General features: G+C 37.1%; 63 protein-coding genes and 1 non-coding gene across 91 annotated transcripts in view; 37 read left to right on the top strand and 27 right to left on the bottom strand.

Annotated features, from left to right (window-relative positions):
* The first annotated feature begins 1944 nt into the window (after positions 1-1944).
* Positions 1945-5359, top strand: LOC18011806 (squalene epoxidase 4). The gene is made up of 7 exons (XM_006394610.1): positions 1945-2142; positions 3138-3249; positions 3387-3564; positions 3728-3896; positions 4009-4227; positions 4389-4676; positions 5204-5359. The coding sequence occupies exons 1-7, from the start codon at positions 1945-1947 to the stop codon at positions 5357-5359; spliced, it is 1320 nt and encodes a 439-aa protein (XP_006394672.1).
* Positions 5360-5760: 401 nt separating this feature from the next.
* Positions 5761-7651, bottom strand: LOC18011805. The gene is made up of 4 exons (XM_006394609.2): positions 7398-7651; positions 6938-7052; positions 6293-6544; positions 5761-6211 (listed from the first exon to the last, which is right to left on the bottom strand). The coding sequence occupies exons 1-4, from the start codon at positions 7640-7642 to the stop codon at positions 5876-5878; spliced, it is 948 nt and encodes a 315-aa protein (XP_006394671.1). The 5' UTR covers positions 7643-7651; the 3' UTR covers positions 5761-5875.
* A 1621-nt stretch (positions 7652-9272) lies between these two features.
* Positions 9273-12228, top strand: LOC18011730 (RNA polymerase sigma factor sigE, chloroplastic/mitochondrial). The gene is made up of 6 exons (XM_006394608.2): positions 9273-9372; positions 9861-10604; positions 10818-10964; positions 11057-11293; positions 11376-11639; positions 11774-12228. Exons 2-6 carry the CDS (start codon positions 9915-9917, stop codon positions 11825-11827), a joined length of 1392 nt encoding a protein of 463 aa, XP_006394670.1. The 5' UTR covers positions 9273-9372; positions 9861-9914; the 3' UTR covers positions 11828-12228.
* Positions 12229-13670: 1442 nt separating this feature from the next.
* On the top strand, positions 13671-15485 carry LOC18011729 (probable WRKY transcription factor 30). The gene is made up of 3 exons (XM_006394607.2): positions 13671-14038; positions 14236-14370; positions 14645-15485. Exons 1-3 carry the CDS (start codon positions 13752-13754, stop codon positions 15174-15176), a joined length of 954 nt encoding a protein of 317 aa, XP_006394669.1. The 5' UTR covers positions 13671-13751; the 3' UTR covers positions 15177-15485.
* A 188-nt stretch (positions 15486-15673) lies between these two features.
* Positions 15674-16654, bottom strand: LOC18011569 (arabinogalactan peptide 20). The gene is made up of 2 exons (XM_024151425.1): positions 16291-16654; positions 15674-15966 (listed from the first exon to the last, which is right to left on the bottom strand). Exons 1-2 carry the CDS (start codon positions 16406-16408, stop codon positions 15893-15895), a joined length of 192 nt encoding a protein of 63 aa, XP_024007193.1. The 5' UTR covers positions 16409-16654; the 3' UTR covers positions 15674-15892.
* Positions 16655-17411: 757 nt separating this feature from the next.
* On the bottom strand, positions 17412-19380 carry LOC18011568 (inactive leucine-rich repeat receptor-like serine/threonine-protein kinase At5g24100). Its single transcript, XM_006394605.1, has 2 exons — positions 18123-19380; positions 17412-18001 (listed from the first exon to the last, which is right to left on the bottom strand). Exons 1-2 carry the CDS (start codon positions 19378-19380, stop codon positions 17412-17414), a joined length of 1848 nt encoding a protein of 615 aa, XP_006394667.1.
* Positions 19381-21509: 2129 nt separating this feature from the next.
* LOC18011698 (acidic endochitinase) lies at positions 21510-23240 on the top strand. 2 transcript variants are annotated; one of them, XM_024151418.1, is made up of 4 exons: positions 21510-21843; positions 22256-22452; positions 22693-22853; positions 22947-23240. In XM_024151418.1, exons 1-4 carry the CDS (start codon positions 21541-21543, stop codon positions 23096-23098), a joined length of 813 nt encoding a protein of 270 aa, XP_024007186.1. In that variant the 5' UTR covers positions 21510-21540; the 3' UTR covers positions 23099-23240. The 2 variants fall into 2 exon arrangements, with proteins under 2 accessions (XP_024007186.1, XP_006394666.1); XM_006394604.2 differs by having other exon boundaries at positions 22693-23240.
* Positions 23241-25102: 1862 nt separating this feature from the next.
* Positions 25103-28408, top strand: LOC18011693 (G-type lectin S-receptor-like serine/threonine-protein kinase At5g24080). The gene is made up of 5 exons (XM_006394603.2): positions 25103-25293; positions 25448-26811; positions 26905-27085; positions 27182-27635; positions 27996-28408. Exons 1-5 carry the CDS (start codon positions 25196-25198, stop codon positions 28365-28367), a joined length of 2469 nt encoding a protein of 822 aa, XP_006394665.1. The 5' UTR covers positions 25103-25195; the 3' UTR covers positions 28368-28408.
* Positions 28409-31965: 3557 nt separating this feature from the next.
* LOC18011692 (probable peroxidase 61) lies at positions 31966-33860 on the top strand. Its single transcript, XM_006394602.2, has 4 exons — positions 31966-32214; positions 32336-32515; positions 32652-32811; positions 33424-33860. Exons 1-4 carry the CDS (start codon positions 31966-31968, stop codon positions 33858-33860), a joined length of 1026 nt encoding a protein of 341 aa, XP_006394664.1.
* Positions 33861-34549: 689 nt separating this feature from the next.
* LOC18011786 (uncharacterized protein At3g49140) lies at positions 34550-38253 on the top strand. The gene is made up of 11 exons (XM_006394601.2): positions 34550-34656; positions 34884-34980; positions 35336-35555; positions 35824-35926; positions 36020-36090; positions 36405-36569; positions 36645-36782; positions 36874-37164; positions 37423-37575; positions 37689-37784; positions 37865-38253. Exons 1-11 carry the CDS (start codon positions 34593-34595, stop codon positions 37973-37975), a joined length of 1509 nt encoding a protein of 502 aa, XP_006394663.2. The 5' UTR covers positions 34550-34592; the 3' UTR covers positions 37976-38253.
* Positions 38254-38567: 314 nt separating this feature from the next.
* Positions 38568-40032, top strand: LOC18011687 (putative F-box/kelch-repeat protein At5g24040). The gene is made up of 3 exons (XM_006394600.2): positions 38568-38825; positions 38925-39408; positions 39646-40032. The coding sequence occupies exons 1-3, from the start codon at positions 38569-38571 to the stop codon at positions 40030-40032; spliced, it is 1128 nt and encodes a 375-aa protein (XP_006394662.1). The 5' UTR covers position 38568.
* Positions 40033-44469: 4437 nt separating this feature from the next.
* On the top strand, positions 44470-49586 carry LOC18011686 (S-type anion channel SLAH3). Its single transcript, XM_006394599.2, has 6 exons — positions 44470-44686; positions 46682-46881; positions 46994-47563; positions 47978-48748; positions 48847-48878; positions 48972-49586. The coding sequence occupies exons 2-6, from the start codon at positions 46702-46704 to the stop codon at positions 49357-49359; spliced, it is 1941 nt and encodes a 646-aa protein (XP_006394661.1). The 5' UTR covers positions 44470-44686; positions 46682-46701; the 3' UTR covers positions 49360-49586.
* A 13-nt stretch (positions 49587-49599) lies between these two features.
* Positions 49600-51389, bottom strand: LOC18011685 (putative septum site-determining protein minD homolog, chloroplastic). The gene is made up of 2 exons (XM_006394598.2): positions 50325-51389; positions 49600-49935 (listed from the first exon to the last, which is right to left on the bottom strand). The coding sequence occupies exon 1, from the start codon at positions 51349-51351 to the stop codon at positions 50371-50373; it is 981 nt and encodes a 326-aa protein (XP_006394660.1). The 5' UTR covers positions 51352-51389; the 3' UTR covers positions 49600-49935; positions 50325-50370.
* A 126-nt stretch (positions 51390-51515) lies between these two features.
* LOC18011594 (probable receptor-like protein kinase At5g24010) lies at positions 51516-54335 on the bottom strand. Its single transcript, XM_006394597.2, has one exon. It carries the CDS (start codon positions 54205-54207, stop codon positions 51730-51732), a length of 2478 nt encoding a protein of 825 aa, XP_006394659.1. The 5' UTR covers positions 54208-54335; the 3' UTR covers positions 51516-51729.
* Positions 54336-55058: 723 nt separating this feature from the next.
* LOC112083348 (uncharacterized membrane protein YjcL) lies at positions 55059-57353 on the top strand. Its single transcript, XM_024150911.1, has 6 exons — positions 55059-55340; positions 55430-55656; positions 55883-55993; positions 56232-56393; positions 56496-56737; positions 56861-57353. Exons 1-6 carry the CDS (start codon positions 55072-55074, stop codon positions 57182-57184), a joined length of 1335 nt encoding a protein of 444 aa, XP_024006679.1. The 5' UTR covers positions 55059-55071; the 3' UTR covers positions 57185-57353.
* A 1223-nt stretch (positions 57354-58576) lies between these two features.
* Positions 58577-62050, top strand: LOC18011584 (ferric reduction oxidase 4). Of its 2 annotated transcripts, none has more exons than XM_024151770.1 (8): positions 58577-58698; positions 58821-58917; positions 59017-59109; positions 59471-59698; positions 59878-60205; positions 60627-60861; positions 60958-61682; positions 61799-62050. In XM_024151770.1, the coding sequence occupies exons 1-8, from the start codon at positions 58577-58579 to the stop codon at positions 61939-61941; spliced, it is 1971 nt and encodes a 656-aa protein (XP_024007538.1). In that variant the 3' UTR covers positions 61942-62050. The 2 variants fall into 2 exon arrangements, with proteins under 2 accessions (XP_024007538.1, XP_024007537.1); XM_024151769.1 differs by having other exon boundaries at positions 58577-58730; positions 59017-59196; positions 59464-59698.
* Positions 62051-62531: 481 nt separating this feature from the next.
* Positions 62532-63833, bottom strand: LOC18011583 (BAHD acyltransferase At5g47980). Its single transcript, XM_006394595.2, has one exon. It carries the CDS (start codon positions 63831-63833, stop codon positions 62532-62534), a length of 1302 nt encoding a protein of 433 aa, XP_006394657.1.
* Positions 63834-64870: 1037 nt separating this feature from the next.
* LOC18011582 lies at positions 64871-65573 on the bottom strand. Its single transcript, XM_006394594.2, has one exon. The coding sequence runs from the start codon at positions 65571-65573 to the stop codon at positions 64884-64886; it is 690 nt and encodes a 229-aa protein (XP_006394656.1). The 3' UTR covers positions 64871-64883.
* Positions 65574-68049: 2476 nt separating this feature from the next.
* LOC18011650 (BAHD acyltransferase DCR) lies at positions 68050-71513 on the top strand. The gene is made up of 2 exons (XM_006394593.2): positions 68050-68639; positions 70319-71513. The coding sequence occupies exons 1-2, from the start codon at positions 68184-68186 to the stop codon at positions 71288-71290; spliced, it is 1428 nt and encodes a 475-aa protein (XP_006394655.1). The 5' UTR covers positions 68050-68183; the 3' UTR covers positions 71291-71513.
* A 545-nt stretch (positions 71514-72058) lies between these two features.
* LOC18011649 lies at positions 72059-73677 on the top strand. Its single transcript, XM_006394592.2, has one exon. The coding sequence runs from the start codon at positions 72174-72176 to the stop codon at positions 73539-73541; it is 1368 nt and encodes a 455-aa protein (XP_006394654.1). The 5' UTR covers positions 72059-72173; the 3' UTR covers positions 73542-73677.
* A 264-nt stretch (positions 73678-73941) lies between these two features.
* LOC18012941 lies at positions 73942-74980 on the top strand. The gene is made up of 2 exons (XM_006394591.2): positions 73942-74389; positions 74473-74980. Exons 1-2 carry the CDS (start codon positions 74080-74082, stop codon positions 74856-74858), a joined length of 696 nt encoding a protein of 231 aa, XP_006394653.1. The 5' UTR covers positions 73942-74079; the 3' UTR covers positions 74859-74980.
* Positions 74981-75352: 372 nt separating this feature from the next.
* LOC18012575 (kinesin-like protein KIN-10C) lies at positions 75353-80406 on the bottom strand. The gene is made up of 18 exons (XM_006394590.2): positions 80102-80406; positions 79279-79444; positions 78984-79184; positions 78718-78889; positions 78427-78629; positions 78071-78327; positions 77891-77945; positions 77787-77819; positions 77646-77699; positions 77505-77558; positions 77279-77420; positions 77133-77198; positions 76749-77047; positions 76511-76557; positions 76329-76350; positions 76166-76234; positions 75913-75951; positions 75353-75582 (listed from the first exon to the last, which is right to left on the bottom strand). The coding sequence occupies exons 1-18, from the start codon at positions 80269-80271 to the stop codon at positions 75538-75540; spliced, it is 2094 nt and encodes a 697-aa protein (XP_006394652.2). The 5' UTR covers positions 80272-80406; the 3' UTR covers positions 75353-75537.
* Positions 80407-80836: 430 nt separating this feature from the next.
* On the top strand, positions 80837-82358 carry LOC18012154 (60S ribosomal protein L13-3). 3 transcript variants are annotated; one of them, XM_006394589.2, is made up of 5 exons: positions 80837-80873; positions 81250-81368; positions 81467-81600; positions 81703-81861; positions 81960-82358. In XM_006394589.2, exons 2-5 carry the CDS (start codon positions 81263-81265, stop codon positions 82179-82181), a joined length of 621 nt encoding a protein of 206 aa, XP_006394651.1. In that variant the 5' UTR covers positions 80837-80873; positions 81250-81262; the 3' UTR covers positions 82182-82358. The 3 variants fall into 3 exon arrangements, with proteins under 3 accessions (XP_006394651.1, XP_024007056.1, XP_006394649.1); XM_024151288.1 differs by lacking the exon at positions 80837-80873 and adding an exon at positions 80881-80931; XM_006394587.2 differs by lacking the exon at positions 80837-80873 and adding an exon at positions 80942-80960.
* A 155-nt stretch (positions 82359-82513) lies between these two features.
* LOC18012186 lies at positions 82514-87190 on the bottom strand. Of its 2 annotated transcripts, none has more exons than XM_006394586.2 (10): positions 86739-87190; positions 86188-86274; positions 85085-86052; positions 84874-84962; positions 84663-84766; positions 84494-84584; positions 84159-84234; positions 83968-84082; positions 83358-83889; positions 82514-83198 (listed from the first exon to the last, which is right to left on the bottom strand). In XM_006394586.2, exons 1-10 carry the CDS (start codon positions 87013-87015, stop codon positions 82709-82711), a joined length of 2829 nt encoding a protein of 942 aa, XP_006394648.1. In that variant the 5' UTR covers positions 87016-87190; the 3' UTR covers positions 82514-82708. The 2 variants fall into 2 exon arrangements, with proteins under 2 accessions (XP_006394648.1, XP_006394647.1); XM_006394585.2 differs by having other exon boundaries at positions 86188-86285; positions 86739-87083.
* A 284-nt stretch (positions 87191-87474) lies between these two features.
* LOC18013430 (cleavage and polyadenylation specificity factor subunit 2) lies at positions 87475-92717 on the bottom strand. Its single transcript, XM_006394584.2, has 17 exons — positions 92476-92717; positions 92167-92335; positions 91973-92069; positions 91656-91782; positions 91429-91547; positions 91232-91326; positions 90993-91144; positions 90856-90913; positions 90616-90723; positions 89838-90081; positions 89300-89484; positions 88911-89003; positions 88508-88606; positions 88292-88423; positions 88149-88193; positions 87824-88069; positions 87475-87705 (listed from the first exon to the last, which is right to left on the bottom strand). The coding sequence occupies exons 1-17, from the start codon at positions 92622-92624 to the stop codon at positions 87604-87606; spliced, it is 2220 nt and encodes a 739-aa protein (XP_006394646.1). The 5' UTR covers positions 92625-92717; the 3' UTR covers positions 87475-87603.
* Positions 92718-94633: 1916 nt separating this feature from the next.
* Positions 94634-99165, top strand: LOC18013429 (pectin acetylesterase 9). Of its 2 annotated transcripts, XM_006394581.2 has the most exons (14): positions 94634-94904; positions 95260-95342; positions 96201-96330; positions 96874-96953; positions 97095-97181; positions 97380-97504; positions 97594-97654; positions 97751-97810; positions 97910-97987; positions 98094-98199; positions 98293-98441; positions 98529-98654; positions 98811-98841; positions 99006-99165. In XM_006394581.2, the coding sequence occupies exons 1-14, from the start codon at positions 94763-94765 to the stop codon at positions 99050-99052; spliced, it is 1305 nt and encodes a 434-aa protein (XP_006394643.1). In that variant the 5' UTR covers positions 94634-94762; the 3' UTR covers positions 99053-99165. The 2 variants fall into 2 exon arrangements, with proteins under 2 accessions (XP_006394643.1, XP_006394645.1); XM_006394583.2 differs by lacking the exon at positions 99006-99165 and having other exon boundaries at positions 98811-98975.
* Positions 99166-99648: 483 nt separating this feature from the next.
* LOC18012791 (tubulin beta-8 chain) lies at positions 99649-101648 on the bottom strand. The gene is made up of 3 exons (XM_006394580.2): positions 101133-101648; positions 100667-100936; positions 99649-100587 (listed from the first exon to the last, which is right to left on the bottom strand). Exons 1-3 carry the CDS (start codon positions 101524-101526, stop codon positions 99899-99901), a joined length of 1353 nt encoding a protein of 450 aa, XP_006394642.1. The 5' UTR covers positions 101527-101648; the 3' UTR covers positions 99649-99898.
* A 2225-nt stretch (positions 101649-103873) lies between these two features.
* LOC18012790 (O-glucosyltransferase rumi homolog) lies at positions 103874-106842 on the bottom strand. Its single transcript, XM_006394579.2, has 6 exons — positions 106387-106842; positions 105496-106094; positions 105213-105405; positions 104989-105053; positions 104669-104879; positions 103874-104421 (listed from the first exon to the last, which is right to left on the bottom strand). Exons 1-6 carry the CDS (start codon positions 106588-106590, stop codon positions 104056-104058), a joined length of 1638 nt encoding a protein of 545 aa, XP_006394641.1. The 5' UTR covers positions 106591-106842; the 3' UTR covers positions 103874-104055.
* A 1848-nt stretch (positions 106843-108690) lies between these two features.
* LOC18012537 (probable amino acid permease 7) lies at positions 108691-111275 on the bottom strand. Of its 4 annotated transcripts, none has more exons than XM_024150904.1 (7): positions 111091-111275; positions 110751-110987; positions 110420-110513; positions 110113-110333; positions 109820-109959; positions 109501-109728; positions 108691-109257 (listed from the first exon to the last, which is right to left on the bottom strand). In XM_024150904.1, exons 1-7 carry the CDS (start codon positions 111170-111172, stop codon positions 108847-108849), a joined length of 1413 nt encoding a protein of 470 aa, XP_024006672.1. In that variant the 5' UTR covers positions 111173-111275; the 3' UTR covers positions 108691-108846. The 4 variants fall into 4 exon arrangements, 3 of the variants coding, with proteins under 3 accessions (XP_024006672.1, XP_024006673.1, XP_024006674.1); XM_024150905.1 differs by having other exon boundaries at positions 109820-109953; XR_002897612.1 differs by having other exon boundaries at positions 109213-109257; positions 109501-109733; positions 109820-110333.
* Positions 111276-112390: 1115 nt separating this feature from the next.
* LOC112083417 (heavy metal-associated isoprenylated plant protein 39) lies at positions 112391-113788 on the top strand. Its single transcript, XM_024151397.1, has 3 exons — positions 112391-112628; positions 112720-112798; positions 113415-113788. The coding sequence occupies exons 1-3, from the start codon at positions 112620-112622 to the stop codon at positions 113636-113638; spliced, it is 312 nt and encodes a 103-aa protein (XP_024007165.1). The 5' UTR covers positions 112391-112619; the 3' UTR covers positions 113639-113788.
* A 1441-nt stretch (positions 113789-115229) lies between these two features.
* Positions 115230-117238, top strand: LOC18012536 (remorin). Of its 2 annotated transcripts, XM_024151683.1 has the most exons (6): positions 115230-115313; positions 115455-115659; positions 115979-116020; positions 116383-116470; positions 116656-116737; positions 116867-117238. In XM_024151683.1, exons 1-6 carry the CDS (start codon positions 115230-115232, stop codon positions 117059-117061), a joined length of 696 nt encoding a protein of 231 aa, XP_024007451.1. In that variant the 3' UTR covers positions 117062-117238. The 2 variants fall into 2 exon arrangements, with proteins under 2 accessions (XP_024007451.1, XP_006394639.1); XM_006394577.2 differs by having other exon boundaries at positions 115235-115659.
* A 295-nt stretch (positions 117239-117533) lies between these two features.
* Positions 117534-119032, top strand: LOC18012552 (40S ribosomal protein S11-3). The gene is made up of 6 exons (XM_006394576.2): positions 117534-117677; positions 117757-117797; positions 117916-118016; positions 118317-118461; positions 118554-118643; positions 118747-119032. Exons 1-6 carry the CDS (start codon positions 117666-117668, stop codon positions 118835-118837), a joined length of 480 nt encoding a protein of 159 aa, XP_006394638.1. The 5' UTR covers positions 117534-117665; the 3' UTR covers positions 118838-119032.
* Positions 119033-119838: 806 nt separating this feature from the next.
* Positions 119839-121214, bottom strand: LOC18012551 (WD repeat-containing protein RUP2). The gene has a single exon (XM_006394575.2). The coding sequence runs from the start codon at positions 121165-121167 to the stop codon at positions 120043-120045; it is 1125 nt and encodes a 374-aa protein (XP_006394637.1). The 5' UTR covers positions 121168-121214; the 3' UTR covers positions 119839-120042.
* A 2709-nt stretch (positions 121215-123923) lies between these two features.
* LOC18012296 (F-box/LRR-repeat protein At3g48880) lies at positions 123924-125119 on the bottom strand. The gene is made up of 2 exons (XM_006394574.1): positions 124773-125119; positions 123924-124473 (listed from the first exon to the last, which is right to left on the bottom strand). Exons 1-2 carry the CDS (start codon positions 125117-125119, stop codon positions 123924-123926), a joined length of 897 nt encoding a protein of 298 aa, XP_006394636.1.
* A 1509-nt stretch (positions 125120-126628) lies between these two features.
* LOC18012082 (F-box/LRR-repeat protein At3g48880) lies at positions 126629-127661 on the bottom strand. The gene is made up of 2 exons (XM_006394573.2): positions 127306-127661; positions 126629-127199 (listed from the first exon to the last, which is right to left on the bottom strand). Exons 1-2 carry the CDS (start codon positions 127659-127661, stop codon positions 126629-126631), a joined length of 927 nt encoding a protein of 308 aa, XP_006394635.2.
* A 1200-nt stretch (positions 127662-128861) lies between these two features.
* On the bottom strand, positions 128862-133699 carry LOC18011950 (dual specificity protein phosphatase PHS1). Of its 2 annotated transcripts, none has more exons than XM_024150978.1 (11): positions 133582-133699; positions 133304-133387; positions 133065-133207; positions 132573-132774; positions 132268-132447; positions 132007-132167; positions 130404-131508; positions 130112-130258; positions 129793-130020; positions 129512-129669; positions 128862-129389 (listed from the first exon to the last, which is right to left on the bottom strand). In XM_024150978.1, the coding sequence occupies exons 1-11, from the start codon at positions 133621-133623 to the stop codon at positions 129026-129028; spliced, it is 2814 nt and encodes a 937-aa protein (XP_024006746.1). In that variant the 5' UTR covers positions 133624-133699; the 3' UTR covers positions 128862-129025. The 2 variants fall into 2 exon arrangements, with proteins under 2 accessions (XP_024006746.1, XP_024006747.1); XM_024150979.1 differs by having other exon boundaries at positions 132573-132769; positions 133582-133604.
* Positions 133632-135023, top strand: LOC18011951 (DNA-directed RNA polymerase III subunit rpc6). 3 transcript variants are annotated; one of them, XM_024150982.1, is made up of 2 exons: positions 133632-133763; positions 134185-135023. In XM_024150982.1, exon 2 carries the CDS (start codon positions 134235-134237, stop codon positions 134937-134939), a length of 705 nt encoding a protein of 234 aa, XP_024006750.1. In that variant the 5' UTR covers positions 133632-133763; positions 134185-134234; the 3' UTR covers positions 134940-135023. The 3 variants fall into 3 exon arrangements, with proteins under 3 accessions (XP_024006750.1, XP_024006751.1, XP_006394632.1); XM_024150983.1 differs by having other exon boundaries at positions 133659-133763; positions 134235-135023; XM_006394570.2 differs by lacking the exon at positions 133632-133763 and adding an exon at positions 134002-134130 and having other exon boundaries at positions 134235-135023.
* LOC18012085 (coiled-coil domain-containing protein SCD2) lies at positions 135012-139341 on the bottom strand. Of its 2 annotated transcripts, none has more exons than XM_024150980.1 (17): positions 138874-139341; positions 138567-138733; positions 138421-138499; positions 138253-138294; positions 138106-138168; positions 137571-137620; positions 137439-137466; positions 137204-137278; positions 137014-137124; positions 136871-136931; positions 136582-136698; positions 136371-136483; positions 136206-136266; positions 135937-135978; positions 135619-135659; positions 135294-135423; positions 135012-135219 (listed from the first exon to the last, which is right to left on the bottom strand). In XM_024150980.1, exons 1-17 carry the CDS (start codon positions 139216-139218, stop codon positions 135080-135082), a joined length of 1665 nt encoding a protein of 554 aa, XP_024006748.1. In that variant the 5' UTR covers positions 139219-139341; the 3' UTR covers positions 135012-135079. The 2 variants fall into 2 exon arrangements, with proteins under 2 accessions (XP_024006748.1, XP_024006749.1); XM_024150981.1 differs by having other exon boundaries at positions 138567-138729; positions 138874-138997.
* Positions 139342-141287: 1946 nt separating this feature from the next.
* LOC18012040 (protein bicaudal C homolog 1-B) lies at positions 141288-142662 on the top strand. The gene has a single exon (XM_006394569.2). It carries the CDS (start codon positions 141497-141499, stop codon positions 142382-142384), a length of 888 nt encoding a protein of 295 aa, XP_006394631.1. The 5' UTR covers positions 141288-141496; the 3' UTR covers positions 142385-142662.
* Positions 142466-145708, bottom strand: LOC18011970 (long chain base biosynthesis protein 2a). Its single transcript, XM_024151245.1, is given in 11 exon segments — positions 142466-143024; positions 143220-143327; positions 143409-143575; positions 143696-143822; positions 144165-144326; positions 144493-144659; positions 144662-144700; positions 144785-144930; positions 145007-145095; positions 145185-145250; positions 145334-145708. Coding segments are annotated over 11 exon segments (1293 nt in total). The 5' UTR covers positions 145460-145708; the 3' UTR covers positions 142466-142928.
* Positions 145709-150120: 4412 nt separating this feature from the next.
* Positions 150121-150192, bottom strand: TRNAQ-UUG. Its single transcript has one exon. It is a non-coding gene; the product is annotated as a tRNA-Gln (tRNA).
* Positions 150193-157123: 6931 nt separating this feature from the next.
* On the top strand, positions 157124-159429 carry LOC18011969 (bidirectional sugar transporter SWEET12). Its single transcript, XM_006394566.2, has 6 exons — positions 157124-157346; positions 157467-157503; positions 157707-157917; positions 158020-158181; positions 158281-158400; positions 158895-159429. Exons 1-6 carry the CDS (start codon positions 157295-157297, stop codon positions 159177-159179), a joined length of 867 nt encoding a protein of 288 aa, XP_006394628.1. The 5' UTR covers positions 157124-157294; the 3' UTR covers positions 159180-159429.
* A 676-nt stretch (positions 159430-160105) lies between these two features.
* On the top strand, positions 160106-161184 carry LOC18011776 (transcription factor SRM1). Its single transcript, XM_006394565.1, has 2 exons — positions 160106-160476; positions 160707-161184. Exons 1-2 carry the CDS (start codon positions 160106-160108, stop codon positions 161182-161184), a joined length of 849 nt encoding a protein of 282 aa, XP_006394627.1.
* Positions 161185-162078: 894 nt separating this feature from the next.
* Positions 162079-169934, top strand: LOC18013421 (probable manganese-transporting ATPase PDR2). The gene is made up of 22 exons (XM_006394564.2): positions 162079-162250; positions 162489-162792; positions 162903-162995; positions 163259-163461; positions 163703-163775; positions 163869-164041; positions 164122-164296; positions 164617-164721; positions 164808-164918; positions 165008-165094; positions 165170-165352; positions 165495-165545; positions 165626-165751; positions 165866-165945; positions 166522-166630; positions 166720-166848; positions 167210-167275; positions 167402-167473; positions 167708-167859; positions 168152-168263; positions 168355-168471; positions 168574-169934. Exons 2-22 carry the CDS (start codon positions 162544-162546, stop codon positions 169651-169653), a joined length of 3546 nt encoding a protein of 1181 aa, XP_006394626.1. The 5' UTR covers positions 162079-162250; positions 162489-162543; the 3' UTR covers positions 169654-169934.
* Positions 169935-170344: 410 nt separating this feature from the next.
* LOC18013420 lies at positions 170345-173483 on the top strand. The gene is made up of 10 exons (XM_024151745.1): positions 170345-170485; positions 170780-170995; positions 171082-171237; positions 171319-171693; positions 171780-171941; positions 172030-172087; positions 172182-172265; positions 172371-172708; positions 172791-172908; positions 173110-173483. The coding sequence occupies exons 2-10, from the start codon at positions 170802-170804 to the stop codon at positions 173197-173199; spliced, it is 1575 nt and encodes a 524-aa protein (XP_024007513.1). The 5' UTR covers positions 170345-170485; positions 170780-170801; the 3' UTR covers positions 173200-173483.
* Positions 173484-173886: 403 nt separating this feature from the next.
* Positions 173887-176014, top strand: LOC18011500 (dnaJ homolog subfamily C member 17). Of its 9 annotated transcripts, XM_024151809.1 has the most exons (5): positions 173899-174060; positions 174177-174272; positions 174450-174528; positions 174840-175574; positions 175666-176014. In XM_024151809.1, the coding sequence occupies exons 4-5, from the start codon at positions 174894-174896 to the stop codon at positions 175867-175869; spliced, it is 885 nt and encodes a 294-aa protein (XP_024007577.1). In that variant the 5' UTR covers positions 173899-174060; positions 174177-174272; positions 174450-174528; positions 174840-174893; the 3' UTR covers positions 175870-176014. The 9 variants fall into 9 exon arrangements, with proteins under 9 accessions (XP_024007576.1, XP_024007579.1, XP_024007575.1 ...); XM_024151811.1 differs by lacking the exon at positions 174177-174272 and having other exon boundaries at positions 173898-174060; positions 174843-175574; XM_024151807.1 differs by having other exon boundaries at positions 173898-174272; positions 174843-175574.
* Positions 176015-177201: 1187 nt separating this feature from the next.
* On the top strand, positions 177202-179608 carry LOC18013120 (calcium-dependent protein kinase 12). The gene is made up of 6 exons (XM_006394560.2): positions 177202-177730; positions 178193-178336; positions 178425-178577; positions 178655-178938; positions 179029-179253; positions 179336-179608. Exons 1-6 carry the CDS (start codon positions 177202-177204, stop codon positions 179471-179473), a joined length of 1473 nt encoding a protein of 490 aa, XP_006394622.1. The 3' UTR covers positions 179474-179608.
* Positions 179609-179677: 69 nt separating this feature from the next.
* On the bottom strand, positions 179678-183726 carry LOC18013119 (cleft lip and palate transmembrane protein 1 homolog). Its single transcript, XM_024151630.1, has 12 exons — positions 183272-183726; positions 182887-183033; positions 182648-182762; positions 182457-182551; positions 182253-182356; positions 181916-181953; positions 181270-181505; positions 181023-181116; positions 180755-180945; positions 180417-180636; positions 180157-180324; positions 179678-180057 (listed from the first exon to the last, which is right to left on the bottom strand). The coding sequence occupies exons 1-12, from the start codon at positions 183500-183502 to the stop codon at positions 179906-179908; spliced, it is 1791 nt and encodes a 596-aa protein (XP_024007398.1). The 5' UTR covers positions 183503-183726; the 3' UTR covers positions 179678-179905.
* A 229-nt stretch (positions 183727-183955) lies between these two features.
* Positions 183956-186965, bottom strand: LOC18012829 (protein SUPPRESSOR OF GENE SILENCING 3). The gene is made up of 6 exons (XM_006394558.2): positions 186865-186965; positions 185413-186421; positions 185032-185323; positions 184677-184921; positions 184416-184582; positions 183956-184322 (listed from the first exon to the last, which is right to left on the bottom strand). The coding sequence occupies exons 2-6, from the start codon at positions 186412-186414 to the stop codon at positions 184112-184114; spliced, it is 1917 nt and encodes a 638-aa protein (XP_006394620.1). The 5' UTR covers positions 186415-186421; positions 186865-186965; the 3' UTR covers positions 183956-184111.
* Positions 186966-187943: 978 nt separating this feature from the next.
* Positions 187944-189878, top strand: LOC18012828 (vesicle transport protein SFT2B). Its single transcript, XM_006394557.2, has 6 exons — positions 187944-188249; positions 188644-188697; positions 188790-188863; positions 188985-189102; positions 189218-189276; positions 189463-189878. The coding sequence occupies exons 1-6, from the start codon at positions 188106-188108 to the stop codon at positions 189539-189541; spliced, it is 528 nt and encodes a 175-aa protein (XP_006394619.1). The 5' UTR covers positions 187944-188105; the 3' UTR covers positions 189542-189878.
* A 204-nt stretch (positions 189879-190082) lies between these two features.
* LOC18012719 (26S proteasome non-ATPase regulatory subunit 14 homolog) lies at positions 190083-192006 on the bottom strand. Its single transcript, XM_006394556.2, has 5 exons — positions 191799-192006; positions 191399-191576; positions 191183-191264; positions 190794-190970; positions 190083-190626 (listed from the first exon to the last, which is right to left on the bottom strand). The coding sequence occupies exons 1-5, from the start codon at positions 191926-191928 to the stop codon at positions 190267-190269; spliced, it is 927 nt and encodes a 308-aa protein (XP_006394618.1). The 5' UTR covers positions 191929-192006; the 3' UTR covers positions 190083-190266.
* Positions 192007-192395: 389 nt separating this feature from the next.
* On the bottom strand, positions 192396-194566 carry LOC18012718 (50S ribosomal protein L24). The gene is made up of 6 exons (XM_006394555.2): positions 194411-194566; positions 193947-194032; positions 193763-193858; positions 193288-193391; positions 193061-193197; positions 192396-192722 (listed from the first exon to the last, which is right to left on the bottom strand). The coding sequence occupies exons 2-6, from the start codon at positions 194004-194006 to the stop codon at positions 192640-192642; spliced, it is 480 nt and encodes a 159-aa protein (XP_006394617.1). The 5' UTR covers positions 194007-194032; positions 194411-194566; the 3' UTR covers positions 192396-192639.
* Positions 194567-195553: 987 nt separating this feature from the next.
* On the top strand, positions 195554-196813 carry LOC18012596 (probable carboxylesterase 18). The gene has a single exon (XM_006394554.2). The coding sequence runs from the start codon at positions 195637-195639 to the stop codon at positions 196636-196638; it is 1002 nt and encodes a 333-aa protein (XP_006394616.1). The 5' UTR covers positions 195554-195636; the 3' UTR covers positions 196639-196813.
* A 1349-nt stretch (positions 196814-198162) lies between these two features.
* Positions 198163-200470, top strand: LOC18012578. Of its 3 annotated transcripts, XM_024150929.1 has the most exons (6): positions 198163-198337; positions 198578-198671; positions 198772-199383; positions 199512-199921; positions 200041-200110; positions 200200-200470. In XM_024150929.1, exons 2-6 carry the CDS (start codon positions 198661-198663, stop codon positions 200261-200263), a joined length of 1167 nt encoding a protein of 388 aa, XP_024006697.1. In that variant the 5' UTR covers positions 198163-198337; positions 198578-198660; the 3' UTR covers positions 200264-200470. The 3 variants fall into 3 exon arrangements, with proteins under 3 accessions (XP_024006697.1, XP_006394615.2, XP_024006696.1); XM_006394553.2 differs by having other exon boundaries at positions 198164-198337; positions 198578-199383; XM_024150928.1 differs by having other exon boundaries at positions 198170-198299; positions 198578-199383.
* LOC18012556 lies at positions 200420-207889 on the bottom strand. Its single transcript, XM_006394552.2, has 21 exons — positions 207454-207889; positions 207289-207351; positions 206784-207091; positions 206571-206670; positions 206408-206485; positions 205892-205951; positions 205677-205781; positions 205343-205453; positions 204656-204697; positions 204410-204523; positions 204193-204332; positions 203073-203329; positions 202870-202991; positions 202751-202793; positions 202544-202635; positions 202190-202238; positions 202009-202079; positions 201801-201914; positions 201195-201295; positions 200778-200823; positions 200420-200610 (listed from the first exon to the last, which is right to left on the bottom strand). Exons 1-21 carry the CDS (start codon positions 207583-207585, stop codon positions 200560-200562), a joined length of 2199 nt encoding a protein of 732 aa, XP_006394614.1. The 5' UTR covers positions 207586-207889; the 3' UTR covers positions 200420-200559.
* Positions 207890-208417: 528 nt separating this feature from the next.
* Positions 208418-209735, top strand: LOC18012555 (putative F-box protein At1g47730). The gene is made up of 2 exons (XM_024151050.1): positions 208418-208964; positions 209399-209735. Exons 1-2 carry the CDS (start codon positions 208418-208420, stop codon positions 209593-209595), a joined length of 744 nt encoding a protein of 247 aa, XP_024006818.1. The 3' UTR covers positions 209596-209735.
* Positions 209736-209917: 182 nt separating this feature from the next.
* LOC18011494 (uncharacterized protein At5g08430) lies at positions 209918-213048 on the bottom strand. Its single transcript, XM_024151680.1, has 8 exons — positions 212843-213048; positions 212039-212654; positions 211763-211872; positions 211437-211496; positions 211252-211302; positions 210932-211002; positions 210540-210832; positions 209918-210416 (listed from the first exon to the last, which is right to left on the bottom strand). Exons 2-8 carry the CDS (start codon positions 212640-212642, stop codon positions 210025-210027), a joined length of 1581 nt encoding a protein of 526 aa, XP_024007448.1. The 5' UTR covers positions 212643-212654; positions 212843-213048; the 3' UTR covers positions 209918-210024.
* Positions 213049-217090: 4042 nt separating this feature from the next.
* On the top strand, positions 217091-221797 carry LOC18011493 (sphingoid long-chain bases kinase 1). Its single transcript, XM_006394549.2, has 9 exons — positions 217091-217319; positions 217515-218239; positions 218347-218721; positions 218935-219028; positions 219144-219181; positions 219619-219765; positions 219877-219976; positions 220286-221220; positions 221321-221797. The coding sequence occupies exons 2-9, from the start codon at positions 217787-217789 to the stop codon at positions 221468-221470; spliced, it is 2292 nt and encodes a 763-aa protein (XP_006394611.1). The 5' UTR covers positions 217091-217319; positions 217515-217786; the 3' UTR covers positions 221471-221797.
* Positions 221798-222544: 747 nt separating this feature from the next.
* Positions 222545-223402, top strand: LOC18012053 (ferredoxin-thioredoxin reductase, variable chain, chloroplastic). The gene has a single exon (XM_006394548.2). It carries the CDS (start codon positions 222664-222666, stop codon positions 223213-223215), a length of 552 nt encoding a protein of 183 aa, XP_006394610.1. The 5' UTR covers positions 222545-222663; the 3' UTR covers positions 223216-223402.
* A 3369-nt stretch (positions 223403-226771) lies between these two features.
* LOC18013003 (katanin p80 WD40 repeat-containing subunit B1 homolog) lies at positions 226772-233044 on the top strand. 3 transcript variants are annotated; one of them, XM_024151430.1, is made up of 19 exons: positions 226775-227124; positions 227213-227353; positions 227670-227800; positions 227958-228075; positions 228168-228394; positions 228855-228957; positions 229314-229384; positions 229462-229536; positions 229665-229808; positions 229903-230248; positions 230346-230858; positions 231095-231166; positions 231241-231362; positions 231624-231758; positions 231979-232053; positions 232140-232252; positions 232414-232530; positions 232619-232687; positions 232782-233044. In XM_024151430.1, the coding sequence occupies exons 2-19, from the start codon at positions 227326-227328 to the stop codon at positions 232846-232848; spliced, it is 2526 nt and encodes an 841-aa protein (XP_024007198.1). In that variant the 5' UTR covers positions 226775-227124; positions 227213-227325; the 3' UTR covers positions 232849-233044. The 3 variants fall into 3 exon arrangements, with proteins under 3 accessions (XP_024007199.1, XP_024007198.1, XP_006394609.2); XM_006394547.2 differs by having other exon boundaries at positions 226779-227124; positions 231107-231166; XM_024151431.1 differs by lacking the exons at positions 231979-232053; positions 232140-232252; positions 232414-232530; positions 232619-232687; positions 232782-233044 and adding an exon at positions 231436-231505 and having other exon boundaries at positions 226772-227124; positions 231624-231759.
* A 3588-nt stretch (positions 233045-236632) lies between these two features.
* LOC18013157 (high mobility group B protein 7) lies at positions 236633-238454 on the top strand. Its single transcript, XM_006394546.2, has 8 exons — positions 236633-236933; positions 237063-237145; positions 237241-237295; positions 237382-237498; positions 237585-237639; positions 237729-237773; positions 237865-237945; positions 238037-238454. The coding sequence occupies exons 1-8, from the start codon at positions 236803-236805 to the stop codon at positions 238223-238225; spliced, it is 756 nt and encodes a 251-aa protein (XP_006394608.1). The 5' UTR covers positions 236633-236802; the 3' UTR covers positions 238226-238454.
* Positions 238455-238546: 92 nt separating this feature from the next.
* LOC18013156 (DNA damage-repair/toleration protein DRT100) lies at positions 238547-240556 on the bottom strand. The gene has a single exon (XM_006394545.2). The coding sequence runs from the start codon at positions 240466-240468 to the stop codon at positions 238705-238707; it is 1764 nt and encodes a 587-aa protein (XP_006394607.1). The 5' UTR covers positions 240469-240556; the 3' UTR covers positions 238547-238704.
* Positions 240557-243851: 3295 nt separating this feature from the next.
* Positions 243852-245209, top strand: LOC18012674 (mitochondrial intermembrane space import and assembly protein 40 homolog). 2 transcript variants are annotated; one of them, XM_006394544.2, is made up of 4 exons: positions 243852-244068; positions 244470-244507; positions 244593-244718; positions 244855-245209. In XM_006394544.2, exons 1-4 carry the CDS (start codon positions 243924-243926, stop codon positions 245047-245049), a joined length of 504 nt encoding a protein of 167 aa, XP_006394606.1. In that variant the 5' UTR covers positions 243852-243923; the 3' UTR covers positions 245050-245209. The 2 variants fall into 2 exon arrangements, with proteins under 2 accessions (XP_006394606.1, XP_024007400.1); XM_024151632.1 differs by having other exon boundaries at positions 243880-244096.
* Positions 245210-245455: 246 nt separating this feature from the next.
* The window catches only part of LOC18012673, a 3924-nt gene continuing 202 nt past the window's right edge, over positions 245456-249177 (top strand). Inside the window, exons 1-10 of the mRNA XM_006394543.2 lie at positions 245456-245837; positions 246077-246311; positions 246415-246501; positions 246591-246760; positions 247192-247331; positions 247499-247670; positions 247768-248359; positions 248439-248551; positions 248686-248929; positions 249021-249177. The exon at positions 249021-249177 is cut by the window's right edge and continues 202 nt beyond it. Of these exons, the coding sequence (XP_006394605.1) occupies positions 245644-245837; positions 246077-246311; positions 246415-246501; positions 246591-246760; positions 247192-247331; positions 247499-247670; positions 247768-248359; positions 248439-248551; positions 248686-248929; positions 249021-249177 (2104 nt within the window). The 5' untranslated portion in view covers positions 245456-245643. The remainder of the gene's footprint in view (positions 245838-246076; positions 246312-246414; positions 246502-246590; positions 246761-247191; positions 247332-247498; positions 247671-247767; positions 248360-248438; positions 248552-248685; positions 248930-249020) is intronic.

Raw genomic sequence — 249177 nt, 5'->3', positions numbered from 1 at the left:
GTCGAACTAACAACACCTAATCACATAAATATTTTTTTTTTTCTTTTAGTCTAAGTTTATTCCAATATTTATCTTTAAATTTATTTTAATTTTAAAGTCGAACTATTTATTAATTTTTTTTTTGTAAATGAAACATTACTTCGGCTTTTAATCAATGTCTTTTTAAGTCATATTCACTTATTCAAATCACGGTATTGAAAAACGTCATTATGATTAAAAAAAGGTGGGTCATTAGCAGATTATAGCAGCGACTTCTGCGAAAAGCCGAAAACGATTTTGATAGGGTTCATATATTTTTTTTTTTCTTTCTTTTTCCAGCTCTGCGTTTTTCCTTGCTCCATTATTATTTTATTGTATACCACGCTCATCACGTGTATGAGTTAGACTGATATTTCAATGATCGTCCGACTTCTGATTGCCCAACAGATAATATATGGGTTAGGTATTTACCGAGACTATTCAATGGTAGTTAATTTGACACGTATCGGATTATATATTTTAAAAATGGATAGATAGTCATGTAGAAATTTATATATTTTAAAAATTTGGTAGAACATTTTTTTCATCAAATTCCTACGCAAATACGACGAAAAAGAGAGGTTAAAAGAAATTCGTAGGAAATTACCTACGAATAAAAATCGTCAAAACACTGGTAGGAAACTTCCTTCCTATAACCTACCAAACTCAACTTCGTAGGAAAACAGGTCGGATTATGGTAGCTATGTCGTAGGTTAGGTTATGACTTTTAGATTTGTCAGTTTTTCGTCGGAATTCTCCTACGCGTTTCTGACAAAAATGTTTTTGTAGGATTATCGTAAGATATCTGTAGGAATGTATCTGACGTTGCAAAAAACTTAACTTTGCTTTGTCCCACATCAGAAAATTGATAAAATTAAGCTGAGAAAACTGCACTATAAATAACACATTTCTATTTCTTCCATCTAACACTCACTTTGTCAAGTGTAAGACCTATAGTGAAAAATATACATCAATTGAGCCTATTTTCAAACATGGAAAATATTCATTCACGAACGTGGATGTATAATGATAGGTGGAATACATCTACCGGGAAAATTACAAATGAGTTTGCCATAGGACTTACTGAGTTTATGCATTTTGCAACAAACCAGGAAACATGCTTAAACAGCGGTAAAATAGTTTGTCTTTGTCTACGTTGTGATAATAAAAAATTTGTGGTAGGAAAGTTTGTGGTCGGAAAATGGAAGGCGAAAATCGTAGGAAATTATTTTCGTCAGGATTAGGAAGGAAATAATGCGAAGGTTTACAGTGGTAAATTGGTCGGTGTTTGTTTACGGTTTTCCTACCAAAAGATCCGACGAATTTTTCCTACCACTTTTATCGTAGGAAATTTCCGACGAAATTCCTTCTTTTTCTTATTTCCGACGGCCAATAACCTACGACTAATTTTGGTCAGAATTCCGTAGTAAACAGCCATTTCCTACGATTAACTGACGATATTTTCTGTAGGAAACAGCCATGTTTTCTTGTAGTGGGTGTTGCAATCGATCAGGGCGTTGAAATTTTTATGTTTTTTATATTATCATGCTAGTTATGGCTTTTTTGGCTAAAAATAGAATTAGAATAGACAAATTAAAGTGATGTAACACAATCCCGTTAAATTGTTTTAGGGTTTAAATGATATATAGTAACAAGAAAACAATATAAAATCAGTGTAGTATATGAAATTATTGCATATTTAGAAATGGTCGTACAACTACAAATATGACATGTGATTATGATTTGATCTCATGTCTCTCAACAACGAATTGTATATCGATTTGCTAAGCTGTGAAAGTCTATTTTACAAATCTTTTTAATGGTTTTGTTTAGCAAAAAAAAAAAAAAATCTTTTATTGGTTTGACATTATTTTGGGGTTCTCCTATATAATGATCTCAGTTCAGAGATATTACTACGAAGTGGTAATGGCAACGACGTACACGTGGTTATGGACGCTTCTCGCCTTCGTTTTGACATGGATGATTTTTCACCTCATCAAGAGAAAGAAGACGGCAACAGAGGAGGCAGAGACTGAAGCAGAAGAGAGAAGCGATGGTGTCGCTGATGTCATCATTGTTGGGGCGGGTGTGGCAGGCGCGGCTCTAGCTTATGCTCTTGCTAAGGTATATTTGCGCATTTTTGTGCATTCATCAATCGCATGAAGGCGTAATTTGATGCATGACGGTCTTTTTGCATAGGTTGGTCGTTATTTATATATCTAAGAAGTTTAGATATGTCATATTAATTTGTAGCTCATCAGTAGAGATGATTCTTCAAAGATGTCTTGATGTTTCATACTCTACATAACCGATTAGAGTGTGTTTTTGGTAGTTTCTCATGTGTTGTGTAGTTTCATTAATCAGAGTCAAAATACTTCAAATCGTATTACCAAACACATACTTCAAATAGGTTTACTGAGTATTAAAGTATTTTCAGAGAAGCTCTCTATTTAGTTTTCTCTTGCATGATCAATATGGATTAGACTAGTATCTTCGATTAAAAAAATTACCTGATGGTCATTTTTTTTAAAGATGATCATATTGTCAATTACAAAGTTATTTATCAGAACTAGTATTCTTAAGGCCAAAGGTAAATAATTACGTGGTAAGTTTTTTCAAGAAAAAAATTTTGTGACCTTTCAGGCTTTCGCTTATACGAATATATATAGAAAAAATCAAGATACATGGTTTAGTAATAATAATAATGTTGTGACCTTTCAGGCTTTCGGAATCATATTTAGATTTTCGTCCAACATTATTATTATTATTATTAAAAAATGTTTGCTAATTTCAAAAAATTATCAAAAAAATGAAAAAGAATGAGAAAAAATGGAAATCATTAAAATATGAAAAGTAGACCTAAACTTAAAGAGGCTTAAAGGCATGGGTGTCTATGAGTTTTTTTTTTTTTGGGGTTAAATGGTGTCCATGAGTTGAAAATATATAATAATACAATAAAAGAAAAAACAATGCGGGTGCAGGGGAAAAAACGATTTGCATTTAAAGTACTATAATTTTTTTTTTTTATTACAAAAATGTTATTTCAAGTTTTTTTTTCTTGCGATAGGGTTAATTATTTTCGATTTGTCTGTCCCCTATTAACTTGAATGCGGGTGCAGGATGGACGACGTGTACATGTAATAGAGAGGGACTTGAAAGAACCTCAAAGATTTATGGGAGAGCTGATGCAAGCAGGAGGCCGCCTCATGTTAGCTCAGCTTGGCCTTGAAGGTCAACATTCATTACTACACAAATATTGCATGATCTTGTTGCCGTACGCGCATGGATTTATCTAAACAATGAACTCAGTTATGATACGTGTCGCTTAATCTTAATTTGCGGTTTTGGGTTTGTATATCATCTATTAGAATGTTTGGAGGAGATAGACGCTCAAGCAGCGAAGTCCTTGGCAATTTATAAGGACGGAAAACAAGCGATCTTGCCTTTTCCGGAAGATAAAAAGTTTCCTTATGAACCAGTCGGTAGACTTTTACGTAATGGCCGTTTCGTACAACGTCTACGCAAAAAGGCAGCTTCTCTTGCCAAGTGCGTACATATATTTACATATCAGTTATTAACATGGAATTTTCAAAACGAAATCAAAACTAATCTTTGGAACTTGTAGTAGAGATTATTTTTCTAGTGGATATTTTCGATTCAAATCATATGTTTTCATCTTCTTAATACAATGCAATGAAAATATTGGCAGTGTGCATTTAGAAGAAGGGACGGTGAAGTCTTTGATAGAAGAAAAAGGAGTGGTTAAAGGAGTGATATACAAGAATAGCACAGGGGAAGAAATAAAGGCCTATGCACCTCTTACTGTGGTGTGCGACGGTTGCTATTCAAACCTTCGTCGGTCACTCGTCAATAATAAGGTGAGTATACACTTTTCTATCAAGACTTTTATATACTGTCATTCAATTTCAACGAAAGATAGCCTCGTCGTATGAGCTAGGATCATGATCATATACCTACATATGTATACAGGAGGAAGTGCTCTCGTATTTTGTGGGTTACGTCTCGAAGAATAGCCGACTTGAAGATCCACATAGTCTACATCTGCTTTTTTCTAAGCCTTTACCTATTGTTATATATCAAATAACCAGCGATGAGGTTCGTTGTGCGGTCGAGATTTCTGCTGATAGTATTCCTTCTGTGGCGAATGGAGAAATGGCTAACTTTCTCAAGAAAACTGTGACTCCTAAGGTACGTATAAGGACTAATTTCAAAATATAACATTTTGAGCGTATGGATGGTTTAAATATTAACGTTTTCAAGGAATCATAGGGATTTGCTTTGATATTGATCAAATGGTATGATTTTGTTCATGTGGCTTATTTGTATCATCAATCACTCTCGTGTTGTAGATACCTGAAACTGGGAATCTCCGTGCGACATTTTTGAAAGGGATTGAGGATGGACTACTAGAGGTAAAAACAACTGCGACTAAGAGTATGCCAGCGAGGCCGTGTGAAAAGAGAGGAGTGATTGTGTTGGGAGATGCATTCAACATGCGTCATCCTATAATCGCCTCAGGGATGATGGTTGCTCTCTCGGACATTCTCATTCTACGCAATCTTCTCAAGCCATTGCCTAACCTTGGCAATACTAAGAAAGTCTCGGAGCTTGTCAAGTCCTTTTACATCATCCGCAAGGTGTGTTCTGCCATTCTTAGTTTTTAATTTTAATAATTATATATATATATATATATATATATATATATATATATATGGCGTTGGTAGTTTGTTTAATGCGTAAAAGGTCATGAAATTATCTTTCAAAAAAAAAACAATTGGCAGTAAATGGAATGACATATGTATAATTTAACTTATACGCTAGATTAGGTCATATTTTTGTTACCAGGTTTTGTTGGACTAGCCTTATATCACTTAGGGCACACTTAGACACTGCATTAGTCTAAGCATTTCCCTGGCGAAAATTAGGCTCTGGGCACACTTAGACAATACATTGTAGTTTTTCTACGTACACTATGTCTGTTTCGCTGTGTACAAAGCATTGTTCACAAACTACAAAATAACCAATCGGAACATTAGTCCTTACAGATTAATTAATGAATGCTACTTTGATGGAATTGAACTCCAAAAAAAAAAAAAATGCTCACATAAAGTGTATGTATATATGACATTCTTTTTTACCTTGTGTTGATATTGGATGGCAAAAGCCAATGTCAGTGACGGTGAACACGCTTGCGAATATATTTTCACAAGCGCTTGTGGCTACAACGGATGAAGCAAGAGAGGGAATGCGACAAGGCTGCTTTAATTACCTCTCAAGTGGTGGTTTCAGAACATCCGGAATAATGGCTATGAAACTTTGATATGTAATGTGTTCCATGTTGATTCGTTATATTCTATCTGATGACTCTTGATTTTCTGCTTTCTGTATGTTCCAATTTCTTTGCTGATTCTCCTAAGGTCCCCACAATCTCATAACCTTCTTTGCTCTAGGCATGGCTTTTGTTAAACCAATTTTAAACCATGGAAATGAACCAGTTTTCTTCCTAGATGTACATTTGGTTTTTGTTTAAATTTGTAAAATGTCATTTAGACTTCCTTTTTAAAAAAGAAAAACATGGTAACTGATGGAGTGACTTATATAATATGTTAGAGATCTCACATCATAAATGTGATCGGATCGGATTATGTTATAATTGCCAATTAGTTTTGAAAGGAAATTCTGTAATTGAAAAATAATATAGTATCAAAATCCAAGTTGTTGATCTAAGTAGAGGACATATAAAAACGGTCGGTGGGTCTACATATAAAAAAAAATGGTTTGGTAAAGGTACGTAGTACACAACTACTTAATTAAGCGTGACTAATCTCCGATATCTTCAGCTCTGTCCGACAAGAACATCCTTGTAAGGTGTCGGAGAAGATCTCTCCACGGTCTCTGCAGCTCCTGGTCCCGACTTATTAGCTAATTGGGCACGTGGTATGGCTCTCTTAAAAGCTTCATCAGCCTCCATTTTCCTTATTCGTTCTTCTTCAGCAACAAGAGGGAGATATCCTTCTCTTCCTTCAAGAAGCCGGTCTTGTGCTCCGCCCCGTAGTTTCTCAAGGCGTAGCCCACTGATCTGAACGAAGTTAAAAACCTTAACAACGTTCATCAATCCTCCCACAAACAAACATATTGCTCCAGAAATTCCAAGCCATATCCATCTCTTCCCCTGCAAAATTGCCATTTAACATAAGAGGCGATTTTCAAAATAGGCCTTTTTATGCCGTAAATTTGGTTTTCAAGTACTTACAAGAAGCTTTAAGCCACTATGAGATGACCCGGATTGGTCGAAGCTATTGAGAATAGCGGAAACCAAGAATAGAAGGGATCCAACCAAGAAAGGGATGTGAACACACTGTTGTAGTATTTGGACATGACTATCTGCTCTCTCATAGATTTGGCACGAGTTGTGAACCGATCCTATTGCCCAAAGCAACGGACCTGCTATAAGCATGTTTAGCGCATGCTTCTCTCTTCCACTGTATCCTAGTTTTTTCTCCGCCTAAATATTCCAAACAAAAACCATCAGAGCGGATCAACAAGACTATACGTGCAATTAGTCAGACACATGCACACCAAAAATTATTCTCAACATTTTACTGGTACTTATGTTTTGTGACATGAACCACAATGAACGTAAATATGCCACAATATTTTTGCTTTATTTGCTCATGACCTAATCCATGCCTTTTCAAATACTAGCTATATTTGTCAAAACTTAAAAGAATGTGATCACACGGGGACATACCAATTCAGTTCTCTTCTCTGTAGTACTTCTTTACATAAACTAGGCGTAAATGTAAGAATTTGTTTATAATCCAAACCTCAAGTGAATGTTCAATGAAATTACGAACCTTTCAGTCTTTCATTTGTTGTAACAAAAAAAATATTTTACCTGATTGAAAACGAAAAAGATTCCAACGAAGAAAACGACCGAACCCGCTATCTGAACCAGAGGGACTGCCAATTCCACTAGACCCAATTGCAAATCGTACTCCATTAACCTTAGCCTGTAACATATCACATATGACATAAACATTTAGCGCAGAATTAAAAGTCTTAAACGTTTTCTTAATCCTCGAACATTTGTGGCGAAAAAAAAAAAGATTATACAAACCATCGACCTACTAAATACAATTTTTTTGGGTTTAAGGGTGATCAAGTCGAATGGGACACATTCATCTCCCTCCCAATTAGGCAATTAGCTTCCAAATTTTGAAGCATTTATCTTATTATCTATCACATAATTTCTATGCGAGTTTATATCATTAATGACAGTATTTCCCGGGAGCTAATAGTCAAATAACTAAATAAAGCAAGCTTTCTTGTCTTTCCATTTAAATAGCATATCATACCGGTAATCGATTCCGGCGAGATGAGCCACGAGATCGTGAATATTCACGGCGATTATAAGAGCAAGAGCCAAGAGAATAAGGACGAGACCGGATCTCGGCTCCCATGAGAAACCTGTCGCCGTGAAACCGCCGATGAGCACCACGGTGGCGAAGAGGTATAGACCTGCGTTGATGTACTCGGCTCTGCTCCTCCCGAGCCGAGGGCCGTACGTTCTAATCTCACGCGCCGTCGCGAGTTTCACCATTTGATTGCAGTGCAGAATATGCGTCTGCAGAGAGTGGGATCTGGAAAGGAGACAGAGTTTTACGTGGCTTTGTGCATGGAGTTCTATTCACTGGAACGTGGCACATTGTGGAGAATGGCTGACTTTGCTACAACGATGTCGTTTTATCCTCCAGTTAGTATTTTAAGTCGGGCCTTGTGTTGGGCCGAGCTTAGGCAATATTACAGTTTTTTTTGTCGTTTATTGCATTAGAGGTGAAAACAATAGAGGTTATTCAATTATTACTTGTTTACTGATTTAGGGGATGTTATCGATTCTAGTGTTTTTTATTGGAGTTGATATTTTAAAATGCTTAAGATATTTTGTTTTAATGTTTATTCAATGAAAAATGTAATATATATATATATATATATATGTTATTCAATACAGATTAGTATTAATAAAAAAAGCTTAATGCGCTCGATATTACTCTGACTCGTTGAAACAAACTATGCAAACGAAAATATTGAGACCAAAATTTTTAAATTTATAGAAAGTCGTGAATATTAGATGAAATAACTAACTATAGGTAAATTTAGTTATTATATTGGGGGTTTAAGACTTTGTTAGTTTCCTAGTTAATTGTTTTGAGAGATTCGTTATTTGGGTGTGATTGAATTAGAGATTTCAATTGCATGCCAAATTTTGACATTTTATTCTTTTCATGGGAGAAATTTTTGAGATCTTAGCCAATAACTAACGACTAATGAGGCGATAAATGTAAACGTTAAACGAAAAAAATTACAAAGGGAGTTCAGAATTATATAAATTTGAACAAAAACGAGTAAGGGGGAGAAATTAAAGTTCACGAAACATTGGAGTTTTTGAGTAATATTTAGGAATAGTATTACAATATTATTATTTTTAAGTGAATTGACTTAAAATTTTTGAAAAGCAAAATTAATCGGTTTACAATAAGGCTACGTTGATGCTTTTCAAGCCACCACTTTACTTTGGGTCCTACTATTGCTGAGAAGATCATCCACGTGTATATTACCTGATCCATAACCACAAGTCTTTCCCTTTAGGAAATATCTTCACCTCCACTATAATTTGGCCACGTCACCCCTCTCGCCATCTCCGCTTGTGCATTCTCGCAACCGTTGGATTATTTTTGAGCCTTGTTGGCCGTTGGATCTTCCTGAGATGCCAAACTTGCAGAATATTGGCATTTTGACTCTAATCTTCGAATTATTTTCTCAAAGCTAAATTAATCTATGCCTAAAATAAGTAAATATCCAGTTATATAGATTGATAAATACAGATCTACATGTACAATTAGTAAACTTTTAATAATCAGGATGAAACCGCAGATTCCATTGATTTAGCAACACTCAAATGTTACAAGATTAAGCTGAAAAATCTAATAGAAACTAAAAATAAGTTTTTAACAAAAAAAAAGTATTATTAACATGGTAATAGAATTAGTATGGTATACTAGACATTGCAACTTTGTTTATTCCTAAACGTAATCTCTAGCACAGAAAGGTTTTATTTGAATATATGAAAAGTTCTAGGGGTTTATTGATATATTCTAGAAATATACGGCGGCAGTTTGTTATTAATCTGTGGACACCATAATTTTCCGTAGTGTTCCACTCCAATTTTATTTATTTTTTCATCTTTCTTATTTAAAATTTCGTGAACCAGAATCTAATCAAACGAAGAATCTCTCGCTCGAAGAAAAATTCTCTCTCTCCGTTACAGCAAAGGTATGCTTAGCGATTTGCTTCGTCGATATCGAACATTAGTATTATCATGCGATCTTACTTATTGAGTAATGATTTCTGAATTGATCTAAACAGTAGAAGTTTTGTTAACTCTTGTCTCGTCTTCGTTGTAAATTTGTTGATCAGTTATGTCCTCTCTTTTTCTGTGTGTTCGTATTCGATGCTTACGAAAGATTTCGTCTTTGCATTTGGGTTCTCAGTGATTCGAACAAATTTGAATTGGGTTTTTCTCGCTGTCTCTTCAGATTTTTCAATTAATTCGAAATGTTGAATTTCTTAATTCGCCTCTGAAGTTTTCATCGTTTGTTCAGGCTAGAGAAATCTAAATCTGCTTTAAATAGATTTAGATCAGTGATTCTTATGCCTCTGCGATCTTTTCTACTGTAAAACTTATGTAGTTATTGTCAACAATTGAGATACTTTTTACACGTAAATATGAAAATGAGAATGAGACATGTTTTCTGCTGCAGCAAAATCTGACCAGAAGTGAGCTTCGAAAGATTCATTTTCAAACTTAGATTGTGATGGGAGTTGTGTATATCTCAAGTTCAGCTGCAAGATCTCCGCTTGGGTTAAGCAGCGATCTTTTGACACATCGGTCTTCTCTTAAAAAGCCATCCATTGTTGCGTTTAAAGCTGATGATTCCACCAATTCAGCTTTGATCATTCCTAGTGAACAAATTTTGATTCCCGCGGAAAAGCAGAAGGAGAAGAGAGTAGTAACAAAGAGGAAACCCTGTAAAACCCCGAAAAAACCGAGTTCCTTGGATCACAATTTGGCTCCTTCTTGCTCATTAGGAGTGGACTACAACGAAGCTGCTGCTAGACTAGAAAGCATATACAAGCTTAGTCCTGCAACATCAGTCGAGGATGATATTGATGGCTCCAAAGTGAAAGTTTCACGGAGGAGAAGGAGGAAAGAAGGTGGGGAAGAAAAGAAAGTTGTTGTAAGGAATAATGGGATGAAGGAAAAGCGACTGAGTCTTGATAAACGGATTGCTTTGAAGAGAAACATTCAAGAGAAACCACTTGTTCCTTCTGCTCAGAAAAAAGTAACAAAGAAGCAGCAAGAGGAAGAGAAGATAGAGAGGCTCGTGAGGGACTATTCAGCGTCTCATGATATAGTCAGCTTGGACTGGAAAAAAATGAAGATACCTCCTGTTCTTCCATCCACTGAACATGCTTGGTTGTTTAAGTTGATGCAACCTATGAAGGTATTCTTCTTTCTTTTTGTCAATTTTCTTCAATCCAGCATATTGTCTATATAGGGATGATTCACTGTTGAAGTTAAGTGGAAATGGGTTTGTGTATTCTTACAATCAGAGAAGGCCAAACGGCATTTCATTTCAATAGTTTGATTGTTCTGTGGACCGAGGTTATCACAGTTGCAATACATTTGCTCAATTTTTTTGGGTTTTACAATGCAGGCTCTTCTTCAAGTGAAAGATGAATTGCAAAAGAGTTTGGGAAGAGAGCCAAGGGAAACTGAAATAGCTGGGGAGATCAATATGAGCGCGGCTGAAGTGAAAAGGAAAATCGAAATTGGTAGAGCTGCAAGAAACAAGCTTATTAAGGTGAGTGTAACAATACCAAGTCAAAAGATTTTCTTTACCTTTTAGAGACATCAATCTTCTAACTTGTTGTTCTTTTTGCTCCTACGTTTCAGCACAATCTCCGGCTTGTATTGTTTGTGATGAACAAATATTTTCAAGATTTTACCAACGGACCGAAATTTCAAGACCTGTGCCAAGCCGGTATGAGAGGGCTTATCACAGCAATCGACCGCTTTGAGCCGAAAAGGAAGTTCCGTCTTTCGACTTATGGTTTGTTTTGGATAAGACATGCCATCATACGGTCTATGACAACCTCAAACTTTACTCGTGTCCCATTTGGACTTGAATCAGTAAGTTACTCTCTTTGGCTCTCTTTCAGGAATAGTGTGTAGCAGGGACCTTACACACTTACTCTTTGTTGATTCCATTCAGGTGAGAGTGGAGATCTACAAAACAAAGATGGAACTATTGTTTGAGCTGGGAAGGCTCCCGACAGAGGACGAGGTAGTTGAGAGACTCAAGATTTCACCTGAGAGATACCGTGAAGTATTGAGGGCCGCAAAACCGGTTTTCTCACTAAATTCAAAACATTCGGTTACTCAAGAAGAATTCATCAACGGAATCACAGATGTTGATGGCGTAGGAGCTGATAACCGGAGACAACCTGCTATTCTCAGGCTTGCTCTTGATGACGTGGTAAGTTTCAATCCTTCATCTCCTTACACAATGAACCAGACTTATGTTAGTTATATTGGCTCATCTTTCTCAGTTTTTAGCTTTAGTCTCTATATGTATACTGAATAAATAATTGGTCACAATCCATTCTTCAGCTCGATCATGAAGCCGAAAGAGAGTTTAGTTATTCGACAAAGGTACGGTCTTGACGGGAAAGGCGACAGGACTCTAGGAGAGATAGCTGGGAATCTCAACATCTCCAGAGAAATGGTGAGGAAACATGAAGTCAAGGCCTTGATGAAACTCAAGCATCAGGCCCGAGTTGATTACCTCCGTCAATACATCGTCTGAAACCAAAGTGAACCGCCCCACTCAATTGTTCGAGCATACTTGGTACGATTCCCCGAATATATGAGATACTTATAACCGTTGGTATAGTTGTGTATGTATGTAATATCAGAGTTACTTATAGCTGCGTAAAATCAAAAATCCGTGAATAGTAATCGTTGTATTTTATATCCATTATACTACACTGATACCGAAAAGTTATACATGTAAAGTCTGAGAATTTGGTATGCATTAGTTTTATAAATTAAACCGATATTACCGGCTGTTTCCTTTCCTTTAAGAGAGCTTTCAACCTAAGCATGCGGAATTAACAGAACCGGTGTGAAAAAAATTTATGTACAAAACTGAAACAGTGTGTGAATTGTGAGATAAGTTCTAATGTAACCAATTTTGAGTCCGGGTTAGTTCGAACTTCGAATAGCTTAAAACCGGTTTTCAGTGGTGCTGAAGATTCGTAGAAGAGTTGATAGTAATGTCACACCGTTGATTCATAGAATCTATTACACGGCAACGAACGAGCTTTTGGGTCTTTGCCTCTTCTATTCATAATATCCCTGCCGTAGTCCATTAATCATAATTGGTTTTGAGGTCCACTTAAATATTATAAACAAACAAAACTCTATCCCTACATCTATAGTTCTTTACATATGAAATGTTTTTGTAACAAGGGTTCTTTTATACTTTTTTATACATATGAAAATTGAAGCTTGATATTATCTTCCGGTAATATTTTCTTGTTTGTAAAAGTTATTATATCAAATGAGAAAATGATTTAACATTTAGATGTGTCCTTGACACGTAATATTTGATACAAAGAATTTTCAGCGGCTCACACTAAATGATCAAGCCAATATCATCACAAAATCGTATTCGCACTTCCATATTTATTCTAATTATTATTCTAATGACGGTGTTGTCTTAACTCCAAATAAAAATCGTTAAGTGTTTTTTTTTTTCTTGTTTTAGAGTATTTTATAGTTTTTGCGATCCATTTATGATCTACTCGAGCTCTCAGTCTCAGTCAATGAGAAAACTGTAGGTAATCAATAGGTCAATACGGAATATAATTTAATTTTAATTATTGAACCCGAAGTAATATACATTTTATTTTCATAGTAATATGGAGTACTGATTGATTTATTAGATCTTATTCTGGACTTCAAAATTATTACGGAGACATGTAGTTTAGTGTTCTAATTTATATACTAATTGTCTCTAAGATACCATTTGGATTCAAACTCAGGTATAATATATAATCAGGAACACACATTAAAAAGTTAAATTATATAATGGATCGGTCCTTATCATTCTTATTCGAGAGCTTGGGCTTTCTGAACTCAGTATTACCACAAAATTACTTTATAGTTTTTTTTGTCGATTACTTTATAGTTTATTAATATAATTACCTTTCGAACGTTAGTTCAATGATTTCTTACCGAATATAAAACCAGACCGTATAAAGAAAAAATCCAAAAAAAAACTAAAAAAAGGATCGAGAAGTATAGAACTGGTCAGCAGGTTGGACTTTCCAAATTCATTGACCAAAGACTGGTCTCACCTTTCGATTCCATTACCTCCACATCAGCTTTCTCCCTTCTTGAGTCAAAAAGTCAAACTCTCTCTCTCTCTCACACAATCCTCCTCTTTATATTCCCCACTTTCAAAATTTCCTTAAGCCATGCACAATAAACATAGTATCAGATATACATACTACATGCTCTTGAAAACACATTTTCAAAATATTGTATACCACTTTAAATCCATCCTTTTCACTCTTTCAACGTAATGGAGAAGAAGAGTAGTAATAGTGGAGAGTGGGAGAAGATGAAGAAGGAGATTAACGAGCTGATGACAGAAGGAAGAGACTATGCTCACCAGCTCAAGTCTCAGCTTGAGTCGTCTTCATCACCAGAAACACGTGAACATTTGGCCAAGAAGATTCTCGAATCTTACCACAAGTCTCTCACCATTATGAACTACTCCGGTGAACTCGACCAAGTTTCTCCGTATTCCTACAGTGGAGGAAGCCCCAAAAGCGATGATTCCGACCAAGAACCCCGTGTCGTCAAGAGGTACCCCATATCTATTAACTATAAGTATTACTAACGTATTGCTTTTTTGTCTGTCAACAACATATATTATACGGATTTGAATGTGGTCATGATACTAGATAGCATAAACCAGCAGACTATATAACATGTTTCTTATTTGTTTATTTATTTTACATAAACTCATTATTATAAAATGTGAAATCATATATAAAATCAAGTTCGAAGAAGTCAATGCCAAGGTGGACCCAAAAAGTCAGTATTACCCCTGGATTTGGGATTGATAGAACGCTTGACGATGGGTTCAGTTGGAGAAAATACGGCCAGAAGGATATCCTCGGAGCCAAATTCCCAAGGTTAGTCTCGTCAATAAAATTAGTGTTCCCATATAATTAAAAATGTAATAACATCAGGAGCCGTTCGTAACCCTTGTTACAAAAAAAAAAAAAAAAAAGTTAGCCGTTCGTTTTATACAAGTTATAAAAATTAGGCGTTAAAAAAAAATTATTCCACACCACCCACAAAGTTGTGACAAGAAACAGTGTTACAAAAGTACCAATTTTTTTATTAACATAATAATATCATACGAGGAAAAGAAAAATCAAGTATTTTCTTCTTTTTTTTGTACAGAGGATACTATAGATGCACGTATAGAAAATCTCAAGGATGTGAGGCCACTAAACAAGTCCAGAGATCTGACGAAAATCCGATGCTCTTTGAGATCAGTTACCGAGGAATACATTCTTGCTCCCAAGCCGCTAATGTTGGTTCAACCATTCCGGTACAAAATCTTGGACCGAACCAGACACAAGAACACGAAAATCTTGAGATCGTGAAGGAAAGCCTAGACATTGGTCATCACAACTACAACCATGAAGCACATTTGCATCAATCCTTCCCCTATCCTTTGTCCTCTACCCCAAATCTCGAGAGTGACAACGCGTATATGCTTCAACTGAGAGATCAGAACATTGATCTTTTTGGATCTAGGAGTTATAGTGATCTAGGAACTAATGTCAACTACGATTTTATGGCTTCTCGTGATGTTGGCTCGGCTTCTCACTCTACATCAAACTCTCCGTCCAACGTCCGCTTGGAATCTCCGTATGAAAGCTTTGATCCAAATCATCCCTTCGAAGGTTTTGGAAGGTTCTACTCATAGTTAATCACTAAAAGAGGGAAAGAAATTTACGTGATCTCTTGATTAAAGAGATAGATAGTTATTTAATAATAGCTAATCAAATTCCTATTCAATAATCCTTTACTTAATTTCCTAATCGAGATTTTTGTTTTTGTTTTGTTTTGCTTTTTATATAGGCCTTATTTTGAGTTCGATGTTTAAATAAGCGGATTTGTACTCCGTATTATTCTTGTTACATAGCATGTAAGCCATGTTTTTTCTTTACCAAATATTGCTGTAGCAAATTTGAATCTTCTTATTGAAACTTTATGTTTTCTTTTAGCTTAAACATTTATCTGTTAATGCTACAGATTCACCTTTACTAAGCGATTCCTTAACAGTCGTTACAATGGCATTGATAATAGTTTCAGATTTTTAATTTTAAAGTTGGAGCTATGAAAATTGTTTAGTTAATATTGTCACTTGCACCCAAAAAAAAAACAAAAAGAATGGTATTTAAGATACTGATACTATGTGAATGAAGAAAGATGTAAATCGATGAAATGTATTTCCAGCAGTTTAAACTCACATCGACTTAATTATACAAATGAACTTCAAAATTGTATCACTCCAAAAATTTAGAAAGCCCTCTTCAAACTCTCTACCACATACAAACGTTTCTGGTCTCTATTCAATTATAATCAAAATGAAAACTTATAATTAAAGTAAATAGAGACCATCAAAATGACAAAAAAGGATTAATGGATAAGATAAGTGAGGACCAAAGCCACCAACATGAGAACACATGCTATTCCTTGGTCTATTGTTGTTCCTGCAATATTTTGCTCCAATATTAACTACCCGAAAGAAATATAATAATTAATTGCAATATATATCCAGGGGAGAAATTGAAAAAAAAAAAAAAAAATCTTATTTGTTACAGCTTCATGGTTGTTTGATTCTATTTTAGGAACTATGGTGAACATGGCATTATTAAGAGATGACTAGTAACTACTCATCTTTCCTTAATAGTAAAGGCATATGCCTTTAACAATTAACAATTGACAATTGTCTAATAGATCTTGTATTTGTTTAAATTAACAATTGATTGATTACTAAAGATTAAAGAATAATAACTATAATTCTATAAACTTACCGTCGCTTATCGGAGCCGGAGCAGGAGCTGTGGATTGAGCCTGTGCCATTGGCAACAAAATGGAGAAAACTATCGATACGATTGTAAGAACTCCGAAAAAAAGCCTCGAAACCGACATTTTAGAGTTTTGATTTCCTCCCTTAACTTCCCTCTTCTCTTTGATTATTGTGAAATATAACAAATATATATTCACTTCTTTATATTTTGTTGTTAACGTTCTTCCCTCTCTTAATTCCTGATTATTTTTGTGTGATGATTTGGAGAGGGAAGAACAAGAGTGAGGCAAATGAAGGAAAAACTAGGCAGAGCGATAGAAAGGGTAATGAGAATTATCAGAGCTTCTTTTGGCATTTTATTGAACAATTATTTTCTACTTTATGGACGACCCGCATCTCTCGGAATAACTCAGTTTTGCCCCCACAATTATTGATACTTATTTTTCACAATATACCGTTTTTGGAAATGGAAAATTGAAATTTGTGAATGTGAAAAAGCTGTCATATTTTGAATTTTGAAATATCTTTGAATTACAGTAATAATTTATCACGTACTCCAAATTTTGGTTGGCCCAAAAGAGAGGTTAGAGTTAGACTGTCAATCTGTCATCCAGCTTGTTGTGTCTAGCTTGGACAAATACAATATTCTCGCAATTATTGCAATCCAAAAACAAAAATACTATTTGAATACTTGTTTTTTTAGTAATGTCCTGGATTCAAGCTTATTATACTAGTTGAATACTTGTTTTTTTAGTAATGTCCTGGATTCAAGCTTTTTATAACTGCATGTAAATACGTATTCAATGAATTAAAGTATTGTATCTACAGTAAAACAATAATTAGAACCCAAATTTACAAATTATCAATTATACTTTTCGTTTTTTTGCAGTAATACTTTGTTTAGCTGTTTCAAGGTTAATATTTTTTTGAAAAGACAAAGTTCTCTTCAAATTTGTTCTCTCTCAAGTTCCATTAGAAATGGCAATTTCAAGTTTGATATATTTAAAGGTAAAAAAAAAAAGTGGAGCTGAAAACTAGACTAAAATATATCTGCAGCAGATGATATACTACTTTAATTCATTAATGCCAAAATCCATAAAAGTAAAGTTTCAACAATTGATTAATTCAAACCCCCTCATTCTCTTCCAATGTCTTAACCACTTGCACCATCTTCGGTCTCTTCGCCGGAGTCTTAGACACACAATCCAGCCCTAACTGTAATATCTGAAGCAACTTTGCTTCAATGTTAGGAGTCTTCACAAGCTCCAAATCAAACACTTCACCTGTCCATTGTTTTGCCACAACCGTATTCACCCAAGTCACAAGTTCTATGAATATGCCCTCCTCCTCTTCATCATGCATACTCGATCTTCCGGTTAGAATTTCCAGAATCAAAATTCCCAAAGCGTATATGTCTGATTCCGGCGTCGATCTCCTCGTGTCGTCGATTGTTTCCGGGGCACGGTAACGTTTGAAAGCTCTAGCTGATTCATCTCCCCTCCTAAAAGGGTTGGTTAAAACAGCTAAACCGGTTTCCGATATGCATCCATATCCTTTGGAATTTATGAATACATTGGACGGTTTGACGTTACCATGCGCCAGCTTGTGTTCTGTGTGTATGTGAGCTAATCCTTTTGCTAATCCGATCATGAATCTCAATCGCGTTTCCCATTTCAACGGAACGTGGGCCACGTGGCCCTTATCGCTATCCTTGCCTGCCGGAGAAAAAATAAAGTTTCAGTACATGCAAGAAACCGACATAATCAAGTTTCTTAAGATGTCATTTAGACAGAAATCATTTGATGGCGTTTATCAGTTGCGTTTGCGTTAACGTACCATGAAGAAGAACAGAGAGACTTTTTTTAGGGTAGTAATCATAGACCATAAGCTTCTCATCCTTGGAACACACGTAAGCTCTTAAAGGAGCAACGTTCTCATGCCTAATGTTTCCAACGATCTCCATTTGATGTTTGAAATCTTTCCGCGACACAACCACATTCTTCAATCGCTTAACCGCTATGGCCTTGGAATCGCCTAGAACCGCTTTGTATGTCATCCCAAAAGTGCCTGTCCCTAGAAACTCTGCCGAAGCTCCCAACAAGTCATCGAAGTTGAAAGCAAGATTGCTTCCTTCAAAGAACATAACTCTGTCAATTTCGATCTTCTCCTCCATTACTTCTACATTCTTCTCTTTTACTAGTTTAGACGCTAATTCCTTTGCCGGTTTCAGCTTCTCTGTCTCTGTTTCTTTCTTCCTCTGCCTTTTCACATAGCAAATGATGATCAACGCCGAGATTACGAAGAATATCACGAAGCAACCGCTAATCGCTATCCCGAGAATAGCCGGTTCTGAGATATAGATCCCGCGGTTTTCTTTCTCCTTTTCCGTAGGGAAAACCACCGGCGGAGGGGCATTTTCGTAAATTAAATTGTTGCCGGAAAAAGCCGAGTTTCCGAATCGTCTCAGAGATTTTGGGATTGATCCGGTGAGATTATTGTTGGAGAAGTTAAGCCTGCGTAGACCGGGGAGATCAAGATCCGGGATTTCACCGGACAGTGAGTTCTCAGCTAAGTTAAGCGAGACGAGTCCTGTCAGATTCGCAAACCCACTGGGAATCCGACCGTCGAATCGGTTACCAAACAGATCAAGAACGGTGAGATTCTTCCACGTGGCGTAATCCGACGGTAGTGGGCCGGAGAATTTGTTGTTGCTGAGACTAATCGCTTTGAGTTTCTTGAGCTGCAAGAAATCGATGGGGAATGGGCCTTGTAAGCCGTTGAATCGGAGACTGAGAATCTGAAGCTCCGATAGACGGCTGATAGTTCCCGGAGGAATCACTCCAAGAAGACTCGCCCCGGGCAAGCGCAGGCCAGTGACACGTGTGCCGTCTCTGTCGCACGTGACGCCTGGCCACGTGGCGCATATCGGGCTGCTTGCGTTCCATGCTAGAGACCGTGGGTGAGTGATGTTGTTGAGGAAGTCAAGAAGGGCTTGTCTGTCTCCGGCGAGGTCACCGGTGACGGGAGAAAACAGAGTCGATGATCCGTAGAAGAGAAGTAAAACAGAGTAAAAGATGTAAAATCTTCTACTCATCTTCTTCTTCTTCTTTAATTATTCTAAAAAAAAAAAATTCAATTCTTCTGGAGAAAATTCTGTGGTTCTGTGACTGGAGACTTGGATATATCTGCATGAGAGAAGCACATATATTAATCAATGATATTCTTTGATGAGAAATGTAAATTTTCAACTATTTTACAAAGAAAACATTCATTATTTTTTTCCAATCTTATGTTTTATTTAGAACAAATTTAATCTGCCAAATGAGTTCTATGTACACGGCCTAAAATGGTTTCAAAGTAAAAGAAAAAAACCTCCACTTATTCATGGCTAAATGATATTCAGATAGACACCATCCAAATTTTACTTATAAAAAATTTATAAGCCAAGCGGATTCTCCAGAAGAATATTGCAAAGAAAGCGAATGTTAAAAAAACTTACAGTTCAAATGCGGAATCTCATCAACGACTGGCTGAAATTTCCGGTTTGATGTAATTTGAATTTGAGAGGAGAGAATGTAAAAGATAGTTACGAGAATTGAGAAACAGAGATGAGGCAAAATTGTAGGTAAGGGAAGCTGCTGAAGGGAGTCATAAAAGAGAATATAGTTTAGGAAAGCCAAACCGGTTATCTGTATAAAATGATTAGTTAATCACATACCACCAACACCAAAATGCTAATAGACGTTTAATTGGGCACATTTCCGGTTCAGTGTGCTTCAATGTTTCAGATAAAAGATTCGGAAGTTGGATATTAAAGTACAATTAGTTGGGGCGTGATGGTGACAAATTGGTAATGATGGAGAATTGTTATATAACTTAGAAATTTATTAGGGAATATGAGCTGTTAATTCATTTATCTTTGTTTTTTAAATTTATTGACGTAAAACTCCTCATATTTTTCAGTTTCTCAACTCTATTCTTCAAATATATGTTAGTTTGAGTTTTGCATGCATTACTAAATTTGCAATTCTTCCCGGACTTCAATTTCGAAAAGAACATAGTATGTGTTTTCATTCATTTTTGTCGGTTAAGAGATAAGTTACCGATCTTAAAATTCATATATTGCCATGCTTTCCCAATTTAAAAGTAGAGGAAAAATGGAATACTTTTTAATGTAAGGACATTTTCGCTATATAAGCCTATAGATATGCGTTTATTTAAAGTCCATATGCACGCACATGCACCTGCATGAAAAAATTGTATTTCTAGTGATTAATATAACGTATTATTCAATTAAAACATATATTTATGCGTGTTTGGAAATGTAACTTCACATGATCTACGAGCATCTTATAATCATTGACGTAAAGTTCTCGCCTTAATTAATTATTGTTAATATATTTTACTAATATATATTTTTTGGTGTGCGTATATTATTAGTGTTACATGTGCGGCCAAGGAGCGATGACGAGTCGACGACCGATATAATCATATAAACGGGGAATAATTTTTGCAATTTCATTTTTTGTCTCCATTACGTAGGACTAAAACTATTTTTTTTTTTTCAATTCCCAATTGCTTAGTATGGTCATCTCACTATTTAAATGAGCTAAAAAACTTTATCCCATATACAACATTGAATATTCAAACGTTGAAAGGGAAAGTGACAAGATAGTTGCTACTAGTATAGGTGATGTTCAAAATTGAATAGTCTTTTTGACCCCCCCCCCCCCACCCCCCCAAAAAAAAACACACACATTAATTTTACAGTCAATCTATAGTTAGTAAGTGGATTATTCCACATAGATATATCATTCACAATATACCATTATTGTTTACGCCGGCCTGTGCGAATAAAAATTTGCATAATCCGAAATTAAAATGATTGTCGAAATCCGATGTTTCATTACTGATTTTATCGCCAAAATTTGATATATTTTATCATTCTTGTTTTATTTATTTTTAAAAACTACAGTTAGTGGTCAGAGATTCTAGATGGCTTCTTAATGTTTGAGTTGAAATCTGTATAGTTTAAGTCGTAAAGCGCGCGATATAATTTGACGAAAAAAATAGACAACCAATTAAAGTCATGCAATGTGTGTGAGAGACATTATAAAATACACAGATAATAAGACTTTAAAAAATACAATAAACGAAAAGCAAACAAAAAAGAAACTTGTCTTTTATAACGGAGGTTCACCAATAACAAAAAAAAACACAACCAAGCAGAAGAAAAAACATCAAAAACAAAAATATGAGCAACATAAAATTTCTCAAGCCTGTTATATCCTTTATCTTCGTCATAAGCTGCTATTTTAGCAAACCTTCCGCTGCATCCAGAGGCATAGCCATCTACTGGGGCCAAAACGGCAACGAAGGTAATCTCTCTGCCACGTGTGCCACCGGCAGGTATGCTTACGTCAACGTCGCCTTTCTTGTGAAATTCGGAAACGGCCAAACGCCGGAGCTCAACCTTGCCGGACACTGCAACCCTGCGGCCAACACTTGCACCCATTTTGGCTCTCAGATCAAAGATTGTCAATCTCGTAGCATCAAGGTCGGTCTATTCAAGTCCTACCGATTAATTTTTTTTTTATGCAAATTGAATATCAATCTATGTCAAATTTTTATAGTTAGAGTAGCCAAAGTTAGAAGGCAATTAGCAAAATAATCGGAAATATGTGGGTATATATTTCGCGCATTTTTCAAACAAATTAAGGTTTACCTACTGATAAGTTATTTTACATGATGTCACCCAAATTTTTATTTAATGACATCCTGCAATGATTTCCATCTATTTACGATTTTGCTATTGAAATTATTTTGTCAATAACCTTCTATCTCAAACAACTTTCTTCTCCCTCAAATTTTGATCCTATAATTAATTAGCTTGAAAAGCCACATTTATTTTAGATTTGGCCATGGTTGCTAAATACAAATTCATCAATTGTTTTTTTAATAACAACAAGGTCATGTTGTCTCTCGGTGGCGGGATAGGAAACTACTCTATTGGGTCTAGGGAAGACGCGAAAGTGGTCGCTGATTATCTGTGGAACAACTTTTTGGGAGGAAAATCATCGTCACGTCCCTTAGGTGATGCTGTTCTTGACGGTATCGATTTCAATATCGAGCTTGGCTCCCCTCAACACTGGGATGATCTTGCTAGGTAGTTCTTTGGGAAACATTTGGATTCATTGTTTTTTGTCCAAGTTATTAGCTTGATTGAAAATTGAAAAAAAAAAACACCAAGTGTTTTTTGTGATAAAAGTTGAAAAATGAAATGTCTATTTATCAAAACTAGATGCTTATAACATATTGTAGGGATAGGGTACCCTTCTAGAAAAGAAAAGAAAAATCATATTTGTTGTGATGTTATAACTCAAATATATATTGTAATTTTGGACAGGTTTCTTTCAAAGTTTAGCCACCGAGGTAGAAAAGTGTATCTAACAGGAGCTCCTCAGTGTCCATTTCCAGACAGATTAATGGGAGGTCCTCTTAACACTAGACTTTTCGATTATGTTTGGGTCCAATTCTACAACAATCCACCTTGTCAATACACTTCAGGTAATACTAAAAGCCTATTTGATTCATGGAACACGTGGACCACTTCGATCAGTGCCAAGAAAATCTTACTAGGTCTTCCGGCGGCTCCTGAAGCTGCAGGAAGTGGGTATATTCCGCCAGATGTATTGATTTCGCAGATTCTTCCAATTCTAAAGAAGTCACGAAAATATGGGGGTATAATGCTTTGGTCTAAATTCTGGGATGATAAAAATGGATACAGTTCATCTGTATTGGCTAGTGTGTGAGACGAATCTTAATGACATGTAGATGTATATATCGATTCTCTCGTATATGGTTTATGAAGTATTGTTGTGTGTGGTGTTGGTGATTTGCAATTATTTTATATCAATATACTTCAACAACCTTCAAGTTATGAAAATAAGGGTTGCCTTGGTATGCACGGTAACTTTTTTTTTTTTAACTTTTCAAATGCACGGTTACTTACTAATTATATTCATTTTTTAAAAAGTGTTTCCACGCTTTTAAATGTTACAGTTCTACATAGCGATTCTCATTCGGAGGCAAGGTCATTGATCTCAACTCTCATGGGTTACGATCAGGGCCGGCCCAAAGTTATTTGACGCCTAAAGCGTACCGTAAAAATGATAATCTTAATCATAATTTTTTTTTTTGCTTATAATCGATTTTCTCTGCTTAAAATCAATTTTTTAAAGCCCATAATCGATTTTTTAAAGCCAAAATTATTTTTTAAAACTTTAGATCGATTTTTTTAAGCTCAGAATCGATTTTTTGAAGTCCATAATCAATATTGTAAAGCCAAAACGATTTTTAAAAACCAAAATCGATTTTTTTAAGCCCAAAATCGATTTTTATAAGTCAAAACCGATTTTTTTAAGCCTAAAATCGATTTTTATAAGTCAAAACCGATTTTTGAAGCCCAAAATCGATTATTATAAGTTAGAATTGATTTTTAAAAAAATATTTGATGAGATAATGACTCTTATTTATAGACAATTTTTCTTTCCTATTTTTTATATTTGGTCGATGTGGGACAATCTTCTTTATACACATTTATAAAAAAAAATTTGAACTTTTTTGATTGCCCCAAAAATAATATTTTTGGGCTGTCCTGAAGCCATTGCTTCACGGGCTTTAGTTCTGGGTCGACCTGGTTACGACTTACGAGAGTTTGCAAGTGTATGATGTATCCATTATTCGCTTCATACATGCTATATGTTATGTACTCGGCATTTTAGATGAGTAACACATAATACAATTTTTCATTAATTATGGACATATAGAAAATATGTAAAAAAATCCGTAAACATCGATTTAAGGCTTTGACGAATTTGCTTGCAGTTAAAACTATGGTAGTTTCATATTTTTTTTGTTTGTAGTAATTAGTAAATATAAAAGATTAGTTCAAAAGATATATTAGTCGACTCTGTTTTTCATAGTATATATTTTTTTAAATGGTTTAATCTGCAGCCAGTAGTCCATTTATATTAGTAAGTAGGGTCGGATTTGGGCAAAGCCCATTAAAACATTTGTTTTAGCCCCCAAAATTTCTTGTCTAATTTAGCCCACAATTTTTTTTTTGCATAACCAATTATAGGCCCCTATTTCTGTTTTTGTTTCAAGCTCCCAAAATCTCAGATTCGGCCGTGCTAGTAAGTCTATACTTATAATATAATGAAAAACAAAAATAAAATCTGCAGTTTCTAGAGTCCATTTATGCTAGATAGACTAATAGTATAATGAAAAGCAAAAAAAATGGTTTATTTTTGCTGATTTATGCGACACAAAACAATATTTCGTTCCACAACACATATTCACAAATTTTATAGAAAAAAAAAATTTGTAAAAAAATAGTTTGACTAAACACTCATATTTTCCATTAAGGTTGGAATTTTGATACGAGTAAAAAGATTACTAAAAATAAAAAAGGCACAAAGCAGGTGCCGCCATATCCAAGCATCCAACATTGTCAAGTATTTAGAACCGACCATTTAAGGAAACGAAGAGTTTTTGTCAAAATTTAGGTCACCCACAAAGACACGTGCCACAATCTCCTTCTTCAAAGTTCTCCCACCAAACCATCTCTCTAATGCGTTCAAACCATAACTGGGTGATATATAAAGAATACAAACACATATCTTATAACGATTTTTTTAGCCTCTTCTCTCTCGTTAGATTCCACTATGTCTTCATTTAGTTTATATTCTACTTCATTTTTTAGTCTCTGGTTCTCGTTCTTCTGCTTGTTCTTAGTTAGCTCGGTTCAATTTGGCTTGGCCACTGAACCTCATATCGGTTTGGGTTCAAAAATAATAGCTAGTGAACCAAACCGGGTATGGGCTTCCGATAACGGTACTTTTACAATGGGGTTTACTCGGTTAAAATCAACCAACCGGTTCTTACTGAGCATTTGGTTTGCAAAACTTCCTGGTGATCCCGCCATCGTTTGGTCTCCCAATAGGTACACTCCTTTGATTTTTAGTTTATTGCAAGTATATACTGTATACAATATTTTTTCTGACACAGATAATTTATTTAGACCAACGGTCGATTTGCCAATAATCAGAATTTTTCCACATTATTTTCACTCAAAAATCCAAAATTCTAAAATATAGAAACTCCCCAGTCTCAAAAGAAGCCGTCTTGGAGCTAGAAGCCACCGGAAACCTCGTACTCTCAGACCAAACCACCATCGTCTGGACCTCAAACACCTCAAACCACGGCGTCAAATCGGCGGTTATGTCCGAATCCGGCAATTTCCTCCTCCTTGGAACCGAAGTTACCGCCGCTCAGGCCATTTGGCAGAGCTTTTCGCAACCTGCCGACACTCTCCTACCAAACCAACAGTTAACCGTTTCTCTAGAATTGACCTCTAATCCTTCTCCGTCGCGTCACGGCCATTACTCCCTGAAAATGCTGCAGCAACACACTTCGCTTAGCCTCGGTCTAACCTACAACATCAATCTTGACCCTCACGCAAACTACTCCTACTGGTCCGGACCAGAGATTTCGAATGTTACCGGAGATGTTACCGCCATTCTTGACGATACCGGAAGCTTCAAGATTGTTTACGGAGAATCCTCTACAGGAGCAGTGTACGTCTACAAGAATCCGGCAGACGAAAACCGGAACTATAACAATAGTAGTAATTCCCGGTTAACGAGAAAACCGATTCTGCGGAGATTGGTACTAGAGGACAACGGTAATCTCCGGTTGTACCAATGGGACAACGACATGAACGGTTCAAGCCAATGGGTACCGGAATGGGCAGCTGTATCAAACCCGTGTGACATAGCCGGGACTTGCGGTAACGGAGTATGCAATTTGGACCGAACCAAGAAACACGCCGATTGTTTCTGTTTGCCCGGTTCGGTTAAGCTTCCTGATCAAGAAAACGCTAAACTCTGTTCAGACAACTCATCTTTGGTCCAAGAATGTGAGAGCAACATCAATCGTAACGGTACGTTTAAGATCTCGACGGTCCAAGAGACCAACTACTATTTCTCAGAACGTTCTGTTATCGAGAATTACAGTGATATCGGGAACGTGAGGAAGTGCGGTGATATGTGTTTGTCGAATTGCAAATGTGTGGCTTCGGTTTATGGTTTAGATGATGAGAAGCCTTATTGTTGGATTCTAAAGAGTTTGAATTTTGGCGGTTTTCGAGATCCTGGTTCGACCCTTTTCGTGAAGACTAGAGCCAATGAGTCATATCCCTCGAATTCGAATCATCATGGTAATGATTCTAAGTCGCATGGGAGCCACGGATTGAGACAAAAGGTTCTGGTGATTCCTATAGTTGTGGGGATGCTTGTGCTTGTGGCACTACTTGGGATGTTGCTATACTATAACGTAGATAGAAAAAGAACACTAAAGAAAGCTGCAAAGAACTCGCTGATCCTCTGTGACTCCCCTGTGAGTTTCACTTACCGCGATCTTCAGAACTCTACTAACAATTTCTCTCAACTTCTTGGATCAGGTCAGAATTTAAGAAGTCTTCATTTGAATTTTATAACAATTTCATAATTTACGAGTGTTTTAAGTATTTTCTTTGTTTTTTTTTATGTGGCAGGTGGATTTGGAACAGTATACAAAGGAATAATAGCGGGTGAAACGCTGGTCGCGGTAAAGAGATTAGACAGAGTATTATCACACGGCGAGAGAGAGTTCATCACTGAAGTCAACACCATTGGTTCAATGCATCACATGAACCTCGTTCGCTTGTGCGGTTACTGCTCCGAAGACTCACACCGGTAAGACAAAAAAACATTAACCATAAAAAAAAGACTTTTACAAAATTTATTCTGTTCTTTAATCAAAGAATATGTGTTTTTATATGGATACTACAGGCTTCTAGTTTATGAGTACATGATTAATGGTTCGTTAGACAAATGGATATTCTCTTCTTCGGATCGGACTGCGAGGCTGCTTGATTGGCAAACACGTTTTGAGATAGCGGTGGCGACTGCTCAGGGGATCGCATATTTTCATGAACAGTGTCGGAACAGGATTATTCACTGCGATATTAAACCTGAAAACATTTTGTTGGATGAAAATTTTTGTCCTAAGGTATCGGATTTCGGGTTGGCAAAGATGATGGGAAGAGAGCATTCGCAAGTGGTTACGATGATAAGAGGGACGAGAGGGTATTTAGCGCCAGAATGGGTGAGTAATCGCCCCATCACAGTGAAGGCTGATGTGTATAGCTATGGAATGCTTCTTCTTGAGATCGTTGGTGGTAGGAGAAATCTTGATATGTCCTTTGACGCTGAGGATTTTTTTTACCCTGGATGGGCTTACAAGGTAACATCATAAACTACTTTTTTTCTATAGCTAAATTTGTAACTATAATCTTTATTCCTGGTGATTATAATCAGTTGTATTAGAGGCAGTCAAGCCGTCTAGGCGGTCAAAAGTATCTAAATGCTCTGCTTTTGGTTTTGGAGAAGTAATCAAACAAATTAATACAAAATCAACAGTTTTTAGTTCTAGGCGGCACCCCTTAAATATATATTTGTAATATTTTTCATATAAGATATTCAGAAAAATCAAAATAGATATTTCAAAAAAAGTATAAAATTAATTGGCGTGTCTAGATGGTCTGTCTAGCGCTAGACCGCAATAGAAAGTTTGATTAATGGCTAACAGTTTTTAAATGTTTAGGAACTAACGAACGGGACGGCCTTGAAAGTTGTGGATAGAAGGCTTCAAGGAGTAGCAGAGGAAGAAGAAGTAGTAAAAGCCCTTAAAGTGGCTTTTTGGTGCATACAAGACGAAGTATCTGTGAGGCCGTCGATGGGAGAGGTGGTGAAGCTTCTAGAAGGTTCTTCGGACGAGATAAACCTGCCGCCAATGCCGCAGACGATTCTAGAACTTATAGAGGAAGGACTGGAGGATGTGTATAGAGCGATGAGGAGAGAGATTAATAATCAGCTTAGCTCTTTCACTGTTAATACCATCACAACCTCTCGGAGTTATCTTTCCTCCTCTCGGTCTCATGCTACTTGTAGTTACTCTTCAATGTCTCCTAGGTAGTTTTGTTTTTTTAATAGTTTGGGATCATTTCTCCTTTTCTATTGGGCTATTCATTAAAATGTGATTTTCGCACTCTCTCTTCAGCATTTTGTGTTTTTGTTTGATTAAAATACATTTGTGGTATACACAGAGTACTAGTCAGGTGCAAGTTAAAAAAAAAAATGTCATTAAAGTTCTAGTGCATTGACTGCATTCTACCCAAATACTTGGAGTAAGCATTTTGCTATATAGCACCTGACACAAATAATAGATTGGACCATCTTATTGACTTTATAATACCTTATTGGGTTCATAAATGAGTAATAAATGATAAGAAATTGTGTTGACAAACAAAAATAAATAAGAAATGGTACTTGCGACTTGGAAATGGTTGAAAAATTAATTAGAGCACCCTCAACGCTGGGATGAGGGGAGGATGTAATTATTTTTAGGGCTTAAAAAAATGATTAAAAGGATAATAAATGCTGAGCCGTTCCTAATTTTAGAGTTTTAGGAGATTGAGTTGAGCCTCAGTCGTGGCACCATATGATTGGTTGCTTATTTATTTTTTTTTCTTTTTTTAATCAAAGACTCTGCTTAAGAGAGAGTCTTCAAATGTTTAAAGAGAGATAAATTATATTTCCTTTCTTTGATGATATCGACCATTTGCAGAACCTTCCGCCGGCGATCGACAACGGCGACCGAAGCTCCCTTCTTTTCCGGCGTTCCGACGACGGCGACAACGGTGGATTCTTCTAATCGGAAACTTATGAACGTGAACAGTTTAGCGACTTGATTCAGGGCTTTCATTCATTGGATTATTAAAGAGGTAAAACTATTTCCTTGATTCATTGGCTTTGTTGGTAAAGAATTAGGCATGTGTTTGATTGAATTAGTGTAAATTGTGTGTGTGTCTGGTAAATTTGTTGGTGAGGCAAAGTTCAGAAATTCTCCACAAAACTTGCCGCTTGAGTTAATGAGAATTAAGCATAGATTGATTTAGGTGGCTTTTGTTGTTTGTGATGGATGATGTTCGATGGTTTGTGACTGATGATTAGACAAGAAATCAATGGTCTGTTTTTGTTAGGTTTGCATTAGAGAGTGATCAATGCAAAGAAGAACAAGCTTTATGTCATGTTGTGTTGAATGAAAGTAGAGTTAGGTGTGGTGGTTTAACTAGTTTCACAATCAATGCTAACAACTAAAACAGAAAATTTTCTGTTCCTCTAACTCTAACTTAAACTCAAACTGAAACTCAAGATTTTCTCCTTGCACCACAAACTCTTTCCTCTTAGTTAAAAGACTCAATGCAAAGTAGTTTAACTTACAATGAATGCTAACTAGAATGCTAACTAGAACAGAAAGCTAACCTCTTTCCTTCATCAATGCTAACCTCTTCTTCCTCATTCGCTTAAGTTAAAACACAATGTAACTACAATTTTAACTCCAAGTCTTTCTTCAATGCTAAGTATATCTTCAATACTTTGAGCTTTTATAAAACGGTGGAGACATAGTTTTTTTTAAGAGAAGCCACCTCTTTTCATTCATTTTCATTCGCCAAAACCCCAACACAAGCCAAGAGAAGCCAATTCTTTTCTTCTCATTTCCTTTTCATTCGCCTAAACTCTTCCCTTCTCATTTCCTTTTCAGTTTTTTTACTCTTTCATTCACATTTGCATTGCTTCAAATGGACTCAAGGAATCCTTTTTCTGACACTTCAGGCTTCATGACCTTGCTAACCAGCCAACAAATGAGCCATACCCATAGCCTTGAACCCATGCAACAAACCATTGCACTCGGTGAGCCATACCCAGTGTTTGGAACCCAATGGAGTGATGCTCCAAGTCCAGGTGATTTACAAGCCAAAAACAAAACGACCAGGAAGCCATGGACTCCCACTGAAGATCTTGTGCTCATAAGCGTCTGGCTTAATACAAGCAAGGATCCAATCATTAGCAATGGGCAAAGGCTTGATGCATTCTGGAAAAGGATAGCCATCTATTATGCGGCGAGTGATAAGGTGTCTCCTGAAGACAAGAGAGGTCCAACTAACTGTAAGCAGAGATGGGCCAAGATAAATGAGTCTGTGTGTAAGTTTGTTGGGTCGTATGAGGCAGCTTCAGCTCAAAAAACATCAGGGCAAAATGAAAATATGTAATGAAGCTGGCATTGGACATCTTTTTCAATGATTACAAACACAAATTCACCATGGAGCACTGCTGGAGAGAACTGCGTCATGATCAGAAATAATTATAATTAAAAAATTATAATTAAAAAAAAACAAATTTTTTTTTAGAACCCCTCATTACATCTTACCATTGGAGTTTCAAATTTGATAAAGATGTAATTAAGGTTCTAAAACCAACAAAACAATTAAAACCATTAAAATATAGAATTAGAGCCCCTTATTACATCTCATTGTTGAGGGTGCTCCTAGCCCCATGATCTAGGTTCTTAAAAGATCATCGGATCTTTATCTATATATAGCGGGATCCATCCTGTCAAAACGGACTAGAGAAGGTCAAATCCTATTTCATTTTTATATCACCAAATTCGATGAGAACGAGAATAAGAAATAGGATACAATAACCTACGCAAAATGAATTGCTTTAGTTTCTTCGTATATATCTTTTAACGTAGTTGAATTATAAAGTAATCATGTAAGTGTGAATAAAATACAAAATAAAATAACGTAGTTGATTTTTCACGTAACCATTTACACAAATTCATTAGAAATGATATATACAGTTTTTCGATTAATTGACGGTTAAGAAAGGACAAAATTTCAGCAATGCGCTGGCTGATAACGTTAGCCAGTCCTGACAGCTAGATTTTGGTAACAGGTTTTTGTGTTTCTCGTACATAATTATATACATGTAAAATATCTATTTATGGAAGCTTACTCCATAACAAAAGCAAGCGAAATGTTTTATTATCAATATTCTTCGCCGACCAGTTTGTCTCACAAGTCGCTGATTGCAATTTTCAAAATATAAGATAAAGTGATAAATATATGGTATATAAAATGGGACAAAAAAGAGTTATTAGTGGAAATTTTATAATATATAATATTTTCCAATTTGTGATATTTTAAAGATCTCTACATACTCTTAATAGTTTTTTTTTTTTTTTTGAAGAGGTGTTTAGTTACAATTTTCTGGTAAACAACCCACATAAAATTTTACCGCTAACAAAGTATGTATTTATCACAAAAAAAAAGAACAACCCACATAATTAGTCGGAAAAGAAAAGGACTAATCATACTCGAACGTGGAAAGGACATCGTTACATGTGAATCCGCGTTTGCCTTACACGCGCTTCCTTTGACTATACACTAAAACGATCAAAGTCAGAACTTAACAATATTTTTTTTATATCGACATAACCGGTGCACCCACGTGGACCCGCCACCCTAGTCAAACCTTATATAATCCCTCACTCATCGACACTACTAATCCACATATCTCTTAATTCATTACATTTATATTTCCTCATTCTTTTTGTTTTTTCTTATACACAAATAATAAGAAACTACTTTTGATATTTTCATTAAGAGGAAAGAAAGTCAAGGGTTTTTTTGGTGGAATTGATTCGTTTTTTTGTCATTTTCTAAAAAAGAATGAGGCAGTTTGTGAACTTTTTCCCACTATTGGCCTTCGTAGTCATAAGCTTAGCTGGAAAGGCGACAGTAGAGGCTGCGACGGGAATGAACCCTCCGGTGAAGCTGGTTTGGCATTATTACAAAGTTACTAACACTTGTGATGATGCAGAGGCTTATATTAGACACCAAGTCGAGAAGTTTTATAAAAGTGACAGTACCATTGCTCCCAAGCTCCTTCGCCTCCTCTATTCCGATTGTATGGTTAATGTAAGTAAAATGTCGCCATTAATTTTCTTCACAATAATAGCAACAAGAACATTACCTTCATTTTTTTGTTTTTTTGTTTTTGTTTTTATAACCTATGTAAAATGTGTGTATATATATGTAGGGATGTGATGCTTCGGTTCTTTTACAAGGACCAAAATCAGAGAGAACGGCTCCGCAGAATCGAGGACTTGCGGGTTTTGTGATAATCGATAAGATAAAAACAGTTCTTGAGTCACGTTGTCCTGGTGTCGTTTCTTGCGCTGATATCCTCAACCTTGCCACTAGAGATGCTGTTCATATGGTACATATGTACACTCTTATATATAGTGCATGTTCTAATACGAGAGGATCGATATTCGATTATTGTGGTTAATTTTGTAATGCTCTTTACTCATTAGTGTTGTTTTGATGGATTAATTTGATAATATCATGATTAGGCCGGAGCACCCTCTTACCCTGTGTTTACGGGGAGAAGGGACGGTGGTGCATTAAATCCAGACGCCGTGGATCTTCCGTCACCGTCCATCTCAGTCGAGGAGTCGTTGGCATACTTCAATTCCAAAGGTCTTGACGTTTTGGATATGACTACTCTTCTAGGTAACTCATCAATTTTTCCTTCTTTCCAAATTAGACTCAGGCGTCTTTTATCATTTCTTCGACTAATCGCAATGCTACTACTAAAACTTTAATTGTTTAATACTGAGTTTTCTCAAATACTTATATTTAGAGTCTATTTTTTCCCAAAACCATAAGCATCTTGAGCAAAATTCATTTGTTAATTGTAAATGTATACCCCAAATGAATTCCTTCCACTTGTGTTTGGCGTTTGTGTTTGCAATTTGAAAAATCCTTTGTGATACACAAATGTTTTAGTTTTATTATACGTCAACTTTTCTTGTTTTTTTTTGTTTTTCGTTTTTCAAATGCAAACACATAAATTGCGTTTGAAACAATCTGAGATCTAATTAGCATTAAACAGTTGTATGTAAAATGAAAAAAAAACCCTAAAGTTTGTAATTTTAAAAAATGTTTGGTAGAGATGAAGATCTTCTCACTACATAAAAAATGTAACTACTATAAAGTTTAAATCACTGTAAACATGCAAGACAGTTACTTAATAGAAACGTGGATCTAAATTATATCCTATTGGGTCTCTGACATTGTCGTCTTTCTAACAACCTCTAATTATGTTATTTGTAATGGGAACAGGAGCACACTCGATGGGGAAGACACATTGCAGCCACATAGTGAACAGACTATACAACTTCAAGAGTACAGGGAAACCAGATCCGACCATGAACACGACCTTGGTGTCACAACTTCGAAATCTTTGTCCTCCAAGAACACAAAAAGGCCAAACCGATCCACTGATTTACTTAAACCCAGACACAGGATCGAGCAACAGATTCAGCAGCTCCTATTATTCTCGTGTCTTGTCTCATAACGCTGTCTTGGGCGTGGACCAACAGTTGCTCTACAACGATGACTCGAAGGAGATCACGCAAGAGTTCGCTTCAGGCTTCGAAGATTTCAGAAAGTCTTTTGCATTGGCAATGTCGAGGATGGGATCTATCAATGTATTGACCGGAAATGCTGGAGAGATTCGCCGAGATTGCAGAGTTACTAACGCTAATTACGGGGCTTAAACTATTTTCTACATTATTTTATATGTTTGTGTTTATTATAATATAATTAAGAAATATAAATTATTTTGATAATGTTATTTTCAATAAGGATGGAGAATAAATAACAGAGATCCAATTATTTATACTTTATCTCTTGTAAATTTGTAATAGGTTTATAACCAAATTCCTATGAAAAAGAAAGAACTATACTATTATTCGCCGTACAAAACGGTGTTACTACTTACTACTATAGATGTAATTAATTTGCTGGGTGTTGTTATGATTGAACACGGACACTAATCAATAATTATGTTGTTCTTCCCTCAAACTTCACGATATTCCTTAAGATAATTCTTGGGCTAAAGTTACTATCTACTGTTACTCGATTATTGATTTAAAATTTAAAGTTACAGATTTTAATAAAATTTTAAAGAGTTAAAAAAATTTAAACGATTTATAATAGAATAACATGTAATTTTGAAAATGCATATTTAAATACACAAATCAATAAACTCTCCTTAATGTCAACCATCTTGAGAAAACATTAAGCAATTAGGAGCAAAAGAAAGGTTAATATGCATGTAATGTAATGAAATGAGAACGAAACGCGTCGTTTTGGATAACCTTTTTGGACGCTTTATTACATCATCTCGGGTAATAGCCAATGATTGTAGGACACGTAATCACCAGTTAGCAAAATCCGAAAGAGATAATTAAATTGCTGTGGCTTCCCTTCTGGCCTCACCTTCCCCGATGATTGAGTCCGCCATGGCCGCCCGCCTCTCCACCGGAGTCTTCTCTTCGACGGCGCTCCTCCGTAATCTCTCTCTCTCTCTCTCTCTCCTTCTCTTCTTAAATATGCCTTCTTCGCTTTGTAATTGCTATTCAGTTTCTGACTTTCTCAATGACTTTTAGAGAATTGAGACGCAAACAATTTCTTCTAATTGGGAGCTTCATTCTTGCATTCCTTTTGATTTTTTCCTTAGAAATTTTGTTTTCTATTACTTCACATTGAATCGAGCTTATTACTTTTGTTGCTTGCAGAGTATCGACCTGTACCGAATCTGGAGGAGGAAGGAAGCTGCTTCCATGTCGCCCCTCGACGGATTTTTCATTCTCACCGGCTCAACACCACTTCTGGGTACTGTTGGATGCCTTTCTTTCATTACTATTGATTGTGTGAAACAAAGTTTGAGACTTTTTCACTTATCTTTATGTGTTAGTGTTCCGTTTATTGAAACTATTAGTTGAGATCGTAGTTCTCATCGGTTGCTTGAACTGGGGAATATAATAAATAGTGATTTTGTACTACTTGATGCATTAAAACACTTTCATCTTTAGTAATATACTAAAGAGGCCACCCATGAGTTTCAGAGTAACCTTGTAAGATGTTGAAAAAGTTTGAAGAGAGTAATTGCATTTTCTTTTTTGGTTATATATGAATCCTCAATTATAATTTACCAAATGTTGAAATGGACTTGTGTGCACATTACCAGGAGTGGATTTCTCAAGTGTAACAGTGACTATTTTACGAGAAAGAGCCTGCGGAAGAATAGGACTCAGGCCATTGCAGAGTATTTTGGTTCAGCTTCAGATCCAAAGAAGCCAACTGGGAAGTCAAGTTATCATCCTTCAGAGGAAATCAGAGCATATGTGCCAGAGAACCCTAAAGATTCTAGGCTTCCACCTGCAGAAACTGCTAGAACCATCATTGAGGTATTATATGGCATCTTTCAATCAACATAAGCTCAATTTCTGGTTAACAAAATTGTAGGACCCTTTATTAAAAAAAGAACAGATTTCTAGGACCATTGTCTTAATAGCTATTGTCACATGTCCCTCATTGTAGGTTTCTTCAGTAACCTTATATGCAGACCTCTGTAGAAACCTTATGTGCTCCACCATTTTCAGTTTGACCCTACTTGCTTATTGATGCAGACCTGGTTGTGCGCATCTGACATTTCCCGTAGTGTGTCTTGTTCAGGTGAACAAAAAGGGAACCTTGATCCTTTCAGGTTTACTTGGTATTGGACTTCATGAGAATATTCTCTGGCCGAATATTCCTTATGTAACAGATCAGCATGGAAGTAAGTAAGAAAAAAAAAGTCTTTTTCTTTTCTTCGTATTCAGTTGGCTTATCACTGTCAAGCATTGAATTGAATCACCCTTGTACACTGCAGATATATACTTTCAAGTAAAGGAAAATGAGGACATAATGCAGACTGTTGTTACTTCTGATAATAATTATGTGGTATCTTACTTTTTCTTTTCAGGCATCTCATGCATCTCATGCATATCCTGTTACATCACATGTACTTTATAGACGATTCTTAAGAGACTGTATGCTTTAACGTCATTTTAAGCGTAGCTTTCACAAAGAAGTTATTTGTTTCTCGGTTGCTAAAGCTGCTCTCTTGCTTTTTCATTTTTTGATAACTTACCATTCTTCTGAATCTAGACATGCATAGGGATACTACTTTGCTGCACGGTGTAGTCTTTTCAGTTTACGCTACTATATTCACTTGTACGGAGCTGGAGCTATAATAAGTTACATATGCAATGCAGCAAGTTATAGTAGGTTTCGATACGATGGAGATGATCAAGGATATGGAGCTGAGTAGTCCCTCTGGTATTGGTTTTGGAATTGAAGAAATCGAAGGTGGTATTGGTGAAGTGGAGGATGAAATCAAGGGGGATGAGGATGAAGGAGAAGAAGACAAAGATGATGAGGTTTGTAAATTTTATTTCATCTTTTGTGCTCATTAATTAAAAAACTTAAAGAAGGTACTGTGACCGTGACTTCAGGAATGGGTTGCTGTTCTACAAGATGGAGATGAAGACTCTGATTATGCTTCAGACTCTGATGAATCTCTTGGAGACTGGGCAAACTTGGAAACGATGCGATCTTGCCATCCTATGTATTTTGCCCGGAGGACAGCCGAGGTTACTTGCAGTCCCATAAATTGATTAATGATTTATGAGATATTCACCATGTGAAAGATTATAAAAACTTCATTTCTTTGTTTTAAAATAGGTTGCTTCTAATGATCCTTTAAATTGGATGGAGCAGCCGTCTGCTGGCCTTGCTATCCAGGGGCTCTTGAGTCGTGTCTTTGTGAAAGATCACTTAGATATCACTGGTCACAAGTCTACAAGTAGTGACAAAAATCTGGAGGGAGAAAACTCAGAAGAGAAACTTGAAAACATTGGTACGCCAAGTGTGGATGAATCTGAGATATTGCAGCATGATAATTCGAGAAATGCCACAACGTATTACAAGCTGGAGATGATAAGAATCCAGCTCATCACGGCACAGGGGCATCAGGTTAATGATAAAACCCCTCCATCTTTACTATTTACTGTCATCCTGCAAATTTCTTTGTCCTTGTCATATTTTGGTAATTACGAGATCAAACAACATCAATTGTCCATGTTCTTAAGAGCTGTCTCTTTTTCTATCGATGGACTGCATTATGTCAAGTCTGTACTGTTGATTTGTTAGTCCTAAATTTGGGCAGGTCCCGTTTTTTTTAGTGTCAATTCTTATATAAGCTCAAGCTTTTGCTCGGTTGTTTTTGAACAGACTGAAGTGGAAGTGGAAGATGTCAGGAAAGCACAACCTGATGCTATTGCTCTTGCATCAGACGGTATTGTGAATCGTCTAGAAGCAGATGGCAATAAACTAACTGAAGCCCTCAAATCTATGTGTTGGAGACATAAGGGGATTCAAGCAGAGGTAAAATAAAGGAAACTTGAACTTTATGTTACATACGGGAGTTTCGACAAGACGCTATCAGAGCACTATGTTTCCATGGTCATGTTATAAATCCATATGCTTTTAAAATGTAGGAAGTGAAGCTCATCGGTATAGATTCACTTGGTTTCGACCTCAGGCTTTGCTCAGGAATGCAAATTGAGACTTTACGGTTTGCATTCTCGATAAAGGTAACTCGGTATTCCATTTCTATCTTCTTATAACTCTGTTTAGTGATCGATGATCCTGAGAACTTGGTATTGTATTGCAGGCAACATCAGTACACAGTGCTGAGGGACAGTTGAGAGAATTATTATTCGCTTCGACACCTCTCAAGCCGCCGCAGAAACCAAAGCAAACGTCGAGTCAGAAGGAATCTTGATGAAATAGTAAAACCACAGAAGGCAACAAGAAACAGATTCAACTGCAATATTTGCATATCAACAGATCTATCCTCACACATGAAGGAACTGCTATCAACGTTGCGTTCTAAGAGAAATTTTTAGTGTTGGCTTGTTAGAGATTGATAGCATAAGTCTTGATCAGGGCCGTGTCTCTATGTTATGGATTGAGAAACATTGGCTTAGGGCCTAATTTCTTACAAGAATATATTATACTATAAAATTGAAGGTCACATAATTCATATTGTAGAAGATTAAAAGAGAGATTTTCTGTTAAAAAAAATATAATAGTTTCTAAGTGAATATAAAAACATGAAGAAACGAAAACAAGATGTATGAATGTTTGTTTAGTTAGTCGAAATGGCAGTGATATAGAAGATGACAAGTGAAATTAAAATCGATTGGAAGGAGAATAATTTGAGTCGAGCGAAGCGTGTTAATAATTTTACCAGATATAACGCTTGGACTGCACGGCAAGCAAGAAAGTCAACACATTTCCTCACCAAAGAGAATATATATATAGAGTATAAGCTCTCTAATTTTAAATCAAAGTCAAGAGGAGAAGAAGACGAAAATGTGGGACTGGTCGGAGTTGCCAACGGAGATCATCCACATGATCTCTCTGAGAATCGACAACCCATTCGATCTGATCCATTTTCGATCGGTATGTTCGTGGTGGAGATCCTCTAGTCTAGCCACATTCCGACCAGTTCCATCACATAGATGTCCTCTTCCTGCAGATGTTGGTGGTTGTGGAGATGATTGCCATATCTTGAGGACCCGTGTTTATCTGATCACCTCTGTTTCTCGTGATCCTCCTCCACGATTTTGGTAAATCAAAATCCTCTTTTATAAAAACAGTTTACCATATATCTTGGTCCCGTTCTTACTATTATTGTATTGTATTGTGTTTTTTTTTGTTGATCTCAGGTTGTTTAAACTACAAGAAGAGGAGAATGGAGCATTTGCTCTTCAATGTTTGTTCGGTAGTGGAACCTCCTCTGAGTTTCGATGTTCATATCCAAGTCTGTCACTTGACTTGCTCAACTCTCAAGTCACTGAGCTAGCTCAAGAACATGTCGCTTGTTACACCTCTTGGTGCGACCTATTCGATGAAGTTGGTTATCCGTATAAAGGTGTAGAATCTATCGGCTATATGCAGTTGGATGCAGAGAACAAGGAATTTATGATTTTGGGAAGGCTCTCTTTCCAGGGTCTTGGCATGTATAGGTCATTTGAGCAGCGTTGGACCGAGATCGAAACAACAACTCCTCTGTTTGCACACAGGATTACATCTTTTAACGGAAATTTTTATGTCATCGATCCTGCCGGAGTAACGCTGGTGGTAAAACCAACTCTAGAAGTTAGTTCGTTTCAGCGATCGAGGCCTTGTGATAAGACAAGGAGACGTTGGGTAAGGGGAACACAAATTTTAAATCCTTTTTTTTTATCAAACAATTCTTTTTAAAAGAAATCCTTTGCTTCCTAATTTGGGGTAAAACAAATATAATACTCTTTCCATTTCATCAAAATTTTAAAATATAAAAATTATATATATAATATTCCATTTAATTAGTACTATATTGAATATTTCCATAATCATAATCACATTTTTAAAATGATCTCTTATTATATATTGTCTATATACCAGCTTGTGAAGTCAGAGGACAAACTCCTACTAGTAGAGATGTGCACCAAGAACCGAAATGAGTATGTCACGCCAAAACTCCTAGCGGAAAAAGGATGGTTCGAGGTTTCGGAGTTGAACAAGGAGAGAAACGATTGGATTAAAGTGGAAGATCTGGGTGGTCGGGTCTTGTTCTTGGACTACGATTGCTCTTTGTCTTGCTTGCCTAATCAAGTTCCGGGTTTCAGACCCAACTCTATAATCTTCATGGGTATTTTTGGATGTTATACAAATCGGCATGAAAGTTTTGAGGTGTTTGAATTTGGTGAGCAAGGCTTTAGATCTTTTGGAGATATCCCTGAGTATATTCGACTTTTTCCATCTCCCCCATGGATGTTTTCCAACGGTTGATTCAACACAAAATATAATTTTAAAAAAAAAAAAAAAAAATGTTGGCATCATCATAATATGTTAACTTCTCCTTATATGGCACTGGATTTATGTTTGTAATGTATATCATGTACCGGTGATTTGGCATTGACTTGAGATTTTCTAATTACTCTTTTATTTTTATACGGCTCTAAACATATATTTTCAAAATAGCTTGAAGAAGATACATTTGGTATGCGAATTTATCGTGTACCTTATCAAGTATAATTAAGGTTGAATTATATTGTTACACAAAATCATTCAAACATTTTTAAGAAAACCTGTATAAACTAATGAATTCAGTTTGCTATGGTTTTAAAAGATGGTTTTATTTGCGAAATTACCCTATTGTAACATTTATCTAAGTAAATAACGTTGGTGGTAAATCTGTAAATAAGTAAAACTCATATCATATGGTGTCAACAAAAGATTAAAAAAAATAAGTAAAAGTCATTGTTCTGCATAGTTTGACTTTGACAAAAATGCTAAAACTGAACCAAAAAAATCGTATACCTGGCAACATTTTATAAGACTAAATAGTATGGTATCATTTCATGAAATCGTTTTCAAATGTTATACATATTACTTTCCAACTTGACTGGGTTGTCTATGCACAACAACTTGAAACGTTTATTATAAGATTTTTTTTTGTATATTACAGTATGATTGAAATCAAACCGAATCCAGATGGTGACGTAATAATAGTAAAATCTATGCTTCTTCAGTTTTCTCCTCCAGAATCCCTGTTTTCGATTTATTTAGCACAGTCGATTTTCTTATATGGTTTGTTGGATGTCTCTTTTTTTTGGGTTAGATGTCGTATTCTGATTTAAAAGTAAAATTTCTGGTTAGATGGATAGTAGCAGACAAAACTAGCGAAAGATATTTAGAGGGAGACAGGCAATTTATTCGACCTTCCTACCAATTTGTAAACGAGTGAACGACAAAAATTGGGGGAAGAGTGAAAATAAAATTTGATAAAATATGGAGCTGTTGATAGGGCATGGACCCATATGTCTTGATAAGTGCTGTTTCTATAATTGTCAATGGCTTCTGAGTTTTGGAGTCCTTATCGTAAGTAAAGCTGGCATCTTTCTAGTTGCCCGCCTCTTTATTATTCTTATTATAAGTTTTTTTCAGCGTAAAATATGTAAAAACAAAAAATAATAGTTGATTGTATTTTTTTTCTAACGCTGAATAGTTTATTAAAAAAATATCACAGAATTTACAAAAAAAAATTAAAATTGATTCATCAATAGAAATCAAAATAAATAACAATGTTTTTTGTGAATAATTTGACTAAAGATTCTTCAGATGAATGATTAATTTTTGCTTTCAGAATTTGATAATCTCTCTCTCTGCTGAGATAAATAAAACATTATACTTTTACGTAGTGTTCTAATTGTTTTCGTTTGTAAATTCCATGTTTTTAATCATTAATCGTTAATAAACAGTTATTTATTTATCTCCTTACCCATTAGAAAACTTTTATTTACTATGTCTATCCTCAAAAAGTTTAAAGAGTACGTAGCAGTTAAAGATAAGTTCAAATCATATTTTGTTTTTAATTATTCAACTGACACTGAAAATTATTTTATGTATAGATCACAACTTATAAATATTTTAGATTAAACACACTTGACTTTTGAAAACTTATAATAAAAACACATGAAAAATTGATATACTTTGAATAATATAGATAACCAAATTGTTGAGTTGTGAAATCTTATCTTTCGATGACGCTGTAAACCCCATGACCGGGGATATTGATCCGCATGCACGGCCTCGTTTATTTCATGTACTCGAATTCGTATTGCGTACTTTTTTTGTTGTTGTCAAGCTCTTACTTTTGCCAACTAGATGAAATTAACTTTCTTAAACTATATGGAACTAATTATGTATCCGTTTTCTCTCTTGTTAGTTTTTGGTATTGTTTTATTGTCTTTTGGAGCAAAAACAAATGAAAGAAATTGTCTCAAATTTTAAGTAGAGAAATTCACAATGACGAATACTCGACAATATAATGGGCACTGTACAGTTATTTTCTTTATATAAACTATTGGGTAGTTAACAAATAACAATTAAGAATTTTGTCCGATTACAGAGTATATTCGCTAGCTATTTAACTATATATAGACCATCTACGTGGTAAGGAAACGATAATTTATATTAGCATATAAATTGATGGAGATAATAATTGAAGAAGTAATGTGTATTAATTATTATTATGAACTCGATCTAATAAACAAATATATGTGTGAGAACGATAGAAAAAACCATTAACGTACAAAAGATTATATGCGGATATATAAAAAATATATATTTTCTTCTTTTTTGGCGCCAATCTTTAAATTTTCAAAAATGAGACTAAAACTAAACCAATTATGTAATATTTTCTATAATCATAATATATTTTAGCTAATTAAATTACATTTAAATATATTATGCCCTTCTGTATCCGCTCCATAGATCACACAAATAATTAGCAAGCGTCAATCAATGGTTAATGGTTGATCAGTTTCGTAATTTACATCAACCTAGTATATATAGACCAACCGATAGATGATAAATTATTTTAATAGGAAATCCTTATATTATGAATTTATCATCATACGAAACGTTTGCGGGTGACTAATTTATTTTTATTATTATTGTAACTCGTTAAGTTTATCTCTGGCATTATCAATCTGCTCTATGGTCAAACCTAAGTTTTGTCCGCTCTAAAGACAAACTCCATGTACAGCGCATGTAGATAGGAACCGAAAAATATTATATCTATTTACCAAAACATGAACTTACATATAACGGGACAACATATATAATACAAAAACAGTTCGGTGACAGCTAAAATCCTATATCAAACTAATCAGACAAATATGTACGGTACCTAACTAACAACACAATCTTTGTGAAGGACTGATCAAGGTATATAAACCAATTTGGTTTCTTCCTCTTTCCTACGTCTTTGTGCAATTTACAAAATAATGGTTGTCCGGTTAGTCGTAATTTGTATTACACTTGTTACGTCTCTTACCATATCATTAAATTATAAATTATGTACTATTATTTTAGACCGAAAAATTATGGTTCTTGATTTCTGAAGAAAAAAAAAAAACAGTCATGTAATATTAACTAAAGGAAACGAAAACGTATATAAATATTCAATTACCTTCTCCTTAATTCCTTACCGTAAATTTGGTTAATTGGACAACAAATTTAATGGGGGCAAGGAAAAATTTTCATTGGCTGGTGCAATAGATTTAATTCCTCAAAAATCTTAAAGGGCCTCAATTCGAGCTACAAAAATAATAATATATATGTGTTTTGTTGAAGTGTCACATATAAAATGAAGCCTCATATTGATTTGGGAAAGGATAGAAAATAGAATACAAATATAAGTATATTAATTAATGCACAATAGCCCATTGGTCAATTTCCATGGGACTGCACCTCATATTGTATTGTAATTTACTACTCCCTCCGTTTCACAAAGAGTTTCGTTCTGACATTCTTTACACAAATTAAGAAATAAGATAAAATATCTTTTATACCCTTATTAATTTGCAGAAAATGACTTTTGGAATTATATTTATAACTAGTTTTCTGAATTTATTTTTGAAGTTAAAAATGGTATTTTATGTCAAAATTTACATTGGAATTCTAAAATGATATTTTTTTTGAAACAAAAAAAAGAGTGTCAGAACGACACTCTTTGTGAAACGGAGGGAGTAATTTGTAAGAGCTCTACATTAGTGAGTCTGAGTTTTTGGAAAAAATAATAATATTAAATTGATAGTCTGCAATTATTTTTCACATAAAAAATTGAAAAACGAACTATGAATATCAACACCTTATATTAATTGGGGATATATTTTTACATTGAGAATTCTTTTATACATTTTAAAAATAAATTGTTTAGCGAGGAAACAGTTATGAAAATGTTCATATGTTTTATCTGTAGAATTTCTTCATCAAACAGCATCGTCTTTTTTCTTCAGTTCCATTAAAACTTAACGAAATATATTTCTTAATAATGAGAATATTTATAACTCATTTGTATAAATAATTTTATAAAACATCAACTTCAAATTCGTAAATTTATTTGAAAATTTTCCAAGTTGCTTTGTTTATTTATTTATTTATTTTTGGGTCCATTTCGTATAATGTGGTCCACCACCTAATGACCGAAGCTTAAAAACTAAATAAATGCGTAAAAAATTAAGAAAATTACTTGAGATTGTCAATGACGTGAATCATGACTAGTTAATCAACAAAAAGACGGCCACGTTGACAAACTTTGAATTACAGCTATACATATAACAAATACATACACTATAGATTTCCGTAACTGTACTTACGTGAACACATCTCTTTATATATTTAGTACAAAGACGTGTTTTGTTCTCGCCCAAACCAACGCGCTCTTTTTAATTTTTTCTCCTCCTTCGTCTTCGCTTCTTTCCAACAAAAAGCTCCATTTTTATCTCCATAAAAAACAGAGAAGATCTAGAGATTTCAAATCTCATCAGCATTTCCTTAATTTATTTATTTATTTTCGTATATTTTCCCCCAGAATTTCACAGAATTTCACAGATAATTCAACAAGCTCTACGGCTACAAATCTCAGAATCGCCAGGTTAGTGTGATTTTATTTCTCCTTTCCTTTTAGGCTCGTTGTTGACAGTGTCATTTAATCGCAATTCCTTTGGTTTTATTTTATCTAGAATCTTTGTTTTAATTTCTCATCCTTTCTTACGGAAATGCATTGGCAATGCGATTATTTATCTGCTGGTTAACTCTCAACTTAGGGTTCTGAATGAACCAAAAAGAAACATAACTTTCTGACCTTTTGTTTTTAACCTTTGTTGCAGCTTAGGGCTCTAATTACGATTTACGAACTGTGAAAACTAATAATTGAATTTGTTCTTTACTTAATTTTATTTTTGTTCACTCCTTTTTGCTCATCATTCTTTCTTTCTTTCCTAAACCCTGAAATTAAACCCCAAAATGCCGATAGGTTTTTAACGGATTAGCTGTTACCAATGTGATGAAATTTACAAATTTTACATAGGTTTCGACAGATTTTCAATCCGGTTTACTAGTATATGTAGTGAATTGAATTTTAATCGGATTAGACCTGTAACACGCGCAAATAAGCATGAGCCTTGTTGGCCGGTTGGGCCATAACTTTGAAGTGGACCCGAGGAGGTTGATTGGCATAGCTTAGCTCACCACACAAATAGATTTGACATCTATCGTTACTTTTAACAAAATTAAAATTTATATTTTGTGTTGTTTACAGGAGCTTTTTTTTTTTGGTGTAAGAGTTTTGTTTTGTTAAAACCAATTTAGTTAGCTTTTCTTAATATATACTCGAAAAAACTGTTGAAACTACGGTGTTTAAAGAAAAAACTATGCACTAACCAGATTGGCAAATTATATCCTCTTCTTTGATAAAACGCTGGATGGATGGCGAAATCATGAATAAATTGAACTATTATCGTGCAAATTTTTTATAAGCATGGATTATACACGTATTTAAATCACACCAAAGAGAAATACACCATTTAAATACGGTGTTGCTAGGAAGTTTGGTCAATTTTGATAGGAAGTTTGGTTACTTACCAGATATATTCATATTGAAATTGGTTTAGCATGGATCATGTCGTGGAAAATGAATAAAGGAAAAACCATGTAAAAATCGATACAAGGACTTATTAATACAATTCTAAAATTACAAGTTACATGTACGTTTTCTTCGAAAAATTACCCAATTCAAATTTAAAATTCTGAAGAACAAAACTTATATTATACCATAGATATTTCTTCTCTTGTTTCTAAATTCTACGCCATATTATTTTTTTTTTTAATGATTTCTGTTTGATTTGAGGAAGATTTTTAAGGGCTCCCAAATACCCATATTTATATTCATAGTTTTCAAGTGCAATTGTTTTGGATTAACATAAAGCACTGGTTTATTGTAGCCCATGATTAGCAATAGAGGGTAAGTGTAGCTGAGAACTAGCTTAGTGGGTAGACCACTAGAATTTGAATATAATGCTATTTAGGTAGATGTTTTGCTTTTTGGTTCTATTTAGGTAGATGTTTATAGGTGGAGAATTTAGGTTAGATAGATTTAGTGGGTTATATAATGTTTTTGTTTATATAGCAAAACTGATTCTATTTTAATCAAATTATGCTTTTGGAAAACGTAAAACCCAGAGCCATTTTCTAGAAGATGTTAGAAAGATGTTTTACATACATAGAGAATAAAGAAAGGAATAACAGAGGGAAAAAGGTGATAATCTAGAATCAAGAACTCGCCATAAGTTCTTCGCTCTGGTGGCCAATATTTTATGGTGATTTTGAATATTCTCTGATATAAGTTTTTTATTTCCTTCGCATATGCTTTTAAATAACATCAACATTTTTATAAATGCAATTGAATTGACTTCAAGGGTTATTCTTATCAATCATTTTTGTTAATGAATGAATCAATAATATAGAAGCCAAGTCAGAAGACTAATTTTTTTGTTTTTGTAGATTAGAGAAAATAACAAAATTAAATTTGACTTTCGTAGGTGCCAACTAATGTGAATGTACCAATAATCAATTAATGTTTTTGTTTCAGGGGGAATTTAAAAACTAAAAATGGAGGAAAGATCAAATTCTGTGATACAAGTAGAAGAGGAGCTCCCAACTTTACTGAGAAAAGCCACAACAGAAGAAATGGTTAGCTTTGGCTTTGACAATTACAAAGAGAATAGTTCTCCTCACCCTCACTTTGTCAGTCGTTTTCATCCTTCTCATCATGCCTCCACGACTACTTTGGTATATTTATTTTATTTATTTCACTCCACACTTGCAAAAATTAGGTTTATATAAATAATTATATAACTAAATCCGAGCAAATCATGTTACATATATATATATATATTGATAGAATTTGCAAGAAGCATCAAGATCATCAGGAGAAACAATGGATGGTAATCACAACTACAATGAGGATATCAAAGAGAGTACACCATGGAGGACGATCAATCATCAAAGAAAGCCATCACTTTCAATGCCAACTTCACCAAATAATCTCATGATCTCCGATCCGACATCTTCGTCTTTCGACAACAACAACAACAATAATGGTGGGTCCACAGGCAAATCCGTCAAGTTCCTCTCTCAGCCGATGGCCAAAGTCACATCTCTCTACATAGAAACCGGAAACGATGATGATGATCGTCGTCATAATGATAATCATCATCATCATCAGCAGCAGCAACATCATCACAGTGGTCATCTTCAAAACCAAAATCCGGCGATGCATAAGCTTAAGGATCACAGGTACAACTCGTTCAAGACTTGGTCGGGGAGACTCGAGAGACAATTCACAAGAAAACCAGCTTCTATTGAACCGGAGACACCAAACCGGGATAAGCAAAATCTTCATACCAATGAAGCCATGCCTGTGGACCGTTACTATGATGCCTTAGAAGGTCCTGAATTAGAGACTCTCCGGGTACGTTCCTACATTTATTTTTATCACATTTGAATTAATACCATTTAACTAGTTTCTATCATATATTAAGCAGTATATCTCATTCAATTCTGAAATAACAAAAACATGGAAACATTAAGCCAAAAAAGGCTTAACTTAATATTGCGGTAAATTGTTGTTATTAATCTTGCGTACATTTCGTTTCCGCGGGAATATATATTAGGAGAAAAAATGCCAAAATATATCAAACTTTCATTTATTTTTGCCAGAAAAATACCAAACTCCTGTTGACGAACAAAAATAAATACCAAACTCTTTCATTAAATAAAGCATGTGGAAGCATTTTTTTGTCATTCAACAAATTAACCAATGAGACTTATATTTAGAAGAAGTGACATGTTTTTGAATTCTCTTTTATTTTCCCTAACGTTGCAGCCTCAAGAAGAGATCGTTCTACCAAGTGAACAAACGTGGCCGTTTCTTCTACGTTATCCGATCTCCACCTTCGGTATGTGCCTTGGAGTAAGCAGCCAAGCCATAATGTGGAAAACCCTAGCCACCGCAGAGCCAACCAAGTTCCTCCACGTTCCACTCTGGATCAACCAAGGTCTCTGGTTCATCTCAGTCGCTTTAATCCTCGCCATTGCCTCCATCTACCTCCTCAAAATCATCCTCTACTTCGAAGCTGTTCGACGTGAATACTACCATCCAATCAGAGTCAACTTCTTCTTCGCTCCTTTCATTTCTTTACTCTTCTTAGCCCTCGGTGTCCCACCTTCCATAGTCACTGATTTGCCACAGTTCCTTTGGTACCTCCTCATGTTTCCTTTCATCTGTCTCGAGCTCAAGATCTACGGTCAATGGATGTCCGGTGGTCAACGCCGGCTCTCTCGAGTCGCCAACCCGACGAACCATCTCTCGGTCGTTGGGAACTTTGTCGGGGCGTTGCTTGGCGCGTCCATGGGCCTTAAAGAAGGTCCAATATTCTTTTACGCAGTTGGGATGGCTCATTACTTGGTTCTCTTCGTGACTCTCTACCAAAGATTACCGACCAACGAGACTTTGCCTAAAGATCTTCACCCTGTCTTTTTCCTTTTCGTCGCGGCTCCAAGTGTTGCTTCCATGGCTTGGGCTAAGGTCACTGGCTCCTTCGATTATGGCTCCAAAGTTTGTTACTTTGTCGCCATTTTCCTCTATTTCTCTTTGGTACGTTTCGTATATAATTTTAGATCATGCATTTTTCCTTCCTTCAGAGAAGTATGCTATATATTCACTAACACAAATCTTTCCTTTCTTTTATTTAGGCTGTTCGGATCAATTTCTTCCGTGGAATCAAGTAAGTTTTAAGATATATAGAAATGTTTTGATTTATGTTCCTATTTATTTTTAGTTATCCGCTAGCTTAACTTCCTCTAATCGTTTTTAACAGATTTTCGCTCTCTTGGTGGGCTTACACATTTCCGATGACCGGAGCTGCAATTGCAACCATCAGGTACGCAACAGTTGTGAGGAGCACTATGACTCAAGTCATGTGCGTTGTCCTCTGTGCCATTGCAACGCTAGTCGTGTTCGCACTGCTTGTGACCACCATCATCCATGTCTTTGTCCTTGGGGATCTTTTTCCCAATGATCTCGCCATAGCCATCAGCAACCGTCCGAAACCCAAACAGAGTAGCCACCATCGGTGGCTAGACCAACTCAGAAACGTAAGCTCAGAGAACATCGAGAATTACTTGAAATTCACAGACTCTGACAGCAGTCATGGTAATGATCTAGAAGCTGCCAACGGCAAAACTCAAGAGAATGATTCGGCATAATCGAAAAATCATATACAGTTCTCACAACCCCTGGTGTAATAGATAGTAGTATCCAAGTGTTGGTTTTGATTTGTTGTCCGTGTCTCTGACACAAGTGAGGAACCTAGTAACGTAAGTGTTCGTTGCTATGGTTCTAATGAGCATGTGTATACAAGTAGTAAACAAAGGGTAAGGGGTATCTACAGTGGTGAAACGATCCAAACGAAATAGATATCTCTTAAAATGGACGTGTTAGCGTTTTGTCAGAGTACAGTATGTAAACTTGTTTTGTTCCAATAAATAAAAAGTTTTGAGGGCTTATCATTGTATCAATGGCATTGGAAATTATGATGGGCAAAAGTCTTCAAACTTAAAAAGACAACAACCAACAAGCAGAGTAAGACTAAAAAGTTCAACAAAAGAATCTGTACCCTTGGCAAATCAACAGAATAGTCATGTATAATGTAATTTCTACGATGTATACCCTATTAGAGAAGTGCAGTCATGTTGGTTCTAGTCAGATCAGCTAAGCCGGCTAAGAGCTTCAGTTTTGCACAAGCATTTCAATTTCAACAACTCATTGGATACCGGAATATCCTGATATAAATAGATGTCAAGAAGATCAAGAATTAGAGGGCTCAAGATCGGTCAAAGTTACAACAACAAAAAGAAGTAGCCCTAGTACTCAAGCCAATGAGCTGATGTATTAGCATACTGAAGAAGTTAAGCCAAGCTATTGAAGTTCTCATAACCCATCTGACATAAGAACTCGAGATATATTGAAAAATCTCAATTTTACAGAAATTGATACAGAAACAGAAATTAAGAACCTCAAGAAAGATAGGCCATAGAATCAAAGCTTGAACTCGGCAGCAAACTAGCAGTAGAATTTCAAGTGTCCTAGGAACGAATCTAAATTCTCAAACAAAAGAGACAAAATCTTCAAAAACCTAGTTCCTGTACAAAAGATTTTGATGCATACATACCCGAAGAAGTCCAGATCAGTTCGGTTCCATCCGGTTTGTATCCCATTCAGCGGCCAAAGAAAGAGAAGAATCCACGTTTCTTAGGCTCTTCCTCCACCATAACAGCCTTCATACTATCTTGCTCCACGAGTCTCCAAGCTGCCTGCTCAAATGCCAATCCCGCAAGCGTTGGAGGCTTGTTCAGAACAAGTGGAAACCCTCGATTCGTGCTTCTGATTACCTCGGAATCTTCAGGAATCACGCCGAGCAATGACAAACCCAACATCTCCTGCACATCTAACACCGACATCATATCCTCTCCTTTGATCATATCAGTTCTCACTCGGTTCACAATCATCTTTATATCTCGGATTCCATCGCATTCGAGCAAACCCGTTACTCTATCGGCGTCTCTGAGCGCTGTAATGTCTGGAGTTGTCACCAGGACTGCTTCGTTCGCCGGAGTAATGGCGGTTATGAATCCGGCGTCGATTCCTGCAGGGCAATCGATGATGATGAAATCCGGAGAACCTTCTGGCCTTGTTTTTAAGGCATCCACAAGCCATTCCAATGCTTTTCCACCAAACCCCATTGGAAGTTTTGATCTAGGTTTCGAGATACACAGCAATTCGAAATTCGACCAACGCTTATCGCGTACCAGAGCCTGGTCAAGGCGGCAGTCTCCGTTCAGGACTTCGACGACGGTGTAATTGACTCGATTCTCTAGCCCTAGGAGGAGATCGAGGTTACGGAGGCCGAGGTCTGCGTCAATGGCAACGACTGAGAAGCCGTAACGAGCAAGAGACAGACCGACATTTGCGGTGGTAGTCGTCTTTCCAACCCCGCCTTTTCCGGATGTGATAACAACGATACGCGGCGTTTCTCCGGCGAGCTCCGGTTTGCGATTGAACTGAAGAACGGATCGAATTGGACTCTGTCTGCTTGGGCTTTTGACGAATCGTGGTAAGGATATTAGAGGTTTTGAGGAGAGCGATGATGGAAGAAGCGGAGATTGATGATTCGTGGAGAACACTCGCAGAGACGCCATTGATAGTGTGTGCTCTCTTTGGCTGTCTCCAGAGAGACGGTGAATGATTTTTGAGCGTTGTGGCTTGCGAGGTTTTAGCATTTATCAATAACTTTTCAGATTCCGGTTTATAATTTCTCCTTCGTATACCGGTTAAGAATCTCTAACCCAAAATAGAAACCAAAAGACACACAAACAATATGTTGGTTTTCCCGATTTTGCCTCATCCGTATTACAAAAGTTACAAACAAATGAACCCCAATACATTCTACACAGACTCTACAAGTTACAAACAGATTATACAAGCATACAAACCAAAATCTTAAATACCGGTACACCAATTTGGTATCCCGGTTTATGCTTTGTCAATGAACACCTATATAGCAATGACTTTATTTTTTATCTGCCATCTTTTGTCATCAGCTGAGAGAACACTTGGGTACTATTGATTATACCTGAAGTTCCATCTCCATTATCCCTCTCTGTGTTCAAGCCACTATACAGACCTTGTCGAGCTGTTCCCGAGCCAGTAACGTCTCCAAAAACTTCTTCAGGCTTGTCCAATGGTCCGGATTCTTGAAGCTGAAGCACATGTTCCAAATTCCACAGAACATCACCAATCGTAGGTCTATCCACACCGTAATCCGCACAGCATTTCTCAGCAGTTTCCGCAAACTTCTTCAACGAGCAAGGTTTGATCTGATCCGCAATGTTCGGATCAACGATTTGATCAAGCATTCCTTTCTTCTGCCACTCAATTGCCCATTCCGCTAAATTCACTTGCTCCCTCACAAGCAACGGATCAACAGCAGGTCTAGCGCAAAGAACTTCGAACAGAACAACTCCAAAAGAGTAAACATCGGATTTATCAGTGAGCTGTTGTCTCCTGAAGTATTCAGGATCAAGATATCCGAAGCTTCCTTTCACTCCAGTGCTCACATGAGTCTCATCAAGAACAGGACCGGATCTCGAGAGTCCAAAGTCTGCAACTTTGGCTACATAGTTGTCATCTAGTAAGATATTGGTGGATTTTATGTCCCGGTGGATGATTCCTTGCGAAGAGCCAGTGTGAAGATAATGAAGGCCTCTTGCTGCACCAATGCAGACCTTAAGCCGTTGTTTCCAAGACAAAGGCGGATTAGCCGATCCGTATAAGTGACTTTTGAGTGGGCCTTTATCCATGTACTCATAAACCAGAATCATTTCAGATTGTTCTTCGCAGTATCCAACAAGTGAAACGAGATGGCGATGACGGATCTTGGAGAGGATGGTTATCTCAGAGAGAAACTCCGGTAAGCCTTGTCTTGAACCGGGCATGCCTCTCTTCACAGCTACTTTGGTGTTGTCTTTGAGAGACCCTTTAAATACCATACCAAATCCGCCTACTCCGATCACTAAACTCCTGTCAAAGTTATTGGTTCCGGATTGTATCTCAGCGAAAGAGATTCTCAGCGTTTGGTAGCCACTAGAACTAACAGTTCCTTCAGTTGTTCTACTGTTGGAACTGCCTCTGAACCTTCTCAAAGGTGTCCATCCCGTGCTCTCTGAACTCTTGGTTTTATTGTTCTTGCGCCTGCATAAGCACAAACCACACAAGACGAGCAGAGACAAGAGCACAAGACTTCCCAACACCGAGCTAACAACGATCCAGATAACGTTCTTCTTTCCACCTCCCGCTTTGGAACTCACAGGATTTAGAATCCTCATGATCTCCACTCCGTTCAACAAAGCATTAGCCCTCGACGGATTGCTGAGATCAGACGGTCCAACACTTATCCTCAACATTCCAGAGTGATCAGATTCAGCAACACAATCCATGTACAACGGAGATGCAAGCACATGGAAGTTAAGCGTGGAGAGATCAACGTCTTTATACGCAAGATAATCGTTAACAAAAACGTTGAAATAGAGCTGATTAAGCGATGGACTAACGATATCACAGAAATGCAAACGAACCAAATGAAGAACTCGTTTCGATCCAACAGGGAATCCCCAGCTGATGTTAAACCTCGCCTGCAGCTCCTGACTATCTCGATTCATCTCCTGTGCAGTCATATAGACATTATCCGGAGCAGTCTCTCTCGTCGCACCACCGTTTTGATAGTTCGGAGGCTTAGTGGTCCAAGCACGTTTCGCAGCTCCTTTAAGCATAAGATAGTTGTCATCAACAAGCCAAGTCCTCCACAATGTATCGTTAAACGGCGTCAATTTCAACCCACCGACGTTGATTCTGTGTATTGGCTCAAGAACTTGAGATGACAAGTTACCGAAGATTTGAGCGGAGTCAGAGGCTACAAGCTTAGTGCCTTGATCCATTATGTAATCGTTAGGTGCCGAGAACACTTCTATAGCGTTGACGAACCCAAATCCAGATGATTTTGAGGGAGTGAACGAAATCTCCAGAAGAGTGTCATCGATTTTCAGTATGAATTCTTTGACGACGACGGAATTAGTAGCGAAACTGTTCATCACAGAGAACCCATTAACCAAAACGCCGAATTTCGCCGACACCAAGTTAAAGCCTGGAGCTTTAAAAGGCGCGAAATGGAGACGGATAAAGTGAGTGCCTTTGCTGGTGACGCGGAATTTAAAGGCGGGAGATGGAGATGATCCGCCGGGGAAGACACGAGCCGTGTGGTATAAAGCCGGCGAATCCGGAGGTGGGTTCGGGTCGGAAAGTGAGACGGATCGATCGGCGGAGAGAAAAGCCGAGCCAGGTCGTGAAGAGTCGCCGAGGAAGGAGCGTATGGAGAAGAAAGACGCGTTGGTATCAGCGCCGCAATTAAGGAGGTAGTTATCAGTTGGAGTGAAAGCAGCGAGAAAGAGGTGAAAAAGGGAGAAGAAGAGAGGGGTGAGGATCAGAATTGGAAACGCCATTGGAGGCAGATTTGGGAAGGTTTTGAGAAAGTTTTTGTTGATGTTAAAAGGGAAGACAAGAGAAGAGATGGGAAAAAGGAAATAGAGAAAACTAGAAAGTGCGTCTTCGCTGGCGTTTCTCTGTATTCATTTCGTATTTTCTCCACTAAGATCAGTGAAAGAGAAAAGTGTTGCAAATCATTTAGGCAGCGAATATCTTCAATCACAATGGGAAACCAAAACTAGCTTCCTTTTATCTTTTTTTCTTTTTTGAACCAAAACTAGCTTAACCTGCTTTTGTTGTAATCGGTGGCAATCATTTTCAAAAGTTTTGCCTTTCAAATAATAGATTTTACTGACTTGGTAAAGAACAGAACTTTAGTTAATCATTACATTAGAGACAAAAGAAAAAAATCGTTTTCTTATACGGTATTACTAGAGATGTCACTGTAGGCTTGAAATCGCAGATTAATATAAATCATTTTTTCTGACAAGAAAGATTATTACTAATTTTTTTTTTTAAGGCCAAAAGCAGTGGACTTGGCGGATTAACTTATTGCGAATGACGGATCATTGCGGTCTTGACACATGTAGAGGTCAAATAGATTAAAAACAGAATGAAGCCAACTATTATAAATCAAAAGTAATCTTTATATACAGTATAGACTATAGAGGACCCACCTTCTTTTACAAATTATAGAAAACAAGATGACAAAATTACAAGAGAGTGTACTCACAATCTTCCTCTTGTGTGGGCTTAAATGGGCCATTGAACTCGATCCGTAGGCCCTAGAAACAAAATTTAAATTCTCCAGATTATATATGGACTCTTTAACCTTTTTTTTTTTTTCTTTACAGCTTATGGACTCCTAACAATTTCCATCTATGGCACTTGTATTTACAGTGGTGTCACCAAATCCACTGTCACCCGCATTATCATCGCGCCACGTGTCTTCTTCCCGCAACGGCTTATCGTCAATTCACATCCGTCGAAACAAATCGCCGGAAACGCTCCTTTCGCTGTCTCCTCCACCGCGTCCTGTATCATCTCGGCGTGTGGAGGTCTTCTCTCAGCTGCGACTCCCTCTGATCTCTCCCGACGATCACTGGGCTCAATGGGCCGCTCTCTTCGCCGCCGGCGCTTTCGGTGTCTGGTAATCAGCTCAACTGCGACTTTCGAGTTCTTGGGTTTTAGGGATTTTGTATTAATGACTGATTCAGTTGAAATGTGCGACTTCTTGAGGTCGGAGAAGACGAAGATTGGGAGTATGGTGAGTGGGGCGTTGACCAGCACGCTGCTTGGACTCGCCGCGAGCAACTTAGGGCTCATACCGTTCGAAACGTCGTCGTATTCCTTCTTTATGGAGTTCCTCTTGCCGCATACGATTCCGTTGCTGTTGTTTAGAGCTGATCTCCGTCGTATTATCCGATCCACTGGGTCTCTGCTCCTTGCTTTCTTAATTGGATCGGGTAAGATTTTGCCTTTGTTTAAAGCCAAGATTTTTGTTTTTAAACTGCTTGTAGTGGTGGTTAAAGTCGACTATGTTCACATGTAAGCTCTAGGCTTAGGATTAGTTTGGACTCATGTTTTGGACCAAAAAAAGGTCCTGTCTTTGAAAAACAAGTAGTTTATGAAGTCACATTTACATTGATGGCGTGTTTTGTGGGTTTTTAATCTAAAGTTGGTTCGTGGCAGTTGCGACGATTGTCGGGACTGTGGTGGCATATATGTTAGTACCGATGAGATCGCTTGGTCCGGATAACTGGAAAATAGCAGCTGCTTTTATGGGCAGCTACATTGGTGGATGTAAGTTTTCTGGAGCCTCCACGTTGCTTCTTTGGCTTGTTAACACATAGAGGTGCCCATGTTAATCTTCTCTGTTCAAAAGGTTCTAGCTTTACACGATTTCAACAGTTGAGATTCTCGCTTATTGAAAAAAAAAAAAAAAAAAGATGAGAATCTTACTAAATTGGCCTGTAAAATGCTTCTCACAACTTCGTGAGGAAAGAACAAATCTTTGTTGGCTCTTGCTTTTTCTCTGCAGCTCTTAATTTTGTTGCGATATCAGAGGCGCTGCAGATTTCTCCATTTGTTATAGCAGCTGGTGTGGCTGTGGACAATGTCATATGCGCTTTTTACTTTATGGTGTTGTTTGCGTTGGCCTCAAAGATACCTCCTGAGAAGACCACCTCAGCATCTTCCCCTGGTAAACTTCATCTTGGTCACAATTTATATTGTCTTGCAACTGTTTTTCTTTTCGTAAGGTATGTCGCAATGCGAAATCATTCATCTAGTGGTCCTCTGGCAGATGACAACATGAAGAAGGATGACAAAGTTGAGGACAAGAACAGAGTGGTTTCAACTTCAGTTGCATTGTCAGTTTCCTTCCTAATATGTAAAGCTGCAATATCGATGACAGAGCTATTGAAGATCCAAGGAGGCATGCTTCCTGCAGTAACAGCCATCACCATCATCTTGGCAACTTCTTTCCCTGGTTTCTTCAACTCTCTGGCACCTTCTGCTGAAACCATCTCTCTCATTCTCATGCAGGTATCTCTTTCTTTATACTTTATCTATATCGAACCAATTAAGGATGTATCAGTTTATCACTGGCCTGTTTTGAGCCAATAAGTAGTCCATTTCCCTTTTAATTTTTGAATATCTTTTGTTCAGTTATTTTTCACGATTCTGGGAGCCACAGGGAGTGTGTGGAATGTAATCAACACTGCTCCAAGTATCTTCCTCTTTGCTGCAATTCAAGTAATGGTTCATCTCGCAGTGACTTTGGTTCTAGGAAAGCTATTCTGTATAGACATGAAGCTACTGCTTCTTGCATCAAACGCTAACATAGGAGGACCAACCACTGCTTGTGCAATGGCAACCGCAAAAGGATGGACTTCACTTGTCGTCCCCGGGATTCTCTCTGGCGTTTTCGGTGTCTCCATAGCAACTTTTCTTGGCATTGGGTGTGGAGTTTTTGTCCTCAAACGATTATAGAACTCTAAACGGGTTTTAACAACGGACATTATGCAAGGAGGTTTCTCAAGCCACACTCCTTGTAAATTGTAACCGTTGTTATCTTATTAGTTTTGAATTTTATTTCTTCCAAAAATCAAGTGTTCTTTACATACAAATAATTAAATGCATAACAAACGTCTAAAACTAATACACACGTTTCAATTATTTCTTATGCATTTATCTCATAAATAAATGAGTAAACGAAAACTTTTTGGCAACTAAAAAAACAAAAATAAATAAACGATAATCATTTTCATCGGTTACTTGTCAAAATTTAGATAAAATATTTTCGATATATTTGGTACTATAGATTGTACTAGTACTGTACTGCTCTTTGATACAAGTCAACTGTACTTGAGTTCGTTATTCAAAAAGTCAAATGTACTTCCAGTGTCTAAATATGGTATGTCAACTCTACCAGATCAATCAGATTCTCCTGAAATATTTATAACCAAAAGCGTCAGATTTCTCATTTTTTTTGTTTGTACAAACTCGGATAGATTAAAGTTGATGAAAATATGTCTGTGTTTAAGTTTTAACTTTCGATACAAAAAAAAAATGTGCAAGATACCATCTCGTGAATTGGATTTGACTACAGGGAGAGCACACTTTTGCTAAGAAAAAGCATTATTAGTGTAAACTTTTTTTAATGCAGAGATTAATTAATAATTAGCCAAGAATAAGTAAAGATGTAGTACACCAAGTACCACAATTTGTCCACGCATGAATCATGCCTTTTTCGCTCTTTGCCTTAGACTGCTCTCAAATCTCAACTCCCTACGTACGAAACCCTAGCTAATTTTCTTAAAAAGTTAACGAAGATTAATCGTTAATATTTAGTAATAAATATATTGATTTTTTTTAAAAGTAATATATATCGATGGTTCATCATTCAGGATCAAACTTGCATAATGCATGTTGGTAACATAAAAGAGAACGTTTATATCCACATGTATACATATGATTCAAAATCCAAAATTGAATAGTCAAATGTGTTGCTTGAGTTAGAAATAATTTATCGAAACTGAATATACAATATGATCAAAGGAACGCTTTCAATTGCATATACCTATCTATGTTTGCATAAACTTTGATGCAATTAGCAAGCCATACATTTTCGATTTATGCGTATATATTAAATTATATACATTCTATTTCTCTGCCGGCAAAGAACTGTCGGGAGATAAGATAATTAAAAACAGGGGAAGTAGTCTCATATCGTACTTCTTAGACATATAACATCTATATAAATAGTACAATTACGATAGTACGCTTATCCTCTTCTATAAATAACCAATCCTAAAATCTTAATTTCCATACATACAACACACATCAACACACGCTTCCATCAACTCTATTGTAGAAGTAAAAATGGGGAATATGAGAAGCTGTCTAAAGATGTTAATGATGGTTCTATTTGCTGGATGGGTTTTTGTTTGGATTATGATTTCAACTAACCTTTTCAAAAACAATTGGACGCCCAAAATCGCCAAGTATCTCAATACTACTTATTTTGGTCCCCAAGGTACTAATTTCTCAACTTTATCACATTTTATTTCAATATAATATAGATTTCTTTATTTCTTAGTATTTAAAGTTTATCATCAATGTGTAGGCATAAACCTAGTGCTTCTTACCGTTCCAATGATGTTCATTGCGGTTCTGAGTTGTGTTTATTTGCATATCCAGAAGAAATCCACCCAAACTCAAAGGTTTGTCGTGTTGTAATTTCATTGTCTATATGGTGGCTACATTTCCATGTGAATATTTGTAACAAATTACAACAAATCTTTTTATTTATGTAAATGCAGAGAAGGGAAGATAAAAGGGAGAATGGGGAGGGTGATGATGGTGATGAACCCATTGGGGATAGTGACAGCAACAGAGCTTACTTTTTCTCTATTGTTTGTGGCTCTTTTGACTTGGGCTCTCGCCAATTATTTGTACATTAGCTATCACGTCAAACTTCATAACCACGACAATGCAAAGATGTAAGTTTTCTTGTCTCTACTTTTAACTCTCTAAATCTGTTTTCTCCTTTTATTTTACATTTTATTTGAATGCCTTTAAATAGCCAAATTCATTTCAATCCATGCCATGATGATTTATTTCGAGTTTTTCCATTTCGAGTTCAATTATGGTTGGCGACTATGTAAGCAACTAAAATCAAGAATATCCAAGTTTTCACAGGTTTCTCGAGATTATTATGTGTTTTGGTCTGTAGAGAGTTGACAAAAACATTGAGTGAAATGGTGCAGATGGCAGGCAAAGTTTAGGGCTTTTGGGCTGAGAATAGGATACGTTGGCCACATCTGCTGGGCCTTTTTGTTCTTTCCCGTGACAAGAGCCTCTACGATTCTGCCACTTGTTGGATTGACTTCTGAGTCAAGCATCAAATATCACATTTGGCTCGGACATATCTCAAACTTTCTCTTCCTCGTTCACACCGTCGTTTTCCTTATATACTGGGCCATGGTCAATCAGTTGATGGAGGTCTGTTACATCTTTGATCTAACTTAATCTTATCTTTATTTTAGAACATCCCAGATTATAATTTTCTTTAAAAACAAATAATAATTGAAGCTAGCTCATTCAAGACATAGATGTTCAATTTTTTTTCTATTCCAAAACTGATTTTTATTTTTTTACAATGTTTTGTTATATGCGTGAAGACGTTTGCATGGAATCCAACATATGTGCCTAATCTAGCCGGTACAATAGCGATGGTGATTGGAATAGCGATGTGGGTGACGAGTTTACCATACTATAGACGAAAGAAGTTTGAGATTTTCTTCTACACTCACCATCTGTACGGTCTCTACATAATCTTCTACGTGATCCATGTTGGAGACTCATGGTTCTGCATGATCTTGCCCAACATCTTCCTCTTCTTCATCGACCGCTACTTGAGATTCTTACAATCCACCAAGAGATCTAGACTTGTCTCTGCTCGGATCTTACCTTCAGACAACCTCGAACTCACTTTCTCCAAAACCCCAGGTTTGTTACTAGCTAGTTCCTCCATGTACGTTTACATTCAAATGAAACCATGATAGTTTTGGTTTTATCTAATTTTAAAGATTAATTTTCAAATTAAAAATACAAAGGCAAAACGCAAACGAAATGAAAATTCTTAAGGGATTTCTTTTAGCTTTACAGTTTGCAGATATTTTCAATCGAATTTTTTTTTTTAGTTTTTTAACAAAAAAAGAAATTTTTTTAGTTTAATATATTATTTCATAAAAATGTCATATGTAAGATGTATACAACAAAGCAAACACAAAAAAATTTGCGGTTAAAACAAACAAAACTAAAGTCATGTTTCATCTAAACACAATACCATGCTTAAGAGAGACATGCTTCAATTGTTTTCTACCGAGTTTGGTAACGCGTTGTAACCATTAGTATTATCTAACTATAGGGCTACATTATACACCAACGAGCCTATTGTTTCTACATGTGCCGAGCATTTCCAAGCTACAGTGGCATCCATTCACAATAACTTCAAGCAGCTACTTGGAGAAAGATACACTAAGTGTTGTCATCAGAAAACAAGGAAGTTGGACTCAAAAGCTGTACACCCAGATCTCTTCTTCCATCGATTCTCTAGAAGTTTCTACTGAAGGTCCTTATGGCCCTAACTCCTTGGATCTGAGGTAAGAGAACTTAAAAGGTCCTATAATTCAGCTTCTTACTTACTAATTTATCTAATTAATTTTTTGTCTAATTGTGATCCTTCTCATTTTTTATAGGCATGACTCTTTAATACTAGTGAGCGGGGGAAGTGGAATTACTCCCTTCATTTCGGTTATCAGAGAGCTCATATTCCAGAGCCAAAACCAAGGCACAAAACTACCAGATGTTCTTCTTGTTTGTGCCTTCAAACATTACCATGATCTTGCGTTTTTAGACCTAATTTTCCCATCAGATATATCAGTCTCAGACATTTCCAGGCTGAATCTCCGAATCGAGGCCTATATAACAAAAGAAGACAAGAAGCCAGACACATCTGATGATCACAGACTGTTGCAGACAAAATGGTTCAAACCGCAGCCTCAAGACTCTCCCATCTCACCTGTCCTTGGACCCAACAACTTACTCTGGCTCGGAGTCGTGATCTTGTCATCATTCGTCATGTTTCTCTTGCTCATAGCGATTGTCACACGTTATTATATATATCCTGTTGATCGTAACACAGGAAAGATCTACAATTTCTCGTATAGAGCGCTCTGGGACATGTTCCTAGGATGCGTCTGCATTTTCATTTCTTCAAGCATAGTGTTCTTGTGGCGCAAGAAAATGAACAAGGAAGGAGATAAGGAATCCAAGAAGCAGGTGCAGAGCGTAGATTTTCAGACGCCTATTTCTTCTCCTGGTTCATGGTTCTGCGGCCAAGAGAGAGAGCTCGAGAGCGTTCCGTATCAATCTATAGTACAAGCCACTTCAGTCCACTTCGGCGCTAAACCTAACCTGAAAAGTAAGTCATCTATTACAACACTATTACACCACGTGAGCATCACATGCATATGGCAAAATTGGTTTAAGTGAATGTACATACATGAATCTGATACTACAAACATTATCCTTATGCAGAGATTCTGTTTGAAGCGGAAGGTTCGGAAGACGTAGGTGTGATGGTGTGCGGGCCAAGAAAGATGAGGCATGAGGTGGCAAGGATATGTTCATCTGGTTTGGCTAAGAACCTTCACTTTGAGGCAATTAGTTTCAACTGGTGATCGATTCCTTCTATAAACTTTATAATGACCTTTGATGCTTTGCTGTTAATTATATTTTCTGTTAATTCAATGTAAAAATGGAATGTTAATACATGTTACCCTTCACCCACATCATTATCATCATCATCGTCATTGTCGGTCGCAATAATCGGTTTTGCTGTATGGAGAGGAGGAACAAAAATAGATGGATAGAATTAATCTGCGCTATGCCTATATAGGCATAAAGATTAATATAATTACTAAGGTTTTGAACATCTGTAAAGTTACATTTTTAAAAATATAAAAATATAAAATATTTGATATACAGTATAGTGGATACAATTTTTCGTCCGCGCACATGTCCGAAAACAGAGTTCTGATAGAGCTGGGACAGATAAATTCAAAGCATAATAAAAATTTTAAAAACATATAACTAAAACAGAACCAGAGTAGAACGACAATAGGAAAATTTTAGAAGAAAACCCTAATCAAAAGAGTACCAAAAAACACATATCATTCGCTTACAGCACATGCCTTTGTTATTATAAACTGAAACATAAAACTTAATTATCTTACCATACTTGAACTTGTTTGATATAAAAAAATTATTACTAGATCATGAGGACACTAGGACTTGGAGTAGCGTAAACGAGCAGCTCAGCATCAAGCTCAAGCGCAGCCATGTCGGCTTCAAGTAATGTCACCCATGCCTCAACCCCTTCACCATCCTTTGCGTCCATTAACACAACATGTGTCTTGTCAACGGAATCCGGGGCAACCCAAACCGGAAATCCCCATCCAAAATCCGCCTCGTAAAACGACATTCTGCACCAACTAGACACAACAAATGTCTCTGTATCAGGACTTACCTCAAGCAACGAGCTCAGCATGGCGCTTGCGATTCTCTCTTTGGCCTCATCAATACTTCTCTTTGAGTCTTCAGTATCCTTTGTGATAAGCTCATTGAGCTCCTCTTTAGTTTTTCGTAGCTTAGACACCGTTTCTTGGATCTCCATCTTATTCTCTGATGTCTCTTTCACTAAAGGTAAAAAGAAGAAGTTTCCAATTGCCTTGCGTGGCAAGAGAAAGGACGGAACTCTAGGGCGCAAGTCCATTGTCTGTGTTATAGCAAATTCCGTGACCGCACTCGCCTTTGACCGCCTTTCCCTTGTCGCGCATCTTACCAGAAGCGCCGTGATGGATTCAATACGGGTAGCTTGTGGCACACGTTTGCTACAATAAGCTCTGTTTTTTAGCTTTTCTATCATCAAAGGACCAAAAACAAACCTCTTTGTCTTGGATTTTCTTTCATGTACGAGTAAAGGAGGAAACTCGATAGAAATGTCAGCAGGAGGGTAGAAAACAGACGCAGCAAATTCGGGATTCACCATGTCAGCATACCCTCTCGCAGCCTTTGTCCAGCTGCAAACAAACGTTGACAACGAGGCCGCATCGCATATCTTGTGAGAGACGCTAACCGCAACCGCGAGTCCTCTGTCTCTAAAGAAAATGACCTTGACATGCAACAGCGGCCAAGTTTCTGGATCTGCAGGGTCAGGAGAGACAATGAGTTTCTGAACCAAATCAGCATCTGATGGGTTTCTCAAAACGTCGGAGAGAAGTACATCGGCTCGTGCCTCTGTAAATAGAGCTCCCTCGTCGTTGCAGTCGACAGTAACGCCTTCTTTGATCCGTCCAGCGAGTGGATAAAAGAGAGACAGAGTCTGAGAGAGTGACTTCTTGAGCCTCTGGACGAGAATCTTTTCTTGGACGTTTGCTTGATCATCGTAGAAGAAAATGGCGGAAACGTAAGTTGAAGGAAGAAACTGGTCAAAGAGAGAAAGATGAAGGGTCTGATTAAGTGAATCAGGTCTGATCACTTCTTTGCCTAAATAGTCTAGCTTCATTGCCATTTCTTCCTTTTGAACAAAATATTTAGAAGGCGTTTGAGAGTTGCTCATATCGGTAATGTAAATACATTATATAGACATATGAATTTGACACGATGGATAGATCGACGATATTAATAAATAGTACTCTCCTTAGTTGGTACTTTTTTGGTTCGTGGTTTAGTGATTTTGCTAAATATTCAGCGTTTTGTACAGAAGTTTTGACTTTAATGTGTACTTATGTTGGTTCGAAAGAAGAGTTCGGCACCGCTGCTTTTACGAATTTGAATATCCGCCTAATATTGTTGAGTATTGAAACTTAAGTGTACTATTACATGATGCTTGGCCCGCATTCCATAATCTGGATGTACAATAGATTCGAAAGTTTGCAAAATACACATTCAATTTCACAACAAGTGTCATTTATAGATTTCTTCACACTTTTTACAAAAAAATTTTATATCCCTAAAATTGTATTTTTCACACTTCTTAAAATCTGTTAACGTTTCAAATTCACTGTGAAAAAAAAATAGATCTGTATACTAGATAAGAGTAATAAAATTATGTACTATTTAGTTGTGGATTAACTATTGCTAAAGCGATTAACTATTTATTTAGTTGAAAACAATATAATTATTAGAAAAACCTAAACGAAACAATAGAATTAGGTATTTATGGTATTCCTTTTGTGTTTAGAAACGTGGCACTGGCACCATGAATCTATAGTACTTTGATAATCGTTGTGATTTCTTAAAACACAAGCGCCCTTAACAACTGTACATTTGGCTCCGGTAAAAAAGAAAAAAACTTGTCAAATATTTTTGACAAAATTGAGCCATGTCGAAAACAATAGAATTATTAGATTATGCATTTTCTTTTGCAATGCATACATACATGATACATTCACATTTTTTTATCGGTGAAATATATTCAGAGCCGTGCCTGAGCACAAGCTTATAAAGCATGTGCTTCAAAGCCAATAGTTTAATAAAATATTTTGGGGGCAATTTGCAGAAGAAATGAGTTAGTTCAATGGTTTTATGGGCTAATGTTGTGCATGTTTTACCAGGAAGATTAAAAGTCTCCGTCGTCATCGCCGCCGTCAGAATCTTCTTCTCCGGAATCAAGATCATCCTCCGCTGCTTCTTCAGCGACGTTGTCCTCCATAGCCTCCAATCCCTCCGCTAACGCAACCCCACCAAGAACTCCGGCCACCGCCCCAATCGCCAGTCCCGTCCCCATCCCACCGAACTTGCTCCCTTTCTCTTTCTCCGGCGTATATCCATACCCCGTCTCTCCGTACATCATCGTGTTTCCATAAACATGTTGCGGCGGCGCGTGGTGCCAAGTTTCTCGAACGGCGACGGTGACGTCGAGAATGCCGTGAGGTCGGCCGGAGGGGCGTTTGAGGTTGATGGTTTTCACGTTAGCGACGCCGAAGCCAACGTCATCGATGACGTCACGGAGGCTGAGATAGGCGGAGCCGATGAGGGGCTTTGTGTTCTCTTCACGTCCTGCGTGTACGATGTTGATGTAGACCTTATTGTCATCGTCGTATAAGTTGTCCAGAGGCAAAGGGATGACAAATGTCTCGTTCCAGGAGGGACACGTGTCGCCGTCTTCGTCGACTCTTGTGGAGGACTTGTATTTCGGATCGACCCATACGACGGCGTATGGCTTGTTTGGGCCATTGCGCCAATTCACGTTCTTGATATCTTTTGCCGATGAAATCGCCACTTCCACTTCTCGGCCACGGGACAACATATTTTTCTAGAGGGTAGAATTGGAAATTTCTTTGCACCAAAGTCAAAACTTGGAAATTTATAATATCTGTGGGTGGATCATTGATCATTCCATTGATCTTGATCAAGATTGTAGAGGGATACTTGTCTTTTTTATACTAAAATGTTGTCATTGTCACCATGTCATAATTTGAATTTCATACCGAAAATATACGGGAATATGTACACTATGTTATAAACAAAAGCAAAAGATAATTTGTCCAATAAAATGAATAGTTTTCTAGGGATATGCATCAGATTATGAGAGGAAGGTAGAACCCAAAAAAGAATACTGAAAATACGGAGCCAGCACGTCCCATTTACTCGGTCCAAAGTCATCTTTCGTCTACGCGTTAAATTTCCGACTAATTGTACTTTTAAAATCAGACCACAAATTTAAAAAAGGATCTTTTAGAATTTGAACTAATTAAGATTCTCTTCAAAAATTCTATACACATATAATGATAAGAGGCATTGCGCTAGTCCAACATCATTTCAGTCTTTCAGATATCAGAACTAAAACCAAATTGAAAACAAAATTTAGATAAATAAAAGAACGGAAAAATGATAACCAAAATTCAAATCTTGATTAAGATTTGGTAAACCCAAAACCAAACAATCCAATAGAACCTGACAACCGAAAACTTCCATGGTTTAGATAAAATCAAACTAGACTGCCGTGATATCTCGATTTCTGATTTGGTTAACTGAAAAAAAAAAATCCCAATATTCTCTTAAATGCGTTTTCAGTTCCTCCGCTTATGATTTATTTGGTTTTGTAATTATTGGGCCTTCATAAGTAAGTCATTACAGAAATAATTCTGAGCTTGGTTCATTAAATTTAGAGAAAACTGTCAAAAAGCATAAACTTTCAAATTTTGATCAAGCAGGAGCTATGATATAGGTAGTTTAAATCATCAATATATAAATAGCTTTAAACAATTCGAGTTACGTTGTTTCTCTAAAACTCTTTGATAATACAATCACATAGACGCCAAATTATCCTGAATTCTGGACGTTCATACCCAAAATTAAGTTGTAATTTTGCCAATGTTGCAAGAATAAAGCCCTAAAACTGGCAATTCGTCTAGCGAGAAACTCTTTAACAGTTACAAGATATAAGACCAAATCAGAGAGCATCCCGTTATTGAGACAAAGAGACATATAATCATTCAAATCCTCACTCACGCCTAAGAAAAAACATACCAAGGCTTCTACGAAAAATCCGATTACAATAAGAGAATCATAAACTTTCAACACTTCACTCAGTAGCTAAACTTTAGTGACAATTTTCTCATTAAATTTGTCCTGCATGAGGTGACGATTTGGTGGCTTTCTACACTGTGGCATTGTCATATCAATACATTTGTCTGTCATTTAAACGGTCGTTTATCAGATAATTAAGGTTTTAGGTCGTAACTATATATTTTGTGGTGGCAAAATACGGTTTCGTAGGCCTGATGTAATTTCAGACATAATTATTCTCGAATATATGTGAAAATATATACATACATGCATTTATATCCAATGTAGTTTTAGGACGTTTTCCTATTTCTTAGACAACGTTATAGTGACAATCGACTTCTAAACTACTTCATGCCTTATATAATATTTCATACTTAGCTTGTCTAAATTGTCAAACACAACATGTCACGACTAGAACATTTTATCTAATAGTTTGGGCGTTGTGCTAGTGTTGTCACTATTCAAATAAATCTATATATTACATGTTGTTGAAAAAATAAAACAAATGCATCCTTGATTTGGGTAAGTTCTCTACAATAATTAGAACCCATAGGATTTTATTAGCCGTAAAAGTCGTTGTTCAACTTCCACAATTCCACTTCCCTACTAATTAAATATGGGAAGTAGAGTCCTTTAGATCCAATAAAGCGGTACATATGTGTAATGTTTAGAGAAGGTAATTTATCCCCAAAAAAGAGTTTAGAGGATGTATCTCCACTTAACTACTAATTAAATATGGGAATGTAGAGTCCTTTAGATCCAATAAAGTGGTTCATATGTGTAATGTTTACAGAAGGTAATTTATCCCCAAAAAGAGAGTTTAGAGGATGTATCTTTATAAAGTAATTTAAAGTATTAAAATTTATGCCTTGACAAGAAAAAAAAAGTAAGGTCATGCAAAACTTTTGACAGCTTAGGAAATTAGAATCTTTGTGAATCCAGGTACGACCCATAATAATACCGTTTGCTTGGGTCGACTACTTTTATGTTTCTTTACCATCTTATCCGGCGTTATAGTGTCCTACACATTTATTTTATTTTTGTATCTTTTTTTCTTCTACCCTAAACCCTAACTTAACTTAACAATTCGTGCATATAAATTTGAAGAGAGAGAGAGAGATTAATGGAGTCATTAATTGAATCGCAACTACTTCCATGAAACCTTAAATGCCTAACCCAACTACACACTGTACGTCTCTATAAAAAACAGCCTTTAGCTCTTACTTTACCACCCCACACCACACTATAATCTCATACCCCCAAACAAAATACGACTTCTAGTTTATTCTTGCAATTCATCACAAGTCACACATTGATCAAAAAGGCCAAGTAAAATCTCCTTTTCAAAATGAAGATAAAGATAAAGAGCAAAACACATGTGAAACCAAACAAACCAATACTAGGGAAGAAACAATTCCAGCTAACCACATTTGATCTTCCTTACCTTGCTTTCTACTACAACCAGAAGTTTCTGCTCTACAAGTTCCAGAACCTTCTAGAACTCGAAGAAGCCGCTTTCCAAAACGACGTCGTGGAGAAGCTCAAGGATGGTTTGGGTTTGGTTCTTGAAGACTTCTATCAGCTCGCCGGTAAACTGGCCAAGGACGACGAAGGAGTCTTCCGAGTTGAGTACGACGCTGACGACGGAGAGATCAACGGCGTGGAGTTCTCGGTTGCTGATGCTGCTGACGTCAGTGTCGATGATCTGACGGCTGAGGACGGAACAGCTAAGTTCAGGGAGTTGGTTCCGTACAATGGGATCTTGAACTTGGAAGGACTGAGCAGGCCTCTCCTTGCTGTCCAGGTTATTGTTTTTAATTATTTCATATATTGTTCTATTTCTATGCTAGTATTTTTGTCGTTTATCTTGTTTTATTCTCACGTGAAATAAAATAGGATTAGATATAGAAATCACAGTAACAACAAAAAAAAAAAACAACTAACGTAGCTACTAGCTAGTAGTGATTTCCCGCGCGTCTGAATTATTCATATATTATATGTTAATATGTGGTTGTGTTTGTGGTGTCTCTGAGTTATGCGGTACATTTAAATCATTTTTTATATTAATAACATTTTTGTAAAGTTTAGACAAACGACCATCGAAATTAAGAATGGAGAGCAGAATAAATATTACCATTTGAGGACAAACATCACGTGACGTGCAAGACTTATAAACTCTACCGTTGAAAGAAAATCAAAAGTAGAATTGCATGTTTTCAGCAAGTCCGAGCTAAAAATGGTGACATTAATTCTTTTCTAACAGAAGATAAACTTATCTATAAACTATAGGGAAAAATACATTCGCATTATTAGGTTCTCTTTAATTACTTAATACATTTTTTTTTCTTTTTTTTTGGACAACAACTACTGAATACAGATTAGGTGGTAAAAACACTCTATACGACTTAAATGGTCACCAAACAAAATATTTGTTTTAAATAAAATCCACCTTGACATGCACATATAAAAGATTTTCATATAAAGTTTTCGTTTTTATCGAATGCATATATTATGCTTATAACACACACACACACACACATGGACAACGTTAAATCGGATACAACTAAATCTGAATCTTTGTAATTTGCTAGTAATTGGTGTATGTTCATCTCTATGAAGCTTATATACAATTACTAATAAGTCAATAATTTGACAAACTCGGTTTTCACATGCTTCTGTAATTAGTTGGACTTAGATATATAATCCTTTTCAAAAAAAAAAAAAAGAAGAGAAAATTTTAACTGGCACAACCATTAAATACAACATTAAATGACTGACCAGTGATATTTTTATGGATGATAACTACTAACTGGTAAGTAGCGAGATAACGTCATGTAGGCATGCATGTACTACAGAATAAGTACTCAGAATATAAATATAGACTTATCAATCAAATCCTAAGTAAGTTATTAGTTTAGTATAGTACACCTAATTTAATGAGTCGTCGTTATCAATCGAATCCATAACAAAAATGGGTGACGTCTTTATGTCAAACTGCATGTTAGCGCCTCTTAATTCATAATCATATACTCGTTTTTTTTGTCAATATACCCATGGCTTTCAAATTCATTTTTTCTTTCGTCGATCCGCTTTGACTTGAATTCTAGATATAGTGGATAAGAAGATATCTCCGTCTTCAACTCAGTTAGTTGTTAAAAAATAAAACACTTAACAAAAATATACATTATCAACCTTAAGGTCATATATAATATATATAAATACGTCGTATTCATACGTACCTACATGCATAACTACATGCATACAATACCTACTAAATTCATTATCGCCGGATGGTTATTCAAAATCTCGACAAACATTTAATGTGCAATCAATGTAAAGGCTTTTGAAAATAGGTGTGGTCGTTGGAGGAGTCATTGTTTCTGTTGTTATTTTCTGGTCTCGAAACTATCGTCCAATAAAATACTTCAATTTCGACTTAAAAATTGTAATCTTTCTTCACCCACTATTTCGTTTCGCCAACAGGTGACCAAGCTTAGAGATGGGCTCGCAATGGGCCTAGCCTTCAATCACGCAGTCCTGGACGGTACTGCCACCTGGCATTTCATGAGCTCATGGGCCGAGATCTGTTGTGGGGTCAAGTCCATCTCAACACAACCTTTCCTCGACCGATCCAAGGCACGTGACACGCGCGTGAAGCTCGACCTCACTTCCCCAAAGGACCCAAACGCAGCCTCCAACGGCGACGACGCCGGCGACGCCACGTCGAAACCGCCGCAGCTTGTGGAGAAGATCTTCAGGTTCTCGGACTCCGCCATCCACACGATCAAGTCAAGAGCGAATTCGGTCATCCCATCCGACGGCTCGAAACCTTTCTCCACTTTCCAGTCCCTCACATCACACATCTGGCGCCACGTCACCCTCGCGCGTGGGCTTAAACCCGAGGAGATCACCGTCTTCACCGTATTCGCCGACTGTCGTCGCCGTGTTGATCCTCCGTTGCCGGAGGAGTATTTCGGGAACCTGATTCAGGCGATCTTCACGGGGACGGCGGCGGGGCTTCTGGCGGCGCACGGGCCGGAGTTTGGGGCGTCGGTGATACAGAAAGCGATCGTGGCTCACGACGCGCGTGCGATAGACGCGAGGAACGAGGAGTGGGAGAAATCGCCGAAGATCTTTCAGTTCAAAGACGCCGGAGTGAACTGCGTGGCGGTGGGGAGCTCGCCGAGGTTCCGGGTTTACGAGGTGGATTTCGGGTGGGGAAAACCCGAAACGGTTCGGAGCGGGTCGAATAATCGGTTCAATGGGATGATGTATTTGTACCAAGGAAAAGCTGGAGGTATAAGCATCGATGTGGAGATCACTCTCGAAGCTTCTGTCATGGAGAAGCTAGAGAAGAGCAAAGAGTTTTTACTCGTCGAGGAAGAGGAGGAAAATGGAAAGAAGCTCTGCAATGGCAATGGTAATGCTAATGCTAATGGTAACGGATTTGTTTGAGTCAATCCAGCGGGTTAATTAGTTAATTAATCCAAACTCTTGAGTTTTGGTTTTGGGTTAACTAGCTGATTAATTTCAGTGATTCCATTAAGGAAAAAAACCTATGTTTTTTTTTAAGCTATGGTAATAATAATTGCTCATATGTTGATAATAAATCAGCAGAATGCTTGCTTGTGTATTGTGGTTAATTGATGTGTTGATTATGTAATGTGTTTTTTTGGAACTCTAGAGTGTTTGGACGATGTTTTTAAGTGTTTTTGTTGTTGAATATTAAAATGCACTTGTTAGTTGTTAACCAATCTTGAAAAGTTGAGTGAGATGTAATAAAATTAGTTACCGGTTTATCATTTGTCTACTTTTTTTTTGTTGTTGAACAAAAATCATCTGTCTACTTTGAAGTCTAATTTACCCCGTAGGAAATACTTGCAGCGACTTAGTCGGCACATCCACCCAAAACCAGCTTTTGAGATATAAGCATGTTACCATTTGTTAAACTCTCGTTAATTACACTTGAAATTATAAATTTGGATATGATTCTATATCTTAAGATATTTAAGATTGTGAGTATGTGACATGGAACTCAGGTGGCATCTTCTCAAGGTTTAAGTTGTACGTATATCTAAAGTTGGAGAGCCCACAAGACTTGATAAGCCAGGCCCACACAATAAATTTATGAATTTGCTTGTGATTTTCCTTAGCAAATGGATATTATCCCAACCCGAACCCGAACCCGAACCGGCTCCTTGCGTTTTTGCCGTCATCCTTTTCCTATCTCCACCATTTCCGTTTCTTGCAACTTTCCTCCCGTGAAATTGAGAAACACGCGCCAGATAATCGATCTATTCTCATCTGACATTTGAAAGGAATCGCATTTACATTCTCAATGTTTTCACTGATACTCCATGGAAGAAGGTCCCGCGAGTTACATCGATGGCGGAATCTCAAAGCTCCAGTGTTGAATCTTCTTCTGCAAAACGCATCAGCTTTTGCGTATTCCTTCTCTTCTGTTACCGCTGCAGATCTGAGTCCGGAAGATGAACGAAAAAGGAAGAGTTTTACAGTCTCTTACCTTGTTGATTCGTTGGGTTTAACTACAAAACTCGCCGAATCGATCTCAGTGAAAGCTAGCTTCGAGGAGAAAGGAAACCCAGATTCGGTGCTGAAACTTCTGAGAAGCTACGGATTCACAGATCTCCAAATCTCCAGTATCATCGCCACTTACCCACGATTCCTTATAGAAAACCCCGAGAATACCCTTCGTGCCAAACTTCATCTTCTGAAGCTAAACGGAGCTTCGAGCTCTGAGCTTACAGAGATTGTTACAAAAGTTCCCAAAATCTTGGGAGGAAGAGGTCACTTCTCGACCACTGGTTACTTTGATTACGTCAAAGAGGTTCTGCAGGATCAAGGTAAGAGTTCCAAGTCTCCAAAGGGAAACCAGACGAATCGAGCCCGAAATGTATCGGTTTTGAGAGAATTGGGAGTGCCTCAGAGACTGTTACTCAATTTGTTAGTCTCCAAAGCTAAACCAGTCTGCGGAAAAGAAAGATTCGAAGGATCAGTCAAGAAGATCGTTGAGATGGGATTTGATCCGACTTCACCAAAGTTTGTCAACGCTCTCTACGTTTTCTACGAGCTGAGTGAAAAAACGTTAGAACAGAAAGTGGATGCCTATAAAAGGTTAGGCTTTTCTGTGGATGAAGTCTGGGCAATTTTCAAGAAATGGCCTTACTCTCTGAAATACTCGGAGAAGAAGATAACTCAGACGTTTGAGACACTGAAACGGTGTGGTCTAACGGAGGAAGAGGTACGCACGATTCTGAAGAAGTACCCGGAATGTGTAGGCACTTCAGAGGAGAAGATAGTGAATTCATTTGAGACTTTTCTTGGTCTAGGATTCAGGAAAGACGAGTTCTTAATGATCATCAAGCGACATCCTCAGTGCCTTGGTTTAGCTGCAGATACGGTGAAGACCAAGACTGAGTTTCTTGTGAAGAAGATGGGTTGGCCTTTAAAGGCCATTGCTTCAACCCCCATTGTACTTGGATTCAGCTTGGAGAAGTTTATTTATCCGAGGTGTAATGTAATCAAAGCTCTTGTGTCGAAAGGGCTGATCGGTGGAGTCCCAGCAATTTCGAGTGTGTTGACGAGTTCTAAGGACAGGTTTTTGAAGGTTTTTGTAAAGAAGCACGAGGAAGTGTCGCCTGAGTTGAACTCTATCTTCACCGGAGCTTGCGTTTCAATAGATTAGTTAGCATCATTAAGAACAAGACCCAACATCAAAGATAGTTTGTTATGATTTGTGTCATTATAAGTGTGTTCTGTTTCCAAAATGTGACTTTTTGTTGTAAAGAAACACTTTCTAAAGAATAAACAACAAATGAGAGCAGTACAAGCTTATATGGTAAGTTACTAAAAAATAAATTTGGTCATTTGCAAATTGAGGGTGTTTAGTATTTATCTCAAATTAGTCTTCTAATTTGTTCTATTAACCTTTTTTAGGATTCACAAGATCTTCCAAAAAATGTGAGCTCTCAAGCGGAACACTTGTCATAACGCTACAAATAATATCTTCATTGTTTTCCTCAAAACATCTCTTTCTTATTCTTTCTCATTTTTGTATAAATAAAATAATAATTGTAAGGCGAAGAAATAGATAAGAAGACAGAGAAGGTTAACCACTCCATATCTACCTACACTCTTCTTTCCTTACCAAACCAAAAGTCGCCATTTTTCTTATTCATCTACAGAGCTTCTAAAACAAATCTCGAAATCAAAAGACTTCTTCAATGTCGGAAGAAATACGAGACCACAATCTCACCACCGACAGTAAACCATCTCCGCCGCAGCAGCCGCCACAAAAACGCGGTCTCATCAGTCGCAAGAGACAGCTCGTGTTTCTCTCTCTCATGATTTTACTCATCGCAAAAGGACTCGTCGGGATCGGAGAAGTAGCGTTTGTAATACTGTCTTATGTCTACTTGTATGAGTTCCTCTCCAGATTTGCCTTCCCTCGCAAGCAAACCGAGCAGAAGAAGAGACTTTCAAACCCTAAAAACAAACTCTTTCAAGCTTACTTCCTTGCCACTGCCATTATCGGTTATTAATCTTTTCTTTGCTGAATTTTTTTCCGATGTTTTTTTTTATATTTCTTATAAATACTTAATCGCTCTCTGACTCAGGCCTACTCTTACCAATTTGCTACATCGGAGACGGAATATTCAGGGGAGACATTCACGGCGCCGGAGCCGCCGCTCCGCATCTATTTCTCCTCTCCGGTCAAGCCTTCACCGAACCAATTGGTTTCTCCGAAAAGTTCTCGACGCCGATTGGTATCCTCGGACCGGTATTCTACAACGCTCGTCGAATTTTCGCGCTTTTGGATTGGGTTAAAGCCGAATTCTCAGATACTCAGCGTCCCGGTGGTCCGGTGAGGTTGTACGGGGGAAGAGCGATTGCGTCGGTTAACACGGCGATGTGGTTTTATAATCTGTTCGGTCTCTTGTTGCCTGTGTTTCTTCCTCGGTCTTGTGAGATTTACTTCTCCGGCGATAGTAAAGGAGATTGATTTGTAGTTTCTGTCTTCTAATCTAATTTAAAATCTCAAAGGATACTTGTTGTTTGTTTAGTGCTTTTGTGTCTTGTTTCCATCGGATATAAGCGACAGTTTAAGAACTTTTTTGGGTTAAATTATGTGTTTTTATGAGTTTTTTCACATTTTACCCCAAGTTTCATATTCTTGTAAAAAATCATCAGAAATCTTATGCTAACGCGATTATGAAACTAAAAACTTGTTTTTGTCTAGTAAAACTTAGAAGAAAATTGAATTGGCTAAAGCATAAAGTTGGTGAGACGTAAGTTAAAATTTCTCACCACTAAAATATTATGTTCGAGTTTTGGAAAACATAGAAAGGTTGTTCATGTTCCAGTGAATGATGACCATATTGGTGGCCATAGAGAGAGATTGATGGTTTAGTTATAACGTCATGATTGATATTCTTAACGAAAAGTGATGTAAGTTAAGACAAATAGAGAAGAAATTTGATAATTCACATTGCCATGAAAAACACAAATTATCTAACAGTAAAAGGTCAGGACTCAGGACACAATTCTCATAAAACGCAACACACACTCAACGACATAACTTGCTAATTATTGATTACAAATAGAATCTTCAAACTCTTACTAGAGCAACTTCGTGTTGCCTCCCATCAGACCTTGCTGTGACCATAGAGAATGTTCTTCAGCTAATCGAAAATATCCCCAATCTCTTTCCTCAGCAATCCCTTAATCTGTCAATGCAAAAATCCATTACACAATTCGTCGATTTACAGTTTTTAAAGTTAATTTAAATGAGAGAGTGTCTCATTAGTATACTTAACATACATATGTGCTTAAATTAGGTAACCTCATCTTAGAAGTCTCAAATATCCCTACCAAACTATCCATCTAAACCTGATTTTGATACAGCAATTTTATAGTATCTAGATTTTAGAGTTGACTTTATTTTCAGTTTTCAGACGATATCCTCATAATCATGATCTGGTAACCAACTTCTGACCCAAAAAGAAAAAAATAAAAGAAACAGAGAAATTGAAGGACTCTATGATTATAAAGCTAACCTGTTTTTCTGAGAGACCGATGTCTTTCAAGTCATCAAGCTGAAATGGAAGATATAAGAAGCTTATAAACAACCCAAATGAACCTTCAACTTGACCAAAATAGATGCTGATGAATATACGTTACCAAATAGTGATCAACATTTTGTTGCTAATCCATCGTGATAAAGATGCAACTTCTCAATTATAAAACTTCATGGCATTTTGAGAAAATTAAGAGAAGTCTCGAAAATGGCAATGGTGAGATAAGACTTACCTTCTTGAATGGTTCAGGAGATTCTTCGCGGAGCTCAACTATGTAAGTCGCTCTCTTTTCTCCAATACCCTATATAATGCATCAGTGTAAGCCGTGTCTACAAGTTAGGTACTATACCATAAACCAACATTTGATATTTTTCGGATCAGGCTAGTCATCTCACCTTAAGCCTCTTTAGATCTTCTCTGTAATACCACAAGAGAAGAGAAAAGCTTAGGTTAGTTCACTTCCTTATCACAACCATGTGGATTCAATGAGTTATACCGGGAAAATATCAAGATTTGGAAAGCTTCAGATACTCAAAAAACAAGCTGATTTTTTTACCATAGAGATAAAATAACTTACTTATCTGCTGTGTTTAAGAACTTTAGATACTCTCCAACAGCAGAATTCTGCAGCATTCCCAGAAAGAAAAAGAAAATTGTTACCCTTTGTCCCAGAGGTTTATGCTAATTCCGAAACAAACTATTAGCCAGCTATCAGATATATAAAGATAATACATATTTATGTTAATAAAGATATGATATATTTCAGTTCAACCAAAAACAAAACAATTTTAACCATGCTTTGCAATTCTTCTTACCTTCAACTTTGAGCTATGTGCACTGAATGTCTTCCATGGACTAAAAGCAATATTTGAAGGCATACTTTTCTCCGGTGTTCTTAGCTCTTCAGCTTCAGCAGTAATGTCGCTATTCTCTGATTCTTCTTCCACATGTAATTTAGATAGGGCAGTTTGATACTTCTCAGGTGCCGATGGTTGGTTTGAGGTTTTGCATATCGACTTCAAAGTGTTGGATAGTTCTTGAAGGCGCAGGCTGAGAGGTGGTGATGAAGTTTCATTGGCTAGCAAACTGTTGTTTTCTTTGTCCAAGTTTTCACCTACAATCAATAGAAAGACCAACCATTAAACAAAGGTTTCCCTATATTAGATTCTTAAATTAATGTCACAAGAAATACAACCTACCTTCATTAACCAGATTCAGATCTTCTGCAATGGCTGAATTGTGTTCATCTTTCTCTACTATTGGAGCTGCCATAACAAAAAATTAAAATATAAGAGCCATTTTTTTCTTTAAACCAGACCCTTCTCTATCAACTATTCAGTCTCACCTTTGCCTGCGGTACCTTCATCACAATAAGTGGCTTCTGAAAACCTTTCCTCATGTATCGGGGTTGTCTCCTGAAGATTAATGGTAGAAATGTCGATACTATTGATTACTTCAGAACTTGAGAAGTCCAGAGCAGAGTTTTCCTGCAAAGAAATCACCATCGGTCATGAACCATTGAATGTAAGTAATTTCTTGATTATTTTCATTTAGAATAAGCGTTAATATACCTCTTCTGCCACAGAAGTTTGCAAATCTGAAACAACAAACGAGGAGCAAACTTCCTACATTAAAGAACAGAAGAACTTGTAAGTTGCCTTGGTAATATATATCAATGCAGCTCCAGTTAGTACAAGATTGTAAGAATTTACTTCTTCAGACGAGGATGCCTGAACTTTTAAGACAACCTTTGAAGTAGAGATTTCCTGCATCAAAATAACCGCAAGTGTCATTCGAGGTGAGAAAGGAAACTGAAGAGCATTACTCTAACAATCTAGAATGAGGAGGTCTACCTTTTTCACTCCCATCCTTGCTTTGCCTTCCATCTACAAAATACAAAACAAGTCTAACTAAACTTTTTCTGAAATCACTAGAATAAGAACAAATAATGAATTACCTTCCTACGGTTACTTTTACAATTCACCGAATTAGTTGCTTCAGCGAACAGTTTCCTTCAATCATTGAGAAAAGTATCATCAACATTTGATGTTGTAAAAACTCAACAACAGAGCAGATGCAGGCACACCAAGGATACTGAGGCTTAGATCTGATACCATGTTGGTTAGGAAAGTTTTACCTTCCTTTGATTGCAGAAGCGGAAGTGTTGAGTTTAGTCTTTCTCTCTGTCACATTTCCCCTGAGTCCTGTCTGTTGTTTAGAAGTAGCAGACACAGCCAAAGGTGTCTGTCTCCGTTGAGCGGCAGAGGATGATGAAATAGATCTTGCAATACCGTGGCTCTTCTTAGTAACACTAGTCATGACTCGGTTACTGCCTAGACAGATCCGTGATGCTAAGTTTAGCATGTAAAAAGAGTCTTGGCTAAATTCCCGGTGCTGAAACAAGAAACTAAATCGTTAGCATTGCCTAGTGCCTACAATGACATACAGTGAAGCATAAATCCAAAACAACTCAACAGCCAGTAAAGTATCTACCAAACAAGTGATCAGCAATGTTCTGTTGCACCCTTGTAAACAATCTTTCAGCATGCGAGTAAGTTTGCTCTCCCGATATGGCACATGAGATTCGTTTGCATTGAGAGCATACATGACATTCTGTAATGCATATATCGACTTATCTATTCTGGTAATCTCTAGAGGAGCTACAACACTATTTTGTTTCCTGGAGTCTTCATATCCTATCAGAGGAAGACAAGACCCATCAAATACTGACAGAAGGTTATCACATAGGAAAAATAACTAACAATGTGATAAAGAATACTCAACCTGCCATATCAAGAAAGTTCATCCTCCCAAGGGAGCCTGAATTGGCGTTGCCAGTGTTAACATGTATCATCACACCCTTATGGCTTCTAAGTGGAGGGTCACTGGTCAGCTTCTGGTTTTTCTTGAGACCAAAGTATAAGTCTTGAAAGTCTGAGAGTGACTTCACAGGTACCTGAAAACAAAAACTTTGAAATATTAATGATGTTAATCTGTAAAACACGAATGATGTACAAAGATCTAATGCTCCAGAACACTAACTGACTTGCCTTGGAAAGCCCCTTTAGTTGAATTTTCCCTTGTGCACCTTCTAGTACAGAAACCACTCGCTTTTCTCTGTCTAAGATGTCATACACGGTTTCATGAGAGACCTCATAAATTGATACCGAAATTGATTCTCCCCTTTCCTCAGCCATGGATAACATCTCAGTCATTGCAAGGATGGCTATACCAGGTTCCCTCTCAGATCCCTTTAAACCATATCACACATAACTCCAATTAGCATTTCCATGTACTTTATATAAATGATGATCAGTATGTTGCAAGTATCATTTCTTTTATTACCTGGATTAGATGTGTTTTACCGCTACACCTTGCTCCGTGGGCGATCACATTTGCGTCCTTACCCTCAAAGACAGTAGAGATAAGAGGTTTTATCTCCTTCGTGATAATCAAACCTGTGCTTTCATTTTCTTCGTAGCAGTAGTCCAATTTATATGAGTCTTTCGAGCTGCCACAACACAGAAAAGAAAACATACTCCTTAATTAGGCTTGGGATTGCTATGAATGTATAGACTTTTACCACGGAAATAGTTTGATCTTTAAAAGAATCTCCCACTCAAAATGGCACATCAATTCTCAAAACTTTCGTTTTCCCACAATTCTAAACAAGCTAAACAAGACACAGAGACAAATCATCATAATAAAAAATCAAAATCAAAGATTCTAGCTTACATGTATATTTCCAAGGACTGGGCATTTCAACGGTTTCAAATTAGAGAAGAGAAATCAACTAAGATTGAGATTTAAAGAGTAAAACTAAAGTCGGAATCTCCAAATGTAACTCTCTTTCGAGAATTTGAATCAAAAACAGATGAAACAAATCTAAGCCGAGTCAATGACCTCAGCCAAGAAGATATGGAGTTCACTAAGCATTTCTAGTCTCAACACCTGAACTTGTCAGTCTTATGCAATCAAATCCCATTCTTAGCATTTTGGCCATTTTTGGTCGTTTTGAATCTAAATCAGACTTTTTACCAAACGAAATTCTATTTTTCAAAACTTCATAGAGACACGGCAGTTTCATCAGAGAAATGAGAAAACATATCAATAGTAGAACAGTGAAAGTCACTGAGGAAGAGAAATGAAGATAGAAGTAGGACATTACCCAGCGAATTGAGCTCCAAAAGATATCGAAACAGTCTCCGATTCGTCTCCATTGGGCTTGTGAACCGATATTGAATTCGTTGAAGCTTGTGAAACCGGATCGGCCGATGGATTAACCCTAGCAACCACCCGAACCACCTTCCGTCCCTGGCTCGCCGACTTGCTCTCCATAATCACAAAACCAGAAACCCAGAAATTCTCACTAATCGAAACACAATGAAATCTCTAGATAAGGGAAAACGTTTGAATTCGAAATTCGTTTCCTTTCTTTCTTTTTCTCTTATGGTTTGAATAATATATTTTCAGATTTGGGAGAGAGAGAGTGAGAGAAAGAAAATATAAAAGTGAGTAGGCGGTTAAGTAGAAATTTCAAATTATCGTCGTTTAGCTCTGGCGCTCCTCCTTCGAAGACTTAAAACGGGTCCCATTTCACTTCATAATGGGGCGTATGTAGGAAGCTTGCGTGCCGTTTTGAGTGAGTAATCTAACTTTTTTGATTTTTTTTTCTCTTAGTTTATGGTAAATTAGGATTACCATTTACCATCAAAGAGTTCTAGGCCTGAAAACTCGCGGATCAGCTTGGCTATAGACGGGCCCATTAATAGAAGCGTTTCTTTAATGAGCTTATTTGAGATAAGCCCATTTTAACTTATGAAGCCCAATGCTCTGAAAACCTCTCTTCCGGTTAGGGTTTTTACAATTGTATATGAATGCGATATAGAAATCTCGAAAAGCCCTAGACATTTCTGTCCAGCCGCTCGAGGAAGAAGCTGGTGTGAGTCCCTCTCTGTCTATATACCCACTCTGTTTTCTTGTCTCTCTCAGGGATCGGTATTAGCTTTTTCGAAAATTTCGTCATTGTATGTATTCATAATATAACTTCTCTCTCGGATTCTGGATCAAATGAAGCAATTCTTTTACTGTCTTTTGATTGATTATCCTTACGAGTGTAGCTTGATTGGTCTGATCATTCTTAGCTAGAATGTGGTTAATCACATAGTCTTTTTTGTTGGAATCTGTAGAATCTAAATTCTCTTGTACCTGATCAGTATTGAAATGTCTGATTTTGTGTGTAGCTAAAAATGCATATTGACACACACAGACTTGTTCTCGTGCTGAATTGTCTTTTTTTTTTTTTCTTTTTTGCAGCTGAGGTAAGAAAATGAAGCACAACAATGAGATCCCGAACTCACACTTCAGGAAGCACTGGCAGAACTATGTGAAGACATGGTTCAACCAACCTGCCAGGAAAACCAGAAGAAGAGTTGGTTAGTAAATCTTCTCCTTAAATCAGGTCTTTCCTTACGGTTTAATGTATGTATTATGGTCTCTTAATCTTCTTCTTTTGTGGGACGTGTTTTCTCAGCGAGACAGAAGAAAGCCGTGAAGATCTTCCCTCGTCCTACCTCTGGACCTCTCCGCCCCGTTGTTCATGGTCAGACTCTTAAGTACAACATGAAACTCAGAGCCGGAAAAGGTTTCACTCTCGAAGAGCTTAAGGTCTGAAAATGTCACTCTTATTGGTTTTTTTATTAGTCGTCAATCTGTGAAGATATAAAGATTGAATACTAGTGTATCGTATTTATTTCCGGATTGAATCAGGCTGCTTGTATCCCTAAGAAGTTGGCTCCAACGATCGGAATTTCAGTTGATCACCGTCGTAAAAACCGTTCCTTGGAGGGTCTTCAATCAAATGTCCAGAGGTTAAAGACTTACAAGGCCAAGCTGGTTGTGTTCCCGCGCCGATCTCGTAAAGTCAAGGTATCATCCTTTATGTACTAATGCATTGAGATATCATCTTGATTCCTAAGTTCTTGTTATATGTATAACAATTTTGGTAACTTCGTTGTTGATCGCAGGCTGGTGATTCTACTCCAGAGGAGCTTGCTAATGCAACTCAAGTCCAAGGAGATTACATGCCTATTGCTAGAGAGAAGGCTCCGATGGATCTTGTGAAGGTGACTGCTGATATGAAGGCATTCAAGGCTTATGATAAGATCCGTCTAGAGCGCACGAACCAACGCCATGCAGGTGTCAGAGCCAAGAGAGCTGCCGATGCTGAGAAAGAAGAGAAGAAATAAGAATGCTGGCTTTAAGGCTTTATTCATTCTTGAGTTTTTCTTCTTGATCTTGTGATCTCCAGTTTTTCTTGTACTTGGTTTTCTGATTTACTAAAAGTTCTATATACTTAACTTTATTTATTATTCACGATCCTTCGTACTTAAATGATAAAAAATTTATTCATTATCTTTCAGTCATTGATGTTTAGTTCTATTTGTACATAAAATAAGACAAGCCATCACGTAATGTCCAAAACATGATTTATCAACGGCGATTATAAAATAAGATGACATCATTGGGATGGTACTGTTTGCTGCGAACAGTATAAATCATGAAGTGTTATTTGCATATGAACTTTAAGGCAACTATAGCATATAGTACTAGTGTAAATAGTAACCACATAACAAAAATTACAAAATGATACAATTTTCAATTCTGATCATCACTGACCAATACTGTAAATGTAATGGCCGTCCCATTATTTTCTCTTATTTTATTTTAAAAACAAAAAAGATACAAACAAAAAGAGCTAAGTGCAAGGACTCTCTTAGGTCTTGAACTTCTGAGAGATCTTCCCAACTCCATCTCTACACTCCTCAGCCACTCTCTTCACCTTATCGCTCACCTGAACTGTCCCTTTTTCAACCTCCTTTGCTGCTCCTTTTGCCCTAACAATGGCTGCCTCTCTCATTTCCCCCGCTCGCTTCCCCAAATTCTCTGCGTATTCCTTCAAAACCATAATCCACAAACGTATTTTCTCCATCACAATGAAGATCACTTCCCGGGATTTTCCTCCCACAGATGCCGCCATATCCTTAAGCTTATCCATTAGGGTTTGAGCTCTCTCCTCAGTTTCTCCAACCGAAGCTCTCTCAACGTTGTTTAGCAATACGCTTTGTTCCATCTCTCCACTGCTCTTCTCTTGAAGGTCTTTATCAACAATAACTGTGAGTCCTTTTGTCTCCCATCGCTTTCTAGCCTCTTCTAAAGCTCTTGCTTGCTCGCTAGCTCTCTTTCCTTCCTCCTCGGCCCATGATCTGAACAAATAACATATGAGGATTCAGCCACTCGGAAATAAGGTCATGGACAGATGACAGATCGAAAAAGGCTTTACACTCATTGGTTAGATAACAGAAAGAAGGTACATATTTTGACAATGTAAACATAATGCAAAGCTCGGACAGTAGAAGAAGTACCTGGCCATGGACAGCGCTTTACGCTCAACTTCCAATTCATACTGCAACTTTGAAATCCGTTGGCTCTCTTCTTCAGCGTCTTTTCGAAGATTGGATACTCTCTCCTTCTCAAAAGATATCTCCGCCTTGTTGCTCATCAAATCCTCCAACTTCTCTTCCGCGTCACGTCTTAACCTTGAGAGCACCTCCATTTCTGACTCAACTGCAGCTCGTTCTTTTACCAAAGCCAGAGTCTCTTCCTCTCTCTTCTCCCTCAGCTGCTCCAACTCCATTTTCGCCAGTTCCGCCATTCTCTCGACAGCTTCAATCTTTTCTCGTTCCATGGAAAGCTCTTTCTCGAAGCTGGCATTCACATCCTTTTCGACCTCTGCAACGAGAGCGTTATGCGCAGAGACAGCCTTCTCAGCCACTGTTTCTGCTTCGATGCGTGCCAGTTCCTCACTGACTATGTCAGAAGCCTCACCACTTGAGAGAGCAATGGCAGCTTGGGCTTTAGTGACGGGTTTATGAGGCTGAAATAATCTTGTACAACCTAAAAAAGTTGTGTGCATTATACAATACGGCCATGGTTGTGCAAGAAAACATATCTAGATGTGAAATCTGCGCCTACCAAAAGCCAGAGCAGCGATTCCTTGTTCCCCGGTAGATATATCTGCGATAATGGCAGGCCATGCATCTGGGTTTATCCTATCGATGTCAATAAATCCTGATAGTTCATACAGCATCTGCATGATGAAGTGAATTCATGATTATCTGCAAGATTATGAGACGAAGTGAACAAAACCAAGCTTGATATGCAACCTTTTTATCAGCTTCTGGAAGCTGTCGTTTCTCCAAGGCCATTTTCCAGCTTATAAGATCCTGGCGTGAAAGAAGGCTGCGTCGGACAAGAAACAAGCTTAACTTGTAGAAATAAGCTTAAATATGAAAGTAAATGTATTCTGAAAGTACGAAGTACCATAATAATCTAAAACTAGAAAGAAAATGATCTTATGCCGTTTTGTTTCATGAAAATACTGAAGACATACCACTAACATCTTAGAGAGAAATTATTAATTTGTTATCAATGCGGTATACAATTGAGAATTTCTTTTTGACAAGCTGGATGAGTTTCCACTTTCCAGCGACATAAATACCTTTCAGGGGAAAACAAGAATGTGCCTTCAACATCGTTAAGCAAATCGCGGTTAGAAAGCTTGCTTGTGATAAGTCCTGCTTCTGCCAATCCTGAAAAGAGTACACAGAATTTAGCCTCACAGGTTACCTTCGTTTTGGGTGGAGTTAAAACTCAGAGTCCAGTTTCACCTTGAATGGATGAAAAGTCAGGGTCTCCAGGAGTAATATCATCGAAAGCAAGCTCAGTAACGTTCTCTATATACATAGCAGGATACACTTTGGAGGTCGTGTTTCTGTAAAGAGTTGAAGAACACACATAAATGTATGAATTTCACTTTTTGAATACCAAAGATGAACACTCTAAGCCCACCGGATACACTAGCACTATCATATAATATACCTTGATAGCGCGCTACTGGCAGAAACCAGCCACCTGGCATATTCTCTGCGAGTACATAGATCACTAGGTTGGGTGTCAGTTTCAATGACCTGAAAGATATGAAAATTTGATTCAGAAGCTGCAAGATTTACAATGCCAGACCGAAGCAAAGCTCTACACCATCAAACAACATAGTGAGGGCTGCACAACAGAAACAAAACAAAAAAATTACCTTCAGAACTTGCAGAGCAGCATATGCTTGACACTGGACCTGATCTGCAGCTGCGGGGACAAGAATCTTTCCAGGATTTACTTGAAATGATACAGAAGGTGCAGGAATTCCAGCTGAAGAAAATGCACTTCCACCGTTCGGTACTTCCAAAGGCGGTCCGTTGTCGCCAAGCTCGTCCTGACTATTAATGTTTAGATCATTTTTTGACCAATATGTTGATTCTGGCACAGGAGTTTTTGAAGATTCAATTTCTTTCGTTGTATCTATGTCCGAGACTGATGACATACTTTCCGCAGCCAAGTCCTCGGGTGTTCCGCTTACCTCAGGAAGATCCTCAGTTACAGTCGAGAATGCTGTCCCCGTGTCATTTAGAGGCACTGTGTGAGGATCCGAAGTCAAATCCGATTGTGAAGTAGCTAAAACGCCAACAGCTGCAGTCCCGGTGGCTGCATCACTGTCAGATAAAGAAGACATGGAATCTTCTTTCTGACTGTTGACTTGATTTTCTAAATCAGTCACATTGGTCGCTTCAGTGTCTGGAAGGCTATCAGGATCTTCAGAAGTTGGATTTTCCGATCCAGCAAGATTGCTACTTTGTGAATCTATAGCCTCAGATGATGAATCTAACATAGACTTGGATTCAGATAATACTTTCTCACTTTCTGGTGTCTCAGGATCAGATTGTACAGGGAGCATCACATCTGCTTCAGGCGAAGTTTGGGAAGTGATATTTTCTGTGACATCTGTTCCATCAGATATGACACCATCGAACTTACCGATTTTTTTATCTTCATCAGAGGCGTTATCGCCTTGCTGACCTAAATCATTACTTTCTATACTCTTATCCTCGTCCTTAAGATTGTTTTCCTCACTATTAGCTATCTTGACTTCATCACTAAAAGTTTCATCAGATGATAGAAGCGCGCTTTCCTGCTGAGAAGTCAACGGCTGCAATTCCGGTTTTAGTTCTGCGCTCAAAAGTTAATTGACATATACATCAATACAACAAATTCTGAAAGAGACACTGGAGCGAGTTTGAGTAGAATTTTGAAAGACAATAATTTGACTTATATAATGTAACAAAAGAAAAGGATTGCACTTACTGTGATTATTACGCTTGTTAAAAGATGCTACTGCATAGCTTAGCCCACCCACCAAGATGAGTCCAGCCACTCCAGCCCCCACTACACCTGAAAGCAAACTACTTACAGATTATTATTAGTCCACCAGAAAACCGGTAAACTAAAGCTTCAAACAGAGAAATCAAAATGTTCAAGAATTTAAAATTAAGCTCCATCTTAACATACAATGTAATATACATTGAAGCATGTGCACGGTTTAGACAACCTATGAATGATTGTGGTTTTCGGAGAAAAAAACGTACTAGATACAGAGAAATGAAGAGATTACAAGACAACTATTGAACAGAGAAAAAAAAGCGTACACAACATTCGTGAGCAAACTCATGGCTCGCATAACTACACTATGCAACCATGTAGTAGAATAAAGATTGAAGTCAAAGCTTAATCAATATGCATTGAACAAGCATTATCAATGTGTAATCAGATATTCACCAGCTGAATTAACTTGTTCTTACGGAACCTCGGAAAAGACATTAAAAAAAACAGAGCAAGCATCTCTAATCCGCATATACCTTCAATCCAACTCTTCTTCTTAGCTCTAGAAGACTTTTCGTCGTTACCGGAATCGGCCCACCCGGCCAAACCATCGGCTGGTGGCTTTGACGAATCCGATCCGGTCCAGGCCTCGACATCAGACTTCTGCGAAACACAGACAACTCCACAACCCGGTTTCCTACAAGAACGCGAGGGCCGTAAGTAGACGGTGTGCGATTTCCGGCGAACACCGGAGCTCAAAGCGAGACGGAGCTGGAGGGAGTTAGGGGTCCACGTGGCGGTCGCAGAAGCCATGGTTGTTGGTAAGAGAGGATAGGAGAGATCTGGCGAGAATGAATAATCGGAAGAAGAAGAAGAGGAGGAGATAGATAGGAATAATGGCGGAGGATTAGGGTTTAGGAATTAGAATAATAATATGAACAAATATGATTGGTGGTTGTGTTCGTTATCGAATATCGAAAAAGAGAAAGAGCGTTGTTGGAGTGATCACCCTCACACAAACACACACCACCTAACCACCTAATTATAATGCTTTCTTTTTATCTCTCCATGTTTAACGCATTAAACTTAAGTTTCACAAATAGTTAACCAGTTTACTGCCAAGTCTGCAAAAGCCAAGCCCAACAAGTGATGAATCTTTTTGTAAGACTTTATTACTTTAAACGTTTTAAGAACTTTCTACTAAAATGACATAGTAGTGAAGTAGACAATGGCTATATGAAATTAGTTTTCATTCAAATTTCAGGAACAGGGGAAAAAAAACTATTGCCATTTTTAACACCTTGATCTATAAGATTACACACTTCAGCAGTTGAAATGAGTTGGGTAACAGAGAAAAAAAAAAAAAAAAAAGAAGCTTCATTTTTCTCTAATACAGTGTCATTAGAGGAGGTAAAACTGAGAATAGAGATAATCTCTGATTTTATAATAGTCTTCACATAACGGTCCTTCTATCAGAATCTGCTGTGGACCCGATGCTCCGCCCTGAAGAACCACCAAAAACAAATATATAACTCAAACGCCAAGAGAGTGAAATGCTCCTTAATGGTTTAGAATAGCAGAAAGATTTGTAGAGAAATGAGGTCTATGTGCTTTATATTACCTTCTGACCAGTTGGACCGACTTTCCGTAGAGTGACATATTCACCACATCGTAAAGCTCCTCCACCTGCAAATTCTACCTGAACACCTTTGCTTGAAAGAAACTGTTTGAAGTCTGCAATTTTCAGATCACCCACTAGAACAGGTTTGTGAGGAGTAGCAGCACTTAGCATTGGTAGTAGAGACCGCATGTCGCTCTCTGTCTTCCCTACTTCTGAATCCACCCAAGCTACTTCTGAATCTCCCAGCTAACGTTTCATATCGCAAAAATGTTTCCCGATTCAGAGACATTGGATAATAATCATACGAAGAAAGAAAAAAAGGTACCTTCTTGAAGATTACATTGCTCATCAGCTTTTCAGAAAGTTGGACCTGATGTATTATGGAGAGGAACCATACGGGGTTAGTTAATTAAATCACAACTCAAAACCCATGTGTGAAGAAGATCTTCCTAGTTTCGGGACTTCTACCTTGTAAGCACATAAATCAGAAGTCACATCCACGGTTTCCTCTATTTGAGGAGCGTACACATGTGGACATATGTTGTTCAAGCAGTGTTGCTTCAAATGCTCTGTCGCCTCAGCTGTTGCGTGCACTAGAACCTTCACAAGATATATAGGATTACATCAGCTGAAGTGATTAACTACTATACATATAAGACAAGGGAAAAGGAATCGCTAACGTACAAGTTTAAGAGGAGAAACATGTGCAATCATTGACTTGATTGAGCGCCCATCTGAACGACCTTCATAGTCCATTTTAACAAGCGAACAGCTAACAGTCACCTGTGCAAAAGCATAAGAACAAATTCATTCATCTATCAGGGAAACTAGAAAGCGGTTAACTATAGACCAGACAGAAGACTAAAGAGCCATTTCAATGATTCCCATCTCTATTTCGATGTGAGAAAACTATTCCATGTGCCCATCAGTGATCAGTAGTCTATAACAAAAATAATAATAATAATAATAATAATAATAATAATAATAGATTCTAGAAAAGGGAGGACAAACGAGAAGATTCGCTGAGACCCTCTTGGTTTCTAGATGGATAGGAATCTCTTAAGAAGTTTATATTAGATTTACTTACAATGAGCTCATTCGATATGACTTTCGAAGGTCTTGTATCAAGCATAAGACTAGCAGTTGCCTCATCAAGCCTTCCATCCACATCACCTCCTGTCTGAAATGGGATTTTATATTAGAAATTTGATATGCAACACAAGAGTCTACATAAAAGCTCCTAAAGCTGATTCTAAAATGGTGGTTTAGCGTAGAAAACCTTACTAGCAAAGTAGCAAGCAATCAATTGTAAAAAGAAAAACGAAGATGCAACTGTAGAACCAATGCACTGACTTGAAGAATTGTACTCACGTATGCAAACAACATCATGGAAACTAAGATAAGAGGCTAGTTGGTCGATAATTAAACAAGAGCTAAATAAAAACCAAACCTAGACCAGAATAACAGAGTACGTACATGCATTGCTCCTCGGTCCATGTCTTCGTCGTTGATCACGTAGTCATCGGGATTAATGACCTCCCCAAACTCGTCCCATTCAGATGTATTATCATAGAATGGGAACATTGGAGCAAGGCTGCTGGATGGGGGAACAAATCCATCTATCAATATATCATTATATGCAGGCCCGTGAGAACCAACAACTGCATGTGTAGTCAGAATCGTGAAAGGTTAGCTGCAGACCACTACGTAATGGCATGAAAAGCCATCAACGAAGAAAACATGAAGCCTAATTGAAAAGGAAACACATTGTGGGAGTGAAAACCTAAAACAAATTTTACACATAAATGTAACATGAGGCTTATAAATATAGCTTCTACGTCACTCCAAGATGATCACATAAATGCCTCCTAAGGCCAGCTAACCAATTCATTACAAGGGGTACCACGTGCGTAACCATTTCAGTACCATACAATTCAATTTCAGTTGAAGTTTACAAGATAAATAATAAGTTATAAATAATTAAGGCCACTATAAATAATTAGAGAAACATTACCATCGTGAGTAGTCTTGGTGTCTACAACCATAGGTTCACTTGAATTATCATCAGGTCCGTGAGAAGCTTTTGTTTCCTCCTCTTTGACGAGGCTAGCTCGCAAAGCTTCTTCCCTTTTCAGTCTGCTTTGCTCCTCTTCATATGCAACCAACTCTTCCCCAGCCAAAGGAACCCTCTTAGACATTGTGACTTTAACAAACTTGGGAGGTGGGGATGACTGAAGCATGCGAGCTAAAGTGCCAAACTGCAAATAGAAACACATGACAACAAAAATTAAAAAATTAGAAATTCCTGGGAAGACGATGATGTCTCACTAGAAAGAAAAAAATTGAAGTACGCTATTCCAACTTCCAATTAGACAGTTCATGCGGAGTGTCCATTCCAAGAATATGATATATACCCATTTCCAAAACCCTTGATTTTTATATATTCTTTGATGACTGGATGCAATTCATGGCAGCCCTGGAGATTAAAGATGCAATTTGCAAGCCAGGCCAATTGGTGGTTATTATATGCTTTATCCTATGATTAAAAATTCTACTTAAAGTTACTCAATTTCTGCAAATTTTACACATTGGTGGCGCAATATCGACAATCTATAAGTAGGACAATATCTGGGTGAACTCTCAGTCAAGATGGATACGCACACAAAGAAAAAAGATCCCACGCCCACTTAACTAGCTGACCAGCACTAGGAAGAAACTACCATCAGGTTTCTACAATAATGCCGTACATTTTAGTTCCTTAACAAATAAGGTCGGGTCTCTAAAAACCGTACCTGGCCTGTTTCAGTAAATAGGACTAAATTTCTGGGATCATTGGCCCATTCTACAAAAATATCACGAGCAAAACCGGCTTCGAGACTAGCCATGGACGCAAGAACAACCTATATAAGAAGGTTCAGTATATCAATAAGAAAAATATAGTTCTATTATCACCTGAGAAAATGGAACAAAAATTAACAGATCCACCAAGTTCTCTGTACAGCCGAACATGAGTGAGTTACTTATGAACCAACCTTTGGACCAGGTGGAGCTTTATCCAGATCAGTCTTGTTTATCAAGAGAGTGACATGCCTGCGAGTGTTTAAATTACATTCCGTTATAGTATACAAACGACGGCACAGATAAGACACGATTCAGAGAAAAAAGTTACTTCAATAGAAAGGCATTTTCACGTGAAGTCTCAAAGGACTTTGAAATGGAGTCACTCATCCACTCGAGGAAACTCTTAACATAGTCAATTGTGCTTGATGACACATACGTGAGAAAGTAAATAGGAAAGCTAAAACCTCTTGCTGGCCAACTCTGCAAATTTGATCAATATTCAGTCTCCACATAAAATTAGCTGAGCAATAAACTGAAAACATGGTAAATCTAAATTGACTCTCCCACCTGTTCAAGTATCAAGAGAAGTTCCAGGACTCGACCCGCAGTGTCAACTGGCAATAAAACATTGCCCCCAACTTCCAGATGTTTTGAAATGGTATCTGAATTATAATTGTAGACATTCGCACGTGATTCTGGCAGTTAGAAGCGGGATCCCTCAATAACATAGAAGAGATATAACACATAATGAGCTAAAAGCCAACCTAAAAATTCTTTGTCCCGTTGCTGTCTTGCGGTTTGATTGGTATAAAGAGCGTGGTATGCATCGGTTATCAGAACAGCAGGTCGAACAAAAGACTGTAAAACAGTTCCATTCAAATGCCTGAATTAAGATGTACGATTCAGTATCATGATTCTGCTTCTTTATTACTTGTTATGAACAAAATTCGAATACCATATCAAGTGAAATCTGAACATGTTACATGTGTACCTTTCTTTCCGGTGATTGTAGTCAACAGCATATATAACCTCCTCCCCATCCTTTGTTATCTTCCAAATGCTACCTCCCAGCATATGTCCAGCAACATGGGGAGCAATTACAATACCCTCTCCCTTTCCTAATAGGGCAAAAACAAAACAAAGGTGAGGCATCCTAATTACCTTTGAAGCGAAAACAAGGAAATAACTGAGTTATTCTCCACGTGTGTCAGTGAACTTATATGGGAATACGTAGATAATGACAGATGAAATTTGTATTGAGACAAGTATCATTTTTCTGGTTTGCTATCAGAGAGTGAAATCACATACCAGGAAGATGGTAATTTTGAGAGTAAGTTAATCTGATCACATTCTGGAAAGCAGAATCAATGTCATCCAGCGTAAAGAGATCAAAGTCGGAGACTTGCTGCAACAGTAAGATCATCGTATAAGCAAAACAGGAAAATGACATAATGCAGAAGAGTAAGCATATACAATCAATCCTGCACAGTTGAAAATTTCACCTTCCTCGATAGATACTGATCATACATTGTGAGGAGACCTAATCTGTGAACAGGCTCAGTGGCATAAACCGGAGCAGAGAGTCCAAGCTGCTTCATGGCATAAGGAAGAGCACCAAGGTGAAGCGTATCTGAGTGAGAAAGCAAAACTGCATCTATGGTAGAAGCAACCCTGAAACCAGAAGAATAGAAAGCAGACTTGTAATTTAAAAAAACAACAGCTAAATCCATAGTTGTAATTGGCAAAGCTCCCCAAAAGTAGGCAACGTAATTCTCTGAAATATAAGCAATTGCATGATCGAATCCCCAAACCTGGAGAGAGGTTCGAGGAGGGATGGGTCAAAGAGGTCGTTCCAACCACAGTCGACGAGGAAGTTGAAGCCATCAATGGAGACTAAGTAGGAGAGAGGGTTCTCGTTGTAAACTCCGCAAAGGGGAGAAACCTGCACCGAAGTACCCATTCTTCAATTCTCCTTCGCCGTTAGCTTCGACGCCGATTTAAACCCTAATTTCTCCGATAAACCAAGAGCCGGGCCACCGTGAGCAGAGCAGAGGGGTAAAATAATTAAATGTAAAATTAATTTCCCCCTGGTCCAATATAAATTTCAAAATCCTTTTTTAATATTAACTCGGCTAACTCTGACAAAAAAAAAAATATATATATATATATATTAACTCGGCTAACTTAAATAATTTGTTCCTCCTACGACAAAAAAAAATAATAATAATTTGTTCCTCAAAATCTCCATTATAAAGTCTCACGATCATAAGTTCATAACTAAATCATCTCATCATTAAAACTATGCACCAGACTACATAGGTTTCGTTTGAGGGAGTCATTAAACCATCCTAGTAAATATATTTAGACCAAAATATCCGAGTTTTTTTAAGCATCCCTAACCAAATTTCACATTCTCTCGAACTTGGTCTTACCCAACGATCGTGTTGAAGATCGCATGTGTCATATTATATTGTCTTTGTATTGTCACGGAAACAAAACAAAAATGGATACGAATTTAGATTTCCTTTTTTGCTATAGGGTAACCATTTTTTGCGAATTCATATTAGTTTGTCAGTTCAGCATAATTTTATCTCTATTAGAGTGATGAAATGTCCGTCGCTAGTTTGCATTTTTCTTACAATGTTATTTTATCATTGAAGGCTTCGTTAAATTCATTTATACGAAAGAAAAAATGTCAAGACACTAAAAGAAAATGATTTTAGGGTGTCATGATTATATTCGATAAATATTGGTAACTTCAATTCAAAGGGAAAAAAAAAACATCTGAATTTGGAGAACAAGGAGTACCGTTAGGACCAAACTAATTCATAATGGCTAACAACCATAACTACCTATCAAGCTTTTCATTATTGATGGTTAAACGAAAGTTTTAGATTAATGGACAAAACACACTTGATTAGTTAATTATAGTGAGTAAATGTTTATAAACCCCATTTAGCATCTGTTTACATGTAATTCGGAATCTTATAAGAATATAACGAATAATCGTACACGAGTAAATTGTTTTTTACTTTTTGGTGTGTCTAAGTTCTAAAAAGAGATTATATATAGAAGATTCGGTGAACCTAAACAAGAAGACACCTACGAAGATTGATTATCGACTCTAATCCATCGGCTGGTGACCCACTCATGACCCATCTCCATACTTCCAAATTCCAATTATTTTTTAAAATAAAAAAATATTCTCATTATAATTTGTTTGTCCCTATCGATATAGCTATATGCGGTCTATTCTACACATAATTAAACTTAACTCTCGTGTGGAAGTGTTTGTGAAAGTCATTGAAAGTGTACATAAAGTTAGAATTTTGAATGGTGACCATCAAATCGTAAAGGAAAGAAAGAGATTGAATAATGAAAATCGTAGATCTGGATGTTGAGCTGAAATGAATTTTCTACAAAAAAAAAAAAAAAAAAGAATTTTCTACTTGCATCGAGTAAGAAAAAAATCTGGTTGATAAAAAAAAAAAAAGAGTAAGGAAAAAATCTTGACATCTTTCGATAGCGAAAAGTTTTTCGTTGTGATTTTTTCTTTTAATGCAGAGATGATGTAATCTGGACTCTATCTTAAAAACAAATTTGTTGTTTTGTTTTTATGTAAATATTAATAAACAACAACAAAAATTAAATTTTATTTTTGGGGTCAGATGTCTCTCTTCACACACCATGAAAAATAAGTTCACTCTCCATGTGATGAATTTGTTAATATATATGCATCTATCAATCTGTATAGACATAGATTTATAACAACCCATCTTCTACTGTTTTACATACAAAGGAAAACAAACTCTAAGATGATGAAAGTATCTTTGTGCCTATCAAAATCATAATATCTCTCTCTCTTTCTCTTACCTCTTGGCTCTTGCCCACTTGGCCTATCCTTTCCCTTTCCTCTCCAAATTACTTTCCAAATTCCATATATTTATCTAAAACCTCGATTATCTATAAATATAAATGCTTCCATTTCCCTCTTATTTCCCCAGCTCATTTTGTCATTCTTCGATACACAAAGTCATCTGATTAAACATCACCCTTCTCCTTCATTCACCATTGAAGCTTAATTCAAAGAGTGAAACAATGAAGACGACGCGGCTTCTCGATCTAACGGCGGCGATGGTTCTTCTCCTCTACGTGGCCTTTTCTCTCCCGCTCGTTTCCGGTGACCCAGGGCGGCGCGTCAACATGACACTGGTTCGAGGCGCCGCTGCTCTTGGTGCTTGTATGTCTTGTCTTCATCCTTTCTTCTTTTGTCGTCTCTATATATTTTTGTTAATATAATGAAATTGTTTTCTTGATATGTTAAAATTCAATAAGATTGATATTTCTCTATGATTTATCATTTTTGTCGCTGCGTTTACGAAACTCTTTTACAGCATATAATAGTGTTCTAATCTTGAGACAATGACGCAAGTCAAAAAATATCAACTAACATAAACCACTCTCTACTAGCTGCCTATCGCTATCATTTTACGTTGAAACCAAAAAAAAAGAATCGTTTTCTAATAGCTTTATAATGTGATTTTATTTTCTTACATTTAGTTTTATTTGTTTTGGATTTATGTTTTCTTTTGTAGTTTGCTTGGATGGTAGCTTACCAGCATATCATTTAGACAAAGGCTTCGGCGCTGGATCAAGAAACTGGCTTTTGCAGTTTGAGGTAATTAATTATTATATTTATTTACTTTGGTTAGCTCGAAAATGGTTCAAACACAAAACAGTTTTTATTCTTAAAATGGTTGTGATTATGAAATAATTTCCAATCAATCATTTGCTGCGAGTAAATTAATCAGACAGCCCTTTGGTTAGTAATTAAAAGTAAATATTTTTTCTTTTATTGGTCACTGCTTAGTTTAGTTCTTTACTTAAAGCATTGCTGTTGTAACCAACTCCATGAGTAGGCAAAATAATTGAACCCAGCTAGCGTAGAACCTCAGATAGTTACATAACTATTTGTTTGTGCTAGTTATCTACGAAATATTTTTTTTAATAAATGTTAATAATGATTTCGCAATAGTTACTGAACTTTTCTGTTCATAATATATCTGGGTTATACTTATACCTTAAACTATTTAGATTATCAGTGATTATATATTTAGAAAGTTACGAAATGGCTGGGCTCTCTAAATGAACGTTGGTTAATGGTAATTGATTTTTACAAAATGCACACATTTGAAACCCAAATTACAGTAAATCAATACGAGTAACTTTTTTTGTTGGGGTCAGTAAATGAAATAACTAAGGCTTACCTACGAGAACAAAAATAATTACGGCGCCGTTTAAGGAAAGTTAGAGCATCATCGTGTCTCGAGCTAGTTGGATCGTGTCTCGCGCCTTTCACTTTATAACGCGCATTTATAACATTCTCTCTATAGTTCTTTTATCCGAAACAGAATTACAGTAAGGAGTATTTTTTATTCAATTGACCATTCATTTATTTACAAGTAATTAACTGGAAATTATTGGAATTCTCAATTTTGGCAAGAATGTATATATAAATAAGAAAACATTGTTATAGGGAGGAGGATGGTGCAATGATATAGCATCGTGCGTAGATAGATCAAAGACCCGTCGAGGCTCAACACGTTTTATGACCAAGACTGTCGTCTTCACTGGAATCTTGAGCAATAACGCCTCTTTAAATCCAGGTGATTTCAATTCCATTTTTCTTAGTAACAAAATCCACTAAACAGCAACATTAATCTATGAATCTTTTTTTTTTGTTAAAGAACATGAAGAATTGGTTAACTAAAAAATGTTTTCTTGGGGTTATGGTCTCTCTTTCACGCGATGGTCCAAATGTTTCTGTTACATTCAGCTTTTTAAAAATAAAATATACAGATAGAAATAATAATTTTGGCTCTTTCCCTTGTTGTTAATTAATTTATGGCTTTGTTATCCTTATATGCTTTTGTCTTTGTCCCCTTCCTTACGAGCACACGCTATCGATGTATCCCGCGACCCATATCAAAATTACATATTTATCCTACCTTTCTGGGATTTTTCAGACCTATATCGAAGAGGGTAGCACTGTCAATTGACATCTGGACATGTGAAGTCCAGTTTTGAGTCTGTCTTAAGTCAAAATTCGCTGTTACTTTATTGGAACATCATTCACATTACGTAGGAACAGTTGCTCTGCAAATTATTGTATTTCTTCTATTTTTAATATAATAAATTTGTGTAATCAGATTTTTACAACTGGAACAAAGTCAGACTAAGGTATTGCGATGGAGCTTCATTTGCAGGAGATGCACATTTTCGAAATGGGGTAAAATAGTTAATCGTTTCCCGCTCTAAAACATTTTCTGTCATTTCTTAAACCGCATTCAATAACCGGAAAATCGTACCGGACGATCCGGTTTATGTTTTCTTTTTTTCACTGATTGTTTACTGATTGAATGAATGACAGACGTCACTGCTTTATTTCAGAGGACAACGAATATGGAATGCCATCATTCTTGACCTTCTACCCAAAGGTTTATCACAAGCCCGCAAGGTAAATCTCTTCTTTTTGTCCTGGTTTGGTTCGGTATTTTGGTTTAGTTTCACTTAATGCTTTCCAAATAACCACCATTCAAGTAGAGAAATGGTCATCTCCACAGTTTAGTTTGATTTACTTCGTAGATTCCACATTATCAATGTGTTGATACTTGATACTATACCGGCTAATTTCACAAAATCAACCGGTATGCAGGCTCTTCTGACCGGTTGTTCAGCTGGTGGTTTGTCTACATTTCTACATTGTGACAACTTCACGAGCTATTTGCCAAAAACCGCAAATGTCAAGTGCATGAGTGATGCTGGATTCTTTCTTGATGCGTAAGTTTTCTTGATGCGTATGTTTTCTTGATTAAATGTTTTCGACTGTTTTGATCTTTTGGTAACAACAGACATTTTTATTTTAACAGAATCGATGTAGCATCAAACCGGACAATGAGATCTTTTTACACACAGCTTGTATCTTTACAAGTACTTGAGAAATCCTAACTCTTGCTATCAAATCATAAAAAAATCTCAATTGTTTGCTACGTTTTTTTGACTTAATTCGTGGAACTAATTTTTCAGGGTATACAAAAAAACCTCGATCCAAATTGTACACGCGCATTCTATCCGGAGCCATCTTTGGTACAATCTCACATCTTAAAATTGAGTATATTTTTACCTTTTCTTTGACAAAACTAGTTACATAAATCTCTAAATTATTTAAAATCTTGAATTTTGCAGTGTTTTTTCCCACAATACGTTCTGAGATTTATTAAAACGCCAATTTTCATTTTAAATTCAGCCTACGATGTATTCCAGGTTTTCTTTCTCTACTCTCTTTAGTTCATTATCTTAGTTAAATTTGTTTAGACCGGAGGATAAGTATTACACTTTTCTAAGCCGGTTTATTACACTTATTAAACAGTTCCATCATGGGCTGGTTCCACCTTCTGCTGATCGAACCGGACGTTGGAACCATTGTAAGCTTAACGTAACGGCATGTAATCCACACCAGCTAGATGCACTTCAAGGTTCAAAACCCAATTAGTTTGGTTCAATTAAGAGAACCGGTAAAAACTAACCAGAACTGAACCGGAATTTCGTCTTTCTTTTCTGCATGGCAGGGTTTAGGACAGATATGTTGGGAGCTTTAATGAACTTTTTCAGAAATTCTACGAGAGGAGGAATGTTTATAAACTCATGCTTCGATCATTGTCAGAGTGCTCTACAGGAGACTTGGCTCTCTCCCACTTCACCGAGAATCCACAATAAGGTATATACCAGAACTTCATTCTCAGTCGTGTTCAATTATCCGGTTTACAGATAGTTTTTCATCGGTTCCGGTTAATTTCGGTTTCAGACAATTGCTGCGACGGTCGGTGATTGGTATTTCGGGAGAGGAAGTGAAGCGAAAGAAATCGATTGCCCATATCCATGTGATAAAACGTGTCATAATCTCATTCCAGCTTCTACTACAGATTCTTTGGTAAATCTGGATATTTAATATTTCTTACACACTATTATAATCTATACAGTTTTTCCAGAGTATTTTTACATCTTTATCTACTCCTTAGTTAATGTGAAGATTCGATTAATCCCCAATTGGATTGTGTAATTATGTTTTTTTCTTTTGTTATTCAAGGCTTCTAGTGCTCCAGGCCATAACTCTCGCGGTAACCTTTTTACCTTTTGCTGCTTCTGTTTTTTTATTTACCTTTTTTTTTTTGCGTGGACCATGAACGCTTGTAATTTGTAAACTTAGCATATTTGTAAAGCATCAAGCCAGAAGGAAAAGAAAAATAACAAATCTCATATTTTTTAGTTATGTTGTTATCAGGTACCTTGAGTCAAAGCCAAGCTGAACTAAACGATCTTTTATCTTGATATTAGAAGTTGAGATTAATCAAGATTGCAGTGGTAAAGTATGTTCAAAATGTGAAGAAAACAAATGTTCAAAATGCGAAACTTAATACAATCATTAGTCATTACAATTTCACTAATAGTAATGCAATACCAAAATTATACTGATGCAATGTTTCAAAAGAATATGTGCAGATGTGTTAGTTGGACAATGTTAAACAAACAATAAAGACTAATTTGAAAAGAAAAAAATGTTTTCATAATTTCAAATTCTTAACATATGAATAATGATGAACCAAAAAACACGCCACAAACTCTGTTTTAATTGAGGACATCATGAAAACTGAGAAAGAAAGAAGAAGAAAGAGTAAACACAAGTGAAATTATGAGTTCAAGATTTTGGAATGGGTATTATGATAGTCTGGAGGGAATGTAAACAAAATAGTAGATCGTCATCATCTAATAAGTCATAACACAAAGGCTTGTAAAAACAGAGCAGAGACCGTACCAACAAACTAACCAGCTCGGTTAGTCTCTTTAACCGGAGTTGCCTCCCACGACGTTTGATGGGATAAAAACACGGTTGTGCACACATAGGGATTTTCTTAACCACAAAAGTCTAGAGGAAAAGCAACAAACAATGTATCTCAAATCCAATCACCCGAAAAGACTTATATAAACACATATTTTCCTAAGCATTAAACCTAACATCACACGTAGCCAAATGTTAACACAAGAAAACAAAAACCAAAGGAAAGAAAAACCAAGCCATCAACATGAGAGATATGAATACACTAATTAAAAAATTTCACACAAACCGGCAGAACTTTTGTTTTTCTGTAAAAAGAGAGGTCTTTTCTTCTATTACCGTTATTGCTCCTCCTGCACTTCCCCTTCCTCCTCTTCTTCATACTCATACCCTTCCTCTTCATCAGCCGTTGCGTCTTGGTACTGTTGATACTCTGAGACCAAATCGTTCATATTACTCTCTGCCTCTGTAAACTCCATCTCGTCCATTCCTTCACCAGTGTACCAATGCAAGAACGCTTTCCTTCTGAACATCGCAGTGAACTGCTCGCTCACACGCCTGAACATCTCCTGGATCGAGGTCGAGTTTCCTATGAAAGTAGATGCCATTTTCAGACCCGTTGGTGGGATGTCACAAACGGTTGATTTCACGTTGTTTGGGATCCATTCGACAAAGTATGATGAGTTCTTGTTCTGAACGTTGATCATCTGTTCATCGACTTCTTTAGTGCTCATTTTGCCTCTGAACATGGCTGAGGCGGTTAAGTACCTGCCGTGGCGAGGATCAGCTGCACACATCATGTTCTTAGCATCCCACATCTGTTGTGTGAGCTCAGGGACGGTTAAGGCTCTGTATTGCTGCGAGCCACGAGATGTGAGCGGTGCAAACCCGACCATGAAGAAGTGGAGACGAGGGAATGGGATTAGGTTCACTGCAAGCTTGCGCAGGTCGGAGTTTAGCTGACCAGGGAAACGGAGGCAGCAAGTAACACCACTCATGGTTGCTGAGATGAGGTGATTCAAGTCTCCAACTAAACACAAGAAACAAACAAGCCCATTAGAAACAGTGAAGCCATAAGGAGTGTATATATATAAAGAAAAGATGCTTACAGCTTGGAGTAGTGAGCTTGAGAGTTCTGAAGCAAATGTCATAGAGAGCTTCGTTGTCAAGAACCATACACTCATCTGCATTCTCCACTAGCTGATGGACTGAGAGAGTTGCATTGTAAGGCTCAACAACAGTGTCAGACACTTTTGGAGATGGGAAGACTGAAAACGTCAGCATCATCCGGTCTGGATACTCTTCCCTGATCTTTGAAATCAGCAAAGTTCCCATTCCAGATCCAGTTCCTCCTCCCAATGAGTGACACACTTGGAATCCTGAAAAAACACATTCACATGAACACCAAATTTTTAAATCACACAAATCTTAACCATGACCATAACTAGTAGCTCTCAGACTATAGTATACAAAGTGAAATTCACAAGAAATCGTTAAATCCAGAGAGAGTCGAATCATCAACAACCAAGACACAAATCAAAACTAGGATGCAGGATCGAAGAAAACGATTCTAACCTTGCAAGCAGTCACAGTTCTCGGCCTCTTTTCGGACAACATCGAGAACAGAATCGATCAGCTCAGCACCTTCCGTGTAGTGTCCTTTCGCCCAGTTATTACCGGCGCCGGACTGACCGAACACGAAGTTATCAGGACGGAAGATTTGTCCGTACGGACCGGATCTGACACTGTCCATAGTCCCGGGCTCCAGATCCATCAGGACGGCGCGTGGGACGAACCTCCCGCAACTCGCTTCGTTGTAGTACACATTGACTCGTTCGAGTTGCAAATCATTCTCACCTTGGTACCTTCCCGTCGAATCGATCTCGTGCTCGGCGCATACTACTTCCCAGAACTTAGCGCCGATCTGGTTCCCACACTGACCACCCTGAATGTGTAGAATCTCACGCATCTTCTTCGATAGCTAAGCTATGTAGGGAACCGAATTTTAGAGAGAGAGAAGGAGAGAGATTGTTTTTCTTTTAGAGAAGAATCCGGAAAAGAAGTTGCTGGGAATTTGAACGGTTACGACTTGCGAGTAAATGAAGAAGACGAAGTGGTCTGTTTTTATAGTGCGGAGATAGCGGAGATAACGGAGACGGGAATTTCTTCTGGGTCCTTTATGGTAACTCGCCGGTTCAAACTGCACCGGTATATGTAAACCGTATCAGGGTGAACCAGAAAACCAATAATTAAATTTGCACAACATCTTACCTTTTTCATTTTTCAATTTTAATCCCTTGGTTCGAAATATAGTTATTTCAACTTCAGTGAATAAACTATTCATCTTAACCAATTGAACCTAACTAAAATCGATACCAAAACCAAAGTCAAACAGTCTCCGATAAATTGAAACCGGTAACGTTGGTTTTCTTCTATATTGCCGCCACGAATGACGGAGGTAAGTAACGGCTGTTAGGTTCGTTGCCCCACGACATAAATATATGTTTTGAAAAAATGCAAATAAAGATTTCTTCCACTCAACAAATAATTGTGTGTTGTGAAAACTTAGAAACTTTATTAATCACTGGAATGTATATATAGAGTACATAGGGAATCTAGATTAAGTACAATGCTCTGATGGGCCTAATGGGCCGGTATAAGAGTCCATATATGATATGTGTTATAACATTGTGATTTTTTTTCTAGGACATTTGGTATATTTTTTGTCATTATGTGGACAAAAAGTTAATTCTTATGCAAGAACCTCTGAAAATAGAAGAACCAGGGTATTCTTTTGTATATTCATAAACATAATTTTCGTGAGGGAATTCTGCTCCTTCTTAACAAAATAAAAATAATTTTACAAATAGTACAGAAGTGATTTCGATTTATAAGAAGAGCTACAAAAGCTTCATTTGTTCTTCAACCTCTTTATAACTTTGGCAAACAAAAACATCCATTTATTAAGAGACTGAGAGGATAAGTTCTACATTTATTTTTTTTATTGCATTAACTCCACCATACCACAAGAATAAAAACAGTGAGGGTGTTGTACAGATGGAAACATAGTGGATCAAGTATCTTCACACGCGCCACGGAATGCAAGTTCATGAAACGCGCTTAGCCATGTGAAAATTGGAACTTGGAAGCATATAGAAAAAAAGAAGGCTGCGAGATTTGAATAATTTCTTCTTTTCTCCCACTTTTTTTTATTCTTGCACATGAAGCGAATTCTGACAGACACGTGATACCAACGTAAAGCACGTGAGGTTACTCTGTGATGCAATTTAATCTGATTAGCAAGTTATACCAGTCCCGTTTCTGTGATTATGGATTGTTTCCCCCAGTAGGGAAAGTTATCAAATGAAAAAATATGAACGAGAAGAGAAGAAGAAAACAGAGAAACGGGAGAGGGAGGACAAATTATTTTCAACTTGTTCAAAAGAAAATAAGCAATTGCCTATGTACCATTAGTTTAATTTGAGATTTGGATTAGATTGCAGATTGGCGAAACAATGATTAAGAAATAAATCCTTTATTAAAAGACAAATCATTAAAACCAATAACAAAAGTTGCACATGTGAAAGCAGATTTTCGACATACTTATAGTCGAGGGAAAATTTAGTTGTGTGTGGATATTTTCGGTAGCTTGATCTTCATATGTATAATATTTACACAGTTTTGTAGTGCGATGGGTCTAATCTGAACAGTAACGTGCAAATTACTCTATAATGAAGTAAATACGGGTCCTACATGACGTGAAAATTAGAGATAGACAGCCAAAAACAGCTTTTCAATGATTGTGGCCTAAATCAGAAGCAATGTATGAATCTCATCAAAGTTAGAGCAACTTGTGAGTGAGTGAGTGAGTAGTAGCCATCAAGTTACACCATCAATTTCATAACCAACTCAATCTTATAACTCTACGCCTTAATCTTTTCTTCAAGTGATGGTTATCTTTACAAATTTAAACCAATTTCAAAACACTTTCTAGGCCGGTGATTTGGACATTAAGCTATTTTTTGTTTTTGTTTTTGTTGGGAAATTCGACATACTCTTATTAGAAGGAGAGAAAAAGAAGACTAATCATGAAATATATATAGAGAATGAGCTTCTGGTCGCAATAATCCAAAGCATTAGATTTTACAAAGTAACAAAACACACGAATCAGATACTGGAAACACTCGAGTGTTAGAGTTTCCTACTGAATTGGTTCACCCGAATCAATGACTAAAGTATTTAATACTCTATATATAAACACCAAATAGGGTACAGAAGCCTAAGATACTACATCAGCTAATAAACAATACAACATCTTTTGTAAATCTTGAAAATTGTATGAAAATATTTCATTTTGATTTTCGTGTGAAATAACTTGAAACATATAATCTAGCACTCTACATAATAAACCGAATAAAAAAAACAAGTATTAAGCCGGTTATACCTGTTTATATTTTATTTTTCTCTATACAACAAAAACCGAAACGAAGCTAAAAGTTCAAGAGGCGGTTTGATTCTGCTTGCTCCAGTACTTCATCTCCCACTGTAGGATCCTCGTAGCTGCACTCTGTTTCCTCTTCACTACCGCGTAAAACGACGCCGGATCATAGGGAGGTGGCATGGCACACGGACCGGTCTGTGCAGGGTGCTTCACGAGAGATTCCGTCATGAACTTCCGCTCGTTACCGCTCCTCGGACACGCCATTGTTTCCGAGCAAATCTCCTTGGCATTCTGGGGAATCTCCGGCTTAAACTGGAGGAGTTTCGAGTATTCGGTTAGAAGGTGAAACATGTAATCATACACGTAGTCCATCTTTAGTTCTTGTTGGATGAATTCGCTCGCTGCCTTTCCAATATCCTGCGCCTGTTTAAACCAACAAAAAAAAAACAAAAAACCGTTGGAGGATAATGACAGGAGAATTTAGACTCGGTTCTCTCAGTTCAAACCAAGCTCTAGGTCTCAAATATAGTGTTTAAATGCATTGGCGTTTACATTTACAGTTAAAAGACTTGTTTTGTTTAAGATACACATGCTAACTGCAAAATGCAAAGACAAAGAAACAATCGAAATCCTAATGTATGGATTTGATCATAGATTAATAATACTGTACCTTTTGAATGTGGGAGTTACCCCAATGAACAGCGAACTTGATGGAGCGGCACTTGTCATGTTCTCTAACTGGCCAGTAATGGTGCGCGGGAAGCAGGCCTCGGGTGAAGAAATCATAGTAATGGGGTTTCACAAGCAGAGTCACCGAGTCACACGCCAAAATATACTTCTCACTCACGGACCACGCTGAACCTTCTATGTATATCTTAAACCTATATATCAAACATTGCCAAAAAGCCATCTTATGTCAACTTCTATGTTTAGCCACAACGCGACACCCTAATTTGAATATATGTTTGAAGTCCAGAAATTTTTCGTTACCTGTGATGGCATTGGCTCGCCAAGTCCGATTGCTTGTAGCCTTCCTTTGATTCTCGGATCCAGTCCTATAATATAAGTTCAAAAACACACATAACAGTTACAATAAAAAGCAATGTTGCTTTCTTTAAATCAGAATTGCAATTGTAACCAGCAGAATCAGATTTCTTGGCATTACTCAAGAACGTCATTTTATTTTTTAAAGGGCATCAATCATCATTTATTACCTGAGCATACAAACGAGCGTTCCACTCGTGTTCCTCAGAGACATTACATTTCATAAGATCTTGTCTTGTCTCAGCGACCAATGGATTCCCTTTCCAATAAGCATAAGGCTCTCTGTTTATCCAATTAGTCTTCTCGTTCCCTTCTCTTAGTTCCTTCAACAGACTCTCCCATGGCTTTATATTCACCTCCGACCTACACAAATCAACATAACGTTCCTTAATTGTCAAGTTTTTAGTGGGTCTTGATTAAATACTTTCAAAACTATTGTGGTGCATCCATTACCATCCCCAAAAGGACCAATCAGGAAACACGATATCGAGCGTCTCCTCGTTTCCACAGTAACGAAACAGCGGCGGAGGAGACGGCGAGTTAGCTCCGGCGAAATTCGCGGCCTTAACGACCGGCCAGTCGACGCAGTCAAACATGAGCTCGAGATCTGGAATCTTGCCAGGGTATCTCCGTAGAAGCTGCAAGAATCCCCAGATCGTGAACACATCTCTCGTCTGAAACGCGTCTTGAAATTTCTCAACGTAGAGCTTCCCGCCGACGATCGCTAGCCGGAAATTCGCCGTCTTCTTGGCGCGCTCCAACGCTTCCCTCGTGATACCAGTCTTCTCCCAGGGACGGAGGTCCTCGTGGATCCAGCGGAAGTAATCGGGACACGTGGCGGTCGTCGAAGAATGCGTTGAATCATCTTCTTTAAAGCTCACTGTCGTCGGGTAATTGTTTCTTGGGCATGTCCCGGTGGTCTCGTTGCCGGAGCAGTGCAATGTGAACTCGCGTGGGTTTTGTGTAATTATTGTCGCTGGTCGAGGGTAATTTGGGGATGCCGTCTCTGTTTTGGTATTCGTCGTCGTCACGGCTTCTTTCTCAATCAGAGCCTATTGAGTTTGAAAAAACAATGATGACTTGTGAGTAGTAGAGGGTTACAGCTAATTCACTTGAAAAAGTCATACACGGGTCCCACAGTGAACACGTGTCAGATTCTGCGTGATTTGTCAGGGAGCCGACAACATCACCACCAAGACTCTTTTCTAAAAAATTCTCACGTGACAGAATAAAATTCAAAGTGTTTGAAAAAGTAGCAGTCGCATTAATATAACACATACACCGAGAGAGGGATTGTCGATTCGGAATAAAACGACAAGTTTGAGCGTCGTTTAGAGGACTTACGGTAGGGTCGAGTAGGAGGCGCGTGGAGATGAACGCGCCAACGATGAGGAGGATGAGGAGGGAGAAGACGGCGTATGATCTGTTGGGAGATATTCCGAAACCGGACTTGACAAAGGGAGACCAGACAGTGTCGGTGAAGTTACGAGAATACCCCCCCGACACAATCTTGGACGGTGAGTTCCTCATCGGCGCCTGCTGCTGCATACTCCCCCGATAGAGAAACTAAACTAAACAAAAAAAAAAAAAAAGAAGATGGGAGAGAATCAAGGAGGAAAAGATTCTACAGGGTTTAGGACACAGAGAAAGTGGACCAAAAAAAAGAGAAAGAAAAAAGAGAGAGAATCTTGTGAGGTAAGGAATGTGAACAATCAAGTTTCAACTTCTTTTAATAGTGCAACACTTTTTTGAGGGTTTAATTTGATTTCAAAACCTTATAGGTTTGGGAATTGGGGCAAAAAAATAAGTAACGGAGGAAAAAGAAAATCATAGGATTACTATTGAGTCAATAGATAAACCCTATATACAGTAAAAACTTTATAAATTAATAATATTAGAATTTTGATATTTATTAATATAGAGTTATTAATTTATAAATTTTAAACAAAAAATATTTTTTATCTTTTATTAATTTTAAAAGGGATTTTTTTTATAGATTCTTTAAACTTTAAAACATTCCTTCAAAAATTAAAAATGAGTTCAAAAATTTTAAATTTAAAATAAATAATTAAAAATTTACTAAATTTATATTTTAGTAGATTATCTTACTTATATATTTTATATTATATTATATTTATAGTAATTATTAATTTATGATATTAATGAGATTATATATTTACATAGAAATTTTATTAAAATTATTTTCTTATCAAAATATGTCATTTTGAACTGGTCCAATTCAAAACTATAAAAGATTATTAATTTATAAAATTTATTAATTTATTGAGTATTAATTTATAGAGTTTTTATTTTATATTTCAATTAGATTATGTTTTAGGTCTTGTTGTTACGTTTTCAGATTTTTTCTTTTTTTTTTAATAAATAACAAAGTCAAGTTTAGAATTTTATTCAATATTGAACTTTTGATAAATAGTAGACAAGTAGTCTAGCTGAAAATTTCTTCTTCTTATTTCACAGTTTTCAGCATTCATTCTATCATTCGTTACTCTCGGCAAAATCAATTATTTTGTTAGTTTTATTTTTATATTTTTTGAAACTCAACAAATAGATTTTTGGGATATTTCTATAATTAGCTGAGCAATAGATTTCTAGATTCAGAGCCGTACTATAGTCTCTCCCTCGGATCAAGGATTCAAAATTTAATGTTGTAAACACACGACAAAACCACATGTTCTTTCAATTACAACAACACGAGTTGACAACCTTACCCCAAGAAAACGTACTTTTGGGGCCCTGATCGGAAATTTTTGGTAAGTGGGATGTTTCAATCGAGATTCGTAAAGAAGACATCTTCACTACATCTCGTTGATTTTTCAACTCTAACCCAATTTTAACATCCTCTTATATGGATAAAACATTAGCCATGTCTCGTTGAACTTGAAATACCCTATATATATATATATATATATACGTGTTTTATATGTAATTTCCTTAAACACAGATCAAGGAAAAGACGGAGTTAAAAAAAGTCCTATTTAAGAAGCCTAATTAAGTCCACTTCTTCTTATCCAAGCTATAATGCTACGTTCTTCCTTCTTCTACAACTTGCTTCTTTTTTCTTCTTCTACAACTTAGCAACGTTTACTCTGTTTTTGCTACGCTGACTTGGTTCTGAAAAGTGTTGAGGAAGTTTGGAATCACTTACGGAAATATTCCCGATAATTTAATTTGCTAAATAGACTACGCAATCCTCACTTACTTGTGTTGCTCCTTGGTTTTAAACTTTGAAAATATACCATAAAACCTCCGACAACAAGCACCTCCCATGGCTAAAATGCTACCATATAGTTTCTCCCACTTTAACTTAATCGACTATCCATTGTTTAGGGAATCAAGATGTCAAAAACCAGTACATCCTGAATTCAACTTTCACTAGTCTTTATAATTAGCATGTCTCGAGATGATCAAAGTTCAGTAAAACTATTAAAGAAAAATAATGTTAGAGACGAGACACTTGTTTGGTAATCGATAGCCTCACATGTCTAATGTCATCAATGTGAGTGAATGTTTTGTTTTTATAGAATTGTTTTGCATTATGTTCAGTTTTGGCTTGATCCATCGATAAAGAGTCAATTTATTTATTTATTTTTTTTATTTTTGGCAAACAAAGAGTCATATTTATACAAATTCATATATTATAAGTTTAAAAGCCCCATTTTACTTCATAGAGTTCTGTTATTGCCTCGGCAACAATTCTCTTGTACGCGATACACTTCTTCATGACAACATTCTTAATAAGCCTCGGTCATAAGAAAAAGACAAATCTAGTATATTTTTGTTTGGTCATCGGAGTTTTGCTCCAACAAGTCCATAAACAGACCCAACAAGAGCCAAGAGAGAGACGAGTAAGCAAACAAAGCTGAAACCTCTAAGAAGAAGCCATGGTCGCGTCCAAACTATAATCTTCTTCTGCAATATACACATCTCCACAGGGAAATACACAGCTAAAGGCCAAAAACCAAGTGCACCCAACACACCAAGCACTTCATTGAAGTATGGAAACACCATTGCCACTCCCGTTATTATCACCACATACGTTGTTCTCAGACACATCCTCATTGGATTCAGTCTCACCACCGTTCCTCCCCGTAACAACGGCAGTTTCAGGCCGTAGAATTTGGTGATGAACTTATTTTGTGGGTATTTCTCGGTTAGCCAATTTTCCATGGCTGCAAAAATCGGTTGACTATATACCTGAATTGCCATTTTATATGTTAAAAATATGTTGGAGGTTTCCGATCATGATCATTAATTTTCTTACAATTGAACATGTTATATCAAATCAAACTCCTCAGCTTCTAGTATTGTTGTAATTGTAAACGGAAACATCAAATTAAGCTCTTTTGAATGCATTTCTAGTTAACCAAAAATATTTTGTTTTAAATACTAAAAAAAGAAAAATGTAAATTTCACATGTAACGTAAACACATAGGATACCTGATATGCACCAAGTAAATGAAGAACAATGCAAGCGTTTGCGAGATCCACGAGCCAAAATGGATCATAGAACCCGAAACCGGTCAAGAGATTTCCCGGTGTGGAATCTCCAAAGGCTGCATACCCAAAACATCCACAACAAAGGTAGAAGAATGTTGTGATGAATACCGCAGCTGTTGAGGCTTTCTTCATAGTTTGCTTCTCCGCCGGTGGCGATCTCAATGTGTCCTGTCCTTAATATATAATTCAAACCACGTTAAAATGGTTTCTTTATCACAAGATAAGAAGAAACTCATGCTCTGGCTTTTAGATATTTTACCTGAATTTCAAGAAGTATGATCGAGTAAGGATAAGAAAAGGCAATGTTCCCAAGAGCTTGGAACACTAACCACACTTTTGCACCTCTGTTTTCTGCTGGACTTCCCCTTACACTTCCTTCGATTTGCCGGTTTTCTTCATCTCACATACAAAATACATTCAACGGTACTCTTCCGTCTCATAACAATTGACAAGTAAACTTGACTCATCTTTTTTTAACTTGTTACGTTGGTTGGTATCAGAAACAACATAGCAAAATAATTATAAATACGAGAGAGTGAGACTTATATATACCTAAGATTTGGCCAAAGGCCAGGCCGAGCCCAATGGACGCGTAAACAAAAGACATAATTGCAGCGACAACAGAGAGCCATAGCATGTTGTGGAAATTAGGTGTTTGTGACAAAAAGATCTGAATCACACCAAACAAAAGCATGAAGTAGTTGTTCTTGTCTCCATAAGAACATGTTGCATTGTGTCCCTTTCTATGATAGCAATTCGATCTCAGAATTGCTCTGTAATGAAATGGAAGAAACTCAACAATACAATATTAAAAAAAATTCTAAGAAAAACAAAAATATTGTATCTTTACACTTATTACCTAATGCAAGTAGCAGTCACAATGGTATAAGCAATGCCAACACCAATAAGGCCAATGTATACAAAGACCCCACATACGATCTGATTTTTCTTCCCTGCAAAATTAAATTACTCATCTAAATAAATTTATATACATAAAAAGAAAAATTGGTAACCAAAAGTCTATGACCAAAAGCCATTTTTCTATCGCCGGTATTCGAACTGTGACGTCTATAAACTCTTCTTTTTTTTTTTTTGTGGTCAGCTAGTACCCTAGCTAAACTACCTATACGGCGGGTAAAACAAAATTTCTTTTGTGTGAAGGAAATTGGAACTTGAGTTTTGAAGTTGACCTAAATAAACTTTAACGGCTTGAGAATAAGAGTTGAGGCGGATGGGACCATTGTCCGCATCAGGAAAAAGGTAGCAATCGGAAAGAAGAAAAGCAGAGAGAAGTGTGACTCCGGCGAAGGCTATAATGGCTGCCGGACCACCTATCCAGCCGAGCTCGGCGGTGGCCCAAGCCAACGACAAAACTCCTGCTCCGATCACTCCTGTTATTATATGTGCCACCGCCGTCCACAACGTTCCTTTATTTTATCAAGAAACACTCAAACGTAATCATTAGAGACTACATATACTGTCATTAATCGCATGCTAATGGTTAAGATTTATGATTATGGATTTAATTACCTGTTCTCGCATAAACTGAATCATGAAGTTGAAGTTCCGTAGGTCTCACAACTGGAGACTCGTCATCTTCTTTAATGTCCATGTGTTTGTTTTTTCTCAATGTTGTTAACGAATATGAAGATCTATAGCATGTGCATATGTGTGTGTAATATATAAATTCATGCGGGAAGACGACATGAAAACATTTTTTTTATCTTCTCGGGGAAAGAAACCTTGTGTGGGCTGTAAGACATGTATCTGTCTCTTACTATAATTACAATGTATACTCACTTTATTTATATATTTGTCGTCTTTATGTGTATAAGAGTATAAGATTAGTCGATGGTCACATCTACGATTAGTCATTGATTGTAATGGATGAACGGCTGGGTGGTCCATTTTTCTTGTTAGAATGCGAAAAGAGAAATTAGCTTAGCTCACTGCTTCTAGTTCTTTTTCATCAAACAATAACTAGTAATTTATAATGACATTTGTTTAGAAAGGGTAGTGTTCTCTAATCTCTACATTTCTGTTTGTTAGAAATTATTCTAACGTCGGTCTGTAATTGGTAAAATCCCATCTCAGCACAAATTATGGATAGTTTAAAATTTTCCTGTAACAAAGAGAGAATAAAAACAAATGCTGTAATTAAGGGAAAAAAGTAACATCAGTTTTGTAGTTTCATCCTACGTATCGTATGATACATGTGTCCTCGTCTATGCATACTGATCAACTCTAACCGGATTAGGTCTACCATAAAGAAAAATCTTAGATTCTTCTTTAACCCAACTTCTTAAATACAGTATCATGTAAAATAAACAAGAAAATTATTCTTCATTGTTATCTATCACCCAAGGTCGTATTTCTCTTACATTCATGGCCACATTAGTAAATAAACTGAGCCCTTCCAAGGCCCTATCTCGTAGATTAGAGAAAAAATAATCTGAGAAAATAATAAACCCAAATATATCATACTGCAAAAGACTTGTTTCAATATGTTCAACCCTAGTAGGCTAGTAAACTCTTATTAATAGAAATGAAAGCCTTGTGTCCCGAGTTGTTAAATAAAGATAAACAAAACAAAGACAAAAACTATTTGTCCACCCTAAAATATTTGTGAACGGTAAAAGATCAAAAAAAAAGTTAAGAAAAGAAGAAGTGAGAGAAGTGTGTGTATTTACAATTACAAACGTATGAACACATCTAGTGAACAAGGACTAAAATACCACTTGATGCAAAACTAGATGTTAACTTCTTGTTTTCCTAATTAATTTGCAAATTCCTTCTCATCTTATAACAATTTTCCAAAACATTAATAAAGACGAAGCAAAGCGACTTTAGAAAAGTAGGCGTAGTAAGAATATTGCAGAGCTGTCCATACGTCACATATCTCACCCTTTACCAAAAGCCACCACAAATTTTTGTTGTCAATAATCACTCATTACCCAATTCTCTCTTTTATTCATCACAATTTTTTTTTTTTTTAATCAAACTCTTTCCTCTCGATCTGATCTCTGACTCTTCCTTACTTCTCCAAGATCACACACGAAATGGCTCAGGTTTTTTTTGTTCTCATTTAATTACAAAATTGAATATGATTTATCTCTTTCATCGAAATCGTGTTCTACTCTTAGTTTTTTATTTTTGTAGAAAGTGGTGTTGAAGGTTTTAACCATGACGGATGATAGGACCAAGCAGAAAGCCATAGAAGCTGCAGCTGATATCTTCGGTGATTATCATCACTACTTCTTTTCCTTAATTATCTTCAACTCATATTCGATTCTCTTTTCTGGGTTTTGTTTTTGCTCCGTAGTCGTTATTTTAATTTACTCTAGTTTTTTTCAGGATTTGAAGACCAAAAAAAAAAGATTTAGCAAGTTTGCTGCTGTTTTTTTTTTCAGTCAATATACTACCATTTTCGGCTAAAATTAACTATATGGTTTGATTACTAATTGTATAATGGCGTCAGCGTTTGAGGGCTTAGATAATTTGATTTGAGCTTCTCGGATTTTGACATATTGTCAACGAGTTAATATTTTTTTAACGGTGAAGAACAAATTGTAGGGGGCTATTTAAATTTAGAGGCCCATATAACTATATGGGCCTAGACGAAAACGTATTAAGGAAACTCAGAAATTCGTGTGTGTGTGTGTGAATGTGATCTGCCTTATGAAATTACAGATTGTGATGGGATAGTAAGTAAGATAACAAAACTGATTGAAGTGTTCCATTTTCAGTAGACTCAAAACAATGAATATATGACTAAAGATGATAAAATGTGATTATGCTAATGATAAAATGTAATTATGCTAAGTAGTAGAGGATTTGATGATTATGTTAAGCAGGAGTTGATTCGATAGCAGCGGATATGAAGGAGCAAAAATTAACGGTGATCGGTATGATGGATGCGGTTGCGGTGGTAAAGAAGCTGAAGAAGGTCGGTAAAGTCGATTTGATATCGGTCGGACCGGCAAAAGAGGAGAAGAAAGAAGAGAAGAAGGAAGAGAAAAAAGAGGAGAAGAAAGAGGAGAAGAAGGAAGAGAAGAAGGAAGAAGAAGCTAAGAAATAAGAACTCTATTGAAAATTAGAATTCGTAAATTTTTGTCATCTTGATTTCACAATCAGAACGCTAAATCATTGAATAATTTATAATGTAATATTAGTTGTTCAACACACTGTAACAAAACTAAGAGTTAAACATTTTCAAGGAACAACCAAATTAAATTGAATCCAACCCGAACTGAACCAATAAAACTTTAGCTAATATTCGGTTAAGTTGTCTTTAATCTTTATCTGGCTATGTAGTTTTGTATTTTTCCATTTTATATGTGGAATAAAATTTAAGATAATGTTAGAAAATATAAGAACTTCTTTGTCAGAAAAATAATAGTGACAAAAAATAGAAGAACCCATCAAATCAAGAAATTATTTACATTCAAATAAGAAACAACATTGTTGAGTGACTTGGTAGCCAACTACCACAATTACGTAGGCAATACGAAACTAAATAATAAATCTATTTTAAAACCTTTTTTTAAAGAAAACCTATCTTTCGCAGAAATAATAACTATCTTTTTTTACGATAAAAGTTTCCTTAAAAATAAAAGATTAGCGTGAGTAATAGCGGAGGTCAAAAACTGTAAGTTATCAGAATATCACACATCGAAGGAAATAAATCAAGTATTAAGTAGTACCTAACCTAAACCGTATACTATCAGATACTGTCAATTGAAGGAAAAAATAGGAAGACAATTATTGGTGTTACCTTTCTGAGTTCTGTCATAGAATCATTAATATTAATAACATTCCGGATTTAGCAACTACCATGGTTAATGCATTCTAAACTTAACTTTGGCATTTTACATGAACGATAAAACTTTACGGTTTCGATAAGAAACAAGATTCGCGCGTAAAGAAATGTTACAAGTTATAAAGAGTCTCCTTTTGGGCTACATAACATAAGTAACGTAACGTAGTTATACTATCTTTTTTTTCTCAGTAAACCTTTTTATTAACCTCATATGACGATGACGTCATGGGAGTTGGTGATTCGGTGTTCCCTTTGAAGTTGGGAATAACAAATAAACCAAAAAACAAAAAACAAAATAAGAATTAATAGCATTCCGGTTTTCCTTAATTACTTACTAGTTACTACATTCTGTTTTTGAATCTTACATCGAATATGACCCGGTTTGATGATATTTGTGCTGAGTAGCGAACCGGTTCTGATCGGTTCCGTGTTTCTAAGAATCACTTTAATAAAACCTGAATTAACACACGATGGGTCCCATTCTTATCATTTCAAGACTTACTGATTTGCCGTTTAATCCTGTACTTTAAAAGCATTTCAAATTTGAGCACCAAAGCTTGCCTGAAATTGTAGAGAACCACATAACGTTTATTTCCTTATATGCGAATCAAACAATTAGTGACAACTGTAACGCTATCACCGTTGAAGCAATTACAAATCCCTGATATCTTCTAAGGAGATAAATTAATAAATTTAGAGTAATAATAATAAGAAAGAGAATTGGGGTTGAAATGTGAATATAACTAAGATGTGGATGTAGTTGTAATTTATCTTTAATATTAATGATCGTGCGTTAATGATACTAAATTTAGAAGAAAACAAATAAAACGAAAAGAAGGCGAGTCATTTTATGACAACGAGGAACAGAACATCACTACCAAACAATTCCAGCTCAGTTTTTTATAAGAAAAATCGACAGCTGATCTCTCAAAATATTTTGTTCCCTCTCTCTCCTCGCCTTCTCTCTCTTACATAACCAGACTTCTTCTGGATCATTCTGATTCTATCTTCAGATTCTTTTTCCTTGTCTCTTTGTAATTAATCTTTAGTTGTTATACCTTACGACGTCATATACGACATGGCCGAAGAGGAACCAAAGAAGGTGACGGAGACCGTGTCGGAACCAGTTTCATCACCGGAGGCTCCGGTGGAAAAACCTGTTGCTGAGGCAGATGTTGCTCCACAGGAGAAGCCTGTGGCTCCACCTCCGGTTCTTCCATCTCCTGCGCCTGCTGAGGAGAAGCTAGAGGACTCCAAGGCTCTTGTTCCCGTCGCCGCAAGTAATTACTAATTTTCTTTATCAATTTTAAAAACAGTATATTACTCAAGTTGGCTGAAAGAAGAGGAAAAAAACTTCTACCAATATATATTTTCTATTTATATAATGATCACAGTCAAATATACACCTGACTATTCAAGACTATTACTGATAACGTTTCAAACATATTTTGTTGCAAGATTAAGAACAGAGTTTTGAATCTATTTCTAGGAAAAAAGATTGACAAAAAACTTTCGAGATTTTATCCGTATGTCAATTTTAAGTTTGGGACAAGAATGACCGAAAATTATTGCTATTCTCTTATGTTTGTGTTGTGGCAGAAGAAGCAGAGGAAGAAAGGAAAGAAGGATCGGTTAACCGAGGTAACTAACCAAACAGCTTCATGATTTAATTTAAAGCATTATATAACCTAAAAATTAAAGGAAAATAATTACAAAGGTAACCGTGTATGTATAAAGCTATAAATCAGCCTGGAGACAGTAATCAAACAGTACGTATAATGTTTGCGGAATAATTAATTAATTGGTTAATTACCGTAGTGCTTTTTTATATTGGGCATAGATAAGTTAGGTGGTAATGCTCTCGTTTAATTATGGTTGTTTGTATAAAATCAGGCAGTTGGTTTAAAAGGTTGTATATGGACGTGCGTGTTTATCACTGTCTCTTATTTGCCTACATACTCTGATTAATAATTGTATTTGCTTAAAATATTTGGGGAGTGAAGATGCTGTTCTGGCTAGAGTTGAGACAGAGAAGAGGATGTCACTAATCAAAGCTTGGGAAGAGGCTGAGAAATGCAAAGTGGAGAACAAGTAACTTTTCTTTTTTTTTACTTATTTAACTTTTATCCACAGTCTAAATATAACCGGCTCGGCTTCTAAAAACCAACTTCGAAACAGTCAAAGACCTGGTTAAATTCTTGCGATTAAACCAATAGATTAGACTAACATCTGCCTTAGAATTGAGTTGTGAGAGATGAATAAAATGTTTCTTACAGAGCTGAGAAGAAGCTTTCTTCAATTGGATCATGGGAAAACAACAAGAAAGCAGCTGTGGAAGCTGAGCTCAAGAAAATGGAGGTATATTATATTTCACTTTTCAGATTTTTTATTTGAAATACATTTTACATATATTTAGTTGGAGACTTTTAGACGTTTCTGGATTAGTTGTATTTTTTCTTTCAATTGTGGAATTGCAAATAACAACAGGAGCAATTAGAGAAGAAGAAGGCAGAGTATGTGGAGTTGATGAAGAACAAGATAGCTCAAATTCACAAGCAAGCAGAAGAGAAGCGAGCGATGATCGAAGCTAGACGTGGAGAAGAGGTTCTCAAGGCCGAGGAATTAGCTGCCAAGTACCGTGCAACTGGAACTACTCCGAAAAAGCTATTTGGGTGCATGTGATTTACTCATATCCATAAAAAAACAACGAATGTGGTGTTGCTGTAATGGTTTTCATTTTTTATTTAATATGGAAAATAAACAAAAAAGGGTTCATTTATATGTTTTTTTAATTTGCTTATTGTGGATGTAATTTGCAACATAGAAATTTATGATATCATATAACATCTTATATTAATTTGGGGGTGCGTTTGTTTTTGATCAAACCTTCCTTTATAGAGTATGTTGTTTCTTTATGGCGTAATTTATGATCGCATCCCTATCGTAAATGGTCCCATAAATTATTGAAATATTCAAATACAGTTTCCTTTGAATGTGATTAATTCAGTACTACTAGGCTATTAGCTGACCACTCTTAAGGTCTCGGAACAAATTATGGGCTTAAGGCTATGCAACTTCAAGAACATATAGAAATAATATAAAATAAAATGTAACTCACGGGCCATAAAATAGAAGGCCCAAACCCAGCTAAAGAGAGATCTTGGAAATTAGGGTTTTGTCCGGAGCATCATTGCTTTGAGTTTTTCAGTCGCTGCCTTTCGCAACTCTTACACATCCTTTGCCTCAAATTCTTCAGCGGAGAGCAGCAGCAACCTAACCAGTAGCTATGGCTGAGCAGGTTCGTTTTCGTTGCTCTCTATTTCTTTCATATATTTCTTTTATTCTTTACGAATCTCATTCGCTTCTTTCTCTTGCAGACTGAGAAAGCTTTTCTTAAGCAACCCAAGGTTTTCCTTAGGTAATTCACGACTAAAAATGAATCTTTTCTTTAGTGGAATTACTCTGAGCTACTTGTATAAATCCTTTTCTTTTCGAATTTGTCCTTAATGATCAACGGTTTTATGTGTGTGTTTTAGCTCGAAGAAATCTGGGAAAGGCAAGAGGCCTGGAAAAGGTGGAAACCGTTTCTGGAAGAACATTGGTTTGGGTTTCAAGACTCCTCGTGACGCCATTGAAGGTTTGTTTTTTATGCTTAGTTTCTTATTGCTGATCCATTTTAAGTGTCAAAAGTTCGAAATAGTCTAGCTAATTAGGCTGTTAAAAGTGGGTTCTCCAAGTTTTCTGTTTATAAATTTGCATCTCTCTCTCTTCACAATTGATCTGTGATAAATCTGTTCTCTATCAGTTAGTGTCTTTTTTGGTTGGTGTGGATCAGAAGATCCATTGAGTGCTTGCTTTGACGGTATTTGAAATGTGAAACTATCAAAAAGCATTCAGACACTGTTTTGTAAACGTGCTTTGTTTTCCTGTGGAACAGGAAGTTACATCGACGGGAAATGTCCATTCACTGGAACTGTTTCTATTAGAGGTCGTATCTTAGCTGGTACTTGCCACAGTGCCAAGATGCAGAGAACCATTATCGTCCGCAGGAACTATCTCCATTTTGTGAAGAAGTATCAAAGGTACGAGTGTGTTAACCTCTGTTCTTGATAGAGCCCAAAGATTTATTACATCAATGCTAAAAAATACCTTGATCTCCTTACTCTTTCGTCAGATATGAGAAGAGACATTCTAATATCCCTGCCCATGTCTCACCGTGCTTCCGTGTCAAAGAAGGTGATCATGTCATCATTGGCCAATGCAGGTAATTCATTAGATTGTATGGAAAAACAGTGTCTTTATGCTTTTTTTTATACGATTTTCATCAGATATGGGAGCGATCTGATTTGCTTGGGGTTTTATTGCAGGCCTTTATCTAAGACTGTGAGGTTCAATGTGCTGAAGGTGATCCCTGCAGGCGCATCTGCCTTTGGAAAGAAGGCATTCACTGGAATGTAAGACTTTTCAAGTTTGGAGAATTTTCGTTTGTTTGATTTTGATTTTTGAATGTTTTGTTTGGTGATCCCTTTTGTTGGAGACTTTGATTACCACAGACTAAATAGAGATCTATGTTCTTTCGTCATCTGAAATTACTACATTCAACTGTTTTGTCTTTGGTATCTCTAGAAATCATCTACTTTGTCTGTCTGAAAACACCCTCGTAGGACATCATTATTTTTGTTAATGCATACAAAAAGTTCGAAACTGAAATTTTTAAACTAAGTCGAGAGAAAGTTGTCAAGCAATGTGTGCATAAATCAACCTTTTTTCTTCTTCTCTATACATAAATATTGATCTTTTAATCAAAGAAAATGACACAACACTCAATATAAGGAGAATGTAGTCTCACTTTTTTAGTTCCGAGGAACGAGAGGAGGTACCTAATTAGTCAGCGAGACTTCAAGACCAGCAGCCGATTCTACTGATCAGCAAGCTTTTACATAAATGTAGTTTACATGCAAGATTATGTTCTCATATATGAAAGTTCAAAATGTTTTTACTTTTTTTTTTGTTGATTGAGTCAAAATTATAATTAATCCAACAGTGATCTGATAAATAGGATATTACTAAACAAGAATCAAACTCAGACTAAGAAAAATAAGAATTAAACTCTGATTAATCCCAACTTTACAGGCATTTCTCATTTTCATGAATTATATCATATGCTGTGCAAACCTCCAATATGCAAATAACTGTCCCGTGATTATAGATTCTAAATAGATAGATATCTATATAAAATAATGTATCACGGCTACCAAAATTTGTTAGGCGCATTGATATATTATTGTAGACGAAGGCAAATTAAATTTATTATGTATCTATCTGCCAACAAACTAGTAGCTACTTCTGTAATCGTAATCAAACATAAAGACTTATTTCTCAAATATGAATAAATGGAATAAGAATATGATGTATCAAAGACTTAAAACTTGTGGTTAACAGCAAAAAAAAAACATGGCAATTACATTTTTAAGAAAATGTATAATAACTAAAAAAATCCTTTATAAATAGAATCAAGACAGATCGAACGCTCTCACAAGTCACAACTGCAGCAAAATCTCAGGTAGGAAATTAAATTTGAAAAAGTAAAAAAAATCAAGAAGAAGCATCATAATTCGTAAAAGATAGTAATGATATAAATTAACAAGAATAATACTCTATAGCTAAGGCTTTCTTTTGCCCACGTAAACCTGCAATACTCCATCAGATCCCGCAGCCACTAGCGTGCACTGGTCCACACCTGATTGCCTCCAGCAAACGCTACTCACGAACCGCTTATCCGAACCAGAAGAAATACCAACCGGTTCATACCCGTCTACCCAAACCGGCTTCCCCCACCTCTTATCGTACACGAACACCCTGTTATTCTCCGATCCGCAACCAAACAGCGCGCCGTTTCTCCACACAGACAACCCCACGAAGTTCCGACTGTTCACGTGCCCCTCGTACGTGCGAATCACGCACCCGTCCTCCACGCTCCACATCTTCAGACATCCGTCCGTGCCTGCCGTCACCACCGTACCACCGTCGAGGAACCTCACATACGACACCGTTTTAGAGTGACCTTGCAAAGTCAACGCTGGGTCAACGAGTTTCCTCATGTCGTACACGTACCCTCTCCGATCAGCGCATCCAACGGCCACCGCGGGTCCGCCGGAAGGATCGAACTCAACGCAACAAACGGCGCTCCGGCAATGTCCGGCCGGTCGGACAACGCCGACAGTTTCCTCCGGCGGACACCTCGGATCCCAAACCTGCATAGTCCCGTCGTCCGATCCCGACGCTCCCACAGCGGCGGCGCCACCGTGTCGCGTGTAATCCACGCTCCAGACGCGTCGGCCACCGTGCTCGTCCCTCTCGAAAACGGGCGTCCTTTTCTCGAGGTCGTACTCCGTGACGACGCCGTCGTAATCTCCCGACCCGATGACCCGACCGCCCGACCCGGGTCTCCATCGGAGACTACTGAGCTTCGCCGGCGTACAGATGTAATACTCGCAGGCGGTGGTATGATCGACGAATGAGACTCCTCCTCCTCCTCCGGAGATTCCGGCGTTGGCCCGTAAGAGAGAAGGGAGACCGTAAAAACGAATCTTTCTAGAAATTCCGGCGGTGGCGAGGATGTTATCGGTCGGGTCGAACTCAATAGCTCCGATGACGTCAGAGGCGGAGGAGGAAGAAGAGACGACGGTGGAGAGAGAAATATCCCATTCGTATCTCGCTGCTGCTGCTTCATCTTCTTCTTCTTCTTCTTCTTCTTCTTCCTGCTTCTGAGGATGAAGAGTGTTCATATGAAAACAGAGAATGACTGTTGCTTCTGGGGATTCGGACCAATCGAAAACCAATCCCATTCAAATAATTTTGTTTTTTTTATTATATTGTTATAGAAAGTATTCATTTAATATGGTTTTGTCTCCCCAGTAAATATGGCTTTTTTACCAATCCACGTATGATTTGATTTTATCCATTCTTATGTAATGTCAGAGAAAGGGTCCCGTTTAATTCTATTTCAGGTAAGAAAGTGTGATGATTACTTGTCGTGGCTACTCGTATAGCCAAACATGGAAGAACTCTATTGAATTGATGGAATTCGAAGTAAGCGAAAGGACGAACAATGTTAAATAGGTGGTAACGCCTCCACATTGATCTCGACTATCATAAGTGAGAATACTTCACTGTCCATAAGATTGAAATTGTTCGAAAAGTACATTAATTAACTTATTAAACAGTTAAGACTTAAGAATAAAACAGTGAAATAATTAGGAGTGGTGAAGAAACTAATTAAGATACTAGAGAGTTTGTTATTTAAGTGTTTGAGTGTCCGGTTAGGTTATAAAATGGTTGGCATTTAGGATGTGATTTAAACTATTTTGTTGTTAGAAAATTTAAAAACTTTTGAAGATACGATTGAAAAAGACTGTAGCTTTTTTTTTTTTTTGGTTGGTAGCCTTCACTGCATTTACACAATTTTTTTTTTCTTTTTGTTCTTGCTCAAACTAACTTCCACAGCTCCAAGTAGTAGACATATCCACCACTTAACCCAATGTTAGGTTGAGGCATGTAATTTTTATAAAACCACTCTTTTGATATTTTAACAAAACTATACTGATATCTTAAAAGAAAACCATTGCCACGTAATCAAATCTTTCTTGCAGGGAATTTTAATTTTTTTTGAACAGATTCACTGACCAAAATTTCCCACCAACAAATACGACTTAACATAAGTATTCATACGTTGCGTCTATGTTAGTATGTTGGTATGTAACTGTCAAGGATAACAATGTATCATCATGTGTTTCAACTTTCAACTTAAGATTGTGGAATGTTTTATTTTTGTCACGGCCGGACTCATTAGAAACTTTTTCAGTCGCAAACAACAGAACAAGAAAAAAACAACAGAACAGAAATTTAAGTTTAACATACAAGACACGTACTATCTCCGCATAAATTGATGTAATAACGAATAATCGGAAAAAGGAGAGAAAATGGTGGTAGGTTTTGCGTAAGAAAAAAAAGAAAAATTTGTGGACAGAAAAGTGAGGAGGAGTCATACGTGTGTTATGTACCACCTTTGGTCATGTCCTCCCTTTTTACGTCTCCTGATTATTTCTCAGCCTCACGTCTTCAAAACACTTGAGCTACATTCTTGGACCCACTCTGCTTCAAGGAATGGATTCGATTTCGATTTAATGCCACTAATTAATATAGCTACCAAAAATATAAATTTCACCAACTAAAGTGGAAAGACAATCTAAACGGCCCCGTTAACTAGTTGTATCTATTTTTTTTGGCCAATAATTTCATCTTCTTCCACCTTTTTCTGAATAAGAAACATAGAGGCTTTATAAAGTATGTATACCACAGTTTATATACTAAATGAAAGGTGATGAAAATTTAAAATAGTTCTTCAAAAAAAAATTGACGTATTATTTTGAAGTATGGAAAAAATAGTATTATATCAAAATTGTTTGGTTGTCCCTTGATTATTCAGAAGAACAAATAATTACAAACGGTTATATTTGTCAATTATATCATGACTAATGAGAAAGACATGTCTCTTCTTCCATTTTGCTGTCAGTTTTTTTTTTTTTTTTTGGGGGGGGGGGGAATGAGCTAATAATGTTTAATATACTTAATTTGAGTACACTACAATTTCATTGGTGCTTTTGTTGATGCAACTTTCCCATCAGAAGAAAGCAAAAGAACAAAGTGGAAATACCAAAGCAACTCCAAAGATGACTAAAGCAGACTGGATACACTCATTCACAAAAGAATGGAAAATTTATTAAGTACTAATTAGAAAAAGCGAACACCAAAGTTGGACAAGAAAGATGATCACACTAGGATAGGAGTATCAAATATTTATATAGATTATCATCATATTAGATTGCTAATATCCATACGCGAGCACGTATCCACACTGGCACAAACTATTACGACTAGACGACTAACCATGTTTTATTGCTAGTACAATAATTGTCATTAGGAATTGAGCTCTAAAGAGAAATTTAGCAATAATCAGATTCATTAGCCCACCTATATTATATCACTGACATTCAACATATGATTAACTAATTAATTAACCAAACCCTAAACTCGATACTGGAGTCAAATTTGATGATAATTTGGATTTAATAGTGAATATTATATGAGAAATATCGGAGATCTGACCTTTAATTGCCATGAGAAGCATCCTAGATCAGGCCAGCTTGGTTCAACAGCCCCAAAATACAGTGATAAAAATAAAACCAAATATAGAAAATTTTAGTCATGTTCCTAAATCTGGTTAGGGCTTTGATATATTGAGAACAACAATTTTGGTACAAAGACAAATACTTGTATTTGCCTGCCGACAAGAACACACACACAATACAGCCACCCACGCCACATTATAAAACAAAAGACGATACAAAAAAGAACAACTCAAAAAGAAAGGTACCTTGCACAACAAGAATCATGTAAATAGTTCCCAAAAGACAAATTGACAAAAACAAAAAGTGTTCCCAAAAGACACGAAAAAAGAAAAAAAAAAAAAGAGAGTAAAATTTCAGAGATGAAGAGAGCTTACTTCGTCTTCTTTCCATAGCCCATCATCATCATACATATTCCAGTTCATGAACCCTTCATCTTTCTCCGTCCACTGACATATGACGCAAGTCCCAGGATCCACACAACCCACAAACTGCTTCAACTGCGAGGCCTTCTCTATTTTCGTTCTCCATGGAATCTCCGTCGTCGTATCTTCCCCAAACTCGATGTAAGAATGAGAAATATTGAGAACCTCGAGTCTTTTCATTTTCTCAAAGATCTTTGCGAGCGCATCTATGTGTATAGAGTTGCATCTGAGGCTGAGGACTTCCAGCTTCGGGAGGAGGCAGACGAGGTTCTGGATGCAGAAGAGATTGATGGGACCCATTATCTTGAGCTCTCTGAATTTCTTGCAGTTCTCTCGGATCGCCGAGAAGACAAAATGCGGGTTTACCAAGCTTGGCATTGTTAGTGACTCTAGTTTCTTACAGTAGCTTATTGCATCACATACACTCCTCTCTGTTAGTCTGTTCCAAGATGGTAGCACCAAGCGTCTCAAGTTTGGACACCTGCAACAATTGAGCAAGGAAAATTGTTGCTCGGTTAAACAGTGATTTTTTTGGCACAAGGCACTATAAAATTCCAATTTTCAGCCATCTTTTATTCATTGATAGAGATAGAGATATTAATTACGTCAAAAACATAATTGGAGACCGAAGAAATTAATTTATCTATACATCTAGTATTATTAATGTATAGAGGTGATACTGCATTTCCAAATCTGCAACTTGAGTTTCATGCTACTGAAAAGAGCCATGATAGGATAATAATTTTCTGTTCAATATAAGACGGGAAAAAGAGAATATACCTTCTTGTGGTGTAAGTAAGCATGTCACCATTGGGAAACAAGTCGTAATGGAAAATCAAGGTCTTTGTGTTTCTCTTGCTAAGACTCATGGAGAGTTTCAAGATCCGAGTCAGTGCCTTATCAGAGTGGCTATCCACGTACACATATGGCTTACATGACAATTCGAAGAAGTTAGATCTCATGTGTGATAAATCGAGCGTGTTCCACAGAATGGGATCGCAGCAAGCCACACGCCATCCTCTACAGACATGAGCTACTCCAGAAGTCAACTCATCGAGGCTAAGATACTTCTTAAAAATCATCACTAGTATGTCAGTGTCCAGATTTTCCCATCCTTTGAATACCATTGAGAAAGCTTTCAAGAGGAGAGACAGAGATTCTTGTAGAGAGTTGTTATAACATCTTCACAACCCTTAAACAAGCAGAAGACAATTATACGGAGTAAGAAAGACATCTCTTTTAGGTTTTTTTTTTCTTTCGACTAAGGAAGGCATCTATATGGAAATCAAAAAATTAATTATCAAGATGAACTTCAAAATACCTACAATTGAATACTTAATAAGCAGATTTCAGTATTAAGAACATGTACATTTATGCCGTGTTCGGTGATAGTAAATTTCAATATGAATGGACTGAAAATCAACAAAATCATATTGAAATGATTCTCTATCTATATATAAGTCATGCAAACTTCAAAAGGCATAACCAAAAGCTCTAAATCGAATTCAAACAACATAATAATTTCTTCAATCCAACAACGCGCGGCAAGGCATGGAAAATCATGAAAACAATTAAGCATCCCCAATAATAATATTAATATCTAACTGCAAAACGAATCAGAATCTAAGACAGTAATTGACTCACAAAAACCTAAAAATGTAACGAATCTAATATTAAGTATTGCAAAGAATTCGAGCTAATATCGCTTAAAAAAAAAACACAACGGGATTCTCGTAAGAAACAGATCTTATTACCCGCAGTATTGCGAACAGAAACCTAGCTAATAACTGCACATGCATAGATCTCACAATCTCACAAGTAATAAGGTATCAAAAGAGTATAAAGCCATACCCTGAAACGACAAGGAGGGGATAAGTGAAGAACCTTGGAGAAATGGTGGCGGCGACTCTTTTAAGATTAAAGAACGTTACCTTTTTATATACGAATGGAACAAGGGCACTGGTCTGATATGATTTCACCTACCTCTTTAGTCTGATTCTCTTACCAATAGAAATCAAGTACATGCATGCATTGTAAAAACGATTTTATCTTATCAACATTTTCATTTAGTTCCTAGTCAAATTTTATTTGTTTTCATTTTGGATCAGCACGTTCGATTTTTTCTATAATCAATATTTTTTTTCTATGTAATAATAACAGTTGAATAACATTTTTTGTTTGTAAAAGAAAAATAATTTCATTTTGAGTTTTATTCTAAACTACATATTCGTGCACAAATTTTTAACCACATATAGATATTCTATTCCATTAAAATATCAATATTTGGCTATAGCTTTTATACATATAATTAAAAATATTGTTAATTATGATTATGGATGAAAACAAAGAAGTTTTTTGGTGGAATTTTTTTGGAACAAATAAATCATTTTCAACAGATCGACATATTGGATAGGTAAATTATATATTAGTAGAATATCATTTGACCAAAAAAAGTTTTTAAAACAACGGATGTTTTATTTGTTTGTTTATATAACAACAAAGAGACTACACCAGACAAGAAATCATAAAAGTACAAAAAAAAGATAAAAAAGGTAGACCTAAAAGGAAGGTACCTTCCATATCAAGGAATAGGGGTCTCCAAGGAATATGCAAATAATTGCAAAAAGACATCCAATTTAGAGATGAAGGGAGTTTATTTCATCTGCTTTCCATAGCCCTTCTTCATACTTATACCACCTCATGATCCCTTCGTCTTTCTCTGTCCTCTGACACATGACACAAGTCTCGTGCTTCATACAAGTCACAAACTGCCTAAGTTTCGAGGCCTTGTCCATTATCTCATCGTCAACTTCCTTCACAATATTGAGCTTCTTCTTATTCTTCTCCAGCTTTTGGACCACGAGGTAAGAATGAGAAATGTTGAGAACCTCGAGGCTTTTTAGTTCATCCAAGATTTTTATGAGGGCATCTCGGTCAATGGAATTGCATCTGAGGCTGAGGACTTTGATGTTCGGGAGGATCTGGACGAGGTTTTGGGCGAATAAGAGCTCGATGGGTCCCATTTCCTTAAGCTCTCTGAAGTTCTTGCAGTTCTTGGCGATCGATGAAAAGACAAAATTCGGGTGCGGGATGCTTGGCATTGTCAGTGATTCTAGGTTTTTGCAGAATCTTATGGCATTGAATAAACCCTTATTCTTCATCAGTCTGTACCAACCTGGTAGCACTAAGCGTCTCAAATCTGGACACCTGCAACAATTTTGAGTAGAGCAAATTATTGATCGCTTAATTCAACGGTAAAATATTATTTGGCTACGGTGCAATCAAATGAGATAGTGATGAGAAGTAAATACACCTTTTTGCGGTGTAAAGACCCATGTCAGCCGTCGGTAACAAGTTGTAATTGAAAATCAAGGTCCTTGTGTTTCTCTTGCTAAGACTCATGGAGAGTTTCAAGGTCCGAGTCAGCTGCTTATCAGAGCGGCTCTCCACGTACACATATGGCTCCTGCGGGATCTTGATGAAAGAAGATCTCATGTGAGATAGATCGAGCGTGTTCCAAAAAGTGAGATCGCAGCAAGCTGCACGCCATCTTCTACAGACATGAGCTAATACACAAGTCAACTCAAGGAAAGTAAAATAGTTCTTGAAAATCCTTACTAATATGTCGATGTCCCATCTCATGACTACTTTTCTTCGGTCTTCAGCCATTGTAGAAAGCTTTCAAGAGAGAGAGAGGGAAAGATTCTTGTTGAGAGTTGTTATAACATCTTCTGAACTCCTACACAAGCAGAAGAAAGTTAGCCGAGAACTGTGCATGTTTTGTGCATGTTTTCCTAACTAAGGAAGGCATCTTTATGTCAAAAGATATACATACAATCTGATCAATTAGCAAATCAAGGAATCTTAATGACGAAAATTCACAACCTACATGGGAATATAATAAGCAGATTAAAGTTTTTGGAATGTTCTACATACGACCGACCAAACAATCAACTAATGTATAAACACTTGTTCGGGGATTTCACAAGGCATCAAGTGAAACGAATCAAAATCTCAAACATATATAGACATCAGAAAGAGCGGTAGACTTACAAGTTACAACCCCACAATCCTTAAGACAACGTTAGGAAAAAAAAGAGTATTAAGGCATGCATACTTCGAACGATGACGAGGAGAAGAAGCTTGGAGGAATGAAAGGTAGTGATCGATTCTTATAAGAAAGGAACGTAACTTTTTAGTTTATATAGACATGAGATCTCATGACACTGGTCTGATTTTTCACACCTCTTTTGTTTTTAATTTTTCACCTCTTTTGTTTTAGTAACTAATAGCTATCAAGTCAATGAAAATGATTTCATCTTAATTATCACACGATATTTATTTGAACTTTCCAATCCAATTCAAACTTTCCAATTTAATTTTATATGTTTTTTTAGACTTTAAAAACTTAAAACCCGCCAAAATAGCTAACTGATAGAAATAAATTACGCACCTAAAATTTAAATTGACCAAAATTATAAAATATAGTAATGCCATTGATTTTATAAATTCTTAATTAATTGTTTACCCAAAACCATAAGATTAGTTTTTATTTTTTGATTTAAAAAAATTGAAATTTTAGTTTGACTAAAAATGATGTTATCTTAATTATAAACCTTACTTTCTAATCAAAATTTTTTTATGGTTTTTAGACTTTGACTAAATAAATTCGTCAAATAATTAACTGATTAAAAGTTAATTAATAGACATTTTTAAATTGATCAAATAATAAATTATGACTGTTTTGAATTTATAAATTCTAGATTTATTACCTAAAACATAAGATTAGCTTTTTTTACTTTGTAATTTAGATATTATTTTGTTGATAAAAACAATATTGATATTTATTAGTATAAATGTATGTTTTTGAAAATTAACTATTACATATATCATATTTCAGATAATTGATAAGTGATTTCTTTTTGGTGATGTCAACAAAAATAAAATAAAGGGTGGTCAAGTTTATAATACATTCTTTTGTTTGTTTTGTAAACTCAGAGAAACTTTTAGAGCATAAACATATTATTTGACTCTTAACCAGAATGAGACTGAGACTGGAAAGAACTGGAGCTAACACTTGAGCCACGGCCAGTGCTGAGCGTAAGGGCCTCCAAAGCCTTTTGAATCTCCATGTTCATTGCACTGTCAACGCTTCCCGAAGACAGTTTCTTGTGAGATTTCTGGAGATGAAGCTTTAGAGAACTGCTGCTTAGACCTGCGTTCTTACCACAAACCGGACACACTTTCATCGTAGGTTTCCTCTGTCTCCACTCCATTGACACCTTCCCGTGACATTTCTTGTCGAGGTTTAGTAAGATCCGCGCAAATCCATCGTTCGGTTGAGCTCGTCTATGAACTTTTCTCAGTTTGCTCCATGCTTCTAAAAGTGTCAGGTTCCTGTTTATTAATCCCACCCCAGTAAACAAGTGAGAAGAGGAATTAGAAATTTCTTATTGACTTTTTTTTTTTCTGATCTTGAATCGTGTTTTCAACAATTTTATTTGTCCCCAAGAACTTACTTTCGGAGCATTAAGTAAGCGAGCACTACGGTTGCGCTTCTACTCCGACCTTCGAAGCAATGAACTAAAATCTTGCCGCCTGTTTCTTCGCCGTGGTTGATGAAATCGAGAGCTTCTTGAAAGATGCTCTCGATCTTTGAGTCTTCGTCGTCGGTTATCTGGTCAAAGGGAAGACACAAGAAGAGAAGGCTCATCTTTATAGATGCATTTTTTTTAACCAATTCCCTTTAACACGCCTTTGGTAAATATAATCAAGAGAGAAATAAGAAAGGTTCACTTACTGAGAAATTTTTGTACTCGAAGAGATCGGGATATTGAGTATCCGATTGCCCGATTTCATTTGCGCACAAGCATAGAATATGAGTTATACCTAAATGCTGAAGAGTGTACACGGACCTTGCAGCCAATCCTCCTCCGATAAAAAGATTATCTTGGATCATTGATGGTTTCTCTGTATTAGCAGCTTTGCAAATCAATGATATCCTCTCAAGAATATGCTCAAGTCTAACCTGTTATGATGGCAAATGCAAGCAAGAGATAATGATTGGGTTTAGTTGCCAAACAAAGTTTATGAACAGAAGAAAAAAATACTCATAATACCTTTAGCTCGTAAGCATCGATGCAACTGTTATTATCACTGCCCTCAAAAAACCCAGTATTGAAACCGTTCTCTTGGCAGAGTTTCATGACTTCATTCCGCAGTGTTTCATTCCACTGGTCTAGTTCTTTATTAGACTCGGCATCAATCTGGACGCACCATGAAAAAAGTCAAATTCAAGGAAGATAAATTGGCTTAGGATTTCCATCCAAAAATGCATGCTTTGTATAATATATAAAATCTGAACATAATTCTCTGGTTAGAACAAGGTGATCAAAGCGTGAAGCGGCAAACCTTTGCAAATTTATGGAAGTCGCGGAGCTTTGCAGCCAAACGCTGACTGCTAAGAGATTCTCCACCTCTACTGTATCTCCCGTGCCAACTTTCCCGTGACTTAGGCGAAGAGGCATCTGAGCCTTCCTTGTTATCAGAATTTGGTGTCCTTAGAACTGATTTGTGCATATCTGACTCACTGTGCTCAGAGCTGTTATCATTTTGCACCCGATCTTTTGAGGGAGATGGATAATGATTCACCTCATGACCAAGAGTTTGTGATGGCGATTCAGGAACAGCAAAGTCTTCTCTGTCAAAATCTGCACACATTGTTTTGTCCATCATAGTAAAAAATGCACGTAGCAACCCATCTAGTTTCTGATGAAGGGTAACGAGGAATATGTGGAACTCTTGCAAATCCCTGAGACCAGCACGAAAACCATTTCGAAACTCACGTACAACTGGCGTAACTACGGTCGATCGAACAATACATGTTTCTTCACCATCTGCTGCCTGGGGATATCCTAAACTTCCTTCTGTTATTTCATGTAACAAATTCGAAGAATATTGGCTACTATTGAGAAGCAGCTCAATTAATCTTGGATAAATTTCTTGGTCACTTGCCCGTTTTCCAGCAGGAGGCCGCCGTGGAACACCCGAGTCTATGGTAACAATGTGAAAATCAGGAGCTACTGATCTGTCAGACATTGGACTCATAAAACCAGTGTCGTAGGATTTAGGAGACTCCGTTATATCAGAAAAGTCAGATGACTGTGAGACCAACCTCTGATCACTGACACTCAATCTGGACCTGCTATCTACCGAAGAAGCTCTTCTTTCCTTTTGAATGGACCTGTAGTCTCTTGGATGGTACCGTTTGATGGCGGAATCAAAAGCTTCTTCAAATGAGCATTCTAGATGTTTTGCTGATGACACAATCCTGTCGGTCAATAGCAGATTTGCCGGGTTGCCACGCCATCTCAGCTGACGACAAGGTAACCTGTCTTCGTTCCTAATTACAAGATCTAACAGCAAGATTCTCCCTAACGCTGCAGCAGCTCTCTCTGCTTTTTCTTCAGTTTCGAAACTACTCACGCTCTCCAGCAATGGACATCCATGAACATAGCTGCCATCACAAAATTGAGAATGCAGTTGCTCAGAGGAGGGATTTTTTACAAACTTCACATATTATCCATTTAGGAAAAGTGTGGGATAAGGTCAATGCCTATATTATTCATTTAGGCAAAGACAAATGTCTGTTCAACTATATCTATACTAAGACTGAATTCCAGTTTTAGGCCAGACTAGCTATCCGTTCAACTATTGTCTTTAAATTTTGTCCAATAAAATGATTCCACCTCATAATTTTATTCTACATATATGTTATCTTATCATACATTAGAAGTATCTAATTCAATAAAATTTTGAAAATTTCCTAAACATACTAAGGGAAATTAAATGGTATATTTAAAATATATAATTTCTTAGTTTTAAAAATCCGGCATGGTTGGGTTTAAAAATCCTGAAAGAAAACGATGAAAAAACTGTCAACTGATGTTGCTGGTCGAAGTCCAAAATGGAGAGTTAAATATAAAGAATAAAAAGATGAATCTTGAGCTTTCACCTCATAAGAAGAAGACAACGACTGAGCTCAAGGGCTTCCAAAAGTTCTGAGCAAGTCACTTCACCAACCTCATCTCCCTCCGAAGTCGCTTTAGCTTGTGCGTTCTCAGTTGCTTCTTTGATCAGTGTCCACTCAGGATTACAGCTATGAATTACTCTAGCCTGTCGCATTATTGACGAAAAGTTGGTAAAGAAAACGAAAGAAAGTGAAATAAGCGAACCAATACTATAATTTTCCAAGTAGAGCAAAGAAAAGAAGCACCTGCGGAATCTGAACCCCTAGCCACTTGGCAAACTCATAACCTAGACGTTCTGATTGCGTGGCCATCCTCGATGATGAAAATTTTATAACTGCTGCTGCTTCTTCCTTTGGAGAAACATCTTCAGAGCTGGAATGATTGAAGAGGGCAAAGAAAACAACTCCCCCAGAATTCACAGTAACCTGTCCACATATAATGCAAAGAGCTCAGAAAACAAACAATGTCAAAAGTAGAAGGAAGAAGAAGATCTGGTTGATGGAAGCATTTTATCAATCTTCGAATCCAAGATCGTATAAATGATAAATACCTCAAGCGGTTTGCACTGGTCCTCTTCAGAATGATCAGTGCTGCTACTATGTTCAGTATGGTGAAGTGAAGATAGCATGTTCCATGAAAAAGAGCTCGACTCGATATCCACAATAGAAGCTTTGCCAAGCCTTTCCCACAAACTAATCTCTGAAGTCTGCTTGCTTGGTGGAGTTTTTGGATCAGCATTCCTCTCCCCTGCACTGGATAAGACTTCTGTTAATAACCTCCATAACATACAAAACACTGTAACACAGGGTAGTTCAACTTTTATGTCCAAATCGAAAACCAAAAGAGACTAATCTCCTAATTTGGAAAAACATATCAGATTTGTAATTCCATTTTCTCCCCACACTGTACTTCGTGCAACAAACCAATTAGGCAATTGCTAAGAAATTAACTTTTTGTGTGTGTGTGTGTGTGTGTGAATAAGCACAAAAATAGAAAGGAAGCAGAAGAACAAAAGTGGAATGAGAGATAAAAAAGTGGTAACCTAGCAACCATATCATCGAACCGGTGAAGACGGTGAGGGAAGCCAGAGGATGCGTAAGTAGCACTCCGTTTACGAACTAAATCCAACCATTGTGTAAACCGATAAGCTGGACCAGCTGCTATGTCTCCTAACATGTACAAAACCTGCAAGATTTTCCCAATTACTTTTTATAAGCCAAAACAAGTACGCCAACGAGAGACCTTTAAAGCTACGAATCCAAGGATCGGAGAGGAATTTACACGAGAAGTGACGGTGAGAGGAAGAGGAGATTCGTGCTCGTCGTGGCCAATGTCGAGATCTTTGTCTTCGTCTTTCTCCTGCGACTGCGTCATCATATCAGATCCCAAAATCAGAGAGAGAAAAGTAAAATCGAAATCTGGCTGTGCAAAGAGACAGAGCTAGATAGAAACTGTGGGTGTAATGATGGTGGCAAAAGGTAGGGGTGATGATGATAGATTAGTAACTTTAGGGGCATGATAGAAATGGAGGAAAAAACTTAGGGGAAATAAGGATTTACCTGACAAAATGTTTGGTCTCGCCTCTTCTCAGCTTCCGCCATTGGAAAAAAAAGCTTCTTCTGACAATTTCTTTTTAATTTTGGAAATGTCCTTTTCTTCAAATGTCAGCTTTGCCTTCTGTGCGAGGAAGTCGCAAGCTCTAATATACAGAGAGAAGATGGCTATTTAAAAATTCAAAATTGTAAGAAAGATCCTGATCTCTTCTATTATTTTGCAGATTAAACACCAATGTAATGAAAATTTAATTAGTGCTTAATTTTTTTATGAATAAACCTTTTTTATTTTTGGTGCTCTGTGTTGAATAATTCAGCTAAATTCAGTGTATAAATTGAAAATTTTCAATTAACTAAAAGGATTATTAACTTCTTTTTTTGTTTTCCAATTATTTGTAGAAGTTATGGCAAAAAAAAATGAAAATTAATAACCAAAAAAAAAATGAAAATTAAGTAAGAAACGTTTAGGGTTTTCTTCTCCCTTAAAGTCTGAGACTCGGCCTCTGAATTCGCCAAATTGAATTTCGTTTTCGTCTCCGAAAAACTAATCTCGAGGTAAAATGAATCTGGTCTTCCCCAAAGCTTGTATATAAGAATTTTGTTTTTCAGGGATTCATATAAATCTGGTCTTCGTTTGTGTGTGTTTCCTGGGTGATTAGATGAGTAAACGAAAACGACCGGAGCCGAAATCATCATCATCGATGGGAGGTATAAACGAAGACGAGAAGAAGCTGCTCACTCTTATTAGGAGCAAAGAAGGTATGGGCGCAACTACATTCGAAATGAAAGTAGGGACAAGCATCCAGCCCACTCTGATCACTCGAGCAATCGCTTCTCTCAAGAGGAATCATCTCATCAAAGAGGTTCCAAACATGAACAACAAAGGGATCAAACATTTCTTGGGAGTTGAGTTCGAGCCTTGTAAGGAGCTTACAGGTGGGGATTGGTACATTGATGGAGCTCTTGACGTGGACAAAATCGAAGGTCTTAAAGAGATCTGTGTCAAGATACTGGAGAGGCATAAGAACAGAGTCGTTACTCTTGATGTTATATGTTCGTATTTCGAAAAGGTTATGGATAAGGACAAGTTGACCAAAGAGCAGACCAAGGAGATACTCAAGAACCTGGTTTTGGATAATGTCATCATGGAGGTGAAGAGCAGTGGGCTTAGCGAGTTTTCCTCCACCAGAATCGGAGAAGTTTGCTACAAACTTACCGGGAAAAAATCCGGTGGCGGCGAAGCAAGAGCTGGAGCTTTTGCTTCGGTTCCTTGCGGGGTTTGTCCACATGTAGCGCTTTGTTCACCTGGCGGAGTTATCTCCCCGACAACATGTGTTTATTTCCAGAAATGGCTAGACTTTTAGCTGCTTCTTTTCTCTATTTCTTTTTGGGTTTCAAGTCTAGATTCAGACTTAAGATTCTGTTTACAATAATACTTTAAAAGATGTTTTGTTTCCTTCCAAGTTATGTTATACAAAACAGAATGCTATTGATAATACATAACTCAGGGGTCCAGGTTGTTGTGATTTGAGAGAGTAGAGGTAGGAGAAGAAGATGGAAGAGGCTGATTGGTGTCTTTGCGACAAGCTTCCCATAATTGTTGCTCTATTCCTAGTTTCCTTAGCTCTAACAAACCTCGCTCCACTGTCAAAAGAATAAGCTTAGCCTAGACTTAATGTGTGTTATTAGAATCAGAGAAAGAAAAAGTAGGTTAATACCATCAACAGCATCGTGAGAAGTTGGAGTTTTTCCTCCACTACGGCTGATCCAAAACTGGAGACGTTCATCAGCAATGTCTTCTTCCACACCGTGCAACGTGGCTCTTCCCCAGAAGTACATCAGCCATGCCTGCATATGTATAACAGTACGAGTTTAACCAAACCACAGATGATTGTTTTGATTAGAAAAGACTGATACGTTTTATAAAGAGACACATCAATAATATCTTTCACAGTTTGTTGTTAATGTCCGCAATCTTGGTGTTCGGATCTCTAGCTAAAGTCAAAAATGTAGTCATGAATTATATGGGTATAAAGAAACCACCTGCTTGAAGGCCACATCTTCTTGTTCCCCTTCTTTTAGTTCTGCATTTGAGAAATGTGATAACATGGTAACAAGTTCATGATTATGCAGATATGATATTATGCGCTAGGCGAAAGGCCAAAACACTGTCAGATAAGAACCAGCCAAGAGTTTTCTCGAGTTCTTTTATTTATTTTTAATCAATCACTAATGAACATCATCAAGATGCACTGTGTCAAACAGACACTGACAACCCCGAAAAGTTTTCTGGTGGATGATAAAACCTTCAACAACCCATAAGGCCATTGAACCCTAAAGATTAGGGAGACGTCTTCTTACCGTATGCCTCTACAAATCTGACTTCTCCATTCCCTTTGGAATCTGTAAGAAGGGAGAAAACAAAATTTATTGCACAAGTCGGGAAACAGACAGATCATAAACAGAAAAAAAAACAGTTTGTATCATTCAATGTGCCGCGTTTCTAAGGTCAGGAAGCAACTTAAAGTTAAGAGTATCTCAACAGAGAGGACTATCAACCGTTAGACATTCTAGTAAGAACAGACTATATTTTGACACTGTTTACTATAGGCTGCAAAATATTTGCATACCTTGACGAATTAAACTCGGTGTTCTCTTCTGAGCGAATGCAAGCATAACTGCATCCTCAACCTAAATTTCATTGTGATATAAGAACTTTAAAATGTACGTGGATATCGCAAAGGGAACCTCATGATTATAAATGAAGTTATCTAGGTGACATCACCTAAACACACCTTTAAGGATGCTAGCTCTCTCAAACCCATCTCAACTGAAAGCATACTTTCGATATTTCCTTCTCCAGTTAGGTCACTTAGAAATCTATCAGTTTTGCTCTGATCACTCCCACCTGATCCATTCCAAAGATTTGGTAAACAAAGATGATGCAAGCAACAGTATCAGGGAAACCCCGGCCATTTAAGAAGCATAGTAAATGTTTAGACTAACCTTGATCCCCAGACAACTCTTTGGCCTTTTGTGCTGCGGATATGACCAGCTCAAATGGAAGAGGAGCCAAAGCCGACCAGGTTTCATGTCTGGATGGTGCTATATCAGCACATATTCCTACGGAAGCAAACAGAAAGAAAGTTTTAAAAATTTTAATGAGAACTTTCTCGCCACAACTATGAGCCTTTGACTGATATTAGAGAAAGATAAGTGTATCATGAACGCACATTGTCAAGTTCAGAAGTAAACATCACGAATTATGCTGCTACAAAATGGATGCATCACTTACCATGCTGCACTGCCAAACCCCAATACCGGGCAAGCCAGCATCTCTTCAAGGCTACTTCCTCCTAGGTGATCGTTTTTTTTCTTTCATACAATCAGAAATCGTTAAACGTGAATGATAATGACACTTGGGATTTCCAAACATACCATTTCGTCTTGTGTTAAAACCGTTCTTTGTGTCGTTGTACGAAGAGCCTTTACTTCTGACTCTGCTTCTTGAAGCCGTTCCACAGCTGTTGCAGCCTCATCCTTCAGGATCTGAACATAAAGAGGTGATTTCATCATGAAGATCACAATAGCACACATATTATGAAACCACAGTAACAGTATGCCTTACCTGAAGTTCTGAACGGAGGGAAACAACTTCATCCTTTTTCCCATCTTTTTTATCTTTAGCAGCCTTAAGAGCAGCCTGTAGCAGGTACCATTATGCCAGCCATTCAGTCTATAATCTAGATAGTTAGGCTTCAAAAAAATGTCTATCTTTGACTTAATTTTCGGATCAGAATAGTAGAATATGTGAGCTCGGCCATAGAAAAGAGAAAAGATATTCTATTCCTCTACACACTAACCTCTCTTTGGCGCAATGCCGCTTCCTTCCTGAAGAGAAACACAATTCATCATGAGCCATACAAATAACTATTGACGTATCTTCTAAAGAAGAGAAAGATATGGAAAAAGAATAAGAGTTCACAGGCTCACACCTACTTAACAATTTGGCCTCCAGGGACACTCCTTCTCCAAGGGAAGCAACCTTTTGCGAAAAAAAAACAAACAAAAAAAAAAATTCTTTCAAAAGATGTCACCTACATACATGTCATTCCAAGTAAAATTTCTTGAATGTATGCAGATTCCATGAAATCTAATTTTCCTAGACAAACAAAATTTCATCGCATCTGCATGTATATATGTCCTCAAAAACTGTCTGCATCTTCACTTGGGTTGTCACTAAATCCTATAATACTAATTCCAGAGTATAACTTCATTGCATTTGAATACATGTTTGGTCAGGTGTCAGAAACTTAAATAATGATATGTAAATTCATTTTCAGAATACGCATACTTAAAGATGCAGAATAAAGATACGAGACAAAAGGCTGTTTCAATGAAAGATGGTTGACTTGTTTTCAATGGCTATTGCCAATAGTAACGAAATGGATGTGAGGAGGTTGAGAATTTGTTTTCTCTCAAAAAGCGAAAGAACAAGTTCAGCAAAGATGGAACAACTAGATCAAAAACCTGTTTCTCCAGCTCCCTAGCCCTGGCTTCTGCTGCCTCACGTTTCTCTTCTGCACAGTGAAGCTGTAATCCAGAACAATTGTTATGAATGACAGAGGAGTATTTATGAAAACAACAAAAAAAAATTCCAGTGACAAGGCATCGAACCTTCTCCAATACTATCTCATTCTCCTCTTGTAGCATATCCACCTGCAATTAACATAGAGTCGGAATCTAGTGACATTTTTCCTTTTAAAATTTAACTTCAGTCTGTATATACAAAGCTAAACTTGACCAGATAACTCATCCAACGGTTAATAGGAAATGTCGACATACTTCATCACGAAGAGCAGAAGCTTCCCGCTGATACCCCTTATCTCTCGAATTTACAAGCGGTACATGATCACCAAAGTACCTGAAAACGTTAAAACTTGTGGAATCAGGCAAAGTTGAGGAAAAAACAAAGTAAAAATCTTCTTCACCTTTGATCCCTGTCCTTAAACGGAGGATCAAGCGGAGGTTTCAAGGAGGCCTTAGGGGGCATCCAATTCGGAGATGCATTCGGAGTAGTGATTCTACCAAACGTAGATGGCCTTCCCGCCGACGAAGAACGCACTGAAGTCACTTGCTCAGTGAGGTTTCTGCCTATCTAATTAAATCATGGAAAGAAAATTAAAAAAAAAAACAAACGAAAAAATGAGAAAAACCCAGAAGCCAAAGCTCAATCTCATTAATCAAATGAAGCTAATTTACGAGTAAGCCCCAACTTAAATCACGGAATTTTTTTACCGCAGGCGATTGCGATCGATTTCGCCGAGAGAAGGAAACCGCCGGTAAGTTACTGGTGCCATTGATGGTAGAGGAAGGAGTAGCGAATTTGAAATCGTGATCTTCATCGTCATCATCGTCGTCCTCATTTTCCTTGCTCTGTAAGGCCATGACCTTCGCTAGTCGTTCAGCCGCCGCCTTAGTGGCTACATTCTGGGTCCGCTTGACGGTGGAGAAACCGCCAACACCAACGAGATGTTGTTTCCGGTGAGCGGGAGACATCGACGGCGACCTCGATTCCGTATTGTTAGATGATCGGCTCCATTGGTGCCCGTACACTGGGCTCCCCGCTCTTCTGAGATCCATCGATAGACTATTAAGCAGATGCAAATTCGTTCGCAGTATCAAGCAATCACAGAGGAGTTTGAATAGTGGGAGAGAAGATTTTCTCGAGAAAAGAAGAAAAACAAAAGAAAAAAAAAAGAGAAAGAAAGTGAATTCTGCGGAGATTTGGCAAGCAGTTTAAAAAGTGTGAGGTTTTTGGTAAACGACGCCGTTTATTGCGGAGGAGAACACATTGAGATTCACCGGAGGAAAATATGGGACCCAGTAGTCAACTTTGCAGATGGATTATTGTTCTGACGTAGTATAATTTATTTCTATAAATTTAAATTCAAAGCCAAGTCAATAATATAAAAAGTAAATCGTTGACAAACAGAGTAATATGATAATTATAAGAAATTAATAGCTGGCAAATCTCTTTTCGTTCCCTTAAGTTTACGCAAATGAAGAAATATGTTGCATATACAACTAGACGTCTTCTAATGTACGTCATTTTTAATTAGTCTACGATAAATGATGCTCTGTTTTTATAAGAAAAAATTACTTAAAATTATGGATTTCATGGGTAACGTTTAATCTCTTACAATAATCTTTTCCGACAACCTACGACATACCAACGAAAACAACTCTTGAATCGAGAGTTGACATTTTCTTACCGTTACAAAGTCTAATTAACTCCGCACGCGCCAAAAAAAGAAGAAGAAGATTTCAAGTGAAAGAAACAGATTCCTTGTGTCCCAAGCTTTAGGGGCTCGAAGATAAGGTTTTACCATTCTTGAATTAGGTTTAGCGGGAAAACAGTGACGTCGAAGACAACCCTCGCAAACACATGCCGAATTTCCTGCTGAATATAACGCAAGCAGGATACTCAATCTTGCTTCCCTGCTTTGCTTCAGATCTCATTTCCGTCTCTTCTTTCACACACTGGAAAGATTCTGCCTGCTCTAAGGTACAATTGCAATGGAACAAACACCATGACAACTATATCAACAGATTCTGAGCAAACAAAAGATTTAGGGCATCAATATCACAAACCTTAATTTATTGTGATATTTCTTTTGAGATTTTTGTAAAGGTCTTTTTATTACCAAATTTGTATACGGTGCTTGAGGGTAAGCTGCCACAGCTTTTGAAATAAAATACCCATCAGTCATCTAGTTTAAGACATCTTTCAGTAGAGTTTCTAGTAATTTCAAGCCCAAAAAGAAACGTATGAGCTGAACCTAAATCCTTTATCTTGAAATTTTGATGAAGAATAGTCTTGGGGGCTTGAACTGCATTTTCATCATCCTACCAAAAGGGCAATAAAAGGGTATTGAAAAAAACCATCATTCAACAAAACATATGAGAAGCAGTCGTGAAGCTTGTTTTAGTCATAGATTTGCGGAGACGACATCATATTCCAAAATTTATTCAGACCTGGTGTATAACCCAATTGCAAACTCATATAAATCTCTCCATCCATATGACTATGAAATAAAGCAATAGTGACATGACATCCATATGTGTTAGAGTCCATCCATGAGATGAAGCAATAATATTAACATTAGCTTGACACTAGCTAATTTTGCCATAGTGGAGGAAGTACTATCAAAATCCACTCCTTGTTGAGTAAATCCTTGTGTTACTAGCTTTGCCTTGTGTCTCTCTATAGTGTCATCTGAGTTGTATTCAATGGTGTAAACCCATGTACAACCTACAACGTTCTTATGGGGTGGCAAAGACTCAATATCACATGTTCTGCTAATGGCCTAGAAACAAGCAATATAGAATCAATGAACAAAGAATCGGTCGTAGTATGAGCACTTGAGCAGGATCATCTTTGAAAGGGAAAACAGATTCATCAAATATTAACATTCCTTAATATAATCATTTCACGAGATTCCAAATTTTAAAAAGTTTGTAACAAAAAAAAAAATGGTAACATTTATATATAGTCCAAAGGATAGTCCATGAAAAAAACACACATGTTGAAGAACGAACGTTGATTGGCTTGTAATAAAAAAGTAAAGGAGCAGTAAATTTCAAGAGATAGTAGTATCTTCACAAACACGTGTCCACTATCGAACATCTCTTCCTCTCTTTACTCTCTCTCTTCGTCTTTCCTTCTGAGGACGATTCTTTCTCTCTCTCACACATCCAAATTTCTCCAGATAAACCTAATCAAAAGGGCAACGAGCAAATCCCTCTTTTTTCTTCTTCTTCTTCTTCTTCTCTAATCTGCGCATGTTAAGTAGGATATGGTTTCAGAGTGAGAAAGTGAGATAAACTTCCCTCCTTTTAACTCTCTGTCTATCTGGCCATGGCCGAGTTGCAGCAGTTAGTGGAAGGCCACCAGACTAACGGTGGTTTTATCCCGCCGGCGATAACCCTCACCGAAGCGCCGGAAACATCCGCCGCAGTTTCAGCCGGCGTATCCGTCGGATCGAAACGATTGAGAAGGCCGAGCGTTCGGTTAGGAGACATCGGCGGCGACCAGTACCAACACATGGCGGCGTACGATTCGCACGTGCGGCGGCCGAAATGGAGGCCGCCGGGTAACAGAAAAGAGTCGAATCAGAGCGGGAAGTCTTCATCGAGGACTCGAACCCTAACGAATTTGAGCTCCTCCACCGGAACCCTAGATGAAGATCCGATTGCGGTCGGGACTTGGCGGGTCAACAAATGGGTCAAATCATCTGGCGGGGAGACGACAACGACAGCGACAGCGAAGCGAGTCCGGTCAAATTGGGCGACAAAAATGGAAGAACACAGAGACGGATTAGAGCAGGGAGATGACAAATTCAGTGGAGGAGAAGGGGAAGAAGAAGATGAAGAAGAAGATGAAGAAGAGTTGGAAGAGGGGTTTCGCGATTTCAGCAGAGAAGATTCAGAGAGTCCGATGAAAGAACAGACGCAGGAGAATCGGAACGAGAGAGAAGTGTTTGAGAATAGGAGAAGGTACGAGAACAGAGAGGTTGAGATGTCAGGAGATTGGCAAAGTGGAGGAAGAGGAAGAGAAGGAGTGAAAATATGGCTACAGGAATTAGGTTTAGGGAGGTATTGGCCAATGTTTGAGATGCATGAAGTTGATGAGGAAGTGTTGCCATTGTTGACATTGGAGGATCTCAAGGATATGGGGATCAATGCTGTTGGATCCAGAAGGAAGATGTATTGTGCAATACAGAAGCTCGGTAGAGAGTTCTCGTGAAGACCAGAGTTTTTTGATCGAGGTTTATTTAACCAAAGAGCACTTTTGAGTGGTGTTTGTTTTGTTTTTGTCATTGCAATGTAACTGCAATGTCTGAAGCTTTTTCTCTCTTTGTATCTTCTGATGTTCTGTTTTAATGTAGCAAATAGCTATATTAGTGTTAGTAGTTGTTCTAGTATTAGAGGAAGAAGAAGCAAGATTTGCCCATTGTGATTGAACCTTCTGGCTTTTTATTGGAAGCTATTGACCATTAATATCAACCATAGTTTTCGTTCGGAGTAATATCCCTCATAGGTATTTTTTAATAAGATTACTATACAATTGGACTATTGGCAAATCCCCCCCAAACACAAACATGAATATGAATCACATAGATGATAGATGCAGTAGTTGGATTTTACTATGAGAGGAAACGGCTTGATCCCTGAGAAATCAGATTTGTGTGTAACGCCTCAAATGAGAGAGATATGGAGAGAAGTTAACACTTGACACTGCATTTGCTTCCGTTTTCCTGGAGGGAACTCTTATTTCATTGCATCATTCTTCATTCCAGCTTGGTATCATTTTTCGTCTCTTCTATCTTCTTCGGCTCTGCCGGAAAATATTTGATTCCACTAAGGTCACCTACTTTGCTTATAACCTGTGCTACACAAAGACGACGAGACTGATTCAAACCTTGTCTTCCACTCCGAGCTTTATCAAAGGCGTTTTTTTTCTTTCTATTTTTCAGACCAAAAAAGTAAGATTGTTCATAGGCTAACACTTAACCTGATATAGTTTTTCACTGGAGATGGCAGGTATAAAAACGAAAGTGAATAGACTGCAAGATTTTTACCTTGAGGGCTCTTATAAGATCTTCTCTTGAATGAGATGCGGATATGCAAATACGTGCCCTAGCCAGCAGTAGAGGTGTAGCTGGGAAACCAACAACCACCACTGCCACCTGTTCAGAAGATTCACATTTGTAATTGTTGTTGTCATGCGTTCTCAAACGATTATTGGAATTGAATAAATACAAACTTACTTTTTGTCGCAGACATTCCCTTGAGAAAGATGGGATTTTTGCTGGGTTGTAAAGCATTATTGGCATGACTGGGGAATCATTATCTCCAAGTACCTCGAATCCCATCTTCTGCAGCTCAGCCCGGAAAAAGTTGCTGTTCTCTCGTATTCTTGCTAGCTTTTGTGCCCCTGTCCAGTATTTGAGAAGAGTGGGAGTTTTTTTGGGTTATGACTTATTATGAGTCACAAACAGACTAGATAGATTCTGCTCAGTGATCAGAAAAAGGTCAACTAATAGAGTTAGAATACCTCGGTTTGAACCGTCCTCTCCAAGAATAACCTTAATGGCAGATATGATTTGTTGTGCGGAAGGAGTTGGTATGGATGTAGCGTAAAGGTGAGCTGGACATTGATGCTTCAAATATTGGATGAGCTCCTAAAGGAGTTGAACATAAGATAATAATAAATTGATTAGCATTTTTTGATGAATTTGATAAGTGTACAACTCCCCTACGCATCACATGGTATGTGGTATAGATACCAAAGGGCCAAGGCCTTAGTGTTAGCTATATACCTAAGCATCACATGGTATGTTTGAATTTGATTAGCCAGAGTTTGTTTTGACTTCTGAGTGAAGGTTACGGCTATCTTATTGCTTCTTAAGTTAGCTAAAAAGTCAGAATTTTGATTTTAGCAAATCAAGCTTAGACCGCTGAAGATTTGCAAATAGAAGATCAATATGTGAAAACAACTTTAAGATGCCCTAACACTTGCTAACCTTAGATCCAGCAATATAGCCACCACAAGACCCAAAAGATTTAGTGAAGGTTCCCATCATTACATCCACGTCAGCTGTGTCAACTCCCAGGAGTTCACAAATACCCTTTCCTGTTTTACCAATTGCCCCAATGCTGTGAGCTTCATCCAAGTAAACGTATGCCTGGAACGAGGTTAGGATATAAGTTGATCATGAATCCAAAAACTCCAAACGGGTTTAGAAAATTTGATGCTGCAAAGGATAATTACTTTTATTAGGGCGTCTTTGCACACACAGAATGGTTTCAGTGGAAAAAATCTCAACGAATGATTCTGGATAGTTGCCTCACCTTATATTTCTTGCAAATCGCAACAATTTCGGGCAGTTAACAAATCTCCCCTTCCATGCTGTAAATACCTTCAACAACAACAATAATTTTCTTCCATGGTCGATGTGTCCTAGGTTGTCCTTCTGCAATTTGTTCTCTCAAAACACGTTCCAAATGCGAAGGTGCTAAGTAACACATTCCTCAAGTTCAGCAAGCACAGACGTAGTTCCTGATGGCAAAAACCAAATTTTTCAGGAAGCAAATCCAAAACAAAACAAAAATGTATTAGACTCTATAGGCAAAGAAACTGTACCTGCATCAACACGAGAGCTGCATGTACTTGCTGAAAATTTCTTCAACGAGTCAATAACACGAGGCGTGCAATATTCATCAAAGGAACCAAACCCAAGATAATTGTAGGAGCCCAAATTGAGGCACCTGGTAGTCTTTATTGTTCGCCTGCACAGAAACTCACTTGTCAAACTTATTCTAAACTTGGAATGTTGATGCAAAAGCTTAGGAAGACAGGACTCACTTTAGCGTCTTGTTGTTATCGTTAGAGTAACGCTCGACCACATCAAACCAGGCATCAGGTGCACTCGAAATGGGTCGTTCAAAACAATCCTTCACGGAGAGAAACATTAAGCATCATCAATCAGTAAACTTGGAGCGAAGATAGCCAATAATTTCAAATCCAATTTTGTTCTTTTTACCTGAATCCGATGATACAATCGCCTGATATAGAAATCCTCATGCCCCAGACAGATTGGCGCGTATCCCTATAGAGATAAGAACTTTCAGGTCGGAAATTAGGAGCTCGTTACATGTACGTACATTGTATATGAAAGATCCAGAAACAGACCTGGAGATTGCTAACGAGCCACCAATCGATGAAACGACGGACGAAATCACGGAGCTGGCCAAAGGCAAAGAGCAATCCGTAGCTGAAGTAGGTGGACACAGCGGTTAGGTATGGGATCGTTATCATTTTGTCTTTTCAAGTCGCCGCCTTCGTCTTCTTCCCCGGTTAATCAATTGCTCTTTCTCTCCTCTCTCCCTCTCCGTTTAACCGGAAACGAATCCAGCGAAGAGATCTGGAGAATTTTCGACTGTCAGAAATTCGAGAGCTGAGAGAAGAGAAATTTGAATTGGAATCTCTTCCCCTCCGCGAAGGGATCGGATCATACTAAAACTATAAAACCATTTTTTGTTTTTTTTAAGAAAAAAGAAAATTCTAAAAACCAAATACGAGCTTTCTCTGTTGAGCGACAGGCTAATAAGCCATAATCTTGTTAAAAAAAAAGGCTCAAAAACCATAACTCTAATAAAGAATTTCATTTTGATTTTCTTTTAATAAGAAAAAACGTGGAAAAATCTTGACTCTCCTTATCTATCTCTTTATTTATAATAAAACCAGGATCATATCCACCCAATTTCAGACCCATCCACTAACCTGTTTTATTTTTTTAATTATTAATTATCTAAATTTTTTTTTCTTCAATAATTTCTTTTAATTCTTTTAATTCTTTTTCTTTAATTATTCTTTTTCTTTCTTACTCGTCTTCATCATCGTCAAACACAACGATGGATTTTAAAAATCACCAAAATCAAATCTTCATCACTCAAATTTTGCCTCCTCATCTTCTGCAATCAGTTTTTTTATCTTTATCTCCTCCCCCCATCACCATTGTTGAAGCTTCAAAACCTAATTAGGTTTTTATTTGAAAATTTAGGAATTTCATAATTTAGAGATTGGATTTGCCAAAATTACTTGTTTGGTATACAATTCGGGTTGGTAACTCAATTTATGTGACGATTAGGTCTTTGCATTGTTGAATCATAGTGATTCTTAGGTAGATTGGAATTAAAATCCGAGTTCATCACCAAATCTGCAGAGAAGGACAACTGGTACGAATGGTACAACTAAGAGATAAGAGGACAACTAGCACAACTGGTACAACTATGAGATAGAGGACAACTGGTACAATTAGGTATAACTAAGACAATTTAAATAATTACTGATTAAAAATTCTTTGATTATAATTGCAAATCGGGTTGTAACCCAGTTTTATATGACGATTAGGTATTTGCATGAAAAATTTCATAAATATAGTCGTTGAATCGTAGTAATTCTTAGATAAATTATAATTAAACCTGAGTTCATCACCAAATTTCCAGAGAACAACTGGTACAAATGGTACAACTAAGAGATAAGAAGACAATTAGTACAACTGGTACAACTAGAACAACTACGAGATAGAGGACACCTAGTAAAAATGGATATACCTAAGACAACTTGAATAATTTTTAATTGAGATTTTTTTTTTATTATATTTTCAAGGGAGAATGAGCATCAGCCACACAAGCAATTCAATAGATTTTATATCATTTAATACTTCATATTTCGAGCAGATAACTTATTCGGTATTAGTCGATAAGATATTGTATGTAAGAAGATTGCGATATATAAAACTAAACAGTTTTGGAATAGATAATTTATATGAAGAATGAATTGCACATATAAATGAAACTAGGTGGAGTATTTTTGATAATAAACAAGAATTATTTGTCTTACTGCCGAATTAAACAAAAAAAAAACAAAAATGTGGTTTCTATTCTCAAAAAAACATCGTCGAAAGACAAAAACAGATAATAAATTAGATAAGTATTTCAGGGCAAAAGTAGCATGGAAACTTAATTTGTGTATGTTTTCAGGTTTATTTTATCCGAAGAGATTTTATTTTAGCTAAGAAAATTATATTTTAGCCAGTGAATTTTTATTTTGGATAGCCACATTATTCATTTTAGCAGAGAAAAATTTCCCAAATAGAGATAAATAAGGTACAGTTAGACACATATATACAATTATCTGTAACTCCTTAATTTAAAAACAAGGTACTGCTGAATGAATGATTCAACTTATTTCGGCCTTAGAGTGTACATGAATATTTTGGAGTTATTTGTATTTTGAATTTTTTGGATTTCTTTGAATTCTTACATTACTATTTGTTTTGGAGTTATTGTATTTTGGATTTCTTTAATTTCTTGCATTGCTATTTATTTTGGAGTTAGGTGCAATTACGTAATGAGTTTTTCCAGGGTAACTAGGTGCAACTAGGTACAATTACGTTATGAATTTTTCCAGGGCAACTAAGTGCAACTAGGTACAATTACGTTATGAATTTCTCCAGGGCAACTAGGTGCAACTCGGGACAACTATATTTTAATTGTAGTGTTAAAAAATAAATTCTTAAAATTATTTACTTAAAAACAATACAACTCATACCTTAAAAACTGTTTTTTTCACATTTATACTAGAAAGAATAAAATCAAACTTTGTTTTGTTCAAAGAACCAAATATTTTTGGTTTCACTTGAAATAAGCCATTATGTTATAAGAAAGTCTTTGACAATGTTATCCATCTTATGCAAGCGTCTATGCAAAAATATAAGAAATAGAAAAATAATAACACAAAGCATATGGGGCTGCTATATAATGTTCGGAATTCTTGTGGACAACTAGAACATAAAAATTTATAGCGAAGGACAACTGAAAAAACTACAAAATCGATCAAAGGACAACTATTACAAATTTTGGACAACTGGATAACTAGGTACAACTATGTTGTCAGTTGTAGATGCACGTGTGAGATGGCGGCTGAGAATAATTTTTTTTTTATCCATTTAGACACGTATATAATTTAAAATTATAATTAAAATCAATTAAAAATTAATAAAATAGACATGTGTGCCGACAAAAAAGGACATGTGCGCAGGCAAAGTACCACGTGCGCCGTCAATTTTGTACATAGTTGTACCCAGTTGTCCAGTTGTCCAAAATTCTTCATAGTTGTCCTTTGGCGATTTTAGCAGTTTTTCCAGTTGTCCCTTGATATAAATTATCATTTTGTAGTTGTCCACATGATTTTAGACTATTGTAGTCCTTTTACAACATTTTCATATTATAATTGATGCAAAATTATATTTTTGGCTCTTTTCCATCATAAGATTGTTAACATTATCAATTCTTTGTATCATAAAGGGTGTTTGATGTGAAACCAATAATATGTATTAGAAAAATGATAATTTCATGTTATCCATCTTTTTAATTTTTTTCCTTATAGTTTACAACTTTTTTACATTTTTAGGTGAATGTTTGCTTTATATTCATACTTTTATCACTATTAATTTCTAATGAAAGAATTACATATAGTTGTACATATGTGTCCAGTTGTACCTTGTTTATTTCCATCCGGAAAGCATCCTCGGCTAAAAATAAAATCCTTTAGACTATATTGACTTTCCTAAGTGTCCAGTTATCCGTCAAAGTAACATGTGCACCTATGTGCGATATCAATTTTTGTACATAGTTATACCTAATTGTACTAGTTGTCCTTATCTGCAAATTTGGTAATGAATTGAGGTATAATTATAATTTACCTAAGAATCACTATGATTCAATAACTTTATTTAAGAAATTATCAATGCAAATACCTAATCGTCAGATAAACCTGGGTTACCAATCCGATTTGCAATTATAATAAAAGAATTTCCAATCAGCAATTATTTAAGTTGTCTTAGTTATACCTAATTGTATCAGTTGTCCTCTATCTCATAGTTGTACCAGTTGTACTAGTTGTCCTCTTATCTCTTAGTTGTACCATTCGTACCAGTTGTCCTTCTCTGCAGATTTGATGATGAATTCGGGTTTTAATTCTAATTTATCTAAGAATCACTACAATTCAACAACTATATTCAACAAATTATATATGCAAAGATCTAATCATCATATAAATTGGGTTACCAACCCGATTTGCAAATCTCTAAATAAAAACCCTTAATTATGAAATCTAATCCCTAAATTGTGAAATCCTCAAATCTCTAAATAAAAATCTAACTGAGTTTTGAAACTTCAACAATAATGGTAGAGAAAGGAGATAAAGACAAGAAATTGATTACAGAGGATGAAGAAGGAAAAGAGGAAGAAGAGACAAAAGCAAAAAAATGAGATTTAGAAGGTTTGGGGTTGAAGATGAAGACATGAATTGGAAAGAAAAGAAAACAAAAATCATATTTTTAATTAATTTTCGTTTTACTTTTAATATATTAATTACGAAATTATTTAAATATTATTTTTGGATAAAATCAGATATGCCATAAACCAATTCATTAAGGGTAAAATGAGATTTTCATGTGATTTATGACACCCAAACTATAATATGGCACATCAGATTTTTTGTTTACAAATTATGGCATCAGCCATTAATTCTTCTCTGTTGCTCAAAGATTGTTCTGCTTATTTTTCATTTGTGATGGTTTTCAGTTTTGGGCCTTTGCATTGCTATGTTGTTTACTATCGAACATACCATAATCAATACTCGGTTATTAATACTGTAAATCATTCGTTGCATTAAACAAATATCAAAACATCACGATTCTGCAAACTGTAAAGAATATGCATGTTATAGGAAAATATGTAACCTGCAATTCGAAATCGTTAGAAGTGGTGCTATTTTAGATTTTACGTAGCTTGGAGTCAAACTAATTTAACGAAATAGAATAAATGGGCCGGATCAGCTTTGAGTGATTGAAGTTATTGGACCACAATAATTAAACCAAGGCCCAATAGATTAACAAAATACAAAAAACAAGGTCCTACCGGGAGTCGAACCCAGGTCGCTGGATTCAAAGTCCAGAGTGCTAACCACTACACCATAGAACCAGATGCCTTCGTACTGCAAAAGTTTATATTTATAGATGTTGAGATAAACATCTGTGCTTCCTCTTCTTCTCTTTCCAGCTATGTGAAAATAAACTAGAGCCACTGTAAGCTAATTAATTTCTGTTCTTTTTTTTTAGAAGTTGAAAACAAAAACGTTTAGAGGACAGCAAAATTGGATTATTTCATTTGTCTGATATTTTTATATTTACTTTTTTTCTATTTTATTGCATTCATTACAATATTTCTAAGACTAATATGATTACAATGGCCGTCCAAAAAAAAAAACATCTTAAAGTGACCATATCATAAATTAGAACAGCTTATAACGAACTCGACATTACTAATTAATCTATATATATATATATATAGTTGGTTTAAAAGGCATTTAATTTTAAGCCTCAATAAATACTTCGATTTTAATTAGGCATTAGTTTTATAACTTCTTCTTTACATTAAGTATTTAACATTAAACCAAAAGAAACTTCTTCTTTACTTCCTTCTCTTCGACTGTTTTCCATGTGAATATTGCACCTACGAGTAGATAGGAGGCTGACTGTTTTAGAAAAAAAACAAACATATAGGATATATAGTTGCCAAAGGATTTCGAGGAATTAGATATGTCATTGTTAATACCAAAAGAGTCTCTCTTTTATTAAAAGAGGCTTACATCGCTCAAATGAATACAATGTCAAGTCGGTTTTTGAGAAAAAAACAATGTTTTCATCGTGCATGAACCAACGAAATAGAATAGAAAAGGATAACCAATGCTTCTTTCTCAAATTTAGATTTGGTGACTATGTATGACGACATTGTTGTTAAATACTATAGATGAATTTTAGTTTTGAATGATATTCAATATAAGTTTATTTTTTATAGTAATCAATATAACTTTGTTTGTCTATTAATTCGATTACTTTTCATCGTGACTGCAAGTCTGCAATAGTTTACCTTAAGTTACCAAAGTTTATTTGTATGGTTGTTTTTCTCAAATGTGGTCTTCAGTTTCTGGCCCGCTTTTGAAAAATATGAAACCGAATTGAATTTCATCTTCTAAAATGAGGTCTTCAAATTTCTGGCCCGCATTTGAAAAATATGAAACCGAATTGAATTTTCATCGTTTATAAATTCGTCCATACCTTAGGCATAAGAATGCTTTCGTAAAACATTTTAATATATATGCATGACATAGCTACTACGTTCCATTAGTTTGTTAGTATCCAAAACCGGTGTATTATTATATGTATATATACGTGAGTAATATGTCTTAAACTTAAAAATATTTTTAGAACAATTTTTTAAAAAAAATATATATATAATATTTGAAGAAAAAAGAGGGGCAATTGTGGTGTACCAAAGCTGCCGGCCAACTGTACTAAAGCCAAAGGATGGAACCTTATTCAAACGTTTTACCTTATGATGGAAGAAGATATAAGAAGATAATCTTCATATTTAATTCATATTTTCGGATTTAATTGGAATTTTCATAGGCAATATGATAATGAGATATTTAGTACGCACTCTCAAACCCATAATACAACTAAACAAGTTGCCAAGTGTTCTATCAGATTTTGGGGAAGACCAGCATCGTTGTTTTTAGTGTGTTTATAAAAATAAAGTGAAAGAAAAGGAGAAAGAAAAAAAAAACACAAAGTGTTGATGTTATCCCTTTCTTCTTTACATGGGAGTGGAATCATCACTCATATAATGTCCAATAAAGCCTTCAATAATTAGAGATATCATTCCACCCAAAAAACAAAAATCCAATTTGGTAGGTTACATGTAAACCTTATCTCCTTTTTGTATTAAAAAAACTTTTAAACGTTTTTTCTTTCTAATTTCAGTAATTCATTCGATAGAGGAAAACATCTTATAGGGTACATAAATTTTGATATAATTGGAACATTGATTTTCTTTAACTGTGTATTTATTTTCTTATAATAGTCATTAATTTTTCATTTTTGATAAAATAGATTTTTGAAAGATTTTTCACACCTTGTAAGAGAATTATATAATAACTCAAGTCTTCCTTGTGTGGAGAATAGAAACTTGAAAACCTTTTTCGATATTTTTGTAAAATAATTTCTTGCTGACACATAATCTAAACTAAATCGACCTATATTCAAATATAATTTGCTTTGTATATTACTGTACAGAAGGAGGAATTATAAGTTCTTACGGAGCATGTTCAGAGAGCAAGAGCAGAAGTAAACCGAGAAAGACAATATTCTTTAACTGGATCGGTTTACTTTTGTTCTTGAAATGTGTTTTGTAAGTTAGACAACAATTTAACATTTGGTACTATTCTTTTTTTGTTGGTAATCACTAATCAGGACTGTAATTGTGTCAAATTTAGCGATGCCAAGAAATTTTCTTACAACATTAAGAAATTATAATAGTGGGTAAAACCTTTTTAAGATCTTGAGTCGTGAGTATAGTATATACGATCAGAACCTTTTTAACAACTATTTCCTATGATTATAGGAAACTGTTGCATGCCTTTAATTACAGTAGCATAAAGTTTTATATGTAATGGCAATGAATGATTGGATGTGATTAGCTTTTAGAATGTTTTGATTTCTTACGTTTGGTGAAAGATTAGGATATGTCGTATTTAATCTTATTATTTTTATCCGTCTCCCAAAAGTTTGGCTTTTTACCATACAGTCATATGTGTGCCCAAGAGCTTTTCTTTATTATTATCTTGAACTTATACTTCCGTTCACTCTGTTACGAATATATTTAACTGTTGCTCTCGAAAATTATAAATTGGGATATAATCACAGTTTGCAGGAATACGATTTCTAACCGTACAAAGACTGGGAAATCGGGAATTGATTATATGAACTTTTAAACATCAAATATTTTTCCTATGTATACGTGGAATTTCTATAAATTGTTTAAAATTGTGGATATTTATCTAGTGGCAATAACAAAATCGGCCAATCATATCATATCCTCTTGAATCTATCTTTACATCTTTCTCTTTATATATATAGGGGCCTCTAGATAAAGCCGAGGCTCGTTATCTACATGCATGTTTCATTTAAACTTTTGTCTTCTCGTATCTTATACATTTTTTTTTCTTGGGCAAAAAAATGTAGTTCAAGTATCTTATAAATATTTAATAACTGCATGAAACATAATCCCACGTCACGATTCACGATAGACATGGTAAGCCATGATTTACCAAAAAGTTTGGAATATAAAAGGATTCAAATAACGCGTGACGTCATCATATGATCAATCGATGGCGATCTTTCCTGCACCTCATTTCTCTTTTGCTTGTATGGCTCAGATAAAAACTTTATATTGAGAAAAAAGGGAAAAATATGGTTCTGTAGAAAAGAAACTCTTGTAGAGGCAACTAATTTTGATGTGTATGTAAATAACTTTTAGTTTTTTCAAACTGAAAAGTCTTTGATGGTGGTTGAATTTGAAAGAAAATGAATATAAAAACATGTTATATATACTGTACAACGTCTGTGGCCAGTAAATTTTAAGGTTATTTCTTGGACTGATTAGTCAAAATTAAGACGGATTTAAAGGAATACATGCAGAGCGAGGAGAACTTATGTTGAATGGTCTTCCAGTCAAAACCATTCAAATTAATGTGTAATCGTTTTCATAAAAGTTAACTAACAAACAAACAAATAATACCAACATGTAAGTAAATAAACGAGAAACAAGGAAAACATAGAGAGAAGATGATTGGATAGAACAGGAGCAACTTGATACACTAAAGAACCACATTGCAGTTCGTCTTTCTGCTATACTTTGTTGTTTGCTAATCAGTGCTCACCTCGTAACTTTTTTTTTTGCTATCATCTCTTTCTTGCTCCGATTTTCTTCTGCCGTCGAGTTTTCTTCAGCCTACGTATCAAGTTGATTACAACCATGAATATATATAATTATCATTTTCACTAGCCTTTGAAGTGATTAATAATATGATTTACTGATAAAGGAGTAAATAGTTCGGTGCTTTTTAATTTTCTTTCTTGATGCACTTAGAGGAAACATTACTTTTTTTGTTGTCAAGAGGAAACATTACTTTTCCAACCCAAAAAAAAAGGAAATATTGCTTAGGCACATTTGCGCGCGAAATTATTGTCAATTATTGTTTATTTTTAGAGGATATTGTCAATTATAGTTGAGAAAGGCTTGTAGTGGTCGGAAAGATTGTATAATCAATTATTCACAAATTATAATTAAGTATGAACGAGATCGGGGGGAAATTTTGCTTCTGTCGCCACGAAATATTATTGAGTAAAGTATCATCAATGTGATATTTGTGTATAGGGACTAGGATTTAAACTTTAAATTTTGAGCAGTACAAAAAAAGTAGTGGAATTTATTTATTGAATGTAAATATATTTTTGAAGCGCACTATATTTATTTAACATTTGATTATTTCTGCTGTAGTCATTTTTGATCGTCAAAAGGTATTTCAATTACATGATTGGGCAGTTTTACAATAGAATAATCCTCAATCTAAAGAGGGGAAAGGAGCCATATTGTTGATACATATTAATATTTCTAATAAGATAGGAGTACTATTTTATGTTTATATGATGAATATCCACACGAACGAGTGGTCGAATAATAACCACAAGAAGCGATTACGTAAACCATTTTTAACAAAGGGCAATTCCAAAAAACGAATCTAAAATAACGTAAATAAAGGCTTTAAATATCAGTTTAAGGCGATTAGTTAAACCGGACCTAGCCGATTTAGACATTTGTTATTTACCATAGTCCTACCGACCACTTTTATATCTTTAAAGCAAACCCACAAAATATTGATGAGAAATGCTATAAACCCAAGTAGTCAAGTTAAATTATATCTAATTGTCATATGATTGTCATATGTAGCAAACCCATAATTTTACTCAAGTAGTAATTATATATGAGAAATGCTATGACGACTAAACTCAAATACGGTAATATAATAATTTCTCACCGAGTAATCTACTTATTCTTTTCTTGTAGTACAGTGTTAATTCTTACAATTATGGATCTAAACATCACTCAGATTACTATCAAGGAAATTTGTTAGTCCATTTTTCAGATATGTATGGATTTTTCTAAATATTGAACAGTCTCTTCAGATGTTATTAAAAAAATGAACAGTCTCTTCATTATCTACTTGAAATATAAGATACTTGAATCAATGTCTTTTTCATTCATAACTTTTACTATAAAAAAGAAAACCACCCTAAAAGAATGAACTCTTTGAAAAATGAAAACCATGTGAATCAGCATAATAAGTTACTATTTAACCTAAATTGATACGTTCAAATAACCATAAAAGTCTGATATAGATTAAAGTTTCACAAATGAAGTTCATGCTATTGTTCTTTTGTCCTATTAGTTATGAATTATTAGAGGTTGGTTCTTCCCAAATTAATCCACCAATATTATTGTTTAAAATTAACTCAAGCTCTTTATTTATTTTCACATACTACATTATCATATTTTTTTTGTAAACGATGATCTACTCTTGACAACGGATAGATATAACTATTTTTGAATAGATGTTCTAATACGTAACGCGTGGATCATAAAAGACGGCTCAACCTACTGTCATAACCGTATTTGAAAATTGACTGACCCCAAACAAAAAAAAAAAAGTATGGGTGAGTTTCAAAAACCCCTCCTCTCTAACATGTTATAGCATACTTACCTACTGAACGGAAATTTTTGAAAAGATATTTGTGGCCCCTAATAAGCATAGTTGAGGTCTTAACCTTCACTTACTTGTGTTCATGACTCATTTTTGTCTATTTTATGTTGGATTCTATATAAAAAAAACTCCCATCCATAATATATTTTGAAGTTAACTTTTGTCTAGCTAACGTGACCAAAATATGAATTTTAGTAGTTCGAATTGTTATTGTATCACTATCTAAGTTTAAAAACCGCATGATGTACATATTGCTAAAAAATCTTCATCCGATGTAAAATAATTAATAATTGTCTAACTGTTAAATAAAAGGAGTTGATATGCCTCTTCTTTAAACTTGCACATCTTTTCTAAATCGTAGACCAAGGCAAAGCATGTAAACTATGTCTCTCTTCTTTTTTTTTTTCTTTCCAACCACACTGTTAGGATTTAAGAATTATTGTATATTAATTTTACCCAAGTCTAAAATTTTAGTTAAGCCGTCTATCTCTCATTCTTGTTTCTTTTTCTTTAATTGTATAGTTTATCTCTCTTTCGTTTTGTTTATTTTTTATTTTTTGAAGTAAGACAGAAAGTGAATATGATAAATGAAACAAATGTGAATGCAAGTAAAATTGGAATAGAACGTCTATAAATTCCTCTTTTTCTTCAAGTTGTTGGTTTGTTAAACTATTTAACTGGGGGTACGTACAGACAAAATGTTAATGATTGAGAAACGGCAAAATAGTGTAGTAATAATATTTTCTTAAAATTGGGAAACGTAAATTTAGAATGAAAAAGTGGCTAAAAGTGAAAACGGCAAATGTATTTACGTACAATGTCACGTGAACTAATTTTCTTGGGAACGTAATTTAAGCAAGAGCCTCGTAATTTTATCCTAATAAATGAGGTTATAAACCAAGAAAATACAAGCAACATGATAATGTATTCACATATATAGATATGTGTGAAGTAGGTAGAATCTAGCTTAAGGCTATTGAAAGAAAGAGTTGGCCTAAACCGAAATCGACATGCATATAAAGTTATTTTGTTGATGGATTGGTTCTGTATATAAATTTCCAAGGACATTTATTTATGTAGTACACATACATAAACAATACTATACTTTTAAGATATCATATTATTTTTTATTTTTTAAAATGAAAATCATGATTATGACTCACACAAAACATTTATCTTTATTTTCTTTTCCATAAACAATAACACATTCCCATTTTTTCTGAAGACGTCTCCCCCTATATATACTTGAAGTCCCCAATATGCTAAGGTCGTGCCATCAGCTTTTGATTTAAGATAAATACTTGCAAAGCTAAAATATTTCTTAATTACTTCGAAGAATTCTTCTTCTCCCTTTCTAAACAAAAGCCTAAACCCAAACAAAAAAAACGAAAACCAAGTTATAATCAGAGAAGATCGACATTCATGGCTATCTTCAACACTCAAAACACATGGGCCTTTGCCTTCGGCTTGCTCGGTCTGAATTTATCTCCTTTTATATCAAATTTTGATATCATCATACCTATCCTATATCCAAATTTTATTAAAACCTTTAATATCTAGTAACGCTACTTTCATTTTAATCGTGACTTTTCAGGAAACCTCATTTCCTTTGCTGTTTTCCTCTCTCCCGTGTAAGTACTTACATCAGTCTTACTATGTTCTTGTTTCTTCATCAGTCGACAACATGAGTGTATATAAGTCAACACATATATGTGTTTATGTTACTATACATAGTTAGCTAGCTAGAACTATATATATGTGATCATCATATATATGTACAAAACAATTGAGAAATTAAGATTAAGAGTTGGGATATGATTCGATATGGACGCAGGCCAACGTTCTATAGGATCTGGAAGAAGAAAACCACAGAAGGATTTCAATCACTTCCCTACGTGGTGGCGCTCTTCAGCGCAATGCTGTGGCTCTACTACGCTACGCAGAAGAAAGACGTCTTCCTTCTCGTCACCATCAACTCCTTTGGTTGCTTCATCGAAACCATCTACATCGCCATTTTTGTTGCCTTTGCTCCCAAGAAAGCTCGAGTATGTTGTATCGTTATACCAACATATACACGTAGTATTTAATAATATTAATTTACGTGGTTATTTTTCAATGAGATATCAAGTATTGGCATTTGGGTGCAGATGTTCACGGTGAAGCTCTTGTTGTTGATGAACTTTGGAGGATTCTGTTTGATTCTCCTCCTCTGCCAATTCTTGGCAAAAGGAACCACACGTGCGAAGATCATCGGAGGAATTTGTGTCGGATTCTCTGTCTGCGTTTTCGCTGCGCCGCTTAGCATTATCGTAAGTAGTATTATTGTGTATATATATATATATACATATATCAATCACAGGTTAAAATTAAACGAAAATATGATTAATTATTTTTTTGATTACAAACAGAGAACGGTGATAAAGACAAAAAGTGTGGAGTACATGCCGTTTAGCTTATCCGTGTCACTTACCCTCAGTGCGGTCGTCTGGCTCCTTTATGGTCTTGCTCTTAAGGATATCTATGTTGCTGTAAGTCATCATAATTAATCATCATTAATTGCATGAAAATGGCTACTTTTGTTTCATTGTACCTGAGCCACAGTGAACGCTTTTGTTTCATTGTACCTGAGGCACAGTGAAGCTATATCATAATCATAGATAAAAAGAGATATGGATTCACAAAAAGCATAACCCTTTTGTTCGGTATTATTGTCGTTTTACATATTTCTATATCCCACAAAACGCTAAAGATACTCCCTTTTATGTATTTTAAAAGAAAAACCTTAAAGACATTATCTTTTACAAAAAGGAGTTCTATCTCTATATCTTTTTCTAATCATCAATTGTATATTGCACGTAATAACCGTACTATATATTGATATGGATCTTTTTTTTTTTTTGAACGACCGATATGGATTTATAAAGCGTAAAGTTCATATAAAAAAAATAAAGTAGTTTATATTGCTTTGAGCACTAAATAAATGATCTTTTAATCGTTTTAAAATTTCTGTCGAATTTGGCAGTTCCCGAACGTGATTGGGTTTGTTCTCGGTGCACTTCAAATGATACTTTACGTGGTTTTCAAATACTGCAAAACGCCGTCGGATTTGATGGAGAAAGAACTCGAGGCCGCTAAATTGCCAGAGGTGAGCATCGATATGCTGAAGCTAGGCACTTTGGCGTCTCCTGAACCAGCAGCAATCACAGTCGTTAGATCGGTAAACACGTGTGTCTGTAACGATCGGAAGGCTGAAATTGAAAATGGTCAGGGAGTTAAAAACGGCACGCACTCCACTGCAGCTTGCTAAAAGAAAATAATCTATTTGACGAACATTTGCGTTGTTGACTTTTGTATTCTATCTTGATATGCCTACCAATCATCATCCACGTGTACAAGTTACGGCGTCGTATTTTCATATTTTATCAAGTGTGCGAAGTCGAGGATTATTTCTCTCGGGGATTACATTTTCCTGAGTTAATTTTTCTCTTCTTCTTTTAAATTATAAGTGTAATTAAATCATCTGTTGGATATAAATATTTCTTACTTTCTGGTTGAAAGTTACTCACAAACTAATTAACAGATATATATATATATATATATAATTTCATTTGTTAAGAAACGCATGGTATCTGACTATCTGTTCCTAATTTCATACTTATAGTAATCATGCATTGACAAAATTTAGTAAAATTAATTTTTCCCTCATAATGACTTAAAACTGTCAGGCTTGTACAGATGTTGCTGACAACTCAGTGAATATCAGAGGGTCTAGGCACATTATATTACTATGTAAAAATTGGAAATATAGATTTATTTCCTATATACTATTGCAAGGAAACAAATTAAAGTCAAGTTGATATTGTTTACCGTACCAGCTGTAACATGTAAAATGTATTATGCACCATATATGGTTAGGAATAGAAAAACAGGAAACAAGAGAAAAAAGGAAATAGAAAAAAAATAAATAAAACAAAGTGTGTTTTATCTATAAAATCTCTCGCTACCTATGTATAGGCACTTGTGATTAACATTGTGTTTGTTTCAATTATCTGTTTTGATCCCTCTCCGTGTAGGCTCAATAGTTCTTGAAACAACTCAATTTGGGGGTTCTTTAGAATAAACAAAGTTTGCGTTTCATCAGTGCTAGTTTGTGGGGTTTTTGGAGTCAATAGTGTAGCATTCTAGAGTATTTTGTCAGAAGTATTTTAGATTTGTAATATATTTGCTTGGAAAATGACTGTGGGAGAGAAAATTAGTGGTGGCTCATCGTGGAGCAGGGATGATGATATTGCTTTTGAGAGAGCTCTTGCAACTTATACCGACGAAACTGATAAGAATCGTTGGGACAAGATTGCTGCAGTTGTTCCAGGAAAAACCGTAGAGCAGATTGTAGAACACTACGATATTTTACTTGACGATGTTAAGATGATTGAATCTGGGTGTGTACCTCTTCCTGATTATGATTTTTCAGAAGAAACAAATGATAAAGAAACAAGCAATTTGGAGTGTGGCAACAATCGCAAATGTGAGTATAAGCAAGAAGAAGAACCAAAACTAATGCAAAACCGACGAAAGGGGATTGCTTGGACATCGAATGAACACAGGTTACTACTAATCCACTTATTTGTTAAATGATAATTCGCTTATGGTTTTTGTGGTTGTTATGATAGCAAAGGTAGATAAGTTTCTTATAAAATTGTGATTTTACAGTTTTAATATATATATTTTTTTTTATTACTAAGATATCGAATATTGTGTACGTGTCTTTTCTATTCCGGGACAATGAGTAAAATTTTCACACTAGTTTTATTCTTTCTTTTTCTTTGAGGAGCAGGCAATTTCTTCTTGGTTTGGAGAAATATGGGAAAGGTGATTGGCGCAGCATTTCTCGTGACTTTGTAGTGACAAGAACACCAACTCAAGTTGGAAGTCATGCTCAGAAATACTTCGCACGTCTAAACTCTAAGAACAAACACAAACAGAGACCAAGCATTTATGACGTCAGCGTTACATATGGCACACCAACCATATGGAACACACCACCATCAACTTCACAACCATCTCTAGGTCTTCCTGTCTATGGGACAGTACCCACCATGTGGAACACGCAAGCGGCTTCGCAACCATTGGTACATATTCCTCCTACGTATGGCACGCCCACCATAGGCCCATCAATGGTTGGAGTTAGACCAGTGGTCTTACCTTTTGGAATGGTTGGACCTCACATGGCTTACGGAGTTCACCATCATCCAGTACCTCCTAACTCCACCGTCTCCACGGTTCACAGTGAACCGATGAACATTAATCCGTAAAACATGACATATATACCTAAATCTTTTAGTTGAGTGGTTAGCCTTTTGTGTTTAATTTGTGCTTGTTTTAAGGTATAGTAAGGGATACATAAGTCAAATTGTTTTTTTTTTTCATATGTTAATCAACTAGTCGTTTTTGAATATTTTATCATATAAATTGAAACCGGTGTAAAAGCATCATTATCGCAATAACTCACTTCATTTCTTAAACAATTAAAAAAAACAAAAAAATAAGAAAATGAGTATAAAGGGCAAAAGTTGATCCTTATTTGGGAACAAATAAGAGTGTTTCTTATTGCAACGTGGCATAAGAGTATTGGTTTAACAAATAAAAGGAAATAGAAGTTTTATTTGTCAATTCTCTCTCTTTGTTTTACACAGTTTCATCGATACATCCGATGTTCTTCTCCTCGACGAAAAACCAAATTTCATCGACGCATCCTGGAATATTCAATCCACACTAAATTTCTTCTTTTTCTTAATGTTATGAATGTTGTTATCAAATAATTATATTTGTCATAAATAAAACATATTTATTCAAAAAGTTTTTTTTTTATAAGAAACCCAATACGGTTTTAGCAATGCACCATTAAAACCATTAATTTTTTTAAAAATGTTTCCTAATCCATGTTTAGTAATAAAATATTATTAAGAAACTTATTTGGGGTATCAGAAATAATGATGCCCTAAGCTTTTGCTGGTCTTTGACTTTTGAGATATGATTTAAAAAAAAAAAAAGACGAAAAAGAATTATCATTATTCCTATTATTAAAGTTATAATATAGATTAACATTAAATTTACAGGCGGTAAAAATATAGAAGTAAAAAAAAAATATTGAACGGAAAGCGGAGCGTCTACAAAAAAAAAGAAAAAAAGAAAAACGATTCATCGTCAATCGGGCATCTTTGGGGAAAAATCTCAATCGTGAGTCGTGAAGGTGAAGGTGGAGGTGGAGGGGGAGACGAAGGAGAAAGAGATTCCTTTTGATTAAGCTGTGATTCGATCTTCCTAGTGATTGGAATTAGATCTCCACTCTCCAGTTTTCTAGCTAAATCCAGTTTCAAGGTTCGTCTCTTTCCCTTCTTCTTAGATCTGCTTCAGAATCGACTTTCTCGATTGGGTTGAGTTTTTTCCTGGAAACTTTATTGTTCAATTGCTCGATTAGGATGTTTGAGTTGTTGACACCAGGGACATTTCTCGTAGCTATTTGTTTTATTGTACCGTTTCTTAATACCAATTGAGTTTTATGTTCTTTTTTTCTGCGGGATACCGATTACTAGTTTGCAACTGTAACGTTGTGCAGAAGTAGAACCCTAGGAACTTCAGACGATTGACGGTGAATTAGGTTTTGGTTTGAGATGTCGAGCTTTCGCGTGGGAGGAAAGGTAGTGGACAAGGTCGACTTATGTAGGAAGAAACACTGGGCATGGCGCTTGGATGTTTGGCCATTTGCGATTCTGTATGCTACTTGGTTGACTACAATCGTGCCCAGCATAGACTTCACTGATGCTACCATTGCCTTTGGTGGTCTCCTTGCTTCTCACATCTTAGTCGTGCTTTTCACTGCGTGGTCGGTGGATTTCAAGTGTTTTGTCCAGTTTAGCAAGGTAACCGGCTCGTAATACCGTTTTTCTTGTTTCTTCCAAATCCTGCTAGTTGTAATTGTTACTTGATTTAAAAGTTTATATTAGACCTGTGTCTGTGTATTGATTCACAGGCTAAAAGTATCAACCAGGCAGATTCATGTAAAGTTACGCCAGCCAAATTTTCTGGGTCTAAAGAAGTTGTGCCTCTTCATTTTCGTAGCCAAGTAAGTTCATTCATTTTAGTTTCCATGCTTAAGTTGTCACTAAAACAGTTTCCATGAATGGTTTGGCTTTTAAAGTTTATTTAGACTGCTTTCTGTTTTCTGTGTTCTTGTTGGTTCTCGTGATATATGTAAAGTTCAGTGCTTATCATTTTATGAATTTATGCTCTATACTAATTGAGTCCTCTTTGACCTGGAATGCTTTATTTTTTTCAGTACTCTTATTTCTCTTGTATCTAACTGTTTAAGCCTTTTGCTGAATGCAGATGACAGGTTCGGCATCTTTGGGAGACATGGAAGAAATTTTCTTTGACTTCAGAAAGCAGCGTTTTATATTCTCAAAAGAGCTAGGAGTCTTTTCCAAGCTTCCCTACCCCACAAAGGAAACATTTGGTCATTATCTAAAATGTACTGGTCATGGTACAGAAGCTAAAGTTGCAACTGCCACTGAAAAGTGGGGAAGGAATGTGTAAGTCGACTTATAAACCCTTTTTTATACATGTATATATCAAAAGTTCACTGTAATGTTGATACATAATGTTTTTGATTGGCTATTCTTTTTCGATTGTCTCTTAATTTGTGCGATCAGTTTTTCTTTTAATGTGTCTAACCAACCTCTTTTTTTTTTTTTTAACATTTCTCCTTCTGAATATATCCAAAGTGCGGATGTTCCTTTATCCGGTTTGATACTTTGTTTCTTCGTCTTGCAGATTTGATTATCCGCAACCTACATTCCAGAAGCTAATGAAAGAAAACTGCACGGAACCTTTTTTTGTATTTCAGGTGTTGTTTACTTATAATGCATGTATCTTAGAGTTCTTTATTTTTTCACGGCTATTGTTGATGTAAGTACTGTGTTTATTCCTCTTTTTGCAGGTTTTCTGTGTGGGTCTTTGGTGCTTGGATGAATTCTGGTATTACAGTGTGTTCACACTATTCATGCTTTTGATGTTTGAGTCAACAATGGCAAAAAGCCGCTTGAAGACATTAACAGAATTAAGACGAGTTAGGGTGGACAGTCAGACGGTGATGGTGTATCGATGCGGGAAGTATGTAATTATACAACTCCCAAGTTTACCTTAAAGATCGTTTCGCTATTACTGTGGTGTCTGAATAAGTCAAATTTTAGGTGGGCGAAGCTGTTAGGTACAGATCTGCTGCCAGGAGATGTTGTGTCCATTGGGAGACCTTCATCTCATACTGGAGGAGAGGATAAGACAGTACCAGCGGACATGCTTTTACTGGTGGGAAGTGCTATCGTAAATGAAGCCATTTTGACAGGCGAGTCAACTCCCCAATGGAAGGTACTTCTCTCTCCTCAACTTCATCTTTGTTTGTTGGCTTCTTTTCCAAAATCATACTCTCCGGACTTTGGATTTGAAGTGTTCAGAATGTTAACATTGCTCATTTAGTAAGTTTGGTTTATCTTTCATTCTGATTATTGTATCAGCACCTTCTCTCACAATATGTGTAATAGGTTCTAGTGTCTTTGTTTGAAACTATGAATCGTCATTATTAACTAGTGAGCAATCGTTACTTCACAGTAGATATATTGCTTAGACCCTTGTATTATAAAGTGTTGTGTGACCTATGTTTCACTGACATTGTATGATGGCTATTGTAGGTTCCAGTTGCCGGCGAAGGATCTGATAAAAAATTATCAATCAAAAGAGATAAAAACCATGTTTTATTTGGCGGGACCAAGATCTTGCAACATTCACCCGACAAGGTATTTCAGTCTTAACAATATCAACCATTTCTTATTCCGTGATTTCTTTTAACCTGTGTTACATACTAACTAATGTTTGGGGTCAGTCATTCCCTCTGAAAACCCCTGATGGTGGCTGTCTAGCTGTTGTTCTGCGAACTGGATTTGAGACAAGCCAAGGAAAACTAATGAGGACAATTTTATTTTCTACGGAGAGGGTTAGTGATCTATCCTTTATTTATTGTTGTTTCATTTTCAGCATGCTAGAAGATTTTGTTTGTTCTAATCCTTTTGGTAAAAAAAATAGGTTACTGCAAACAGCTGGGAGAGTGGTCTGTTCATATTATTTCTAGTTATATTTGCCGTGATAGCTGCGGGCTATGTTCTTGTAAAGGTACGGTGATATTTGTTACAGGTTCTTATTTAAATAATGTCTGTTTGTACTAGTTATGAGGAAACTTCTTTGCAGGGTCTCGAGGATCCTACAAGGAGCAAATATAAGCTCTTGCTTGGCTGTTCAATTATCATTACCTCAGTGATCCCGCCTGAATTGCCTATGGAATTATCCATTGCTGTCAATACGTCATTACTTGCTCTTTCACGTCGTGGGATATTTTGCACAGAGCCTTTCAGGATCCCTTTTGCCGGGAAGGTAGTATCTGTTGTACCTCATTTGGCTATTTGTTGGTCTTAAGAACTCTTTATGCTGAGCCTTTGGGTCTCTGCAAGGAATTAATATTCGTTTTTGAATGTACTGTTGTCTTATTAGTGCCTCACTTTCACTTTGCTGATAGGTTGATTTGTGCTGTTTTGATAAGACTGGTACACTCACGTCAGATGACATGGTAAGGTCAAGTAAAGTTATGGGATATGCTTGCTTGATTTTGATACTATGGTAAACATATTTTTCGTTGCTGCTACATAGGAGTTTCGAGGAGTTGGGGGCTTGTCTGATCGTGAAGAAGCAGAGACTGATATGAGCAAGGTTCCTGTACGCACATTGGAGATTTTGGCTTCTTGTCATGCGTTGGTCTTTGTAGACAACAAGCTGGTATGATATTATACTTATGGTCGTCTTTCTTGAACCGTTTGTGCATTGCTTTTGAAACGTTAAATATCACTACAAAAATGTGTCATGTTTTACTATGTTTTACAATACTTACAGGTTGGGGATCCTCTTGAGAAGGCTGCACTTAAAGGAATTGACTGGAGTTACAAGTCTGATGAAAAGGCCTTGCCGAGAAGGTAAATGTTGACATCTTTATTAATATCTCATCTTATTGTTCTGAGTCTTTGCCCATGGTGGCTATTTAACCTTATGAATACTATGCGTATAGATTTTGAGAATAAGGATGCGTACTGCATTAATCATAATAGGTTCTTCTTAGAAGTTGAAGTTGCGAGGTTCTGTTTATGGATTCCTGTTCCTATAGAGGCATATTCCGTCATTCTGACTGGACAGCGTAGATGAAACAAATGATGTCTAGCTGTGAAGCAGTTGGTTGGAGATTGGGGATTATGGGAATGAAAGTTTACATAGCTGATAATATTAACGTGGATAATGCTTTAGGCCCTGCTTCACTATCTTTCGTTTCCTCATACTGCATCTTACGTACCCATCACTTTCTTTGAAGCTGATATCAAATATACCTTAATGGTTTCTCCCTAAGTATCAGATAATCTCTAGTTATACTTAATCTTGAAAAAATATGCTTGCACGAGCCAAGCCTTGAACGTTGGTTTTATATTATATTTTTTTAAAGAGCCTTCTGCCCACATATGAAGAAGTTTTTTCACATTGTAATATGTTCTCTGCTGCAGAGGAAATGGCAACGCGGTGCAGATTATGCAGAGATACCATTTTGCTTCGCATCTGAAGAGAATGTCAGTTATCGTTTGTATTCAACAGGAATATTTCGTGTTTGCGAAGGTATGCTTAATACATTATACTCGTAGACTAAAATTTATCAGTAAATCCAGATCCAAATGTTGTATGCTTATATTTAATGTCTTTGTCAGGGTGCACCAGAGACCATTCAAGATAGGCTTGTGGATGTGCCAGCATCATATATCGAAACATATAAGAGATACACACGCCAAGGATCTCGAGTTCTAGCTCTTGCATATAAACGACTTCCTGATATGATGGTAGTTACATATGCTCTCACTCATGAACCTGTTGGCGTCTTGAAAAAAATTGATATTTTACCTAGCAAGTATTGTCAGTAATACGTGTTACAGACGTAGACAACAGAATTTCACCGCTAATTTATTGATATTTGTGTGTGAATCTCTGACGTACAACCTAAATTTATATCAGAAGTCTGGCCTCCTCAGATCTGCTGGTGGAATAGTTAGTTATCTGTGGTGATGCACTCGTCATGCCTCTTGATTTGTTCTTTTCGTAGTTAACAATATAAAACCGCCAGCATCGTTTTGTTCTAAATTATGCAAGCTTCTGCTGACATGCTCGTAAGCTGTACCTTACATGTATTATAATGCTATCCAGGCCAGTGAAGCTAGAGACATGGAAAGAGATGCTGTTGAGAATGACCTTACTTTTGCTGGGTTTGCGGTAATGGCAATATGCTCTTATGCAGCCTTACTTTCTCTTATGCAGCTTTATTTCTTCATATGTTTGGACTGTAATTGATGGTCTGGTATCATTATTGGTTCATAATGGCTTAATCATGCATCACAGGTCTTCAACTGCCCCATTAGATCAGATTCAGCCACCGTTCTCTTGGAATTGAAGAATTCATCTCATGATTTGGTAATTTATACTGCGTATCTTATAATGCACACATTCAGCTCCTTTTCAACTCAGTACAAATTACCTGCAAAGCAGCTATCTCTTTATTCAAGCAAGAAAATATAATTATATAGATTATAGATTTTGGTTCTTTTGATTCCCTTTTTCAGTCGCCATGTCTTTTTTTTGCTGCTCATTCTTTCCTACTTATTCAGATACACAAGATTTCTTATCCTGCTTCCTTCATGATTTCAGGTGATGATTACAGGTGATCAAGCTTTGACAGCTTGTCATGTTGCAAGCCAAGTGCATATTGTATCAAACCCAGTTTTAATTCTTGGTCAATCAAAGACTGGTGACGAATACAAGTGGGTGTCACCTGATGAGAAGGATATCATACCCTACAGGTGCAGTCAATTTTAATAACAGTTACTGTAGGATTAAAGTAAATTCGTATTCTCAACTTATACGACCATAGGTAGTCACATGACACCAGAACTGCATGTTGTCACAATAGTCGCTCTTTCTCTATGCTGGCTTTTTTTTTTTCTGTCATTGAGTGTGTCCGCCTTGGTGTTTTTCCTTTGAAGTATTTTGCTTTGCTGTGTTGATTGCTCAAGTAGAAAAGATCTGACACTTATTCTCAATATCGTTCTCCGGCTTCTGACTAACAAAGGTTGGCCTGTTTTTTTTTTTCAGTGACAAAGAGATCGAAACCCTTGCAGAGACGCATGATTTATGTATTGGAGGTGACAGCATTGAAATGCTACAGGCTACATCTGCTGTTTCGCGAGTCATTCCATTTGTTAAGGTAATTACATCTTTTAATCTTTCACTTGGTTCAGTATTTTTTAGTAACTATTTATGATAGGGTCTGAAGTTGTTGCCATTTTTCTTTTCAGGTTTTTGCGAGAGTTGCTCCACAGCAGAAGGAGCTAATATTAACTACCTTTAAAGCCGTAGGAAGGGGGACTCTGATGTGTGGAGACGGGACAAATGATGTCGGAGCATTGAAGCAGGTAACGCAAGATTGAGCTTTTTAACATTTCAGATTCCAAGCAAAAGTTGCATATGCTTTATTTTCTTTATTATGATTCGACTTTTGTTGTTCACATTTCAAGGCCCATGTTGGAGTGGCCTTACTGAATACTATACCTCCCTCGTCAAGTGGATCAGACTCGTCTAAAGATGATTCAAAGTCAAAGTCAAAAAAGTCGAAAGTGCCAATAGAACCAGCAAGCAAAACCGCAATTCAGAATGGGGAAGGATCATCAAAGGGAAAGATCACACCCCAAAACCGCCACTTAACTGCTGCGGAATTGCAGAGACAAAAGTTAAAGAAGATGATGGATGAACTAAACAATGATGATGGTGATGGCCGGTCAGCTCCCTTAGTCAAACTTGGGGATGCATCAATGGCATCTCCCTTCACAGCTAAACATGCGTCGGTTGCCCCAGTGACAGACATAATCCGACAAGGTCGTAGTACACTGGTGACGACTCTACAGATGTTCAAAATTCTCGGTCTGAACTGTCTTGCCACAGCTTATGTCCTAAGTGTTATGTACTTAGACGGTGTGAAGCTCGGGGATGTCCAGGCTACAATCAGCGGAGTATTAACAGCTGCGTTTTTCCTCTTCATCTCTCATGCTCGACCGCTTCAAACCCTCTCTGCAGAGCGACCCCACCCGAGTGTCTTCTCCATGTACCTCTTCCTCTCTCTGCTTGGGCAGTTTGCTGTTCACATAACCTTCTTGATCTACTCCGTGAAGGAAGCTGAGAAACACATGCCCGAGGAATGCATCGAACCAGATGCACAATTCCATCCAAATCTGGTGAATACGGTGTCGTACATGGTGAGCATGGTGCTTCAAGTTGCAACTTTTGCTGTGAATTATATGGGACATCCGTTTAACCAGAGTATCAGGGAAAATAAACCTTTCTTCTACGCGCTCATTGCTGGAGCAGGGTTCTTCACCGTCATCGCCTCTGATCTGTTCAGGGACCTGAACGATTCGCTGAAGCTGGTTCCTTTACCTGAGGGTATGAGGGATAAGCTTCTCCTCTGGGCTTTGCTTATGTTCATCATCTGCTACTCGTGGGAGCGGTTGCTCAGGTGGGCTTTTCCTGGTAAGATTCCTTCTTGGAAGCATAAGCAAAGAAGTGTCGCTGCAAATCTGGAGAAAAAGAAGAAAGTATAAGAAGAGCCAAACAGGTTAGGTTCAGTCAAATCAATCAATCAGTCTATACATTTTTAACTTGAAAGATAGATGTTCGGTTTTGGGATCTTGTTTTGTGGAAGCTAAAGACACGAGCATTTTTCATAGGTCTCTCTGGTTATTAGACATTTTGTTTCAGATTCACAGTTCACTTTTATATAATGTTCCTCTCATTTCTTAACTTTTTTGTTTGTTACTCTCTGAGAAGAACCACACATTCTCATATCCTTGAACTAAATCTAAGGGTTTTACATTACTCTCTACATTTGTTCCTTCCTTCTTTCTTTCTTTCCAATTCAGCTTAGATATCTGAAAACTTGTATCTTTGTTTGCAAACAATATAATCACATTTTAGACCTTTTAGACGGACTAATAAAGATTTGAATTGCTTATAGTAGTACTAGTTTCTGATTTTAATAGACGGAAAAAAAAAGAAGCTAAAAAGGCTTTTGATCTTTTAATACAACGCGTCATCGTGCAAAGAACAAGACAAAAGTAAATTCCATATCTGCCTTTTGAGTAAGTAGTAATACTCTGCGTGAAGGTCCATGGTAGATTCAATAGAATTGACCACGCGTTCACTATATCATTGGCTGCTATACCGTCTTGTTCTAGCGAGACTATACTCTGATTTTAAAACAACTTCAACAATTAAAAAAAAAGAAAGAAATACACCAATAACGGCAAATATTGAAAAGGGGGAAGAAGAGAAGGTTTTTAGGGATTTTGGCGGTTTTAGGGCTCTCGACACTCCACTTTGACGGCTTTTTCACTTCCTCTGCTTTGTCTTCTTCGTCTCTACCGCCATCCTAAGGTGCTGCTCTGATCCTTTTACTTCCTCTACGTTATGAATTTCATTTCAGTCGTGATTTTTTTCTATGGCGTTGATTTTAATGCTTTTGAGATAGTCTCGCTGTTTTGGCTGTAAAAATGTCGCCTCGCCTCTTCTGAGAGATGGAACTAAAAAACCCTAGCTTCGACATTATCTCTGTTGCGTTTGCTTCTTTTTTTTTTTTTTTTCTGGGTTTAGGATTTCATTTCATCTGCATCATTTAGGTGTTTGGTGATATTGCGTCAGTTAAAACATGAATCGCGTGAAATGTTACAGAAATCGCGATAGGCTATATGAGATGTCTGACAGCTCCGGAAAAGCCATGGTCAAAGTCAAGTTAGAGAAGGAAGAAGCTGGGCTTCTTGTAACATGTGGAATCCAGAAGAGAAAACGACTCCCTCGAGTTCGGCCTTTTGGAGACCAGACAGAAAATAGCTTAGTGGTTCACGAAAACAAACAGCCAAGGATAGCCACTCGACGGTTTACTGAAAGGTAACAAGGACCAAGCCTTTGTTGTCATGCAGCTCATGCTTACCCTTTTGATCTCGTATTTGTCTCAAGTGCGTTGCTTTACGCAGGATTAAGTTTGAGGAGCAAACGCTAGCTGATATGATGAAGGAGAAAGGTGTTTCGTTTGGAGATAAATCTAGAAAATTTGCAGACCAGAGAGAAAGTAGCTTAGTGGTTCACAAAAACAAGCAGTCAAGAATGATCAATCGGTGGAATTCTGAAAGGTAAAAAAGACCAAGCCTTTAGAAACATGCTTATTACCCTTTAAATTTTCATAATTGTATCAAGTGCATTGTTTTATGCAGGATTAAGTTTGGGGAGGAAACACTAGCGGAGATTTTGAAGGAGAAAGGTGCTTCTATTGAGACACCTATTTCGCGGCGCGAGTTAAGAAATACTGCTCGAAAGACAATCGGTGATACTGGGCTCTTGGACCATTTGTTGAAGCATAGTGACGGAAATGTAACACCAGGTGGTACTGATCGGTTTAGGAGGTGTCACAATACTGAAGGAACCATGCAGTATTGGCTAGAGAGCGCTGATTTGATCAAGATTAAACTTGAATCTGGAATTCGTGATCCTAATTGGATACCCCCAGCTTGGTGGAAGATTAAGAGTGAATCACATGAACCGTTTGTGGTCTCCTCAAAGTTTGAGGAAGAAATTGAGAAAATGAAGAGGTAATATGCGTTCAATATTCCTGAGTTTCGTTATATTTTCTTTTGAAGTTGAGATGCGCATGAAATCTCCATTTTGCGGTATGCAGTGATATCAAAGAACTTGTGTCTGATTTGGTCAAAATTAAACGTGAATCTGGAATTCCTGATCCTAACTGGAGTCCACCATCTCGGTTGAAGATTGAGAGTGCATCATATGAATCATCTGCGGTCTCCTCAAAGCTTAGGGAAGAAATTGATACAATGAAGAGGTAATATGCTTGCAATACTGTGAGCTTCAATATTTGCTTTGTTGAAATCGAGGTCCACTTGAAATTTCATTTTCTTTGCGGTATGCAGTGAAATAAAAAATCTGGTATCGAAGCAAAAGTTACCAAATCATGCTGATGCAACTGAGGTGAATTTGAGATTAATTTTTGTTTGTTCAAGGAATATGTTAGGGTTAGCATTATTAGAGACTCCAAACTTTTCTGTTTTGCCATTTTCTTCAGAAACTTTTGAAGGAATTTATGAGTTGGAGGGTAAAGACTGATAAGCAAATTGCGGAGATCTCAAATTCATTGTCTTCGACACAGGTCTAGACTAAAAACAAGTAAAAAGTTTTTGTTTGAAGCTTTTTGCCGAGGGATGATTTTTAACCTAATAAAGCTTTTGTCTACCATATCTCTCCTTTTTTACAGTGCATGGTAAAGGAATTAATTTTGTGGAAAGATAAAGTAGATAAGCAGCTGGTGGCAATTTCAAACATGCAGAACAATCTGCAGGCAAACGGGAGCACTTCCTTCAGCTCAGCTCCTGAAAGTTGGGAACATATATTGCAAACTGCCAACTTGGATGATTTTACTGGAAATGGTTTCGAACCATGGGATGTTGATGCTGACCTTATCGATGTCCTACCAGACGCTGTCAGGCCTGATACCTACTCGCTTCCACCAAATGCTTGCAAAAGCTCTTTCCAAGACCAAATGTGGTTTGAGGAACAGTCATTGCTCAACTCCGAAATGCAAAGGACTGAAAGGTTAGAGCGGTTACTTGGTTTATTGGTCCAGGAGTAGGCTTTGTGGTTTCTTATTGTCTAATATTTTTGCTTCCCTATTTAGCTGCATGACCAGAGCTGAATCCAGAAGCTCAAACCAGGACAAAGCTGAGGTGACCCCGGGTTCTTCAATGACTGCAGGTCCAAGATCAGATATTGACGACCCAAATATTCTTTCTCAGGTGAGGTGGTCAAGCATATTAGAAGCATTGGTTAGGTGTTTTAGTTGAACTTGATGATCAATTTTGGAAAATATTCTAGCCTTCTAGACCCTTGTCATCGTCTTTGAGTAGATGTCACTTTACCACCCTCCCATCTTCTCATAGCCTTTGCTTAATTCACTAACACACATTGCATCTTTTTGGGAAACATTATATTTTCAGGAAGCATTGAAAGAGTTAATGACTTGGAAAGCCAAAGCGGAACAGCAGCTAACAGAAATGTCAGACGCTGTGCGTGCTCTTCAGGGATAGTGTCAACCCAAGTGGCTTTACCCGTATGACGACAGAAACACAATAGGCACAGATTCATCAGTGATCGATTCACCTACATAGAATCCCTTAGAGACTTGTACAGGGTTTCTGCTAAAACTGAACAAAAAAAAAAGAGACTAAGAGATCAGTTAAGGCATCTATCTGGAAAGTTTAGGAACAGGTAGGAAGTGAAGGTAAAGACTCTTATTTAGTAGTAGTTGTTGGTTGATGTATATTCTCTCTGATGACTCTTATTCAACAACGAAGCTTTTTTTTTGGAGTAATCTTCCACTCAATCTTTTCTTTTATTTCTCCCTGTTCTTGAGGTCATATCACCTTTTTGCTATCTGATTCATATGTTTCGTCTTCGGCTCATCATTTGGCTCAGAAACATCTCAAACTATATTATTATTAATCCGAACCGGCCAGTTTGTGTTTTTAAATTACATATATCTCCTCACGACTAAAAAAAAAAATTACATATCCCCTCTCCATAGTGGGCTCTTTAGGCCCTTAAGCCCACTTCTACCTACAAAACGGCCCTATTAGATGGAAGACGGCATAAGACGACAACCCAAATTGATTCCGGCGAGAAAACAAATTTTTAATCAAAATCGAACCGACCTGCCAAACTTCATCCTCTCCGGTTATTTCTTTTGGTTTGGTTTCGCAATCAGCGAAGCTCTAAAATCAGATTTGGCTTTTCTCTAACCCCAGCCCCATCGTCTTCATCTTCACCACACTGGCCATCAAACATGTGCTTTGCTAAATTAAAATAAAAATCAAAGGAAAAGAAGAATTGATTCAATCATCTAATCAATTGATTCTTTTTCCTCCTCTTTGATACCAATTCCCTCCCTGGTAACGCGATTTCTCCATCCCTACTTTCTCTATTTCTTTCTTTCTCCGATTGTTCTTGCTCGATAATTCCACGAGAAGGAAACTTCCAGTTCTTAGGGTTCCGCTTTGGTTCGTAGGGATTTCACTTTAATCCTAGGCAGTTGTCATCTTCGGATTTGTATAGAATTTGAGGGTTTTAGTCTCTACGCTTTCAAGAGTTTAGGAATTCAAAGGTATGATTTCGAATAATGAAATTAATTATCGTGTTTGCTGTGACTTATTATTGATTTCGATATTTAACAACAGTCCAAGTTTTTATATAATATCCATTGAGAATTTAGGTTATTTTCCTGACTTCATAAATTCCCTTAAGAAACTGGACTGACGTCTTGGATGCTTGACGGGTTTAGGAATCTAAAAGGAGAGACTTTTTATTTTTATTTTGGAACAAATCGCTCTGTAATTGAAGAGTTTCACCAAAATATCAAGGTGCGTTTAACATTTCCTAGGTTTTAGGTTCACTATGTTCTGTGTTCAAAGTTTTCTCGTACTGAATTTCGTTTTAGAGATCATTCTGAGACATGCATAGTATCTGCTTTTTTCCTCCTGCATTGGCTGTTAATTTATTGTAAGCTTATTCAAGTTTATATGTCTGTTGGTTAGACCCTGAATTGCGTTATATTGTTACGGTTGTTTGTTCATGTATCTTATTTGTACATTCTATAGTGTTGTTTTGAAGGCTTGAATATTTTCCAGAGCTTGTCTATCACTTGCACTAACTCCTTTGTGGTTCTGTGCAGTAGGGTGGTCTGGCATAGAAGAAGAAGAAGAAGAAAAAAAAAAGAAAGAAGGAAATGGAGGGTTTTGTGGATCATTATATAGTTCTAGGCCTTCCATCTGGAGAGGAAGCTCTGAAGCTTAGCGAGATGGAGATTAAAAAAGCATACAAGTTGAAAGCTTTGGACTTGCATCCGGATAAACGCCCAGATGATCCCGATGCTCAAGAGAAATTTCAGAGGCTCAAGACATCTTACGAGGTTCTCAAAGACGAAAAAGCCCGAAAGCTGTTTGATGATCTTCTGAAAATCCAGCGTGAAAAACAACATAAGAAATCGCAAGTAGATTCAAAGAGGCGTAAGATGATGTCAGATCTGGAGGAAAGGGAGCGTTCTGCTTTTGCTCCGAATCATGCAGCTAGACCTTATGATGAAGAGGAGAGAATCGCAAGGAAGCTCAAGGAGGAGGTAGACAGAATACGTGCAAAACATGCGAAGAAGAGAAGTGGTTTTGAAACTCCAGAGAGTGGTGTAGATGGAAAGAGAAAAAAAGATAGAAGTGGAGCTGGAGCAGGAGCTAGTGTTCAGCTCGACAAAGAGAGAACTTTGAAGGTTTCTTGGGAAAGAATCGGTGAAGGTTATAGAGCAGAAAGGCTAAGGGAAGTGTTTTCAGAGTTTGGTGACGTTGAAGATGTTGTTACTAAGAGTACCGAGAAGAAATGCTCTGCTCTTATTGTAATGGCTACAAAAGATGGAGCTGTGAGTATTATGATTATTATATTTTGGTTTCTTTCTTTTTGATTACATGTCAAACCTAATCATGGATTGTTTGGATTTGTTTTTCTTATAGGTTGCAGCGACGAGAACATTGTGTGGTCATCTCTCTAATCCATTGCTAGTTGTACCTCTTCAGAGAGCAGCCCAAACCGATTTTCTGACCGCTAAGAAATCAGCAGAAGCAGAACCGCAGAGCAACATAGTAGGTGCTGGTTATCAAGCTTATGAAGACGCGGTCATGCAAAGACTGCGAAAGGCAGCTATGAACCAGAAATGATAATGGTGCAGAGCCGGGCCTGAGCTTCTCAGTTTTTTTTTTTTTTTTAAACACCATCTGGGTCTAAAGTTCGAGGCTATGGTGAGCCTATGTTGTGTGTTTTTTCTTTCGACACTTTTTTTTCTCCTTATTTTATATTTTTGAAGTATCTGAGTCTGCGCTTTCTATTTTTGACATTTTTTAACTAAAAATATTGTTGTATAAATGATAAAAGGGCCAAAAATCAAATTACTTTATAAAAAGATTATATAATTCACAATGTGATTCACGTCTATCAAATAAAGATGATATATATATATATATATATATTTTGACATTTGGCTTTGTATATTATTCTTTGTTTTCTCTTGGAGTTGGATGTTGTCGAGGTCCTGTATTTTTGATGTGCGTGGATTCATAACTTTTTTTTTTTTCATATGCTAGATTTTTTAATATTTACTTTATTTGTTGAGTCAATCAACATATCATATCTCGTTTGTATATACCATTTTGTAAACCAAAAAGAAAAATGTGGATCAGTGAATGTTTTCAAATCTAAGATTTTATATGCATATGAAGCACATGGTTGTAGAAATTTTGGATATTGACAAAAACTGTAGAGAAAAAAGGCACAGAAATAGACAAGAATGCGTCGGCAATAGAATGAATACGGACGGATTCACGAGTTTCATAAATCTTTCTTTTCATTCTCTTATGTTTTTTGGGTTTATAAAAAAACTTTAACCCTTGATATTTTGAAGAAAATAGACAACGTGCTATATTTTATATATTTTTAGTAGATAAAAATTCAGGTTTGGAAAAACAGTGGATAGAGTATTTAGTGAAACCATTTGAAGACGTTTTTTACTCAGTCTATAAATATCGGTACAGCTAACAGTTCTTTACTTAGTCTATACTTCAAGTATTTTTTTTTCTATACTTCAAGTATTTTTTTTTCTATACTCCAAGTAGATAATCATTAATCACATGATTTTAGGTGTTAAAAGTTCAAACAATATAAAACACGCGGTGTGGTAATATTAAAGACATTTTCATTTAAGAAGTAATAAGTTTTTGGTTCATGCAATACAACTCAAAAATTTACTTCCCATTTTGCATTTGATGTGAACCATAAAAAATTAAAAAACTCAAATGGAAAGCTAACTAATGCTAATCATCCATTCTCCAAAAGTGGTCAAAAAAAGGTTTATCTCTCCTTGCTCTTGACTTCCCTCTCTTCAATGCTTTAAGTCAGTTTCTTTCCTCATTCAACAGTTTCGTTTCTTCTTCTTCTTCATCTTCCTCTTCTTCTTCTGCTTAAACGAAACCACAGAGAAATCAGACTCTCAAACTATGGCCAGCAAATCAAGAACCAGATGGGTTCTACCTTACAAGACCAAAAACGTGGAAGACGATTACTTTCTGGGTCAAGTGCTCGGGCAAGGACAATTCGGAACCACTTTCCTCTGTACCCATAACCAGACGGGTCAAAAGCTTGCCTGCAAATCCATACCCAAAAGGAAGCTCCTTTGCCAGGAAGATTACGACGACGTTTTGAGGGAGATTCAGATAATGCATCATTTGTCGGAATATCCCAACGTTGTCCGGATAGAAGGCACGTACGAGGACGCCAAGAGCGTGCACCTTGTGATGGAGCTCTGCGAAGGCGGTGAATTGTTCGATAGAATCGTGAAGAAAGGTCATTACAGCGAGAGAGAAGCTGCTAAGCTCATCAAGACCATTGTTGGTGTCGTTGAGGCTTGTCACTCTCTTGGGGTTATGCATAGAGATCTTAAGCCTGAGAATTTCTTGTTCACATCTTCCGATGAAGATGCTTCTCTTAAATCTACCGACTTTGGCCTCTCTGTTTTCTGCAAACCAGGTCTGATTTTGATTTTTTTTTTTTCCCCTTTCATATTCCTCTCTAGTTTCAACCATGCTTGTGTGTTGTCAATATTTCAGAGATACTCTGTTTTGGTTAGTGATGTTATGAGTATCTATTACCTTAGTTGATGATTTGGTGAGTCAGGAGCAATCATATAATCTGCAGCTTCTCTACTAATGATTTTATTTAATTACTGCACTTGTCAAGTGTCTTTCTCTCTTCTGTGTTGATTTATGGAAGAAACATCAGATATGGTTTCCAGCTTGGTGTTCACTAAAATGATCAAAAGGGATGCTTTACAGAATGAAATTAACCGAGATTCTGTGTTCTTGGATATGATTAATGGCTGTTTAGCTTTAGCAAATCTATGCTGTGAGACTTTGAGTTAGTGTGTGTTTCAGTTGAATATAGAGCTCTGGTTTTGGCACACAAATCTTTGTTTGTTTTATTGTTTTTCAGGGGAAACGTTTTCAGAACTTGTTGGTAGCGCCTACTATGTGGCACCTGAGGTTCTACATAAGCATTATGGCCGTGAATGTGATGTATGGAGCGCTGGAGTTATCCTCTACATCCTCTTGTGTGGTTATCCTCCTTTCTGGGCTGGTTAGACTTTTCCCAATCCCTTTCTTTCTCTTCAAAGATAATATTATCGCGGCGTGCTTACTCTCTGAATCATGTATTCTGTAACCAGAGGGTGAAATTGGCATCTTCAGAAAGATTTTACAGGGAAAGCTGGACTTTGAGACCAATCCTTGGCCTAGCATTTCAGAGAGTGCCAAGGATCTTATAAAGAAAATGCTCGAGAGCAATCCAAAGAAAAGGCTAACTGCTCATCAAGTGTTGTGTAAGTTCTCGTATTTTTGAGCCTTGGCCATCTAAAAGTATTGCAAGTGGATTCATTCAAGCTTTCTTCTTTGCCAGGTCACCCGTGGATTGTGGATGATAAGGTTGCTCCAGATAAACCTTTGGACTGCGCAGTAGTGTCCCGCCTGAAAAAGTTCTCTGCAATGAACAAACTTAAGAAGATGGCTTTACGCGTGATTGCAGAGAGACTATCTGAGGAAGAAATCGGTGGGCTCAAAGAACTATTCAAAATGATAGACACAGATAACAGTGGGACCATCACATTTGAAGAGTTAAGAGACATTATGAGGCGCGTTGGCTCAGAGCTTATGGAATCAGAGATCCAAGAACTCTTGCGCGCAGTAACCAACAACTCTTTCATTATTAACCTATACTGTAGATTAAGCATAATCCAATATCATCCTCTCATTGTGTGTGTGTGTGTGTATCAGGCTGATCTTGATGAAAGTGGAGCAATTGACTATGGAGAGTTCTTAGCTGCAACAATCCACTTGAACAAGCTGGAGAGAGAGGAGAATCTAGTAGCTGCCTTCTCCTTCTTTGACAAAGATGCAAGTGGTTACATCACCATGGACGAGCTTCAACAGGCTTGGAAGGAATTTGGTATAAACGATTCACATCTTGATGAAATAATCAAAGACATTGATCAAGACAATGTGAGTAGCTAGTAACACAAAGATCATTACTGTTTCTTGATCAAAGGAGCTTGGAAGAATGTTTATGGTGTTGGTTTTGTAGGATGGACAAATAGACTATGGAGAATTTGTGGCAATGATGAGGAAAGGAAACGGCAATGGAGGGATTAGCCGGAGATCAATGAGGAACACTCTTAACTTTGCAACTCCTCTTCCTGATGAGTCAACAATGAATGACTAAACTTTTCATTTTAGTGACTTTTGTAGCAAACATTCACATGATAGAACTTGCTGTTTCTATTTAATTTAACTATGTTTTTTTTGAAAAGTTTTTTCTGTCTAGTAATTGAAATTAAGACAAGAGTTGAGTGGCAAACTTATGATATGGATCGATCTAAATAAATCCCTCCATTGCCGAGGTTATTATATAAAAGAAGATATAACATAGGCAAATGTTTCTAATTTCTTATGTTGGCACTGTCCTCATGTAGAAATTAGATACAGAGAGTTTAGGATAAAAGCAGCAAATCTGTTTGACATTAATAACTTTAACTAAATAATTTCCAAGTGAAAACGAAAACAAACAAAAATTAAGAAACTATAACTGAAGTGTTAGAAAATCGGTTTAGAGAGTGGGAATAACAAAATAAGTAAAAGGAAGAAGATTTAAAGATTAGTTTGTTTTCTTGTTGTCTTCTTCTTCTTTCTCAGTTATCAACTTCTTCTCTGCAGTTTCATCCTCACCTCCAAAACCGAACTCGTTAACACGTGTCTTGTCCACAGGGTACACCCACCTTTGGTATAAGTATATCAAGAATATCACATCTGAAACACAGAGAGTGAGAGAAAGAGATCGATTATATAAGCCTGTTTCTGGAATCTGAAATCAAAGTAGAGAGAGGATAGTTGATAGATTTTACTCACCATCTCGAAATACAGAAAGTCGATGCAGAATCGGCATTTTGATGACAAATGCAAACAGATCGTCGATGATGGTGTTGAGGAACTTATAAGTCATCTGTCTCCATGGTAAATGTGCCACTGACTTTAGCTTATAGTTGATGAAAAGCTGAGGACACATCATGATGAAACCTGCAAAGCACACACCCCATTGATTTCATTTCTACACACTTCCACAATGAGAGATTCTCAACAGTTTTCTTGAGGATGGTAAAGGCATTTACCGAACATGTAGACACAGCTTGTTAGTGAAGACAGGATCCAAGAATACCAGCTCTTGTGGCGTTCGTAAGCGAGAGAATATATGGATAAGCCGATGACAAGGAGGAGGAGCACATAGGATAAGAATTTGATGGCGATGTCATCATACTCCTTGGTTTTATTGCTTGAATAGGATTCACGATCGTGGAACCTCAGCCTTGGAATCATTCCACTTCGATCAACCTGTTAAGTTAAAATGTTTGACAAGGTTGATATGTTTAGCAACAACATCAGAGATGCTCATAGCAAATTCTTGCTGGTTCTGAAATGTCAGATTCAGTTATGTAAACATTTTAAGTACCTCTATACGCATGGCTTTCCCTATTTTCCAGAATTCAATGCAGACACCAACTCCGGAACTAGCCAGTATCATCCATGAAGTGTCGTTGTCAAGCAGGTAGAGGAAGATGACAAACTGACAGATAAAGTTCAGTACAACAGACTTTGCAGACAGTCCTTCCATAGATTTGTTTTTGTTCCAGAACTGGATATCTACAGGGTAAACAAAAGATAAGTCAAACTCAACAAACGTTAGGAAAGATGCTGTTATCTTTTGGGTCTGAAATTACCATTTTTGAATGCCAAGAAGTCGAACACAGAATGAAGCATCGAAACAAACATCGTGATGCCCAACAGATAGGGATTTCCTTCCAAAAACACCCTCTGCAAAACAAAATACATATTATTACAGTCAGCTCCAAGAAGAAACCAAGAATGTGTAAAGAAAATAATTAACAGTATCTATTCAATACCTAATACCACATCATCAGTTGATGCGATGGAAGATGGTAATTATATATACAGGACAAGAATTACCTTTAGTTCGTCAGATTCACCATCAAGCATGCTTCCATAGCTACGCTGCATCTGGAAAGACTGATCAACTTGCTGAAACAGTTGCCACTTCATCATGCTTATGGGGCTTATTTCCAGATTAAGTGGTAGTTCTGAGACTGTCTCGTTGATTGGAATCATCTTGTCCCTTAGCAGCCAAAACTCATTGAAGTAAATTGTAGGATAGTAATTTCCCGTGCTAGGTTCTACCAGCAAGTCTGCAGATCTAAAGTTAAGTACAACATAATAACAAAATGGGCAAGTAGACAATCACACATGTTGCATGCCAAAATAAGAATCCTCTTACAAAATCCCCATTCCACCAGTTAAAAGAAAAGAAAAAATGGAAACAAAGAAGATACTATTGTGCACCATATGCACAGAAACAAATCAAGAGACGTAAAAATACTTTTCACCATCCAAGGACCCAAGAACCTATAAATGCTTGAATTTTTCTTTTGAAAATAGTTTGATTCGGTTAATGCTGAAAAAGGCATGGAAGATAAAGCATGAAGCAGTCACATGGATAGCCCCTCAAAATTTACTGAAAACTTCTGAAAATAGATTTTTGTAAAACCCAAATAATAATAAGAATTTCATTATTTTCCCAAAATAGATTGAAGGATACGAGGAGCAATGTTTGGTGGCACACCATTCTGTGAATAACTGTTACAAAAAAAAAACGGATATTAGTCTAACAGTATTCCTTCAACTGCCAATTGTTTTGGTTAATTATCTTTTTAATGCAGGAGCCTCTCCCCTGCGATTGCTTAAGGTTATAGCCATAGTTGATCAGTTAAATTACTCTGTTAAGTTATTTTGCACAATAAGCAGAGTAATATGTACATCAAGATAGAAAGTGCATCCATCTTTGATTATTCATCTATCTTGTTTCATTTTAGTCTCCATTGTACGTTCCTAGAGTTCCAATTTTTATACAACAAAAAATACCAGAACCGACTTACTGAGTAAAATCATCGACCAGGTTAATCGTGACATTCGGTTTCCAGAGGGACACCCATTCCACAGGAACCTCTTCCTTGAGTTCCGACTTCTTATCACCAACTTTCTGCAAAGTTGCGTTAGTTCATTACACATTCATCAGAACAAGACAATAACATATAACAATGTGCAATATTTTCTGGAAGAAAACTTCCACACAGGCATACCTCAACTTCTGGTTGGGATTCAGCAGAGTCTTTGGGATTACCCAAGAGACTCTTCTTCTTATCTACTTTTCGCTTTGGAAAGTAAGTCGCAACAGCTGAAATAGTGAAAAGACCAGTCCAATTCAGCTAATAGAGAAACCGAATTTCTAATAGTTTTCATAAATAAGTGTTTTTTAGAGAGGTGGTCTTACGGTGAGTCCTGCCAAAACTGTTATGAGGTTGGTATTCAGGATCACTGGGGTCTATGGGGAATCCAGACCGAGCAAAGAAGACATGAGCATACAGACTTCCATTGTTCTGTAGTGTCTGGAACAGAATAACATATCAATTTAGTAAATCAATTCAGCTTATTAGAACAGTGATACCGGAGGAAGAATATGCAGAAAGCCAAATACGAATGATAAAAAAGTCAAAGCATGTGAATTTTCACCTCAGATGGATGATACTTGAGTGACATGGTCCTAATGCTCTCTGGTGTCCATACAGCATAAGGAATATTCGTCTCATGCCAAAAAAGCGCACCTTCGTTGCCAAAGTCATTGAACTTCTCTTGCTCAGAAAGATAAAACCACATATCCTGCAAGAAAAAACATTGTTTGCGTTTAGAATCAAAACATAAACAGCAGTCATGAACCAGAACAAATCTTAAAAACCCTTAATTCTCTAATCAAACACAACCAGTAGAGCAGCCAGCAAGTAAATATGATTACAAAACAAATTCTGAGAGTTTACACACGATTTGAAAATCAGCAAGAGAGAAAGAAAAAAAGAAAAAAAGAAAAGGCAATCCAATAGTAGAAGAATAAGTTAGCTACCAATGATTCTCCCTTGTGAAAGAGATTGGTCATGAGGTGAGGAGACTGAGAGGGATCCATCGGTTTCTGTTTAGGGGAAAAGAACTTGGAAGCAAAATACCAGAAAACGGCGATCCTAACGATCCCGGAGATCGTGGAACCAAACCCACCGGCTTGTCGCTGCTGCTGCTGAGGTTGAGCATCGCCAGCCGCCTCTGCCACCGCCGCCGTTTGTCCTACCGGCGGGGCCATATTAGCTAATCGAGAAGGAGGATAGTTTCGTTTCGTACACGGCGGATTCAGAGCAGCTGAGATGTGAATTCGCCGAGGAGATTGGAATCGATTCGATAGAGAGATATTTAAGGGAGATTATAATTTATATTATATTTTGGATGTAAATCAGAAAGATGAATAAACAAATACGTTTTAGATTTGTTGTGGTGAGTCGTGTGACGAAGCTCTTCCAATGTAATGCAACTAAGAGTATGACACAGCATTATTGTCTGAACTGAAAAAACAATTGCATGTTAAGACTATATTTTAGATATTTTACTTTTATTGCCCCCCAATCATGTTCAATTTTTTTTTTCAATTTCACCCCCATATTTCGAAATTGCATAGAACCCCTTTGGTTTATTCACCACGAGCCTTCTTCATACATGGGTTTGGTTGCCAGTTTGTGAATCGAATGACTTTAGTTTTTGGTTATATGCCTAAACTTTCATACGAGATTTACCAAAACAAAATAGTTATCAAAATAGGTTTTGGTCACTTGGAGAGTACTAATCTCAAGTCTCCTTAAATGTTTCCTACTAAAATGGAGAAGAATAGTCTTTCTCTTAAACAAAAACCAGACTGGTCTCAGTCATCTGCATCCTGAAGGCCGTGCTTGTTCATGAGCTCCTCCAAAGACTCATCAAACTCTCTCTCCAGATCAAGCATCTCCTCATAATGCCTCTTCTTCATCTCTGCCATCTTCTTCTCTTGCTCCTCTATGAGCTTCTCCCTCTCCTCCACAAACTCCTTCATCTCTTTCTCTTGAAACGCTATGAAGCTAGAAACCTCCTCAGCTCTGCACAACAATCAAAACCAGAGAAATTAAGTTACTCTTGAGTCTCTCTCTCTCGCACACACACAAAAAGCAGGATTATGTAAGTATGCACACCTCTTTCGTAATTCATCTTTGCTGGAGGGATTTGCGTTCTTTTGCTGCTGCTCTACAACCTTAGCACGTTCCTGCTGCTGCAACTTCTCGAAAATCTCCTCCTTTGCATCTCTCTCCTCATGTATCCGTTTGAATGCTTCTTTGAAAAACTTGTCTTGCAAATCCATCTTCAAACCACCGGTTTGTAGGTAATTCATAAAAAAGTGTATCAGTTGGTATAATTCAAAACATCGAGTTTGTGTTTTCGAGAGAAAAACATACCTCCTCTCTGTTATGCTCATGCTGCATCTTTGTTCTCTGTCTCACGATACGATAATCCTCTGCTGATTTACGCAGCTTCTCGCTTAAGATTCCCAGAGACTCCTCAAGCACCTTTTTGTGGTTCATTTGTTTAGTAACCTTGTTCTTGTACCAGTTTAGCTGCTGATTGTCCTCAGCGATCTGCCTCAGCTCCTTCACAACATTCTCCTGGTATGACTTCATCTCGAATTTCAGCATCGTTTTGCCTAATAAACCATACAAAAACACATCAGATGCATTCACAAGCACCAACGAAACTCTAAATCCCAAGGACAAGACTTAAAAAACATATTATCTAATTTCTGAGAGAGAGAACCTCGACAGTGCTGATTGAATACGTCCAGATCTTGCTTGGTTGCAAGGAAGCCATATAGTTGGCGAACTCCTCCAGTAAACAAATTGCGCCGACGGTCCCAGGCGTTTCTATCTAACCCTTGCTCAACTAAGTCCCTGTGCAGGCGGTCAGCCTCAAAATAGCCAGTGGCACTGTTCTCAAAGATCAGAACACTCATCCCACGGTGGCCCTGTGGACCATAGGAATGACGTGCTCTAATAGCAGGATACTCGTTGAAGTACTCCAGTAGCTCTTGGTTGCCCATACCTAGCCACTGAAATGTAACATAGTGAAATTTTCAACCCTAGGATCAGCAGAATGCAAAAGAAGATTAAAAGGGTAAAAGACAGACGAATCTCTCACCTTATCATTATCGTCCTTGTCCAGTCTGGTGTTCATAATGATTACCATTGGCGGCCAGACAATCTCATGATCCTTTTCATCCGCACCCAAACCCTTCCACTGCCCGAAAATTTCACCAGACGGAATGACAGTTGCTCCTCTCATCTGCAGATCCTTGTCTAGGACTTCAGCCAGTTCCCTATGGAGCTTAACTCTTCTAGCTCCCTTTGTCCTCGCATGAGCTAGAAGTGGCTGCAGGTTGTACCAGTCAATAGCACCAGGCCCGCCCTGACAAGCTGGACAATGCCACTGCCTCTGTGGTTCATTTATCTGCTCGATAGACAAGCTATCCAAGCTGTCGAAAAACTTTTTGAACCATTTGTTCTGCTTCCGTGTCTCATGGCTCTGTTGACTCACATCCGAGTCATACTCATCACTCACAAGGTCTTCATCAGAATCATCCAAACCATCGCAATCATCCTCCTCTTCCTCAGAAACATTCTCCACATCATCATCCTCGTCCGGGATCTCCTGCGGAACAGTGTGCCGAGCAGCACCTGCTCTAGACTGCCAATTCCATCCTCCTTCTAAAGGAGGGCGAACTACAGGTGGCGGAGCGACATAGTTGTTACCATACCCTCTGTTCAGTGCTTGTCCCCGACCAGTTCCTCGACCGGTAGAGACCCTCGAATCAGTAGCTTGAGTTCCCCGACCATTGGCGTTACCTCTCCCAGTCACATGATTGCCTCTCCCTTGTTGCTGATTGCCTCTCCCTTGTTGCTGATTGCCCCTCCCTTGTTGCTGACCGCTCCAAGCTCTAGGAGGGTTCTGGTTATGAGAAGCCCAAGCTTTTTCAGCTTTGTTCTTGTTCTTTTTGGAGATGAACTCCCATTCTCCTCCATCATCTTGCGAAGGAGCCAGATTCGTCCCAGCAAAACCTTGCACCAACTGTTCGACCTCTGGGTTAGAACCACCCTGAGCGACGTTCTTTCCCTTAGACTTTGGATCAGCCCAAGCACTCATTTCGAACCTGTAAAGAGGCACCAGTTCATCAAAGAGAGCCACATACATTCCCAATATTTTCAAATCTACACAAACGTGATTTTACAGCAAGGAAACATGCATAGGCTAAACAAGAAGACGTCAAAGCACAAACGGTAAATCAAGGCCGTATATGAAACGAAACTCCAAACCAAATATTTTCGCTGTCAAAGACTACGCAGAGAGCTAAAACGAGGAAAGCACAACAAAACAAACAAAACCGACAATATGAAGTCGACCTCGTTACAGACTTCCTACACTAAAATCTGAAAAGCAGGAAAACAAAAAAAAAAATGCAAAAAGTAAAAACCCATAGCACGAAAACCTTCGAAATAGAGAACATTAGGGCATTTTTCCGACGAAGAAAAAAATCGAAATCGAGCACAGAATGTGTAGGGAGGGAGCGATCAACGCCTGAAAGGAAGAACTTACAGAGAAAACGACGGAAATTGCGAGATTAAGCGCCGGAGAGTGAGAGTACTGCGAAGGTAAGTGTGGGGAGAAAGAAGAGAGTGAAGACGAAATAACAAATGAGGACGCTTTGTGAATCGCTTCTCTAAACGGCCTTTTATTTTCCGAGTCCGGACTCCAAATTTCATTCAATTTGATTTATTTTTTACTTTTTTTTTGTCTTTGCTCGACTTTTTTTTTGGCCCATTATCAATTCATTACGCACAAACATGACTGGTTATTTTTTGTTTATCAACGTAGGAAAATGCTATTTTGAGTATTTAATTATCTTATCATTCACAAAAAGTTGAAATTCAATTTTCTATATTTATTGATTATTAAATATTTTTCCTATACCTTAATAGATAAAATTAGAAATTATATATATATTACCTCATTTAAAATATATTATTACACATTTAGTATATTATTTTCTTCATACGTGTACAAAAATCAAAAATATTTACAATAAAACATAATGAATATCGTATATCAAATTATAAATAGAAAAATAAAATAAAAAAGAAACGATACTTATCAACGTTTACGCAATAATTTTATTTTATATTTATAGTTTTTTGGAAAAGAATCAGTATAATTTAAGGAAAAGATCACAAAGTAACTGAAATTTTTAATCTAATAGAGAAAAAAACTAATTTCTATATTTCTATTGTTTAGATATTAACATAAAGTATTGGTCTTTTTTAATATCTCATCTATACATATAGTGTGAGTAATTCAGTGAGATGGATATGAGTATATATCATTATATCTTTCCTAGTTCAGTTTTGAGGTTAGCTACTAAAATTATTAGTTTTAAGTCAAAAATCAAAAGAAACTAGAGGTCAGGTTAAGGTTATGTAGACTAATGTTTTTCAATTAATGTCTTTATAATGTATGTTGTTGGAAGGAAATTTTGTATATCAATATCTCATAATAACAAGACAAGGAAAAAACTGGGCCGGTATGACAATAATTAAATTTTTGAGATAAGAAAATACCCAAAAGCCCAATCATAAAGCCTTTCTTCTTCTCCTCCAACAAACCACGGACGAAGAAAAGCCTTCGTTTTCCACTCCAAAACATGGCGTAATTGTGCAGAGATCCAACCATACTTCAGTTCTGCTGTCACTATTTGAGAGGAAGAAGCTCGAGATCTGAGCAGTTCCATAATACCTCAACTAGTTAAAAAGAGCTTAGACTACACAGAAAGGGCTACAGACATGGATAAGATGAATCAGGCCTTTGAGAAGATGAAGATGTTGGTGGGTATGGAGGTTGAAGACGAGCAACGAGCTGCCGAGGAAGAAAGCTCGCTCTCATTCATGGATGACCTTAATCGCAATTGCGCTTTATCTACCAAACAGGTTCCTAAATGGCCCAGATTTTTTTTTTTCTTATATTGGTTCTCTTTGATCAGGTCATCTGCATTTGGCTGTTTCTTGTAATTTCGTGTTTGTCGTTACGATTTATCTCAATGCGTAATGTGTTTTCGTCCAATTAAGGAAGCTGAGCTCGTGATTTCGATTAAATCCAGCAATGTAAAATTCATGCACAGAAAAACTGATGTACTAGTGGAGAAGGATGATCAAATTTCCTGGAATATGACTGAAGTGGTTAGATAAAAGTTTGATTAACATGACTGCTAAATACTTTGGTTTATTTACTGTATATCTCGTTTACACGAATCTGTTGAGTGTCTTGAATTGGTATATCTTCAGCTAATATGCTGCTTTTCTCCGTCTGCTTCCATGAGAACAGAGATTCTATGGCTTTGCGATTTGCTTGTCAGCAGGCTTGGCATGTACTCTTTTGGTAAGTGCAACTCTTATGCATGTGAGAAAGCACTAGCCTTCATTAACTGGTGCTCTAAATCTTTAATCTTTTTACCTGTTTTGACAATGCAGTCAATGCTTGTTTTCTTCAATCCAGTCAAGTTTGGCATCACATTCACTCTGGGAAATTTGATGGCACTTGGGAGGTCCGTATTGGATGTTTAGTTTAGCTTGTAATATGGCATTGGGTTTACGCAAGTCTCTGTGGACAAGTGTCTCTCTCTCTGCTCCTAGATTTTTAAGTGTCATGTCGTTTTTGTATGGCAGCACAGCATTCCTTATAGGCCCACAACGGCAGGTGACGATGATGCTTGACCCAGCTCGTATCTACGCCACGGCTTTGTATCTAGCAAGCATTATCATTGCCTTATTTTGCGCTCTCTATGTAAGTGGCGATGCTCAATTCTATCTATTGGATAGAAAATTTACTGAGCATAGTAAAATTTTGGTTGAGACTAGAGTGCATTGGTACACACATCTGTCGTTTTCTTTCTGTACAGGTTCGTAACAAGCTGCTCACTCTGCTGGCTATCATTCTTGAGTTCTCTGGTCTAATTTGGTATGCTAAAACTTGGTTTCAAGCTCTTACGTTTATAACTTTCTCGCTATTTATACATGGACTCTGCATGTAGTCATATAACACAATTACATGATCTTCTCATTTGGTTTCTGAGTTTGCCGCAAAAGCTGTCATTCATCTTGGAGATTCATCTTGGAGAATTCCCTCTGTTTTTTAAAACCGCAGGTATAGCTTGAGCTACATCCCTTTTGCAAGGACCATGGTCTCAAAGGTCTTCATGACTTGTTTCGACACCGAGTTTTAAGCAGAGCCATATACACATGGACTCAACAATTTTTCGTCCCTCAACAATTGTGCTCTGTTTGAACGATTGGTCGGTCTCCTCCAAATGTATTCAAAGCTTGACTTGTTTGATGCACCAAGAACACTAAAAGCGCTAGTAGTCCACCTATGGCTTATCTTTGAGCTCGTTTTGGTTTCTACTTGCTCTTTCTGAAGATGAAGTTCCTGTCTTCACAAATCCTACTACAGTTTTTTGTATATTATGATGTGGAATTTAACGTAGATTGGGTGCGGTAGCTTTCTCCCTTTTTCCTTCTTTGTTGAGTTTCTTCCCGGAATAATAAAGTATATCAACCATCTAGATATTGTATTTTGGGTATTTCAGACATATTGATTCTCTCCTACTTGCTGCAGCATTCAGAAACTTTAAGCACCACTATTCAGTTTGAAATCTAACATTGTTCAACTACATATAAGGGTTTCGATAAGTGTATTTATACAAAACACTCATACTTTGCCCCTTCATTTCGGAAAACGAGAGAAAAATCTGAAATCACTGCAAGAATAGAAATCAATCCATTGGCTTAATGCAAAATCACATAGTACAATACAACCTTGTCAAATGCTAGGAGATAAGACATAAGGAGAAGATTCAACAGAAATTAAATTGCAGAAGAAGAACAAAGCTCAACTTAGGAGCCAAATGATTAAAGCAAAGTACTACTGGCTGGAAAAGTGAGAAGATCTCTAGAAGACAACAGTGTCAAGCATGGTGCCAAGTGTCTGAACAATGTTGGATGACATCAAGTTGGAAACATGTTCTTCCAGATGCTTCTTTGCGTCTTGTCTTCCGACATTCACGATCGCCAGTTTCTCTGGTGACAACTCGTCCTCTTCTTGTACTGCCTTGTTATACTTAGCAGCCAAGTTCAACATTTCCTGCACCGTCTGTTCGTTTGTCTGGGAGTGGGTGTCAAAGCGCCTTAGCGTCAGGCCATCTGTCCATTTCTTCTTGTGGAGGTTTAGTAACATCTTCTCCTCGAGCTCGTTCTTCCTATAGTTGATGGCTATTGAATAATAGTGTCTGTTCAATCCATGAATCAAGGCCTACACAGTAGTATCCAAACGTAAGTATCAGAGAGATAACAAAAAATAACTGGAAAACCAAAAAACAAACAAAAAAATAACTGGAAAACCACGTTTCATTTTGTGCTCCAACTTAAAAACAAACAAAAAATAACTGGAAAACGACGTTTCATTATGAGATCCATCACCTGGATCGATGGTTTGTTCAGGTGCCCAAGGTTTGATGTTGTTTGACGAGGTTCTTGCCCAAGCATAATGGTCTGTGGATTTATCGAGCGGAACGCGTCAATCACCACTTTGCCCTTCACACTTTGAATCGGATCTACGACCACTGCTACAGCTCGCTGGTTCAAAGCTTCAAAACTCTACAAAAGCACACAGATGCTCACAATGAACAACATACATATTGCAATTTAAAAATATAGATACAAATGCAAAGGCAATCATAACAGGTTATATTACACAAAGATTAACAGTCTATAGTGCTTGGGCCATGAAGAAAGTATGGGAAAAAGTAAACAGCAGATTCTCGGGTAAAGTTAACATATTCAAACAAAGAAACGAAGAGACAACCTACCTGTTGAGTGTTAATGTCAACACCAGAAAGCCAGCAGCCAAATCCAGGATGTGAATGATACCAACCAACCACCATTTCAGGTCTGAAATTCGACGATACAAGAAAAAGAAAGATCAAAGCCAGAGTTTTAGGATTGGAAGACCAAGTAAGTATCATCATTATGATGTAAACAAAAAAGGTCTAAGAGTAGATGTGTGTAGAGAAAAATCAATTTACCTTCCGGTTTGTTTAAGCATGTCGAGCATATTAGTCTGGAAAACATGATCAACAGCTTCCACACTAACACCAGTACCACTCTGAGGCATCGCAAAGACATCCACAACTCGAACAGTGTACTCATCCACGAACTCTCCAAGCATCAGTCCCATGACTTCCATAGGAACCCCAGCTCTTCCTGCGATTTTAGTAGCACCATCACAAAAATCAGCAACACGAATCCACATGGCAATAACACTCTAAACCTAAGAATGAGCTAGGAGAGATACAATCAGATCGATAAAATCTTAGAAATCCTATAGCTCCAGAGCAAAGAGGACAAGGGGAAATCACAGAGAGCGAAATAAATCAGAAACCCTAAGCACAGGGAAAGTAATTGGAGCACAGGATGGAGGATTACCGTGCTTGAGCATCTTGAGGAGGGCGAGAGAAGAGATGTAAACCTGCTCCGACGTGTCGAGGGTCGGAGAATCAGGCGATGCGTGACCCAAACCGCCACCGGCGCCGAAGATTCGCTGTAATCTCTCCATAATCAGATAAATCAGTCGTGTTCTTCTGGGTTGCTGGCTACAACAATGGGGAGATCTTATAAAACCTCGAGAGTTTTCTTTATTAACAAGACAAGACGGAGATGATGGATCTTATTCGATCGTAGGACTAGGATCAATTACCCGAAACTATTTAGTATTTACATTCAAGTCCTCCAATATTTCCGTTTTTTATTGTCGACCATAATTACTCCACAACATCCCATTCCCAAACATAACGAATTTTGATTTTCCTTTTATTTTTCTCTAAGCGGGCTCATATAAGAGAGGATTATTAAAAAATATATATATTAAAATCATTGCACACCAGGTTCTTATGTTTACTGGTTAGTATAAGATGAATTCTAGAGTTTTTGTTAGATTAATCAGTCAATTGAAGTATAGAGAGTAATATGATTAGCTTGCCGTATTTTATGTTTAGAATTTTAAAAATGTAATTTTCCGAGATATGTTCGCAATGATAGAATTCGTGTACTCTTTTGTTTTTCCACCAATGGTTTTATTCGGCACCTTCAAACGTTAACAAAGATCAACGAAGAAGTTAAAAACGACACCGTTTCTAGGATTAACAAAGCTTCTTCAACAAAGCCTCATCGCACAGCTTTTGACCCAAATCAAACTGTAATGGATGGAAAAAGAAGAATCTCTTGGGAGCAGCAACATTTTTTTGGAACGAAACTGTAAAGAGGTTACTCAAAGATCAGGCATGCCCTTTCCTGTTTTAGCATCATATGTCTGCTCCCAGACAAGATCCATTGGTGTGTCCTTAGGCCCAGCTGCAAAAAAAGAATTGAAAAATATGGCCATGTATCAAACCTTTCTGTAACAAAACCGCTACAATCAAATCCTTTTCAAATTTATAGAGAGATGACATGTGCGTACTGAGTTTATATATGGTTAAAACCAAGAATCTTAGTTGCTGGAGTAATAATGACAAGGGCAAGCCAAGAAAGCATGTTTCTTATACGATCTCAGAAGAGAATCAATGTGTCTACTCCTTTACCTCAGAATCAATATGGTCGATTTATGATTATGTTTTTCCAATAGCTGAGAGATGTCTACTATATGCAATTCCAAAATTCTGTGGGTAAAGAGATGCTGAGCTTCTACGTACCGGTGGTGGGTCTTGGTGTTGCCCTTATCTTTAGAATCTCTGGGCGAGGAATTATCGAACCAGATGTGCCTATGCCTCTGGCAACTCTTACTTTTGTTCCATCCTCTAAGTACTTTACACCAACCTTACAAGGCCTCCTGAGGTAGAAAAGATAATAGACAAAATAAGAAATCCCTCCATTGAACACAATAGTAATTGGTGATAGTAATGCAAAGTGAGATCATTACCCAGTGACAGGATCAACAACTTGGACATTTGAGGCATGAAGAGGAGCCTCTACCGTGAAAATTCCACCTTCATGATCAGGGCCTCCCTTTATATGCTTCTTGATCTGCGAATATAGATGAAAAGATCAGAGAAAAAAACAAAAATAATACACAAACTATGACATCCAAAACGAAAAGAGTTCAACTTGAACAATTCATAACATAAGGTAGCTAAATCCATGGAATTAGACCCGCTTTGTGATTTTTGTAACCAACCAATTGATGCTTGAAGTCAAAGATAAGAATCAACCGAAGATCAATAACTCCATGATTGGTGTTAAGCTAGTAATACAGTCCTGATTCGATACTAGTCAAACTCCAGAGACGCAGCCAAGTAAAAAAAAAATGAACTTATACATTCATTCTCTCACCGCAAAAGATTGAGCCAAAATAAAAAGTTATTATCCAGGACAAGATGACTTGGAGACTATCTCACCAGATTCTTCCCTTCAACAATGACACGATTTTGGGATCGGATGACACGCTTAATGGTTCCAGTCTCACCCTTATCTTTCCCGCGAATTATCATTACCTAAATAAAAAAGATCACACACCACATTAAACGAAACCAAAATAGAGAACGGATCAGGACAGGAGAAGTATAACAAGAGTGGGCTCACATTATCCCCTCGAAGTATCTTCCAATGTCTGATGAGTTTCTCAGCAGCTTTCCAACCCATGGCTCCTAGTCTCTCAGATCAGAATCCTAATATTGCATCACAACAAACAAACAAAAAGTCTATCAATCACATTCCTTTTACAGAAATCAGCGTGAAATGGAAATCCTGAAGAACCCAAATCAAAGATATTGAAAAAAGCAAGGCCAATTTCGAGGGGTGTTCAATCTCAGAGACTGCGCAAAAAAAAATTTACAACTAAATCCCGACTAATGTAGGTAAATGTTAAACGAGCCGTGCACTACAGTAGTACGGGGACAATTTGGTTAAGCAATGGCAATACTTTATTCCGATCTACTTCGAAATCGATTGAATTATTCGAAAAACGGAGAAAATCGATTCTTAGAAACTAAATCGAAGGGAAGCGGAATCAAGTTTGGTCTAAGAGGAAATTCGAAGGAGCTTGCCTGTGTGGAGTGAGGAAGAGCAACCAACGCCGTTGAAGCTCTATGTGATGCCGATGGTACAGACGTCGTTGACGACGGTGCTGGAGTGTTTCGATTCTGAGTGTATAAACCTAAAACCCTAAAATCCACTCATGAGTGATGTCATGAAATATGAAAATGACCACGCATTTAGATTGTTAAAAATGTTTTTTTTTTCATTAGTATATCTTTCAAAACTAAGAACAAAATTAATTATTTAGGATTAAGTTTAATAATATAATAAAGTCACATGCCAAATTGCATTTAGAGAAAACAATTATGGATTGGTTTAACCACTATGGTTTTTTTGTTTTCTATCAAAGAAACTACTATGGTTTATAATTTCTCATAAGCTCATCCCAAAATTACAATTAAAAAAAAAAATTTCGACAATGTTATCATCGCATTTAAACTTCATTTGAAAGACCGTCTAATTATACGAAATGCGCCCATCAATCTTGAAATGCTTTGGGCACAATGTTGGGACCAAACACACCCTTGTTTGGATGATTCGTCTTCTGTAATTGCCATATTGTTTTCATTTATATGGTTAGCATCTTTCTTTTTTTATCTTTTGAACATTGTAGACTTGAAACATGTCTAGTAAGTAATGCTGGTGCACGAGTCTATGTATTATTCCCCGGTAAATTTGAGCTTATTGAGTTAAAACTTTGGTTAGTTGTGGCATTATGGTATAATTCGTTGTTGTTTTGCTCTACCTTTACAGATTTGACTATTACCCATTGTTGATTTTGACATAAAATTGAATGTGATTGAATTACTTGATTCAGCTTCTGACATAAAATTTGCTTGTCTCCTGCAAGATGTACATTGATTGTATCATGGTTCAATCCCACTGTTCCATGTTGACTGCTCTCTGAGACCCCCATTACGTTGGCCATGTGGAGATGACTTCATCAACACTGTAGAAGAAAATTTAACAGTGATCGCTTTGAACCATTTCCAAAATATTTTGAGATTTTTATTCATTTTTAGTTTACGTGTTTCCTTTAAAAACTCCATCGATGGTATCTTTCACACGTAACTTGATTGGTTTGCTCTTCTAACCATTTCCTTATTTTACCAATAAAAAACCATAAATCAACAGCTGGCATTAAGCAAATATTTATACAACAACTAGTCCAAGCACAGAGGTCGAATCACACTGTACCTCTCTCTCACAAAATTGAAGAAGTTTCACGTGAAAAATGGCGACAGTTTCGCAACCAAACCAGAAGCTAACGATTCCATTCAAAACCAGAATCGCTCTCTCGGTTATCTCCACCTTAACCGATAACGCTCAACGTCCCGACGGCTCAATCAACCGCCGTTTCCTCCGCCTCCTCGATTTCCGTGCTCCTCCCAATCCCAAACCAATCAACTCCGTCTCCTCCTCCGATTTCGTCGTTGATCCTTCCCGCGATCTCTGGTTCCGATTATTCACCCCCCACGTCTCCGGCGACCGAATTCCCGTCGTCGTTTTCTTCCACGGCGGTGGTTTCGCTTTCCTCAGCCCCAATGCCTATCCCTACGACGCCGTATGCCGGAGATTCGCCAGAAAATTACCGGCTTACGTCATCTCCGTCAATTACCGTCTCGCTCCTGAGCACCGTTACCCTGCTCAATACGACGACGGATTCGACGTCCTCAAGTACCTCGAGGAGAATCGCGGCACGGTTCTCCCGGCGAACGCCGATCTGTCGAGGTGCTTCTTCGCCGGAGACAGCGCCGGTGGAAACATCGCGCACAACGTCGCGCTCAGGGTTTGCCGTGCCCGATGTTTCGCCGCCGTGAAACTCGTCGGACTTATCTCGATACAACCTTTCTTCGGAGGAGAAGAGAGGACGGAGGCGGAGAAACGGCTCGTCGGAATGCCTCTGGTTTCGCCGGATCGGACTGATTGGTGCTGGAGGGCGATGTTGCCGGAGGGATCAAACCGGGACCACGAGGCGGCGAGGCCAGACGTTGTGGACATATCGGGTCTGGATTACCCGGAGACGATGGTGGTGGTGGCCGGGTTCGATCCGTTGAGGGATTGGCAGAGAAGTTACTGCGAGTGGATAAAGTTATCCGGGAAGAGAGCAACACTAGTCGAGTATCCAAACATGTTCCATGCCTTCTATATCTTCCCTGAGTTGCCGGAGTCGGGAGAGTTAATCCAGCGGATTAAGGATTTTGTTGCGGAGCGCGTGGCTTCACTCTCCGCTTAATGAAATTATTATCATTATTATTAAGTGGGATAACTCGATTAATAATGTATCTCTGCTTTTTATCTACTAGTGTTTAAAAAATGTTAGCCCATTTCAATCTCGATGTATGTTAAGTCCGTTTTCATTATCACTTAGTGTTCAACTTTAAGATTTAATGATTGTTTTACTCTTCAAACTTGTTTTATAGCTCGAAACGTAGAATAAATTGTGGTCGAAGACAAAAACGACGTATATATACATACTTATCAGACGTAACTTATAAATTGTAAACTCGACTTAAAATGTGAGACACAAATGTTTCTTTCGTTCTATTTATGTTGGTTGTTATTACATGAGTCAAATACAACCAAGAAAATTAAATACTTGTACGGTGCACAGATCCAAGAATTCCGGCAGGTAAGAAAGTTAAGTTGTTGGGTAGTTCAGGGAAAAGTGAACCACACATTAATGCATTTCTAGTACAGATTCAATGCCTATACGACTCCTCTTTTATCCAACTAACTTCCTTTTAATGTTTATGTAAAACAATCTTGTTTAGTACATTTGTAAAGATATGAAAATTCAGTCCTAGTTAGCCAATTGTTTTTGTTGCTGTTGCAGAACCGAGAGTTTGTATATGAGGTCTAGATTCGTGTTTGATACAATCGAAAATCTAGTTCATGTTTTCTTTGTTAATTATATTTGTTTGGACAGTATTGAAATGGTTTCTTAGCGCAAAAGAAATGGTTAACGGACTCATTGGACCACCGTTCGTCTATTGTCGGCTGTGTGGATTAAGAAATGGAGTGGGTTTGAGACGACTTTTGTTGTTTGCCCATAACTTTCCACTTAAATTTAGGTGAACTGTCGTTGTCTCTTAGAGATTCTGACAATTACTACCAAAAGTAGGAATGAATAAAATACAAATACAAACGCTAACCATAGTCACGTGTTTTGCATTACAACTCATTAATCCCTTTATGTTGTATAACAACGTTGTTGGAATTAGGCATGGGCATTCCGAAGCTTGGCGGTTCGGAATTTTGGAAGTTCGGTTCATTCTTGCAAAAATTCTCACCAAAATCCACCCAAACTCAACAGAAAAGTCTCACCGAAACTAAAATTTGGTTTGATTCGGTTCAAAAATCTACGGTTCAGTTTAAGGTTACATAGATAAATGCCGAACAGTGTACCTTTTTTTTTTGTTACCTCAATAAGGTTGGCTTTTTTTTCGGCAATGAGGCTGACCTAAAAAGTGGGTTTCTGATAACAAAAAAAAAAAATTGAATTGGAAAGAAAACCCAAAAAAAAATTGATCGAGAACCCAAAATTGAAAGAGAACCTTTTTTCTTTTAACATCACCCAAAAAAGGAATTGAAAGAGAACCCAAAAAAGATAAAAAAAGGTTGAATGATGATGATGATGAATCCATATGGTTCGTTGACCAGTCAGACAAATTCGGGCAATTATTAAGAGGGTAAAAAATAAATATGAAAATCTCGACAAGGTCAATTTCGCAATTAAATGCAAATTTGCAGCGCCTCTCTCTCTCTCTCTCTCTCTCTCTCTCTCTCTCTCTCTCTCTCTCTCAGCCGGGCAAATTTCTATTGCTTCCTTAACCGTCACCGGCGGTGGTTACCCTCCGATCACATTCAAACCACGACTGCTCGATACCAGTGCCCGTACGTTAGTTCCTCTCCGGCCACTTTAGCTTCTAGAGGTCAATTTCTTTTGCCGTCAAAATTCGTCAAAATTCCTTCCTTTTTTTTTAATGATTTTAGATTTATTTAGTTGTCCTAAAAGGATTTGACTTGTGGCACCCAGAAAATCTTTTAACGGAATATTGCTTTTGTCTTGGCATCTTGCTTATGTTGAATTGTAGGAATGAGTGGGTTTGTTTTTGAATGTAGATTCAAACTCCATTTTAAAACTGAGTTTTTTTTTTGTGTATGTACATTAGACTTGAAACTTTGAAGTATCACTGTGATGGGGAAATGAGTGATAAATCAAATGCTGTGAGAGCTATTGCGATACAAAGATGTCATGGATGAAAGGTAAATCATCTGGTTGGACTGCGTTTGATCTCAAGCAGAGACAGAAACAAGGTCTCGAAATCGAGCTCGATGATGATCCATTCCCTCCTGTGTCAAGCAGTGTTCATACTCCCTTGGATGCAAGAGGAAAGCTGAGAAGAAATCATGAGCCTTCTGAAAAGTCTTTCTCGTCCGTGCTCTTACCTCCGTCGAATAAGGACTGTGGAAAACAAGAAAGCAGTAGAGCTTGCCGGAGCAAACCGAAGACTTTGATTCCGTCGGTAAACAGTCATGACTCAGCCTTCATGAAGCTGAAGGAAATGAACAGTTGGGCAGATGATAACTTGATCAGGGATATATTGTTATCCACAGAAGATAATTTTGAGATGGCCTTAGAATTTTTGAGAGGAATGGTTTCTGCTGGAAATTCAGAAGGCAAAGCTGATGATTCAGCTTCAAAGATCGATGGCTATTCATCTCATAATAGAATATCTGGGAGAACTGTTACAAGTTCGGTGAAGATGTCTGCAAGGTCCACATGTGAGAACGCTGGCAAGTATGAGAGTGGTGGAAGTTCGTTTCTGGTGAATGCATCTGACACTGAAAAGTTCTCTGATGATATTTCTGAACTAGATAGCATCATTCAGCGGCTTCAGTCCATTCCTATAGAACCTGAATGGGAAGAAGATGATCTCTACTTGAATCATCGGAAGGATGCACTGAAAATGATGAGGTAACACAAAGGCCTCTATCCTTTTTATGCTTATATTTTCAGCTACAGCTAGTCAGTTTCTCACTTGAAAGCTGGCTTAATCTTAATGATGAATATGTATTGAGAAACTCTCCTTTTCTTTTAAACAGATCAGCCTCAAACCATTCAAGAGCTGCCCAAAATGCTTTTCTGAGATATGATCACGCTTCTGCTAAGCAGCATTCAGAGAAAGCTAGAGAGGATTGGTTAACAGCTGAGAAGCTGAATGCTGAGGCAGCCAAGAAGATATTAGGTATCACAAATAGGAATAACGACATATGGAAATTGGACCTGCATGGTCTCCACGCAGCAGAAGCTGTTCAAGTGTTACAAGAACGTTTGCAAAAGATCGAAGGTCAGTTCACAGTGAACCGTTCAGTATCACCAAATAGAGGTAGGTCGAAAAATGCAGCTCTGCGATCTGCATCACAAGAGCCTTGTGGTAGATTAGATGTGGAAGGCCTGGACCGTCAAAGAACTTCTTCTAGAGAACTACGAAACTCATTGCAGGTTGTAACGGGTATGTCGATTTTCTTTCTATGAAGTATCTAGTGAAACTGATATTTCCTTTTTTAAGTATAGTATAGAAGGTTCATGCATAAATCGGTGACAGCGAAGTTTCTATGTTCCTTTTTGTAGGTATTGGTAAACACAGTCGCGGACATGCTTCACTTCCTCTAGCTGTTAAGACATTCTTTGAAGATAACATGTGAAAAAATATAACTCTTTTTTAACTTCTTCAGATATTTATTAATCATTAGTATGAATAAAGCTGAAGAATTGAATATTGCTTTACAGGTACAGATTTGATGAGACAAGACCAGGAGTAATCACAGTGCGGCCTAAATTCCGACACAGCTGATTGATTTCAAAATTACCAATACCTGTGTTACTTCATTCATTGTTGTTGTATCATATCTCCTTAAAGCTTACTGTTATTCTTTTCTTTGTAACATAGTCCCCGTGGCTAATTGTTTAGTGTAACAAACAGGTCAACAATGTGAATTGGAGTGTGATCAAATGTAACTCGAGCAATTTCTTTATATAAACAAAGATTGATTTTTCCTCATAAAGATTTGTTTCACAGGGCCCTTAACTACAGAAAATGGGGGCAATCTTTTGCAAGCCAGAGGCAAAAAAATATTATATACGAAAGTCTCATTTGCTAAACAGAAATACTCTCTTCTTCCCCTTCTTTCTCTGCAGCGCCTGCGATGAATTAGCAAACCAAGATAATTAACCATTGCTTCTCCAAAAAATGAAGCTTGAAGTCTTCGTAAATTGTCTATGATTTTATGATTATGACAGCTACTTTTTTTTTTTTCTAGAGATTGTAACGAAAGAGACAATGAATTTACTGCTTTAAAAAGTATTACCCTCATGATAAATAATCTCAGGGTGAGTACTATTTCATCTCTTGAGCTGCCAAAGACATCAGAAGAATAACAGTTTACATTTGGGTAACAAACAGAGATATAATGACAATAGGAACACACAAAATACCATATCATTTATTGGATCACAGTATGATTCTAACCCCTCCACTTGTGTGTCTAATCATACTATATTTCAATGATTTAGGATATCTGATAGGATCATAGGACTAAGCATATGCTAGTTGATCCTTATCAAGTTTCCTACAAGCTCACAAGACCAAGCTGAGATGCATATGTTAATTTATACAATTCGGCCTTTAAACTCACTAACTACTTAGAACCTAATTAACTTTCGTCGAACTCAAAGCATTCTTATGGTGTACATTCCTCTTTATAAAAAAGTTTTGTTCTACTTACCAGCTATAGTCTGCTGATCCGCTATCTTCTCGTAAGGAACGCTCACTGCCATCAGAACCAATTATAACGAATTCTGCAGGTTGCCCAAACGGAATTGTTACCTAGAGAGATATCAGAAGAAGGATTTAATATTAGAGTAATGCTTGTTGCGTTTCCCTATTCATTTAAAACCAATCAAAGAAAAGGTCATTAACATAGTTACACTGAACATTTACTAACAACAGTCTGAACAATAAACTGGAAGAAAAAAAAACAAAATATGGTTTCACAATGTGCCCTTGTAGAAAAGAAATTTAGGTCAGTAAATTACAATATGCTAAGTCAACATGCATTTAATAAGCAAGCTGTGTAGGAAGTAACAAAATACTGACAGATATTTGATTCTCTAAAATTCAACTTATAATATGGGACACGCCGTATTGCTTTCAGAAGCACTCTTAATGCTTAGCAATGAAAAAAAATTGCATGCATCATAATTTCACAACCTGCCTAATAACTCTTTCAACATGCACAATCCTCTCTACCCACACTGCCATATGTTTCAGAGACAGGGACGATTTATTGTATTAGAAAACAGGACAGAAACAAATACGGCATAAGTCTTACAACAGTAGAAGCTGAGAACTTTTCTGCAACCATGATATCGTTATTACACTTGATGCTGTAACCTTCTCTCTTAATGGACAACGTAGCTTCTTCCCATATATCCAGGAAACCAGTCTGTTCAAAGCCAAATGCATGTGAAGGACTAGTTCAAGAAAAGCCGGAGAATACATAGCCAAAAAATAGGAGTTGAAAATGGAAATTAACATACCGCTACAGAAACTTTGTATGAAGCATGACCACTATGAAGAGTCTTCTCTATATGGCTCTGCATCTCTGGATCTGTGAATATAAAAGAGGGTTACTGCTACCTATACATATGACCATAAACAAGTTCTCTAAAAATGCTTCAGAGTTAACGGAACCACTATGTGTTAAATAGATAAACTTACGGCAAGCGATCTTCCGATTCTCATTGGCAAAGACCTTCACAAGCTCCCCCTGAAATAACAAAGTAAAGCAAATGACTACTGCAGACCACATGAAAACTCAAATAAGTCAGCACGAAATAACACTGAAAGCACATCTATCGCAGCTCTCATACTGTTAACTGTATTCAAAGAAACGGCTAATCTTTTCCCCACAAGCTTTTAGCCTAAAGTCTATTCCACAAAACAAAATGCAGAGGAAAGTATGGAAACTACAGTCCAGATCAAGATTCCAGATATGCCACAGTCCAAGTCCTCACTTTTCACAAAAAGAGTAACGCAAAAGTTATAATCTCATTCACAGACAAAGATATTAACCTTGCGGTTCCTGTCGTCCAAGGGCTGAACTTCAATAGCAAGATATAAATCAACATCATCAGCAGTGACAAGATAATTTGGCTGCTTTGCTCCTGCATTAAAAGTTTGTTGGCGACTAACTAATTATTCCCATACCAAATTAAAAGAAACAAAAAGGAAAGGGAAGCGCTTCGAGAATAGAGATATGGTCAGAAGGAGAGAAAGTACCATCAATATAATTCACAGATCCATCTTCTAGATGACATACCCACTGCAAATTGATGAAGAGAAGAAGATAGATTTAGATGCAACTCATCATAAAGGAAATTCATTTATTTAGTACGGACCTCAAAATTACAACTTGTTGTTCCATTTATGGAGTAACCACAAGCCTGAAGCTCATGTCCAGGATAAGGTTCTCCTGAAATTTGAAGGTCCTCTATAGCTGGTAAAGGGTCATCTTCTCCAGCTGTTGACAGTGGTTCAAAATATTGAGACAAGTGAACGACCGTAATGGAATTAACAATATGCCATTATGATTAATCATTACCCTCAGAAAAGGAGGAAGAAGGTTCTTCAAGAACAGGGGACAAGAAAGGGGAATTAGAGGAGCTGGGATCATCAAACGCAGGCACATATGGTGGATTTTTGATATCTGACTGTCCTTCTGCATCGTCCATCACAGTCTTGCTGAGAGGCTCACGAAATTTAACGTGCTTAGGTGGAGTTTCATCTGCTTGCTTCCAACCACGAGTTTTGTCTTCACTAGTACCTGGTTGCAGAGGCATCTCAAATGCTGCCGACTGACTGGTACACATGAAACACATTTAATCATCTTCAACATCATCCACCACTAACTAGAGCATACAACCAGGAGAGCACTAAGAAAACGTCATGAAGCTATAAATTGATCATAATCATAACCATACTCAAAAAAAGTAAAAACAACAAAATAGAAAAGATGAAGTTAAATAATCAATAAAACGGCACCTCGTGACAGATCAAAACATAAATGACACAGAGAGAAAAACAACACCTTGTTTGACCTATGACTAATCTGATTCTTTTGAGAATCGAGATTATCATATCGCCCAGAGAGCAGAAAGTTCGAAAAGAAAAATCCCTAGAATACTCAACGTCCAGGGAGAGGGATATCAAGAAGTAGCTTAGAACGCGGAATTTTTAGGGTCAACAAGAAAGACTCAAGCGTCAACAGTCAATGCCAAATTAAATCAAATAACGTGTCAGCGTGTTTAATGAGTCAAGAGCCAGCAAATTAGACTCAAGACTCAAGAGTATTGGCTAAACTGAATCAAATAACTTGTAAGACAATTTTAAGAGTCAAGATTCATTAAAAAACAAAGAGGCAAGATGTCACGGACTTGTTCCTTCCTAATGATACATGTGGCCATAACTCCTTTTCGCCCCTCGCGGGTAGCTAAGTCAGCCCCTCCAGATTAGACCCGACCCTAAGAAAGAGAAAGAAGCTAAATGTTTTGCTTGTAGTTCATTGGATGATTTACAGTGAAAGATCCCAACCCTGTTATATCAACTAGGCGATATAGATATTCAATACTCTACCAACTACATGTATAGACTTCATGATATTGAGTAGGTGTTCGTAGTCTGCATACAGTTTCCATTAGCAATCTTTGCAGTGAAAAACTCACCCGTTCACCAGGGGTGAAACCCTTCTGGGACCATCAAGATGGCCATTCCCCATAGTTGAGCTACCTGGCTCATCTTGATGCCAGCGCTTCGAATCCCAGTCTATGGCTGTTTGATCATGGGAATATAGAGAATCCTTTGTCTGGTGGAAACACAAGAAGTTATCTAAGATTCAATTCACTAAAACTTATGATAGAACACTGAGGAATACGAACGTACTGAGTGGGTTAACGCTTCACCAGCTGCGCGCGATGGGGCCAAAGGGGAATCATTTGAGTGGTTCCCATCTGCCTGCCAAGGTGCTAAGTGATACTCTGACTCCTTTAACTTTGTCTAGTACATAAAACAAGACAGAAAGAATCATCTATCAAAGGAACTACAGCTTCCACGCTAGGAATAAACTGCAATTGCAAATGAAGCAGCACGGAGATTTCAATTCCGATATGCCCAGCCCGCATAACATACCTCAGTAAGAAGGAGCTTTTCTTGTAGATGCTTAAATAGAACCTGAACATACATAGCTGTAAATGTCATTCACTACTTTTAACAGGAAACGAAATGCGAGAAAAACTTCACTATCAAATATATTGAAGCAGGGAATATTATCAGTCGATTAACTTCCTACCCAAACTTTTTGTGTTCTTTGGCTCTCAAAGACTCCATATAATTTTACGAGACAGCAAGTGCTTATGCTTATTTATCCGTGAAGCTCAAAACTATGTCAACCGCTCCGTTAATCATTGATAGGATACCCCATAAATGCACTCAAATAGATTTCGAGCAATAACCATTTGCATGTAGAACTGAAATGATGCATTTTTTTCTAAACAAGCCGCTGAGAGGCAAACCAAAGGCCATCAATAGTCACTCATGAGACCGTTTTACAAGAATTTTCCTGCATTTTATGTATGTTCTACGAATTTCAAGGGATGTGAAATGTGAAGCATTTCCAGTGAAGGATGTAGTATCACTCCTTTGAAGTCCAAGTATAATGCAGCGAAACTCCTCAAACTAATAGGTTACAGTATACAGTTTCAAAGTCAAAGATAGAAGCTAAAGATGGTCCAACCTTAAAACTGAATAACAAAACAAAATAATGTTAAGATTCCGACACAAGTTATAGAAAAAACAATATAAGATATTGGAACTGACCTTCACATTGCTAACGATAGACTGTGCATCAGACACCTGAGGTTGTAGAGAGTACTCCGATAGAAGAGGCAACAAGTATGATACAAATGTAGATCTCTCTTGTTGTGTAGCCTGAAAAGGGCAGAAAGGCTCGCTTCAATGTAAAATTAACCGGACTTAGCACAGTTAATATATACCAGTTGCACTATGTAGAGGTCCAAAAAATTGACATCTGGTAAATTGAGAGTAATTCATGGTATCCACCCAAAATGGGTTACCAAAGATAGTAGAAATGAGGATTATATGGGAACGCCAGAAGACAGACAGTTTGCACAAAGATACAAGACGATGGTACCTGTAAGGCATATGTTAAGCGTATATTTTCCTCAATTATCTCCTGTCTGTAAGAGAGAGCTTTTGATGCAGCGTCAACAAGATCTTCTTGCTGTTGATCAAATGCCTGGTTACAACAGAAAAAATATTTTGAGCGCCCAAACAACTTCCGAGTTGAAAAGATTCACTACGAGATAGATTAAACAGGTAAGTCCATAAAAAGAAGGAAAGGCCAACCAGGCGCATGTAGGCAATTCGCTTTTCCAGAACATATTTTTCATTGCGAATTTGAGCTTCCTAAGAAAAACCTAAAATGTTAGTCAGATGATGTAGCATAAAATCAACAAAGAATGCAAAGGATGAACCAAAGGCAGGCATAAAAGGCTATAGATTTTGTTATTTACTCTTATGGTTGCTTGGCTGTCTTTGTGGTTGAGTCGGTTGTTTAGGGTTTTGCTCTTGGTTTTGGATGAATAGGAGTTTGCCATTTCTCCAATGAAACAGAGTAAGATATCCGCAGGTCTCTCTAAGTAGCAAACCCTATCGTTTTCTGCTTATTGCAAACTCCTATTCATCCAAACCATATGTGATTTTCATTTACTGTTCTGTTTACTTATAGAGGGCAAAAACGAGGAACCATAGGCATCAAAAGAAACCCCACTCAACCACAAATAAATGCCATGGAACCATAAAATTAAGTAACAATAAAGGCTCAATAGTGACATAAGATCTCCCGTGTGTAGCAGGACTCACCTTAACAGAACAGTCAGTAAGATATCTCCTCAACTGAAAAATTTCTTGTTCTTGTTCCTGGACCTTTTGAATGAGGTCCTGAATAGATAGTTAGATACATAGTCAGGCAAATAATTTTTCATTTAATCCACGGAAACCAAGACGTAGTAAGTGTGATAGAGACCTGCTTCCATGCATTGCCCGAATTATTTACTTCAGAAACTGGCATAAATCGATGAGCAGATGGATTGATATGTGCGAAATGCTCTCCTTCCAACTGCGTTCTATCAGGAATCGGATCTTGAGAATTACACTTTGTGTTCATGGAAATTCGGCTAACCATAAGATTTACAAGTAAATTCAGCATATGCCAGAGTGGTAGTTTGAGTTTCAGTACCTCATAGGAGATGACGATATTGTAGATGAAAAATGAAATTGAGAGGGACCAGCACCACCTATAGCTCCTCTTTCAATGCCATTCACCATATTTCCCTCAGAGGGGCTTTCAAAACGATTGCTCACAGTAGCTTCTTTGCCATTAGCGTTCACATGAGGGTGAACAACCAGCATGCCTGATGAATCAGTATCTGAAGCTTTGATCACACTCTGCTTCCAATCAACTGGCTGGTGTACCAGGCGAGACACCGTGGTAGTATTTGTGTGATCTCCAAGATTAGATGTTTGGGGCAAGGATTCATCTGATCTCTAGGCAAGATGGAGAAGAAAAGCAAGAATATCATGTAAATTACAATTATACCAAATATGATCAAAGAGGTACTAAACGCATACCATGGAAGTAATGCATCACCATAACCAAAGGAAAAGATCCTCAAGAGTTTTGGAAAGAAAAAAAAAAAAACTTGCCCTTTAACCAGAAAAAATGCATACGGCAAAACACTTACATATTTAGCAAGTTCCAAAGTACTTCTCTGAAGCTCAGCCTTTAAACGGCTATTCTCCTCAACCTGCTCAAAGAAGAAAACACTGAGATGAGAAACGAAAACTATCCGCGCAGGTAAATCATGTGCTAGTTGCAAAGGAATCCCCAGTAAATGAATCAATCAGACCTGCTGCTTGATGGTGGTTTCAGCTGCTTCAACAGCTTTGATGACCTGCAACAAGCCGTCGTTCTTAAAATCGTAGTCGAGTCCCACCCCGGAAAATTTCTCGGCCAGTCTCTCCTCATGGCCGTTCTCCATCCTCAGACTAAATCCCAATCGAATAAAGGTCTCGAATTTCTGCTCTTCTCTGCTTCTTAATGCTCATGATCTCATCTGGGCTTTTAATGTAAACTAATCTCACACGAATGAAACAGGAAAAACCCAAACTTTTCCGCAGTAACGGGGAAATTTCCAAAGGAAACTGGGCGTGTAGATTTTAGAAGAAAGTGTATTGTTTGCGAGCAAATGATAAGGACGAATTTCGCAATCACACGATAACGAAAAGCCCAAGAAAAAAAAATGGATTGGAAAAGAGAAGAAAATGTCCTCCCTGTCGTCGTCTTCTTCAATCTCTCTCTCTCTCTCTCTCTGTCTCTATCAGTTTTTAATTCCGGAATCGGTGAGTTGTGCTGACCTGAGTAATATGTCTAACTCTCTTTTTTTAATTTAAATGATTTTACTAATCGTTATTGTTTGCAAAAGAATTTAGATTTTCAAATAATTGTAGGGAATCTCCAGGTTGACAAATAAGCTTCACTAGATTTTAAGAGAGGAGGCTTTTTATAACAACAAAATTAAGAATCTTTTTGCATCATTTGCACAACCATCTTTCATCTGATGGAGACAAATCTCTGTTAGTCTGAGTCGTCCTGATTCTCTACACAATGCTCCATGCTTGGCTACCAGATGAGGGACTTTGATTAAATATGTTTATCTTCCGACAAGATGAAACAGTTCACTGGCCCACGTGTCAACATTTGATTGCGTAAGTAACCCAATCAAAATGTATATATATATATATATATGGGGAAGAGAGAAAACAGCCGCCAGAGACGGAGGGAAAAAAACATAGGGTTGAGCAGCGGTGATGATGACGGAGCAACAAGAGAAAGAGAAGAAGAGAGGAAAAAGAAGACATCTCTCACCATCGTACTTTCATGAGGATCTGATCTCGGAGGTCCTGTTAAGGCTGGCTGCGAAATCTGTTGCCAAGTCTAGATGCGTGTCGAAGCTCTGGTCCTCAATCACCACACTTCCATGTTTCATTAGGTCGTTCGAGGCTCGATCCTCGAAAAGTCCCTGTCTTCTGCTCTTGTTAGAGGAAGGCAGTAAGCTCTTTGTTTTCTCCCTAGCACAAGACCAGAATTCAAACAACAACAACAACAACAAGAAGCTTGTTGTGGTGAACAGTTATGCGATTGCAAGTCCCCAAGGATGTTCCTTTTTAAGCGCCCAGTCGGTTAACGGCTTGATCTGCGGTCAAGGGGACGGGGATCCGCAGATTTGGAACCCAACCACGAGGCGCTTCTCAACTTTACCAAACCCGGAAAGCAGCTGGAGTAGCGGCTCGGTGAGCTTTTTAGGATACGACCCGATCGATGGTACATACAAAGTGCTGGCATTGCCTTGTGAACCTGGTCATTCTGATTATTAGCCTCGGGCTCTTACACTAGGAGGAGGAGGAGGAGGAGGAGGAGGAGGAGGAGAATGGAGAGTTATTCAGGGTCTCACCGACCATGCCCCTTTCCGCCCTGGAGTATGCATTAATGGGGGTTCTGTATTATATTGCCTCTCCTACTCTTAGGTATAGCAACAGTTTTTTGGCGAGGTTCCATGTCAGATCTGAAAAGTTCACTAAGATAGATGATGTACCATGGATAATGATCTCATGGCTTGCGAGGGGAAGCTAGTCTCTGTTTGTCCAAGATTGGATGAGTTTACAATGTGGACTCTGGAGGATTCAGAGAAACCCAAGTGGTCGTGTAGACATGTTACTTTGCCTTTTCCTCGCTTTGATCCGGTTTTGCGGCGAAACGGGTTAAGCCTAGTGGGTATCAATGATGCTGGTGAGTTTATTTATGTTCCACTGTTTGCGGGAATCCGGTACACATTCTCTATTTTGATCCAAAGGGAAACAGCTTCAGAAAAGTCGTGGTTGAAGGAGTTGCTGATGACCATTTTAGGCGCCTTTATGGATTCGGAGACGAACCTCTCGACATCATACGCGCTTATCCGAATCACATTGAGAGTCTAATGTCTCCGTACTAAGTCCTCAACTTATTTTTTTTTGTTGTGGACATTTTGAGAAGAGGATATGTTAGTCTCCATTCCTAACTCAATCTTATAAGTAGAATCGTTGTTGTGATCCTACTTGAGTCTTTTCAGGCTCAACAGGAAAAGACTCGATACTCGATTGCCAAATTAATTCAAATAACTTACTTTTATTAGAGTCAAGAAGAGAAGAGGCGAGATGTCATGGACTTGTTCCTTCCTTCCTTATATCAAGGCGATAGATATATTCCAATATGCTCTACCAACTCCATGTACAAACTTCATGATATTCAGACTCCTTTTAACTTTGCCTAGTACATAAATACAAATCAGAAAGAATATCATCTATCAGAGGTCAGTAGGAAATACAGCATATTCCAATGTTAGGTGCAACTGAGAGCGAGGAGAATCGTCTGAGCTGTTCAATTAGGTTCTGACACGAGTTAGAAGTTTGGTCAGTGACACTGCAGATTTTCTGCTCTCTCCTCTCATCCATACTTTGAAATCTAGAAATTCAACAAAGTATTCATCGTCGCTCCACCTTTTGAGATCATTCAGAGAGACTGGTCCTTGTGTTTCTCCTTTAGGGTATTCGTAGAACCACACCACCTTCTTTGGATCATAATGCTGGTTATCTAGATTTTTGTTGTCCCCATCATCATCATCATCGCTCAGTTCGATGATCTCTAAAGGAATTGGTTGAGCTTGAGCTTCATTATCAAGACCAATCATCTCTACTTCACTGATGAAGTCCTTGTTCTGTGCGATGATGCCATTTGCTGGTTGCTCCTCCACATATTCGTTGAGATCTTCGTCACCTGCAATACACACAAACGAAATTACGGGTCATGATCTATTCCAGGTCCAACCAGTACACGTTTGGACAAAGGCAAGGAAGAACATGATCAAAAGAATTGAAGTTACAAAAGATGGGGACGCACCTGGAGAAGCGGTCCATGGTGGCTGTTCTTCTCCATTACAGAGCTTGAAATTTTCTGGAGTTTTCTGGAGACTAGAAACTGGTGAATCACTTAGTTGTTGTTCTTCATCACTTTGACGAGCCTCAATGGAGGCCTCGGGGTTTGGTTCCATGAAGTCATTTTCTATCTTTCCATCATCATCTACACATTCAGGTTCAAGCTCCTCTGCAACAACTTCTGGAACTTCACTCAATAGCCTCAATTGTTCTTTCTGATTCATAAGAAGGTCCTTTTTTTCCAGATACTGGGATAGTGTAGCAGCTAAGAGGTCAAGAAAAGTAATAATAGAAAGATTCTCACAATACAAGTAAATACATATTTTAGAATATTAATAATGCTTTACAAAAGGATATTCTCTTCGCCATCCCTTTTCACTGGCCTGATTGATAAGCTTTTGTAACAATACAAGTTCCCTTGCAATCCACTAAAAGACACCAACCAAATGTTGAGAGTTAGTTATGGAAACAGAAATCACACTTTCTGAATAAAAAAGTTTGCAGCTTCATACACAATCAGACAGAACAACCAGGATTTGATTGATCAGCTTAAGAATACTATGCTGCACAAGCTATCATGATAGTCAATCTCAGTTGTGAGATAAATAGGAGAGGCGGTAATGAATGCAGGCAAATATTTGATATCATGTCAAATAGAGAGCAAGTTAGCAACATACATGTTTTGTCAGATCTTCATGCAAACTTCGAACCTTTTCTTCCATATCTACCTGTCCAAGTGGATTTTGATTAGAGAACTAAAATAAATCAGATGAATCTATAATAAGCAGCAAAATAAGCACGGTGAGCAAGTTTCACGAGTAAATGTTGATTGATACAAAAAAAGAAAGAAAAAAAAACTTACAACTGTAAGTCTCTTTGCAAAGCCATTCTTCATTCTCTGATGCAATTCTTCACATTCCTCCTGCCAAAAGTTAATAAAGAGCAATGAGAAAATGATAAACAGGACGCACTATATGTCAAGTAAAACCTATACTTGCTAGAATGAAGATGTGCCAAGCCGTTAGTTAAAACAAGATAATGGCATAAGATAGTACATCTTCAGATAACTATTAAAAATTAAACGTCGGTCCATTGCCAGTTCGCAAAAACTCTGGACTAAAACTAGTTCTCTGATTGTCATCAATAAGAAGCACAAAATTGGAACAAGCATAGTTCTGAGAATATTACCTGAGAGAAATCATCATCTGATAGGGCAGAGGAAAGAACATCTTTTAGAGAATACGTATAGTTAGTAACCTCAAGTAGATAACCATGACTCGGATTTCCCTCCTTCACACCTAGAAAACAGAAAGACAAAACACAAAAGAGATCTTATGTAAAATTAGTCACAAACGAATCAGACTCAGTCCCAAAGAATATAAGAAGTTACAGATACTTTAGTCCTTGGAATGAAACACTGCATGGTTTGACTTGTCCAGGTAGCAGGATTCAGCTGGAAATTACCTGTCACTTGAACAAGCTGACAGGGATTCTTGATCCTCACAAAAGTTCCCATCACTCTACTCTCAAAGGTTTCAGGAGACTTTGCTAGTTCCTGGACAAAACTCTTCCTTAGATACAGGAGCTTGACGTTATCGCTGACTATTTTTGCAAAAGTCCCTTTAGGCTTTTGCAAAACCTGTTTCGTCTGTCTACCCGTCTTATCTGACCGAGAGAACATCTGTTGCTCATCATCCTCTGGACTGTAGTAGTAGGAGTCGACGTCTTCCTGATTCTCAGCGTAATGCTTGGCTACCAAATCAGGGATTTTGATTATGTTGATCTTCTGACTCTCGAAAAGCAAACGCAACCTGTAATCGCAAGCTACTGTCTTTGTCTTCCTCTTCTTATTCTGAGACGGAGAATGTGCTGCAAGGTTTTGCTCCCGAATATATTTCCTTACAGTCTCTGTAACATCGTATTCGGATATTTTGTTGGTGGTATCTCTACCAAGTGATTGGAGAAACTCAATGAGATTTTTCGAACCCCATCCTAAAAATTCCAGACTTTTGGATTTTCTCAACCTCTTAACACACGGACCTCTCACCTTCCCTTTGTAATCCTCCATTGAAGTTATACCCTGTGAAGTTGAACCAAACAAAAAGAAAAAAAAAAAAGGTAAGAGCTTTGTGACTGATGATGAAAAAGGTCAGAACTTTCAATCCCCATTTCCAGAAATCAACCTAGAAACATACTACTTACGAAGAAAATTCGATTAAACAAGACTAATAGTTTCGAAAAAAGTTAAGAGAGGAAGTTAGAACACACTTTACAGTGATGGAATGCAACCTTGACGGGTATATGAAACGGCACGAACGAAACCCACGGAATGTAGCAGTAAGAATCGTCGATCGGCGACGTCCCTCGAGAGAGATTAGCCGGAAAGCTCAATCTCCGGCAGAAGATATGATTCGGAGGAATCGAAAGTGGCGGGAGAGAGAGTGAGCGCAAACTCGCGAAGGATTGCCGAGAGACGCAAGACACTGCTGACTAGCAAAGATGGCACGGTTTCTCGGTCATTTCGTTTTTAATTTTTTTCGAATTATATTGTTTTTTACGTCATTTATTGTTCTTTAAAAAATCCGATTTGTTGGAGTGTTCTTGGGCTTGGTGGACCTTATTCATTGCAAGCGAACGAAGCAATGAAATTCGAATTATCACACGCCCAAAAACCTAAAACTCGTAGGCTTTTTTAAATTTTTTTAATCACTTAGCAGAAACACCTAGTAATATCAGTTTGCTTAATTAACTTATAGGCTTTGATTGGTAACTTTGCGGAATGGCGAAATTGCGGAAAAAATTTTGCGGAATAGATTAAGCGACTTATAAGTCGCTTTCTGCGAAATGACTTTTCATTTGTATTTTTGTTAAACAAAAACGCAGTTTGCATTTCTGTGTGTATTTTTTTATTACGCGGATTTTTGTTGATTGACAAAAAACCTGACGCAATTCCGCCATTCCGCAAATTACCAATCAGAGCCATAATCTTTTCCAAGCATGCTTCAGTATAAAAGTTCTATATAACCTCGTCCCTTTTTCCTGTACAACAACACAAGACACACATGTTTTCGTTTTTTTTTACATTTGATTGTAATTTATAAAATCTAGTATTTACATATCAAAATATCTTAAAACACACATAATAAGAAGAGATCGATTTTGCTATAGCTGATAGGATTTTTAATGTTACTCTAAAGATTTTCGGCTGAAACACATCTATATTTACTAATTAGGGGAGTTTTCAAGATTTTTTGAAAGTAATTTAAAACTTAGCCAATAAAAATACCCGTTAATTGTTTTCTAAATGGTGGGATTTGTTTGTTAGCCTAAACCCACATGAAAAATGTCTGATATTTTCTAACTTAGTATGAAACTTTTGTATTATTCCTCTACAAACAAAATGCTACATGATAAAAAGAAAACAAAACATGTTATTGGGAGCTCCAAATCTCTTATGGGATCAGATCAACCGTCAAAAACTTTAAGCTATTGGACTCAATTGCATTTTTATCGATGATAAAAAGAATATGAGAAGATTACAAGCGAACATAATTAAAATTCTTAGTTTTATCTCTGAAGATTTTGCTCATGTACAAATTTTGTTCAATGATTCTGTATTATACTGATTTCATTGGATTGTTGTTGTGTTGCTGAACATTTTTGTTTTTGTTTTACAGGTTTGCCTCATGGGCACTCTCTGCAAAAACCTAGATATCCAATGCAGCCTAAATCAGAGTCTAATACTATCCTAAATCAACGCACAAATCAGCAATGATAATGATTTCAAAAAATCTTACAAATCCTTGGACAGCTCCACGAGCTCGCATCGCAAGCAGAGATTGCGATGGTCGAGCTCTTCCCTGACCTTGGAGGAGCCTTAACGATGAAGCTCCCTCCCTTTTGCGGAATCTTCTTCAAGCCTTAGCTCTGAGCTTGGGTAGGCTCAGTGAATCCAAAAGCATGTAGACGTGAGGCCATCTCTGAAGTAACGCTAAGAACTTTGAAAGTAGTCGCTATTTTCTGCATAGAAAATATTTTTTTCGTGTGAATAGTTCTTTTCGCGAAAACATTAGAAATTCAGTTAAATGTTAATTGCGATTCCTGGTTGATTTTCGGTTAAATAACTCAGATAATAGTAATTACCGGTTTTGAGCTGGTAATTTTTTTTTAGATATCCCACTAAAAAGAAATAGAAGATACTTACAGCATTAGTAGCCATCTTCTTACATCATTCCTTTCCCAATATCTACGAACTACCTGCAAATTTGGTGAAACGTTTTAAGAAAATATAAACTAGATGTCTTACGAATCCCTAAATCAGAAGTCCTTGGCATCTCAACTAACATTGGGAAGGTATATTGTAATATGTAAACACATGTGAAACATAACCAACATTTTCAGTCAAGATTTCTTTAGGTATTAAAGCTATTAGTCTAATTATGACCGAGGAAACAACATTATCACAGCTTGATTGCTTTCATGTTACTTGTAACTAAGCCAAACGAGACTGCATAGAGCTGACAAATTGATTGTGCTTCCCCATTATGTCTTCAACAATATTATCTTCAGATGGAGAATCGAACTGCCATATGGTTTCCTCTCTGCTTGAGCTACACGGAAGGAAATGCAATATGCATTATCTCTGGGTCTCATAGGAATAGGAGTAAAAGTGTGACTAGATGCGTTGATATTAATCTGAACCAAAATTCAGATTAATCCTCAGAGATTTGGGGAAAGTCAGGATATTTTTACCACTTAAGACGTATATATTAACCAAGAAGGATCTCAATGATTTTCATAGATGGTAGGACTTGTTTCCTAACCTAATTCCATATGACGAGTCCTCTTCTACTCGGACAAAAAAAAAATTGGACCATATTAGTCAAATTTTGTAAACATATTTTTAGTCCGGAAACAATTTTAAAACTGAGTTATGAACCTTATTGGTTAGTTGTAGGCGTAGCCAATATCTTTGATTAATTAATAAAAAGACGTTAAATGTTAGGAAAAAAAACATATTTTAAACCGTGTTTGTTTTGTAAAAAAAAAAATATTTCAAGACCTAAGTGTATCTTGATTGTAATCTCATTTGGGTCTGATTTGTACCACCAATAAACCTAATAAGTATGACGATCGACTTCAAATGAAGTCGTGAAAAAATATTTCAAGACCTAAGTGTATCTTGATTGTAATCTCATTTGGATCTGATTTGTACCACCAATAAACCTAATAGGTATGAGGATCGACTTCAAAAATGAAGTTGTGAAAACAATCACCAGAAACTATTTAGAAACATGATTTAGTGAAGGAAGTGTTAACAATTTCTGTTATCAAAGGATATCCACAAGACGTGTTACAATCTACTATGACACAGCAATGAATATTCCACCCAGAGAAATTGTATTCATAAAATACAACAAAATAATTAATACACGATTATCTATCTAATTCGAGACTTTATATAAGTAATACAAAAAATAATAATGAAGCAATAATGGCTTTTGATGTCCCAGCTTTTATAATGAGAAGTTGCTCTTTTAACAATTCTTATACACGAAGCATCACTTGTCTGTTGGTCGAATTCTAAATTGAATGAACCAAACCAACATATAATCTTCCACTTTCATTATTTTTTATGACTTCTTTTATGGCAATGGTCCTTTCGACATGGGGCCCTATTCCGTCTACCAACTTCTTCCACTAATACTTCTCTAATCACCCTTTTAATTATAAGGTCATTACTAAGCTAAACCATTAACTAACATAGCATATAAAAGCTAATTATCTAATCACGCTAGGAAAATATTGACAGCTAATCTATAACCATGTAAGAATTTTGTTTGTTTGTTTGTCAAGCATATTCGGGGGCATCAAATAGTGAGAAAACATGGTAAACTACAAACCGTAGTAGTTCATCACCAATCACTTAGAATTATAATAATATCCTTTCTAAATTTGGTATAACGGTGGTTGACTTTCTTATTAGTTTGTGATACTTTTTTCTTTGAAAATAATAGTTGTTTGTTTCTCGTTTTTATTGGTAAATAAAATAAGGATATCAAAAGTGATTTATCAATGTGAAAGTCGGTGATTTAGGTGCTGAATTTTTTTTCAATAATTAATTAGCTAAATATACATATGGAGATTGTATGTTTGACGATTTTTTTTATTGAAAAAAGAGCAGTTAAGTTTATGTTCTAAAATGTTCCTTTTTATATGAACTAAAATAGGCTATCAAACTAATAAACAGTTTTAATCAGAAGTAACTCAAATTTAACAACTAAACATGAAAAAGTTTTTTAAAAAACATGAAACGTTAGTTAAACAAAACATGAAAACATTATACAGTATGTGGATTTAAATCACGCTAAAATTAACAACGGGAATATAAAAATTTATCTTGCGTATAAAGCAATCGCGAGGATAAAATATAGAAACATAAAGTAATTAAAAAATAAAGCGGACGAAAAGGAATAAATAAAATACATTAAAATTTTGGAAATAGAGAAGTCCAAAAAAAGGTTCTGTAGTGGAAATAAATCCGAAAGGAGGGGCCATAGGTTTCAGCTGTCGAGTCGAAATCCAAATCGAATCGAATCGAATAGAATCGACTCATCTCCGCCATTATCGTCTTCTTCTTTTCTCTCCCCGCCACTTCTACGGTTCTCAGATCCTCCGATCCGGCGGCGTTACTTTGCTACACTCCTCTCTTCTTCTTTTTTCTGTTCTTCGCCGATAGACTAAGGTAAGACGACAAAATTAGCTGAGCAGCTCTCAATCTTGTCTTTTAATTAAGCAACGATTCCGTTTTCAGATTCGTTTTTTTTTTCTTCATTTCTTACGATTCGAATGATCTGTTGAGTAGTGTTCTTATTTTGATAGAAATTTGATCAAAATGCTGCTTTATATGAATCGATCCATGGCACGAATTTTCTTGCAGGAAGTTTTGAACAAGGAAAAATTCCCGAAAACGCGTATACGGATCTGATACGGTTTTTTCGCGGTTGGATTAGGAATGGTTTCGCTGCCTTAATTATCTCGAAAATCTGTTTGTTGACCAGCTCGACAGAGAAATAGTTTCAAGAAGGTTTCTTTGGTTTCTCTGTTTGTGCTCATCAAAGGAGTTTAGGGTTTTTATTTGTGTATGCCTCCCGATCGCTGTGTGTTTGTTTCGTCGGCGGGACTCGGGAGCAGAGAGATCAGCTTACGGATATGCAGAAGAGTGGCGTAAACCGGAACCCTTCTTTAAGAGTAGCGATCCCTCAGGCACAACAATCGCTTAGGAGATTAGGTATTTGCTCTCAAATTGCTACCGGCGGATCTCAGCAATCATCCCCTGTAGTATTCCCTGAAAAGCGAAGCAAGAAGGTGAAGGCATCTTCGAGACGTGCTGAGATCACAAATGATCCGCAGGTAAAACCAAAAGCTGATGAGCATCGGATTGAAATTGGTGGAGGGGATGAGAAATCAGATTTGTTAGGTAGTCTTGTTTACTCTGGTAAGCTTTTATTGGATAAGAGAAAATCTGCCAGTGGGAAAGATGCAACAGAGATACAGCAACCATCTGCCACAGATATCTTTAACAAAAAAGCAGTTGATGCGAAGCTTACAAGCAAGGCTCTGGTTTGGAGTTCCGACATGCTACAGCTTGACGATGTTGTCTCGGTAGATTTTTCTCCCTCTCTCTTGGTGTAATTGGCCTTGCAATGGACTCTGTGTGTATTGTAAGAACAGGGTCAGAAAACTTATCCATGTTTTCTTGTTTTTGACAGTTGACATACAATGTCGGTCTCAGGCATTTCACCGTCCATGCTTATCCAATTGGAAAAGGTTCTTGTGGCCTTTCTTGCTTCACGAAACCAAAGAGAAGTCGCAAGGATTTCCGTTTCATTGCACCTACAGTAGAAGAAGCAGTTCAGTGGGTGGCCAGTTTTGCAGATCAACAATGTTTTATCAATTGTTTGCCACATCCTTTAGTCTCAAAGAAACAGGCTTCGTCTGAGTTATTTTCGGTCCCCATCGATACTCCTCCTGAGTTGGTCTTCAGGTGTAAGAGTGCACCGAAAATGCTTGTCATACTGAACCCTAGGTCAGGGCATGGCCGGTCTACCAAGGTTTTCCACGATGTAGTGGAACCAATTTTCAAGGTACATTTTCTATCCTTTTGTTTTATTTGGATGTCGTAGTCTACATCATCACATTGTTATCCACTTTTGTCTACTATCAGAAATTGGGTTTGAATTAAGTTGTCTAGATCTTCACTACCGTAAAGAACATTTCCATTTCTCCAATCCCGTTATGCAACTTTTATAAAATAATTATCCTTTTTGTATTGTTTGTCATTCTGTAAACTCTCACAGCTGGCCGGGATTAAGTTGGAGGTTGTCAAAACAAATAAAGCGGGCCATGCGAGAGAGTTGGCTTCCACAGTCGACATTAGCTTATGCTCAGACGGTACTAACGCTTGGTCCATCACTGAATGATTTGTTTTACACACATCAGCTTCTAATATTCGTTTCTTCATCTTACATATCTACTATTACTTATGAGATCTTAATAATTCTTCCAGGTATAATTTGTGTTGGAGGAGACGGAATCATCAATGAGGTGTGATAGTTAGCCTTCCTAAACTATGCTCACTTGTTTTCTATTTTCTTTAGGAGTTAAGTTCGAGAAGTGTTGTTCCTGTTATACCATACTTCTTTTTTCTTATCTGGCTTATTACATGCCCTACTGCCTTAATGTGATTCTGAACCAAGTTTTGTATTGAAACGGAAATTTATTGGCTTATTTCAGCGTGCTCACGCCACTTTTCAAGCATGCTGAATCATTTTAAGAGTTTAGTAACTCTTATCCTCCGGAGCGAGGAATTTGGGATGCATCTTATAGGGAAATACTTGCTCGAGTTGAAACACATGACTGTCACTCTTGATTTTTTTCATTTGATATAGAACTCTTTAGGTAGATTAAGATGCATGGAAATGATATTAACCTCTCCTACAATCTATTTACATCTCATACCCTGCCCCTTTCCAATGTTGCAGGTACTTAATGGTCTACTTTCTCGAAGCAATCAGAAAGAAGGGGTTTCTATCCCAATTGGAATAGTGCCTGCTGGCTCTGATAACTCGTTAGTTTGGACTGTACTTGGTGTTAGAGATCCTATTTCTGCAGCACTCTCTATCGTTAAGGTACTCCTGGCTAATATCCTATTGGTCGCTGCTTTGGTTTATACGGCCACCAACATTATCTAGCTTCTGCTCTTTCTCAGTTCAAAGGTTTTTTTTTTTGTTTTGGTTTAGGGTGGCCTAACAGCTACTGATGTGTTTGCTGTTGAATGGATTCATACGGGTGTAATGCACTTTGGAATGACTGTCTCCTACTATGGTTTTGTTAGCGATGGTAAGTGAGAATACCTGTGTGCTCTGTCTTGTAAGGCCTTCTATTGATAAACAGTTTCTCAAGTGTGGTCAGTTTTGATTTTGCATTCCTAGCTTCCTTGCTCATTCTCTTTGACTCCCACGACGCTTGCTTGTCATAGCATTCTGCAATATAGTTATAATGGTGAATTTTGTGTTTAACGGTCAGGATTATTGCTGTGAAGTATTTCCTTTGCACATATCAGTACCTTTAACAAATGATGTTCGTCACATTCACTTGCTATATCTAAATTCATGATTTTTAAACTGTGCTGTCGTTATCTATTTGCAGTTTTGGAGCTCTCTGAGAAGTACCAAAAACGCTTTGGTCCGATGCGTTACTTAGTTGCTGGATTCCTCAAGTTCATGTGTTTGCCAAAGTATAGCTATGAAGTGGAATATCTTCCGGCGCAAAAAGAGGATGCAGAAGGCAAAACTATACCTGAAAAGGAAGTTGTTGATGTGCAAGATCTTTACACGGATGTAATGAGGAGATCAAGCAAAGAAGGAATGCCTAGAGCCTCCAGCTTATCAAGTATTGACTCTATAATGACCCCAAGCGTAGGCGAGCTGGACACATGTAGCAGCACACATGCGAGCACCGAGCCATCTGAATATGTTCGTGGAATAGATCCTAAAATGAAACGCTTGTCCTCTGGCAGAAGAGATGTTGCAGCTGAGCCAGAGGTGGTTCACCCTCAAGGACAGTCAACAACCCCTAATTGGCCAAGGACAAGGTCAAAGTCAAGAACAGATAAAGGATGGATGGGGTTAACATCCGTGCAGGATCCTCCAACGCGATGTTCATGGGGGAATGCCGGTGCTCATGACAGAGAAGACATTTCATCTACTGTATCAGACCCGGGTCCAATCTGGGATGCGGGACCCAAATGGGACAGTGAACCGTCTGCTTGGGATATAGAAAACTCGATCGAGCTGCCAGGTCCTCCTGAGGATATAGAGACAGGACTGAGGAAGCAGAGCATAACACCAAGATTTGAAGATAAGTGGGTTGCTAGAAAGGGACATTTCCTTGGCATCATGGTCTGTAACCATGCTTGTCGGACGGTGCAGAGTTCTCAAGTCGTGGCTCCAAATTCTGAACATGACGATGGGACGATGGACATGCTCTTGGTTCATGGGTGTGGAAGACTGAGGTTGCTGAGGTTTTTTATCCTTCTGCAAACCGGTCGACACCTTTCGCTTCCTTATGTCGAGTGTGTAAAGGTAAATTGTTCCTCTCTCAAGGCTCTCCTTTTTCTGTCCTATATGCTGGTCAAACCGAATGCTGAGAATAGTTTGATAAAATGCATGACAAAAATTGCAGGTGAAGTCGGTGAAAATAAAGGCGGGAAAACAGACGCATGACAGTTGTGGTATAGACGGAGAGCTGTTTGCATTGAATGGAGAGGTGATATCGACTATGCTACCGGAACAATGCAGATTGATCGGTAATGCTCCTGCACGACATTTATAGTTATTAAGTCTCATCAAATTATGTGGATGGATGGAGAGAAGGAGAAAGAGAGAAAGAGTTTGGGTGTTTATATATCTGGAATTCTTTGTTGTTTTTTTTTTTTGTTGGTGATGGTTTTTGTTCTGGTCGGCGTCAATAGCTATGCGATGAGAGAAATAACATGAGAGTATATGGACCACAATCCTACCTTTTGTGCCATAAGTTCCCTAAAAACCCTAAACCCCTTTGTAAATTCTTTTGCCCTTTTTTTTTCTCCCATGTGTGTGTTTCGAATCATATATATGTACTATATGTGTTTTCCGACAATGAGTCGTGTGTTCCCCCTTATTTTCGTCTGGATTTGTCAATTCACGCAGGTTTGTTACTCTTCAGGTCTCTCTGTCTTGACATATTATTTTGAATTTTTAGGTATTGTGGTGGTGAATAGGAATAATGCGAGGCGTTAGTGTAGTTGCTCGGTAACGCGAATAGGACAATTCTTAATGACCTTGACCTGATATATCCTTCTTTTTTTTGCTTTGTCAAACCTGAGAAACCGGAAAGCTCAATGATTTAACCTCTTAACAACAAGAAGAGGAAATAAATTTAGTTATCACTTATCATACATATAGATATGTTATAAAAGTAATCGAATCTCTAAACTATATTCAAAACTGGGAGAGATTCTGTGTGTCTGACTCGGAACTCTAAAAGCATTTACACTTGAAGCCGCACGTTTCTCATCCCGTGAAATTCTCCGCATTGTCCTTTTCAAAGGACACGTTTCTTCACTATGCTCTCCTTTCCTTTTCACTTGTTAGTAATTCACTCTTATCCTTTTAATTTCCTAAATCTTAGAGTTATCTTCTCTTCGTCACTCACAACAAACCAAGAAGTTTATCTTTTTCTTTCGCGTTTATCCATTTCATTGCCACGTCTATTTCAAGTCTTATTCAAATCACATCCAGATAAATAAAGTTTATACGTATCTTTCATTTGATATCGGTTATCAATCACGATAACAATAGCATTCTTATACGTATTGTTGTTTCATCTGATATGGGTTATTTTTTACTGGGTTCTATCTACTAAAAAAAAAATTAACATCATCTTGTGTCACACAATATATAGAATATAATAAAGAACAAGGATACGAAACAGTTGTGTTTTCCACATCCCCAATCTTGCAACATATTTTCTCCTCTCTGACTCAGATGAGTAGCCCATTCGCTCTGTCACCGGCGATCGCTGCCGCCGTTCGTCCTCCGGCCTCTCACGACTGTCTCTCCGCTTCCGCCACTGCTGCTACTAGGCCCATGGCGCTCAAATCTTGCATCGTCATCCCTCTCTCGCTTTTCTCCTCTCAATCTGGAATCAAACGCGCGAGCTCAAGAAGAACTTCGAGGATGACGATTCGATGCGATGTGGCTGTAAAATCCGCCGATTCGGTGAACACAGAGGCCGATCCTTCGTCTTCGCCGTCTCCGTCGGAGGAGGAGGAAATCGAAGCGGAAGCGAAGGCGAAGGTAGGATCTAGGGTTAGGGTGACTGTGCCGTTGAAGGTCTATCATGTAAATCGCGTGCCGGAGGTTGAATTGGAAGGGATGGAAGGTAAACTCAAAGATTACGTCGCCGTCTGGAAAGGGAAACGAATATCAGCTAATCTTCCGTACAAAGTTGAGTTCTTCAAAGAGATCGAAGGTCGTGGTCCTGTCAAATTTGTCGCGCATCTCAAGGAAGACGAATTCGAGTTCATCGATCCGTGATTGAACAAAAAGGCAAATTCTTTTTTTAATCTCTCGTCTCTCTTTCTCAGTCTCTTTTCTTGTTGTGTTCACTGAAAACTGGGAGTGGAGAATACATTTGTGAATGAGATTTGTATGTACTCTGATGTATGTATACATTTAGCAATCATATACATAAAAGGCTTCACCTTTCCCATTTTGTGATTGATTCTACCATTGCCCTTGATCTCGTTATTGATTTCACTCTGTTAGTTTAGATGTATGCTTCATCTTAGAAACGAAAAGTTTGATTTTGATATGGATTCTTTATTCGTAAGTGGAAATTGAGGCTGAGGTTATTTTCAAACACCAGTTTCTTCCATATCAAGATCAGGATCGAATTTGTTGCGTTTAAGACTAGCATCATTTAAGTATTTTGAAACGAAATGGTTGGCTCTTGATCACACGATGGCAAGTGTGATTCGGGACTGGAGATCATTCCACTAGATCGGGTTAGCACTTGAGAGACTAACATCATTGAATGTAGTATCATGTTCTTGAATGGTCTCATCCAGTGAGTGGTATTGAGTAGATAGTATATAGTGTGGATTATACTTGAAGGAGCCTGGCGGAAACAGTTTCTTAGGTTTTCAGATGACTTTTTCCGATTCCAATCTTTGGTTTGGAATTCGCATAATCGCATTCCTCTCTTTGTTGTTAGACAGTATTTCCTATTTTCAAGTGTCTGACTGTTTGTATAAGGGAGATTCGTAAATAGTTCAGCCTCGTCGTTGAGGTATTGGTAATGATCTCCTTTTTTTACAAGTGAAATGGAGGATCAATAAATTCATTGTTCTTGAGAAAGTCGTCATCAATCACGTTTCATCTAGGTGATGGTCGAACTGTGATGGTTAAGTCTTTGAAACCTCATGGCTCACGCTTTTGTTAGTGTTGGTGATAGTCTCTTATTTTAAAAAAAATTACGACGTTATACTAGTCTAAAGGAAGGCGTTCCAAAACTAGTTATTGTCGATCTGATTGGGTAAACATTGTTTAAAGCAGTTAATAAGTTTTTTGGCGGGTGGAATTACTGATAACTAGCTGTAAGTGAAGGAACTTTTTTAGTTGAATGATTGGAAACAAGGAGTTGAAATGTACTACAACTAGTTAAACATAAAATAGACATAACTAGTAGTACTTACTAAAGAATGAAAAACAGCAAATCTATTATACCAGGATTAGTAAATAGTTTATAAAACAATAAAAAGATAAAGAACAATAAAAACAAATTTATCCTTAATAAAGAACAGCGAATATATTTAAAAAATAATCGTCCAAATGGTAAATATGCAAATTGTAAACCATATGTTTTTTCACGTAGTTTTTGACATTTTTTTGGCAACCGAGGAGGTGATTCTATCTCCACATCTCCAACTGCCTCAAAGTTGATGTACCAAAACCCTGGAAATTTTAATTTGTTGTCGAGCTCTAGCCTCTAGGAGGAGAATGTGATAATACATATTAAAGACCTAAACTTATATTCTTCATCATGGGCACACTCCGATTTTCTTTGTATTTCATGAGTTTGTCATTTTTACTATTATCGGAGGGAAAAATGTTTTTTAGTAATATGTTGGTTTTGTGAGGAGTATTATTGTTGCGCGACCCTAAGAGCATGTCCATTGGTGAATCCCTTCTAAAGAGATTCATTAGATATGAAAATTTTTTTTTTTCTAATTTCGAAAATTAAAAAAAAAAACCTTCGCCCAATGACATCTTTGCCCACCTGGACAAACTTGGACTAACCTGGGGTCTTCAGGTTGTCCTGATGAACCGATCCTTCCCATATAAGCATTATTTCTTTTCTTTTTTTAATCAAAACTGCCTATGAACTCAAGCCGAACTCTTTCTACAGTCCCCAATGGACATGCTTTAATGTACTAACACGTCCATGTATCACGTCTTCCAACGCCCTAACACATTCAACGTTTATTATAAAAATTCGAGTGGATGGAGATTCGAGCATCAAAAACAATAAACCAACTCTTAAAAATATGAATAAAATTATTGGATTACAAAACTCAGATTTAGTGACAGCACATCTAGGCCAGGCCAGGGCAGACCATGGTGGCAATGATTGAGTTAACCTTTTTAATTAGCAGAGTGCAGTTTGAAACGCAAGCGGCCTATTATATAAGTGGGACATTAATTTAAAGTCAAAACGCTTATTTATACCCGTAATTGTAGGTTTCTGTTTCAAAATTTGGCTGTCATGATTTATAAAGAGTTTTTATTTGTTTTTAGATATAGAGTTGTGTACTTGAATGTGAGTGTGATGATGGGATCTCTCATGGCCCCATGCAATTAGGTCGTCCGTTATTTTCAAGCCAAACCTTCTACCTTTATTTTTTGTCTATCCAACGTTGGTCTATCTAATGTCACTGTTATTTCATTATGTGTACATTTGTAATGTTATAATATTCTCATATTGGTTCGCTTATTTATCTTCACACTACGTTATCTGTAAAACTGTTTTTTTTTGTTGTTGTTAAAGATAATAAAGTTGTTTTAGACACTAGAATATATAAATAGTAGATGGAGGAATTACTCACGTACAGCCGATAAATCAAGATAATTTTATCTTGCTTTTGACAAAATTTCCGATTGTCGAGACATAAGATCGACAAAAAACTACATATTACTGAAACATTTATTTTCATTTACATATAAACCTCCAAATTATCGACAGGGGTCCATGATAATAAAATATTTATCATCTAAGCAATAATCACGTATTAATGATTACATGTCCATTTCCATTATATCACCGACAGTATGAATATATTCAAAACAAATTTCTTAAGAATTAGTTTGCAAACCGGGAACTTAATTCTGCAATGTAGTACTTTTAAACGAATGCAAGAACATGTATTTGCTCCCTGCATAATGACGTACATTACATAGTTTAAATATGGGTTACAATAAAGCGACCATAATAGTACAAAAATATAAATTACTATAATACAAACTTCGGGCGATTCAAATGAATTTAGGAAAGCTCTCAGATCATGAATTCCCAAACTATGTGAGGTACAATGAAGAAGATCTACGAGAATTGATTAGATGTTATTATAAAAGTGCACTTGATTTTATGGGAATCTCAAATGAAGCAACTATACAGTGAGCATGCTTATCCCATAGTAATATCACATGTATTAAATAGACGGTTATACCACCTGTCTTTTGGAACGGTTTATAAGCGTTATTATGAACCGATTGATAACTGGAATAAAAAAACAATTTACGTGTTCAATCTTTTTTAATTCAAGACTAAATAATACTCAGGGTGGGAGGAGTACAAGAGAATCGATACTCAGGGTTGGTGTCATTAGAAGAAGCAACGTTAAATGGAATCATTTATATTCTTTCTAGTAAATGTATATGTGAATGTAAAATACGAATATGATACTACTAGTGAGAGGCATGAAAATTGAGGAATCCAAAAATTAAATGAGAAATGTTGTTTTGGAATTTGAAATAGAGAGAGGGAGAAAGAAAAGAAGACGTAGCCAAAGGTTAAAAAGACTCTCTCTACTCTGCGCCTCCTTTTTGCTTCTCTCTCTCTCTCCTCCATTGTGCCTGTGCTCTGTCATTCTCTCTCTTCTCTCATTTTTTACTTCGCCATTGGAGAAAGAGATTTCACTTTAAAACTTCTCATTCAACCTACTACTACTCCCTTAAGATTTTCTTCTTTTCTAAGGGAACAACGACGTTTCGATTTAGATTTTTCACTGATTCCTTAAAAACTTCTCCTTTCAGTTTCTAAAATACTGTTCAACTCATTTCATCTCTCTTCACCAATTTGAATTTTTCGGGAGCAGAGGAAGCAGGCAGAGTAATATTGGCGTTTTGGGTCTCTTTTATTAGAAGAAAAAGTTAAGCCCTTTGCTGGTACGGCGTCATTTCCTCGTGGCTTCTATTTTTTTTTCTTCCCAGATGATTTCTGGGGTTTTGATCTATTTCCCATTCGAAATTTCAGATTGGGTCAAGCGGAGATCTTGAGAAAGCTTTGTGCTTTCTTGGATTTTTTTTTGGTCTGGTTGAGAGAGTTGGAATTTGAATGTCCTCCATTGCAAGGGTTTCGTTTCCGCCATGAATACCAAGCGAGCCTACAAGCTGCGTATCCTTTTTGCTTAATCAATTTTCTTCCTTTTTTCATGTTTTCTCGGGATTCTATTTTTAGGGTTTGTTCTAGGAGTCGTTGATTAACAACACTAGTGCCGTGCTTGATCTGCTGCTTTTATTCTCAGGTGCACGAGATCTGTTTTCATCTTTTCATTATCTTTTCATTTTTTTTGCTTTTTCCCCGTGGAGTAATTAAAGACCCTCTGGAGACTTGTGTGTTTGAATTTAAGACTTATCAAGTCCAGTTGAGTTTTGACTAGAGTCTCTCACTTGGTAGCATTGCTTTGCCTTGACTTGTGTGTGATACAAAGAGGAATTTGTGGCACATTCTGCTGCTGTCAACTGTCTCAAGATCGGAAGGAAATCATCCAGGGTTCTAGTAACAGGTGGGGAAGATCACAAGGTCAATCTTTGGGCTATCGGTAAGCCCAACGCCATTCTGGTCAGTTCTCCGTCTACTGCTTCTATCCTGGCTGCCTTGGTGCATTATGTGTTGATTTTAGGAGAAATTTTCTATACTCTTGCAGATAATGTAGTATAGTAGTCTCTCTTTCTGAGTGTTTATCAGCATCTCACCTATTTTGGATCTTTGTGGTCAGAGCTTGTATGGGCACTCGAGCGGAATTGATTCAGTGACGTTTGATGCTTCAGAGGCCTTAGTTGCAGCAGGAGCTGCTAGTGGTACGATCAAACTTTGGGATTTGGAGGAGGCAAAGAGTAAGTTTAGCAGTTTATAAGTACCCTTCTTATTTGGCTCAGTTTGACTAATATGATTACTTATGCGTTATTTCACTTGCTTCGATGAGTAGTTGTTAGGACTCTCACTGGTCACAGGTCAAATTGCATATCGGTGGATTTTCACCCTTTTGGTGAGTTTTTTGCGTCTGGCTCACTAGACACAAACCTGAAGATATGGGATTTAAGAAAAAAAGGTCCCATCCATACTTACAAGGGTCACACTCGAGGAGTCAATGTACTCAGATTCACCCCAGATGGTCGCTGGGTTGTATCTGGAGGAGAGGACAACATTGTGAAGGTTGGTAGCTGCTTTCATGTTAGTGGTTATTTTTCATTTCTGTATATGAGATCTTGTCTACTGCGGAGGGAAACACAGCTGCTTAGTTGGCATGATTAGTTAGAATTTCTCATTGGGAGAATTTAGAGCAATGAAGCTGCATTTTTGGATAAAACTGGCTCTCAAGAGGTTCTAGTCCTTTCTGAAAGGATTTAGCTTTTCTTCTAATTTTCTCTGTATGTATCTCCTGTAGTAGGCGTTGTCTTTATAAGTGTTACCTAGTGTTACCTCTTTGCACTTGAGCTAAATGTGTTAGAGAAGAGTGTTTAGGGCCACCTGACCAATTATTTCGGATGCTTAAACCTTCTTGGTTATTGCTTATTTTCTTCTCTCGTATACTATTGTTTTTTTGAAAAAGCAATTTACCTGAAACCATTTTTTGATCTTTTAATGGATCTGATAGGCAGTTTGTCTTTACCAGGTGTGGGATTTAACAGCTGGAAAACTGTTGACCGAGTTCAAGTGTCATGAAGGGCAAATCCAAAGCCTAGATTTTCATCCTCATGAATTTCTGCTGGCAACAGGTTTGTATTACTCTTGAAATTAACACCTTCGCTTTCTTCTTTTGGGACGATAGACATGATACCAACACATATGAAACTTCTAGGCTAAGAGTGAATGATCACATATGTAACGTTGTGGTAACCACCCCAGCTTAACCCGAGTATTCAGATGCCTGTGTCGTGGCGTCATTATTTTTACGTAATTGAAACCATATGTTGAGTACGTAACAATAGAATTCCAAGTTTTTGACTTGTTGCCTTCTGCTCCTCCTACATGATTTTAATATTGACTACTACTTTCTCTGGCAACGTTCACCTAAAGTTTACATGGAATATATAGATTGTTGAGAGCATTCTGTTTTTGCCTGTGTTAACAGGTTCAGCTGATAGGACTGTAAAATTTTGGGATCTTGAAACATTCGAGCTGATTGGTTCTGGTGGACCTGAGGTACGACTTCTTTTACGCTGAGCCAAATCGGTGCCATCATAATTTCATCTTACCTTTTAATATTCTCATTTTGCTAGACTTCTGGGGTCCGTTGCTTGAGCTTTAATCCAGATGGAAAGACGGTGCTTTGTGGATTGCAAGAAAGCCTCAAGGTAATTTATTATACTTTGGAATCATCTTTTGAGGATTCGTTCTTACGTTTGTTTACCCTTATGCTTTCAAATTAGACATGCCTACTCTCCTCACATATTCCTATAGTTTAATCCTCTCCAAATTGTAGATATTTTCGTGGGAACCAATTAGATGTCATGATGGAGTGGATGTTGGATGGTCAAGATTGTCAGATATGAATGTTCACGAGGGAAAGCTTCTTGGTTGCTCATACAATCAGAGTTGTGTAGGCGTGTGGGTTGTAGATCTCTCGGTATTCCTCTCTCTCTGCATTCTTTTGGTTTGTTAAACTTGTGCTTGTTGTTTGTAATCTTTAAGCCCCCACTCATTATTGGATGCATGGTCAGCGTACTGAGCCATGCATGGCTGGAGGCGCTTCTCAGTCAAATGGTCATCCAGAGAAAAGATCTGGCTCAGGAAGAGATCCAGCAGTTCTCAATGATAATAACTCAAAGACTATTCTTGGGAAGGTATCCACTTCCCAGAACATAGATCCTTTATTGAAGGAAACAAAGTCTCTCGGACGATTATCTGTTTCTCAGAATCCTGATCTTTCGAAAAAAGAAACAAAGTCCATTGGAAGGTCATCAACATCCCAAAATTCAGATTCTTTGATGAAGGAATCAAAGCCTCTCGGAAGGTTGCCAGTTTCTCAAAATACAGATGTTGCTAAAGAGTCAAGGACGTTGTCATGTATGCTTGCTTCTATTATTTTTTATCGTCTCTTCTTTCATTTATCTCAGCGCTGATTAAATGATATGGCATTTCCTGTTTTCTCTGCTGTTTGAAGCCACGGGAAGTGTACCAGGCACTCCTCATAGGGTCAGTTTAACCAGTGTTTCAAAAGCACCCTCGGGTGTTTCGACCAGTGTCTCTAATGCTGCAACTTCAAGGAGGAATTTTACAAAAGCTAACCCAAAGGGGAATCCTGTCAATAAGGCAGCAGATTTTGCTCCGGTGATTGTCCTCAGAGAAGACCCTAGAATAGAGCAGGCAACTGAATCCAGAGCAGAACTTGATATAATTGCAAGAACCATGCCTTATTCGTTGCAGGCGGCTGATACTCGAAGGTCGCCTAATAGCAAAATTAATCCAGATCTGCCAAATGCTCCGGTTCCCGAAATTTCAGAGTCTCAGCCAGTTGAACCAAGTAATATCTCAGATGGGAATACATTTCCTGGTGGCAAGGGTGGCATGCGGGGTGCAGCTGAGCGAAGCATCAATGATTTTAGATACAAGAGATATGGCAGGAGTAATTCAAGGTCACGGATGGGATCACCTCCAAGAAACCACGATGAAAACTGTATGTTGTTGTGCTTTCGAATTTTTTTCCTGTATTATTGCAATATGAATGTTAGTGGATAGTCTTATACTACCTTGGCCCCTTAAAAGTGCCATATAGGGTTAATATTACTGAGGCTCTCACTTGTATAGTTGGTCCCTGTAATCAGATAGCAACTCACTTGTATAGTTGGTCCCTGTAAATTTTCCGTAGCTATGATGAGTTTGATAAATGATGTTCTTAGTTCTAAGCTTTAGTCTTTGTTTCAGATGACTTGGTAAGCCACAAATCAAATAGAGATCCAAGTCCCACTGAAAGTCAGAAAGGAGGTAAATCTTTCCACTCAGCTTTCACCTTTTCATTGAAAATGAGTTGGTCTCACTCATGTGTCTTACCATATCAGGAAGATTCCAGTCACTCGTCATAAATAGGGAGAGAAGAGGAAGATTTTCCAACTTCGAGGGTCCTGTTTCGAATTTTTCGGCTGGAAATGTCCCTGCTTCTAACATCCGCCCTTCAAATATGGTAATAGCTTTAAATCTTCTGTTTTGGGGTTGATATCTTGATGAAATAACACATTGACTATTAAGTGCAACAGAAAAGGGTGACAGGTATAAGAGTAATGGACAGAGAGGAAACTACTGTTTCTGATTTATTTAATCTCTAATGTTAGTGCCATCGGAACATCTTGATAGACACTAATTTCCATCAACGCATCTAGTCATGCTTTTGCTCCTATTCCTCTGAGACCCAGAGATAATGCATATTGTATTTCCTTCCGTGTAGCTCAAGCAGAGAGGAAACCATATGCCAGTTGAACAAGGGATCGATTCTCCATCTGAAGATAATATTTCTGAAGACATAATGGTGAAGCACGATCAATTTGTCAGCTCTATGCAGTCTCGTTTGGCTAAGTTACAGGTAACATGAAAGCATTCAAGCTGTGATAAAGTTGTTTCCTCAGTCCTAATAGCTTTAATACCTAAAGAAAACTTGACTGAAAATGTTGGTTATGGTTTACATGTGTTTGCATATTACATTATACCTTCCCAATGTTGGTTGAGATGCCAAAGACTTCTGATTTAGGGATTCAAAAGACATCTAATTTATATCTTCCTAAAACGCTTCACCAAATTTGCAGGTAGTTCGTAGATATTGGGAAAGGAATGATGTAAAAAACACGATAGGTTCGATGGAGAAGATGGCTGATAATGCTGTAAGTAGTATCTTCTAGTTCTATTAATAGTGGATATCTGAAAAAGATAATCAGCTCAAGCAACTCTTGTTATTCCTTGGTTACAGGTTATTGCGGATGTCCTGGGTATAATAACCGAGAGAAATGAGATTCTGACACTGGATACTTGTACCTCCCTTCTTCCCATCTTAACAGCTCTTTTAGGGAGTGACATGGATCAGTAAGCATTTACTTTTCTCAATGAATAATTGCAGAGTCTTCCTGCTTAGTTATTTATGTCTGATGGATACAAAGAAACAGACTTGAATCTTTACGATCATAGCTGCAATACATGTGTGATTTGCGTTCATAATGTATCTAACACTATTATCTTATGTTTAGGCATTTGAGCGTTTCCCTGGATTTACTGCTCAAGTTGGTTAGAATGTATGGTTCACCAATTTACTCATCACTGTCAGCTCCAGCATCTGTTGGTGTAGATATCGAAGCTGAGCAAAGGTTGGCTTAGTTTCAACCTTTTCTGCATATCTAAGCCATTGTGTATACTCTCTTGGAATTCAACAACACATGTTTAATTGCTATGCAGGATCGAGCGCTACAGTCGTTGCTTTGTGGAACTAGAGAAAGTCAAAGCTTGCCTTCCCTCTCTATCAAGGTAAGCACCGTGACTTGGTGAGATATTTCATAGTTCTCATCAACGTTTTAAGAATCTGTATGGCTCACATGTATCTTTGTTGGGCTGTTTGTAGAAGAGGAGGTTTGGTGGCCAAGTCTGTGCTTGAACTTAACCTAGCATTTCAGGAAGTTTCATCATAATGACTATGAATCTTACAACCCAACAAAAAAAGCGCAGAGCAAAGCCCATCTTCTTCATACTAACAAAATAGGGGTGTTATGGCAAACTTTTATTAGATAATTTTTTACATATTAGCCTTTTCCTCGCCTTCGTTTTAGTATTTTTGATGTAATCATAAACCATGAAAAAATTTATGAAAATTTTGATTTAATCTAACCACCATAAACGTAATTGGCATAAGAAGGAAAAATAACTTGTCAATATTTGGTAGTGGAAAACATCATACAAATATACCTTTTTGGTTTATAAGATATATTTTACAAACGTGTTTTTATTTAATAATTATTTTAAAGGTAGGTAGTAGTGGCCAAATCAAATGTATAAAGGAAGAAGAAAGAAAAACTAATAAAAAATAAAAGACATAATAAAACAAAACTTGGAAAAAAAGGACAATCTCTCAAAACTGCAATAAACCCAACAGACTAGAGCTTTCTTGAGGAGACGAAATTGCCAAAACGATGTAACGGAATTGTCATCTACTACCTAATAAAAACAGAACTATTCATTTCAACTTTTTATTTTTCTTTACTGAAATAAATTTTAGAAAGGTGGAATTGACTGTGAAGTAGCAATCTCATATGCGTCTCTACTCTGCGTTACGTTGAGAGACAACGACCATACAGGCTTTTTTTTCTGTACAACTTACTCTTCTTCACCTTCTACGATCTTCCCTCTTTTTTTCCCAGACCAAACTGGTCACTTTCATTTGTCTCTTTTGTAGATTTAGATTCTCTTCTTCTTCTTTTTTTCTTTATTTCTTTCAATTATCGCACTACGAGCATGATCTACAAGTCTTTGTAATTTGTGAATGTTTTAATACAAATAAAATATTCCCTTTTGTATAATCATTTCTTCCAAACTACAAAGAGTTAAACCATCTTTGCCAAGGACTTAAGATGCATGTAAATATGTAATGGATAGAGCCGGATTTGGGGACAATCTGATGAAACATCTGCCTACAGCCAAAAAAATTTTCTTTGGTTCTTTACGAATTTTTCAGCCCCCAAATCACAAAAAAAAAAAAATTTGTTCATAAATTATTTCTATCCCCCAAATTCTCAAATCCAGTAATGGAATTTAGTTATTTTTATATTAAATTCTTTGATATTACGTTTGGTGCACAGTCTTTTATGTCAAATATTAGCTCCCACTTGTAATTCTACGCCTGATGAGATGAGACTGTATAGTCTAAGTATGCATGTGATTCTCTGAAGAACAATTCGATCACATGATCATGCAATTCAATAATAAACGAACCAGTTTTGCAAAAAGACGTCACAAAACTAAACAGTATAGTCTAAAATCTTCATTTTTTAAAAGCAAGAGAAAATATGCTATTGGTAATTTCGTTCAACAGAAAGCAACCAAATGTTCTAATGTGTACAGGTGCATCAGGTATAATCAAACTTTAGAGAGTAATAAAATATGGTTAGTTTTTAGACATTAGGAGATAATAGTGTAGTATAGTATGAGATGACCCTTCAACAACTACAATGCTTTTGTAATGCTTAATTAAACTCCTTAAACTTAAATCGATAAGAGAAATTTAATTAAAACAAACAGTTACAACTACAACTATAAGCCAGAAAACCTCGTAAGCAAAACAAAAACTACAAGCAAGAAATCTTTACCCATACCGCCCATTTTGTTCGAACTGCCTTCTATTTCTATCGCCGATTCTTACTGTTTTGTGGATTAGTAAATAGTAAGAAAATACCAAACAGCAGAAGATTATTTAAAGATTAAAGGTGTACATTTGTAAATGGATAATTATAAAAAATGTATATGTATAAAAAAAAAGTGAGAGGTCAACATCAATTCTCCTCTTGGTACAGCTCTACAAACAAAGACAAAAGACAGAGATACTGCTTTTATAAGTAGTCTTCCTTCTCCACATTTGACTTTATTCACTATTGCAGCTCTCTTTCTCTCTCTCTATCTAACTCTTGGCCAAAAACAAAGAGAGGAAGAAGCAACAATGGGATGCATAATGGTAATGGAGCTTGGGAAAACGAAGAAGAAGCTAATAAGAAGCATTTTATGGAGAATCAGAGCAGAGATTAAGAAGATGAAGAAGAAGATGAGATCACCAAGACACAAGAATCAAAGACAGACCAGTTTCAACTACGATCCGCTTAGCTATTCTCTTAACTTCGACTCTCTTTAATCGAGAAAAAAGGAAAAAGACAGTGTTGGATGTTTAGATAAATATGTATGTCTTGAAGCTGGTTTGTTCTCTCTATATCAACATCAACTTGTGTGATATACATATGTAAGTTTCTAATTCTAGGTTTGTTATTAACTTGTTATATTATGTATTAATTGGGTTATTAGTAACTTAATACTACTATCAATGAGTTAGTTTGAAAATTAATCTATCGTTTTACTTCTCTGATGGAGACCGAGAAAAGAATAACAATTTTATACTCCGTTTCTCTGTGCATGATATGTATTCAATCTCGAAAGTGGTTTTGGAGGTAAAAAGTTATTCTATAATCTCCCAATGATATCATATTGGAAAGTGGAAACAAGAGAGAGAGAGAGAGAGTTTCATAATTATCTCTTCATTTGATAACCAATAGAAGAATAAACACATGCCTATCTTCCTTAAGAAGATAGAGAGAGTACTTTAGTGTTAAGACGATGTAATTAGATATTCCGCTAATTCAAAAAGGAAAGAGAGATTCCTTACTCTTTTTAAACAGAATTTGAAATAAGTAAAATGAGTATAAATGATCTATAAAAAAAAAGGGAGACATGAAAGAGAGAGAGAAGAGAAGAGGTTAGGGTCTGAGATTCTCTGAGCCGTGGGCACAGTAAGCGAGAAGTGGTAAATTCACCTTCCCATCACCCTAAACACCCTAAAAAGTCTTCTCATCACTGCAACACCCCCACATGCCTATCTTTCTTAGCCTTTTTTCACATCTCCATTTTACTTTTACCGTTATGCACCCAACTTTTCCAATTTTTACTAGCTTTTTTTCCTTATTTAATCACTTTTTTTTATTAATAAAAACTTATATCCGTTTCATTACGACCCAAAGTTTAATAAAACCTCTCGACAAGAAGAAGAAAACCCCTGCACTAGTGTTCCACCTGAATGTCTAAACATCAAACACAAATTATGGGTCCAAAAAGTAGTCACTAATAGAATTACTATAAACTATAACTGGTGGAATATAATTGTGTGGGATAAAGAAATTAATTTTTCCAATTAATTCCACTCATTCCATGCAAAATGGTAGCAGAAGAATGTGTCTTCTCAAGTTTTTTAGAAGAACTAGGAGTACAGTTACTTTTCACACTTTTTAATTTAAATGTTGTAAATGTTTTTTAAATGCTTAATTTCACCAAATTTTGTTCATCTCAATAGATAATTCATTTGCACCGTATGTTCTTAACTGTATAATTTTGTAACATCTGTTAGTTATACTAGATTGGGCCGGACCATTATATTTTAGTTTTCGTTCACTGGGCAAGACCATTATATTTTATTTTTCGTTCATTGGGCAAGACCAATTATTAAGCTCTACTGAATAATTTTGGGCATTGCTCGAATTTCAAGCTACATAATGGGCCTTCTAGCCCAAATATTTAACCGCAAAAACCCACCATGACAAAGAAAGAGAGACGGCAAAAATTCACCCAAAAGCATCGCTAATACAAAACCAACGGTGGCTTAGATGGCCAGCTCAATGATCCACGTGAAAAGCATAAAATAGAGCGAAAAAAATGATGCGGCGGGATTATATTGGCGCCCTAACTCGGCGAAAACGAGTTTCGTTTCCCTCTCAAATCCTTCCCTTTTCTTCTCACAGCTTCTCTCAAGTTGTCATCGAATCGATTTCTCGAGTAAGAAATTTTTTTCTCCCTCCTCCGATCTTAGGATAACGAGTGAAGAACTAAAGATAGATATGGCCGGTGGTGGATCGTCGAACTCAAACGCACCAAAACAGAGGAAAAGGGTGGAAGCCGAAACCAAACCTGAAACCAGCAACACCAATACCTTACTTCGCGCCAAAGATGGCAGCGCTTTCGCTCGATGGTTCTTATTCTTCTCATTTTTCGATCACCATTTTGATTCGGATTTACTAAGTTTCGATTTAGGGTTTTCTGATGTTAGGGTATTAGCAATTAGGTTCTAATTATGTGTTGTGGATTTAAACGGTTTCAGTGAAGGATGCAACAAGAACGTAGCTGTGGCGCTTATAAGTATGCACAATTGCAGTCTCGACGCTAAGATCAGAGTGAATCTGGGTAACTAATTCTTCGTTTTTCCCACTTCTTCCTGTATTTTTGTTTCATCGTCGCATAACCACTTTGTAATGAATGATTTGTGTTCTCTCTTTCAGAAGCACAAGTTGTTGAGACGCAAACAGAGGCCAAGAAAAAACCTATTGTTGAGAGGTAAAATTCGTTAGCCTTGTTTCTGACTGTATTTGTTGTCTTCTATATGTGATCTTTTGATTCATGGTAATGTTTGGATCTATCAGGAAGAAGCCAACATCTGATGCACCTAAGCCAAAGAGACTTAGAAAAGCCAAGGATAACAAGAAGACCTCTACCTCAAACAAGCCCAAGCGGCCTCTTACTGCCTTCTTTATATTCATGTAATCGTCTCACATTTACTGATTTTTGTTGATGGTTATATCTACTCTCTTAGGGATGGTGCTGATGTTGCCTTCACTTTGCGCAGGAATGATTTCCGTAAGACTTTTGGAGAAGAGAATCCTTACTCTAACGTTAAGGATGTAAGGCTATGGCTGGGCTCACTACTGTTCTTGATTACTATCTTTAGTGGCCAGAGACTTACTAGACCGTTGTATGTATATGATTGTAGGTTGCAAAGCTGGGTGGTGAAAAGTGGAAGTCTTTGACTGAGGAAGTGAGTTTCTCTGTTCTTTGTTTCTTCCCTGAGGTTCGTGGTGATTTGCTTATTGTGTTCTTACTCTGGCTGTGCTTCTTTGATCATTTAGGAAAAGAAAGTGTATGTGGATAAAGCTGCTGAACTGAAGGCAGAATATAACAAGTCACTGGAGAACGATGCTAATGAGGAAGTATGTGTTTCATTATTAAATGGTTTGTCTTTCCTATTTATCTTTATTACATGGAATCTTGAGTTCTGAGATGTTATGGTGACTCTTTCAGGAGGAGGATGAGGAGATGCAATCTGATGATGTTGATGATGCTGGTGCTGAGGAGAAGCAGCCTGACGATGTTGGTGATGCTGAGGAAAAAGAAGCTGATGAGGCTGTTGAGACTGTTGAGAATGAAGTTGAGAACAAAGAAGCTGAAGGTAAAGAAGAAGTGGAAGAAGAGATTTTGGATGACTACTAGAAGTGCTAAGCTTTCTTTGGGTCTAATCTCATTGAAATGGATTCACTCTTTATCGTTATGATGCATTGTAAATTTCAAACTTTATCATCGCTGAATTAGTTATCTGAAGCCAGTTGTGAGCAAGGGAAGTTTTTGTAGTTCACGGAATGGTATTTTCCTTTTAGACAAGTGATGAAGCTTATGTTTTCTGTTTTTTACCACTGATGTAGAATTGAATGTTATCATCATATCATTTGGTTTGAAGCCTTGCTTTAATCAGTAATGTGTTCTGCTGGTTGAATCAAAGTGATAATAATTTATTTAAATGAAAACAATACCACGAGAATACAAAAGTAGGGATTGAAACAATAGAATTGTAAGAAAAAGAGTAAAAAAAAAAAAAGACAAATAGAAGATATCATCTATTTTTTTTGCGGAAATGCGTAATAGGATTAAGATCAAGTCAGCGTTGGACTGGCCACTTTAAATGTGTGTTACTTTCACTTCATTGTCTTCCTGCAAAGTGGTAATGGCTTGCCACACAAGCAAAGGTTATGCAGATAAGCAGCTGCAGGAAAGATGTTGAATGGTCTTCCTTGTGGAATCAATCCGCACAATCTGTTGGCTCTGAAGCTCACATGTTTCATTGTCTTGATGTTCAATAAGCTATCCGGGATTCTTCCTGAAAGTGCATTGATCGAGAGGTCGAGCCAACTGAGCTGCGCGAGCTGTCCTAAAGCTGGAGGTATGACTCCTGTAATATGATTCCTTGAGATGTCTAGTCTCACAAGTTCAGCAAGGTTTGATATTGAACTTGGGATTTGTCCACCGATTTTGTTGCTCCCTACGTTGAGTACTTTCAGGTTCAAGCTCTCTGCGAAATCAGGGATCCTCCCTGAGATTTGGTTGTTGGTGAAATCGATCTCTTCCAAGAAGGGGCTTGTCTTGTTGTTTAACAGGCTTGAAAGCGACCCTGTCACTAGATTTGAACTTAGATCAATGGAAGACACCCCTTCTGGCAACTTGAGCTTTGAGAGATCGAACCTGAGCTGGTTCTTTGAGAGTTTCACTTTCTGAAGACTGGTCAATTTTGTGAGGAAAGCTGAAACATCACCTGTTAAAAAGTTGTCAGACAAATCTAGCGAGCTCAAGTCTTGTGGTTTTGTTAGCTTTGGAAGGGCTCCTCTTAGTTTGCAACCAGCCAAGTTGATATTTGTAAGTTGCTTATCTCTGATCCAGCTTGGTATAGCTCCAAGATTAAGGTTGTTGTAGGAAAGATCAACGGACAGTAGAGAAGGAAATCCTCTGCCTACGACAACAGGCAGTGGATCGGAGAACTGGTTTCTTGAGAGATTGAGAGACCAGAGATTCTGCAGTCTTGTGATCGATGCCGGTATGTGACCAACGAACTTGTTGCTGCTCAAGTCAAGGTTAGTGAGCGACTTCAAATTGCTGACACGTTCTGAGAGTGGTCCAGTCAGATGATTTCGCTCCAACGACATGTCCTGAAGCTTCCCCAAATTGTAAACAGAAAGTGGTAACCCCCCTGATAATCTGTTGCTGAACAGATAAAGATTGGTGAGATTTCGAAACTGACCTATGAAATCTGGGATCGGTCCAGATAACAAATTGGAGCTGAGATCAAGAGTCTGAAGCTTGAGAAGGTTCTTGAAAGTCGCTGGGATTGGACCGGAGAGAGAGTTTCGAGCCAAACTCAACATAGAAAGGCTTCTCAAGTTCCCCAAACTCGCCGGGACAAGACCTGAGAAGCGATTCCCAGCTAAAGATAGAGTTTCCAACAATGGAGGATGGCCTAAACAAGAAGGAAGATTGCCTTGGAGAGAATTATCATCGAGCACGAGTGTGGTAAGTTGAGTTAGGCTAGAGAAGCTGTTAGGGATCGAACCAGTGATGAATTTGTTTCCAGTAATGATCAAAACCTCGAGAGATCCGAGATTCCCCAGTGAAGGTGATAATGTGCCTTTCATGTAAAGAGTAGGTTCCTTCTCGGAGCTTTGCAACACCAAGTGTGTGACTTTTCCGGTGGCCGGATTGCATTGAACACCTTCCCAATCTCCATTGCAACAGTCTTTGCCGACCCATGAAGACAGAACTCCTGTTGTGTCCTTGATGATGCTTGATTTGAAACCCAGAAGTGCTGCTCTGTCTTGGCTTGAGCAGATTGCTTGAGATGAAGAGTGAACGAGATTATGAAGAAGAGCAGAAACAAACAAGAGATTCAAAACCCATCTCAGGTTTTGCATTTTGGGAAAATGGGTTTTGATCAGTTTAACGCAGAAATGGTTAAAAATAAGACTTTTCTTTTTTTCTCAGACAAAGGAATCTGACAGGAGTTAACTTTGGCTCGAATTGGGATAAAGGGAATTAAACAAAAACTGTTTTTATTATTGTGTTCCTTCACTTAGACAGGAAGGTATAATGATCCATCCATAGAATAAATAAAAAAGGGAAAAAAAAGAAAAGAAAGAGTAGCAAAAAAAAAGATATTTTCTTTTCACTTTAGTCAAAAAAAAAATGAGAATTGGTGGATTAAGTCTGGTGGGATCTGGAAAAATTATCCACCTTTACTTATAGCAGTGGTGAAAAAGAGAATAATTTTGTTTTTTTGAAATTTTACACAAAAGGTCTTGAAGAGATTCACATGGAGAATTGTGACCGTTGGATGAATCACGAGGATCCCTATTGCATTTTCGAACGTTGGAGCGCAAATCAGTTTGAAAATTGTTTACAGTAGTCGTTTCTTTGTTTTTACATTATAAGCATTCTTCTTCTTTTTGTTCAAGCTCTCAAGAGGACATCATTAAATAAATTCATGTGAATTCGTGATATAGGCCACAATTTGTCTCATAGTATACTTATAATATTAAAAAAACAATACAGTAGAAATTTTCAAATAAGGTTGTCAAAACCGGATTAAAATATGTTTGTGATTGTGAGGCTTTAGTGTTAAGGTGTTTGTCTACAAACACATGATTCAAATACCATTCATTGATCGTAATGTATTTTGATCGATTATTTTTTGTTTTGGTTCATAACCATATGACATTGAATAGTCTTAATGATGGTGATAAGATCCCAGGAAAATTAAGATTCTTTTTGTATTAATAGACGATAACCAGATGATTATAGTTTTTAATAAATTCTTATTGGTTGAACAATCGATTTCTATTGAATACACCCGTGATAATTTTTTGAATTAATATGATAAGTTCAAATCACGTATACAATTATGAACTCCGATTGTTTTAAGACAGAGAAGATAAATTTATATGATTACAAATTTTTGAGAGATTAGATCATTGAATACCAAACTTATTTTGAACAATCGACTTTTTAGTACAAAAAAACACCAAACTTTTTAGCATTTGAAAGGATGGCTTGCTATAGGAGATACTATTTGATAGTTGAATATTGTATATACCGATGTTATTTTTGCCCGCCTGTTGATTTGAGACAAATCTACCTTCGACTTTCGTATCTTAATTTATAAGACAAAGTAAGATGGAAATTAAAAAAATTAGATATGTGTCGTTGAATTATTATTATTTGTTTGTTAAATGGTCGTTACAATCTTTGGGCTGCAACTTATAGATCAACATCATTTGAATAAAGCGATGCTAATTTTGGCAACTTGTTGATTTGAGATAAATCTACTTTTATAAGACAAATTAAGATGGGAATATGGGTCGTATAAATTTGAGTATGAAAACCATCAGTCTGAATTTATTGACCATTTCCCCCTGAAGTAAACGAATATATATGTGGTCACCAAAGAGAACTGCAAAGTTTATTTTTGTAATAGACAATAACACAACTCCCAATTCCATCCACTATTTATGTGGTCACCAAAGAGAACTTTTCATACACCAATAAGAATGCTAGAAATAATAATTAAACTGTTAACAATCCAATAGCAACTTGATACATTATTGATTATCTTAATTTATTATCCGATACATCACTTTGACTACATAATTTTTTAAAAAAATAACTTGTAATGGATCATAATTCCGATGATAAAAATGAAAAAAAAACATATTCGTAAGTTCGTATTAGTATCCACGATCGTCAGTCTACGAAATTTTAACTTTTACCTAAAATATGTATTCTTAAAGATCGTCAGTCTAATCATTTGGTATATATAGTGTTTTTTTTGAAGAAATATTATAATAATCATCGTCAATTGGATTATCTCGATCGCAAATCTAGAAGACATAAGCTAAATTGATATATAAAATTAGTATCGAGCGTTTGATTTTGAACTTTATTTGCTGTTCTTCGCTGTAAGGGTTTGATTTTGATTTGTTTTAGTTTTCTTTCTCTCGAGTGTATTTTAAAAGCGTCAATTGCGGCTTGATAACGGTCCATGTAGGACATAACCAAAACTTATATTTATATATACATACATGATACACATACACACACATATATATTAAATAAATTGTTAAGGTTCAAAGAAAAAAAAAAAAAACATGCCATATGTTAAGGAGAATAGTTTTGAACATGTTGGCAAACATCTTATCTATCAATGTATTTGGAGAATATCTTCTCGAAACTCATACGTTCACCATTGTCCCAACGACCCAACCATATGTATATATGTTCATTAAACGTGGACGTATTGATGTCCCCATCCCATGATGTTTATATTTGTTTCGCAAAGGGCTTTAAATAGGCTTTGTTTTTACATTCCCACGATGTTAACATTTTGTTTTTGTGTTAAAGCATATCACATGCGGTTAACATGCCTGTTTAGGTCCGCTAATTCTAGATCATATATAACACTCCTAATCTTATTTTACATACCACATCGACCGATCGACGTTAAGAGGTCTTAACCAGAGCAGTTTAGGATCTGTTAACCGGGTTACGCAAACCCACACAATGAAAGGGTTCTATATTCTACTTAAGTCATTTTTTCACCAAAATTTCGAGCATATTCTTCTTTTTCGAATGCTTCCAACTTTCAGTACGCACGTTTTTGTAGAACCAAATTTTTTATTTTCTGTTTTAGCTCAAAAGTAACAGTAAACCGACATTTACTTTTAGTTTGGTGTAGAAATTAAAGCAGTAACTAATTTCTAATTAGAAACAAAAATTCATTAGTTTTCTAAGTTCCCGTAAAAATTGGATTAAACAATTCGTAGAAAGGTCTTCAAAATTTGAATGCGAGTAAAGTGTTTGGAATTTGACAGCTAGAAACGACGACAATGTGGGAGTTGTTAATGGTTACTATATCGAAAGGGTTTACAAAAATCATTTGTGGTGTTTCTGGGTTTTATATTATAAAGTTTTGACCCTACATTCCCTTGACAACCTAAGATCCAAATCATTGTACTTCTTTTTCGCTGTGTTTTTTTTTTTTTATCGCCGGAAGAAACTGAACTTTTCTGTCTTTCTGGGGGTCCTTTTGAAGAAGAATATACTTGAATCTTTTTGCCCATAAAGAAACAAATAACAACAACAAGAATAGAAGAAAAAAATCACCTTATAATACCAAAACTATCGAATTCAAGCCCAATAAACCATATAACAAATTTAAAGCCCACTGTTTTGTTGACTATTTGGGCCATGTTTTTGATTTCGATTTTGGATTCTCCCGTAAAGTCGAATCCTTTTGCGTTACACGGGATCTGCTTCTCGTCGGCGGCTAACCAAATTCTCTGGGAGGTTTTGCTCGAACGGAAAAAAGGAAGACATGGGTCAAGCTCAGAGTAACGAGAACTCTGCGTCATCTGAAATTCCAACGACGACGAAGGCTACTCCTCCTCCTCCTACGAATTCGCCGCGGCCCTCTGATGGCGATGATACTTCGTCGTCTCCGATGGGTTCTCTCCTTGCAGGTTCGGTGGTCTGTATCTAGTTGCATAGGCAAGTTTTGTGAATTGGGATTCGTTTTGGTCTATGCTTGATTGGTGATGACTGATGATGCTGTGGGGGTATGATTTTGCTTGGCATTGAAATTTGCTTTTCTCCATAGTAGTCATCGAAATGTGTTGTAGACAAGTCATTCAAGTCTCCTTTAGTGTATCAAACCCAGAAAGGTTCTTGCTTGTTGGAAGATACCTTAAGTCTTTATATGCTTGTAGTTTCTAGTCTAGTGTTAGCACAATGAAAGCTCTTCGATTACCAGTTATAAGCTCTATCGTTTACATAGTTCGATGTTTCAGAAAATTTTATATGCACTTTTCTGTTGTTGGTCTCTGCGGTACTTGACATCCATGTACTCTCTTCAATATCACAGAAGTTGCAGCATATGGTGAGGATGACAATGAGAATGAGGTTATTCCTCCAGCTTTTGTCATATTCAGTTTTCCGCAAGCTTTTTTGAGTTACCGAGTTATCTGACAAACTCCAATTCCATCAGTCGCTTGAAGAAAAGGCACAGAGAGCACTCGATTGTCCTTGCGTAGCGGATCTGCGTAATGGACCTTGCGGCTCTCAGTTCACCGAGGCATTCCTTTGCTTTCTCAAGAGCACTGCAGAAGAAAAGGTAACCGTAACTCAACATACTATATACTAAATTGTGTAGGATGATATAGTTGTCTCTTTCGTTTTGGATATTTAAAACGTTCCGGTGCCCGTTGGAAGAGAATTTAACAAGGATAATGGATGTGGTGTTGTTGCAGGGATCAGACTGTGTACATCCATTTGTGGCACTGCAAAGCTGTATCAAAGCCAACCCAGGTGCATTCTCTAAAGAGGTTCTAGAGGACAAAGAAGATACCGAGAAAAAGGAAGAGCAGCAGCCTGTGAAAGACCATAGAATCATCCCTCCTCTATGGGCAAAGGACCCGCCTCGCAGTGGCGAATCCAAGCTTTAGAAGATCAACAACAATGGAGTCTGCATAAGAAGCTATTCTTTTCTCTTTTGATTCTTCTCTTCGGACAACAGAGTGAAGAAAGTAAAAGTAACCATATGTTGTAAAAAGAGATCATATTACTCTTTTTTTTTAATGAAAGTTGAGATTTTTAGTTCGTTAAGTGTTAGTTTACATTGTGATGATCTTTGCTCTTTGTTCCCCCAAAACGAGTTGCTTAATCGGACGCTTAACCGTTTGGGTCAACTTACAGATTAAGGTTTATCTCGGTTCCATAATAATAAAATCGACCGGTTTAAATTCGGTTGATTGAGACATTAATTAGAAGTTAATCATTGCTTTTTAGTTCTTGTTTAAGATCGCAGCTATCTTTCTATTATTCTTTTGTTGTTTTCTGCAAAGCGTGGATAATGAAATGAAGCTCTCTCTCTCTCAACACTCAATAGATAGTTGCGTACTCACGAGTCACGAGTCTGCGAAGCGTGCACGGGAAGAAAGGATAATAGAGGAAGAGAGGAATCCCATTGAAACTGGAATCTCCAAGGCATTCTAGGGTACGATACCATTTCTGATCTGATTATTTGTTGTGTATCTTCGATGGAAGAAGACGGTGGCGGTTCGAAAGTGGGATTGCTGGAGAGTTTCATGAAGAACCAGCAGAACTCTTTGAAATCCCTTTTCCACCGGAAGAAATCGTCCGCCGGAGATGCGTCTCCGTCGCCTATCGCTTCCCCGAAACCCATCCCTCAGCTCTCCCTTCTCGCCAATTCCGTCGTCTCCCGCTGTTCAAAGTACTTTCTCTCTCTCCCTCAGTTTCTCGAACATTGTCAAGATTCATATGCATTTCAGATCCTAGGTTACACTGCTGATGCATTTGGTCCATCTAGGATTATACGCGATGTGATTATTGATATTCCTTACTCTTCTTAATCAAATTGGGTATTTCAGCGGTTTACATTGCTTAAGTCTAATTTGTTAATTGATTGAGGAAGCTTTTCATGGTTTTTTTATTCTTTGCCAATTTGTTCAGTATCCTTAAAATACCTACAGAAGACCTGCAACATCGATTTGATGTAGAGTTGCCTGAGAGTGTTAAGCAACTCTTGACATACGCAAGGAACTTTCTAGAGTTCTGCTCATTTCAGGCACTCCATCAAGTAATGAAACAACCTAATTACCTAAGTGATCAAGAGTTTCGTCAGCTGATGTTTGACATGATGCTTGCTTGGGAGACTCCAAGTGTCACAAGTGAACATGAAAACAAAGTGAGAAATCTATCTGGTTGCCATGTTGATGTTTCTTAAAACAGAGATATTTGGGTTGATGCTTTAGATCTTCTTGTCTTTGTATCATTTTTTCCAAGTTTAGGATGCAGCGTCTCCCTCTAAGCAGGACTCAGAGGATGAGGACGGGTGGTCTCTATTCTATTCAAGTCCCACAAATATGGCAATGCAGGTTATTTCCATCTTAGACTTCTTTTGCTTCTGCGTAAGTCAAATTTAGATGGACCTAACAGACGTTTTCCCTAAAAATATGCTTAACAGGTAAATGAAAAAAAGTCTGTCGGACAGGAGGCTTTTGCAAGAATTGCTCCGGTTTGTCCTGCCATTGCAGATGCAATAACTGTACATAATCTTTTTGATGCACTGACTAGCGCTTCAGGCCACAGGCTTCATTTCCTCGTATATGACAAATACATCCGCACACTTGACAAGTATGAACTTACCACTATTCCCTCAATTTGATTTTCTGCATTTGTTGACTTGTTGCACCATTTGATTGTTTATCATACGCAGATGATTATGTATTTTTCGTGTCTTTTTGGTTTCAGTTTACTTCCCTTAGTTTCCAATTTGCTTATTCTTACCTCAAGCACACCTATGATCCCTTCGGTGGCAAGATATGACGTCAATACCATATTACTTGCTCACTAATCTTAAAGTCTAAAGTTGAAGATAATTTTTTTGTGTGGTTAATCAGTGGTATCAAAAGAAGGAATAAATCTTCTTGGATATTATACCTCTGATTTAGAATGAGATAGATTCACAGAGTAACCATGTTTTGCTCACATTATCTTGCGGATGTTTATCTACTCAACATATCTGGTTTCTCTCTTATTTGTCCTCACCCAGTTTTCATTTGTAGAATTTTCAAGTCTGCTAAAAGCTCTCTAGGACCTTCAGCTGCGAGTCTTCAGCTTACCAAGGGAGAAATAGTTCTTGATATGGATGGTGCCAATCCTGTTCTACCAGTTCTTAAACACGTGGGTATCTCAGCATGGCCTGGTAAGCTTCTGGACAGATCTCTGCACATAATCATTTTATTTATGCTGACCTTCTGCATTGGCAATATATTATACCTTGAGCAAAGGGGAAACATGAAAATCGTTGTGTAGGTTGGTTTGATTTTTTTTCTTTTCCATTTAATAATTATTAAGCATTTCCTTTTGTAGGGAAACTGACGCTTACCAGTTGTGCACTGTATTTTGATTCAATGGGTGGTAGTGATAAGCCCATGCGATATGATCTCACTGAAGACACAAAGCAGGTCATCAAACCTGATTTGACTGGGCCATTGGGTGCTCGTATCTTTGATAAAGCCATCATGTACAAATCAATAATAGTGTACGTGTGCTAGTGGAATACATTGTTATTTCCGTCTCATTTTTTATCATTCACAAAATCTGTACTCATGGATACATGTCTTTTTTTGTATATACAGGCCAGAGCCAGTATATTTTGAATTTACAGAGTTCAAAGGCAATGCTCGTCGAGACTACTGGTTGGGTATATGCCTCGAGATCCTTCGTGTACAGTGGTTCATTCGAAAATACAACTTTAAAGGGGTTCAACGATCAGAAATACTTGCAAGAGCAATCCTTGGCATATTCCGTTACCGTGCAATAAAGGAAGCTTTCCAAGTCTTCTCTTCCCAATACAAAACATTGCTTATATTTAACCTAGCAGAAAGTCTCCCTGGTGGAGATATGGTCTTAGAAGCTCTATACAGCAGAGTTTCGCGCATAACCACCGATGTTATTTCGGATGTCAGTTGTGTTCAGTATATGAAATGGCCCTCAAGCTTATCACCAGTCTCACTCATATTGCTTGAGCATTTTGGGCTGAATCTAGAAAGTGGGACGAATATGGGTGAAGAAATGACAATCGTAGGAGATTTTTGTGTTGGGGAGACGAGTCCATTGGAGATAGCTCTGAAACAGTCAATCCTAGACACAGACAAGGCTGAAGCCGCTCAGGCGACTGTGAAACAAGTGAAAGTAGAAGGAATTGACACTAATGTTGCAGTAATGAAGGTATCATGAGATACTTCCCTGTTTCACCTTTTCCCCTTTTTTGCTTCATAGCTACTATTAACCGATAGTCTCATTGCAGGAGCTATTGTTGCCTTTCATCAAACTAGGCTTACGTATAGAACTCTTAGCATCTTGGGAAGATCCTTACAAATCAATAGTGTTCATGATCTTGGTCAGCTATTTGATTATCAGGTAAGATTTCAGCGTCAAAGACATGATGACATAGGATAATATAACGTTCCATCACAGGATAACTCATGAAGGCATGAAGCACGAAGAAATTGTGAAAAACGTAATGACATCAAAACTCTTGTTATGCTGTGCAGTGGGTGGATAGGTTTCATACTACCGTCAATATTACTCATCGTGGCTATAGTAATGTTGTGGCGTAAGCAATTCAACAAAGGGAAAGAACCGAAAGCCGTCCGAGTCAAAGCTCCACCAAGTAAAAACGCAGTGGAGCAGTTACTCGTACTACAAGACGCAATTAGCCAATTCGAGTCGCTAATCCAAGCCGTAAACGTTGGCCTCCTCAAAATAAGAGCAATTACTCTTGCAATTCTTCCTCAGGTATGATGTTAATAAATAACTGATGATGGCTAAGATAAAAAAAAAAAAGTGTCTTGCGGTTAGCATAACGCCCTTTCTTGCATGTTTTCAGGCTACAGATACATCGGCTATATCGCTTGTGATTGTGGCAGTTATATTAGCGGTTGTTCCGGTAAAGTACCTTATAACGATTGCGTTTGTAGAGTGGTTCACGAGGGAAGTTGGGTGGAGGAAAGCGAGTAGTGACCGGTTAGAGAGGCGGATAAGAG

Source organism: Eutrema salsugineum, unplaced genomic scaffold (assembly GCF_000478725.1).
Source record: "Eutrema salsugineum unplaced genomic scaffold, Eutsalg1_0 scaffold_6, whole genome shotgun sequence".
NCBI lineage: Eukaryota > Viridiplantae > Streptophyta > Magnoliopsida > Brassicales > Brassicaceae > Eutrema > Eutrema salsugineum.
Note: the sequence above shows the minus strand (reverse complement) of the source record. Positions and strands in the feature narration are given on the sequence as shown.

Coding starts and splice junctions, on each gene's coding strand:
- LOC18011806 (XM_006394610.1), top strand. CDS start 1,945: ATGGCAACGACGTACACGTGGTTATGGACGCTTCTCGCCTTCGTTTTG. Junction 2,143..3,137: donor TAGCTTATGCTCTTGCTAAG/GTATATTTGCGC, acceptor ATGCGGGTGCAG/GATGGACGACGTGTACATGT. Junction 4,228..4,388: donor AGAAAACTGTGACTCCTAAG/GTACGTATAAGG, acceptor CTCGTGTTGTAG/ATACCTGAAACTGGGAATCT.
- LOC18011805 (XM_006394609.2), bottom strand. CDS start 7,642: ATGGTGAAACTCGCGACGGCGCGTGAGATTAGAACGTACGGCCCTCGG. Junction 7,053..7,397: donor CTCGCCGGAATCGATTACCG/GTATGATATGCT, acceptor GATATGTTACAG/GCTAAGGTTAATGGAGTACG. Junction 6,212..6,292: donor ATAGTGGCTTAAAGCTTCTT/GTAAGTACTTGA, acceptor GCAATTTTGCAG/GGGAAGAGATGGATATGGCT.
- LOC18011730 (XM_006394608.2), top strand. CDS start 9,915: ATGGGAGTTGTGTATATCTCAAGTTCAGCTGCAAGATCTCCGCTTGGG. Junction 10,965..11,056: donor CAAGAAACAAGCTTATTAAG/GTGAGTGTAACA, acceptor CCTACGTTTCAG/CACAATCTCCGGCTTGTATT. Junction 11,294..11,375: donor TCCCATTTGGACTTGAATCA/GTAAGTTACTCT, acceptor GATTCCATTCAG/GTGAGAGTGGAGATCTACAA.
- LOC18011729 (XM_006394607.2), top strand. CDS start 13,752: ATGGAGAAGAAGAGTAGTAATAGTGGAGAGTGGGAGAAGATGAAGAAG. Junction 14,039..14,235: donor GAACCCCGTGTCGTCAAGAG/GTACCCCATATC, acceptor TATAAAATCAAG/TTCGAAGAAGTCAATGCCAA. Junction 14,371..14,644: donor CTCGGAGCCAAATTCCCAAG/GTTAGTCTCGTC, acceptor TTTTTTGTACAG/AGGATACTATAGATGCACGT.
- LOC18011569 (XM_024151425.1), bottom strand. CDS start 16,408: ATGTCGGTTTCGAGGCTTTTTTTCGGAGTTCTTACAATCGTATCGATA. Junction 15,967..16,290: donor TCCGGCTCCGATAAGCGACG/GTAAGTTTATAG, acceptor AAAATATTGCAG/GAACAACAATAGACCAAGGA.
- LOC18011568 (XM_006394605.1), bottom strand. CDS start 19,380: ATGAGTAGAAGATTTTACATCTTTTACTCTGTTTTACTTCTCTTCTAC. Junction 18,002..18,122: donor TCTCTCTGTTCTTCTTCATG/GTACGTTAACGC, acceptor TTTCTCCGGCAG/GCAAGGATAGCGATAAGGGC.
- LOC18011698 (XM_006394604.2), top strand. CDS start 21,541: ATGAGCAACATAAAATTTCTCAAGCCTGTTATATCCTTTATCTTCGTC. Junction 21,844..22,255: donor GTCAATCTCGTAGCATCAAG/GTCGGTCTATTC, acceptor AATAACAACAAG/GTCATGTTGTCTCTCGGTGG. Junction 22,453..22,692: donor CACTGGGATGATCTTGCTAG/GTAGTTCTTTGG, acceptor AATTTTGGACAG/GTTTCTTTCAAAGTTTAGCC.
- LOC18011693 (XM_006394603.2), top strand. CDS start 25,196: ATGGGGTTTACTCGGTTAAAATCAACCAACCGGTTCTTACTGAGCATT. Junction 26,812..26,904: donor CTCTCAACTTCTTGGATCAG/GTCAGAATTTAA, acceptor TTTATGTGGCAG/GTGGATTTGGAACAGTATAC. Junction 27,636..27,995: donor ACCCTGGATGGGCTTACAAG/GTAACATCATAA, acceptor TTAAATGTTTAG/GAACTAACGAACGGGACGGC.
- LOC18011692 (XM_006394602.2), top strand. CDS start 31,966: ATGAGGCAGTTTGTGAACTTTTTCCCACTATTGGCCTTCGTAGTCATA. Junction 32,215..32,335: donor ATTCCGATTGTATGGTTAAT/GTAAGTAAAATG, acceptor ATATATATGTAG/GGATGTGATGCTTCGGTTCT. Junction 32,812..33,423: donor GGATATGACTACTCTTCTAG/GTAACTCATCAA, acceptor TAATGGGAACAG/GAGCACACTCGATGGGGAAG.
- LOC18011786 (XM_006394601.2), top strand. CDS start 34,593: ATGATTGAGTCCGCCATGGCCGCCCGCCTCTCCACCGGAGTCTTCTCT. Junction 35,556..35,823: donor CTGCTAGAACCATCATTGAG/GTATTATATGGC, acceptor TGTCTTGTTCAG/GTGAACAAAAAGGGAACCTT. Junction 36,091..36,404: donor CTTCTGATAATAATTATGTG/GTATCTTACTTT, acceptor TATGCAATGCAG/CAAGTTATAGTAGGTTTCGA.
- LOC18011687 (XM_006394600.2), top strand. CDS start 38,569: ATGTGGGACTGGTCGGAGTTGCCAACGGAGATCATCCACATGATCTCT. Junction 38,826..38,924: donor GATCCTCCTCCACGATTTTG/GTAAATCAAAAT, acceptor TGTTGATCTCAG/GTTGTTTAAACTACAAGAAG. Junction 39,409..39,645: donor ATAAGACAAGGAGACGTTGG/GTAAGGGGAACA, acceptor TCTATATACCAG/CTTGTGAAGTCAGAGGACAA.
- LOC18011686 (XM_006394599.2), top strand. CDS start 46,702: ATGGAGGAAAGATCAAATTCTGTGATACAAGTAGAAGAGGAGCTCCCA. Junction 46,882..46,993: donor ATGCCTCCACGACTACTTTG/GTATATTTATTT, acceptor ATATATTGATAG/AATTTGCAAGAAGCATCAAG. Junction 47,564..47,977: donor CTGAATTAGAGACTCTCCGG/GTACGTTCCTAC, acceptor CTAACGTTGCAG/CCTCAAGAAGAGATCGTTCT.
- LOC18011685 (XM_006394598.2), bottom strand. CDS start 51,351: ATGGCGTCTCTGCGAGTGTTCTCCACGAATCATCAATCTCCGCTTCTT.
- LOC18011594 (XM_006394597.2), bottom strand. CDS start 54,207: ATGGCGTTTCCAATTCTGATCCTCACCCCTCTCTTCTTCTCCCTTTTT.
- LOC112083348 (XM_024150911.1), top strand. CDS start 55,072: ATGGCACTTGTATTTACAGTGGTGTCACCAAATCCACTGTCACCCGCA. Junction 55,341..55,429: donor GCCGGCGCTTTCGGTGTCTG/GTAATCAGCTCA, acceptor CGACTTCTTGAG/GTCGGAGAAGACGAAGATTG. Junction 56,738..56,860: donor TCTCTCTCATTCTCATGCAG/GTATCTCTTTCT, acceptor TCTTTTGTTCAG/TTATTTTTCACGATTCTGGG.
- LOC18011584 (XM_024151769.1), top strand. CDS start 58,577: ATGGGGAATATGAGAAGCTGTCTAAAGATGTTAATGATGGTTCTATTT. Junction 58,918..59,016: donor AAATCCACCCAAACTCAAAG/GTTTGTCGTGTT, acceptor ATGTAAATGCAG/AGAAGGGAAGATAAAAGGGA. Junction 59,699..59,877: donor TGGTCAATCAGTTGATGGAG/GTCTGTTACATC, acceptor ATATGCGTGAAG/ACGTTTGCATGGAATCCAAC.
- LOC18011583 (XM_006394595.2), bottom strand. CDS start 63,833: ATGGCAATGAAGCTAGACTATTTAGGCAAAGAAGTGATCAGACCTGAT.
- LOC18011582 (XM_006394594.2), bottom strand. CDS start 65,573: ATGTTGTCCCGTGGCCGAGAAGTGGAAGTGGCGATTTCATCGGCAAAA.
- LOC18011650 (XM_006394593.2), top strand. CDS start 68,184: ATGAAGATAAAGATAAAGAGCAAAACACATGTGAAACCAAACAAACCA. Junction 68,640..70,318: donor GGCCTCTCCTTGCTGTCCAG/GTTATTGTTTTT, acceptor TTTCGCCAACAG/GTGACCAAGCTTAGAGATGG.
- LOC18011649 (XM_006394592.2), top strand. CDS start 72,174: ATGTTTTCACTGATACTCCATGGAAGAAGGTCCCGCGAGTTACATCGA.
- LOC18012941 (XM_006394591.2), top strand. CDS start 74,080: ATGTCGGAAGAAATACGAGACCACAATCTCACCACCGACAGTAAACCA. Junction 74,390..74,472: donor CCTTGCCACTGCCATTATCG/GTTATTAATCTT, acceptor TCTCTGACTCAG/GCCTACTCTTACCAATTTGC.
- LOC18012575 (XM_006394590.2), bottom strand. CDS start 80,271: ATGGAGAGCAAGTCGGCGAGCCAGGGACGGAAGGTGGTTCGGGTGGTT. Junction 77,559..77,645: donor AGGCATCCTCGTCTGAAGAA/GTAAATTCTTAC, acceptor TCTTTAATGTAG/GAAGTTTGCTCCTCGTTTGT. Junction 76,351..76,510: donor TTCTTAAACACAGCAGATAA/GTAAGTTATTTT, acceptor GTGGTATTACAG/AGAAGATCTAAAGAGGCTTA.
- LOC18012154 (XM_006394589.2), top strand. CDS start 81,263: ATGAAGCACAACAATGAGATCCCGAACTCACACTTCAGGAAGCACTGG. Junction 81,369..81,466: donor GAAAACCAGAAGAAGAGTTG/GTTAGTAAATCT, acceptor GTGTTTTCTCAG/CGAGACAGAAGAAAGCCGTG. Junction 81,862..81,959: donor GCCGATCTCGTAAAGTCAAG/GTATCATCCTTT, acceptor TGTTGATCGCAG/GCTGGTGATTCTACTCCAGA.
- LOC18012186 (XM_006394586.2), bottom strand. CDS start 87,015: ATGGCTTCTGCGACCGCCACGTGGACCCCTAACTCCCTCCAGCTCCGT. Junction 86,053..86,187: donor TAACAAGCGTAATAATCACA/GTAAGTGCAATC, acceptor TTTTGAGCGCAG/AACTAAAACCGGAATTGCAG. Junction 84,083..84,158: donor TTCCAGAAGCTGATAAAAAG/GTTGCATATCAA, acceptor TTCATCATGCAG/ATGCTGTATGAACTATCAGG.
- LOC18013430 (XM_006394584.2), bottom strand. CDS start 92,624: ATGGGTACTTCGGTGCAGGTTTCTCCCCTTTGCGGAGTTTACAACGAG. Junction 91,327..91,428: donor ACGGGACAAAGAATTTTTAG/GTTGGCTTTTAG, acceptor ATTATAATTCAG/ATACCATTTCAAAACATCTG. Junction 90,082..90,615: donor TATTTACTGAAACAGGCCAG/GTACGGTTTTTA, acceptor TTCTATTTGCAG/TTTGGCACTTTAGCTCGCAT.
- LOC18013429 (XM_006394583.2), top strand. CDS start 94,763: ATGAAGACGACGCGGCTTCTCGATCTAACGGCGGCGATGGTTCTTCTC. Junction 96,954..97,094: donor ATGCACATTTTCGAAATGGG/GTAAAATAGTTA, acceptor AATGAATGACAG/ACGTCACTGCTTTATTTCAG. Junction 97,811..97,909: donor TCTATCCGGAGCCATCTTTG/GTACAATCTCAC, acceptor TGAATTTTGCAG/TGTTTTTTCCCACAATACGT.
- LOC18012791 (XM_006394580.2), bottom strand. CDS start 101,526: ATGCGTGAGATTCTACACATTCAGGGTGGTCAGTGTGGGAACCAGATC. Junction 100,937..101,132: donor GAACTGTGACTGCTTGCAAG/GTTAGAATCGTT, acceptor GTGTTTTTTCAG/GATTCCAAGTGTGTCACTCA. Junction 100,588..100,666: donor CAAGCTCACTACTCCAAGCT/GTAAGCATCTTT, acceptor TCTTGTGTTTAG/TTGGAGACTTGAATCACCTC.
- LOC18012790 (XM_006394579.2), bottom strand. CDS start 106,590: ATGCAGCAGCAGGCGCCGATGAGGAACTCACCGTCCAAGATTGTGTCG. Junction 105,054..105,212: donor ACGCTCGTTTGTATGCTCAG/GTAATAAATGAT, acceptor CTTATATTATAG/GACTGGATCCGAGAATCAAA. Junction 104,880..104,988: donor GCGAGCCAATGCCATCACAG/GTAACGAAAAAT, acceptor TTTGATATATAG/GTTTAAGATATACATAGAAG.
- LOC18012537 (XM_024150904.1), bottom strand. CDS start 111,172: ATGGACATTAAAGAAGATGACGAGTCTCCAGTTGTGAGACCTACGGAA. Junction 109,960..110,112: donor GGCCTTTGGCCAAATCTTAG/GTATATATAAGT, acceptor TTTGTATGTGAG/ATGAAGAAAACCGGCAAATC. Junction 109,729..109,819: donor TCATACTTCTTGAAATTCAG/GTAAAATATCTA, acceptor TATTAAGGACAG/GACACATTGAGATCGCCACC.
- LOC112083417 (XM_024151397.1), top strand. Junction 112,799..113,414: donor AGCTGCAGCTGATATCTTCG/GTGATTATCATC, acceptor TATGTTAAGCAG/GAGTTGATTCGATAGCAGCG.
- LOC18012536 (XM_024151683.1), top strand. CDS start 115,230: ATGACAACGAGGAACAGAACATCACTACCAAACAATTCCAGCTCAGTT. Junction 116,021..116,382: donor AGAAGGATCGGTTAACCGAG/GTAACTAACCAA, acceptor TGGGGAGTGAAG/ATGCTGTTCTGGCTAGAGTT. Junction 116,471..116,655: donor AAATGCAAAGTGGAGAACAA/GTAACTTTTCTT, acceptor TGTTTCTTACAG/AGCTGAGAAGAAGCTTTCTT.
- LOC18012552 (XM_006394576.2), top strand. Junction 117,798..117,915: donor CAACCCAAGGTTTTCCTTAG/GTAATTCACGAC, acceptor TGTGTGTTTTAG/CTCGAAGAAATCTGGGAAAG. Junction 118,017..118,316: donor TCCTCGTGACGCCATTGAAG/GTTTGTTTTTTA, acceptor CCTGTGGAACAG/GAAGTTACATCGACGGGAAA.
- LOC18012551 (XM_006394575.2), bottom strand. CDS start 121,167: ATGAACACTCTTCATCCTCAGAAGCAGGAAGAAGAAGAAGAAGAAGAA.
- LOC18012296 (XM_006394574.1), bottom strand. CDS start 125,119: ATGGTATTCAAAGGATGGGAAAATCTGGACACTGACATACTAGTGATG. Junction 124,474..124,772: donor CTTACTTACACCACAAGAAG/GTATATTCTCTT, acceptor CAATTGTTGCAG/GTGTCCAAACTTGAGACGCT.
- LOC18012082 (XM_006394573.2), bottom strand. CDS start 127,661: ATGGCTGAAGACCGAAGAAAAGTAGTCATGAGATGGGACATCGACATA. Junction 127,200..127,305: donor GGTCTTTACACCGCAAAAAG/GTGTATTTACTT, acceptor AAATTGTTGCAG/GTGTCCAGATTTGAGACGCT.
- LOC18011950 (XM_024150978.1), bottom strand. CDS start 133,623: ATGGCGGAAGCTGAGAAGAGGCGAGACCAAACATTTTGTCAG. Junction 130,259..130,403: donor ACTTCCATAAATTTGCAAAG/GTTTGCCGCTTC, acceptor TGGTGCGTCCAG/ATTGATGCCGAGTCTAATAA. Junction 130,021..130,111: donor TCGATGCTTACGAGCTAAAG/GTATTATGAGTA, acceptor CCATCATAACAG/GTTAGACTTGAGCATATTCT.
- LOC18011951 (XM_024150982.1), top strand. CDS start 134,235: ATGAGTAAACGAAAACGACCGGAGCCGAAATCATCATCATCGATGGGA.
- LOC18012085 (XM_024150980.1), bottom strand. CDS start 139,218: ATGGATCTCAGAAGAGCGGGGAGCCCAGTGTACGGGCACCAATGGAGC. Junction 137,621..138,105: donor CTAGGGAGCTGGAGAAACAG/GTTTTTGATCTA, acceptor TTTTCGCAAAAG/GTTGCTTCCCTTGGAGAAGG. Junction 135,979..136,205: donor ACCGAGTTTAATTCGTCAAG/GTATGCAAATAT, acceptor CCCTTCTTACAG/ATTCCAAAGGGAATGGAGAA.
- LOC18012040 (XM_006394569.2), top strand. CDS start 141,497: ATGGCCGAGTTGCAGCAGTTAGTGGAAGGCCACCAGACTAACGGTGGT.
- LOC18011969 (XM_006394566.2), top strand. CDS start 157,295: ATGGCTATCTTCAACACTCAAAACACATGGGCCTTTGCCTTCGGCTTG. Junction 157,347..157,466: donor CTTTGCCTTCGGCTTGCTCG/GTCTGAATTTAT, acceptor GTGACTTTTCAG/GAAACCTCATTTCCTTTGCT. Junction 157,504..157,706: donor GCTGTTTTCCTCTCTCCCGT/GTAAGTACTTAC, acceptor ATATGGACGCAG/GCCAACGTTCTATAGGATCT.
- LOC18011776 (XM_006394565.1), top strand. CDS start 160,106: ATGACTGTGGGAGAGAAAATTAGTGGTGGCTCATCGTGGAGCAGGGAT. Junction 160,477..160,706: donor TGGACATCGAATGAACACAG/GTTACTACTAAT, acceptor TTTGAGGAGCAG/GCAATTTCTTCTTGGTTTGG.
- LOC18013421 (XM_006394564.2), top strand. CDS start 162,544: ATGTCGAGCTTTCGCGTGGGAGGAAAGGTAGTGGACAAGGTCGACTTA. Junction 167,474..167,707: donor AGAATTCATCTCATGATTTG/GTAATTTATACT, acceptor TCATGATTTCAG/GTGATGATTACAGGTGATCA. Junction 167,860..168,151: donor AAGGATATCATACCCTACAG/GTGCAGTCAATT, acceptor TTTTTTTTTCAG/TGACAAAGAGATCGAAACCC.
- LOC18013420 (XM_024151745.1), top strand. CDS start 170,802: ATGTCTGACAGCTCCGGAAAAGCCATGGTCAAAGTCAAGTTAGAGAAG. Junction 171,238..171,318: donor AATCGGTGGAATTCTGAAAG/GTAAAAAAGACC, acceptor TGTTTTATGCAG/GATTAAGTTTGGGGAGGAAA. Junction 171,694..171,779: donor GAAATTGAGAAAATGAAGAG/GTAATATGCGTT, acceptor TGCGGTATGCAG/TGATATCAAAGAACTTGTGT.
- LOC18011500 (XM_024151808.1), top strand. CDS start 174,894: ATGGAGGGTTTTGTGGATCATTATATAGTTCTAGGCCTTCCATCTGGA. Junction 175,575..175,665: donor TGGCTACAAAAGATGGAGCT/GTGAGTATTATG, acceptor TTTTTCTTATAG/GTTGCAGCGACGAGAACATT.
- LOC18013120 (XM_006394560.2), top strand. CDS start 177,202: ATGGCCAGCAAATCAAGAACCAGATGGGTTCTACCTTACAAGACCAAA. Junction 178,337..178,424: donor TTATCCTCCTTTCTGGGCTG/GTTAGACTTTTC, acceptor TTCTGTAACCAG/AGGGTGAAATTGGCATCTTC. Junction 178,578..178,654: donor AACTGCTCATCAAGTGTTGT/GTAAGTTCTCGT, acceptor CTTCTTTGCCAG/GTCACCCGTGGATTGTGGAT.
- LOC18013119 (XM_024151630.1), bottom strand. CDS start 183,502: ATGGCCCCGCCGGTAGGACAAACGGCGGCGGTGGCAGAGGCGGCTGGC. Junction 180,325..180,416: donor AAGCTGTGTCTACATGTTCG/GTAAATGCCTTT, acceptor TGTGCTTTGCAG/GTTTCATCATGATGTGTCCT. Junction 180,058..180,156: donor ACTTTCTGTATTTCGAGATG/GTGAGTAAAATC, acceptor TCTGTGTTTCAG/ATGTGATATTCTTGATATAC.
- LOC18012829 (XM_006394558.2), bottom strand. CDS start 186,414: ATGAGTGCTTGGGCTGATCCAAAGTCTAAGGGAAAGAACGTCGCTCAG. Junction 184,922..185,031: donor ATTCAATCAGCACTGTCGAG/GTTCTCTCTCTC, acceptor ATGGTTTATTAG/GCAAAACGATGCTGAAATTC. Junction 184,583..184,676: donor ATGAGCATAACAGAGAGGAG/GTATGTTTTTCT, acceptor GGTGGTTTGAAG/ATGGATTTGCAAGACAAGTT.
- LOC18012828 (XM_006394557.2), top strand. CDS start 188,106: ATGGATAAGATGAATCAGGCCTTTGAGAAGATGAAGATGTTGGTGGGT. Junction 188,250..188,643: donor GCGCTTTATCTACCAAACAG/GTTCCTAAATGG, acceptor CCATGAGAACAG/AGATTCTATGGCTTTGCGAT. Junction 189,103..189,217: donor CCTTATTTTGCGCTCTCTAT/GTAAGTGGCGAT, acceptor CTTTCTGTACAG/GTTCGTAACAAGCTGCTCAC.
- LOC18012719 (XM_006394556.2), bottom strand. CDS start 191,928: ATGGAGAGATTACAGCGAATCTTCGGCGCCGGTGGCGGTTTGGGTCAC. Junction 191,577..191,798: donor CCTCAAGATGCTCAAGCACG/GTAATCCTCCAT, acceptor CTAAAATCGCAG/GAAGAGCTGGGGTTCCTATG. Junction 190,971..191,182: donor TTGACATTAACACTCAACAG/GTAGGTTGTCTC, acceptor GTGCTTTTGTAG/AGTTTTGAAGCTTTGAACCA.
- LOC18012718 (XM_006394555.2), bottom strand. CDS start 194,006: ATGGGTTGGAAAGCTGCTGAGAAACTCATCAGACATTGGAAGATACTT. Junction 193,859..193,946: donor AGATACTTCGAGGGGATAAT/GTGAGCCCACTC, acceptor TTTTTTATTTAG/GTAATGATAATTCGCGGGAA. Junction 193,392..193,762: donor TTGTTGAAGGGAAGAATCTG/GTGAGATAGTCT, acceptor CTATATTCGCAG/ATCAAGAAGCATATAAAGGG.
- LOC18012596 (XM_006394554.2), top strand. CDS start 195,637: ATGGCGACAGTTTCGCAACCAAACCAGAAGCTAACGATTCCATTCAAA.
- LOC18012578 (XM_006394553.2), top strand. CDS start 198,656: ATGTCATGGATGAAAGGTAAATCATCTGGTTGGACTGCGTTTGATCTC. Junction 199,384..199,511: donor GATGCACTGAAAATGATGAG/GTAACACAAAGG, acceptor TCTTTTAAACAG/ATCAGCCTCAAACCATTCAA. Junction 199,922..200,040: donor CTCATTGCAGGTTGTAACGG/GTATGTCGATTT, acceptor TCCTTTTTGTAG/GTATTGGTAAACACAGTCGC.
- LOC18012556 (XM_006394552.2), bottom strand. CDS start 207,585: ATGGAGAACGGCCATGAGGAGAGACTGGCCGAGAAATTTTCCGGGGTG. Junction 202,992..203,072: donor TTCTTCCTCCTTTTCTGAGG/GTAATGATTAAT, acceptor CACTGTCAACAG/CTGGAGAAGATGACCCTTTA. Junction 201,296..201,800: donor AGTTCTCAGCTTCTACTGTT/GTAAGACTTATG, acceptor ATATCTCTCTAG/GTAACAATTCCGTTTGGGCA.
- LOC18012555 (XM_024151050.1), top strand. CDS start 208,418: ATGACGGAGCAACAAGAGAAAGAGAAGAAGAGAGGAAAAAGAAGACAT. Junction 208,965..209,398: donor GGCATTGCCTTGTGAACCTG/GTCATTCTGATT, acceptor GATGCTGGTGAG/TTTATTTATGTTCCACTGTT.
- LOC18011494 (XM_024151680.1), bottom strand. CDS start 212,642: ATGGAGGATTACAAAGGGAAGGTGAGAGGTCCGTGTGTTAAGAGGTTG. Junction 211,497..211,762: donor CAGATGATGATTTCTCTCAG/GTAATATTCTCA, acceptor AACTTTTGGCAG/GAGGAATGTGAAGAATTGCA. Junction 211,303..211,436: donor TTGCAAAGAGACTTACAGTT/GTAAGTTTTTTT, acceptor CCACTTGGACAG/GTAGATATGGAAGAAAAGGT.
- LOC18011493 (XM_006394549.2), top strand. CDS start 217,787: ATGCAGAAGAGTGGCGTAAACCGGAACCCTTCTTTAAGAGTAGCGATC. Junction 219,766..219,876: donor CAGCACTCTCTATCGTTAAG/GTACTCCTGGCT, acceptor GTTTTGGTTTAG/GGTGGCCTAACAGCTACTGA. Junction 219,977..220,285: donor CTATGGTTTTGTTAGCGATG/GTAAGTGAGAAT, acceptor ATCTATTTGCAG/TTTTGGAGCTCTCTGAGAAG.
- LOC18012053 (XM_006394548.2), top strand. CDS start 222,664: ATGAGTAGCCCATTCGCTCTGTCACCGGCGATCGCTGCCGCCGTTCGT.
- LOC18013003 (XM_024151430.1), top strand. CDS start 227,326: ATGAATACCAAGCGAGCCTACAAGCTGC. Junction 228,076..228,167: donor GGATTTGGAGGAGGCAAAGA/GTAAGTTTAGCA, acceptor TTCGATGAGTAG/TTGTTAGGACTCTCACTGGT. Junction 232,054..232,139: donor AGAAGATGGCTGATAATGCT/GTAAGTAGTATC, acceptor CCTTGGTTACAG/GTTATTGCGGATGTCCTGGG.
- LOC18013157 (XM_006394546.2), top strand. CDS start 236,803: ATGGCCGGTGGTGGATCGTCGAACTCAAACGCACCAAAACAGAGGAAA. Junction 237,146..237,240: donor TAAGATCAGAGTGAATCTGG/GTAACTAATTCT, acceptor TCTCTCTTTCAG/AAGCACAAGTTGTTGAGACG. Junction 237,499..237,584: donor ACTGCCTTCTTTATATTCAT/GTAATCGTCTCA, acceptor CACTTTGCGCAG/GAATGATTTCCGTAAGACTT.
- LOC18013156 (XM_006394545.2), bottom strand. CDS start 240,468: ATGCAAAACCTGAGATGGGTTTTGAATCTCTTGTTTGTTTCTGCTCTT.
- LOC18012674 (XM_006394544.2), top strand. CDS start 243,924: ATGGGTCAAGCTCAGAGTAACGAGAACTCTGCGTCATCTGAAATTCCA. Junction 244,508..244,592: donor AGGATGACAATGAGAATGAG/GTTATTCCTCCA, acceptor CAATTCCATCAG/TCGCTTGAAGAAAAGGCACA. Junction 244,719..244,854: donor AGAGCACTGCAGAAGAAAAG/GTAACCGTAACT, acceptor GTGTTGTTGCAG/GGATCAGACTGTGTACATCC.